We start from the raw sequence: 234,976 nt of genomic DNA on the forward strand, positions 1-234,976 counted from the left end.
TCCCTGTGTGACTGACTGATCCTAATTACAAACCCCAGACACCAAGGCGAGGTGAGCTTCCCTGGTGGGCAACCATTTGCCCCTACTTTCACAAAACATCGGTGGGAGAATGAGGTCCTCTCTGCCTGACGCTGCAGGAGGAGGAGAACTAAAAACTTTGCCTAGTTTCTCCCGAACTTCGCCTAGTGCCTTTTCCCTTTACTGATTTTAATCTGTAAACTTTGACTGTAATAAACCAAAACCGTGAGAATACCAGCTTATCTGAGGCCTATGACTCCTTCTAGCAAATGATGGAGACCGAATGAGTGATCTTGGGAACCACCAATACAATATTAAAATGGGCTAACCACCTTAATGAATTCAAAGAGAAAACTTACCTTCAGAGAGGTGAAATTATGAATGGTTTACTAGTGAATCAAGTTGGAGCTGTTATTTGAATCCTAGAGAAAAAAGTATTAAGACTAACAGAGCAAAGTCTGTGTGTGTTGGAAGAAAATTTCATCGGAATCTTAAACCAGTGGACTGGAACAATGTACTATTGTATTCTAAAGCCCTTTATATTATGGCATAAAATTTCAACATTACATGTTGTCAAACAAAACAAAACAACAACAACACATGCAGAACTTAGATTTAGAGAACAATTGTATCCTTAGAGTAAAATTTAAGAGATCCTAATTCTATTAAGAGCAAGAAATGAGTTTCAGATGGAGGAAGAAATGATCGCTGTCACTGCCATTCACAGCATCTCTTTGTGGACTCTTCTGTCTGTGGTGAACTTGCAGAAAGCATCAACAGAATATATAATCAGGAATTTTTTAGCCATTTCAAATTTAGAATCTATTATAAAAAGCATGTTCATTGCTCATCAAAATTTGAAAAGATGTTATTTGGAAGTTTTATTCTAATTTAGCATTTTCTATTTTGCTAAGTACTTTGTATCTTATTTCTTTTCATAATAATGTACTATCAAGAAAATGCAATTAGAATTTTCACCCAGTGCTCTATAGACATTCCTAAATCTTAACTTTACCCTAATGGGCCATAACAAGACTGCCATATTCTACTTGTCCCATGAGGTGAGAGACATTGGGAAGCACCAGTTAAAAGAGTTTGATTGCTCTTTTCAGTGATTCAGAATAATGGTGGTAAAAACACAGAATTGTATTTCCCCCTCAGGTAGCAATCCACAAGTAAGACGATTGGTGTGACAGCTCTGTTAGTTCATCCCTCAAATGTATTCCCACCAGCAAGAAGGCAAAAGAAAACATCATCTCGCTACTTGACAAATTTCATTGCTGCACTCAACATGTATTTATTTTTAGCTATTCCGTTCCTGTGCTCTCTGCCTATTGACTGAAGGCTCTCGGGGCAGGGAGCATCTTCCATTTGATGCAGCCATCATGGAGCCAGACAGACGGGTCGAAACCCCATCTCTGCTGATTACAAGCTGGGGGTTTGAACAGGTACTTAGGCTTCCAAAGCCCCTAGTTTCCTTGTGTGTAAAATAGGAGGAGGAGGAGAACCACCCTCAAAAGGCTGTGTGAACTCCAGATTTTTTCTGTATTCCTGCTCCCCAGCACGGAGCCTGGAACAGGGGCTGCAGCAGCGTTGACTGAGATGAACTGAATTGAATTAGACTCAGGGACTGACGTTCATTCTGCAGCAGGGAAGGCCTGCCTGGTGTGCCCCGCAGGCCCCAGCAGCCACAGGAAGCCCTAGGTGAAGATTTTCAGGAACTGACAGTTGGAAGTCAGGCTGATATGCCCTGGGGGGCTAAGAACATTGGCAGTGTAATGATAGCGTTGGCGAAACTAGAAGACACTATTTTTAAGTTTTGAGGGAAAATTCTCTGGGTAGACCCTAATTTTCTTGTGTGTGTGTGGGACGGGGAAGGAATATTATCAGAAGTAGGCAGTAGCATGCAGGAGAGTGCTTATCCTCTAGGTCTTGGATGGGATCCCTGCCAAATCAACTCCCCGTGTCTGCAGCAGTAAAAACAGTTAACCTGGGCAGATGGTCACCCTGTCAGAGAGGACGTTTCCCAGCCTCCCCTGAAGCCAAGATGTGGCTCCTCTGACTCAATTCTGACTAGGGGGATGTGTCACAAGGGGTATGTGTAACTTCTACATTGTTTGCTGAAAAGAAAGTTGTTTTTCCCTTATTTCCTTTTTTTCCCCATCGCTGCAGGGATGTGAACGCAGACATGGCAAGAGTCCAGCCTTGACCACGCAGGTGAGGACAACACCCTGTGGGAAGGCAGAGTAACACGACAGAGGGAGCCTGGGCCCCTGAATGGCTGGCCTGTCAGCTCAGACCATTTACCCTAAGGATGTTACATAAATGAGACATAAATATATCTTACTTAAGCCACTGGGTGTTTGGGTGTCTGTCACGGAGGCTTGGCTTGCTGTAGGCCCTGGGGCGAGGTGACCTTTGATTAAGGCAAGAGAGCACACCCTGGGCACCTAGGAGCTGACTGAGCTTCAAAACCACTCACACGGCCCTGGCCGGTTGGCTCAGTGGTAGATCATCGGCCTGGCGTGCAGAAGTCCTGGGTTCGATTCCCGGCCAGGGCACACAGGAGAAGAGCCCATCTGCTTCTCCACCCCTCCCCCTCTCCTTCCTCTCTGTCTCTCTCTTCCCCTCCCACAGCGAGGCTCCATTGGAGCAAAGTTGGCCCGGGCGCTGGGGATGGCTCCTTGGCCTCTGCCCCAGGCGCTAGAGTGGCTCTGGTCGCAACAGAGCTTCACCCCTGGTGGGCGTGCCGGGTGGATCCCGGTCAGGCGCATGCGGGAGTCTGTCTGACTGTCTCTCCCCGTTTCCAGCTTCAGAAAAATACAAAAAAAAAACAAAAACCACTCACACAACTATGAAGGGGGCCTCTACAAACACGCACGTGCCCACACTGGAGTGAGTTCTGCAAGAAGGAGGAAGGCTGAAGGGCAAAGTGCAGAATAAGGGCCAGTTCGAGAAGAGGGAGGCAGGAGGCAGGCTAGACTCACCATAGAAGGAACAGGATCTTCACAAGAGACAGCAGAGCGTTTCCTCCGCCTGGAGTAAAGACCTGGATCACTGCAGCCCCTGAGCAGGGAGCAGGGAGCAGGGAGCAGGGCCCAGGCTGAGTTTGGACGTGGCAGCGGATGTGGGGGTGGCCAACCAGAATGGAAAGCCCAGGCCAACCATGATGGAGAATGAAAAGTGAATAGCAGATACGCAGCTTGGAGGGATTCGAAATTTGTAAAGTGACAAGTGTAAGTGGATAAGCAGAGAGTGTTTCACCTGGCATAGGCATTCAGCGGAAGGAACAGAAACCCAAAGTTGCAGCAGCGGGAGCAGCACGGAACTTCTTTCTCTCTCTTGAGCAGTCAGGTCTGGCTTCCTTCTGACTTCTTGCCCCCTGCGCTTAAAACTTGTTCCAAGTTTTACTTTCAACTTGGTTAAATTGAAAAGATGTTTCCTGGAACCCCCTGCCCCCTGGAGGTCCTGTGAGAGAGGGCCACAGGCGGAATCGCTGTGAGCATTGGGAGGTAAGAGTCAAGCAGTGGCCGCTGTCCTCTCAAGCGGCGATATGGTGACGGATGCAGAAGCACATGGTGGGGTCCTGGCCAGGTAGCTCAGTTGGTTAGAGTGTTGTCCCAATACGCCAAGGTTGTGGGTTCAATCCCTGGTCAGGGCATATACAAGAATCAACCAATGAATTCATAAATAAATGGAACAACAAATCGATGTTTTTCTTTCTCTAAAATCAATAATAATAATAAAAGCACTTGGTGCGTTCCAACTTGTCTCTGTCCACGTTCAGCTCCTCTTCCCAGTGCTGGCCCTGGTGTCCACAGTGGCCCCAGGCCCACCACCAGAGGCTTGAGCCTCTTAAGTGGTAGCAGCCCCAAGGCTGCAGCCTCCTATAGGTCTCTGCACAAGTCCCCCACCCAGAGGCCAGACGCGCCTGGCTTCTCTGCCTCCCAGCAAGCTCCATGGGGTCTGCCATTAATCTCTTTCAGAAGGATTTATTACTGACTCTCTGATCCCCTATCTGGCTCTTCGGATCTTCACTCTCTTGACTCCTTCTATTTGTGTTTGCTTAGTTTTCATTCATTCATCTAACTTCTTGCTTCCAAAATGTTTACTCCTGTCATCTGTCCTGTTCTCCCACCTTTATGTGTGTTTTTTTTAATTCATTATAGAGAGGGGAGAGAGAGAGAGAGAGAGAAGGGGGGAGGAGCAGGAAGCATCAACTCCCATATGTGCCTTGACCAGGCAAGCCCAGGGTTTTGAACCGGCAACCTCAGCGTTTCCAGGTTGATGCTTTATCCACTGCGCCACCACAGGTCAGGGCCCTTTATGTGTTTTTAAGTGCATTTTTTGTTTTTAGCAGTAGATAGCTTTCTATTCTTTGTTCTTGTTTTCTTTTTCTATTTTGTAATTAAATTTATTGGGGGACATTGATTAATAAGATCATATAGATTTCATGTTCACATTTCTATGACACATGATCTGTATATTGCTTTGTGTGCCCATCACCCGAAATCAAATCATCTTATGTTACCATATATTTGGCCCCTTTACCTTTTTTATTTTAAAATAAACTTTGTAAAAGACTTTATTTATTCATTTTAGAGAAGAGAAAGAGAGAGAGAGAGAAAGAAGGGGGGAGGAGCAGGAGGCATCAACTCCCACAAGTGCCTGACCAGGCAAGCCCAGGGTTTTGAACCAGCAACCTCAGTGTTACAGGTCGATGCTTTATCCGCTGCGCCACCACAGGTCAGGCCCCCCTTTACCTTTTATTGGAGTTTTGGTGAGGCTTCAGTGGGGAGGGAAAGTCTGATGTGCTTGTTCAGCTACCACAGTAAGGTCTTCTCACCACCGTGGGCTTCCGCCACGCGGAATAACCTGCAGTTCCCTAAGTGGATGAGCTTCTCCTTCCTCTGTGACTCAGCTCATGATCCTCCTCCCTGAAGCCCCCCTCCCAATTCCCCCACTCCGCTAGCCTGGCCTCCCTGTTTCCCTGTGTTGGCACCTGCCTGTCCTTAGAGACACTGCCCTGGGAAGCTTCTCTTGGCCACCTGGCTGGGTTAGATGCCCCTTTGGGGGTTCCAAGGCACCCCACTACTTTCCTCAGTACTACAGGGACTTCAGTATTGTAATTGCCTTTGTTACTCTCGTGCCTGGGACAGTGCTGGGCACAGGGGAGATGCCGATAGAAACTCTGTAAATAAACGAGGGAAGTAATAGATTCCTATTTTGCGACTTGTTTGCTCTGCTTGCATCAGGGAAATGATTTGTCTCCCTAAAAAAGGAAGTGAATCCAGCCTGAAGGAGGGAGAGAGGAGACAGGTACACTTTATCAGAGAGCAACAGAGTGTGGTGAGTCTTAGATTCTTGAAAAAATGAAGTGCCTCAGTAGATGACCATGTTATTCCTAGTTTAGCTTTAAAAAGAACCCCGAGAAAACCAGTTGATGGTATTAGAAGTCAGGGTAGAGGATATACTTGGGGTAGTAGTAACTGGGAGGAGAATGAGGGGGCTTGGGGTGCTGGTAATGTTCTGTCTTCTGGTCTGGGTGCAAGTTACATGGGTGTGGTCAGATATGCAAAATGTCACCAAGTTGCACACTTCTGTTTTTTACACTTTGATATCTGTATGTCATACTTCAAACAAAGTTTACAAGATAGAAGTAAATAATATATTTTTAAAAACCAGCTCTAAACTTTTCCCCCAGGATAACATCATCTCTACTATATCACACTCATCAGTCTTTCCAGTTATTTAAACCCACAAATAGATGGGTGTTTTTCCCATATCCCTTGGAGCTCAAATTAGTTAAATATATGTCGAATACAGGTGTTTTAAAAGGTTGAATCATTTTTCAAAACTCTCATCACGTACAACAGAAATTAGAGTGCTAATTATATAAACTCAGTAGTTGAAGGATATGCTAGGAGTCCTTATTTTCCCCCAGGTTTTAAAAAGTGCCTTTCAAGTAATCATGGCACTAATGGCAGGAGGATGAGTCGTTATTGGAGACAGAAATAGATCTCAGAGAGATCTGAGATACAGATGTCTGGAGCCTAGCCCCAGAATGTGAAATTATAACTATTGAGTTCTATAGACGTATTATGGCTCCACTGAGTGCTTCCTGGATGCAAATCTTTCTAAATCTCTCAATCTCCTGACTGTTCATCCACTTTGCATTGTTCAGTTAGGTCACTCAACTCTGGTGCCCAGAGGGAGCCGGAGAATATCGACACACTGACCCCTCAGTGATCATCAGTCCACACGTCACCCTGGGGAAACGTTTCCTGGAAACACTTGAGACCCTGGGTTATTAAGCTGGGCTGCTGTAAGGATTGCTCTCTTGGTGTCTTCCCACCAAATGAAGTATGTACAGCCATTGACTTTTTTGCCAGGGCGCTCATTTGTCTTGATAAAATAGGTGGGGAAAAAGCCAGATCACAAGGAGGTGAAAAGTCACGAGGTAATTTCATCGTCCTGATTCAGTTCTTTAAATGATTATTGAGGGCCTGCTCGGGGCCAAGTCCTGTGCTGCTCACGGTGGACAGAGGCTCTGTCTCTGGAAGGGTGCAGGGGCAGCATGAGGTTTGGCAGCAAGTGGTGGGAGGTTATCTTGAAGCTCTTTTTTTTTTTTTTTTTTTAGGTAGATTATGTGTTGTTTGAGGTGATCCTGGAGGGCCTATGGAAATTTGGGGGAGGCTTTACCACCCCTTCTTGCAGTTCCTGGAACTGAGAAGAGGCAGTTCTTTCTCTCAATCTGGAAAGAAGCAAATCCAGAGTCTCTCCGTGTGATGCGGTGAGTGCCGGAACAGACGGATAAGGACTGGGCTCTGGCTATCGGAGGAGTGGTCCTCAACGAGCAGGAGAGGCTGGAGAGGTTCTCACGGTGAGAATGCTGGCAACGAGTCCCGTTTGCCATGTTTCTGAACCCCAAACTCAAAACATACAATCTGAAAAGCATTTGTTTATCTCATTTTCTTATTTATTTTCATTAAAAGTCTTACAGGAGGTTGATAGCAAAATGACAGTTACTTCCATATGTAACACATTACTTTTATTTAAAAGTAATAAAAGCGGGCTCAGTGGATAGAGCATAGGCCCGGCGTGTGGACATCCTGGGTTTGATCCCCAGACAGGGCGCACATTGAGAAACAACCCCTCCCTCTCTCCCTTCTCTCTCTCTTCCCCTCTGGCAGCCAGTGGCTGTAAGGGTTCGAGCGTTGGCTCCAGGCACTGAGGATATAGCTCAGTTGATTTGAGCATCAGCCACAGACAGGGGTTGCTGGGTGGATCATTGTTAGGGTATACTATAGGAAGTCTGTCTCCCTTCCTCTCACTTAAAAAAATTAATAATAATAAAATTTTGCCTGACTGGTGGTGGTACAGTGGATAGAGCATCGACCTGGGACACTGAAGTCTCCAATTTGAAACCCCAAGGTCGCTGGCTTGAGCTTGGGCTTGTGAGCTTGAGTGAGGGGTGGCTGGCTTGAGTGTGGGATCATCAACATGATCCTAGGGTCGCAGGCGTGAGCCCAGATGTCGCTGGCTTAAAGCTCAAAGGTCACTGGCTTGAAGCCCAAGGTCACTGGCTTGAGCCAGGGGTCACTGGCTAGGCTTGAGCCTGCTGGTCAAGGCAAGTATGAGAAGCAATCAATGAACAACTAAAGTGAAGCAACTATGAGTTGATGTTTCTCATCTCTCTCCTCCCTCTATCTCTCCATTGCTCTCTCTCTCAAATGAATTAAAAAATTTTTTTAATTAAAAAATTTTAAAAATAATAAAGTTTCAAGAAATTAGACTGTGTTCCCAAATCTGGAATATGTGGTGATGTTATGGTATATTTATGAACTAAGCATTTATTGTTATGCTTGCATAATAACATGTCTTTATAAAGTGTTTCTTTTCTTTCCCTTTTATGACATTTTCCCCTACATGTGTTATTGAGGCACTAGTGTATGATTATTCCAAATAGTCACATATAATAGTAACATGTATTATTATATGCCTACATGAGGCAGGTGTCTCTATCAGATTATTCTGACATGCCATCATATTCCCTTTGAAGGACATAAATTAATTCTGGGGTGGATATGAATTTTACCCCCAAGTTCAATCAATTGTGAAAAGCTTTTGAATGGAATTTGGAACCTAGAATAGCTTTATTCCATGTATCTCTTGGAGACTGTAATATTGAATTCACTGTCCCTCAAACTCTACCCAGCACTCAGGTCAGAGAACAAGCTTCACAGAGGAACACTAGAAGATGCTTTACCATTTACTCCTGAATAAGCCAGTCTTTAGGTGGCTTCTCCCCCACGCTGTGTACTATTGGCACCCCACTGGTTCTCTGCAGAAGCACTTTGCCGAGCTGGACCGTGTCGCACTGCCACCAGCCTGTATTGACAATCATAAGGAGCAGCCCTGTGCCCGTGGCCTGCGTGTCTCTGTGTGGAGGCTATTGAGACCATTCATCTTTACACTACATGTCCTGTGTCCTCTCCATGAAGACTCACAGGAGAAGGTAATTTCTGATCTCAGTGGCAGAAACAATGATCTTTTTAATTTATTCAGTCAACATTTACCGAGCATCTGCTACATGTAGGCCATGTGAGGCATGCTGTGGATATACTCTAAAAAGAAATACAGTCTGGTAGAGAACACAGACATCAAAAAACCAATTACCTCATTGATTGTTATAGTTATGATAAATGCTAACAAGAAAAAACAGTACAGGGGGCTTGTGGGTGCCAGTAAGGGGACTTAGGAGGTCAGTGAAACGTTATTAAAAAAATATTTTTCCTGAGCAACTGTATAGTTTTTCTACTTAATCATATTGACCCTGCCTGACCAGGCAGTGGTGCAGTGTATAGAGCATCAGACTGGGATGCAGAGAACCCAGGTTTGAAACCCAGAGGTCCCCGGCTTGAGCGCAGGATTGCTGGCTTGAGCATGGGATCATAGACATGACCCCATGGTCACTGGCTTGAGCCCAAAGGTAGCTAGCTTGAAGCCCAAGGTTTCTGGCTTGAGCCCAAGATCACTGGCTTGAGAAAGGGGTCACCTGCTTTGCTGTAGCCCCCAGTCAAGGCACATATGAGAAAGCAGTCAATGAACAACTAACTAAGGTGCCACAACAAAGAATTGATGCTTCTCATCTCTCTCCCTTTTTGCCTGTCTGTTCCTATCTGTCTCTTTCTCTGTCTCTCTCTCTGTCTCTGTCACACACACACACACACACACACACACACACACACACACACATCATACTGACCCTTTTTGTTTTAGCTTCTGGGAAGTTAAAAGTCAACTTTGTGACTCACCTCTTGAAAGGGTATAGTATTTGGGATCTAATTTAATTTTTGGATTTATTTATTTGTGGAACAAATATTTATCAAATGCCTACTATGTGCTGGGACCAGCTAGGCACTGAGCAGGCAACAGTAAATCAGAAAAACAGGTCGCAGACCTCACTAGAGGGAGCTTTGGACAAGGAAAATAACTATTAAAATACAACTTGTACCTGCTGTGCTTGGGGAGACCCAGGCAGCATTTTTCTCATATTTCTCTCTCTCTCTCTCTCTCTCTCTCTCTCACACACACACACACACACACACACACACACACACACACGGCCTTAAATATTTTCAGGAGCAAAGTGAGGGTAGAATCAATGAATTCACTAAATAACCCTAAAGAAAGCTAGCTCAAGTGAGGAAAATCCAACATAACACATTCATAGTACAATAACATATAGCCAGTTGAGAGGGTCTAGACCTATGCAACGGGGTAGCTGTTGAGGATAAACAAGAAACTGGTAATAGTGGCGGAGGAATCAGTATGGGAGGAGGCTTTTCCTGTGCATTCCTTTTCACCTCTTGAATTTTGTGCCATTTACATAGTTATTAAAAATGAAATGATTTCAATTTTAGACTATAGCCCCAATCTGAAAAAATGTAACAAATTTAAGTCAATAGTTGTAATCTCTCTTCTGCCCCACTACTGACCCAGATAATATTAAAATGCCAAACTAGGATGATAGCATATTGACATGGAAGTGAAACAAGTAATCCAAAGAAGCCTTGGGAGGAATCAAGGAACAAGATTTGGTGATGGGTGGAATGTGGGGGCAAAACAGAAAGAGGGTTCAAGGCCAACCTACCCATGTGTTCTCAGGACAGCATTTATGCTTCTCAGTCTTGGCTTCATTACATGTAATATAGTGATAATGATGGCGTTTGCATCATAGGGTAGCAGTGGGAATTAAATATGCTAGATACTGGTTATTAAAAGGTGAACAAGACGGCACCTGATAAGGGAACTGAGACATAGAAAGGTTAAGTAATGTCGAAGAGATTGCAATCTGATGTGGAGGGGACAGAGAATAGGCAATTTCAGCACCCTGCGAGCATCCAGTGTACCACAGGAGGGACATGTAGGAGGGGTACTGTTTTAGGTTGGGTTGCCTAGGGACAAAATTTAGGATGGGGTTCTCGTGCAAGTGAATGATAGAGGAATGGTCTCCAGGGAGAACTGTAAGAGAACGAAGGAAGCAGTAGAGAGCAGGGGAGAAACTGGACAAGAGGTGCATTTAGCTCAGAGGCTGGTAAACTTTGGCCTTCAGACCAAATCTGTTTAGAACACAGCCGCACTTATTTTGTTCGTGTGTTATCTATGGCTACTTCTGTGCTATGAAGACAGAGTTGAGTAGTTGTGACCAAGACTGTATGGCCCCAAACGCTTCAAGTTTTAACTATCTGGCCCTTTATAGAAAGTTTGCCAACCCCTGCTGTTGTTGAGTCTAACCCTTATTCTATGCCGGGGGAGTTCTTGATCCTAAATAGCATTGAGGAATTGTCCCACCCGAAGACATGGCACCTGGCCTTTGTACCTTTGCACAGGGCTGACTTCAGGGCCCTGGGCTTAGTCCCCAAACTTGGAGTCCAAAAGAGAAGTCTAGGTTGGAAATATAAATTTGAGAGTTGTCAGAAGATAAATATTATATCTACCTACCTACCTACCTATGTAAATATTTATTTGTATTATTTTATTCATTTTTTTGAATATGTAACACATACACAGGATAAAAATGTTCAAGTAGAAATAAAAAGACTTTATAATATAAGGAATTCCCCACCCACTCTATCCCTCAGACACCTTTCTACTCTCCAGAGACAACTACTATCACCAGCTTCTTGTATCCTTCAGATATATATATCTATATATCTATAGTTTTTGTTGTATTTATTTTTAGAGAGAGAGGAAGAAGAGAGAGAAACATTGATTTGTTCCACTTATTTATGCATTCATTCATTGATTCTTGTATGTGCCTTAACTGAGGATTAAACCTACAACCTTGGCGTGTCAGGACAACACTCTAACCAATGAAGCTACCTGGCTAGGGTCAGAGATTTATTTTCTAATTGAAGTATAATTGGCATACAAACCTACTAGTTTCAGGTGTGTATCATAGCTATCTGATATTTACATACATTACAAAATGATCACCACAATAAGTCTAGTTACTATCTGTCACCATACAAATTTACTACAATATTATTGACTATATTGTCTATTCTGTACATTACATACCTATGATATTTATTTTATAACTGGAAGGTTGTACCACTTATTCGCCTTCACCTATTTTATTTTACCTGCCATCATCTGCTCCCCCCTCTGCTAACTTCCAAATGGTTTCCTGTATCTAGATGGTATTTAAAGTCTGAATGAAAACTCAAAATGGATTAATAAAGATGTAAATGTAAAATCCAAAACCATAAAACTCCTAGAAGAAAATATAGGTAAGTAACTCTCTGACATTACTCTCAGTAATATTTTTTGTTAACATATCTCCTCAGGCAAGGACATCAAAAGAAAAAAAATAAACAAATGGGACCACATTAAACTAAGAAGTTTTTGTACAGCAAAGGAAGCCATCAACAAAACGAAAAGACAATCTACTGATTGGGAAAAGATATTCACCAATGATACCTCCGAGAAGGAGTTAATATCCAAAATTTAAGAACTCATACACCATAACACTAAAAAAACCCCACAAAACAAATAACCCAATTAAAAATGGGCAGAGGACCTGAATAGATAGTTCTCCAAAGAAGACATACAGATGGCCTATAGCCATATGAAAATTTGCTCAATGTCACTAATCATCAGAGAAATGCAAGTTAAAACCATAATGAGATAACATCTCACACTTGTCAGAATGGATATCATCAATAAATCAACAAACAGCAAGAGTTGTCAAGGTTGTGGTAAAAAGGAAACCCTCTGCACTGTTGAGATTGCAAATTGATGCAGACACTATAGAAAACAGTGTGATGCTTTCTCAAAAACTTAAAAATAGAACTGCCTTATAACCTAGCAACTCTACTTCTGGGTGTTTATCCAAAGAAATCCAAAACACGAATTCAAAAAATATATATTTCTGCATTCTTTATGCAACATTATTTATAATAGCCAAGATATAGAAGCAACCTAAGTGCCTCTCAATAGATGAGTAGATGAAAAAGTTGTGATACATATATACAATGGAATATTACTTGGCCTTAAAAGAATGAAAATTTACCATTTTCGATGACATGGAAGGACCTAGGGGGTATTTTGCTAGGTGAAATAAGTCAGAGAAAGACAAACACCATATGATTTCACTTATATGTGAAACCTAGAGAACAATATAAATGAACAAACAAAACAGAAACAAACTCATAGATACAGAGAACAGACTGGTGGTTGCCAGATAGGAGGGGAGGGGGTGCTGGGTGAAGAAGGTGAAGGGAACAAGAAGCACCACTGTAGCTACAAAACAGTGAAGGGATGTAAAGTACAGCATAGGGAACATAGTCAATAATACTGTAATGACTCTGTGTGGTGCCAGGTGGGTACTAGACTTACCAGGGGTATCACTTCAAAAATTATATAAATGTCTAACCATTATGTTGTACACCTGGAACTAATATAAGATAATATTGAATGTCAACTGTGATTGAAAAAAATAAAAATTAAAAATGGTTAAAAAAAGAAAGCAATAAGGCCCTGGCCGGTTGGCTCAGCGGTAGAGCGTCGGCCTGGCATGCGGGGGACCCGGGTTCGATTCCCGGCCAGGGCACATAGGAGAAGCGCCCATTTGCTTCTCCACACCCCCCCCCCTCCTTCCTCTCTGTCTCTCTCTTCCCCTCCCGCAGCCGAGGCTCCATTGAGCATAGACGCCCCGGGCGCTGGGGATGGCTCCTTGGCCTCTGCAGAGCATCGTCCCCTGGTGGGCAGAGCGTTGCCCCATGGTGGGCGTGCCGGGTGGATCCCGGTCGGGCGCATGCGGGAGTCTGTCTGACTGTCTCTCCTCGTTTCCAGCTTCAGAAAAAAAAAAAAAAAAAAAAAAAAAAAAAAAAAAAAGAAAGCAATAATATCTGAATGAGATTATCTAGAGGAAGATCACAGAGGGAGAGGGGATCTTCTCAGCCCTGGGGCATATCAATGTTTACAGGTCAAGAAGAGGAAAGAATGAAGGAAAGAAGATCCAGAAGGTGAGTCTTTGAAAAAGGAGAAAAACTGAGAGAAAGTGGTTTCTTGGAAGCCAAGTAAAGAACATGTTTTAAGGAGAGAATGAGAAGCTGTTACAAAGGCTGTTAGAGACATAGTTTAGGGATAGGATCTAGGGACAGTATGGCTGCACCCAGAAGCCCACAGAGAGTCTATGACAGGGGTCAGGAACCTATGGCTCATGAGCCAGATGTGGCTCTTTTGATGGCTGCATCTGGCTCACAGACAAATCTTTAATAAAGAAAATAATAACGTTAAAAATATAAAACATTCTCATGTATTACAATTCATTCATTTCCTACCGCTCATGTTCATGGGTGCGGGTGGCTGGAGCCAATCACAGCTGTCCTCCAGGACAACACCAAATTTTTATTGGATAATGAGTAACGTACACAGGTCATTGTGAGGTCAGGAAGTAAACTTCCCTCCTTTTAATCAAGTAGTGAGCTAGCTAATTGCAGAAACCCTTTTGACGAAGAAGATGACTAAAAGAAAAAAAGATGAGGAGTATCATACTTTTCAGCAGGAATAGACAGAGGAATTCGCCTTTGTGGAGAGAGCAGGTTCTGCAGTGTGTCTAATATGCAATGATAAAATTGCATCAATAAAACAGTCAAATATAAAGCGGCACTTCGACACACGCCATACTACATTTGCATCAAAATATCCAGCGGGGGACAGCAGGAAGAAAGCGTGTCAAGAGCTACTGTGCAGAATGCAAGCTAGTCAGCAGCAACTCCGTGTTTGGACCCAACAAGGTGACTGGAATTTGGCTGGTGCTTTAGCAATTGTGATAAACAGAAAGCCATTCACAGATGGGGAGTATGCCAAAACATTCATGCTTGATGTTGCCAATGAACTTTTTGACGACTTTTTGGATAAAGACAAAATAAATAAAAGACATGCCTCTGTTGGCAAGAACTGTTCACGATCGTGCCATCATGATGGCAAATCAAATTGAGGCAACACAAGTGAAGGATATAAATGCAGTACCATTCTTTTCTCTCGCTCTGGATGAGTCAACGGACGTAAGCCATTTATCCCAGTTCAGCGTGATTGCAAGGTATGCTGTCAGTGACACACTACCTGAGGAAAGTCTTGCTGTTTTGCCTATGAAAGAGACAACAAGAGGGGAGGATTTATTCAAGTCTTTCACTGAGTTCACTAAAGAAAAAAATACTGATGGATAAACTTATTTCGGCGTATACTGATGGTACTCCATGCATGGTGGGGAAAAACAGGATTCGTAGCGCTTCTTCGTGGACATGAAAAGAGACTCATCCTAAGTTTTCACTGCATCCTCCATCAGGAGGCGCTTTGTGCTCAGATGTGTGGCGAGCAGCTTGGTGAGGTGATGTCGCTGGTCATTCAGGTGGTCAACTTTATAGTTGCCTGAGCTTTAAATGATTGCCAGTTTAAAACACTGCTGGATGAAGTTGGGAATAATTATCCTGGTCTGCTTCTGCACAGCAATGTGTGTTGGTTGTCAAGAGGGAAGGTGCTCAGCCGTTTCGTGGCTTGTCTGAGCGAAATCTGGACTTTTTTTGAAATGAAAAACGTCGAGCATCCTGAGTTAGCTAACACTGAATGGCTCCTGAAGTCCTACTATCTCGTGGTTATGACTGAACATCTGAACTAGCTCAATGTGAAAATGCAAGGCATTGGAAATACAGTCTTATCCCTTCAACAAACAGTGTTTGCCTTTGAAAACAAGCTGGAACTCTTCATCGCCAACATTGAAATAGGTCATTTACTACACTTTGAAAAACGGGGAGAGCTTAAAGATGCATGCACAGCAAGTGACCCTGCTCAATATCTTGATCTCCAGCAGCTAGCAGGCTTCACATCTAATCTCCTGCAGTCATTCAAAGCATGCTTTGGAAAATTTCGTGAGCACACTCGTCTTTTTAAGTTCATCACCCATCCACACAAGTGTGCAGTGGACAGCGCTGACCTGAGTTACATCCCCGGTGTCTCCGTCAGAGATTTTGAGCTACAAGCTGCTGACCTGAAGGCCTCAGACATGTGGGTGAATAAGTTCAAGTCACTGAATGAAGATTTGGAAAGACTTGCATGACAGCAAGCAGAGTTGGTGAGCAAACACAAGTGGGGAGAAATGAAAAAGACTTCAACCAGTGGACCAGCTGATTGCCAAAACTTGGAACGCACTTCTGTCACATACCACACACTGCAGTGTGTGAGTATTGCTGTACTGACAACGTTTGGCTCTACGTATGCATGTGGAGCAGCCTTTCTCAGATCTAAAGAACGTTAAGACCAACCTATGATCATGTTTCACGAATGGAAGTCTCAATGCCTGCATGAAGCTTAACCTCACCACATATCAACCATACTACAAAGCCATCAGCAAAACCATGCAGCACCAGAAGTTGCATTAATAGTAAGAAGTACTTTATTCATCATTGGTTAGCAACATCATAACAATGTTATTAAAAAGAATTCAGAGACTTATTGTACTTTAAAAGTGTTGGTCTTACATAAAACGCACACATATACTTATATTTAGTGTTAAACATATTGTATGGCTCTCACGGAATTACATTTTAAAATATGTGGCGTTCATGGCTCTCTCAGCCAAAAAGGTTCCCGACCCCTGGGGTAGGGGATGGCAGAGGTTTGAGGAAAGAGAGGGGAGTGTAACAAGGTTCTCCAGAAGAGTGACTAGCAAATGGCTCATTTCTGTACCTCCTACAGTATCTTCATTTCTTCAGCAGTACGTTCTCAATGTCTATCATGTTTCAGACATTTGGATAATCACTAAATACTTCTTGAAAAAATGTGTGGCCGTATACTTCAAACACATCCCAAGCATGTTTTAGATTTGGAGATGAGTCCAATTTGGGCATCTTGGCAGAGTAGGAGCAGTGGTGATCCAGATTTGGAAAAAGCCAGAAGCCTTTTTTGTTTTTTGAAATTCATTTGTTTGAGTGATTCTCCTGAAATACAAATTTGATCATATCACACCTTTTATTTGTTTGTTTGTTTTGGGTTTTTTTTGTATTTTTCTGAAGCTGGAAACGGGGAGAGACAGTTAGACAGACTCCCGCATGCGCCCGACCGGGATCCACCCGGCACGCCCACCAGGGGCGACGCTCTGCCCACCAGAGCCACTCTAGCGCCTGGGGCAGAGGCCAAGGAGCCATTCCCAGCGCCCGGGCCATCTTTGCTCCAATGGAGCCTTGGCTGCGGGAGGGGAAGAGAGAGACAGAGGAAGGAGGGGGTGGGGGTGGAGAAGCAAATGGGCGCTTCTCCTGTGTGCCCTGGCTGGGAATCAAACCCGGGTCCCCCGCACGCCAGGCCAACGCTCTACCACTGAGCCAACCGGCCAGGGCCCATATCACACCTTTTAAAAAAAATCCTTCAGATGGAGACTTGACTTGGGGTAGTGAACACACAATACAGTGTACAGATGATGTGTTGTAGAACTGTGTGCCTGAAACCTGCATAATTTTGTTAACCAGGGTCACCCCAATAAGTTCAATAAAAAGGAAAAAAAATCCTTCAATGAAGATATAGAAGAACTTGCCACAAATTGCTTCTAAGGAATAGGAACATTGGGGTATAGATACAAGACTTTTCAAGTCTACCCTTGTGTAGTGTTTGAGAAAAAAATCAACATCTGCATGTATGCACTACTCAATAGAAAAACAAAAACCCCTCCTCAAAAGCTACTATGGTTTTCCATTGCTCCTAGGAGAAAAGATATTCTTAACTTGGTCTATGAGCTCGGCATAGTACAGCCCTGTCCACCTCTCCAGCCTGCTCTCATATGACCCGCTCTTCCTTTGGCTCTCTCCAAGACAGTTACACTGGCCTTCCAATTCAGCTGTGTGAGGCTCTCCGGGCTTCAGGCCTTTACACAGGCTTTTCTTCCTGCCTCACTCGTTCTTACTCTAAACTTCAGGTCTTGCTTTAAAAGACACTTTTTTTTAGAAAAGACTTCCCTGCCAGTATCTCCAACCCCCCCCCCCCCCCACTAGATTTGGTCAGCACCCCCCCCCCATCCCCACTCCCCTAAGCACTTATGAAAATCCATTAAGTGTAATTAGCTGATCAGTGGGCCTCACTACATCGTTGGACCTCAGACAGGGTCCTTTGGAGCCCAGCACAGTGTGGCACAGTGAGTGCTCAGTGAGTCTTAGCTGGACGACACAGTATCTCAGGACCGCTGTCAGGCTAAAGCAGCCACCACGGGGCTGATGTTGAGGAAAGGAGAGCTAGAGGAGGAAGGAGCTTGTGCCCAGCCGCCTTCTTGACCTTCCCTTTTAAAGGCGGGGGCTCAGGAGGTGCGGCGGGAGAGATGGGTTGGGGTCGCACCACCAAGAGCTGCGACCATCGTGCTCACTGGTAGGGCGGTTCAGAGACACCGTGCGATGGATCTAGCCTTCTTTAGAAGGCTGCTGGAGCAGGGGGCTGCAGCCAGGTCACAGTTGTGAATTCAAAACGGCCTTCTTCCTCTTAAGAGAGAAAGCCTGAACCACTGGCAGTGACGAAAGCTCCTTGGCAGAAATGCCACAACCTGCCCAGCCTCGAATGCTACCTTTCCTGTCTCAGCAGCCCGCAGCCCAAGGACCACCTCACCAGGTCCCCAGGCTAGGTGGAGAGAGCGTGTCCGTCCCGCGCCTGCGCATTCGGAGACCTGCGCCGCACGCACTCCGACTCTGCCCTAGGGAGGGTCCGCACGCCCGCCCCGCCCCCCCGCCTCTGCGTGCGCACCGCCTAGGGCCCGCCTCCGCGAAAGACTGCCGGGCGCATGCGGCTGGGCTGCTTCACTGGCTGTCGGGGGGCGCACTGTGCGTGTCTCCCTCCTAGCTCCTTAGCCGACTGGAGGATTAGAAGCGGGCCTCAGGTAGGCTGACTCCAGAGATCCCGGGGGAGCTGTTCTCCGGTACAGGAATCGGCAGCGCGAGCTCAGCCCAGCGTGGGACAGCCCCACCGCCGGGTGACAGACACCGCTCCCACCAATCAGGGGTGATGTGGGTAGCCGGCCTGCCCAATGAGTTGCGTGCCTAACGGGAGTGGGGCGGGTGGCCAGGCCGGCTAGGAGCCGGCTCCCGCGCGCGGGGCCGCGTGGCTGGGCGCCCTGGGGAGACGGGCTGCAGTGGGCGTGGGGCAGCAGGGAAGGCCGCGAGGCCCGGTGTGCGGGGCCTGGCAGCGGGAGGCCGCGGATGGGTCGTGGGATGGAGAGGGCCGTAGAGCGCTAGAGCCCGTGGCTGCGTCTGCATTCTGTTTGCCCTCGGCCAACATCCCTCCGGCCTCACTGCACGGCCGTTGCTTCCCCGGTAGAGGGTTCAAGGTCCGAGCAGGCTTGGATGGTTTTCGCGGCCTAGGCTCGGCCCCCTCCCGCGAGCTCCGATGCCGGGGGCGGAAGGGGCTTTGGAAGTCGCGGGGCCTGACATCTCCCGGTGGTGTTCCCTTCGGCTCTACAGCCGGCCGTCTCCCTTCCCGGCAGCCCACAGTGTAGATGTTGCATATTAAAGTTAAGTTCACAACGTTTACATGGTGCATTTTCGTCTACAGTCATAATTTTGAATCCTCAGCAGTCCTGTGACAAGCAATGTGGAGATTCTCAACCCCATTTTACAGATGTAAGAACGGGCTTCAGGCAGCTTAAATGACTTGACAGGTCTCAGTACACAAGTGGCGGAGCTGGAACTGGATCTCACATTTAACAACAACAAAAAAGCAACAGCTTTTTTTCATCTTTGTTGAATTCCTCATGCATCTTGATTTTTGTTATTTCTGTGCTTGAAAACCTTTTGATGTCTCCATCATCTTCAGAATAAAGTTCAGTTTGGACATTGGAGTTCCCACGTGATTGGATCCCTTGCCCACATTTCCAGCATATTTCCCACCTCCTCCACTTCCCCCAATCTCTTGTCTTGGCCCTACTTCTGTCTTCTGTCAATAGCCTTCACCCTCCTGTTCACTCTGTTGTTCCCTTTCCCGTGCTTTAAGTCTTGTAGTCAGCCCTTCAAGGCCTATTGCAAGTATCAGGGCAACAAAGCAGGAGCAGTGTGGGTCCCCTCCTTGGATTTCTCTTAACCTAGACGGGTCATGGTACGATACCATGATGTTGCCTCAACGCTTTCTGCTCTCTTTTCTTCCTCCTTTATACATACCCTTTTATGTGTTGTCCTTCTGCTCTTGCCATCCCTGGATGACTCATTTCTTTCTAAATGTTTAATCTCTAACTGGACTGCCAGCAAACTGAGATATGGGTCCAAATCTGATTAATTGTGGTCTCTAGAGTGTCTGGCACAGGAGCACGTACATAATGGGTAGTCCATGAACGTGAGTGGATGGGTCCTGTCGGCTCCCACCTGGTCTCTAAGTATATTGAATGTTTATTGGTGGGCACTGGGAGACTGCAAGAATCACCCCTAAAGAGAGTTTTCTTCCTTTTAGAGTAAAATTGGGGCAATTCAAATGAAAATTGATGGGATGAGTCTTCTCACTCTGAAACTCACTTTAAAGTGGCTGAGGAATTTCTAGGAACATCCAAAATTGAGTAAGACCAGGCATAGTTTTCAGGATATGCCTAGCTAGGACATACCTAAAATATAGCCAGAGTCTGATATTCATGTGTCAGTAAGGAGCTGAAAGGGAACCATCAGAACAGTGTTTCCTCCAAAGGTTAGGGAGTTGGGGTCAAACAAGTTTGAGGAAACTGCATATTGTATACTCCTTTCTGGAGGTCACATTGAATGTTAACTTATTAAAGGCTTCCAGAGTCTTTTGTTAAAGAAACCAATTAACTGTTTAACTGGCACTCTAGCATGTCTCTTATTTATCTGTCTCCAACCCTTTTTGAGAATCCTATTAGCATTTTATAGAAACCAAGAAGCATGCTTTTAGAAATGCTGCAATAGAGGATAGAGCAGGACATGGTCACGGTGTCTTCCTGTCAGGGCAAAGACATTCTAAGCCTTCTTATCTCCTTGCCAAGAGTGTTCATTCCTGCTTTGGGGAGGAGCTGAGTAGGGGAATACTTCAAGCAGAACTCACAACTCCCGGTTCCTTGTTCCTTTTCTTAGCTTATTTTTATTATATCTTGGCTTCACATGAAGTGTTCCCGGAGAAGGACCTGACCGTGCCAGAGCAAGCATTCTCTTTTTCTCTTCGGTGATTGTGTTTTTTAATGTTGATCACATTTAGATTTGTTGACCAAATGATGTTTCTGGGCCTCTGAAGCTGTGGGCTAGTGATAAATTCTCCCTGGTGAGCCTGTTGCCGTCTCCTCCACTTCCTGTCTGTGCTGTTTTACCTGCCCCTTGCTTCTGTTTCTTCCAGACACTGCCACGACTGTCTCGCTCTTTGGATTTAATCTAATCTGCCCTCTTTGAATCCTCTGCCCATGATGTGCTTCATACTGGTTTATTATCTGCTATCCCTTTCCTCTGATATATAAAACTCTCTCAGATCAGAGGTGGGAGAGATTGCTGGCAAGGAATAAGTTGTTATTAAATTACAGAAGAGAGCTACCTTTAATTAAAAGATTTTTAGGTTTAACTGCAACTTCTTTTAAATGTTGTTCTTTCCTTTTATCCTGTTTTCTATAACCTAGAAGAGCTGTGTTTTCTTGGTGCTATATTGTAGTTTAGTCAAAGACACTTATTTCTTTTAGGGAAATCAGAGTGTTCATCCAAGAGTGAAATTGGTTTCCCCATGTAGGGAAGATAATGAGCTACCTGCCAGGTATTCCATCGATGGTGATGTCAGCCAACATTTGGGGCATGGTATTCTATCAATAGCTTTAAAGCTCTTTTTTCTTATTTCTTTTTAAATTAGGCTGCCTCTCAGGGTTGTTGTCAAAGCTTTAATAAAAAAGGTATGTTACTTGATTAGCAGTTGTTCTTCAACTCATATTTGACTAATGCCGTTCAGTGATCTAGGAACCCACAGAACAACTTCCGAAAGTCATGTGACAGACAGGAAAACCAAGGCTCCAAGAGGGTTAAAGCTAGTAAGTGGCAGAGCCGGTATTTGAACCTAGATAAGTTTGATCTGTTGATTAATCTGTAATTTTTCTTTCTTGCAGGTCAAAAAGTAAAATGAAGTACATTCTAGTTACTGGTGGTGTTATATCAGGAATTGGAAAAGGAATCATCGCCAGCAGTGTGGGCACAATACTGAAGTCATGTGGTTTGCATGTAACTTCAATTAAAATTGACCCATACATTAACATTGATGCAGGAACATTCTCTCCTTATGAACATGGTAAGCAAAGTGCATTTTTCCTTTTATTTATTTATTTATTTTTAAGATTTTATTTATTGATTTTACAGAGAGGAGTGAGAGAAGCGAGACGCTGTCAACACCCAGTTGCTTCACTCTAGTTGTTCATTGGTTGCTTGTGGTATGTGCCTTGAATGGGCAAGCCCAGAGCTTCAAACCGGTGACCTCAGCATTCCAGGTCAATGCTGTATCAACTGAGCCACCACAGGCCAAGCTTGTTCTTCTTTTTTATTTTTTAAAAATAATTGTGTAGTACATAGGAGAACATGTCAGTCAGTCCTTGGAAATTGTGTATAGTTTGCATGAGATAACTTGCATTTCTTGCCTTCTGGAAAGGTCCTTAGAGTAGCAGAATGATGGCTTTCTCACCTGGACAGAGAAAGCAGAAATATTAATATGCAAGGTAGTGATTAGAGCTCAGAGGTTTCTGTAACAGAAATAACAGATTATATTTTTGGTGGCTGAGTGAAAATTTGTCACTTCAATTGCAGAAAGGTAATCTGGTAACTCAGTTTCCTTCAAACATTTGAGAAGAGGGGTTATATCGATTCTTTATGACCCCAAGCTTTAGAAATAGGACTCAGGGAAAGAAGTTATACGGACATAGATTTTTCCCTGATGTAAGAAAGAGCTTTATAATAGCAAGTGCTCTCTAACACTGAGGTAACTGACTTCTAGAAATTGTGAGTTCCTTCAGTGGAGGCGTTCATTCAAATAGGCTAAAGGACCACTTTGTAGATAGAGATCTAAGAAATAATAGCTGCTTGAGTTGGATGATATATAACCTGAAGATTCCGTTTTGCTAACAGTTTGGATGATATAAATAGCATCTTTTAAGGTGAGTGAGAAGTTGAAACTGTTAAGGGAAGATAGGAGAGTACCTGTCAACTGTGATGCATGTGTGACTGTCTGACTTACTTAAAAGGTTAACTGCTTAAAAATGAGAGTAGATGTACTGTTCAAATGTACTTCTTAAACTTTTAAATTTTTTCACATCTATAAGGATGAATGTCACCAGGGCAAAAACCTTTCTGTGAAATACTATAAATAGCGACAGAAAAGGAGAGATGTACTGGAGCAGTGTTTCATACAAAATTCCTGAGCAGAGGAGGAGAAATAAGACATTTTTTTTCCGTTTCCTGTTTTTGAGCTTATCTTTTACTGTAATGGTAGGAATGAACTGTTTTGGGCAAAATTTCTAGAATGACGTTTCAAGGAATGAGTGTTAATGGAATGAGGGAAACTTTGCAGTTTCACAGCTTTGTTTAGGACAATAGTGTAGCCCAGAAGCTGGCTTTTAGAATCAACACGTCCTTAATATACACTGCTCACAAAAATTAGGGGATATTTTAAAGTGAATATGAAGCGATAAAAAAAAAGCATTTGATTTTTTTTTATTAAACAAGAACATCAGAAAAGCAAATGACAAGTCAAAGAAAGTTTGATGATGCAAATGAGATGGAAAACCAACTTTTATTTCATTGGTGAAAATGCACTATACAAAAGGCTGAAAGTACTGGAGTATCTGCACGTTCCCTGATCCCCTGATTTTTGTGAGCAGTGTATATGATATATCTTGTTTAAGTTTTGAATCAAATCATGCTTTTATCACACTTCAAATCTTGCTCTGCTCAAGTAGTAGACTTTGTTGAAAACAAGAGATGCCAGACTAACTATAAAGTCCCCTGTGTCCACAGCCCTTTGGGCCGTGATTTCCTGCCATTCCATGCTGTTTCAGAATTCTTCCTGATTCAGACTGAGTTTGTTGACAGACTGGAGTGTGAAGTTACCTTTTGGAGAACGGTCGGTGATTTTTCTTTTGTGTCCTATTTAGTTTTCTAGAAATAAATTTCTTTGCTTCGTGTATATGTATGCAGACTTTGTTCTAGTCAAGTGTCTATATATTGGCATGCGAGCTGTGCCACAGCATATGTTTTTCACTTACCCTAAACGTTTTCACTGTTTACTGCAGGTGAGGTTTTCGTGCTGGATGATGGTGGGGAAGTTGACCTGGACCTGGGCAACTATGAGCGCTTCCTTGACATCCGCCTCACCAAGGACAATAATCTGACTACCGGAAAGATATACCAGTATGTCATTAACAAGGAGCGCAAGGGTGATTATTTGGGGAAAACTGTCCAAGGTAATACTGGATTTGCCTTCACAGCAGAATTTCTTCTGTGTGCTGTTACAGAAATGTGCCTGTAGCTGACTCAGAAAGTAACTCGAAGAATTCATCGCTGCTGGATAACATTGCAGCTGTCAGTCTAGGGGCGTGATACGAGTTGAGAGAGCTGTTGTCTGTATACAGTGATGAGTGTGAAGTGATGAAGGCAACTAGATTAGGGCAGTAAGCCAGACTGTGTGTGTGTGGTGTGTGTGTGTGTGTAAGCAGTGATAGGGAAGAGAATATCCATTGTGTGCACTGGCTTTGGCTAGCCCTCAGTGCGGATGGGCCAGGGGGAGCCTGAGAAGTGGGGCTCTGGGTCATCCTGAGCTACCACCAGCCCAGCTCCCCTTGTATCTGTTTGCTGTCTTGGGGTTTTACACACCATTCATTTGAGAAAAGTGCTGGTTTGAAAAAGGTGGGGTTGGAAACCACTGATCTTTAATTGTAATGGCATAGGTCTCGATTTTGGGGACCACTGAAAAGGGGCTTTCATGTGAGGTATGAGAATACATCTGCTCTTGGCTTTAGGCTTTATTGGACTGAAAGCCAGAGGCTCCACTGACAATGAGCAGCCCCAGACCAGATTCTGGGCTAATCAGGTCATGTTTATAACATTGCTCTGCCACTTACCAGTGTTGTGAACATGGACGGATTACTTAACCTCTCTGAGATCTGGGGTTTTTTCCTGTAAAATGAAGATAATAACAGTGTCTACCTCTCCGGGATGTGAGGAAGATTAAAGGAGCTGAATCAGTAAAGTGTTTCTCTTTGAGTTCCTGACACACACAGAGGGATCAATTTGGAATTATGATGATCTTGAAGATAAAGCTTGTTGTTCTAGGCTCCAGTGTGGTTATCCATTTATTCATTCATTCCTCAAATATGTTGTGAAGGCTCACTGTGGTCAGACCTCTCTGGTGTTGAGAATACTTGATGAATGGGACCAGAGAGGCCATTGCTCTTGTGGAGGTTACAGACAGGTGGGATGAGATGTCTGATAGGAGCTGTGACAGAAGAGGAGTGGGGAGAGACTGAGAAAGTGGCAGTGAGAACCAGCTGGACAGGTGGTCAGGGAAAGCCTCCGAGGAGAGGATGTGTGAGCCAAGAGGCCAGCCATGGGAGGAATGGGAGAAGGAGGGCACGCACGACATGTACAAAGTCCCAAGCTGCCAAGGGCTTGGTCATGGAAGTGGTGGGGAGCTGTTTAAGGCTGAGCAGTGACCCAGGGGCATGGTCAGAGAGGTGGGTGAAGCGGGCTGCAGCCAGTTTATTCGGGGCATACAGGACCACAGCCTGGAGTTTGGATTTTACTCAGAGCATAAACTCAGGAAGTGGTGAGCTCTGATTTGCATTTTTAAAAGCTCACTTTGGCTGCTGTGTGTGGAATAGATAATGAATATCCTTGTGCTTGAGAAGCCCTGCTGGCTGTATACATAGTAAGTTAAACAGTAATCTCTGCCCCTTCAGAATTTGCCATCAGAGCCTGACAGCTATGATTTCTTAAAGTGTTTAGCAATAGCTGGCATTTATTGAGCACTGACATACTGGGTATTCTGTTTAGCATTTTACTAGTGCTATCTTTTATAATTTCTGCAGCTTTATGAAGTAGAAGCTGTTACCTCCAGTTCATGGATAGGGAAATCGAGCTTAAGAATAGTACGTAGGCCTTGGCCTGGTAGCTAAGTTGGTTAGAGCATCGTCCCAAGGTTGCAGGTTTGATCCCTGGTCAGGGCACATACAAGAATCAACCAATGAATGCACAAATAAGTGGAACAACAAATTGACGTTTCTCTCAAGTCAATAAATAAAAAATTAAAAAGTAAAAAAAGAATAGTTCAGTAATTTGCCCAAAGATCCACCCCTACTGAGTGGTGAACTGAGATGTGAATGCAGACAGTCTGAGCTCAGATGTTGTGCTCCCGACTCCTCTGCTGCCCTGGGCTGTCTCTCCAGTGGCTTGTCTCCCTATTGGGAATCTGGAAACATAATGGAACTGGGTTCTGGTCTCTCTTGTTCCTGGGATGGCTCCCAAGTGTGACATGCCCACCGTTAGCTGTAAGCAGTAGCATGGCCATGTGGTTGAGTGTTGTAGACGTGCTCGGGCAAGAGCTCTGATGTGGGTCAGGACACCACTCTCAGCCCTATTCTCTTGTAGTGTTTCTAGCCACAGCTTGGAAGTCTGGAAAGGAGGCTGTGGGAAGTGTGAGCCCCCAAAAATTAAAAAAAAATTTTTTTCCCCCATTGATGTGAGAGAGAGAAAGGAAGGAAGAGAAAGGATCGACTCATTGTTTCATTTAGTTGTGCACTCGTTGGTTGCTTCTCATAGGTGCCCTGACTGGGGGTCGAACCTCTCACCTTGGCATCCTGGGATGGTGTGTTTTCACTGAGCCACCCAGCCAGGTCCCAAAGATTGTGTTCAGGCCATTTAGGGCTGATCTCAAATATTTTCGTGACCCCTTTGCCTTCCTGTGAAGGCGAAGAGTGCAGCCATTTGTTGTTCCCTTAAGTGTGTCTGCCTCATCGATGCTGACGGAAAAGTGTGAGTCACATACTTCTTTTCTCCTTCTCAGTTGTTCCTCACATCACAGATGCAATCCAGGAGTGGGTGATGAGACAGGCATTAATACCTGTGGATGAAGATGGCCTCGAACCCCAAGTGTGTGTTATTGAGGTATGTATGAATCTTTTCTAAATTCTGTGATTCCTGAATAGGTGACCAAAGGTACATCATCACCCCTTTAGCCAGCCATCGGCATCTGGTGAGACAGGGCCCAGCAAAGGCCTTGACACTCCTGACTGCCAGATGAGGGCCCAGGAATAGTCGTGTGGATTGGCTGTGCTTCAAAAGTGGTACTTTGTCCAAGTGATTCCCCTTTTTCAGCATTTATACATTCACATAGTACAGACTGAAACACTTTTATCCCTTGGTTTCAGTTTCTGTATTCCTGCTTTGTTGATCCTAGCTATTTATTGGACCTTAGTGTTCCTGCGCAAATAGGAGACTCAAAGAAGTTCTAGCAGTTTATAAACTGATGCTTTGTAATACAGAAGTTATTTGTGGCTAATTAGGTGGATAAGATTTAGGTCTCTGCTTTGTGACTCTCCTACAAATAAAATTCCTAGCATATCTTTCACCTGACCTTTTTCTTGAAATGATGTGGAAAGATCCATGATAACCTTGGGGAATGGTCAGCCCATCCAGAAAATATGTGTAATTACTCTTAGTTATTACATGGGGCCAAAGAGTTTAAATTACACTGCCACTGATCATGAACTTGAGATGACAGAGTATAATTATTAGAAAAATAAATCACAGGAGGAAGGTTTAGTGCTCAGCCTCTAAAACAGAGGTCCCCAAACTTTTTACACAGGGGGCCAGTTTACTGTCCCTCAGACTGTTGGAGGGCCGGACTATAAAATAACTATGAACAAATCCCTATGCCCACTGCACATATCTTATTTTAAAGTAAAAAAACAAAATGGGAACAAATACAATATTTAAAATAAGGAACAAGTAAATTTAAATCAACAAACTGACCAGTATTTCAATGGGAACTATGCTCCTCTCACTGACCACCAATGAAAGAGATGCCCCTTCTGGAAGTGCGATGGGGGCCGGATAAATGGCCTCAGGGGGCCGCATGCGGCTTGTGGGCCGTAGTTTGGGGACCCCTGCTCTAAAATAACTTTGTTCTTCTAGCTCGGTGGGACAGTAGGGGATATAGAGAGCATGCCCTTTATTGAAGCCTTCCGCCAGTTCCAGTTCAAGGTCAAAAGAGAGAACTTCTGTAACATTCATGTCAGTCTAGTTCCTCAGGTAAGTCATTCAAACCTTTACTTTTGGGGGGATGGAGAAGGGGGAGAAAAGGATGATTTTCACTCCTGTTTTAAATATTTGAGCTACAGGAAGCAGAAAATAAAAAACTCCTTTATGAATTATAGATTATTATAATCATACTTTTAAAAAAGATTCAGTGGGAAACATTTGGAAAATTAATCAAGGACATTGCAGTTAAAGCTGGTGGATTGAACATGTCTATTGGTTTACCCACAACACGATACTAAAGGGAATTATTATTATTATTTTTTTGTGAGAGAGAGACAGACAGGAAAGGAGAGAATGGGAGAGTGATGAGAAGCATCAACTTGTAGTTGTGTCACTTTAATTGTTCATTGAATGCTTCTCATATGTGCCTTGATGGGGGTTGGGGGGATGCAACTAAGCCATTGACCCCTTGCTCAAGACAAGACAGCAACTTTGGGCTTCAAGCTAGCAACCTATGGGCTCAAGCCAGTGACCATGGGGTCATGTCAGTGATCACTTAAGCCGGTGACCTCAGAGTTTCAAACCCGGGACCTCAGTGTCCCAGGTCAATGCTCTATCCACTGTGCCACCACCTGTCAGTCTATTTTATAGATGAAAATTCACAAAGATAAATAACTATGAAAAGAGTTGACAGTAACAAAAATTAGGAAGGCAGAAAGCAGATGGGCACATAGTAACTGACTTAGCAGACCCAGAAGACCTAGATTCCTACGCCTGCATCAGGAAAAGCAGAGAAGCAACCCCACTTGCCCTGCAGAACCCCTGGAGGCTCAGGAATGGGCAGCATATGGTACTTCTGAGAGTGGGGGTAAGGGTGGGGCTCACAACTGCTGTTTCAGAAGCAGTTAGACCCCAACATCCCCTTCCCTAATTTGCACAGTGGGACATTTGCCCCTCGAGCTTGGCAAAAGACTAGAGGTTTTTTTCTCTGAAGATTGAGGACTGGAATACTGAACTAAAAACATGAGGTTAAGTGTAATTTTATGCTCTTGAGACACCCTACCTTCTTCTGTCACTTGGTTCCCAGAATCTTCGCAGCCCGGCCCGGACCTTCCATGTGGGCAGTTGTAAGATTCTTCTTGGGGCATGTTATTAGCCCAGGGGAACCACTACCTTCAGAGGTTCCCCCATGAAACAGCCAGCCAGAGTCCCAGAGTGGGGACCCTGGTGGACAAGTCCACCCACTGTCACAGAACTTCCAGTTAGTTGTTTTGTTTTTTTAATTTTTAAAATTCATTTTAGAGAGAGGAGAGTGAGAGAGAAAGACAGGAACATCAATCTGTTCCTGATTGTGCCCTGACTGGGGATTGAACTGGCAACCTCTGCAACTTGGGACGGTGCTCTAACCAACCGAGCTATCTGGCGAGGGCACTTCCAGTTACTTTTAAATATGAACTGGCTGCCAGAGATCACCATACGTTTGGAGAAAGTATCTAACATGCAAGAGACCAAAACAACAGGAAAAAAAGAAACTTAGAGGAAATTGAGGCTCTGTGGGGAGCAGGAAACTTAAAGAAAATAAAGCGACCTGTCATCAATATCTTCAGAATTAAGAGGAAATAAACTGCGTCCCACAAAGCTGGATATCCTAAGAAGGGAACACTCAGAATGGACAAGAATTCTTGGAAATTAAAAATTGGATAGCAGAAAAGAAAAATTTGAGAGAAAGAAGGTTGAAGAAATATCCTAAGAAGTAGAGCAGAAAGATCAAGAGAGAGAAAAAGCAAGAAAGTTAGAGGACTGGTCCAGTTCTAACATTCAAATAATATGATTTCCCCCAAAATACCAGCAATGGAGAGGGAAAGAATCTAAACCAGGGGTCTGTGAACTATGCCCCACGGCCAAATAACTGAGCCACACCCTATGTTCATTTCCCTGCTTTGTGTTAAAATAGGAGTTGTGTAGTAGTGACAGAGACGGGATAACCAACAAAACCTAAAATATTTATATTTATTATCTGGCCCTTTATAGAAAAAATTGTTGACTCTAAACAATTCAAGGAAATTTTCAGACTTGAGTTTCTAGATTGAAAAAGCCCATGGAATGCCTAGTATATCGAATGAAAATGAACCACACCAAGGCACATCATTGTAAAATTTCAGAGAAATGGGGCAGAAATCCTGAAAGGCTCTAAAGAGAAACATCAGGAATCAGTATGGCCTTCAGCTTCTCACCAGCAATACTGGAAGCTGAAAGATAGTGAAGCTGTTTCCTTAAAAATTCTTGGGAACATGATTTTCAACCTAGAATCTTATACCCAGCAAATGTATCTGTTAAGTGTAAAAGAATAAAGATAATTTAGTACATAGAAAAATCAGCATACCAACAAAACGAAGCAAAAAACCAACATTTGGACCAGAAAGGAAAAGAATGGTAACAATGGACAATATTTAAATACTTTTAAAACTTGTAAACACTGAAGAGGGCTCATGAGGCAGGGGCTACAGGCAGCATGTGTGTGCCGTATCTAGCAAGGGAATCAGTAGAAAAAGCCTCAGACTAAATGTCAAGAAGTAGAGCAAAGCATACAAGGAGGATCAGTTAACAGACAGAGAGTGGCTGTCTCTGGGGTTTGCTGCCCCTGGTCTTTAGGACAGACTTCGTAGAGCTTTTGACTAAAATACATGCATATGTAACTTACAAAAATAAAAACTCAATTAGATAAGAGATCAAATGATCTATTTCCCTATTAAAAAGGGGGTTAGGGAAAAGTCATACTTGAAAATTCCTATTATAGAGAAATTAGTTTTTTTTTTCCTTTTGTAAAATAGCCAAGTTCAACAGGGGAACAGAAGACTAAACCCACCCAGAACAGTGTTCGGGAGCTCCGAGGCCTTGGGCTTTCCCCAGATCTGGTAAGAGTACTCGGATTACCTGGTGTCAGCATGGTCTTGGTGTCTAATTAAAATCTCTCTTCCATAGCACACAAACCCTTTGTTTTCTTGGCGTGCTTTTGGTTGATGGTGGAGAAATAGGTCTAGTTCTTTGAAGTGGGGCTGTAGTTTACAAAGATTTCCTTGCCTGACGTGTATATGGTCGTGTCTTATTTCTCCTCTCAGCCAGTCGTTTATTCTCTTTTCCCTCCTAACCAAGCACACTGATTGAGGAACCAAGCCAACCCAGTTGGCTCTTGCACTGCAGTAATCTGTTCATTTGTACTGCCACTCTGTTCCATTTTTCCAGTTTGGGATTTAAGAATTTCAATTTTGCAAATGGGTAATTATGTCATAATATACATGCATTGTGCTAGGAGTTAGCTTAACAATGTTATGTCTGCTTTAATTTCAATCAGGAGAAAAACCCAGCTTTGTAATCCCTTCTGTCTAAATGTTGTGCTTTCTTTACTGCCAGGTCGTGTGCAGGTGCTCAAATCCACTCGACACATCTGTGAAAGAGAAAATATCCATGTTCTGCCATGTTGAACCTGAGCAAGTGAGTAGAAATTCTGCCTTCACGTGAATCATTTTTTGCTTCTAATTATCCTAAATTCTCTTAAGCAGTTTCCAAAGGCTGGTTGGTTATGTCATGATTTGAGAACATAGACTGTTCCCAAGAAATACTGGTACCACTGGCTCTGTGACGCCATTACCTTCTGTCTTGTGGTTCCCTGCACGTAGTTCCCTCTTGCAGGGTACGGGAATTCTAGTGGTGATAAGCTGAGGTTGTGGCTTTGGTCAGGTTTGGCTGAAGGAGAGTTTTTATGGATTGTTTTGCTACTAGGTTGAGGATCAAGAGACTGAGCAGGGGAGCCCAGCCGGCCTAGAAAGGGGAGAATGAAGAAGCAGGGTTAGAATAAGAGAAATCTATTTGCAAGGAGTAATGAAGAAAATATAAAAATATTAAAACCATTGGCCTGGCATTGAAGTGAGTGGAGCAGGAGGAAAACCATTCACCATTATGGAGGAAGCTGTCATCTCCATGTCCACCATGGCTCGGGCTTCAGGGTGTCAGGGTAGCGGGGGGCCTGAGATCAGTGTTCCTGGTGTGATTTCTGAACTGGGATCCCTCTCACAGGGATTCATAACATATCTGGTAACATAAGAATAATTTCATTGTTATGAACAGTCTTTCTATTGTGCACTTCAATTATTATTTATTTGTTTGTTTGTTTATTTTTGCTATTTGGGAAGCACTGAATTCAGGTAGAAACCCAAACAATGTTTCAGTTTGGAGGTGAAAGTAAGAAGTTTATGAGAAGGGATAAAAAAGAATAATGACATGAATAGAAGGAAGGAATTTCTGTTGGTGTTAATAAGTTCAAAAAGGAGTTTCTATAAGTAAAAATAAGCTGTTATTCTTTAACTATGCATGGTGGTGCTAATTCTAAACATTGCCTTTAATTTTCAGACTGGTACAGAATGTGTTTTCCTGTTAGCTTTGCAAACAATCGTTTGTAATGCAGTGCTGTTTTGGCCCAGTCCAAAGATTTTTCAGCCCCGTTTAAACATTCTAAAGGTTTGAGGAGGAAGACAGGCAGCTCTGACTCCATTTTGAAGTGGCTATGTTTGTCGATGTAAGAAAATCCAAACCAGTGGGTTTTTGTGAGTTTATTTGAGCCAAAACAGGACACATCTAGAAGGAAGTTCTTAACAGACAGAAAAATGTTTTTGTGCATCAATTATTTTAGATATTTCTATCCTAGCAAAGGATGGTAATTCAATTCTGTAATAGACTAGGTTGTCATTAAAATTATTCACTTTAAAAATGTGACATGTATTTCTGTATTTAAATTTGAATTTCAAATATTACGCCTGTTAATTGTGTTGCTTATCTTAATGAATTCTGAGTTCTTTATATATGCTTTGTGTAAGTCTTTTTGTCAGGTGTGATTTGCACATTTTTTCTCCTAGTCTGTGGCTTATCTTCATTTTCTTTCTTTTTTTGTGTGTGTGACAGAAACAGAGAGAGGGACAGATAGGGACAGAAAGACAGGAAGGGAGAGAGATGAGAAGCATCAATTTTTCGTTGTGGCACCTTAGTTGTTCATTGATTGCTTTCTCACATGTGCCTTGACGGGGGGGGGGGGACTACAGCAGACCAAGTGACCCCTAGCTCTAGCCAGTGACCTTGGGCTCAAGCTGGTGAGCCTTGCTCAAATCAGTTAAGCCTACACTCAAGCCGGTGACCTTGGAGTTTTGAACCTGGGTCCTCCACATCCTAGTCCAACACTACATCCACTGCGCCACTGCCTGGTCAGGCTATCTTCATTTTCTTAATGTTATCTTTTCATTTCTTAATGGTGTCTTTTGGAGCACTAAAGCTTTTACATTTTGATGAACTATATACATATATATATATTTTTAATAGACTGTGCTTTTATTTTTTCTTTTGTTCTTTTCCAAGTGAGAGGAGGGGAGATAGAAAGACAGGCTCCTGCATGCACCCTGACCAGGATCCCCTCTACAGTCCCTTTCTGGGGCTGATACACTGCCCATCTGGGGCCATGCTCACAACCAAACTATTTTGAGCACCTGAGGCAGAGGCTCCAGGAAGCCATCCTCAGCGCCCAGGGCCAATGCACTTGAACCAATTGAGCCATCACTGTGGGAGGTAAAGAGAGAGAGAGAAAGAGAGAGAGAGAGAGAGAGGGAGGGAGAAAGAGAAGGGGGAGAGGGAGGGATGGAGAAGCACATGGTCGCTTCTCCTGTGTGCCCTGACTGGGAATAGAGCCTAGGGCATCCATATGCCAGGACGACGCTCTACCACTGAGCCTTCCAGCCAAGGTCTTTGTAAAGTTTTTTAGATTAATTTATAGGTATTTATAATTTACTATATATATGAATGGCATATATATATATATTTTTTTTTTTTTTGACAGAGACAGTCAGAGAGGGACAGACAGACAGGAAGGGAGAGAGATAAGAAGCATCAGTTCTTCATTGCGACATCGTAGTTGTTCATTGATTGCTTGTTCATTGATTTCTCATATGTGCCTTGACTGGGGAGCTACAGCAGAGCAAGTGACCCCTTGCTCAAGCCAGCAACCTTGGGCTCAAGCCATTGACCTTAGGGTTTTGAACCTGGGTCCTCTGCATCCCACTCCAAAGCTCTATTCACTGCACCACTACCTGGTCAGGCATGAATGGCATATTTTTAAAAATTATATTTCCTTATTAGATATGACCCATGTATAGGAAGCCGTGCTGGTTACTGCTTATTGATCTCAAGCCAAGCTAACATAACTAAAATTCTGTTAGTTCTAATTGTTTACCTGTAAATTTTCTTTTTTTCTGTGTGGATTAAACAATAATATTGTATGCAGTTAGTGAGAATTGTTTCTTAATTTTTCAGTTCATACACTTTTTTTCTTATCTAATTGTAATGGCTAATATCTCTAGTACATCACTGAATATATGTAGCCAGTTTTGCCTTGTCCTAGACTTTTGCATTAATATTAAGTAGCAAACTAAATGACGTTTCCTGTGGGTCTTTTATATTTCCCTTAAAATTTCTGATTTACCAGGAATTTTTATTATGAATAGGTTTTGAATTTTTAGTAAATGTACATCCACTGCAGGAGTCTGTATTTTTTTTTTCTTCTATAATCTGTTCATGTAGTGAATCCTGCTGTTAAATATCCTAATATGGTGGTTCTCAAGCTCAGCTTTAACCCTTTGAGTAGTATGAACGTTCATGTACGTCCTCGTGCCTCCTGAGTGCAATCGATTTATTTTTAAAATGTGTAAGGTGACATTAAAAAAAGGCAAATGTATGTTCTTGTTTCCATAAGTTGGTCATCAAAGAAACATGATTTTAAGTTAATAAAGCTGTAACTGGAACTAATTTCATTTTTTGAAAAAAAAAACTCACTCTCGGGGGTCAGTGAGCATGAAAAAAACTCACCACTCAAAGGGTTACAAAGTGCTGATGCCTGCCTCCTACTCCCAGAGATAGTGGGGTGCAGCAGGCTTTGGATTTTTAAAAGCTCCCTCAAGTGGTTCCAGCGTACAGCCAAAATTTGAGAACTACTGTTCTGGGGACAAATCCTACTTGCACATGATTTTTTTTTTTTTGAACTACATTTGTAGTTTGTAATCTTTTCTTTTTTAAGGATTTTTATATCCATGTTCATAAGAGAGATTAGCTGCTGTTTTTTAATTCTTCTTGAGTTAGTTGGTTTTGGTAGTTTATATTTTTCTAGAAAATTGCCCTTTTTTTCTGTTTTCAAATTTAGAACAGTTCCTTTCCCAAGGTCATATAGCTAGTAGGAGGCTGTCAGCCGCTTAGTTTTTGTTTGTTCTTATTAACTAACCTCTGTTGCTTTTTAAACAGGTGATCTGTGTCCATGATGTCTCGTCCATCTACCGAGTCCCCTTGTTATTAGAAGAGCAGGGAGTTGTAGATTATTTTCTTCGAAGACTTGACCTTCCGATTGAGAGGCAGTCACGAAGGATGCTGATGAAGTGGAAAGAGATGGCTGACAGGTTTGCCTTATTTCTCCTTCTCGTAGGGGCTCAGGGGGTTCAGCTCTTAGCTTGTGCCATCAACTCGTGTAAGAAAAGGTTATAAATGGTAAGGGGCATTAAGAAAGGCTCAGGCCCAAGAACACAAATGAGTTCAGATTACACACCTACACCCTTGTCTCCCGTCAACTAGAAAGTCAGTGCAAACAGGCATCCTACCGGCAGGGGGTTAACGCACATACCCGAGGCCCACACTAGGGCTGGCCGTGGCCAGAGCTCTCTGGGTGGCATTCCAAATACCTGAGCTGTGTTTGGGAACATGCTACTCACCCTACACCAGAAAAGGATCAGCGAGGATGTCAGTCTTTCCGTACTATTGCTGCCAGAACTCATCACTTGGAGAACTGTTCCTACACCACTTTCCGCCTAAAGCTGTGTGATGCTCACACATCACATCAGCGATTTTCACGCAGCGCCTCAGCACCGTGTGCCTTACTGTAGGTGCAAAATCAGTACAACGAGAGTGATAAGCATTCGGGGGCGGGAACCGCTCATTCCATTGCTGCGATATTTTCATTTTGACATTTCCCTTCAGTCCATGTTCACTTACATGCGCATCTTCATGTAGCTACAAAAATGACACACAGTATTAGGAATTTTTCCCATAAAATATTATAAACATTTTTGCTTTGTTACTCATTTAACTTTATAATTGAAATCTTAAAAAATTCGTATTGATCGATTTTATAGGTGGCTCAGGGGGACAGAGAAATGCTGATTTATTCTTCCCTTATCCATGCACTCATTGGTTATTTCTGTATGTGCCCTGACTGGAGATCAAACCCACAACCCTGACTTATTGGGATGACACTCCAACCAACTGAGCTATTTGGCCAAGACTATAATTGAAGTTTTTAATGAATATGGACTATTGTGTGGATCCTATAGTATATATTAGACTCTTCCCTTCATCACATGAACTCTTTTAAATTGTTAATTGTTTTTACCTTCTGAGATTTTAATTTTTTGTAAAACAGTATGTGTAAGATTTTGAAGCCATCTCTTTGTAATAGCTTCTAAAATCCTGTTTTCTTAAAAAGCCTGCCACATTGAACTGAAAATTGTTTTCTCTTTACTGTTTAGTACATAGAACTCAGATATTAGCTGCTCCCATTAAATTCTTTTCAGACTTGTTTTTCTTCTCTTTAAAAAGAAATTTTGATCTGCTAGTTGTATGTACACACTAAATAATTTGTTGTTTCTTGACTTTTGATTGGTAGATACGATCGCTTGCTGGAGACCTGCTCTATTGCCCTTGTGGGCAAGTACACTAAGTTCTCAGACTCCTACGCCTCTGTCATTAAAGCTCTGGAGCATTCCGCCCTGGCTATCAACCACAAATTGGAAATCAAGGTGAGGCGGGCGGCACAGGTGCCGCTGAAGTGTGAACAGGGAGGCCATCTGCAGGCTCATAGGTGCTGCATATCTGCTTTATGTTTTTGGAGCTCAGAATTTCTTTCTAGGAATCAGAAAGATTCATGTGGGCTCCCAGCTTGGAGAGCATTTCAGGAAATCATGAAGGGGAGAGTAGGAGCAGAGGGACAGTGAATGCTTGAGCTGAATATCAGTGACCAAGTAAACTTGCTGCCACACGGGCATGGGGAGCTCGGCTGCCAGGGGCACTTTGCACAACTGCAGGTCCCAGTGACCTCTGTGAAGTGGGAATTCTCGTATCTACCGCATAGAGCTGGGGTTTCTCTGCAATATGTGTCCAGTCGCCCAGGTCATTAATCTTGTCAGCCGGGCCACGCCTGGCTCTTGCCTCAACATTCAGGGAAGTCAGTGCAGGAAGAAATAGGCAGACGAACAATCTAATTAAAAAGTGGGTAAAAGATTTGAACAGATGCACATGATACATGTGAAAAGATGCTCAACACCTTTCTTTGGTTGTCAGGGAAATAAATGCAAATTAAATCCTAGTGAGATACACATCCTCCAGAGTGGCTAAGAGTGTTGGTAAAGATGTGGAACTCTTACCTTGCTGGTGGGAATGTAAAATGGTACAACCACTTTACATTTGTTTGTTTGTTTTTGTGCCCTGAGGAGTGAACCCGCAGCCTTTGTGTAACAGGACAGTGCTCTAACCAACCAAGCTATCTGACCAGGGCAGTATAACCACTTTTGAAAACAGTCTGGCAGTTTCCTATTAAGTAAAATGTACACTTACTATATGACCCAGCAGTTCCATTCCCAGATAATTACTTGAGAAATGAAAGCATAAGTCCACAAAAAATATTTTTATACAAATGGACCAATTATGCATAATAGCCAAAATATGGAAACAAATGAAGTTCTAGCAGATGCAAAACCTGTGGTGGTAGAAAGCAGATAGGAAGCTGGTGGTGGAGGGGCGAAGGGAGCTTTCGGGACGGCAGGAATTTGTTATCTGGATCAAGGTGGGGGGAGTCACACCTTTGTGTGAATGACAAATTTTTTTTTTTTTGAATGACAAAATTTAACAGTGAACATTTCAAATGGCCCCTTGTCTGCTTGGGGCTTGGGATAAATATTATGCTGTATTTTACTGTGTGTAGATTACACTTCAGTGAAGTTGAGAAAGTTGGAAAGCAGTTTGGGTGGAGGATGGATGGGGGAAAATTGAACAGCGAGAACACTAGAGTCTGCTCCAGTGGGTCCTAACAGATGGCGCATCGAGCGGCTGGAGACGGGTTTGGGGGTTAAATGATTTTGAAGGAAATACTTGTGTTTTAAAATAGAAGAAGGATTTTAAAAGTTTGTTTTAAATTATTACTAGGTTTAAATCTATTAAGAATAGGTTTAAATCTATTAAGAGTATCATTTTAATAACTGCTTTAAAATTGAGAAAGATGGGGCATTGGTAATACTCTTTAGAAGTTATGAAAGAGTGCCCCTGGCATCATGAGCCTGCTGTTTCTTTTCGTTGCCCCCAGTACATTGACTCCACGGACTTGGAGCCCAGCACCTTGCAGGAGGAGCCCGTGCGCTACCACGAAGCCTGGCAGAAGCTCTGCAGCGCTCAGTGAGTAGGCGCTTGGCCTGGGTCCTCTGCTGCTTTGGGGTTGTCTCGGTGGGCGAAGTGCTGTGCTTTCGTGGGCTGGTAGGAAACTACTTGTTTACATATCTTTTAATTATTGAAAAGATTATATACTGGATGATCTAAACCAGGGGTCCCCAAACTACAGCCCACGGGCCGCATGTGGCCCCATGAGGCCATTTATCCGCCCCCGCCGCACTTCCGGAAGGGGCACCTCTTTCATTGGTGGTCAGTGAGAGGAGCATAGTTCCCATTGAAATACTGGTCAGTATGTTGATTTAAATTTACTTGTTCTTTATTTTAAATATTGTATTTGTTCCCGTTTTGTTTTTTTACTTTAAAATATGTGCAGTGTGCATAGGGATTTGTTCATAGTTTTTTTTATAGTTCAGCCCTCCAACGGTCTGAGGGACAGTGAACTGGCCCCCTGTGTAAAAAGTTTGGGGACCCTTGATCTAAACCTTACCAACGTACAGTTTATCAGTGTCGTTGACTCTGAAGAGAACTTGTTCTGATTGTTGAATACATCTATTGATGAGGCTTATTTAAAGATTTTTTCATCCAGAAGATTTGATGACTTCTGTAGAGTCTCATGAGTAGTTTGTTTCTGGTAGCTGCTATTTATAATCGTAAAACATTAGCCAAGATTTCTAGTTCACTAGAAGAATTGAATGTCACGGCGCCATGCGGCTGTGGTTGAGCCCCTCCAGTCAGCGTGGCAGTCTGAGCTGACGAGGAAAGGCCCCCTTCCTACCTGGGGGAGCACATTAAACCAATAGGTAAAAAACGCTTTTATATTAATACACATTAACAATTAGGAAGGAGGCTGTGCCTGGGACAGATTCTGTGTGTATTACATTTTTGTATACTTTTTTTTTTTTTTCTTAATTCAGTGAGAGATGGAGAGGCAGAGAGACAGATTCCCGCATGTGCCCTGACCAGGAACTACCTGGAAATCCCACTAGGGGGTGATGCTCTGCCCATCTGGGGTGTTACTCCATTGCTCAGCAACCGAGCTCTTCTTAGCCCCTGAGGCAGGGGCCATGGAGCCATCCTCAGTGCCCAGGGTCAACTCTCTCCAATTGAATTATGGCTGCAGGAAGGGAAGAGAAAGAGAGAAAGAGAGATAAGCGAGGGGGGGGGGTTGGAGAAGCAGATGGTCGCTTCTCCTGTGTGCCCTGGCCGGTTTCCTAGGACTTCCCCACGCTGGGCCGATGCTTACCACTGAGCTAACTGGCCAGGGCCTTTGTGTACCATCCTTTTACTTGTTAGGAGCACTTTGTAAATATCACCAAGAAAAGTCCATGGTTTTGTGTATGTTTCCTAAGTTCATAGTGTTTCCATTCAGCTTGTTGGCAGTCCTGAAATCACAGGCAGTCTAGTAGCAAAGTGTCCAGAGTAACTTCAGGGCGTCCGTGTCTTGGAAGTGGCTCCCTGGGTGGTTGCGAGCTGGACTGGTGGGAAGGGGTCCCCTTGTGGTGTGCTCTCTCGTACAGCGGCGTGCTGGTTCCAGGCGGCTTTGGTGTTCGAGGGACAGAAGGAAAAATCCAAGCTATCGCCTGGGCTCGGAAACAGAAGAAGCCTTTTTTGGGTAAGAAATAGGAAAGAACATGAGGAAGGGGTCAGGCCGGAGCCCATAAGTGAAACGGGATCATCAAAACCAAACACAGGTGCCATCTGTCCACATAGCAGCTGAAGTCAGAGCCTTTTTGGTTTTGTTCTGGAGAAATTCAAACCCTCCTTTAAAGGGAAAAGTTTAAACTTGTAAGCTGCATGTAGATGTGGAATTTTCAAAGAATGAAACGTCCTTTAGGAAACCTTGTGTATTTACCGATCTTGGCTTTTGGGCAAGACATGGGAGACTGTTTCCTGGCCTCACTTAAAGCGCCAGGTGACTTTAAGGCGCAGTGGAGCAAAGCGATTTGGGATGCTTCCTCCTGCTGTACATTCTAGTAATTTTTGACCAATTGTAAATGGTAACTTAATGGGGGTGGGCAGGAAAACTTGACTTTTTAAAAAGTATCAAATAGAATATTGTTTATTTCTAAAATTGAGTAACTTCCAAAACCTGGAGTCTTTACCTACCGGTGATCCAGGTTTTGAAGTCTGGTTCAGGTCGGGCACAGCAGGGTGCGTCAGGAGGGAGTGCGGGTGGGAGGCTGTGTGCTGTGGGCGAGCAGGGCCCGACCCTGTGGAGAGGGGGAGGATGAGGGGGAGGGGGGCTGCCTTCCCAGCAGAGCCTCACTGTGTTTCTCTCCCACCTGCAAGGCGTGTGCTTAGGAATGCAGCTGGCAGTGGTTGAATTTTCAAGAAATGTGCTGGGATGGCAAGGTAAATGCCTACTTAAACACTGTTAAATTCTTGCTTTACTGTGCCCAGAGAATATGACGCCTGGTGACTGTTGGGTCTCTGGGAGCCGTGGAGGACAGGCCTCGCATCTCAGCTCCTCTTGGGGTGCCTTAACAGGGTTGTTGATTAAGAAGGCGGGGCTCCTCCACGTGAAACCCTAGGAAGGAGGGAGCCCAGCTGAGCAAGCTCTCTTCCCCGCCTTTCCTGCTCGAAGAGCCTCTTGCTTTAGTCACGTGGCCACTGTCTCAGAGCTGGTGTCCAGCAAGAAGACTGGCCTGTGTGAGGCTGTGCAGTTAGGAACTTGGGCTGTGGAGCTGGTCAGACCCAGGCTCAGATTCTGACATTATCACTTATTATGGGTGATTCTAGGCAAATTTGTTAGCCTTTCTAGGCCTCTGTTACCTCTGTAAAGTGGGTTAATAGTGGTATCCACTGGGCGTGGTTGTAAATAGTCAGTGGATTAATACATGTGACTATCCCGGCACAGGGCCTGCACCTAGGATACGGTCATGTCGGCTCTGCCTGGCTGACCGTATCGCTGTGTCCAGACTACCCCCAAACTCAGTGGCTTCCAACACAGTGATTTATTTCTCAGTGTTCTATGGGGGACAGGTTTTCTGCTCCAGGTGGCATGTGTGAGATCACGCTGCATTCAGCTCCGCCCGGCAGGGACATGGCAAAGGGCTGTCCCCGCGGCAGCCCATCAGTTGCCAGTTTAACCTGAGTGTCCTCACAGTGTGGAGACTGACTGGCTTCCAAAACGACAAGCCCACTGTGCAAGCACCTGTCAAGCTTGCTTATGTCCCATGGCCAAGCCCAGAGTCGTGGGGAGAGGGGAACAACCGCATGATGCGAATTCTGGGGTGTGGTTCACTGGGACCACTGTCGGAAGAGTCGGCCACAACCCTTTATTCTCTGTAATCTAGCTGACAGATCCTAGATTTTCAGAATGACCTTATGAGTTCTAAGAAAAATAAAGCAACCCAAAGGAACGTCCAAGTGGTCTGGCTTTACAAAGTGCATGTGAGGCTTCTGTGGCCAGCTTGCTGTTAACAGGCTGGCTCAGTTCACATTTTTCCTGAGCGGTTGCTTTGCTTTTGAGGGCGTTGTGCTTTTAGGGTCTGACTTCGGAGCCAACAGGTACTGTCTTACCACCCACCACCCTAGAGCTGGCCCTCAGGCACTGCCAACCCTTTCACAGCGTCACCTCCTGTCACCACTTGGCTTCCCAGGTAGATGAATGACCTGGTGATGAGCTTTCCGTCAGCTGATCCCTGGCCTTGGTGGAGGCCCAGGAGGGAACTATGTTTAGCATATTCAGATAGATAAACCAGGCACGCAGTAGCAGGAGCTTGGGGCTTTTGCTTTTAGTCCTCAGTGGTTTTGCTTATGGTTAGATAATAGGTTCAGTAAGGGATGGAGAGGTTATTTGTGTTTTCAAATCAGCTAATTTCTGAATTTAGCTATTGAGTGAGGCAATTGAGTGGGTCAGTGAAGAAGAGGAGGAGGAGGAAAGAAATAGTACTTGCCCACCTTGGAGGGAGACAGTGTGAAACAAAAAATGAGAAAAGTTCAGATTACAATATATGAGTTATCATAAGGATGCGTTATCTAAATAAACATTACATCACACGTTTTCATGTCCCCATTTTGTGTAGCTTTGACCCACTCCCACAGAGTTACAAATTTAGTGGAAAACGTGTTTGTATGTGTATTTTATATTTTCAAAATGTTCCTAGTTTTTGTTCTAATCACTGAATGACTTTGAACCAAGGAAGGAAATTCTAATTTAGAGCTTAGGACTGAAATTTAATCAAATTTGTTTGTAATTACTCCCATAATACAAATATTTTGATTTTTTTCAGATGCCAATTCTACAGAGTTTGACCCCAATACCAGTCATCCTGTGGTGAGTCCAGGGTTTGAATCTCAGCAGGGCTTAGAAGGATGTGGAAGGGACGTGTAGGAAAGTGGTTGGTGGAAATGAGACCCCTTGGGTGCAACCCAGAGAACCCTGGGGTCCTGCACTTTCAGGCCTACTGGTGACGAAGACTTTTTTCTTTTTCATTGTGTAATTTCTTCCTGCTCTTCCCAGTTTGCCACAACACATTTTAAGGAGGGAGAAATCCTGATTAAAATAATTCTTCATCCCCACTCACTTTAATGCCCGAGAACACTTTATAACATAGTAATACCAATACGAAACATTTATAGGCACTTTTTATGTACTAGGCACTGTTCACTACTTCATGTACCAGCATGGGCAAAAGGAGGTTTACAGTTGTTCTTATGGAAAAGTCTACAATATAAGAATAAATAATAATTCAAAATTAAACTGTTTCACTTACAATTGTAGTCCTTCTTTGCCCACCCCTGCATAGTGACTCGTTTAATCCCCAGCCACCCTGGGAGATAGGCATACCGTTAAAGCACTGCTGGAATATAGTACTGACTGGTTTAATGGTGACCAAAGCCTTTTGGGACCGGCATGCCTCATGTTGTATCTCCTACCAGAGGAGAGTGGCTCATGGGCGAGGGACAGTGCCTTGTTTGTCTTTGAATCCCCAGCTTAGGGGTGGCAGGCCTGTTCTTGACATCGAGGATGTTGTGTTAAATGAGCTGGACCGAGCGCTTAATTTCAAGGCACCTCAACAGCATCACTATATGTTTGTTGAACTGGAATGGAACTTTGCTAATACTAAGACCTCAGGAGGAGAAAAACAAAGGTTTTGAAATATGGGGGTATTGGGGGAGCAGGGCACAGAGAAGGTCCTCGAGGTCAGACGGTGCACAGAGTACAGGACTGAGGGGTGGAAAGGGCTGTCAGGGCCGGGGGGACCCCGTGCTCCATTCCGCCCACATTCACTAAGCTCCTGTCAAGACTCAGTGAACCCTAGGTGAGCGTCCCTTTCCTCTGAGCAGCTCATCGGTCTGGTGGAGGGGTGCATGCAACGATAGCCTGTCTGCGGTTTGTGCGGCTGTGTTAGTCTTTGTGAACTGCTACAGCCCAGCTGCTCTGTGACCCAGAGTGCTGGGGGCAGGAACAGCCAAGGGCAGGAGCAGCTATGCCAGGTCCTGCAGCTCATGAGGGCAGCTGGAGGATTCAGGCCCTCTCCAAAGAAGGTTTAAAATCGATTAGTGGGAGGCATTTTCCCCTGTGACAAACATCTCTTAGAAGGAAAGGCTGGCCAGTGAGAGCCTCCTCCCAGGTCCGGTTATTTCATTTGGTGCTGGCGGTCGGCCTCTAATGGAAACAGTTTGCTAGTGCGTGGTTTTTTTCCCCCAATATCTCCAGGTCATAGACATGCCAGAACACAATCCTGGCCAGATGGGCGGAACCATGAGGCTAGGCAAGAGGAGAACCTTGTTTCAGACCAAGAACTCCATCATGAGTAAGAGCTGCCTCCTGCTGGCCCGGCCTCGGCTCGGCACCTCCAGGATGCATGTCCCCGGCTGGTGCTGGGCTCTTCGGCTTTTGGTTCTGTTCTTGCTTTAGAAGTTCTTCTTTCTTCCTAGTCTTGCACTTTTAGGATGCACTGAAATAGGCAAAGCAGCCGTGTGGGTATTTGGCCACAGGCAGTGCCATCAGGGACCCGAGTGGGGCAGTGTGGTGAGATCTATTGCAATCTGTTCCTTTCCTGTACACTGAGGTTAAACCATATGAAATTGCCGATGTTGGCAGTTCTTGTCCCACAGAAATGGCAGTTTCATAATGATCAGCCTAAATAGATTTAATTCTGAAAGTACTAGCAGGTGCTAAAGATTTAGGGGAAACTTGGGGAGGAAAATATTTAAGAAAATTGAGATTTAATTTTCTTGCCCATTGGGAAAATTCTTTCTATACCAGGTGGAGCCAAAGTAGGTTTGCAGTTGTTCATATGGGAAACGGTACAATAGTAAAAAAGTAATATGAGAGTAACCTGTCTCGCACAGTCACAGCTGTAAGCCTGCTTTGGCCCCGCCCTGCGTTAGCAGGGGCAGCTCTGTGTCTGTTTGGGGATTTGGTAACAGTTTAGTTTGAGTATGTTGTCTGAGAGGTGATCTTTCAGTCCTTCCATCTTTGGTGTTCTGTGGATTTGGGCATCTTACCTGGCAGCCCGAGTTTGCAAAGCAGCCCACTTGGAAGTGCAGAACTTGTTCGCGGGCAGAGGAGCTTTGACAGCTGTGACTTAACGGCAAGCGCTGGCCCCAACAGTCAGCTGTGTGGCTCCTAAGACATCTCTGTTGGGGCTGCAGATGCGGGGTGCACCCTGATTTGTTTTCCAAGGCAGTGTCCAGCAGAAGAGCACGTGGTCCCTCAGTGACCATGTGGTGGGGATGATGATAGTCTGTTTCTGTCAGGTTTTTTTGCAGAGTCAGAGCCTAAGACTTGCCTCCGTCATGCTGCCACGGCAGGTGGCTGGCGCGCAGGAGAACCATAGCTGTAATTCAGCAGGCCCGGCTGTGTGGGTGGTCGGGAGCAAAGTGAAAAGCAGGATGTGGTTGTGAATGGATTGTTTTGTGTGAAGTCAGAATTCTTGACGTCAACATTCTGTTTTTGCCAGGGAAACTCTATGGTGATCTCGATTACCTAGAAGAGAGGCACCGCCACAGATTTGAGGTGAGGAACTGAGCTTTGAGACTTCTCAAATGTTCTCCTTTCTGTTACTTTGGGAACAATAAGTTGAGAAATTATTCTTCATTCTTCAACAGGTGAATCCAGTCTTGAAAAAGTGTCTGGAGGAGCAAGGCTTGAAGTTTGTGGGCCAAGATGTTGGAGGAGAGAGAATGGAAATTGTGGAGTTGGAAGGTGAATACTTGGTCTGTTGTATTTACTGGAAAATTTAGTACGGTTTTCTTAACAGAATTCAGAAGCAGCACTGTCGTGTGAGGGGGAGGGGTCTTGGTGAAGGAGGTGTCTGGAGCCCTGGGACACCAGGGGTGCATAAGGACGAGCTTTGTACCCTGGTCTTCATAGGCGGCCTTTGACTGCTGCTTTTCCACCTCTGGCTTCAACCCCTCGTCCTCCAGAGTGAGAGCTTGGACTTGGCCTTACTCCCTCCTTCTAATCTAATGTCACCTGCATGGCTCAATTCCTTGGAAGGCCAGGGAGCCAGGGATAGAAACCTGGAAAGGAAGTCCCTTCAGCCAGGAAGGTGACTGTGCAGGGGCTAGGGCCTCAGACCTCCCATGTCTTGTGGTTACTTTTACCTGGGTTCCAGTTGAGAGGCTGTTTTCAGATCATAGTAGGGTCTGTGGAGATATGCAACATTTAACAAAGATTTTTTCTCCTTGGCTCCCTTTGATGTGTGCATACACATGAAGCTAATTCTTTTGCATTTCCGTTTCAGATCATCCCTTTTTTGTTGGAGTTCAGTACCACCCTGAGTTCCTGTCCAGACCCATCAAGCCATCCCCACCGTACTTTGGCCTCCTCCTGGCCTCCGTTGGCAAGCTCCCGCATCACCTCCAGAAAGGCTGCAGGCTCTCGCCCAGGTGGGGTCATGCTTCTCCAGTCCCTCGGGTGGTCACTGGTCCCTCACAGCGAGCTGTCAGCCCACTAGTGGTAGCAGAGCCGCAGGAGCCAGGAGCCCGCCCGGCTGGGTGCTCCTCCTCTCGCGGACGTGCAAGTGCCCTCTCCTTCCCTGGGGTGTTGTCGGGCTGCTCTGGTGCCTCCCATGACCTTCCCCGGCACTGTGGTCAGGGCCCCTCTCTGTAGGTCGGGGTTCCAGGATTACATTTGTAAGTAGGACCCTGTGGTCCATGGGGAACTGTGGTTTTTCCCATGGTGTCAGCCACAGCCCGGGTGGTTTCACGCCCCTGCACACCTTTGTCCGGAACCAGTTAGTTACCCCGTATTGGTGGTTAGGGTGCCATGACTGAGTATAGTTCGGATTTGTATCTTTTGTAACCGGAAGAAGCTCTGCAGCTTTCTGCTAAATATACATGCAGCAAAGAGTTTCTGATTTCTGATGCACGCATACAAGTGTCCTTATGGTAACAGTGGTTACAGAAATAGGGTAAGCGAGGTTTTGGTGGGCAATGACGAATAAACTGTCCTAATTCTACAGGGACACCTACAGCGACAGAAGCGGAAGCAGCTCCCCTGACTCTGAAATCACTGAGCTGAAGTTTCCGTCAATAAACCATGACTGATGGTGACATCTGTATATGATACTTGTAAGCTTTAGGTTTTTCCAGCTTTGTTTGGTCTTTTAATGGTAATAACATTAGAATTTTAAGAATTATGAGTAATTACTAGAATTAGGAGTTTGGTGTTAAAATTGTTACCTGTCAGAGAATGAGGTAAGGTCAGCTTGGGCATCAAATGGGTGATGCCCTCCAAGTGCACTGCCTCCCCCCACCCCCGCGCCTGCTCTGGGGACTCCAGTCCAGTCACTGGGCGGTTGCCTCCTTCCTGACGGCTACATTCAGGTGCCAGTGTGACCAAATCTGGGAAGATTGGATTCTTAGCCCTTTGATATTTCATGTATCCATAAACTTAAAGATCTTGAAGGAGGTGACAGGTGTGACAGTATGGTGTTTGTCATTTTTACAGAGCCTCATGCTTTCATCAGGAAGTGCTTTAAAATTGATACACGTGATACTTTTATATTGATTGTTGCTTATTCTGGAAATCCCTTAAAATCCAAATAGTTTTGAACAAACAAAAAATTACTGAACTTTGTACACTTAAAGTACATTAGCTGTGGGCTCCACCCTGGAGTGTATAAAGTCCTGCTAGGATAATGAGGGAACTGTCAGCAAAAATACAGTCTGGGCCCTGGCCAGTTAGCTCAGTGGCAGAGCGTGGGCCTGGCGTGCAGGAGTCCTGGGTTGGATTCCCGGCCAGGGCACACAGGAGAAGCACCCATCTGCTTCTCCACCCCTCCCCCTCTCCTTCCTCTCTGTCTCTTCCCCTCCTGCAGCCAAGGCTCCATTGGAGCAAAAGTTTGCCCAGGAGCTGAGGATGACTCTGTGGCCTCTGCCTCAGGCGCTAGAATGGCTCTGGTTGCATCAGAACGACACCCCAGATGGGCAGAGCATCGCCCCCTGGTGGGCGTGCCGGGTGGATCCTAGTCGGGAGCATGCGGGAGTCTGTCTGACTGCCTCCCCATTTCCAACTTCAGAAAAATGCAAAAAAAAAAAAAAAAATACAGTCTGCTGCGGAGGGTGTCAGGGGTGGGGGGTTGGTCAGCAATCTGTGAGGTCTGAGAGGAGAGCCAAAGATGTGGTGTGGTCCCATATGTGGGGGTGGGGGTCCTATCGCAGGTGAGATGAGCTTTTCCTCCCTGGCTCCTGCACACCATGCATTCACCACACTGGCCCTCTGCACTGCACGGGTCTGGTCGGATGGGCACACAACCGTCCCATCTGCTGTGGCCAATTAGCCACGTGGCCTGTGATAGCCTGACTGAGGTGGGTGGGGGCGGGGCTTGTCTTGGGAGGAAGCCGGTGGTTGCTCACTCGGCACGGGGAGCGTGCCTCCCGATGGCCGCATCTGTGCTCTGCCCCTGCGCGGGGAGCGTGCCTCCCGATGGCCATGGCCACATCTGTGCTCTGCCCCTGCTGGTGTGCTGGAGGCTGGTGGGTGGTCTAAGAAATTGCCAAAGAGAAAGGAAACTTTCACAGTAAAGGGGTAGACACTTGGTCAGTTCTCTAGAGTTTCTCACTGCCTCTCTGAGGGGCACGTTCACTGTCAGCGGCCCTGAGAAGAGGCTGGATACTGTGAAGGGAATGCTCATGCTGGGGCAGACGCAGAGGTTCATGTGAGATCCTAAAGGTGTGTGATTCTGTAGGAATGATCGAGTTAGCTTTAATTACTCGTTTTAGGCACCTACTATTGGTCTTCAGTGAAAAACAGACCTAGTGTACCATAGCAGCTCACTAGAAATTCTTACTTTTCTGCTTTAACATACATACATCATTATACTTTTTAATTTTTCTTTCTTTCTTTTTTAAGCAGGCGTGATTCTTCCAGAGAGCCTTCAGACTTTGGGAGTTTGCAGCTTGGATTTTACACTTGGCTTTTGACACTTCCTTTAAATTATGTTTTTATTAAGAATATTTTATTATGGGGGAAAGGTATGTGGAAGACTGTGTGACTCCTATGTCCCATCACATGTATCAGCCCCCACAGCGCGCTGCCGGGTGCTGACTCCTTTCCAGGCCCCCGGCGTCCGACAAGCAGACGTCGAGGCAGGAGTGGGGCAGAGGGGGCTGAGAGTGTCCATCTGTCACCTCGTTTCTCCAGGTTCCTTGAGTCATTGCAGATTTGAGCGTGTAGCCTCCCGCTTCCCCAGGGAGGCCAAGGCCATTAAGAAGGGTGTGCCACGCGCTTTTAGTGAGCGTGGAGGGTAATGGTAGTCTGGGCTCACACTCGGTGCTGGCGACCTGGGGGCTTGCTGCCAAGAGCAGTGAAACCAGAAACTAGCCTCGGCACGGCTCTGCGCCACGGGGACTCTCGGTGCCAACTGTGGCCAGTACTTGTTGTCCAAAGGGACAGTCAGTTCGGTGTCACGTAAACAGCAGGAAGTCTTGTCTCTCTCTACAGCACGATTTTAGAATCCCTGTCCTCTAGCTGTGCTTCTCTCCTGGGGCGGCGACATGCTCCTTGCATCAAGGGGTCACTTAAAAAAGAACAAAGAATCTTTTGGGGAAGCTGCCTCTAAAACCCTCTCACGTCGACAGCTTTGCTTGAGGGACTTCCTCCTCCCAGGATGGGGTTACTGCAGTTGAAAGGCAATATGAAAATCTATTTTCTTTACATGGTGTAACGATAGGCACGGCTGTGTGCCCACTGTATTCTGACTGGACTCGGTGTATACTCTTAACTTAAGAAATAAATAATGCAGAACAAGAGACGCTTTGTTTGTGATGCTCTGTGCATCGTGGCCGGAGGGAGCGCGTCTGGGGCTGGACGTGCCCGTGGACGGTCGGCCGCTTGAACTGTCGGTCCCGGGTTCTCCTCCAGGAGATGGATGATCTGATAGTTCATTTAAAAATTGAGAGAAGGCCCTGGCCGGTTGGCTCAGCGGTAGAGTGTCGGCCTGGCGTGCGGGGGACCCGGGTTCGATTCCCGGCCAGGGCACACAGGAGAAGCGCCCATTTGCTTCTCCACCCCCCCCCTCCTTCCTCTCTGTCTCTCTCTTCCCCTCCCGCAGCCAAGGCTCCATTGGAGCAAAGATGGCCCGGGCGCTGGGGATGGCTCCTTGGCCTCTGCCCCAGGCGCTAGAGTGGCTCTGGTCGTGGCAGAGCGACGCCCCGGAGGGGCAGAGCATCACCCCCTGGTGGGCAGAGCGTTGCCCCTGGTGGGTGTGCCGGGTGGATCCCGGTCGGGTGCATATGGGAGTCTGTCTGACTGTCTCTCCCCATTTCCAGCTTCAGAAAAATATAAATAAATAAATAAATAAATAAATAAATAAATAAATAAATAAAAATTGAGAGAAGACTTCTTTTAATAGGACCCAGAATTTCCCAAAAGACTTTTTAGGTTCTCAGCATATATTCAAAGAAGCAGGGGTGTTGTGTGTGCTGTTCGGTAGTGAGAAAGTGGGGGTAGACGTGTTATTTATGAAGGAGGCCTTCTTTCTGCTGGGCAGGGACCCAGGCCCCTCACACATGTGGCCAGGGAGCAGCGGGATGCTTTGTCCTCTCCAGGGCCGCCTGATTCCCCCAGCCTCAAGTGCAGGTTATGGTTCTGAGTATCTTTTCCTTCAGAGTGAACTTAACAATAATGAATCCATGCTCCTTGGGATATGTCGGTGATGTTGGCACCCACCCCATGGCTGCTGGGCACACCTACTCAGAGCTGTGTCCTCTGCAGCGTCTGAGGCAGAGGCTCAGGGCTTAGGCCGGCTTGCTTGTCCGTGGTCAACATTTACTCATTGATGTTTGAGAAACTAGGAGTTGGGGAAAAAATGGTTCTTTCTTACCATTTATTTGGCTCTTCTATCAGAGATCCAGAGAAGAATTGGATTCCTTTTATCTTTGCACTCACTAGTCCAAGGCCACCGTCACCGCTGAGGCCCACAGGCTGGCATCCCTCCTCCTGACCACAAGCAGCTAAGCTGCCTTTGTCTCCGCTTCTCATGGGCCGAAATAAAATGTCTTCACTTACAGAGGTCTGCGTACTGCTTGAGTGTGGCCGATGGGGTGGATGGATTCTAACCTTTCCCAGCCAGTGGTCCCATCAGACAGTCATCAGTTATTTTTATAAAAGCCGTTTCCCACACTGAGGGCTCAGACAGGACCGTTCCTGGAACAGTGAGGACTTGGATTGGGGGTGAGGTTTGCAAAAGCCTCGCAGTGGTTAGATGTTCCCGCCCCTGCCTTTAATAAGAGTGCCTCAAGTGACCAGTTGTTAGGTGCTGGCCACTTGCATGAGCTTTCTAGGAAAGGAACCCCAGATGCCTTTCCAGGGTTTGCAAAGCTTGACCAGCCCTGGCACCCGGCTGTGGCAGATGAGACCACCAGGAACAGCTAAAGTCAAGACTGCACAAGAGAATGGCCGAGACTTTTGGGGGAGGAAACCTGTCAGTTTCCCTGGTGTCCTTCAACCCAGGTGACCTGGGCCAGTTCTTAGCAGTCTAGAGCAGCTCAACCACAACGTGACCTCACCTGCGTTTGTGGAAAGCATTCCCTCCCAATGAGCATTGTGATGCCTAGGCCAGTGTTGAGCAGGGGTGTAATTTAAAATAGGTTGGGTAGAGAATTTCTTTCTTTTTTTTTTTTTTTTTTGTATTTTTCTGAAACTGGAAACGGGGAGAGACAGTCAGACTCCCGCATGCGCCCGACCGGGATCCACCCGGCACGCCCACCAGGGGCGAAGCTCTGCCCACCAGGGGGCGATGCTCTGCCCCTCCGGGGGCATCACTCTGCCAGGACCAGAGCCACTCCAGTGCCCGGGCCCGGGCCATCCTTGCTCCTTGCTCCAATGGAGCCTCACTGCGGGAGGGGAAGAGAGAGACAGAGAGGAAGGAGGGGTGGGGGTGGAGAAGCAAATGGGCGCTTCTCCTATGTGCCCTGGCCGGGAATCGAACCCGGGTCCCCCGCACGCCAGGCCGACGCTTTACCGCTGAGCCAACCGGCCAGGGCCGAGAATTTCTTTTCCTCTCTACCTTCAAGCAGCTATTGGGAAGGAGCATTTCAGGCAGGGGAAGCAGCCAGTTCAAAGGCCCTGAAGACAAGTGTACTCATGAAACCAGTTGGTCAGTGTCCCCGGAATGCATGAGCAAGGGGCAGGGGAACTTGAGGGCAGATGAGTCAGGTCATGGAGAATTGTGTAGACCAGTGTTTTTCAACCGCTGGTGCTCCAAAAATGTTATGTCCACAAAAGAGTTAACTACCCTGATGTATGAAGATTATAGATCCAACAATCTTAGTTGAATTCGCTTATGCTCTGGTGATTGCCATTTATCTGCCCGTATCATTGATGAAAATACTGTTGAGGTTGTCTTAGATATCTTTGTAACTTACAGGCTTATTCAAACAACCTTTTGCACTGTGCAGAGCATTTACAAATCATGCACAATAGATAAAAGCATTTGGACAGACTTAGTCGTATTCACTGCATCGTATGTGTGGAGTTTGGAAATCAAGCACCAATTTGAACTGTGTTGCACTGTTATGTGTGGTAAGATAAAGCTTTGTTGTGTGTTTGTTTCTGGTTGGCTAGGTTATGCACAGGATCTAATTCCTATGCCCTTTCTGTAGTTTATTTATTTATTTAAATTTTAAAAAAAAATTTATTTATTCATTTTAGAGAGGAGAGAGAGAGTGAGAGAGAGAGAGAGAAAGGGGGAGGAGCAGGAAGCTTCAACTCCCATATGTGCCTTAGACCAGGCAAGTACAGAGTATTGAACCGGCGACCTCAGCATTCCAGGTCAATGCTTTATCCACTGCGCCACCACAGGTCAGGCTGTAGTTTATTTTTTTCATGTGTGTTTAAATGCATTGTCCATGTTGCATTTGGAAACCCAAGTACCAGCTTGAACCATAATGCACTAGCATGCACAGTATGATAAAACTATGTTGTGATTCCATTTCTAGCCTCCTCCCTCTCAGTAGTACATTTCTTTTTTTGTGTGCTTGTGCAAATAATCGTTCATGTTACTCGCCTGTTCACAATGCACCCATACAGTTTGCAAATAAATTGTTTCAGTGTCATTATGCTGTAAATTTAAAACCCTACAAAATGGAAAGAAAAAACCCAACAAAACATTTTAACCTTTTTCAAAGCAAAAACAATGGTCAAACATAGTGATGACACCAAAAGTAAACCCAGTACCAGAGTTTCAAGTTTAAAAGAAACAGTGAAAAAGAAATGTGTTGACAATTTGGAAGGTGCAACAGAAACCAAAAAAGGAAAAGGAAACTGTTAGTATCTATATATGATAAGGACTACAGTGTGTCCGTAAAGTCATGGTGCACTTTTGACCGGTCACAGGAAAGCAACAAAAGATGATAGAAATGTGAAATCTGCATCAAATAAAAGGAAAACTCTCCCAGTTTCATACCTATTCAGTGCAGTTTGCTGTGGGCTCACGCACAGATTTTTTAGGGCTCCTTAGGTAGCTATCCTGTATAGCCTCTACAGCAGGGTCCCCAAACTTTTTACACGAGGCCAGTTCACTGTCCCTCAGACCGTTGGAGGGCCAGACTATAAAAAAAACTATGAACAAATCCCTATGCACACTGCACATATCTTATTTTAAAGTAAAAAACCAAAACGGGAACAAATACAATATTTAAAATAAAGAACAATAAATTTAAATCAACAAACTGACCAGTATTTCAATGGGAACTATGGGCCTGCTTTTGGCTAATGAGATGGTCAATGTCTGGTTCCATATTTGTCACTGCTAGCTATAACAAGTGATATGACGCACTTCCGGAGCTGTGATGCGTGCCTCCTGCGTCACCGGAAGTAGTACTATACGTGAGTGACGCCACGCTTTGCGGTGCCGCCACATACAGTACTCCAGGATGTATCCTGTGCTCCTCTCACTGACCACCAATGAAAGAGATGCCCCTTCCAGCAGTGCGGCGGGGGCCGGCTAAATGGCCTCAGGGGGCCGCATGTGGCCCTTAGGCCGTAGTTTGGGGACCCCTGCTCTACAGACTCGTCACTGACTGATGGCCTACCAGAACGAGGTTTCTCCACCAAACTGCCGGTTTCCTTCAACTGCTTATCCCACTGAGTAATGTTATTCCTATGTGGTGGCGCTTTGTTATAAACGCGCCAATATTCACGTTGCACTTTGGTCACGGATTCGAATTTAGCGAGCCACAGAACACACTGAACTTTCCTCTGTACCGTCCACATCTTGACTGGCATGGCCGTGGGCTGCTCCGCTGTATACACGGTGTTACATCATCATCTGCGCATGCATACATGCTGCCACATCATCCTATAGAAACTGGGAGGGTTTTCCTTTTATTTGGTGCAGATTTCACATTTCTATCGTCTTTTGTTGCTTTCCTGTGATAGGTCAAAAGTGCACCATGACTTTACAAACACACTGTATTTAAAACTTGGTTTCACTATAGCACCTGGTAGTGAATTATCCATGGCCCTTGTGTGTGGTATGTCCTGAATTTCTGTCAAATGATGAAATGAAACCTTCCAAACTTCCTTGTCATTTGCATTCAAGCATAGTGATCTTATTGAGTAGCCAATGGATTGTTTTGAAGGATTACACAACCAATTGTAAAGTCAGAAAATTCAAATGAAGAAAATGATGACTAGTGACAAATCATTGCTTCGAGCGTCTTGTTTAGCTGCCCTTCCAATATCAAAAATAAAAAAAAACTTCACTATTGGTGAAGAATTAGTAAAGCCTTGCATTTTAGATGTCTCAGGAAATTTTGGGTCCTCAAGCTGCACTAAAACTTGAGGCTATGCTGCTTTCAGACAATATTGTTCAGAGAAGCTTTTGTTGATATGGCCAATGATACAGAAGAGCAAATTGTAGAGGGGATAAAGAAATCAAAATGTTCTGCCTTTCAACTTGATGAATTAACTGATGTAACCATCCTAATCTACTTTGTGAGGTATATTGACGACAAAGACTTTAGGCAACAACTATTCTGTTGTCTTCATCTACCTGATCAGACCCACTAGTTCAGAGATATCTAATGCTCTTAATGAGTACTTTCAAGCAGAAGGCTTATACTGGGGAAAAGGTGTCAGAGTGTGCACAGATGGTGCTGCAAGCATGATTGGATGTCACTCAGTGGTGAAAGTAAAGGACATTTCACATCCAGATATGTTGTCTACACACTGTATGATTCACAGGCAGCATTTAGTTGCAAAGAAACATTCCCTTGAATTGAACACAGAATGATGCAGTGAAGACCGTTAATGATATTCTTGGTTGAGGTTTGAACTCCAGACCGTTCATGACACTATGTGAAAGCGTGGGTTCACAACAACATTTCCTCTATACGGAAGTGAGTTGGCGCTCAAGAGACAGGATTCTTTCACAGCTTTTCGAGCTGAGAGAAGTGAAACCAGTTTCTGCAAGAGTGAAACTACATTAGTAGAGATTGTGTTGGATGAAGAATGGATGGCTAAGCTTGCATATATGGTGGATATATTTAGCCTCTTCAGTGAACTAAATATTTCTCGGGTTTCACAAAAACATTTTTACATTAAGAAATAAGACGGGCCCTGGCCGGTTGGCTCAGTGGTAGAGCATCGGCCTGGCGTGCGGAGGACCCGGGTTCGATTCCCGGCCAGGGCACACAGGAGAAGCGCCCATTTGCTTCTCTACCCCTCCGCCGCGCTTTCCTCTCTGTCTCTCTCTTCCCCTCCCGCAGCCAAGGCTCCATTGGAGCAAAGATGATGGCCCGGGCGCTGGGGATGGCTCTGTGGCCTCTGCCCCAGGCGCTAGAGTGGCTCTGGTCGCAACATGGCGACGCCCAGGATGGGCAGAGCATCGCCCCCTGGTGGGCAGAGCATCGCCCCTGGTGGGCGTGCCGGGTGGATCCCGGTCGGGCGCATGCGGGAGTCTGTCTGACTGTCTCCCCGTTTCCAGCTTCAGAAAAATGAAAAAAAAAAAAAAAAAAAAAAAAAAAAGAAAAGAAAATAAGACGGATGCATTCAAAAAGAAACTTGTTCTTTGGAAAGTTGCATGAAGAAAGAAGATGTAGAAATGTTTCCACTTTTCCAAGACATCAACTGGAAATTCATATTTAATATAAGTCAATATTTAAGAACATTAGTTCAGAACTTTGGCCATTATTACCCTGAAAATGAGAATCCCTGTAAAGGTAACCTCTGGATCAGTAATCCATTCATGGAAGGTATCAAGTCTTGCTCCCTTAATCATGAAAAAGAAGAACTGATAGATTTATCTTCCAATGTCAATGTGATGTCCAAACATTAAGCACAATTGTCACAATTTTGGATATCACTGGAAGAAGATCCATCTCTTAGTTATAAAGCTATTAAAATTTTAGTTGGCCCTGGCCGGTTGGCTCCGTGGTAGAGCGTCGACCCAGCGTGTGGATTTCCCAAGTTTGATTCCTGGCCAGGGTACACAGGAGAAACACCCATTTGCTTCTCCCCTCTCCCCCCTCTCCTTTTTCTCTGTCTCTCTCTTCTTCTCCTGTAGCCGAGACTCCATTGGAGCAAAGTTGACCCGGGCACTGAGGTTGGCTCTATGGCCTCTGCCTCAGGCGCTAGAATGGCTCCAGTTGCAACCCAGCAATGCCCCAGATGGGCAGAGCATCGCCCCCTACTGGGCATGCCGGGTGGATCCCGGTCGGGTGCATGCAGGTGTCTGTTTCTCTGCCTCCCCACTTCTCACTTCAGAAAAGAAAAAAAAATTTTTTTTTAATCATATTTTCTACTGCCTCCTTGTGTGAGAAGACTTTGCAGCCCTAATCACTAATAAAAACCAAACAGAAACCGAATGGGTGTCAATGCAACGCTTCGTCTTGGAAACAAAACTGCAGCCTCGGTTATCAAGTATTCCTGCAAAGAAGCAACAGCAGACTTCTCGCTAGCTTTACTTGAATTCAATATTGCTCTCTAGAAAATTCAATTATATTATGTTAAAAATATATTTTTTACTGTTCATCTGGTTAGAGGATTTTCATTTTATAGTATTATAATTAAAAAATAATGCACAACATATTAATAATAGATTTTATTTCAGCCTTAGCATCCCTGGAATAATTCTGTTTTCACCAGTCCCCAAGTATAAAAAGGTTGAAAAGCACTGGTGTAGACCACGGTTTGGGTTTTGCTCAGTGAAATGGGGAGCCCTTAAAGGCTTTGGGCCAAGACCTGTCCTGATCAGACGCTGCCTTTACTGAGTCTCTGGCTCTACTGGTGGAGATGGTGGGGGAAGTGGCGGAGCAGGACTCCTCCAGTGGCTGGAGGGTGCTTGGAATGGAAGTCATGCTTTCTGTGCAGGTGCCAGTGTGAGCTGGTGGGAGACAGTGCCAGGCTGACGATGACAAGTGCACTGTTGCTGTCTCTGAAGCAGAGAGGGGTAGCACTTTGTCCCAACGTGTCCAGTCATTAAGGTAGAGCTGGCTCCATCCCACTCATCTCTGTGTGGCGGGGCCCAGGTCTCCGTGTGGAGGGGGCCCCCGGGTCTCCGTGTGGAGGGGGCCCCGGGTCTCCGTGTGGAGGGGGGCCCCCAGGTCTCCGTGTGGAGGGGGGCCCCCAGGTCTCCGTGTGGAGGGGGCTCCCGGTCTCCGTGTGGAGGGGGCTCCCGGTCTCCGTGTGGAGGGGGCCCCCAGGTCTCCGTGTGGAGGGGGGCCCCCGGGGTCTCCGTGTGGAGGGGGCCCCCGGGGTCTCTGTGTGGAGGGGGGTCCCGGGTCTCCGTGTGGAGGGGGCCCCCGGTCTCCGTGTGGAGGGGGGCCCCCGGGTCTCCGTGTGGAGGGGGGACCCGGGTCTCCGTGTGGAGGGGGGTCCCGGGTCTCCGTGTGGAGGGGGCCCCGGGTCTCCGTGTGGAGGGGGGCCCCCGGGTCTCCGTGTGGAGGGGGCCCCCGGGTCTCTGTGTGGAGGGGGCCCAGGGCTGGCCTGGCCTCCTGGATGGGGATTGGGTCTGGGACTCCTGACCAGCAGCATCCAACTGGCTGGCCAAGTGTCCTAGAAATAATCATTCCTGCCTCAGGTCCCTGTGACTTATTAAAGAGCTACGAGAATCCCAAGTTCAGTGTGCCTGGTGTGGTCTGTTTGCCCTGTAACCACCATTACCAATGTGCCCTGCCATCTGCAGAGGGGATTTCCCAAGATGACAAATCTTTTTCTGGCCCTGTCTAGACAACTGGAGTCAGGAGACCCTGGCCTGGGCACGGTGAGCAACTTAGGGTAGGGACAGTCTCATCTAGCCCTAGTATAGCTCTGGCCAAGTCTTTACACGTTGTTTTTGAAGGTAGGGTTTCCTGGGGGTCGTGCTAAGTGCAATTTCTTAGCTACACAGTCTGGGGTCTGCTCAGGATTGAAGTCACGTGAGGACCAGCCCATGTACGTGCAGTGTTGCTGAAGGAGCCAGGAAGCCTGTTGCTCCCATCGGCCTCTGAGCAGCCAGACAGGTTTATTGGGAGGACTTTGGCTCAGATAGGAAATCCCTGCATCTCTTAGAGAGAGTGCCAGCTTCATCCCTGCCCTCGCTTTGCCCGCAGGCCCTCATAGGACGCAGCAGGTGCAGGAGATGGGCCTGTGCCGCTGCCGCTGCTGCAGCCGCTGCTGGAGCTGCTCCTTCTCCACCGTCAGCACCTTCACCCTCTCCTCCAGCTTGCTCAGCTCCGCTGTCCACTTCTGAGGGAACAGCGTAGAAACATGGCTAAGCTCATGGCTCAGATCCACACACCCTCCACCCGGGGTTGAACTGATGGAGGAAGGCAAGGCCTAGAGAGCCTGGGGGTCCTGCACCGGTTGGCACTGCTACATGGGGAAGCCAGGGCCCTGGCTGTGCAGCCCCCGACGGAGTCAGCCCTGCAGTCTTGAGGGAAGCTGAGCGTCCCAGGCCCTGGGATCCCCCATCCTTTGCAGCCTCCTTGAGTACCAGAGACACAGGCTCAGGTTGGCAGCCCCTTCTCCTTGTCAGCCCCTTGCCCTTCTCTGCTTTCTGCCACCCAATGTTTCCCTCTTGAAAAGGCTTTTCCTTGGCCCTGGCAGAGTAACTCAGTTGGTTAGAGCGTTCTCCCAATATGTCAAGGTTGTGGGTTCAATCTCTGGTCAGAGCACATATAAGAATCAACCAATGAATGCATAAATAAGTGGAACAGCAAACTGATGTTTCTCTCTCTTTCCTCTCTCTAAAATAAATAAAATTAAAAGAAAAAAGAAAAGGCTTTTTTTGGAGGGGTCTGCGTTCACTGCCCCCTATCTTGAGGGAGGGCCTCCCCTTAAATGTTGGGGTTGTCTTAAAACTTCTCAATAGCCCTGGCCGGTTGGCTCAGTGGTAGAGCGTTGGCCTGGCGTGCAGAAGTCCTGGGTTTGATTCCTGGCCAGGGCACACAGGAGAGGCGCCCATCTGCTTCTCCATTCCTCCTCCTCTCCTCCCTCTCTCTCTCTTCCCCTCCCGCAGCCGAGGCTCCATTGGAGCAAAGATGGCCCGGGCGCTGGGGATGGCTCCTTGGCCTCTGCCCCAGGCGCTAGAGTGGTTCTGGTCGCAACAGAGCGACGCCCCGGAGGGGCAGAGCATCACCCCCTGGTGGGCAGAGCATCGCCCCCTTGTGGGCGTGCTGGGTGGATCCCGGTCGGGCGCATGCGGGAGTCTGTCTCTCTCCGTTTCTAGCTTCAGAAAAATACAAAAAAAAAAAAACTCCAAAAAACTTCTCAATAGCCTTCCCTACCCAGCCACACTACTGTGGAATATAGGACATAGTAGGGTCATTGCAGTTCAGCCTCTCTGCAACGCTCGGGGCAACGGAGCACCAAGGGAAATCCAAGGGCTGGCCCAGGACTGCTCATTGAGTGGCAAAGGGACCTGGAGCCAGCCTGGCTCCTTTCTTCCTTATATCCCACCCACCCAGCCTCGGCCACTTACCTGTCTGCACCACTCTTGGATGGCGTGGACGGCCAGCGGGCCCTGGATGCTCCCATCACGCCGTAGGAACACCTCCCCCTGGTCTGTCTCGTAGAGCTGCGGCTCTGCCAGGGCCGTGGGGGCGTGCACACGCAGGCGGATCACCTGGGTAAAGGCAATGGCAGCTGCCATGCTGCACAGGACAGTGTGCAGCCCAAATCCCGCCTGCTTTCCCCTCGCTCGCTGGCTCCTGGGGGCAGCTGGGCGGGGCTGGGGAAGGGCTGTCTTGAGTCTCTCCTAGTCACCCATTTCCCCCACTCCCCTTCATTACCACCCCCGCCCAGCTCTGCTCAGCAGAGTAGATGTGGGCCGTCACATGTAGCCTGATGACATGACAGATGACAGAACAGCCCAGAGACCTTCCTGTCCCGCGGGCACCTTGAGGGGCATGCTGCTGGTGGCGGTGCCGACCACGGGGATGAAGGTGAGCGTGTAGGCGTCGGGGAACACCTGGGGCCGGAAGCCCTGCAGGATGGAGTCCACCAGCAGGCGCACGCGGTCCTCTTCGCGGTGGCCGCAGCGGATGCCCTGCACCAGCCCGCTGTCCTCAACGCCCACCAACAGGCTGCCTCCCTCGCTGTTGAGGAAGGCACACACGTAGCGCCGCAGGTGGTGCTTGAAGGCCAGGCTCAGGTACTCGCCGCCGCCCCTCTTGAACTCCACGTTGCGCGTCTCGCTGCCCAGGAAGGAACCCTGGAAGAGCCGCTCCTGGCCCTGGATCTCCTGGTGCATGATAGCGCTGTCGGAGCGTGTGCCTCTGGGTTCATGCTGGGAACTAGGCCACTCCAGGGTCTGGGCAAGTGGGGCGTAGGTGCGCCTGGCACATGTGAAGCTGGAGCCCGGGCTGGGGCTGGGGCCAGGACTGGGGCCAGGGCTGGGACCAGGGCTGGGGCTGCTGTCGTCCTCCTGCTGGAGTGAGGCAAGAGTCAGGATCCCTGACCAGGGCAGCAAGAGGGACAGGCTGCTAGAATGCCCACCTCCACCGCCCTGGGGCCCAGCCCTCTCAGGAATCCCCATGCCTCCTCCCAGGTGGAAGGGGTCTAATTCTGTCCAAGGTCCTTCAGCCGATGAGGGAAATCCTGCTGGGTCAAGGGTTCGAATTGGCCACTTCCTTCTCGGCTGGGCTGCCCTCTCCCCAGGTGGACAGTGAGATGCGTGGTGTGTAAGACGAGCTTTCCTTCCAAGGGCTGGAAGCTGAGACACCTTTGAACCAATCTCTTCCCATGTGGCTTGTGGACAGACCTCTGAGGCCCAGGACTGTTTCCCCGGGAAGTACCTCGGTGCCCTGAGGTCATGTGACAGCTTCAGGTCTCTGAACTGAGAGGGGCTCCCAGAGACCTGCCCCTTTCCTGAGCTCCGTTCTGATCACTGGACTGTTGGCCAGTCCTCCTGAATTTTAACTTTACTCAGGACCTCCTGAGACCCCTTTCATGGTTTCTGCTATGTTTGGGGGCTCTGAGCATGAGTTCATGGCCACTTTCCTGGTCTGGGCTTCACTCGTCAGCCCCTCACTGGACTCCCTGCCTCCAGGCTCTCCCCGTATCATCCTCCTCATCGCTGACCCTAGCTGCAAGCCAGATCGTCACTCCGCCCTTACTGCCTTCTCTGCTGCCCTGCAGGCCTGCAGGGGCCTTCTGGGGCTGGGAGCTCAGTGTGGGCAGGGGCACAGGGATGAGGGCCACATTCCTATCAGCCCTGCAGCACCCAGAAAAGACAGATTTATCAGAAATGTGAGAAACTGTCACAAACATGGAATCAGGCTCCCTGGTGTTGAAATGGAAGTCACAGAGCTATTTAGTTCTGCTACGATTTAAACACCATGGCATTTCGTCCCCCAAAGAAAAGATAAAGCAAGAGCACCTGTCTCATGGAGTGACCTGTGCAGCCTCAGCGAGGTGAGTGTTCTCACGTTCCCCGTGGGAGCTCACCTTTCAGCCCACTCTGCCTTGGTCTCACTGCCCTTGGTCTGGCCCTGCCTTCTTTATTTTTTCTGCAGCCTTCAGCCTGGGCTCCAGGGACACCAAATGGCCTGCCTTTCTGCATATGTAACCCCCTCCCCACCACCCTGTTCCTTTGTGCATGCCATGTTTCTCTGCCCAGAATGCCTGTCTCCATCCCTCCCCAGCCTGGATTTCACCTCCCTTGCTAATTTGTCCCCAGAGAGCAATGGGGACCCTCAGGGGAGGGATCTCCCACAGCTCCAGGAGGCCACCTATAGCTTTGTCACTGGCTGTGTCTGGCTCTGCTCATTGATAGAGGGCTCCCTGGGGGCAGGCTGAGCCTTTGCTCTCCACTTTACAGCCTGGAACAGAGCAGCTGTCAGGGTTTGTCAACTGAATGATGTGGGCCAAAGAGAAAATCAGGACCCCTGTGTGACCTAGGGCTCCTACTCTGCTGGCCCAGACACAGAGGCCAGGGTGCAGAGGACCCAGGGAGGAGTCTCACACATTGGCCTTTCTTCACATGTTACTACGCTGGAGGCAAACTGCAAGGGCCACTGTCCCTCTGGGAGTGAGCTGGCAGTGCCCGCTTCCAAGCCAGTCATTTGGGTAGCAGCCCTCATGTTTACAGATGTCCCCAGTTTCTCAAAGACATCCCCCACCCAGTGCAGGCCATCCACACCCACACCCCTGGGAGAGGCTCTGGGAAAGCCTCACCTACCCCTCTGTGGTTTGCGGGCCTCCGGCCCCCTCCCAGCACCAGCTCCTTCCCGTGGGCCACCAGCTCCTTGACGATCTGGTGCTCCTCCAAGGCCGTCTGCAGGCGCCAGGGGAGGGAGGCCAGGGCGTCCTCGTGGGCGGCCACCTGCACCAGGGCATAGGCCTTCCGCGGCCGCCTCACCACCTCGATGTGCTCCCGCGCCACCGGCAGCTCCAGCCGCTCCAGGGTGTCCCGGAGCAGGCAGGCGAGCACCGGCACAGAGAACTGCGGGTTCAGGTGACCCACGTAGAGAATGTGCGTGCTGGGAGCCTCCTGCAGGCCCAGGTCCTCAGGCAGGGACTCATCTGTGGGGAGCTCCTGCAGGGGTTGCTGGCCTGGGGGCTCCACGAGGGGCTCCTGCACATTCATGCTGATCTCTTCCTGGTGGTCTTTGGAGGGGGCCTCCCTCAGAAGGGCTTCCGGGATTCCTTACCGCTGGCTGCTCTTCCCAGCACCTGGGGCTCTCAGCTTAGCCCAGGGCCTTCCAAGGGACACCAGGGGGCCAAGGCTCCTGGGAGGTTCACGGATGGGCAGGGGCTGGGAAGGGTGTGTGTCAGGGGGCAGAGGTAGCAGGAAGGAGCCAGCCACCCACCCCAGGCCTGGGACAGGAAAGAGGAGTCAGACAGGGCTGAGCCAGAAACAGAGCATGTGAGCCTGCCCCTCCATTCCACAGAGGGGAAGACTGAGTGTCCCCAAAGAGGGACAGAGGCCCCATATCATTTCATTGGCCCACAGATCCTGTCTTCCCTCCCTAGTCCATGGGCCCAGGCCTCCTAGGAGCTGTTGAGGTTTCTGCCCTCCAGAGATCACGGGTGCCTCTAGGGACCGGCGAACCCTTTCAAGGGTCTTTGGAGGAAGCTTTACCCCAGGGCTCTGAGGCCTGACGAGGCGCCACTGCTGCCTCTACTTGCCAGGACTGAACCTGGTGTGAGCCCAGAAGAGGCTCTGAAAGTCAAGGCCGGGTCAGGCAGGGTTTTGGAGCAGAGGTTTTTATACTTTGGGTGCACTGATGAAAGCTATGGCCTCTCTCCAGAAAAATGGGCTTTGCCTTATCTATATCATTTGAGGAGGCTTGTTGACACTTCTCAAGAACTAGCCTAGACTGAGTCCTCTGATTTTGGTTCAGAGAGCAAAGTGAGGAGGGGCAGAACTAGGGGCAGCGTGGGGGCCCACTTAGCCTCCCGCCAGGCCAGGGACCTTGCTCCTGAGCTGTGCACACACCAGCCACCGGCCCCTTCACTCACCGCCCCGCATCCAGCCACAAGCCTGCAACTTTTCAGATTGGATCCTTGAAGTAGTCAGGGTGTGGAGGTCACCTCTGCTGGGGTGGTGGCATTCAGGGCCAACAGGATTAGGAGGAAAAGGGAGGCCTATGACCCTCATGTTCTAACTATTCCTGGGGTGTAATGGGAGGTTCCAGCCCTGAGCTTCCACAACTCCTGGACCCTGGACAGTAGCTCCCAAGGGTACTTGGGGGTTTGGCATGGGGTGGCAGTGAGAACCAGGACTGTAGGAAGTGGGCGGGGCCCATGCAACTACCTCTGTGACCTCATGAGTCAACAATGCCTTCTTGGCCAGCCTCAGGCCTGCAGGCAGGCAAGGGTGTGAGATCACTCAGTAGGATGCCTCCCCCGTCCACCCTGCCCCCCTCAGGAAGCAGACACAGCTGTAAACAGATACACACCAGCCTGGCCCTGGGGCTCCCCTCTGACTGCTCTCAGAACCAGGGGTGAAGGTGTACTTCCTCCCTCTGTAATGTCTCTCTAGGTCCTAGTGTCCATGCAGGCAGGGCCCCTGGTGACACCCCTCCCTTGACCCTCCCCCGCCCTCAGTCACCAATCCCAAGCTCCACTGAGCAGTGACAGAGCCCAGCTGTTTCCAGGATGGATCAGGATGCAGAGCTGGCCCCAGGCCTCCCTCAGACTCCAGGCCCATGCCAGAGACTGAGGCTGCTGTACAGAAGAGCCCTGACTTTAAGGTCAAGGCCCCTTTTGGGAGTGTCTTGAATGAACAGCACAGCCTACCAGATCCCTGACCAGGCAGCCCTGACCCCTGACTGCCTCATGGAGGCCACGGCTAGAACTTCACAGGGGCCAAGTGGAAAAGGCATTCTAAGTTAATCAAGATGTCAGAACTAGTCACTGGTGAGAGCAGAAGGCCCTCAGAAGTTTCCTTATCCAAACCTCTCAGTCAGATGGAGTCAAGAAAGGGACTGGCTGGCCCGAAGGGCCACAGCAAACAGCTGGGCTGGCTGGAACCTCAGCCTTGGCTCTGAAGCTGGGTTACTTGGCTTCAAATGCCAGCCTTAGCTATGACCTGAACTTGATTTTCCTCATTGATAAAATGGGTTTAGGCCCTGGCCGGTTGGCTCAGTGGTAGAGCATCGGCCTGGCGTGCGGAAGTCCTGGGTTCGATTCCCGGCCAGGGCACACAGGAGAGGCGCCCATCTGCTTCTCCACCCCTCCCCCTCTCCTTCCTCTCTGTCTCTCTCTTCCCCTCCTGCAGCCAAGGCTCCACTGGAGCAAGGTTGGCCCGGGCGCTGAGGATGGCTCTGTGGCCTCTGCCTCAGGCGCTAGAATGGCTCTGGTTGCAACAGGGCAACACCCGAGATGGGCAGAGCATCGCCCCCTGGTGGGTGTGTCGGGTGGATCCCGGTCGGGTGCATGCGGGAGTCTGTCTGACTGCCTCCCCGTTTCTTTTTTTTTTTAATCTTTTTTTTCTTTATTCATTTTTAGAGAGGAGAGAGAGAGGGAGAGAGACAGAGAGAGACAGAGAGAGAGAGAAGGGAGGAGGAGCTGGAAGCATCAACTCCCATATGTGCCTTGACCAGGCAAGCCCAGGGTTTCGAACTGGCGACCTCAGCATTTCCAGGTCGATGCGTTATCCACTGCGCCACCACAGGTCAGGCTCCCCATTTCTGGCTTCGGAAAAATACACACACACACAAAAAATGGGTTTGTTGTGAAGATGAGATGAGATTGCTCTAATTCAGGCAGAGCTGTCCGTGGGCAGTATTACCAGTGTTACTGCCAGGTGAGACTGCACCGTATGCTGTCCCTCCACCTTAGCTGCTACCCCAAGAGAAACATGGATGTGTGGCCCTGGACTTGAGCACCTGGCCCATGGCTGGGCTAGTCTGCACCTCTCCTTGCCCCCCAAGGATGGCGATGAGTCCAGGCCCCTTGGAGCCGCTGACCCACCTTGTTCTTGCTGCTCGGTCTTGTGTAGCTGCTGTGCTCACATGTCTTGCCACCAGAGGGAAGCTGTTTGTCTTCCTTGAGGGCTCCGCAATGCTGGGGCCCCAGTGGGCATCTGGCAAAGCCCCTGCTCTCAGGGATAGCTGGAATTAGAACTCCTAGGGGTCATCTTGTCCAACCCCCTCATTTTGTATGTGAGGAAACTAAGACCAAGAGGAGGGGGCTGATCTGCCCGTTGGAAAACAGTGACATGGCTGTTGACAGATTAAAATGACACTGGCATCTATATTGTTTTTTATTTATAAACAAATCGACATAAAATAAGTCCAGATGGCAGCGGGGCGGCCGTGCTGCTGACCTGCTTATGGAGGAAGCATGTGGACAGTGGAGTGGGTGCAGGCGGACTCCACACCCTGGAGCCCCTTTCCTCCCACCCGCCTTAGGGCCTTCTTGGCCTCCAGTCACCGGCCCAACCTTTTGCTGCAGCAGTTCTGGCAGGCAAGGAGCTGTGCTGGGGACAGTGCAGGGTGGGGACTCCCATCCCCACAGATGAGCCGGGCTGCAAAGGGCCCAGTGGAGGAAGAGGGGAAGGTGACAGGGACCCTCTCCTCCCGATACTGAGTGATGTGGTCAAGGCTTTGTGGGTCTGTCCATCCCAAAGAGAAAGCGCCCTGGGGTATGTCCTCTGCGAAGGGGCCATGCCTCTCTGGGACCAGGGCAGAGCAGTCTCTCTCTTCCTAAAACTGACGGGCTTTCCCGAGTGCCAGAAACAATAAATTAACAGTAAGAGAAGATCTTTTTTAAAAAAAGGTAGAGGTCTGCACCACGATTTTGGAGTCTGGGAATCCCGTAAGGAAAGGCAGGAGTGGTGTGGCAGTGGGGGCCACACCAGGCCCAGCAGGTGGTAAGGGGACTGGGCACGAGTGTCAAGCCAGGGCCCCATATTCCGAGGCCTCGGCGTCGGCCCCTTCCGCCATCACGTGGCAGGTGTTCAGTCTAAACTGGTGAGAGGCCGGCCAGGTTTGGCAAATAAATAGAGGGACCCCAGAGCGGACGCAGGGCTGAGGGGAAGAGCAGCGCCAGCCCTGGACCCCACACTCCCCCCTCTCCGTCCTTCATGGAAGGACAGGCCATGACAGGAGGGTGGCAGTGGGGGCCCACACAGCCTCCCGCAGTCCTGCGGCCCCGCACCCCACAGAGGCACCAGGAGTGGGCGCTGGTCCTGCTTCCTGGGAGAGGACTGCCGCCCTCCGCTCTACCCGCCGCTGTCCAGGCCGTGTCCCGTGGTCAGAACTTGCCCTGCTTCAGCCGGTCGATGTGGTAGGAGAGCTTGAGCGCGGGCCCCAGCTTCAGCCCCATGTACTTCATCATCACGTCGCTGCGCAGCAGGAGCAGGGCGTTGCCGTCGATCTCCTGCAGGGCCACAAGGGGGCGCCGTCAGAGGCCTGGCTGCTCTGACCACCCCGGGACGTTCCGGCCACACGGAGGAGTCCAGTGAACCTGCTGTGACACTAAGCCCACCTGGTCTCCCACCTTCTGTCTCCAGCCATCCCTCCCCCAAAGACCTGCGGAGCCCACTGGCTGCTAAGCCCCCCAACCTCCAGCTCGGGTCCATCCCTCTCAGGAAGCCTCCCCAGGCACTTGTCACTGTCACAGCCTGTTTCCATATGGACCTTCAACTGGTATTCTGCGAGTCCTCTTCCTTCCTGAGCGGCAGGGACACAAAGAGGCGCTTGCCGGGCAGCCAGCTCTGAGACCGCCCTGAGCCAAGAGCACCCTCCAAACCCACCTACCATGAGAGATGTAAACGACCAACGGACGGTCGCAGATCTGTTGAGTGCCCAGCGGGCAGAACAGCACCAAGCAGCAGGGGACACGGGGAAATGGCTTTGAGCCCCAAATCATTAGTACGGCCAATGCAGGGGCATCAGGAGCAGTCCTTGGCCACAGGGCCAAATGGTTGCTTGAAAAGATGTTTGAGGGGCTACTAGAAGATGAGGGACTCATGATGGTGGAGAGCTGGGGGACACTTGACAAGGGACTTACTAACTTGGGCTGAGGCCCTGTTCTCAGGCCACGGCAGGCAGGTGGGATAGCAAGCTCTCCCAGGAAGAGAGGAGGTCCTGTCCATGACGCTGAGCCCACTGGGGGCACCCAGGAGGGATGTGGCTGAATCAGATCCCACACTAGTGGAGTAAACTGCACTCTGTCCAGTGAGGGCTGTTTGAGACCCAAGATTCTGTCTCTAAATTATATGGTCTCCTGTGCTCAGTTTCAAGGGACCTGGAACAGATATATAGCCCATGCCCTTAACAGTCTATAAGTTGCAGAAGCAATGCTCCCAGTGAACACGAGAGAGATGAGGCGGGGCACCTACATGTTTACGAAAAAGGTCAGCGTGGGGTCCAAGCTGGGGATCAGTTTCCCGAACAAACTGCATCACGTCCTCAACTGTCCACGAGGAGGGGTCCCGGCCACTCAGTCGAGAGGCATCTCGGCTTTCCAGGTACCGGTCCGACCCTGCAGGACAGAAGGGCAGCTGCCATCACAGGCAGGGACTGGCTTGAACTCCCCACTCTCGCTGGCATGTCCTGAAGGCCCTGTGGGCGAGGCTGATGGCCTTACAGAGCAGAGGAACCGGAGGCAGAGGGAGGGAGGATTTTCCACAAAGGGTCTGAGGGGCTGAGACACTTCTTAAGTCAAATCTTTGTTCTTTAGGGTAGATCTGATTTTGAAGATAGTCAGAAGGAATCTTACACTGAGGCTGTGATGCATCCTGGGTCGGGGTAACAATGAGGTAATGGGATTACTTGGGTTCAGTGTGAGGCTGGTGGGTGAGACTGCTCTTGCCTTGGTTCTGGGGACCCATTACCAGAGAGACCTTGGGAACTGGGCAAGAGCAGAGCCCAACTCTTGGCGTCTAGGGAGAAAAAAATGGTGGATAATACCCGAGCCTCCTCCAAACTCTGGGGAATAGTTGACTTCACTATAGCCTAATGTGGAGGCAGAAAACAGTTTTGCTTTGGCTACTAGAAATCTCAACGTTAATTCAGTGCTCTGCTTAGAGCTTTTACATCAGTCATGGCTCAGATACAGCTCCTCTCATTGCCCTGTGGGATTGGGACCTCTGTTTTTTGGTCATCACAGAACTCTGGCCTGTTTCATCCCCACCCCCTGGAATGTGTTCCTCTTCTCCCTTCAGTTTCTCCTTTCTTTGGCAAACTCCAACTTAGCTAAGCAAGATACGGCTTCAAGGCCCAGCTCCTTTATGAAACCGTTCTGGTGTAATAGTGAAATAGCTGGTCTCACGAAGCATCCTCTGTATCTCCTGGTTACAGCTCAACCTCTACACACTTTCCCTATCACATCACCCTAGTAATCCGTTCTCTATAAAGCAGTCAAAGCAACCTTTAAAATGTAATTGGGGATAAAAAAAAAATATAATTGGGTCGCGTCAATCCCTAAAAACTCAAATGCAACAGCTTCCCTTTGCACCTGATATGGAATCTCAGCTCCTTGGTCTTCACGGTGCTCCCTCATCTGGCCCTCTCTACTTCTGACCTCACGTCACTGTCCCCCTCCCCCACCTTTTACTCACATTAATCCACACATGCCAACTTTCTTTCTGCTACTTGTAATTTTCTGTCTGGAATGTTCTTTTTCCAGATCTTTGCATACTCGATTCCTTCTCAACATTTGGGTCTCATTTAAAATATTAATTCCTCAGAGAGGCCTTCCCTAACCTGCGAGAGTCTCCATTCCCCACAGTCATTCTCAATCCAATTACTTTTTTTTTTCTAGCACATATGACTACCTAAAATAATTTTATGACTTGTTTTCTATCCCCCCTTCCCCACTATGTCCTTATAATGTGATTTAAAATAAGAAACATATCTATTTGGTCTTTATCCCCATTTTTGGCACAGAACTCTTAAAAATCCTTGGAGTTTCTTAACTGGTGAGATAAATAAAGGTGTCTTGTTTTTCATAATGAGTCTCTTTTAGCCACACATGTGTATGTTAATTAGGGGACTTTTGGAAAGCCCCTAATGATGAGGGCTGGTTGCCAGGGGAATCAACCAGGTGAGTAGGGGTTCAGCCCCCACCACCCAACCTCGTGGGGAAGGAAGAGGGGCTAGAGATTGAGTTCAGTCACTAATGGTCAATGGTATAATCAATCATGCTATGTAATGAGCTTTTGTAAAACCCACAAGGACGGGGTTTGGAAAGCTTCTGGTTGGTGACCACGGGCGGTGCTGGGAGAGCAGTGCACGCAGCCCCGAGAGAGCGTGGGTGCTCCACACCACCCCCACACTGGCCCCTTCATCTCATCCACCTGCCTGTTCTGTTCCTGAGCTATATCCTGTCACAGAGAACTGGTAGTCTAGTAAATAAACAGTTTTTCTGAGGTCTGTGAACCGCTCTAGCAAATTAATTGAACCTGAGAAGGGGATGGTGGAAACCTCCAACTTATATAGTCGGTAACAGCGGTGACTTGTGACTGGCATCTGAAGGTGGGGGCAGCAGTCTTGTGGGACTGAGCCCTTCATCGGTAGTATCAGAACTGAGCTACACTGTAGGGCAGCCCGCGGGTGCGGCAGAACTGCTGGGCGTGTGGAGAACGCACAGGTCTGGTGTCAGAAGTGAAGTGGTGTTGACCACTGAGAGAGGAGACGAGGAGGAGCTGTGCTTTCACAGCCCCCAACACACAGGGGGCCTGATCTGCCACAGAGGTTCAAGCATGTTTGTTAAATGAATGAATGCTCATTTATATAAGTTGCTTGTGAATCTTTCTGTTTCCCTCCTTATACTGTGTCTGTTTTCAGACAGGAACCTGTCTCCTTACCCCCAGGAGATGCCCGGTGACATAACTAAGTGGCACAGCTGAAACACACCTGTGAAAGTAGAAGGAAACTACTTTTAACTATCTCTTGTGAAGCCTAAGAATCTCCTCTTGTTTTTCTGCATTCTGGGGCCCAGGTCTAAAAGTCAAAGCACAGTCTGCCTGGCCCAGCCCCTGCTCCCTCTCTGGATTAGAGACTCTACAATATTATTTCTCCGACTGCGGCCAGGCACTGAGCAGACCAGGGAGGAGCGTGCAGGAGCAAGCGGAGGTGTAGAGCATAGCCAGTCCCACGGCTTTTTAGAGGCAGTAGTGGTCAGGAAGTTGGAGAGGTTCTCTGTGAGCCAGCCACTTCTCCCTGCCCTGAGAGCCCACTGTGGGGCTGGGACAAACCAACTGCAGAGTACGGAGAGCAGAGAAGACGCATAAACGAGTATCTTTCTTGGACCATCTTCACTAATTCTCCCACCCAGGGAGCTAGGAATCTCTTTCTCTCTCTCACTCACACACACACACACACACACACACACACACACACACACTCTCCCTCTCTCACATACGCACACAGAGTATTATACACACATGCATATATATTATATAAGAACATACACATATATTCACATATCTAATACTACATATACAGTATGTGTTTGTCAGCCTATTCCTGTTAGAATGTACGCTCCACTGAGATGAAGACATTTGAGCAAAGACCTGGAGGCAGAAGAGAGATGGGCACATTTAAGGTTTAGTAGGGAGGCCAGTGTGCCAGAGCAGAGTGAATGAGTGGTAGGAAACAAATATGCAAGGGCTGTGTGGGGTGCCGGGGGGGGGGGGTACAGACAACAGAGGGCCTATGAGCCACTGAAAGACCACTGGCTTTTCTGTGCCATGTGGGTCAGTTTTGAGCACAGGAGTGACGTGAACCAGTTCATAACTAAAAGGATCCCTCTCACAGTCTGTGTTGATCAGAGACATTAGGGGGTGAGGACAGAAGTGAGGGAGCCCTCCCTCAGCTGTACACGAGTCTCCTGTGCTAGTCCAGACGAGAGATGACTGGGGCAGCGCCAGGCGGTAGTGGTGAAGGTGGTGAAGAGTGATCTGTATGTGCTCATTATAAAGTTCCCCCACCATGGTCAGCTTTTTAACCCTTAAAACAGCTCCTGAAGGAATTATCGCCTTCAGTTTAGAGATGAGAGAACCAAGGCCCAGACAAGTGAACTGACTTGCCCAAGACCACACAGGTAGGAAGGAGACAAGTTAGTGCCCTGTCTCTGTCTTTTCCTGTTCCTACTGTTTCAGACAGACTAGCTGGTGGTCGCTCTTCAAGGAAGGGAGAGTGTCTCAGTCTGAGAATGGCTAAGGCAGTCGAGGCGCATCCACAGAGGCCAGACTCACAACGGATGCCCAGTTGTCCTGGGGAGTAGAATAAGGGGATACTTGACATCCACAAAATTGTATATGAAACAATTTTAGTGCCAACCAAATAGAGTCCTTTCGTAGCCGTAACTAGGTTCTTCAGGGTCAGAAGAGATCTAGACCATGACCTGGCCAGCAGACTCAATGAATTCCAAAGGAAGAGTAGAGATGTCTGGGGGACAACAGTGACATCCGAGGCCAGGGTCATGTGAGGCACTCTTAATAGAAACAGGGCCTTGGAGAAGATTACATAACAGTAACACCCTCATACCTGGGGAACGAGTTAGTTTCCAAATCGATCCCATATCCCTGCTTCCACCTGATCCTTTTAACACTCCTGTGGAAAGACCAGGTGGACATCACTATCTCCATTTTGCAGACGAGGTACATGAAGGAATGCGAGGTGAGAGGACTTACCCAAATCTTAAGGTAGGGAATCAACTCTTAGTTCTACTTCTACTTCAGAGCTTCTCATATTCCCTTTTGCTGCCTTGCTGGGACTCAGGTGGGGAAGGGATAACCTGGCTTCTTCCATCCGCCTTCCTGAAAACTCTCTCTCCTGAGGTCACTTCTTTCCACTGCAAGCCTTGCTAATGGAGTCGTCCTATTCTTTTATATCCCCGAAATCCCTGAGCTGTGGTGTGGAGGTGGCATTCTCCTGTCTCCCCATTGCTGCTTTTAGACCATCCCATGAAAGCTCATGTTCTTCAGAGGCCAAACATGTAAGTACTAGACCATTTGCCCTTCCTGGTCACTGTCATCTATGAATCTCTAGTTTTCTACCCCTTGTTAAATGAAGACTCTTTGGTACTTAGCTCACTATCTTCTATTTCACCCCAATTCCGGCATAATCCTCAGAGGCAATCCACTCCACTTCCTTGCCTCCACCAGTGACTTTCACACTGACTACTTCCAATACCTACTGCCAAGTTCACTGTCTGGTTCCTGCTGTCACTTGGAACAAATTCACTTCAGAATTTTAAACATCCCACTTTCTGACCCCAACCTCCTGTCTCTCCAACTGTCTTGTGACTTTGGTCCATTATCATCATTACATCACAAGATCAGCACATCAGTCAATCTTCCCTCATCCTTCAGCACTCCCTGCGCAGACCCAGTCTCGATCTAAACCACTCTCCTTCCAGCTCCATCAATTCCTTTATGTGCTCTCTCATTTCCTGCCCCCTCTTGTCCTACTAGCTCATCATAAACGTAAAACCTTAATTCTCAAACTGCCTTTTCTCATCCCACATCTAGGTTTCTAAGAACACGGATGGAAACCATAGCTTTTGCAAACAGGCAAATGAGTCTGCAAGCCCAGCTGGGCCTTTGGTGTTGCCTGCAAATCATTTTCTTCTCCTTCATCCATTTCCCCGTCTTGTCTGTGACCAGTCCAATCTTCTAGCACTCCTAAGCCTTCCTCACTCAGCCCCCTCTCCACTAACTTATGGCCAGGCTTCCTGCCAATCTCAGAGAAAAAGGTGTGTCTCCTTTTGGTTTAAGATCCATCTGTCTGGGCCCCTTGATCCCTAGTCCATCCGACAACTCCCAAGGCCTTACTTTTTCCTCTTTCCCATACTCTTAGTTTCTTCTCCTTGGAAGGCTCAAATTGCTGAAAAACATGCCCAGCGTCTCCCCCTCTAGAAGACCTTTTGAAGGTCATCTTTCTTTTTCTCATCAAACTCTCCTTATCTCCCACCCAGTGCACTCTGCCTCATCACCCTCCACTACCACAGAAGCTGTGTTGGCTGAGATCAATTACCCACTAATGACCATATCCAGCAGGTATTTCTCAGTCCTTACTTTACCGAACCTTGTTGTGCTGTGCTCTCCTTAAAACACACTCTGTAACCTGGGCTACCAGAATACCAAATTCTTCTGTTTTTCCTCACATTTGACTACTCCTTTGTCTCCTTGGTGGAATCTTCTCCCTGTTTCTTCCCCTGAACTTTGCTCGTCCCCAGGACTCCCTCTTTGGTTAACTGTTTTCATTCTACACATACTCCTGGGAAATGGGTGTCATCCACCCACCCACAACTTCAACTACTATCTATATTCTGATAACCCCCAAATATTTCACTTCAGCTCAGTCCTCTCCCCTGAGAATCAGACCTGCATAGCCACTGCCTCCTAAATACCAGCACGATGACCATGGGCTCCCTACCCTGCTTTCTCTTCTAGGCACCACCATCGACCCAGCCACCTCACCTCGGAACCTGAGACATCTCACTCCCTTCTTCCTCACAGTCCTCAGGTTGAACTGAATTTACCTCATGAATAGTTCACAAGCCCTCTAGTGCCACCTCTGCAGGCTTTGACTGCTTCCGGGCCTGCGCACACGGCACCCTGGGGCTGGGCTCCAGCCTCGTCCTTCCTCCCTCCCAGCTCACACAGCAGCCGCTGAGCTACCAGAAGCACAGCCTTTTAGGTCTTGCATCTAATTAAAGGCCTTTAGTAACTTCGCATTGCCTGGAACGTCAACTTCAAACTCTTCCACATGGCATTTAAGGTCCTCTGTAACATACCCCTGACCTCTCCAGGCTTTTCTCTCTAGTTTACCTTTTGTTTCAGCAACACCAAATGGCATGTGGTCCGGGCACAGTCTGCGCCCGCTCTGTCCCTTTGCCCTTGTCCCTGCTGTGCTCTCTTCCTGGAGAGAGCTCGCTCCCCATCTCTCCTGACGTGGCCATTCACAGTCCCCCTTCAAGGCTCAGGGAGTCACTTCCTCAAGGAAGCTCCCCTGGACACCCAGCTTGCATTAGGTCTCCCTCCTTGCAGTTTTTATACTAACCGACAATCTCTCCATAACTGCACTCAAGGTGCTGCTTTACAATGACCTGTTCAGTGCTCTTCCACCACACTGTGAGCTACCTGAGGACAAGAAGTGACTGATTTTCCATCCTGTGCCAAACACAGACGGTGTTCAAATAAATGGCGAGGGAAGGAATGACTGAACCCTTTCCTGTCCCGTTGGCTCTAGGTCTTCACTGCCGTTATTCTCCAGCCAACCCCAGAGCTTCAGGTGCCTCCCAGGCGCCTCCCCAGGCACAAGGGTAAGCCCAGACCCCAGTCCAGCCACCAGGCAGAGGGCAGCAGAGCTAGTCCTTTCTGGCCTCCCAGAGCTCAGGAAGAAAGGAGGGAAGGGAAGAGAGGGCGGGCAGGAGGGCCAGAACACTGGCAGCTTACCCCGGGAGCACAGTCTACGCACGGCTGAGGCGGTGCTCAGTGGCAGGCCACAGGATGGAAGCAAAGGCCGGTACCCAGAGGTTCGAAGATTCTGGGAGGTGTTGACAAGGTTGGTGGGATTCAAGGGAGAGTCCATTGAGTCTGAGTGTGGCTCCAGGGACCGGGCCAGGCTATTCCCCAGGACAAAGGTTTCACCTGGAAAACAGTAAAACCAGAGTGAGAGCTGGGACTCGCCTAGAAGGACTGCTGGGGTGCTGGCTCCTGGGTACCTGTTTGGGTGGAGCAAGAGGCAGTGAAACAGGAAGTCCTGCTGGGCCTCCCTCTGGAGGCCTGCGGGCCAGTCACGGCTCTGGCTCTCACCAGGTGGCCTTAGTCAAGCCCAGGGCTGCTCTTGGGACTTGGATTTCCTTAGAGACTTATTCTTAGACAAGAAAGTCTTTGAGGTTTCTTTTGGTCTGGATGTCTTATGCTTTTTCTGGATAAGGAGAACCTTAAAAAAAAATAGGGAGAGGCTGCCTTGCACACAAGATGCTGGAGCAGAGAACCAGGGCGCTGGAGAAGAGACACGCTTGCTAAGGAGGGCACTGTAGAGGGGGCTCCCTCAGCCCGCAGCATGTCTCAGAAATGCTTCTCGATGCCTGGTGGAAGGTTGTCTGCAAAGGATATGCTCCTACGTCCCCCTCCCATCCTTTCATATTTGTCTTGTTCTATAGGAATCTTCCAAGGATGCTGGATTGGACAGTGGTGAGAATGTAGGCATGGGACCGAAATCTGGGTTAGGATTGACTCTGACCCTCAGCAGGCAAGGGGCTTCCCTCAGAACCTCAGTCTCCTTAGCTATAAAATGGAAGGGGCTTCCTTTCTTCTAAGGGGCTTGTAAATATCAAAAGAAAGTGGCTATGAAAGCTTTGTAAAGGGAATCTCGTCCTGACCTTTCTGCACCCAGGCCGTGGCCCCAAACCAGGCAGTAGCCCCTAATCACTGCCCTACAGAAGCTGAAGCAGGCTGTCTCATGACTGGGCTCTGCACATACTAAAACAGTTCATCTGCCCTGGCCACAGCTCTCTCTGCTTATGGGGGGTGAGGTCTTGGGTACGGGTATGTATCACTCTCCTCTGGTTTTTCTTAGATAATGCTTGTGACTCATTGAGGGCCTCTGATAAACACTAAATTCAAACACATTATCTGGCATACAATAATACCTTTGTGCAAGAGTTTAGGATTTTAGGACTGCTTTCTGCTACTCACCTAAAATTTCTTGGTAACCATGGGCTTAGAGTCAAATCTAGCAGGAGACAGATTTCACCCTCATCTCAGGGAATTTAGCTGATGAAGCCCTCCCCTAGAAATGACTCTGAAGAAAGAAGTCTGAGGCCCCGGGATACCTAAACCACATTCACTCCCATTCTGCAGGCGAGGTCCCAGATTCCTATTTTCCAGGAGAGATGACTATAGCATCGTCCTGCTTTAGACAAGAACGGGAACAATCTGGAAAACATGAGGCCTGAGTCCTACACTTCAGCTCTTGCCTTTAACTAGGTGAGTGGTCCCAGGCAAGTTGCTTGTCTTCTCTGAGCATCGGTTTCTTCATCTGTTAAATGGGGAAAACTCACCCTTTGTCATGCTGAGAACATCAAATGAGGAAATGAAATGGGATGGACTTCACAAAGGTGGAAAGCTGTTATTGGAGACTTCATTCAGAGCTAGTGGCAAACCTACATTCCCTGCAGCAGCTCAAGAAAGAGATAAAGTCGAATTTCTGCACTTATCAGCAGCCTAACGTCACCTTTCTAGTTCTGGTTTTACTCAGTAAAGACTGGGACAATACCACAGCTGCCTCACAAGAGCTAACAGATGTGAAAAATAATTATGATGACAATGCCTGGGGCTCACCAGATGCTGATGCAAATCAGTAAATGTCTTTTCCTCTCAGCAATGCTAAGTATAGTAACTGAAATCTGAATTCTGAGTTGAGGGGCCTAAAAATCCGGACTGATGGCACCTGGACTAGGCAAGGCCAGATGCGGAAGAAAAATCATAGCCAAGTCTCTGGGGGTTCCTAGTCTGGGGATGGCCAATCTGTGAGGCCCTGGCTGCCTTCACTAGTAAATGGCAGGGCAGAAGACCACAGTGCTTTCAAGCTGTGCTCTACAGAGCCCCGGGCCTCAGAGGGAGGCCAAGGAAACAGGGCTCTGGGTCTCATCCTGGTTTCTATCAAAAGAGCTGTGGTTTAACTTTTATATACCTGAGTTTCATATAATCTTACCTTTGCAGAAAAGAAGTTTTACTGTTAAACTTTGAAACCACTGGCCTAGGGATCTAAAATTGGAGCTGGAAGACTCAAGTTCCATTTCTAACACAATCATTATTCAACAATCACTGCCTTTTATCTGGGCTTCAGTTTGTCTGGCTACAACATGAAGATGAAAACCGCTAACCTCTAAGGTCAATGTAAATTAAATTTGCTGTTGATATGCTGGAAACAGGAGGACAGCCAGCACAGGAGGGAGCGCATTCATTCACTCAACAAAAATTTGTTGAGCACTGCTTGCAAGCCACTATGCTAGTTACGGGATATGCAGAGGTAAACACACAGCTAAAGACCTTGCCCTTATGCATTTATTTTTAGTGAGTGGCAGATCTTTTCTGAGTATCGTATTGCAAGGCTGACCTTAAAAACTAGAGTTCCCAGTGAAGGGTGACCGGAATGCTAGTGAGAGGCAAACAAGAAAAAACCTGGGAATCTACAGATTGTAGAAAGGTCAGAGGAGACCAAAACCCTAACGGCAGTCATGGGATGGGAAGAGAACTGGAGGCAGATCTGCTATTCTGGAAGGCATAAAGTAGAACAGTGGGCAGGAGTTATAAGAAGGTAATTTCATGTAAAAAGGGAGGCATTTTGGGAATAAGTGTCTTAACAGTAAAACTAATTGCCAAAGGCGATGGTGAGCAAGCTATCAGGATTATTTAAGCAGAAGTCAGATGACCACTCTTGTCTGTTGGGCTACACAGGAGATCATCTCTATAGCACTTTCTGCTTCTGAGATTCAAGAAACTGAATCAAGGAAGGATGAGGAACTGGATCAAATATCTGGGGCAAAGGGCTGTTGAGAGAGAGACCACCAGCTACGGGAGTTGCCAGAGAAAGGAATTAAGAACTGAGTCAGAACCAGGAATTGACAGAGAGAAGTATGAGCAACTACCAGGAAAATGTGACCTTATCTGGGTTATGTGGGAAGGGGTTCATTTTATTTATCTAGATTTGGATATCAAATGAATGGAAAAATCCCCAAATCTAGGAGGACTTGCAGAGTTCTGCAAAAATCTCCAACTAGTTTTCATTCTTCTGTCTTGCTGCATTCCAAGCCATTCTCCCACAAAGTATCCTGAGTGAGCTTTCTAGAACACATGGAAAAGTCTGTACCACGGTCAAGCAGGCCTTCCTGACTGGGCCTCTGCCTGCCACTCCAGCCTCACCTCTCACCCTCTTCTCTTCTCCTCGTATTCTAGCTGTACTGGACATTCTCTTCCTCTGACACAGGCCGTGTGTCCTCTTGCCCCTCATTCTCACATGCTAGTTAGTCAACAAGAACATTCTTCATCATTCCTCTCCTCCATCTCTTTGGGTCCTCACTCCTTCAGGTCCAAACTTAGGTGTCATTTTTTTTTTCTGGAAAAATCTTACCTGACATACTTGGTTTGAACTTTTGAACTTTAAATTTGTCCAATTAAAGTACTCATCATAGCCCTGGCTGGGTAGCTCGGTTAGAGCGTTGTCCTGATATGCCAAGGTTGCAGGTTCGATCCCTGGTCAGGGCACATACAAGAATCAACCAAAGAATGCATAAATAAGTGAAACTACAAATTGATGTCTCTCGCTCTTACATAAAAAATCAATCGAAGTACTCATCACCATGAATTAATTGTTTGCTTATTTGTTAGTATTCTTTACCAGGCTGTATACTCTGTGGGCATTAAGGACCTTGACTCCTAGTTTACAATAAAATCCTTAGTTTGTAAATCAGAGCTTGGCATCATGTAGTCCAGGGGTTGGAACCTATGGCTTGCGAGCCAGATGTGGCTCTTTTGATGGCTGCATCTGGCTCGCAAATCTTTAATAAAAAAAATAATGTTAAAAATATAAAACATTCTCATATATTACAATCCATTCATTTCCTACCGCTCATGTTCATGGTTGAAGGTGGCTAGAGCCAATCACAGCTGTCCTCCGGGACAACATCAAATTTTTATTAGATAATGCATAAGGTACACGGGTCATTGTATGGCTCTCACGGAATTACATTTTAAAATATGTGGTGTTCATAGCACTCTCAGACAAAAAGGTTCCCGACCCCTGATGTAGTCAATAGATACTGGGTTGACTGACTGACTGAATAATGGAATCAATAGTTTCAATTAAATATGAAAATCTGAGTTATCTTAAAACTCTGACAGTTCTATGAGGAAACCTTGTGTGGGGAGACAAGGGCATTCTAGAGATTTCACAGTGCCTATTTGGTTCTAGTCACTGGGCATTTGGAGAACTACTTTATAACTAGCCCGGAAGACCAGGATGGCACCCAGAAAGACAGGCACAAGAACTCATTGTCATGGGGCAAATGAACTACTTCCTCCCGCAGAGAGAAACCTGGACAATTACACAGCAGCAGGCCTAGACACTAATTGCTGGGTGGATTTCAATTACAGCTAAAATGAATATTCACTGGGACCAGCTAAATTAATGCTATCTTCTGTCTTGTACAGGGCCAGAAGGAACTCCCTCTCAATCTTCACAAACCTCTTACTTGATCTAACTGTGTGTAGCTGTGATCTGACATTGCTTCCCCTGCCACTTCCCCAGGAATCCATCCCTGGAATCTTCTTCACCCCACTTCTTGCTCATCACTCCTAGTGGGGCCCGAGTACCTCTGTTCCATGCTCTTACCGTGCACATGTTACCTACAGCTCCCGCTCTTAGCTGGGAATGCTTTCAGAGCAGGGATTGAGTCTGTCTTACCTCTGTCTCCCCAGCATCCAGGATAGAATCTGGCAAAGAGTAAGTATTTGATAAATGTTTGATGATGTCAAACTGAAACAACTGGCCTGGATTCTTCATAACATCAATATCATGTAATGGGAGGTAGGAAAAAAGGCTGGAAAACTGCTCTCAATAAAAGGAAACTAAAGAGAAGACACCTAAATGTAGTGGGCGATCCTTCACTGGACCTTAGATTGGGGGGAAAACAGCTATAAAGAACTTGATTGGAAGAGGGATGTAAAGTACAGCATAGGGACAACAGCAATAACATTGTAATAACTATGTATGGTGCCAGGTGGGTACTGGAAATATCAGAGGGCTCACTTTGGAAAGCATATCATCTAAACACTGCTGTACACCTGAAACTAAAACAAAATAATATTGATTGTAAACTGTAATTTAAAAATAAAATTAAGAAAATTTAAAAAATAAAATGTTTTATTGTCAAAAAGAAAAAAGAGAACATTATTGGGAGAATTGTATAATTTAAATGTGGACTTTATCAGTTATAGTTGAACCTTGAACAATGTGGAGATTAGGGGCTCCCATTACTGTGCCCCACCCCTGCAGTTGAAAACCCACATTTAACTTAAAAAAATTCTTTTTGACAGAGACAGAGAGAGGGACAGACAGGAAGGGAGAGATGAGAAGCATCAACTCATAGTTATGGCTGTTTACCAATTGCTTTGACTAGGGGCCTCCAGCTGAGCTAGTGACCCCCTGCTCAAGCCAAGTGACCTATGGGCTCAAGCCAGCGACCCCTGTGCTCAAGGTGAAGACTTTGGGGTTTTGAACCTGGGTCCTCAGCATCCCAGGCTGATGCTCTATCCATTATGCTACTGCCTGGTAAGGCAATTAACACAGATTTTGTATGTTATATATATTATACATTGTGGTCTTACAATAAAATAAGCTAGAGAAAAGAAAATGTTATTAAGAAAATCATAAGGAAAAAGAAAAATATAAAAAAAATCATAAGGAAGAAAAAATGCATTTACAGTATTTATTGAAAAAAAATCCACAGATAAGAGGACCTGTGAAATTCAAACCCATATTGTTTCAAGAGTCAACAATTGTATATTTTATTAATGTTAAATTTATTGAATATGATAATAGTATTATGTTCCTTGTTCTTAGGAGATACATACAAAAGTATTTAAAGATCAAGTCTCTTATCAGTAGTTAACTCTCGAATGGTTCAGTAAATAAACAAAAAATGTAAAGATACATATACATGTATATATACTTAGAGAAATGGATAAAGTAAATATTGCAAAAAGTTAAATGGTAAATCCAGGTGAAGAGTACATGGTTTCTCATAGTACTTTTTGCACAACTTTTCTGTAGATTTGAAAAATTTCAAAATAAAATGTTGGAGACGAAATGTTTAAGTTTCAACTTAGGTAAGGAAGCCTAGTGAGATATGCATTTGGTGACTATCTGCTACCTGGAAGCACAAGGTCAAGGTCAGTTAGGCCAAGACCCGACAGGGTGGGATAGTGTGGACACAAGCCTGTAGGGAAGAGAGTTCCAGGAAGTACCTAGATAACAGCGGGCACCTTCAGACGTCCAACTAGTAGAAATGTGTAACCAAGCAGAAGGGAAGGAGTGATAAACAGCAGACCTAAAGGGCAAAGCAAAAGGCGCCCTTATCCAGATTAAGTCCTTTGGCAGAGGTCTGGGTAACTGGTCAGAAAAGGTCAGGAAATGGTAAATCACCAAAGGTAGGGCAGAGCCTCAGTAAGGCGGCAGAAAAGATAAGCGAAGGGGAAAAAAAGATAAGTGAAGTTGCACAGAGTCAGAAATCTAGGCAATGCTCTGACTTGTCTGGGCATAGTTAAAATGCTCATTTCAGGGAAGCAAATAAAAACTAGGGTGAGAGCAGCCAAGTTGCTGGGCACCTACTCTGAGAAACAGGTTAGAGCACAAAAGGGTGCAGAGAGTTGGCTGAATCTGTCTGAAAATGAGGAAAAGGAAGGGAGGGGGACAGCCAATGGCAGAATGTGATAACCTCAGTATTGGTCTCTTTCTTGGTGAGGCAAGAAGGAAGAGTGGCTAAATCTTGCTTCCTCTTATCTGAATCAGTGTTGAATCAGAAAAATGCAAACTGGTACAGAACTCCCAGGAAAGGTCATGCCCCGATCCCAAACTACCTTCGTGACTGCAGGTCCATGATACACACTCCTACCAGTCTCTGCGTGCTGCTACCAGCATGCTTCTCTTAGTGCGTAATGACCTTATTCCATTGAGGAATTCTGAGTTGCTATTCAATTCAAAGAGTTGAGACATCTGTCTTCAGACTAGCAGCTATACTCAGGGATATGCTATTCCCTCCATGTATTCATTCTTTCAGAATCCCAGGTAGGCCTAACTTGCATTACAGAAGTGCAGCTTATAGTTCCCCAATGCCAATAGCTGGGGACATTTAACAGCCTGCCTTTGTCTGCAGCAACTCACCATGCCCAGCCCAGACTCCCAGTGGAACATTCCAACTGTAAGTGACAATGCCTTTTTTCTATTCTCAGGGAGTCTGATGCTGAAAGAAAGCAATCTAGAGCAGGTTAGGTGAGAGAAAGGATCAGTGAGGGTGTCACAAGTATATCTGCAGGGACCAGATTGTCTGGTCCCCACAAACAGTATTTGAAAGTCAAGTATATTTTTAAAAGTTATGTAAGCAATGCTCATTTGGGTACAAAAATACAGGGGTGGTGGTGGCTGGGGCTGGTGAGTAGTCACTTCCCTGAGCACATTCTCCATCAGTGGCATTCTGATCAGAAGTGATTCTGTTAACACAATGATAAAAAGGCTACAGGGAAGGTGGTGTGGGGACAAGACCTGTATAGAAGGTCAGACTTACATGCTCCCACATAACAGACAGCACAACCCTGAGACTGATGGCACCACCTCTCTGTTCCTCTGGCCAGGAGAAAGTCCACAGGACTTCTTTAAAGGGCCTTGCCTCCCTCTCTCAACAATGACCTACCTCACTATGTTTAGGGCGAGCTTTCCCTCCCTGTCGTCTGTGTCCTGGGCTCCAGATTAGAGATGCCGCGTTCCATTCACTCTTTAACCCCTCTCGGAAGTGCTTAGTCACTGATCCGGCCACGTGGCATCTGCTCTCCCGTTGTGGGTCTGGTATGTTAACTAAGAAAGCTATTTTCCAGCCTAGTTAGAAACAGCAGGAACTTGAATTGACTTGCTAGACTGGCAGTGCTGGAGGAGTTAGGGCCATGTGCCAAAGGAAAGAGTGGATGGCCAATCACCAGGGAGCACATTTCTCAATCTGTAGCTTGAGACTAAGCCTTCCTGCTGGCAGGGGAGGTCTATGGTAGGCCTCTGCTGCCAGACCTGCACTGGAGACACACTGACTTCACAGTGGCTCCACATGCTGTCTGGAGCTCAGCAGGGGACTCGTGAACCACCTTTCTCGAAGGATAAAAATCCAGAGGAAAGAAGGTTCATCCTAGAGAGAGGGCACAAAATCCTGAAAAGAGCAAAGATGAAAGGAGACCTAAAAGTCCCAGATGTGGCAAAGGTTAGGGACAGAAAACCCGACCTCTGGATAACAGGTGCCAGGCTAGTAGGTCTGAGGGCTGACCCTGGGCAGATGCTGGTGCTGCTACCAGCCCTGCCCCCTTTCTTAGCCCAGACTCCGTCCCAACTCCTACCTGGTAGGTACCTGTCGTGGCTGTGGCTGTGGCTGTACTCTGTGGAGGTGAGTGGTAAGTGAGTCTGTGTAAAGGGCTGGTTGCCAAACAGATTGTCACTGCGAAGGTTGTGGCAGAGTTTCTCCAGGAAGCGAAGGACGTAGGTGATGCTGTTGACTGCTGGGAGGTTGAGGGTGTGCTGTTCCCGGTCAAACACGGCTGTGGAGTGGAGGGAACAGGGTTGAGCGCATTAGCCGGGCAATGCCGTGCAGCACCGGGCAGGAAGAGTCCAGCCCACGGCTTGCCGCAGGCTTACCTGGTTACACAAAGGCAATCAGTGCCCAGGTTTCCTCCCTCCCTCCCTTGAGGGTTTGGTTTTTGCCTCCAACTCCAAAGGGCTTGCAATAATGGGAGTGGCCAGGCCAAGTCTGTTGCACCCAGGGCTCTGGAATGATTTTACTCAACTTGTGAAAACAACTGTGAACATAATTCTATCTGCTCCATCAGCTGGCTGGGCCATGTCCAGGAAATCTGTTCATTTAGGTTACTATTTCCATAAGAACTGCCTAAGAACAGAGTTGCTGGGCAGAAGAGATGGTATACCCAGCAATGGTGGGTATACAATTCAATCTGTATAAAGACACTAGAATTTTGGCAACATTTGGAACTATGCCAAGCCTCATTTGATTTTACTCTCTAGCTATTTCTATTCAAAAAGTATCTGTATCGTCCTTAAAAAGCTAAAGGCCTTTGCATTTGCCTCTGAGCACAGCAGGAAATGGAGGTACGGGTCTCTCAGGAACCGACACTGGGGCAGAGAAAGACCCCTGCAGGAGGTGTCAGCGATGGCAGCTGAAGAGAGGCAGTGGAGGCCGTGCCCCGCACACAGATGCACAGGAGCCAAGGGAGACCAGGCACTGGGGAGTGGCCTCCGAGGGAAAGCAAGGCTTGATTTTCCAGGCAGTTCTCAGCCTCCTATAATAATTCCTTCCCTGCCCGCCCCATCCTCTACTCAGCCAACTACTCCCTCGTCTGGGCTCCCACACCACCTTGTACATATTCCTCTATTGCAACACCTCTCACAGTTAGCTGTAGGATGTTCTTCCTTTTCACCAGGGCAGAGTCCGAGCCTATCTTCCTTTCTCTCCCTCCCCTGGCCAGTGTCTGGCAATAACCTCTGACATATAGTAAGGGCTCAATAAATGTTCGCTGAAAGAATATAATTGGATTATTTATGGGGTTTTCCATGACAGCTGCTCCCTGAGGTTAGATATTGCAACTCATTAGAAAAAAGGGGCAAGAGATTATGGAGGAGCATACAGTTAAGACTGAAAGGCTTTAGGTCAAGTCATTATAGGTTTAGTGGGTAAAGAATAGGGTTTTGTACTTATGAAAACTGAAACAGAGCCTGACCAGTGGTGGCAGTGGACAGAGTGTTGACCTGGAATGCTGAGGTTCCAGATGTGAAACTGTGATGTTGCAGGCTTTGAGTGTAGGCTCATCTGGCTTGAGCACAAGCTCAATAGCTTGAGCATGGGGTCGCCGGCTTGAGCGTGGGATCAAGCCCAAGGTCCTTGACTTGAGTAAGGGGTCACTGGCTCAGCTGGAGACCCCTGGTCAAGGCACATATGAGAAGCAATCAATGAACAACTAAAGTGCTGCAACTATGAGTTGATGCTTCTCATCTCTCTCTCTCCCTTCCTTTCTCTCTCTCTTGCAAAAAAACAAAAGCCAGAAAAACTGAAACAGAAAAGGGGCACAGCAGAAAAAGTAAATATTCTCATGAAAACAACAAAACACAGTGCAGCTGACTCAGATTCTCATAGCAGAAAAGAAAGAGGGAATGACTCTTCCCACTCTGCCCTGAGGTTCAGCTCCCATGTATGAGGGCTGGCTCAGGACTGGGAAGCTAAGGAATCAAAACAATGAGAGAAGAGTTCAGGTTCCCTCACGCCAGGTGGGTGGCAGTCTGGAGAAATGCTCCTGTAGCCACAATACAGCCCCCTCTTGATTCTTCTATCTTCAGGGATGTCTTTAAAGCAACACACTCATATGTTTTCTGTATGGAGAGGCTAAGTAGGCAGACAGTAGGGGCATCTGCTTAGAATCTCAATTAAGCCTCTAAACAGTCTACGTGGATATTCTACTTGGCAGAGGTACGCACAAGGTTCAGAGGGCCTCTGGGCATTGAAAATGAGGACTCTCTGTGGAAGGGAATACCTTCACACTTCCTCAGAGCCTTCAGGTGAAGTGGGAACCAGGAGGCCTTGTCAGATATTAGCCAGTTGAGAAGGCCTGGCCCTCTGGCTAGGAAGCCATACCAGCTCAAGGGAGCTTACCTGAGATAACCTCACCACCGTGGCCCTGTTTGAGGAAGCTGAAGACGGTTTTCTGGTGGTAAGCACAGTCGATGCAAGCCTGGACAGCCTGCTGCAACACCACAGAGGCGCGGGCTGGCCCAAAATGGTCAGGGAGCTGCTGGACCTTCTTCTTATCTAAGTGGGGTCCAGTGCTGCCGTTCTTGTTCAAGTAAATACAAACTGCAGGAGACAAAGTATTAAATTTAAAAGCCTTACAGAGTACTTGGGGTAGAGAAGTTGGACAACAGTGCTCTCTTCTGCCTTTTGTACCCTGGACTCTGGTCCCGAGCAGGACTCCCAGCTGCTTAGCTGGTGACACACTGTGGGAGGGGGTAGAGGGTGGCTGTGCCCAGCTGCTGCCAGCCCAAGCTGCATGACCAAAGGCTCTGGGAACACAGCCTGCTGGAAGAACAGCCTGACCAAACGCCAACGCACAGCATTAGTATTTTGTCTTCTGTGCACTGAAAAGAAAATCTAAACTATTTCCCAGATATATATGTACTTTCACTTTTGGTACTTGGTTGCCTCACATATCCTTTGTGTATCTTACCTTACCTGTGTAAAGAGTTGTGGGGTCATAGCAATATTAGTGTGTATGCTTGAGTGTGTATGGTGTGTAGCCTTGGGCTCAGAATGGTCATACGACTGTTCACTTGCCTTGCTTTCTGTTCTGGGTGTTAGAGTCCCCTTTTTATCTTCTACATCAACACTCAGGTCCAAAGAAAGTAGAAAAAAGAGAAAAAAATGGAATAAAGAAAAACACGAAAAGGGCCTGAGGGTCCCATCTAGATATCTGTTTGTTTCAGTGGTTTCTCCTGTCAACTGGCTGGGCATTCTAACTGCAGCCCTCCACCAGGCACTGTGCTGACCCGGGACAGGTGAGCACAGGAGAAAGAGCAGTCCTAAATAGAGCTGCTTTCCTGGTCCCCGGAGAGGGCTCACCAAAGTCTGCTTAGCTGTGACATGCTCCCTGCTGGTCTTCCGCCTAGGCCTCCACTTCAGTAGGGGTCCTCTCCTTTACCACACTGTCATGGATCACTAACGGGAGGGGTTGGAGCGTAAAAAGTCTCCTTTGTAATTAAAGGCACAAAAGATACGAGCAATGCTGTGTGGGCTGTGGATGAACTGATGTCTTCTTTGAGCCTTGTGTTGGCCGTCTGTGAAGTGAGGGGGCTGAGCCAGATGCCCTTTGAGGACTCTCCCACTTCTATCGTTGTAATTCTAAGGGGAAGCAAGGTGGAGAGACAAAAATAGAAAATAGAAAAGGGAAGAAGGATGTGGAAGGTGATAAATTAAAATAAATACTTAATTTATTTTAACTATGTTTTCTCCTAAAACCTACTGAAATGATGAAACCCTTAGAAGAATGTGGCAGTTTTAAAACATAGCCCCCAAATTCTTTGAGACGGCTTATATCAATCTCTGTGATACCTGCCTAACAGACTATAGTGGAAATGACACCGTGCCAGTTTCTGGGCCTACAGCTTAAAAAATACTAGCAGTTTCCACTTCCTGTGTCTTGGGACACTACCATGTGGGAGGAGGCAAAACTCTATAGTGAGGTCCACGTGGAGAGCAACTAACAGCCAGAACTCACTGGTCAGCACATGGTGGGAGTAATCCTCCAGCCCCAGTCAGGCTGCCACAGCTGAGACCACGGAACAGAGACAAGCTGTTGCCACTTAGCCCTGCCCACACCGTTGTTTTCAGCCATCAAGTTTCATATTGGTTTGTTATATAGCAAAAGATTATTGGAACAGACTGTAGTACCACAAATAGGTTCCAATATTTTGCTAGAGTAACAAAAGCCTGACAATACAACATTGACTTTGGGACTGGGCAGCAGAAAGAAGCAGAAAGAGCCACAAAGAGAGCGTTGCAAAGGCTGTCAGAGAGGGCTGAAAGGAAAGTGAAAAAAATCTTATTGGAAGATAGAGGATAGGGGACACTTACTAGGTAGTGATGAAATGTTAGAACTGTCACTTGAAGTAACATGGAAATAGGAAATGTACCTGATAAACTCAACAAAATAGCTAAGGTGATTCTAGACAAAATAATGCAAGTGCCATCTGGCTTCCTTTCCCTGTTTTTTTTTTTCTACTGCATCCATGATATCAGAATTGGAGGCTATAAAAAAAAAATTCAGATAAGGGTACAGCATATAAGGAATATGAAGTACCCACTTCATACTAACAATAAATAAAAACCTGAACAAACTAAAGAAATCAACAGTCCTTTTAGGTCCATCAGAGAAGTGAGGTCATAGGGCAAACTTCTGTCCCTCAAATTTGGAAAGACAGATAGGTACAGAGAATCACAATTTACTAGAGCAGAAACCTCCATGGGAACCAGAGCAAAGTAGAATAATCTGAACTGTAATTGATGAATTGATGGATGCTCAGTGTGGACAAGTCTGAGAGTTAAAAACTCCAGGGGAGCCAGTCATGTGGAGGGGAGTCCCTGCACTTTTTTGAGTTTTACCTCTAGGAGCTTAAACAGATTTTGGAGCAAGGAAAGTTATCATAGGTAAATAGGAGCATTATGTAAAATATAGAGGTCAATTATCTAAGAAGACATATTAATCCTTACTGTACATGCACCTAACAGAGCATCAAAATATGGGAGGCAAAAATTGATAAAACTTCAAGGAGAAATAGATAAATCCACTCTTAGAGTTGGAGACTGTAACATCCCTTTATCAGAAATGGACAGATCCAACAGGCAGAAAATCAGTAGGAACAGTGTTAAACTCAATAGCACCATCAATCAACTGGAAATATAGATATCTACAAACTACTTCACACAACAACAGCAGAACACACATTCTTCTCAAACTCACATGAAACATTCACCAAGACAGACCACATTCTGGGCCATAACTACATATTAACAAATTAAAAAGAATAGAAATCATATGTCTGCTCTTAGACCACAATGGAATTAAACAAAAAATCAGAAACAGAGAGACAGGTAAAAAAAAAAAATCCCTAAATAAGTGGAGATTAAACAATGTACTTCTATATAACACATGGATTAAAAAAATAAAGAAGAATTCTCAACAGAAATTTAAAAACATTTTAATAATAATAAAAATACATTGTGGGTTGCAGCAAAAGCAGTAGAGAGAAATTTATACATTAAATGCATATATTAGAAAAGAAGATATAAAGTCAATAGTCTAAGCTTCCACTTTGAGAAAATAAAAAATAGAAGAGTAAATTAAACCCAAAGTAAGCAGAAGAAAAGAAATTTTAAAAAATTAGCCGAAATCAATGAAATTGAAAACAGTAAGTCAACAGAGAAAAATCAATAAAACCAAAAGCTCCTTTCTTTGTAAAGATCAGTGAAATTGACAAACCTTTAGGCAGCCTACATAAAAAGAGAGAGAGAGAGATGATACAAGTCACTAATATCAGAAAAAAAAGGGGATGTCACTATAGATCCATGATCATTAACAACATAATAAAGAAATGCTATGAATAATTCTATACCCCAAAATTTCATATCTATATGAAATGGACTAATTCTGTGAAAGACACAATGTGTCAAACCTTAGAAAAGAAGAAAAAGACAATATGAATATATATATATATATATATATATATATATATATATATATATACACACACACACACACTGAAGAATTTAAATCAATTAATAACCTTCCAAAATAGAAAGCAGCTGGCATAGATGAATTCACTAGTGAATACTAACAAACATTTAAGAAATATATTTTACAATTTTCTATAATCTCTTTCAGAAAACACAGAGAATACTTCTTAAGTCATTCTATGAGGCCAGCATTCCCTAAAACTAAAACCAAAGATATGAAAACTGATGAAGGAAACCACAGCTACAACTGGATTTGGAAAGGCCTGTAGAGGGAGCTCTGGCCATACCACTCCCTGGTCAATTACCCCAAACAGAAAGGTGCCAGTTATTCCAAACAGGAAGACATCAGTAACGGACCCCAGTAGGAAGGAACTTATCTTGTGCTCCCAAACAGAAAATATAGCTACTGCAGTTCTCCAGTAGCAAAAAGATTTTCCTCTTGACCAGCAACAAGCCCAGCCAATGGAAATGCTGCAGCCCAGCCAACAGGGAACCCTCGTTACCTGAACTCTTAGTTTCCTCCAATGAACTTTCATTTTTCTCTTGCTGATGACTTCTGTGTCCCATTTTTTTCTATAAAAACCTTCCATTTTGTATTCCCTTCAGAGTATCTCTCTATTTGCTAGATGAGATGCTGTCTGATTCATTAATCATTTCATAAAGCCAATTAGATCTTCAAATTTACTGTTAAATTTTGTTTAAGACATTACAAGAAAAGGAAATTAGAGACCAACATCACTCATGAACATAGATGCAAAAATCCTCAACACAATATTAGCAAATTAAATCTAACAATATATAAAAAAACTATACATGATAACCAAATGGAATCTATCACAGGATGCCAGGCAGGTTTAATATTAAAAAAAATAAATTAATGTGATCCATCACATCAACAGGCTAAAGAAGAACTATCACAGGATTATAACAATAGATGCAGAAAAACCGTTTAACAAAAATCCAAGTCCAATTCATGGTAGAATCTCTTAGCAAATTAGAAATAGATGGGAACTGTCTCAACTTGATAAAGAACATCTACAAAAACCCTGCAGCTAACCTCATGCTTAATGAGGAGAAACTGGAAGCTTTTCCACTAACATCAGGAACAAGGTAAAAGGATGCTCCCTCTTATCATAACTTTTCAACATTGCACTGGAAGTCCTAACTAATAAAATAAAAAAAGGTAAACAGATTGGGAAGGAAGAAATAAAATTTTCCTTGTTCATAGATGCCCAAATTGTATACGTAGAGAATGTGAAAAATAGAAAATATTCCTAGAACTAATAAACAATTATAGCAAGATTTTCATATGCAGGTTAATATACTTTAATATACTAAAGTAATGAACAATTTTTGAAATTAAAAACACAATACCATGTTAGCACCTCCAAAAATGAAAGTTATAAATATAACAAAATGTTTATAAAATTTGTATGAAGAAAACTACAGAACTGATGAACAAAATAAAAAAGAATTAAATAAATGGAGAGATATCCCAAGTTTATGGATAGGAAGACTCATTATTGTCAAGATGTCAGTTCTTACCAACTTGATCTATAGATTCAATGTAATCCCAATCAAAACTTTAGCAAGCCATACTGCTCACAGAAATTAGGGGATATTTTATCACTTCATTTTGAAATATCCCCTAATTTCTGTGAGCAGTATATTTTGTGGCTATTGCTAACCAAATTAAAATTTATACAAAGCAGCAAAAGATCCAGGACAGCTTACATAATACTGAAGAATAAATAACAAAGTTGAAAGACTGATGCTTCTCAACTTCAAGACTTGCTATAAAGCTACAGCAATCAAGATGATATGGCATTAGTGAAAGAATACAGACAATGTAACAGAACAGAGAGGCCAGAAATAGTCCCACATAAATACAGTCAATTGATCTTTGACAAAAAAGCAAAGGCAATACAATAGAACAAAGATCATCTTTTCAACAAATGGTGTACTTGCAAAAAAATGAATCTAGACAGACCTTACATCTGTCACAAAAATTAACTTAAAATACATTACAAACCTAAATGTAAAATTCAATTCTATAAAACTCCTAGAAGAACCCTGGTCAGGTGGCTTAGTGGATAAAGCATCGTCCCAGAGAGTGAGGTCACGGGTTTGATCTCCAGTCATGTATATGAGAGGGAATCAATGAGTGCACAACTAAGTGCAATAGTGAGTTGATGCTTTTCTCTTTCTCTCTAACTTTCTCCACCCCACTCTCAAATCAATGGGGAAAGAATAACAACTTCTAGAAGATAACACAGGAGAAAACCAAGATGACTTTGTATATGGCAATGACTTTTTAGATACAACAGCGAAGTCACAATCCAGGAAAGAAATATGAATGACCCTTGAACCATGTGGGCGTTAGGAGTGCTGACACCCGTGTAGCAAAAATCCATGGAAAATATGGTTTTGATAATGTGGTTGGTTGAATCTGTGGATGCAAAATAGATATGGAGGGCCAACTGTATATTTATTGAAAAAAATCTGCACATAAGCGGACCCTATAATGGTGAATACATGCCATTATACATTTGTTGAAATCTACAGAATGTACACCTTGCGAGAACCCTAAAGTAAACTATGGACTTTGGCTGATAATGATATTTCAATGTAGTTCTTCAACTGAAGCAAATGTACTGCTCTTGTGAGGGATGATGATAATGGAGAAGGATATGAGTGTAGGGGAGCCATGGGAATATGGGAAAACATCTCTATATCCACTGCTCAATTTTGCAATAACCTAATAAAAGTAGTCCAGTAAACATTTCAGAAAAAAAACAAACTCTTCATAGCAGGTGCAAGTATTCAAGACTAGGGAAGCAGAATATAAGCATTTCCTACTTGTATGTGACCAAATTTCTAAATGTATGTAGAATCCTTTTATGCAGAGCATTTTGCAGGACTAGTTTTCCACCATACACTCTCTGGAAAATGCTACTAGAATAATAAATAATGATACTTTAAAAAGTAAGATGTCAGAAACAAAAAACCCAATATAAAGTTGGAAGATATATTTGAGGAAAGCTTAAAGATAGTTGAGCAAAAGACAAAGAGATTAGGACTAAGAATATAAAAAGGGTTAAGAATATTAGAGAGGAGTTCAAGAGGTTCAACGTCTGAATAACATGTATGTCAGAAACAGTGAATAAAGAAAAACCAGAAAAAAATCACTGATGGAAGAATTTAAGAAAATTTCAAGAAACTCAAGAATGGAATGGGAATACTAAGTGTTCAGCATGGTAGGTAAAAGTACTCATTTTAGGTGAAATTTCAGAACACTGGGTATGAAAAGAAGCTTCAAAGAGGATAAACAGGTTTCATACAAAACTAAAGATGTAAATCTAAGAATGATTTATGTGCGAAACAAAGACATGGGAAGTAGTAAACCGAGGATAATACAAAAGATGGTGAAGAGGATGTCAAGAGATTCCGAAGGCTCCAGAAGAGCTGTCTTTTAGAGTTTAAAATGGACAGAATATATAATGTGCCTTAACATAAAGAGAGACATATACAGTAGTAAGATAGTTTAAGGTTGAATTAGTAATTAGTACATAATGAAGTTAACACATAATAAAGAAATTGACAAGATTTACTCTGACAACAAAATGTGCAAAAGGAATTGTAATCATAGTACACTACATGGCTCAACTGGGAATAATATTTAACAAGCTACAATAAAATAATGAATTTTAATCTAATCAAAATTATGATAGGGTGCATGTACAGGGAAGTACATGTGGATGGGTAAGGAACAAGAAGATTAAGAAGAGTTAAACCCTCATCTTCTAAAGTGGGTTGTTAGTTGAAAAATGCCTAAAGCTAAAAAAATAGCAGTATAAACATTCTGTTATCATATATGAAGGTAAATAAATAAAAGAATTAGCTAAAGTAAAGACGATGGGCTTTAGTGAGCAATAAATGATGGGGAGTAGGGAGGTCTATTTGTTTTGTTTTGTAATAATTATTGTAGACTTATTATTTCTTTCTTTTTTTTTTTTTTTGTATTTTTCTGAAGCTGGAAACGGGGAGAGTCAGTCAGACAGACTCCCGCATGCGCCCGACCGGGATCCACCTGGCACGCCCACCAGAGGTGACGCTCTGCCCACCAGGGGGCGATGCTCTGCCCCTCCGGGGCGTCGCTCTGTGACGACCAGAGCCACTCTAGCGCCTGTGGCAGAGGCCAAGGAGCCATCCCCAGCACCCGGGCCATCTTTGCTCCAATGGAGCCTTGGCTGCGGGAGGGGAAGAGAGAGACAGAGAGGAAGGAAGGGGTGGGGGGTGGAGAAGCAAATGGGCGCTTCTCCTATGTGCCCTGGCCGGGAATCGAACCCAGGTCCCCCGCACGCCAGGCCGACGCTCTACCGCTGAGCCAACCGGCCAGGGCCGACTTATTATTTCTTTAGACTATGAGCATATAATAAATCTTAAAAAGTGTTGTGCAGTTAAAAAAAAGGTAATAAAAGGATACAATGTGGAACATAGCTTTTAATCTATGATAGCTCTTATTGTTAACATTTGAAGAGAATATAAGGTAACATGAACTAATTTTATCATTGTATAGATGTGAAAACTGAGGCTCAGAAAGGAAAAGGACTTCAAATCTCAGACATGCCCCCTAGGTGCTGGTATACCTACTTGGTTTAGCCCTCATTATTCTAGGTACCATTTAGGTGCCTAGCTTCCTTTCAACAGCATGTAAAAGACCCACAAGCAGCGAGAGCTTCATGACCAGGCCTCACCATTCCATTTAAATAAAGCTGACCATCTCTTCTGGCAGTCACTGAGCTGGCATCCCTTCCTTGGCCTGAATCTCATAACCCAGGAAAAATGGGGACTAACTTTGTATACATTTCTTGCTCTTGACCGGGCTGTAGCAGTTTTCACTGATCACTGTGTCACCACTCCTCAGTTGGACCTTGGCTTATTCTGTGACTTTCAGCAGAGGCCAGCAATGGTGGAAGGTTCTGTTAGAAATCACTAAGAATGACCACCCTGAAGTGGAAAGGATGAGCAATAAAAACTGAACAAGGGAACTCCTGGTGCTGGCCCCACCTCCACCCCACTGCCCGCCCCAGCTCCCCAACCTTGAGTTCACAGACTATATACCCAAGTTTCTTTGAGTGTTTCTGACTGGATGGAGGTTTCTCTGAAACTACTACAAATGCCAAAAATAATTTTTAAAAATCCTATTTAAGTTTATAAATGGACAGGGGACTAATTATTGGTACATGATGAGAAAGTACAGACACAGGAGCCTGGGGCTTGTTGCAGCTAGTACCGTGATCTGCTCTTACCTGTGGGGGCCTGCATGGCTGAGCTGGGGATGGTGGCAGCATCTTGGGGTACAGTGCTGGTATCCGGTTCAGGGGTGCTGGTTGTTGGTGAGGTGGGTGGTGGATTCAGCAGAGTCCGAGGTTTCCTCTGTCAAAATGGATGGGGAGAAGTTTGCTATCCATGATAGGTATCTTGTCTTCTAAGTCCTTTATTCCTAGCACTTAATGAACCCATGAAATGAAAATACATCTGTAGGTGGGTCTGTTTTATTTTTGTTTTCTACATAGCATCTTTCCAAAGCTGTAGATACAGTAGATGCTTAGTAAATATTTTCTGAATCTACACACAAGATTCTGGGCTTCTGTACAATCAGCACTTAATTCACTGACTTTTAGACTAGATTCAGCATTATGATTTAAAGTTCCAGGTTCTTTACTAGTTGGGCAGACAAAAAGCACACGAATAGTGCTATGGCTTAAATCTATTTGGCATTGTATTTTCTTTCTCTTGAAAAATGGGAATGTTCCTTCCTCTTGAGCTCATTACCTTCACTTATTATCTTCAACCTTATACTCTAGTAATCCCTAACTCTGTTACTTCTCTAAAATCCATACCTGGTCCACACCATTACACTAAGAAGCCATAAGCCATTCCTTCTGCTTGAAATGTCCTTTTTTAAAAAAATCTTACAAATATCTGTTTATCCAAGAAGATTTTCTAGATTTTATTTAGTTACTATATCTTTTGTGCTATCTCTGCTCTTCGTATTGTTGCATTTGTCACAATGTACGGTCATTAGATATTTATATACTGGTGTACCTATTAGCCTGGAGCTCCCTGCAAGTCTGATTTTGAGTACTATTCCTAACATGATACTTGGCATATAAATGTCAATAATATTTGTCAATGAAGCATACAGTATAGAACACCATTGATGGGGAAAGTAATAAAAATTATTTGAGAGTCAACAAGTATGTCCTCTATGCTGTTCGGGGCAGCCTGTGGGGGAGAAGGCTCTCAGAGGGTTCTTTCCAAGAAAATGTTTTCTAAAAGCCATTCAGAATGCAAGAAAAACATAATTATCACTGAGGTCCAGAAATGCCTTCTTACTAAATGGCATGTAGGGGCTTCTGCTGGGAGCTGTATAAACCTATCTGCCTTCTAGGAGTGTTAATGTCTAAAGAGACAGCACCAACGACAGTGAGCACATAGTGTAAGCCAGCCTTTCCTGTGAAAGTAATCATACACACACTTACAAAAGCACACAGGGGACATGGACATCTCATATTTTTTGATATTGCTAAAAGTAAAAATCCAAATAAGCAACAAGTTGAGGTAGAAAGGAACACTGAGTTCAACTTGGCTGAGTTGGTGGTAGGATTTTAGGGGGTCTTTGAAGGAACAATCCTGGTAAGGTGCCCAAATATTATAGAAGAAACCAGAAAAATGGAAGGTATTATTACTATTTGAGATAGATGCAATTATCTGCATTATATCTATTAGTATATTAACTAATCATCATTTTACTGGTTAGAAAACGGGCTCACGGCATTACTCAAGAAGCTTTCCTAACCTGGACCGTGGTGGCACAGTGGATAAGGTGTTGACCTGGAATGCTGGTCGCCAGTTCAAGCCCCGGGCTTGCCCGGTCAAGGCACACACGAGAAGCAACTATGAGTCGATGCTTCCTGCTCTTCCCCTGTCCCCCTTCACTCTGCTTTTCTCTCTCCTCTCTCTAAAATCAATCAATAAAAGGTCTTAAAAAAATGTTTCCCAAAGTCACATGGGTGGTAACAAATGAACATGAAATATTTATATAAAACTAAGTTTATCTGGTTTCAAAGTCTCAAATTAGGAGGCCACTTGGCTGGATTAAATGGAAACGTTATATATACACTGACAACAGTGGACAGGAGGGGGAGTCAGGGAGTCAGATGCCATGAAAATACAGATGAGTAATTCTGAGATGAGAATTACTACTTTCAGGAGGTTGGAAAAAAAGAGGACTTTGGCTACTATGTTTGGGATTGTCTGAGAAAGCAGAACAGAGGCAATCACAGAGTCACAGTTCTTAGATTTTGAAGGATCTTAAAGGTCATTAAATTTAACCAGTATTTCTATTTCCTTGTCCCTGAAAGCACCCTTCCATCTAGTCATCCAGTCGCTGAGGAAATACCTCTCATGATGGGAGACCACTACTTGTATTTTGGAATCAATTTAACTGTTCCTTTATCCTGAAACAAAGTCTGTCTGTTCAAGTTTCTGCTTATTTGGTTCTGGTTCTGTCTTTGGAACCTCAGACAAGTTTTCTCCCTCTTTAATCTGACTATCCTCAAGACGTCTTCACATAATCAAAAGCACAGCTTCTCTGGCCTTGTAATAATCTAAGGGCCTTTAGCCTCTCCTCCACAACAGGAGAATGAGAAGACAGTCATGGAGACAAAAATGAATCAGGACCTAGGTTAGGGGTTAGTGGTAGCAGGTCAGGAGCATTATACATTACATATAAAGATCAGGATGTGACATTGAGACATCGAAGCCAATAAATAAGAGAGAATCTTAATTAGAACACTACCACTCAAGCCATCCATCTATCCATCCTGCATATCCTGAACATCTCTGAAGAGATTGAGATATAAGGCACTGTAGGAGAAAGTGAGACGAAAAAATTAGGTTCTCGACCTTGAGCTTATATTCTAGTAGGACTGAAGTCAGCTGGAACTAATAAGCAAAACAAAACCAACTAACCAACCAACAAAACTTTGGGAAGAACTTATGAGATTGGAATGGAGTCCCCAAGAGGACTGGGTATCATCTCCACAGTGGATGTCAGATAGTCTAGCTCAGAGGGAGCTGCAGAGATACAGAGAGGCAGGAAGTGAGTGGAGAGGATGATGCCAAAGACAGTCCCAGAGAAGCAGCTGAGGAACTTTCCTATAGATCGCTTCCCTCGGGAAGGTATGCATGAAGAACTGGTCATGACTACAAGGTGGCACTTTTAGGAACAGTGTTCAGCGAAGCCTGACTCAACAGTCTTTCTCAACACTAAAGGTAAGTGTTACCTCCCTCAAGAAATGGGAGAGTTAATACTATATGTGGTAGGATTGCAGTGACCTTGAAACTAGATCTGGGGACCCATCTCTGTAGCCTTTGCTGTTTATTAACTATGTGCCCTTAGGAAAGTCATTTCACACCTCTAAGCCTCAATTTACTTAACTTATAAATAATGTTAACATTACTCATTTCCTTGGGTTTTGTGAAGATTATGTGATATGTAATGGTATCTCATACAGAGCCTGATACTTAGTAGGTATTAGACAATTTTTTTAAAAGAAGGGGCAGGAATAGAAAAAAAATACATTTACAGAGTCAATTTCCTCTTTTTGTTTACATGCCTGGGCATCCACTCTGGGTTAACAATCAGGAGCAGGGCCTTCCGTCTATGGAAGACATTAGACCAGAATTCCCTTGAATGTGAGTAACTTTCAAAGTCAAAATTTGTTTCTTATCCACACCATACAATGTCTAATATTACTTATTGCCAGGTAAGTAGCTAAGTAGGAATAACAACTTAGGAAATTCCTCTTAAAAGCATTCATAAAGTAAAGAATAGGGTCAGACATGTCCCTTTTCAAGATGAATGGATATGGATGAGTCACCCCTTTATAGTCATTTTTACTTTCTGAGAAACCCACATTTTTACCTACCTTACTGCCAGGTTTGGGACCCCTCTTCTTTGGGAATTTCAAAGGTTCAGCTGACTTGGATGGAGTAGCAATGGGATGAGGAATTAGGGGCTTGGGTGTCCGGCCCCGCTTCTTTCCTGGTTTACGACCTCTCTGCCCTGGTTGATGCTCCAAGTCAGTTTTGGTGCTGGTGTGGATGCTGGATTTATCAGTGTTCACATCAGGTGCTGGGTAGGGACTCTTTGGAATCACAACTGCAAGAAAAAGACTCATTCTATCACCTTTCCTCCCACCTGTTCCCTATCCCCTCCAAAAACAAACAAACAAACAAAAACTTGCTATTTCCACTTGGTTAGTTTTATCTCAAAAAGCTAGTTTCTTGGCATCTGACCTAAATATCAGAAAATCTCAGGGGAGCACTGAAGTTAGCTTGGCTAGAATTGGAAGTTTTAATTATTTCTGGTAGATGCAGTAAAAAATTTTAAAAATTTCTCCCCAAGGCATCTAGTTAGAGCATATAAACAGAACCATAGGCTCAGAAATGGAATGCCTACAATCCTTTCCTGCTAAGAATGAGGATCTGAGGTTCAGAAGAGAAAATGATGCCTTCCCTAGGTTACACTGTGAGTTGGGATGAGGACTTATGTTTTGAAAGTAGGTCCTTCAACCAAGTCAGGGATTTTCTACATCAGACTACTTAAAGTTTTAGTGTGGTTATTACAGTGAGGAGTAGTAAAACACATACAAACCTATACACTTGATAGCATCTCTCCTCACCTTAAAAATCTTTGTTCCATATTACCTTTAAGGTAAAGTACAAATTCTTTATCCTGATATCCAAGGACTGTTGTGACTTTGTCCCTGCCTTGCTCTCCAGTTATATTTGATGTCATTTCCTGTTATCTGTCCCCATGTTTTAGACCGTTTTCTGAACACCAATTCATTCATATATGTTGAGTTCTCTATTCTTCCTGGTCAGACATGCATCAGTATTCAGTTTCCAAAACTCAGCTTCTTACTGAAGCCTTGTTTGACTACACCCCAAATAAGTTAGTGTCCCCTCCAAAGTATTCTGTAGACATCTATGTTAAAGTACTTTCAATTTTACTCCAATCATTCATCTTCTTCTGAAATTGATAATTCTCTAAGATAAGGGATATCTAATTCATTCCATGAATATTTATTGAACATTTACTATAGGTTATACACTGTCCTAAGCCCTGGGGATAGAACAGCGCTGAAAACAGACATCGTTTCCACTCTTATGGAGCTTAGCTTCTAGTGGGGGAGACAGAAAATATACTAATAATATGCAATATAATGTTAGGCAAGTGCTATGACCAAACTAAAGCAAGGTAAGGAGATATTAGAAACATCTTAGGGAGAAATCGAGGGGTGAGGAAAACCCTTTTTAAAGAGGTGACATTTGCATAGGGCTCACAAATGAAATAAAAGCAAAGCCTTATGAAGATCTGAGGAAAAAGCCTTCCAAATAGAGGGTATATAACAAGTGCAAAGACTCTGAGATGGGTATATGTTAGTGTGTTTGAGAAATGGAAAGGCTAGTATATTGCTGGAATTGAGCAAGCAAAGGGGAGAGTGAAGGGAGAATAGGTTATAAAGGGAGCAGTGATAAGATCATGTAGGACTTTGTAGACTTGAAAATGAACTGGAACTTATTCTAAGTATGAAGGGAAGCAACTGGAGGGTTTTGAGCACAGGAGTGACAGAATATACCGAAAAGGAACACTACAGCTGCTCCGGGAGGGGGCGGGCAGTATTAGATCTAGAGACTAGTTTAAAAAACTCATTATAGTGGACAGGTAGAAGGTAATGTTATTTATATTTCCAGATAGGCTGTAATAGATTATGACAGTGCACTGCTGCTAATGCAACAACTAGAAAAAGTCAGATAAATCAGTGGTCCTCAACCTTTTTTGGGCCACGGACTGGTTTAATGTCAGAAAATATTTTCATGGACCGGCCTTTAGGGTGGGACAGATAAATGTATCACGTGACCGAGACAAGCATCAAGAGTGAGTCTTAGATGGATGTAACAGAGGGAATCTGGTCATTTTAAAAAAATAAAACATCGTTCAGACTTAAATATAAATAAAATGGAAATAATGTAAGTTATTTATTCTTTCTCTGCGGACTGGTACCAAATAGCCCATGGACTGGTATCAGTCTGCGGCCTGGTGGTTGGGGACCACTGAGATAAATCACTGCAGTGTTGTAGAAATCATGGAGATTGGATGAACTGGAATTCCAGACTTGTGTAGGAAGGGTTCTGAGGTAGCTGACAATTTTCCTTCCTGAGGGCATTTGCTGATTTGGGGCATGGATTTAGGATCAGGGTTGGCCTAGGCAGGAGCTCTCAAGGAGGAAAGAGACATCAGAGAGGTTGCTGACAGACTGGAACTTGAGGAGCTCCATGTGTGTTTTCCCCATGGGACATCTGCTGAGTTCTGAGTCTGTGCACTTGAGCTGTAAAGCAAGGCTCAGAGCTTCTAAGATGTAGAATACAATCTCCCATAATCCTGAGGTTTTAGGAGACAAGATTCCACTAGGAAGGAGAAGCGCTATGTTAAACATATATATAGCTGATTTCCCATCAAGATTTTGAAATTTTAAGAAAAATGAGAGATCAAACATGGCATTCTAGGCCAACATAATAAGGAAAGAAAGAGAAATAAAAGCTATAAATGTAGATTGTAAAGAATTATTTGGACATGACCATAGTTTTTACAAAGTCTATTGTATTTTTATATATACCACCAATTAGAAAATAAAACCCCCTAAGTCAAATATTCAGTGAAAGATGTACAAGACATCTACACTAAACTATAAAACATTCTCAGAAAAATTAAAGAAGCTCTAGATATCATGCAGCCATGAAGGGATATATCACACTTATGAACTAGAAGATTCAGTATTGTTAAGCTCTCAATTGTCATTAAATTGATGTAAAGAGTCAATGCAATTCTAATCAAAATCCCAGCAGTTAAGTTTTTAGACTGTGTGTATACCCAAACTGACGAGTTAATTCTAAATTTTATTTGGCAATAAATAGCAATGTTATTTGTAAAACTAAAACTTGAAATGACCCAAATATCCACTTTTGGTAAAATGGATTTTTAAGAATATATATAGTTAGTAGTTTTCAGAGTATTGTCTGAGAATCTCTGAGGGTCCTTGAAATCCTTTTAAGATTTTCCTGTAAGGTGAACATAATTTTCATGATACTAAAACATGATTTGCCTTTTTTACTCTCATTCTCCAACAGTGGAATTTTCCAGAGAGTACATGTGTGATATCATCACTCTTAAAGCTAATTGAGTGTGTGCTTGTATATTCTTATGTTGTAAAAGGTTTAAGTTTTAATTTCTAATATGGTGATATAGATAACCCACATAAATAAAAGCTCTTTGGGTTTTTAAGGATACAGAAGTTTCCTGATAACAAAAGCTTCAAGAACCACTGATCCATAATTCTAATCCCTTCCTTGCCCTTCTTTTCCCAACACACTTGCCTAGAAAAATCCCAATCCAACTCTCTACCTATTTCACATCTAAGCCTGAGTAACTGAACATGCCAAATGTTTAAACTGATTACTATAAACCCTAAGACTGCCCATATATCTCCAGGAACAGATCATGAAGTCTGAGCTGGGGGTAGTGGTGTTAGTGAATTACTTTTGAATTCCTGCCGTCACATGAGAAGGTGCTGAGTCCCTGGTTTGTACATAGTGCATGTTTGTAGAATAAAAAAGGAAACATAAAAGAGAACTGAACAGGGCTTCACTTGGCTTTCTAATGGTCAGAAAGTAATTTGTCTTTTCTTTTTCCTTAAGGCTGGACATAAAAGACCCTGATGCCCACTAGCAAACAAGGTGCTCTTTCTAGCCTAAAAGATCTGGACAGAAGAAACTAACCAACTAGACTAACAGTTTTGAAAAACCAGAGCATGCAGGTCATATATGAGCAGATAGCATTGAAATTAAGCTTTGTACTAATTTAAAAGCTTTTAATAACAAATTTCTTAAGCTATCCCAAGGGATTCCAAAATTTGGAAGTTTTCCCCACTAGGAAGCCCTGTTCTGTCAAATCCTAACTTAATTATCCTAGTTGAAAAAAAGAAAAACCAAACTGGGTGATATCAGGGGACCAGAAATCTAATTCTAGTTTTGTCCCTTATGGTGTGACCTTGAGTTTGTCATTTAAACATGATCTATTTTTATTTTTCCTAATGTAAATAATTAAATAATTGAATGACTGTCCTACTTCAGAGAAAGAGGAAAGATCAGGAAATTCTCCAACACATTTTGATGCTACAAAGGTTGACAGAATCACACCCTTAATCAACAATACTTTGATAAAATTCTTATACAATTATAAAGACTTAGAGAAGGGAGTGACTAACTCTGTAAGGGAAGGAGAGAGGGCAAGGGAGACAGGCAAGCAAGAAGCAAGACTCATCAGGCAAGATTTCAAAGTGACATTTTAACTAATCTTTGGAGAACAATTGATCTTGCATTAGGAAAAGGGCAAGGGTAGAGAGTGAGTAAGGGTACTTCAGAGGGGATAGTATATAGAAAGGCATGGATCTGTTAAAAAGCATGGTTATATGTTATATGACGAGCTGTGGGTAGTTCTGTGGCTGAAGTCTATAAGGAGAAACAGGTAAGGTTAGAGAGAGATGCTGGAGCCAGCTTGAGAAGAGTCCATGTTATATTTAAGGAATGTTCCAGCTCTAACACAGAAAGACTCTGCCAAAGACACAGGGTGGGTACTGTGGCCCTACATATGGAAAAAGTAATGGTGAGGCTAATGGTCAAGGCAGAAGCACATCTAAGGCAGGGTAGTGGCACACAGATGGGTAGAACTGGAAGATACAAAAATAGACTTAAAAAAACACCCTTGTTCTTGTAGGTCTAAGCATCATCAAGTTGTCAGTTCTTGCTAAATTAATTTACAATCTTAATTCAATCAATAAAAATACTAAGAAAACTTTTTTCTGGAGCTAGACAAGTTGATATTAAAGTTCATATTACCCCCACCCCCCAAGAGAACAGCTAAGAAAACAATGAAAAGGGGGATAGGCTTATCAGTATTAAAACAAACTCTAAAGATTTTATAATCTACATGGGAGGTGGAAGAGCAGAGTAGATTGGGGAGAATCAGAAAGAGAAAGGAAAAGAGAAAGCAGCCAAGGGCACTCACTTATGGCAGATCAATGTTTGTGATCCTGTAACTCTGGGACCGTGAATCAGGGTTCTAGCAGAAGATACAGCCATTGGGAATCCTGTCCCAAGACTAAAGTGGGCCCACTGGAGACTTGGAAGAATGCAGTGTCCTGCCCACACCTCTCCCCCTTCTTGCTTGTTTCTCTCATACTAATAATTAGTATAAAATCATTCTAATGCTTTCTACTTCACAAGGGGTGATTTGGGCACTATCTGGGACCAGCTGCTCTAGGGGGCTGCACACAATTTCTAGCCTTTTAACCTAGTTTGAAGAAATGCCATTTCTTCACAGACTAGTTTTTAAACACTCTGGAAACTTTCATTCTGCTCTAATTTTGGCAATGTGCAATATGACACATATATACAACAGGGAAAGTGTACTTTAATTAAATTATGGATGTATAAGAGTTATTTTAGTATCCTTGAAATAAAAGATATATCTAGAAATCAAGTTAACCTATCAGAAGGCAGCTCAGAGTGCCTTTAAGGTTAGGAGAAATTGTTACCTTTCATCACAAATTCATCTGGACACTTGGTCTTGATTTGAAATTCTGTTGAATGATTTCAGATTCAGTTTCCTGGTTTCTATACCTGCCTATGCTAAGAGCTGACATATTCTTCTAATAACATAGTCTACCTCCAACTCAGCATTTATTCTACTTATTTAGTTTGACATCAAGTCCATGGTTTCCCAGCATTTTATCTTAAGTCTACTTCTAGTTCTAAGATTCTCTAGCACTGAAAGAGTAAAGGAATGTGGCTCAAAACAGATGCCTTTTCCCAGAGAAGTTGTCCTCTGAATGTTTCACCTATATTTCTTTCACTCCAGTCCCACTTGGCACCTACGGTAAATCAGGTCCTCATCATTTCATCTTAATTACTGAAATGGGCAACTCACTGGTTTCTCTTCCTTTAACTTACTCCCACTCATTATCTCTAGCCTTTACCCAACAGAGCATAAGAATCTGACTCTAAAACACAAACATGATAACATCACTCCTTTGGTTAAAACCCTTCAATGGTCTCTTTCTGGGTAAGTCCCTAGAGCAGGTGCTGCTTATTATATTACCTCATCTGATTTTAATTTTCTGACATATGCCCTGTGTTTCAGATTTCAGAATCATTTTGTTTTCTTCACTTATGCCTTGTACTTGAGATGTAGGCATCCTTCAGCAAATGACACAAATCTCAAAGGCCTTCCCAATTTTCCCTCTTTTTACCTATTTAATTTGTATGGTACTATTTTGAACTTTATTTCTGGGTAACCCTCTTTTTTCCCTTTTCCAAGTGAGAGAAGGGGAGATAGAGAGACAGACTCCTGCATGTATCCCAATAGGGATCCACCCAGCAACCACCATCTGGGGTCTATGTTCTGCCCATCTGGGGCTATGCTGGCAACTGAGCTATATTCAGCACTTGAGGAGGCTGCATGGAACCATCTTCAGCGCCCCGGGCTGATAAAGAGAGAAAAGGGGGGAGAGAAAGGGATGGGGAAGCAGATGGGTGCTTCTCCTGTATGTTCTGACTGGGAATTGAACCCGGGATATCCACACGCTGGGCCGATGCTCTACCACTGAGCCAGCCGGCTAGTGCCTGTGTAACTCTTACTAAAGGTAATCCAATTACTCCTTAATGTTAATGTGAAGTTAAAAAAAATTAACCTTTTTTCTGACCTGTGGTGGCATAGTGGATAAAGTGTCAACCTGGAATGCTGAGGTTGCCTGTTCGAAACCCTGGGCTTGCCTGGTTGTGAAGCAACTACTATGAGTTGATGCTTTCCACTCCCTACCCCCACTTCTCTGTCTCTCTCCTCTTTCTAAAATCAATAAATAAAACAAAACCAACAAAACCCCAAGAAAACACCTTTTTGTTTGTTTTGATAAGGTTGGGGGTTAGCTCTTGCCAAGTTAGTTAAGATGAGAATATTATTTCATTTGAGTGAGCTATGTTAACATAATTCTGAAAACAAAAACATACATAAACAAATAAAAAAAAAGGGAAAAAAGTGTGGTGATACACTGTCACTAAAAAGTACAAGCAAGCAACAAGAGGCACCATAAGCTCATATGCAAAGAGACTTGCAGGTTATAAAGCAGAACCAGACTACCAGTAGCTATACCGGGAATGGAACAAAGGACAGGGAAATCTGCACACAAACTATCCTGGAAGGGGATGGGGGTCCTTCTCAGTACCCCTAGATGGCCTTTCCAGTCCCTTTTATTTCCATCCGAGTTAAGTTACCTAGGAATATCTTAATTGGCAGAGTTGGTTGAAAAACTATATATGCAAATGGTCTTCCTCAATTATGATAAATGCCTGTCCCTACAAGAGCTATGGCATTACATTTTCTATGGCTGAAGAGCTGGCAGTGACTGGCCGGGAAAACTGACTTCTCTTGTCCAGACATACAGTCACTAGTCATTGGTGCTTTGCAGGATCTATCTCCAACTCTTGATCCTTCTCATACTATTTCAATAGGCATTTCAAACTCATCCCAACCTTCAGCTATGGAGTGAAAAAGGGCCCTGGAGTTTCTGATAGATTTCACTATGCATTTCCAAAATAACAGATGGAATCCCCTTCCACAGGTATCAAACTTCACAATTCTCAAAGTACTTTAAAATTCATGAACTCACTTGATATTATTCACAATTATCTCACTTCCTTGCCTAATGATTATTTCTAAACTTCCTTTGAAGTCAGAAATCCACGGAGCTGGGTTCAGGTCCTTGAAAATCACTTAACCTCTTTGAATGATGGGTTACTATGAGGTTTAACATATTTTGTGACCTACATTCTTTTCCATGGAAAGTTTCTGTTTTTTTTTCTTCTTTTCCAAGTGAGAGGAGGGGAGATAGGGAGACGGACTCCCATATGCCCTCCAACCAGGATCCACCTGGCAACCCTGTCTGGGGTCGATGCTCTGCCCATCTGGGGTCATGCTCATAACTGAGCTATTTTTAGTACCTGAGGCAGAGGTTCCACGGAGCCATCCTCACTTGGCACCTGGGCCAAAGTGCTTGAACCAATCGAGCCATAGCATGGGAGGGGAAGAGAGGCAGAGAGAGAGAGAGAAAGACAGAGAAGGGGAGCACGGAGCAGATGGTCACTTCTCCTGTATGCCCTGACTGGGAATTGAACCCGGGACATCCACATGCTTGGCTGATGCTCTAACACTGAGCCAACTGGCCAGGGCCGAAAAGTTTCAATAAAACTGGCTCTACAGTATACTGTGATTATTGACTATGTGTATGTAACTGAATTCAGCTCTAAGGTAGGCTTCCATGTTTCTATAGATCAGACACTATGTAATTGCTACTGATTTGAGTGAAAAAAAGTTATGGGGAAAGATGGGGAATTCTCTTACTTGATGAAATCTTTTACTGAGAAAAATACCTGGTTTATCACAACTGGGGTATTATGATAAAGGAGAATTATAAAAGGACTTCCAAATCTTGAGAATTACCGTATTTTTAGCTCCATAAGATGCACCTGACCATAACACACACCTAGGGTTTTAATGAGGAAAATAAGAAAAAAAAATCTGAATCAAATGGTGTGTTAAAATATTTAATAAAATACCGTATATTTCACTCCATAAGACACACAGGCATTTTCCCCTCCACTTTTGGGGGAAAAAAAGTGCGCCTTATGGAGCGAAAAATACGGTATATTCCTACCCCTCAGTAGCAGAAAACAAAAACTACCAGAAAATCCTCTTACCTAACATGGCCATTATGTCCTGACTTCAACTTGTGCTGAGGATAAATAAGGGATAACATTAAGCATCTATGAGATCACTGAAAATATAAAAATAGAAAAAACACAACTCCTTATCTTCAACAAGTTAGGTCACAATATATGTCACTTCCCTTTTAAGGAAAGTGTGAGTGCCGCTCCATTCTGCACTAGAGCGTATCCCTGATGTGCGAAGCTCACTCTAGGCACAACACTGTAAATTGAAATGGATCAAGAAGAAGGTCTAAGCTGATGGGAGCTTAGAAACTATCCAAGCTCAGAAATATCTAAAGAAAAAAAGATCTGGAGAAACAAGATTATCAGGAGCTATCTGAAAAGGTTTCAGGTGAAACAGGAAACAAAATTTGAGCCAATGGAGCCTGACTGGGCGGTGGCACAGTGGATAGAGCGTCGGACTAGGATGCGGAAGACCCAGGTTCGAGACCCCGAGGTCGCCAGCTTGAGTGAGGGCTCATCTGGTTTGAACAAAAGCTCACCAGCTTGAGCCCAAGGTCATTGGCTCAAGCAAGGGGTTACTCAGCCTGCTGAAGGCCCACGGTCAAGGCACGTATGAGAAGGCAATCAATGAATAATTAAGGTGTTGCAATGCACAACGAAAAACTAATGATTGATGCTTCTCATCTCTCTGTTCCTGTTTATCTGTCCCTGTCTATTCCTCTCTCTGACTCTCTCTCTGTCTCTGTAAAAAAGCAAACAAACAAACAAATTCTCATGTAAAAAAAAATTTTGAGCCAATGGAAAGATACTAGGGGAAAAAAGATTTCAGCTCAAAGTTTAAAAAAGGACATTTTTAGGCATTAGGGCTATCACAGGTGGAAGGAAGGTGCTCCTCAGAGAGACCACAATCTCCTTGGCTCTAGAAGAATTTAAGGAAGGGCTAGATGAATACTTTTAGGGGAGGGTCTTAAGGTGAGTCTGAATTAGGTGGGTGGTTGAATTTGATGACTTCTTTAACCCTGAGATTCCAACATTCTATAACTTTTTACCTTCCTGACATCTCATATTTAATATGAAGACAACTGACTGAATCTTAACCAAAACAACTTCTAGATGGAATATAACATGGTAAAGGTGACTCTGAAATTGCTACATTTTGGGAAGATGTTAAGCTCACGTTGGTAGTTAGAAGTTTACCAAAATTCTAACTTTTTGCTTTAAAGATTAAATGTATCATTTAAAACAAATGCTTATAGGTTATCTTCCTTGAAGTGACCAGCTCACTTAATTCTGGAGAAAGTATCTGCCAAATATCCAAGTCAGTTGTTCTTTTAAGTACAGATGATTCATGAAAACAAATGGCCACTTCAGCTTGTAACTCAAACAATCAAACAAGTACTTTTTTCTGAGAAAACCATTATATGTGGATATTCTTTTTCTTTTTTTTCCTAGCTTTTAAAAAATTTATATATTTTAGAAAGAAGAGACAGAGGGAGAGAGAGAGAAGGAGGGGAGAAGCAGGAAGCATCAACTCCTATATGTGCCTTGACCGGGCAAGCCCAGGGTATCAAACCTGTGACCTCAGCATTCCAGGTTCATGCTTTATCCACTGCGCCACCACAGGCCAGGCTACACTTGGATATTTTAAAGATGAAACTGAACTCACAGAGGTTAAAGGACTTGCCAAAGAACACATAGCTAAAGATAGGATTTGAATCTGGATCTTTGGGCCTCCAAAGTCCATATTCTTTCCGCTATATTTCCCTGAAACCAATAAACAAAACAAAAACATATCCTCAAATAAAGGAAGAAAGATAAAGAACTAAATATGCCTAGTTATAATAATGAAGGGCATTGGGGTACAGCTGATTTCTAGGTTTCTCCATTAATGCTTAGTTAGAGTCTTAGTTACCCAAAAGAGCTCATTATCAGATTTCTCTTCTCTGCAGCAAGAACACAGAATATGGAATTAGAAAGGGATTCATACAATATAAGCCCAGCTTGTGTGTGTGTGTGTGTGTGTGTGTACACGTCTGCATGGCTCTGTATCTGACTCAGAACATAAATCATGGAAAAGAAAAAAAAAACACCATCAGGGGACCCATTTGGTTTATCAGTTTCCTGGACTAGGATCTTGTTTTCATTCCTGGCAGTGTATCATTGGCCTTGGCATAGTAATTTAGAGGATGTGTTCTTTATTAACTTTGCTCAGCTTGGCTGGATTCAGCTGTGTGTTGCCAGCTGGGCTGATGCCAGGGCTGAAACTCCATTCCTTTAAATTCCAGGTCACTTAATAAAGCATGGGCTGCCTTCTGCTTCCACCTAACTCAACACATTCAGTTCTCCATGTCGAGCTCCTTCTTTCCCTCTTGACCCTTATTCCTACAGCATGAATAGAGGACCTCTGCAATTATAAAAACATTTCATATTTTCTTGGGGTCATTTTAGGCTAAGTCTGTACAGACTAGAGAAAATAGAGGGATAATAAAAGTATGCATGATGGGATCACAAGACAACTTCAAAAACCTTGTATTACTGAGATTCAAAGGAGTGACCGACTTTAGCTGTCTGGGGCAGTAGGTAAGAGGATTCCAGAGCAATTCCAGCAGGTGGAGGGCTATGTCTTCGCGGACGGTGGTCTGCTAATGTGTCTGGTCAAGCCTAAGCTCTCAGAGAGGTGGCATGAAAGCACACTGAGGAAGCACCTGCTAGTCAGCCATGGTCTAATGAATACATTTAGCTTGCCTTAGCACAAGACAATGCATCTCAAAATCTAACAAAATCTTGCCTCTCTGCCGTATCACCCTCATAACTGTTTTTCTTTGTTTTGTTTAAGAATTTGCCAAGTGTCCCTCATCTTCTTGATATACATAAATGTTCATGTTTTGTTTTTCTTCTAGTCATCATTGATATTTGGATATTCTTATTTAAAATGTAGTATTTTCTCAAAAATCATCTAGGGAATTAAGGGACAAACGTAATAACACAGTTTATATTACTGGATCCCAGTGTGACTTTCCTAAGAACCATATATACTTATTTAAATTGGGGACTTTGCAAGTTGCTGTGTACTGACACCAGCATACAGTCCATGTTATAGCATGAGCTTGCCTAAGGGAACTAGATGGATCTAAGTATTCTGAAGAAAACAGTACATGTGGTTGGTCAAATTTATGAACCTAAGCCTAAGATTCCTTGCTGTTTCCAGGAAATTTGAGAGATGCCAGTTGTTTCATTACATATGATGAAAAATTGCTACCATTCTCAGGCAATTTGGTGAAGGCTGGAGTGAGAAGTGGGCAGAGCTAAGGGGCAGCTTAAGGAAGCTGGAAGGAAGCCATGGGACAGAACCTTTTGGTCCCTTGGGCAGATATAATTAGAATCTGAAAGGGAACCCAGATCCCCTGCTTCATAATCTAGTGCCCATTTCATTTCTCATATTCCTATTTCTATTTGTGTACTGTAAGTGTACAGTAAGAGAAAGCCAGTTATGGGAGTTCTGGCTCATTGCACAAACCTTGCCGCATAAATATATTTTTCCTGACCAAAATAGAGCACTTAAAAAGCCTCTGTGTGTGCAGTTCGTTTTTCCTGGGATGTCTAAGCATCTTAATTCAGATATTACTAACTTATAATGGACATCCGCTATGTACTGCATTGTGCTATGTATTTGCATACCCATCTTTTCATTTAAATCACTCAATCAACCTGGAAAGGAGGCACTTCCCTATTACCTACACTGAGCCTAACACTGCTAATATGACGTTGCCTCTACAGTTGTTGAACAGACCAATGAATAAAGGCCAGAGTTTCTAGATGTGATTAAAGTACAAGGCCAAACAAGGACAGAGGTATGTGTGTGTGTGCGCGCACGGTGTGCATAGGGTGGCAGGAAACGGTATGTTAAATAAAGGCAAGGCCTGGAGTACATCTGAGAGGGTAAAAGGGAAAGTAGCCAAGTGCCTGTCCTTATTAAGGCACCAAAAAATTTGTTTCATTTATTTCCCAATGTGCCTCCACTTTTTCTCACATGGTCAGTGAGACACATCTTCTCAGGAAACAGGAGGGGCATGCTGGGTGCTAGAGCTTCCTGCAGAGAGCACACTCTCAGGCTTGTTGTGGCTTAGCAGACAAAGAAGTTGGGTAGAAGGGAAGGGGTTAGAGGTATACATATGTTTAGTGACAGAGAGGTGGGTGGATATGGGCTTGGAGATGAGTCTCTCTGGAGAGGAGTGACACTTGCTACTCTTATTTTTGGCTATAAGATTTCTAAAATTTGAAAAATAGAACATTAGTTTAAATAACTTTTAATCTGCTACTAAAATTGCAGTAGCACTCACTTTCATAATTGAATATTAGCTTTAGATAATAATAGAAATTAAATCAGAAAATATAGCATGATATATTTCACTCAGCAAATATTATTGAATAACTATGTGCCAAGTGCTAGTGCTGGGCTATAAAGATGAAGTTAATAGTGGCTCTGGCCAGTTGGCTCAGCAGTGGAGCGTTGGCCTGGTGTGTGGAAGTCCAGGGTTCAATTCCAGGCCAGGGCACACCAGAGAAACACCCATCTGCTTCTCCACCCTTCCCCCTATCCTTTCTCTCTCTCTCTTCCCCTCCCACAGCCAAGGCTCCACTGGAGCAAAGTTGGCTGAGGCAATGAGGATGACTCCATGGCCTCCGCCTCGGGTGCAAGAATGGCTCTGATGCAGCGGAGCAATGCCCCAGAGGGGCCGAGCACAGCCCTCTAGTGGGCATGCTGGGTGGATCCTGGTTGGGCGCATGTGGGAGTCTGTCTGTCTCCCTCTCTCCCGCTTCTCAATTTGGAAAAATACAAAAAAACAAAACAAAAGAACAAAAACCCCCAAAACAAAACAAAAATATAAAGTTAATAAAATAGTTCCACTTAATAAGGACTGCAGGTAGAAATAAACCCTAACTTCCTAGAAATGGCAGAAAGAAGTTCAGCTTCCTTATTAATGCTTTACTGGATCTTCGTTAAAAGGCTGAGAAGTGACCACTTTATTAATGCTTATACTGAAAAATTAGCATTAATTTACATGTTACAGTGGTATCTACTTGTTAAATAGTTGTGATAGGTGTTAAAATAAACTTAAGAACTCACATTTGGCTTCTTTATTCAAAGAATATTCCCCTCAATCTATCCTTGTCATCACAAGGTTGCTGCCTCAATTCTCTCTCTCACCTGGAATACTCTCACGCTCTGCCTTCAGCTTCTGGAAGCCACCCATCCCCTCACTGCTACCAGAAAGGTTCTTCTAAAATACAAATCTGACCTGTAATTCCACTAAAGAAAGCCCATTCAATGCCTCTCATTGCTCTTGGGGTAGAGACCCAGATCTTTCAAACGATCCAAAGAGAAGCTGTGTATTTCCTGTGCCTTCCTCTCCAAGCTATGTCTTTCTACTGCTCTCCTTACACCCGGCATGCTAGTTATTTAAACATTTTTTATTTCCTCAACTACATCTTTCTTTTTTTTAGTCTCGGGCCTCTGTTTCCTCTGCTAGACTAGAACTCTTTTTCTCCCTCCCTCTTCTTCAGGTTTCCGCTTAGATATTATTTTGTGTGGAAGCCTTTCCTGACCTCCAACTTCCAATCCTCCTTAAATTTAGAGTAGGGGCCCTTTTGAACTTTATGACTACAAAGTTATAATTCTCTTTTGATCTATACTCACAAAACTGTAAACTCTACTAAAGCCTGCCAGACTTACATGCCTCTGCTGTGAGGAAACAGGGACACTGGAAGGTAGGCTTCCCCCTCGCTCCTCTAAGGGAGGGTTCAGTCTCTTCCAGCCCTGCTCCAGCCACCTATGACCTAACCTTGCCCAGAAAGCTGGGGTTTGCCACTGAAGGCTGAAGGTGCCCAGGGCCGTCGGCTCCATCTATGACACTGTGGACGAGCCTAGGGTATTTCTTCCAAGAAGCAGGTAAACTGATCCCATTTGCACAAGGGCCAACTATGTCTTGTCTGAATAGTCAGGTTTTTTTATTCTTCCCTCGAAGATCTCTGTTGTGGGTGTTGATAGTCCTATTTTCTGCTGCTTTGTTTAATATATAGTTTCCTTTATCCCTCCTACCTCAATGCCCCACTCATATTTCAGGCTGGGACCTACTCCTAATTTAGAGCTCTCTTTCCCTCTTTTGCCAACTTCTATTATGAATTTACCTTTGCCACCCAGCTTAGTGTATCCCAAGGTTCTCTTTACCATGCCACAGTCACAGAGCTCCAGGGAATAGCACCCTGGTCTCATCTCTCCAGGCAGAGGAGAACAGAAGCTCCATCTCCACACATGCTGCAGATGGCTTTCCCAGTCTACCTGAATTATTACCAGCTAGAAGCAGTGGTCATTGGGACTTGGACGTGAGCTGCAAAGTATAGAATTGTGACAATTCCAGTGCCATGCGGACTTTTCCTGGACTCCTGCTCCTTGTGACAGCTCCTAACGGACTGAACTGGGGTTGAGTTGCATTTGCAGGGATCTGGAATGGTGTTGGTGCCAACTTTGGACTTGGTGAACATGTTAAGGACACTACTCTTTTATGGATTCTTGCTGTATCGGCCAAGAGTTTGCTTAAAGGCTTTAATCACTGTAAAAAAAATAAAATAGAAGACTGGATAAAGAAGATGTGGCATATATACACTAGGGTATGCTACTCAGCCATAAGAAATGATGACATTGGATCATTTACAACAAAATGGTGGGATCTTGATAACATTATACAGAGTGAACTAAGTAAATCAGAAAAAACCAAGAACTGCATGATTCCATACATTGGTGGGACATAAAAACAAGACTAAGAGACATGGACAAGAGTGTGGTGGTTATAGGGAGGGGGAGGGAGGGAGGGGGAAGGGGGGAGGAGGGGCACAAAGAAAACTAGATAGAAGGTGACGGAGGACAATCTGTCTTTGGGTGATGGTTATGTAACATAACTGAAGGACAAAATAACCTGGACATGTTTTCTTTGAATATATGTACCCTGATTTATTGATGTCACCCCATTAAAATTAATAAAAATTTATTTCTAAATAAAAAAAACAAAAACAAAAAAACTGTAAACTCTAAAAGCAGAATCCCTATCAACTGATCCAGTGACCAGCACTTAGTCGTGACTTGACAGAACTTGAATGAATGGCCGGCTGAAGAAAATCAGACAGTCCATCAGTTGACCTATGTGCTGTGACCTACAGGTTAGCCCTGGTTGTGTTATTATTGCCTCTACCCTAGTTTTTCCTTGCATAGTTTAGGATTACAGTTTAACCAACACTCTTTCTGACCTAGAATCTCATAGTGATTATGGTGTAGTCTCTTGTTTATATAGTGTAGCTTTACAACAGGAAGAGACCATCCATAAGGGAAACACTTTTTACATGTTTCACACACACACACACACACACACACATGCAAAAAAGGGAAGAGATATTCTGATAATTTTGTTTTTAAGCATCCAACTCTTACTCTACAGACCAGAATAATATTCTTGCACATTAACCACAGTAATGAATCAGATTTTTTTTTTCTCTGCACAATACCACAGGTAGAAAGGGTAGACTTATAAAGGAGGCCTGGCTGCTCAGCACTTCTATTAGACTCCTATAGTTGTAGCAGCATATAGAAAGCAGCCAGACCCAGCCTACACTATACATGAAGTCACAAAAGGCTGATGTATAATCCAGAATGCAATAGATTTATAATAAAAATACAAATATGAAGTAGCTTGGATCTCATGTTTTCTTAGTGTTGTAAAATTACATAGAAAGTCAAACTAAAATATGAAACTGGCTTGCCCAGCCTAAAATCAGAGCAAGGGGGAGTTAAATGAATTATTATGATAGTTGAAGGCTTAATTTTAACATGCCAAACGGATTGAACTTTTTGTTTGGCTTCTTAAATTTAAAAAGTAATGCACGCCTCTGTTTCAATTTTAGGTCACAAAGATAAAAAGTGATGAGGTAAAAAAACACACCTGCCTTTTATGACCAAATACCCTGGACTAATTGCAAGCTTGGTATTTGCTGTCCATCAAAGTTGGCTTGGCCCCAGGAGTTTAGAAGCTAAAAAGGATGTGGTTTAGCAAAGGAGAAACAGCTGGCATGCAGGAACCCCCTTAGAGAGGCAGAGCCCCGTATGGGTAGAGGCAGGACAAGGTGGAAGGAGAGCTGAGGGATCTGGAACGAGTAGAGGATAGTCATAGGACTCACATGTTACCCATTCCCAAGATCAGGAAACTAGTTCAATCTCTCAAATTTGGAATGACTTGCTCAAAAACTTAAAACAAGTTTGTGGTCCAGTCAGGATTAAACCCAGATCAATGCTCTGATATTACTCTACTCAGATTCTTTCCTATTTAGTATCAGATCTGGAAGCCAAAATACAGGGTCTCAAATAAAGCTTTAAAGAGAGCCCTGAGAAGAATGGGAAGAGTAGAGGGAGACATGCATGAAGACCGTGTGAATCAGAGACGGCCCTGACAGCTGCTCCCACTGAAAGAGCTCCATCGTCTCTCCCTCTAGACTCAGATATTAACAAAATCAAGTTGCTTAATCCTCTGAACTTCACTTTTTTCATAAAAAAAATGTATCTGAAAATAATTATATCTAGTTCAGTGTTACCAGGAAGAGAAAATGAAATAACATGTATAAAAGAACATTAAGTGAATATTAGTATTTTTTCTTACTTAATGTAAGCAAGAAACAATCTCATATTGTTCAATTTTTTCACCAGAAGGTAGAAAAGGAGGAGAAGATGGTATGATTAGAAAGAGAGTAAGCTTACACATACAGAGAACATCTTGTTTTGTGAAATGAATTGAGTAACCACATTTTTTCCACATTGTATCACTTGCTCCTTAGCCAGGCCACTGGGATGGCTGAAGCTCAGCTAATACTGAGAGTTACATTACAGAACCTACTGAGGGTAGGAAACAGCCTGGCCGCTGGGATGATGACTGAAGGACCTGGGCTGGAGATGCCAAATGGAAACAGGTCTCTCTACCTTCTCAGCCTGGTCCTTCTGGTCATCTCTGTTAACAATCTGAGATCTCCCAAGACACAAAGAATTGAGAGGAAAACAGTCAGCAAATAACTCGGCAAGCATCAACCACATAGTGAGTCATATTTCTTATCAGCATGGTGTGCAGTCAGAAAGGAATGCATGTCCAGCAATTCTTGGACACAAAGACTCTCAGCTCTCTGGCTCTTGAGAACTGCCTAACTTCTGTTAAGAGATTTATCAATCAAAATAACAGAGTTCTCTAGGCAAGAAAGTGAGAAAATAAACCTAACTGAATATAGCCTAGATCAACAGGCTTGTCCTGTTTTAGTCTCAAGTAAACAAAAATGGCTCTACTATCACATCCAAGGCACTTCTTGCTGCTTCCCCAGAGAGAAATCCACATGGCAATGGATTTCTCATACCAACCCCAGGGCATCTGTTTCTTGAAGCATACAGAGGAGTAGTGGCACTTGCCTGATGCAAGATGTCTATCTCTTAGCCCCCAGCCCCATCTCAAGTTCCCTCCCTCCTGCCACCAACTTAATCCAAGCCACCCTTATCTCTTCCTTATGCACATATACCACAGCACAACCCATTCCCCACAGAGCAACCCATTTGGGAGGGGGGGGGGCAGAAACAGAGAGAGTCAGAGAGAGGGACAGATAGGAACAGACAGACAGGAAGGGAGAGAGATGAGAAACATCAATTCTTCATTGCGGCTCCTTAGTTGTTCATTGATTGATTTCTTGTATGTGCCTTGACCAGGGGGCTACAGCAGACCGAGTGACCCCTTGCTTGAGCTAGCGACCTTGGGCTCAAGCTGGTGAGTCCTGCTCAAATCAGATGAGCCCGCGCTCAAGCTGGCGACCTCGAGGTCTTGAACCTGGGTCCTCCACATCCCAGTCTGACGCTCTATCCATTGCACCACCACCTGGTCAGGCTCCAAGTGATTTTTTAAATAACTACTTTATTGACATATAATTCACATTCCCTAAAATTCACCCTTTTTAATGTGTATAATTCAGAATTGTGTAAACATCATCCCTATTTAACTTTAGAACATATTCATCATCTCAAAAAGAAACCCCATACCTATTAGCAGTCATTCCCTTCCCTCTCCAGCCCATGACAACCACTAATCTATTTTTATCTCTGTTTTTGCCTATTCTGGACATTTCACATAAATGTAATCATATGATCTGTGGTCTTTTGTGTCTGGCTTTTTACACTTAGCATAATATCTTTAAAATACACGTATGTTGTAGTATATATTAGTATTTCATTCCTTTTTACTAAAAAATACTACTTCATATGGATATACCATATTTTATCTATCTATCATCAAAGGATAAATATTAAGTTATTTCAATTTTTTGGCTATTATAAATAATGCTACCTTGAACATTCATGATACATTTTTGTGTAGACGTGTTTTCTATTCTCTTGGGTATATACCCATGAGTGGAACTGCCTGCTTGGAATTCTTTCCTTGAATGGCTCCTTCTCATCATTCAGTTCAAACCTTTTCAGACAAACTTTCTTTAAAAGACAGTGTATCTAAAGAAGCTCCCCCTCCACAAAGAGGATAGGACATTTTGGGGGATGATGGATATATTCATTATCTTGATTGCAGAAATGGTTTTATGATGCCTACATCTGTCAAAACTTCTCAAATTGTATCCTTTGAATATTTGCCTTTTATTTTACTTTATACTTCAATGAAGCTTTTAAATAAACAAAAACATTCCTTCACAACCACACTTACTGTCACTATCTTATCATACTTTATTTTCTTACGAGAAATTGTATATCTGAAATCACCTTGTTTATTTCTCGATTTAAATGTTTACTATTTCATCCCAGTAGAACGGAAGTCCCATGAGGGCAGGAATGTGGTTCATCTTTGTAACTGCTATTATCTTCAGCTTGGTTCAAAATCAGGTGCTCAAGAAATAGTTGGCTAATTCAATGATTCAATAAAGGTTTAGAACAAGGGTCCCCAAACTTTTTACACAGGGGCCAGTTCACTGTCCCTCAGACCGTTGAAGGGCCGGACTATAAAAAAAAAAAAACTATGACCAAATCCCTATGAACACTGCACATACCTTATTTTAAAGTAAAAAAACAAAACAGGAACAAATACAATATTTAAAATAAAGAACAAGTAAATTTAAATCAACAAACTGACCAGTATTTCAATGGGAACTATGCTCCTCTCACTGACCACCAATGAAAGAGGTGCCCCTTCCTGAAGTGCGGCGGGGGCTGGATAAATGGCCTCGGGGCCGCATGTGGCCTGCGGGCCGTAGTTTGGGGACCCCTGGTTTAGAAGATATCCACAGATAACAGGAAGGATGTCTTTCTATCCTTCAGACTCATCACTACTTTTAGATTTAAGAGGATCAGAGTAATATTATTCCCTTTATTAAGGGCAACTATCTCAAACTCTATCCTAGGGAATCTCCAACATTATCATCATTAGAAATATCAGTCACTATTCAATCAGTCTGTGGTACTATTCTACCACTTTATATATATTCTCTCATTGGTAGTGGTTATTTTTATAATAATAGTTTTATAATAATGATAGTATAGCATATTATAATATAGCATAATTATAATAATACAGTATATGTAACAACTATAATAGCGGCAATAATAAAAAAATGTTTAGCACTTGATATGTGCCAGATAATATATAAGCAATTTACCCATGTAATCTCATTTATTCCTACATTAACTTTAGGAAGTAGGTATTCTTTTATAGGTGAAGAATCTGAGGTTAGTGAGGTAAACTAACTGACCAGAGCCACACAGCGGGTAAAAGCCAGAGCTGGAACTCAAACCTAAGTCTAACTTACTTCAAAGCCCAGACTTTTTCCATTCTGCTACAGTACTTCTCAAGTATTTTTATAGTACAATGCTATTTCAGCTCACAAAAGCCCCTATGTCCTGAGGAAGACGTGCATCTTGAGAATTACACTACTCAAACTCTAAAATGGGTTACAAACAAAAGTAAGAGAGATGAGGAGACAGCTGCCTGAGAATAAACTAAGATATTTAGAGAAAGGAATTTTTACTTTATCACAAACTCCATGCCTACTTTCATTTGACATTTCATTCTTACTGTTTCTGATTACTCTTGGGTAGACTTTGTTTTTCACCTAAGTTGCTGGCCTCAGCTGCTCCTCTGCCTACTAGTGAGGTTTATTGATGGAGAGAGATATGCGAACCATGAGAAATCTAGGTAACCTCCATTATCAATTTGGGTCCTGATTTCGAGAGCTCATAATGGGACTTTTTACCTTTAGTGCCAGGCGGCTGCAGGTTGTCTCCAGTCAAGGAACACCAGCCCACAGGGAAGATGTCCCTGGAGTCAAAGCGGCACCAGTAGTCAAAGGCCCCTCGCCACCCATCAAAAGTGACAAGCACCTCTGAGCCCCGCACCTCCCCAATAGTGGCTGGGCAAATGAAATGAGGGTTCTTCCTGTCCACAGCTTCTAGCTTCATTCCCATTTTGAAGAAGTTGTGAGAAGGTGATGGTGGTTCCTAGATGAGAAACAGAAATATATAGACCTAGGCACAAAGAGAGAGACTATGTATGCGCAAAGACTGGTACTTTATTTGAATGATTAAAAAGGGACTGCTCGGTAAGATTTACAATGGAGATTTAGTCTTCCTTTTAAATTAATTTAAAAAAATACTAAAGTATTTGTTAATCTTAACATTGTGGTATCTTTGCTTCAGTATTTTTTAAAGATGTAGAAGGTAACAGATAAAGTTGAATGCCCTTTCATGCCCATCCCTTACCCTATTCCCATGCATGTTTTTATATTTTACTATATATGTACATACTATTTGCATATTTTAATTTTTTATATAATGGTATTATTTTGTACATATAATTGTATAAATTGTTTCTTTGTTCAATATTATGTTTTGAAATTTATCCATCTTGATAAATTTAGCTCCAGTTCATTTTAACTGTTAATAGTATTCCATTATATATAAATATCACAATTTATTCATTCTTCTGATAGACATTTAAGGTTTTTCCAACTGTTCGATATTTCAAAAGACTATTAATGACTGTTTTGCACTTGTTCCTCTGTACACATGTGGGAAGGTTTCTATAGGATATATACTTAGGAGTAAAATTATTGGGTTAGACTAGGATAGATATCCATATCTGTTTTATTAAATATTGTTAAATTGCCCTCTAAAATGGTTGCAACATTGTATACTCTCTCTAGCAGTGTCCCTCTCTCCCCACTCCTGCTGATTTGCAATATAATTGCATAGATAGTTTACAAAAAAGTATATAATACTCTATTTTGTTAGACTGATTTTACTGTCTGATCCAAGACCAATAGCATAGTCACATTAAATGAAAAGTCCCCCTATTTTGTCATTCTTTATATTGTTTTGGCTATTCTTTCTCCTTGACCTTTTGTATGAATTTTAGAATCAGCTTTTCAATTTCCAAAAAAAAACCCTATTAGGATTTTGACTGGAATCCCAATAAATTTATAGATTAATTTGGGAAAAAATAAGTCTTGTATGTATAATATTGAACCTTCCTATCCATAAATATGATGGCATTTTCCATTTGTTAAGTATTCTTTAATAGGAATTTCTTCTTTAATATACATGTTAAAATTTACTCTATAAAAAAACCTCATGCTTTTTACTAACATTTTCCTGGTGCTTTATAAGTTTATTGCTATCATAAATATATATTTTAAAATTTTTATTTTCAAATCATTTGTTAAGAATGCAATTGGGCCTGACCTGTGGTGGCGCAGTGGATAAAGCGTCGACCTGGAACGCTGAGGTCGCCGGTTCAAAACTCTGCACTTGTCTGGTCAAGGCACATATGGGAGTTGATGCTTCCTGCTCCTCCCCCCTTTCTCTCTCTCTCTCTCTCTCTCTCTCCTCTCTAAAATGAATAAATAAAACATTAAAAAAAGAATGCAATTGATTTTTACAAATTGATCAACTAATTTAATCCTGATTAGTTTATGTTGACTGATTCACCAAATTTTTTCTCTGCTTGATTTATCCATTACTCACAGATGCATATTAAAGTATCTCCTAGTGATTGTGGATTTTTCCATTTTTCCATGTAATTCTGTCAAATTTTATTTTATATACTTGGAAGCTATTTTTTTTAGGGCTACGTATATTTATACCTTTTATTTCTTTGGTGAACTGTACTTTTTTATCATTAGATAGAGACCTCTTCAAATGCTTTATAGCCTCAAAGTCTCCTTTTGTCTGATTTTAGGATAGTTAACACCAGCTTTATCTTGATAAAGATTTGCCTGGTATATCTCTTATGTTCTTTTACCTTCAACATTTTTGTGACATATTTTATCAGGGTCTTTTGTAAATAGCATGTAGCTACATTTAAAAACAATTTAATCTATGTCTAATTTCTTGTGATATATTTAAATTTATTATAATTATTATACTGCCTACATTTCTATTTTTCTTAATTGTTAAGATTCTTTTTTCACCCTGGCCGGTTGGCTCAGTGGTAGAACGTCAGCCTGGCATGCAGAAGTCCCGGGTTCGATTCCCGGCCAGGGCACACAGGAGAAGCGCCCATCTGCTCCTCCACCCCTCCCCCTCTCCTTCCTATCTGTCTCTCTCTTCCCCTCCTGCAGCGAGGCTCCATTGGAGCAAGGATGACCCGGGCGCTGGGGATGGCTCCTTGGCCTCTGCCCCAGGCGCTAGAGTGGCTCTGGTCGCAACGGAGCGACACCCTGGAGGGGCAGAGCATCGCCCCCTGGTGGGCAGAGTGTCACCCCTGGTGGGCGTGCCGGGTGGATCCCGGTCGGGCGCATGCGGGAGTCTGTCTGACTGTCTCTCCCCGTTTCCAGCTTCAGAAAAATACAAAAAAAAAAAAAAGGATTCTTTTTTTATCCTTGACAATGGACTGAATTTTCTTCCCTTCTTCCTTCATTGATTCGGTGTTAACCATTCTGTTTATAATCTTTCAGTGGATCCCCTTAAGATTGTAACTGTATAGTTGCCATAAGTGAGTCTAAAACTCATCTTTATCTCTAGTCACAAACTATACTAGAGCTTTAGAATATTTTTTCCTATTTACTGATTTTTAGAGGCAGGGGGGAGAAGCAGTAAGCATTAACTCATAGCAGTTGCTTCCTGTATGTGCCTTGACCAGGCAAGCCCAGGGTTTTGAACTGGTGCCCTCAAAACCTTAAAGCATTCCAGGTCTATGTTTTATCCACTGCACCACCATAGGTCAGGCTAGAATATTTTAATTACACCTGAGTTAACAGGTGTTTGATAATTTAGTTTTACACTGCTATACTAAGAACTATCCACTGTTGTTATTATAATTGGGTTATACAGTTATAGAAAATAGTTGATTAGATTTACCCACATATTAACCAGTCTTTCCTCGCCACTATTTCTTCTTCTTTTTTTTTTTTTAAAGTCAGAGAGAGGGATAGACAGGGACAGACAGACAGGAACGGAGAGAAATGAGAAGCATCAATTATCAGTTTTTCGTTGCGCGTTACACCATCTTAGTTGTTCATTGATTGCTTTCTCATATGTGCCTTGACCGTGGACCTTCAGCAGACCGAGTAACCCCTTGCTCAAGCCAGTGACCTTGGGTTCAAGCTGGTGAGCTTTTTGCTCAAACCAGATGAGCCCGCGCTCAAGCTGGTGACTTGGGGGGTCTCGAACCTGGGTACTACCGCATCCCAGTCCGACGCTCTATTCACTGTGCCACCGCCTGGTCAGGCTCGCCACTATTTCTTGCATCTCATTTCTTCCTTTCTGGGTTCGATTATCTTCTTCCTGAAATATGTTCTTCAGTTGTTCTTTCAGCAGGTATGTTAACATCTACTTATATTAGTTTGTTTAAAAATGTCTTGACTTTATATTTACTCAGAAATAATATTCTAACTCAATATAAAATTCTAAGTGGACAACTATTTTTTTCTAAGAACTTTTGAGATATTATTCTATTATCTTTGGCTTGAACTGCTGCTGTCAAGAAATATTGTGTTTGTGGCGAAGAGGGTGGAAGGAGGGGATGGGACAAATACATATATGGTGACAGAAAATGATTTGACTTTGGGTGACGGACACACAACATAATCAACAGTTCACCTGAAACTTATGTACTCTTAGTGATCAATGTCACCCCATTAAATTTAATTTTCTTCAAAAAAATGCTTTCAGTCTAATCCTTTTGAAGGTATTCTGTCTGATTACTTGCTCAGATATTTTCTTTTGACTTTAGTTATACTATGATATTTTTTAAGTAAGAGTAGGGGAAATAGAGACAGACTCCTGCATGACCCCCAACTAGGGCTGATGCAACTGAGAACTCCTTTTAGCACTTGAGGTGCAGGCTTGATGAAGCCATCCTCAGTGCCCAAGGCCAACATGCTCGAATCAATCGAGCCATGGCTGCAGGAGAGGAAGAGAGACAGAGAGAGAGAAGGAGAGATGGGTGCGGTGGGAGGAGAAGCAGATGGTTGCCTCTCCTGTGTGCCCTGACTAGGAATTGAACTCAGGACATCTACACACTGGGCCAATGCTCTACCACTGAGCCAACCAGCCAGGGCTTAATTTTTTATTTTAATGGTTAAATTTCATTTACAGAAGTTCAATTTTTTTCTTCTTCTCAAATCTGTCTTTTAAAAATAGGGTTTTAGGCACTGGCCGGTTGGTTTAATGTAGACATCAGAGGTTCAGGAACTGAAAGAACGTAAGCATTTGACTGTAAGCAGCTTGGAGTTGGTGATATCTGAGGGACACTGTACCTTGTGGAAAATCCTGACGGGAGCCATTTCTGCTCCATTTAGTGTCTTCAAAAGGAACATGGGCCAAGAGGAGGCATTCAGGCGAAATCCTGCAGCAAATATAATAGGCAACAGATAAAAAATATGTTTCAAAGGGAATGGCAATATCAAGTTTCCCCTTTGGAATCCAGCTAGTCCTCCACAACCTATACTGTGATAAGTTACAGAATCATAGACTGTTAGGAAAGGACTTAAAGGTTAAATAGAAGAAATGCCTCATTAGACAGATGAGCAAATGAGGCACAAAGAGGGAATGTAACCTGCCCAAGTGTAATGTAGCAGAGTAAGTAGTGGAGAAAGGTCCCCAACCAAGTGTCCTGACTCCAAGACAGGTATTAGATTGTGTATCATAGCGCCTAGAAAGTTTTCCTTGAAAAATTCAAATTAGATGTGAGATAGGTTTAACAAATGCTTAGAAATGGTCTAGACAGCAGAGTGTGAAAGTTATTCTTTTTAATAATCTCTTGAGAAGAAACCGAATATATTATCTGAAAAACCCAATATACAAGTAAATCTGTTTGGTTTATTGCAATATAACTCACTATATCACTCTTTCTCTCTCTTGCTTTCTCACTTTAGTGTGCGCTCTCTGGTACTTCTCTTACACACACACACACACACACACGCACGCATACCAAGTACAAAACACTTTTTGATATCTGTTTTTACTTAACTAAAAATCAGGTAATGATGAAGGTGAAAGGGATCATCCTATCCCAAAATATCCATTTTACAAAAAAAGTAAAAAGCCTACAGAGGTTCATAGTCCACTGTCATCCAGTAAGGAAAAGTCAGTAACAATGTATCATTCGATTAATAAATTTTAAAAATAAAATCGTTATTGTAATTAGGTCTTCCAATTAGTGGAAAAAAGCTCCAAGTACTTCTTTCAATTTGGCTTCAACTCTCTCCTGAGACACTAAAATTTAGTGCTTTTCTGACAATCTCTCCATTTACCTCAGCTTTCCCATTTCTGACAAAAGAATGGACAGGCTGCACCAAAGCTCAAGAGCTGGGAATTACAATAGAATCTGATATGATTGAACTCTCTATTGTGTTCCAGACACTGTGCCAGTCACTTTCCACTGGCTATCTGATCATCAGGACAACCCCGTGAGGTAGGTATTATCCTCATTTTGTGGATGAGAAAAGAGGTATAAATTGCTTAAGATTTCAAAGTGAGCAAATGACAAAGACATGAAACCCAGGCTACCTGGCCCTGGAGCCCACACTCTTAACCATTATGTTAAACTATCAGTGTGTAGATAAAACGAAGAAGGAAGAATCGGCTTTGGGGGTTAAGTATTAATTAATAACTATAATTAAATTAATGGGGAAGAAGTGAGAAGAGAGAAAAAAATGGAACTATGATTTAAACTTTTAGTCTCAAAGCTGGGTAGGCTAAGCCAAGCTTCCCAACTCTAGGAGATTTCTTATGATAGCGCATTCACATCAGTAATGGCAACAGCAATATGGATGCTCTTATTACTTAATCTAAAACTGCCATCACTTATGTTTTTGCTTATCTAGCTATATTTTCCTTTTGGAAAAAAAATCTATACTAATTCTATGTGATTTGTTGGAAATGTCTGTCACAAGGTTCTACCTAACAAACCACAGAATGATAATCATGCCATTTAAGAGCACTAGATTCCCCTCCAGTGGTTGGCAAACTCACCAGTCAACAGAGCCAAATATCAACAGTACAACGATTGAAATTTCTTTTGAGAGCCAAATTTTTTAAACCTCAACTATATAGTAGGTACATTCCTTATCAAGGTAGCACCCGCACGTGGTATTTTGTGGAAGAGCCACACGCAAGGGGCCAAAGAGCCGCATGAAGCTCGCGAGCTGCAGTTTGCCGACCAGAGCCCTAGACCAAGAGTGTGCATATACATCCCAGGTTGGGTCAACCGTTCTCTGATATGATATGCATATTGGAGGAGAGAGTCTTTCTTTTTCTGCGATCATGGCTAGGAAGATGTTTGGAGATTTGGCACTGCTACACAAAGAACAAAACTGAGAATAAAGCCAAAGTAAGCAAGTGATGGAGAGACATGAGTGTTTAAAACCCTGTGTCCGGACACACTGTGCACCAGGCCTCAGGCTTCTTGGTTTTACAAGTCAGTAATTCCTGTCTCCTCCTTTACCCCCCTCTAACTTGGTTTGAGTTGTTTTCCTTTTTTTTTTGCACTCATAGCCCAAAGAGTCTTGACTACCATTCTTTCTTTAACTATGATCAAAAGAAAAAAATTAAATTTCTCCAGAAATCAGGTTCAGGAATATTCTGTGTGTGGGGAAAACAACCTTCTTAGGTCAAGAAAGGGCTGACGTAAGTCAAACTTAGAGCATATTAATTATAACACAATTCTATGAAGTCGATACATGACAAGGAGCACTGGTTCTGGAGTCAGGCTGCCTCCATTTACATGGAGCCTGACACCTGGTATGTTACCTGTAAATTACAGCCTCTCTCTGGCTTCAGTTTTCTCAACAGTAAGAACAGTAACTACCTCGGTGGGTTGTTTTAAGGATTAATACACATGATGAACTTAAAATTCTGCCTGGTATATAGTAAGTATTAGATAAATGCTGGCTATAATTTTTTTTAATAATTTTATTTTTTTAATGGGGCGACATCAATAAATCAGGATACATATATTCAAAGATAACGTGTCCAGGTTATCTTGTCATTCAATTATGTTGCATACCCATCACCCAAAGTCAGATTGTCCTCTGTCACCTTCTATCTAGTTTTCTTTGTGCCCCTCCCCCTCCCCCTTTCCCTCTCCCTCTCCCCCCTCCCCCCGTAACCACCACACTCTTATCAATGTCTCTTAGTCTCACTTTTATGTCCCACCTACATATGGAATAATGCAGTTCCTGGTTTTTTCTGATTTCCTTATTTCACTTCGTACAATGTTATCAAGATCCCACCATTTTGCTGTAAATGATCCGATGTCATCATTTCTTATGGCTGAGTAGTATTCCATAGTGTATATGTGCCACATCTTCTTTATCTAGTCATCTATTGATGGGCTTTTTGGATGTTTCGATATAATTTTTAATATAATAGCGAAAAGACTGAGGTTAGAGATATTAAGTACAATATCTAAGGTTACAATTTTGCTCAGTGAAATATCCAAGAGGCACGATTTAAACCCAACTCCTCAGTCTCTAGAGCCTTCATTATTAATCATCACATCAGTATCTTCAAATACTTCACCCTTCAGTCTTTCTGTAGAGTCTCTCTTGGTAAAAAAAAAAAAAGTTAAAGTCATCAGTTTGTGAAAGCAGTAAGAGAAGAATAAAAACAACCTGAAGGTCTCCTCAAATTAAACAATGGCCTGGGATGCTTATAAGGAAAGGACAGGTGGGTAAGAAATCCTAACCTCTGGCCTGACCTGTGGTGGCGCAGTGGGTAAAAGCATTGACCTGGAACCCTGAGGTTGCCGGTTCAAAGCCCTGGGCTTCCCTGGTCAAGGCACATATGGGAGTTGATCCTTTCTGTTCCTCCCTCCCTTCTCTCTCTGTCTCTCTCTCTAAAATGAATAAATTTAAAAAAAAAAAAAAAAAAAAAAAGAAATCCTAACCTCTGAAGGGGGAAGTACCTCAGCACCTGGCCATTTCTTGGTCCCTACTCTTTTCCTGTCAAATAATGGCTGCCAATTTATATCTCCAGCCCAAACCTCTGCCCGGAGTTTCATGCACGTATTTCCAACTGCCTTATTCTGTAACTCTGCATGGATGCCAAAAGTTCTCGAGAAAAATAAGTCTAAAACAGAACTCTTGACTCTACCTCCCCCTCCAATCAATCTTTCTCTCTCTCATTGAAAAGCTAGTTTCTTTTGAAACCATTCTCATGGAAAGATGGTTCTTTCCTCTAGTCACCTCAACTCAGTTAATGGCACCTCTTATTAAATTCAGGTGCTGAGACCAAAAAGCCCATACTAATTCACTCCTGATTCCTTCCTTGCTATTACCTCTCAAATATAATTAACCAGCAAGTCTTTAAGGCTCTTTCATCTCATATATCCTAACTCAAACCACTGTCATCTAACACAGTCAGGCTTTTCCCAGATTGCTGCAATAGCCTTATAACCTGTCAGCTTCTACTTTTGCCTCCTATTGACCGTTCCCCACATAGCAGCCAGAATAAGTTCATATTATTTCAAACATAAATCAGATCACACTTACACTCATATCCTATAACACAAAATAAATCTAAACTCTTTATGCATGGTAACTAAAATTATGTGAGATGGAACTTAGTTCTCCTAACATCTCCTATCCCTCACCTGTCCCACAGGCACTGCTCTCTGTGTTCCTCAAACACACCAAGCTGAGTCCCTCTGCCGTAAACACCCTTCCCTTTCCTCAAATATTTAATAATTAGTTCTTTGCTGAAATCTCAGCTCCTCAGAGAGGCATTCCTAGACTACCCTATCTAAAATAGTCTCCTAAATCCCACACCCTTCTATTTAGCTTTTATCATTGCCTGAATTTTTCTTTTATTCCTTGTAACGTGTATGTATTTTCCAACTAGAATATAAGCTCCATCAGAGTTTTATTGAACAAAGAAAAAAATCTCCACTTATTGAATGGGTGCCAGGAATTGATGGATGCTTTATCATGTTACTCCATTTAATTCTCATAAAAACCATGTGCGGCAGAGTTTATTCATGACTTGGCACGTGACGCAACTGAAACTCAAGATTAAAAGTCAAAGTAAAGCAATTAATCAGTGGCCATACAACTAAACTAGTGAGTGGCTAAGCAAATATTACAAAGGCAGGTCTCTTTAATTCTAAACCTAGGCATGCTGGATTTGTTCTGTGCTTACCTTAAAAATAAATATTGGGCCCTGGCCGGTTGGCTCAGCGGTAGAGCGTCGGCCTGGCATGCGGGGGACCCGGGTTCGATTCCCGGCCAGGGCACATAGGAGAAGTGCCCATTTGCTTCTCCACCCCTCCGCCGCGCTTTCCTCTCTGTCTCTCTCTTCCCCTCCCGCAGCCAAGGCTCCACTGGAGCAAAGATGGCCCGGGTGCTGGGGATGGCTCCTTGGCCTCTGCCCCAGGCGCTAGAGTGGCTCTGGTCATGGCAGAGCGACCCCCGGAGGGGCAGAGCATCACCCCCTGGTGGGCAGAGCTTCGCCCCTGGTGGTCGGGCGCATGCGGGAGTCTGTCTGACTGTCTCTCCCCGTTTCCAGCTTCAGAAAAATACAAAAAAAAAATAATAATAATAAATAAATATTGATATGGAACCAGTTAAAATGAGCTTCCAGGTGCTTCCAAGATGGTGGACAACTGAATAGGTTAGGGTCTACCTGTTAAAACTTAACAGTGACCTGATGAGACTCTGGATTTAAATGTACAATAGATCAACAGGTCCAGCATCTAATCCTAGTTCAGGCCCTCTGGTGGCAGGTAAAAGAACATCACTCACAACAGGAACCACGTGTCCTATTCCCCACCCTGCCATTGTTCCATATAACAATACCAAGCATCGTGAAGTTTTTAGACTTTCGGCTGTCAAGATGAACCCATGTCACTCCCAATTTATTCCTTCCTCCCAGAGAAGCTTTAAATACATGTACATATACAAATATATATACAGAAATACGCCCCTCACTGTATAACCCCAGACAACTCATTTCTCTTTCCTTGTTTCTGTATTTGTCAGATGAGGACACTGAATTAAAGTAGTGCTTCCAAAACGAATTTTGGTGGCCTATCTAAATGTTACCCCAAGGCTGAGAGAAACAAGAAGTGGAACTGGAAGAGAGATATTGAATGAATTGCTTTCCCTGAGGAAGAAGGGACTGTACTTGGGAAGGACTGTTAGGATTCCTTTAGGTTCTGACAGATTCTATTATCTCTTTGCTGCTACACTGATTCTATTACCCCTTTGCTGCTACACTGATTCTATTACTCCTTTGATGCTACACTCTCATGTACAGACTCAAACACAAGTTAATTCAGGTGACTTGGGCTTGTGACTAATCTTAAGATAGGCATAGGTACAGATGGTTCTGGTATTGCCCAATGCCAGGGGTCTTGCTGCAGAAAAAAAGTTCATTTTATAAAATAAACTTTATAAAAATTAACTTTATAAAGTTATCTCTCTCTAAAATTTTGTTTTTTCCCCCTCACATTTCTATAAACAGTTCAAATTCCTATAACCAGAAAATGAGATATGCGCCTTTTAAAATCCCCCTTTTTATCCACAGGCCCTGGAGGCTACTTAGCAAATGAGAAGGCTGATCAGTTCCTTTATATCAGGAACATACAAAGGGTTCCTTCCAAGTCAATGTACCACAGATACACCAGAGCATGTGATCAAGTTTGCTGAGCAGGAAGTCCATACTAGGATTCCGACATACCTGGCTAGTGGCCTCACCAGAGGCCAACTTCTGCTCTAGATCAGTGACTCTCAAACTTGGACACTGGAACCCCTTGGGGAGCATTAGGGAATACATCAGTAGCACCCCAGAAATCCTGATTTACCTGACCTACGGCCTACACACTAAAAATTTTAAGAGTTCCCCAAATGATTCTAACTGGCAGTCAAGTTTGAGAACTAGTGATCCAGACAGCCCTGTTTAGAAGAAATAAACACAGTCTTGAGTAGTAGTAGAGGCCAGTAAAGCAAGGGGATATGAGGAAAAGGTTGGTAGCATTGAGATAACTTCACTGGTGGCTCATTCTGCCTTTCAGCCTTTATTCCCTAGTAGTGAACTCTGCAAAGGAGTAATTAAAGTTCCTGTGTGAACAGAACACACACACACACACACATGCACACACACACACAAACCATACCAGATTTTAATGGAGAAGAATGCTCCTCTAGAGCAATGCTTCCCATATAGACCAATTGCATTAGAGTCTCGGGAGAGCCATTTACCATGCAGAATCCCAAGCCCCATTACCTAGAGATTCTGATTCAGCAACTCTGGGGAGAGGTCCAGAGGAGGCCTGGGGAACATGAACACACACACATATATATGTATAATTATATACATAATTTTAAAACTTTTTATTTTGAAAAATTTTAAACCTACAGAAAAGTATCAAAAACAGTATATGAACAAACTATGTATCCTTCACCTAGATTCAATAATAACATTTCACGACATTTTGTTTCTTTCCATATATCTACACACATCTTTTTCTCTGAACTATGTGAAAGTTGGAGACATCATGACACTTCACTAAATGTCAGTACATTTGCCCTCAAAACAAGGACATTTTCTCCTCTAATATTGGAATATAACCACCTCCAAAAATTTTTATTAAAAATATTCTCAATTGTCCCCAAAATATTCTTTATAGCTGTGTAATTCTTTAAATACAGGATCCGATAAAGAATCACATATTGCATTTGGTTGTCATGTTTCTTTAGATGCCTTTAATCTATAAAAGCCCTGTTGCCTTTTGTTTGTTTTTCATGAAACTGATATTTTTGAAGAGACTGGGCTAGCTGTTTTACAGAATGTCCCACAATTTAGAATTTTTCTGATTGTTTCCTTATGATTACATTCATGCTAAATAATTTTGACATAAATACTACAGAAGTGATGCTTAGTACTTCTCACTGCCTTACTTCAAGAGGCACATCGTGTCAATTTGTCAAATTATGGATGATACCAAATTAGATCATTTGTTAAGGGGTGACTGACAAATTTCCTTACAGAAATTTCCCTTTGTAATTAATACATATCAGTGGGAAGAACTAAGAGACTGTAAATATTCTATTCTCCAATAAGCTTTTTTACCTTATGTTTTCATCATTCAATGATTATTTCTTTCCTGAATTAATTAAAATGGTAATTTTCTACCATTCCATCTATATTTATTAGGTGGTGTTCTGTAAAGAAGACCTTTTCCTGCATCTTTTGATTTTTTTCTTTGTGTGTCACTAGGCACCCATGGATGCTATTATCACTGTTCTTTTATTTTTATTATTCTTTTTGATACTCATATTGCTTCAAGTTTGGTTAGTAAGAACCCCCTCAGGTTGGTTCCTGTGTCCATGTGATATATCCTCATCATTCTTTGAGACTTCTTTGCTTTCTGGCATAAGATTTTCCACAGTGACCTTGTATCTTCTCTTCTGCTCAGCCTTTTCTTTTTTTTTTTTTTTTTTTTTTAATAAATTTTTATTAATGTTAATGGGATGACATTAATAATTCAGGGTACATATATTCAAAGAAAACATGTCTAGGTTATCTTCTCATTAAATTATGTTGCATACCCCTCGCCCAGAGTCAGATTGTCCTCTGTCACCCTCTATCTAGTTTTCTCTGTGCCCCTCCCCCTCCCCCTTCCCCTCTCCCTCCCTCCCTCCTGCATCCTCCCTCCCCCCACCCCTGGTAACCACCACACTCTTGTCCATGTCTCTTAGTCTTGTTTTTATGTTCCACCAATGTATAGAATCATGTAGTTCTTGTTTTTTTCTGATTTACTTATTTCACTCCGTATAATGCTATCAAGATCCCACCATTTTGCTATAAATGATCTGATGTCATCATTTCTTATGGCTGAGTAGTATTCCATAGTGTATATGTGCCACATCTTCTTTATCCAATCTTCTACTGAAGGGCTTTTTGGTTGTTTCCATGTCTTGGCCACTGTGAACAGTGCTGCTATGAACATGGGGCTACATGTGTCTTTACGTATCAATGATTCTGAGGTTTTGGGGTATATACCCAGTAGAGGGATTGCTGGGTCATAAGGTAGTTCTATTTGCAGTTTTTTGAGGAACCACCATACTTTCCTCCATAATGGTTGTACTACTTTACATTCCCACCAACAGTGTATGAGGGTTCCTTTTTCTCCACAGCCTCTCCAACATTTGTTATTACCCGTCTTGTTGATAATAGCTAATCTAACAGGGGTGAGGTGGTATCTCATTGTAGTCTTGATCTGCATTTCTCTAATAACTAATGAAGCTGAGCATCTTTTCATATATCTGTTGGCCATTTGTATTTCTTCCTGGGAGAAGTGTCTGTTCATGTCCTCTTCCCATTTTTTTATTGGATTGTTTGTTTGTTTGTTGTTGAGTTTTATGAGTTCTTTGTAAATTTTGGGTATTAGGCCCTTATCTGAGCTGTTGTTTGAAAATATCAGTTCCCATTTAGTTGGCTGTCTGTTTATTTTGATATCAGTTTCTCTTGCTGTCTGCTCAGCCTTGAATCAGCCATTTCTCCAAGGAGTTTAATTCTGTAGTAGAGAATGGAATTTATAAACTGAAATCAAGGTGTGCTCATTGTTCTGAGGTGTGATTGCTTCTAGGTCTTTTCAATAGAAATTGGAACAAAAAAATGATATATATCACAAATACATAGAAGTGGGCAAAAGGAGGTTTATAGTTGTTCATATGAAAAAAGACATGCAGGTTATGATTATTACAATACCTTTATTAACTCAAAAGAATGTCACAATGGCACAGTAAACCTACTTTTGCCTATCCCTGTATATGAATGATTTGAAGGTATCTTAACTTTAAAGAGTTTATACAGATAACTCGAATTTAAATCCTATACTGCAAGGTTCTTCTTCCTTTCCCATTCCATGTTTGTATCTTATTTATCCATCTGCTCTATCTTCTGTACAGACAAAGTAGTTTCAGTTTATGGCAAAAACATTAACATTAAAAAAAGGTCAGAATTTCTTTGCAGTTCCACTTTTTCTTTAAAATATGCCCCTTTAAGAGTATATACTGTGAAGGTTCTGTGTTCAGGTTATTTGAATTAATTCTTTTTTCAATGTGGTTATCATATCCATCTGATACAGTTTTTCTGTTTATAATCAATTTTAGGACATGCTTTGGTCATCTTTTTGGTTTAATTTTATTTATTAAGTAAACCATTTACATAATTCAAAAGTCAAAAGGATATTCTCCAAGTGTTACTCTTATTCCTGAAATTTCTACCATATTCTCAGACACTCTCAATAGGTGACCTTGTCATTATTTTCTGGTGTAATATCCCTGTGATATTTTTATAAAACTGTAAGTATATAAAAATATAATTTCCTGTATGTTATATATGTGTGCACACAAACACACACACATTTCTCTGCCTTCTCAGAAGCAAGTAACATATTTACACTGTTGTGCCTCCCACCATCCATCTCCAGAATTTTTTCATCTTCCCTGGCTGAAACACTGTACCTATTAAACAATAACCCTCCATTCCCATCTTTCCTCCCAGCTCCTGGCAACTACTATGATATTTTCTGTCTTTTTGAATTGCTCCATATTAAGCACCTCATTAGTGAAATTATATATTTGTCCTTTGTCATGGGCTTATTTCACTTAGCATAATATCTTCAACCACACATGGCATATTTCTGAACTTCCTTCCTTTTAAAGGCTGAAAAATATTCCATTGTTTGCATATACCACATTTTGTTTGCCCATTCTTCCAATGACAAATACTTGGGTTGCTTTGACATTTTGGACACCATACATAATACAGCTAAACATAGGTTTACAGATATCTTCTTGAGTCCCTGCTTTCATTCTTTTGCCTATATACACCAAAGTGGAATTTCTGGATCATACGGTAATTCTACTTTTAACTTTTTGAGGAACTGCTATATTGTTTTCCATAGTGGCTGAACCATTTTACATTCCCATTTAGCAATACACAAGAGTTCCAATTTCTTCACATCCTCACCAACACTATTCTATTTGTTTGATAACAGCCATCAATCCTAATGGGTGTGAAGTGCTTCTTCATTGTAGTTTTGATTTGTATTACCCTAATGATTAGCAATGTTGAACATCTTTTCCTTTTCTAATTTTACATTTTTTCTTTATTTTTAATTTTTTATTAAATTTACTGGAGTGACATCAGTTAATAAAATTATACAGGTTTCAGGTGCACAATTCTATAATCCATCATTTGAATATTGTATTGTGTGTTCATTACCCAAAGTCAAGTTTTCTTCTGTTGTTATTTCTTCCCTTTACCCTCTTCTACTGCCCTCCGCCCCCTTTTCCTCTTGTAATCACCATACTATTGCCTGTGTTTATGAAGACATTTATTTTTTTTGCTTAATCCCTTCAACTTTTTCACCCAGCCCTCCAATACCCCCCCCCCCTTGACAGCTGTTATTCTGTATCTCTGAGTCTGTTTCTGTGTTGTTTGTTTGTTGTTCATTACATCCCACATTTAAATGAAATCATATGGTATTTGTCTTTCTCTGACTGGCCGTCCCAAAAGGGAAGATTTCTTTTTTTTTGCAGCTGAGTAGTATTCCACTGTGTAAATGTGCCAAAGCTTTTTTACCCACTCATCTACTGATGAGCACTTGGGTAGCTTCCAAATCTTGACTATTATAAAGAACACTGCAATGAACATAAGGGTGCATATATTATTTGGAATTAGTGTTTCAGGTTTCTTTGGATATGTTCCCAGAAGTGGAATCATGGGTCATAAGGCAGTTACATTTTTAATTTTTTTGAGGAAACTCCACACTGCTTTCCAGAGTAGATGTACCATTCTGCACTCCCACCATCAGTGCACAGCAGTTCCCTCTTCTTCACATCCTCACCAATACTTGTTGTTTATTGATTTACTGAGGATAGTCATTCTGACAGGTGTGAAGTGATATCTCACTGTAGTTTTAATTTGCATTTCTCTGATGATTAGTGACATTGAGCATCTTTTCATATGTCTACTGGCCACCTGTATATCCTCTTTGGAGAAGTGCCTATTCAGGTCCTTTTCCTTTTTTTTTTTTTTAACAAATTTTTTTTTTAATTTTTATTTTATTTATTCATTTTAGAGAGGAGAGAGAGAGAGAGAGGAGAGAGAGAGACAGGGGGGAGGAGCTGGAAGCATCAACTCCCATATGTGCCTTGACCAGGCAAGCCCAGGGTTTCGAACCGGCGACCTCAGCATTTCCAGGTCGACGCTCTATCCACTGCGCCACCACAGGCCAGGCGGTCCTTTTCCATTTTTAAATTGCATTGTTTTTTATTTGGTTATTTTTTTGGTGTTGTGTAAGTTCTTTATAAATTTTGGATATTAACCCCTTATCAGATATATACCTTCTTTAGATGTATATTTTCTTTAGAGATATATCTACTCAAGTTCTTTGCTTTTTTTTTTTTTTTTTTTTTTACAGAGGCAGAGATAGACAGGGACAGACAGACAGGAATGGAGAGAGATGAGAAGCATCAATCATCAGTTTCTCGTTGCGCGTTGCGACTTCTTAGTTGTTCATAGATTGCTTTCTCACATGTGCCCTGACCACGGGCCTTCAGCAGACCGAGCAACCCCCTGCTGGAGCCAGTGACCTTGGGTCTAAGCTGGTGAGCTCTTTGCTCAAGCCAGATGAGCCTGCGCTCAAGCCGGCGACCTCGGGGTCTCGAACCTGGGTCCTTCCACATCCCAGTCCGACGCTCTATCCACTGCGCCACCACCTGGTCAGGCTCTTTGCCTATTTTTATATCAGTATTGTTTTTGTTTTGTGTTGAAAGAGTTTTTAAAAGTATATATATTTTGGACATTAACCCCTTACAGATATATAATTTGCAAATATTTTCTCCCATTGTGTGAGTTCCCTTTTAACTTTGTTGATACTGTCTTTTGATGAAGAAAAGTGTTTAATTTTGATGCAGTCTGATTTAACTATTGTTTTTATTGTTGTTGCCTGTGCTTTCGTTGTCATTCTCATGAATGAAATCAGTGCCAAATCTAAGGTCATAAAGATTTTCCCCTATGTTCTCTTCTAAGAGTTTTCTAAGTTTTAGGGCCAACACTTTTGCCTTTGACCCATTTTTGAGTTAATAATTATATATAGTGCAGGGTAAAGGTCCAACTTCATTTTTTGCATGGGGATAACTAGTTTTCCCAACACTGTTTGTTGAGTCAGATATGTGATTTTAAAAAATAGCTTTATTGATATAACTCACATCCCATAAAATTTATCCTTTTAAGTATATGATCCAGTGATATTTTTAGAGTTGTACAAAGGTCATTCTATCTCATTTTAGAATATTTCATCTCACCTCCAAAAAGAAACCACATACCTATTAGCAGCCACTCCATTTCTTCCTTCATCCCAGTGCCTGGAAATCACTCATTCACTTTCTGCCGTTATGAATTTGCCTATTTTCTCCCATTGTGTTGTATGACTTTTCACTTTCCTGCTAGTGTATTTAAAACCACAAAAGCTTTTAATTTTGATGAGGTCTAGTCTACTTAGTTATTCTTCTGTTCTTTGTGCTTTTGGTGCCATATCTAAGAAATTACTGCCTAATCCTAGATTTACTCCTATGTTTTCTTCTAAGAGTTTTATAATTTTAACTCTTACATTTTTGTCTATCGTCTAGTTGAAGTTAATTTTTATATACAGTGTGAATATAGGACCCAACTTCAATTCTATGCTTGTGGATCTAGTTTTCTCTCCATCAGTTACTGAAAACCCCACTTATTTGTTTTGGTACTTTTGTCAAAAATCAATTGAGCATAAATTCATGGGTTTATTTCTGAACTCTCAAATCTAATCCACTGATCTCTATGTCTATCTTTATGTCAGTTTCACAATGTCCTAAGTACTATGGCTTTGCAGTAAAAATTTTGCAACTGGGAAATGTGAGTCCTTAGTAGTGTGAATTTTGTTGAAATTTTGAAGAAAGTTCATATGACTTTCTTCTTTATCTTAATGACTTTTCTAGACTTCTTTTCAATACCAGAAAAAATAAACACTTTACTTTGCCATGATGAATTAATTACTTTGTATGTAGAATTCTAGTTCCTAACATTTTATTTAAGATTTTTATAACATTCATACATGACTCTGTGTGTGTTTGCGTGCACACACACACGTTTAAATCAAATTTAGATATCAAAGTTCTATCTGCCTCAGAAGAAGTATTTAGATGTTTTCCTACTTTTTTTATGCTCTAGAACAGCACCATCTAGTACAGTAGCCACCAGCCATATAGGCTTTTAAGCTTTACATTACAATTAAATAAAAGTAAAAATTCAGCTCCATAGTTGCAGTAGCCACATTTCTTTTTTTTATATCACTGTCAATTGATTTTTAAAAATTAAATTTAACAGAGTGGCAAATGCTAAACAGCCACATGTGGCTGGTGTCCATACCGGACAGCACAGATACAAAACATTGCCATCATCACAGAAAATTCTGTTGGTATCATTGACCTACATCAACTTAAGTGGCACTGAAATTATCTGATCTTTAAGTTTCTGTAGGATTTCCTTGTAAAACAATCTGCACATGGTGCTTTGTAGGAGCAGTTCTTTGAAAACTTGTTTTTTTTCTTTCTTCTTTTCCAAGTGAGAGGCGGAGGATAGAGAGACAGACTCCCACATGTGTCCTGACCAGGATCCACCTGGCAACTGTCTGGGGCTGATGCTCTGCCCATTTGGGGCCATGCTCGCAACTGAGCTATTTTTAGCACCTCAGGCAGTGGCTCTACAGAGCTAGTCTCAGTGCCTGGGCTGGTGTACTTGAACCAAACGAGCCATGGCTGTGGGAGGAGAAGAGGGGGAGAAGAAGGGGCAGAGAAGCAGATGGTTGCTTCTCCTGTGTGCCCTGACTGGAAATTGACCCTGGGACATCTATATGCTGGGCTGACACTCTACTACTGAGCCAACCAGCCAGGGCATGTTTTCTATATATTTGTTGAAACATTGTACTGCTACTAGGGTCAGTTTTGACAAACAATATTTTCCCATTTCACCTAGCTTTTCAAATTTATTTAGAGCTATTTCCTCTTTGTCATTTCTACTTTTGTGTGTCTGTTTATTCCTTTTTTTCTTTATTAGGCTAACTACAGCTTTGTGTATTTTGTTGATTTTTCCTCCCAAAGGACCAGCATTTTTTTTTTAATTTTTATTTATTCATTTTTAGAGAGGAGAGGGAGAGAGGAGAGAGACATGGGGGGGGGGGAGCTGGAAGCATCAACTCCCATATGTGCCTTGACCAGGCAAGCCCAGGGTTTTGAACCGGCGACCTCAATGTTTCCAGGTCGACACTTTATCCACTGTGCCACCACAGGTCAGGCAGGACCAGCATTTTTTAAATTTAGAAATTAAATATAATGGGGTGACATTGATCAATAAGGGTACATAGGTTTCAGGTAAACATCTCTATAGCATTTGAACTGTTAATTGTGTTGTGTGTCTATCACCTACAGTCAAATCATTTTCTATCACCATATATATGTCCCTCAGGACTAGTATTTTGATTTATTACTTTTCTATTTTCTACCTCATTAATTTTTTATCTTTATTTTTTCTTCTCTTTTTGTATTTTCTTTGTATTGTGACTCTTTTTCTAGCTTTTTGAGTTGCGAATTTAAATCTTTAATTTTTATCCTTTCACTTTTATTGATGTCAAATATTTAAGACTATAAATTTTATTCCAATCATTGCTTTGTATCTCAAAATTCAGATATACAATTTTTATTATCATTATGTTTCAGGAATTTTATAATTTTGGTGTGTATTTACCTCTTTCAAGCAAGAGTTGTTTAGAGAACTCTAAATTTCAAAATGGAAGAGCATTTGCCAGGGTATAAAATCTGATATCTGTATCTGAATATCTATTTACCTACTTACCTACACTCACACACACACACACACACACACACACACACACACACACACACACACAAATCTACCTTATTCATTAAAGTCTTTAATACCTTTACTTTTTGTCCTCTTAACTTGTTTTACCTTAAGAGATGTGTTCAATCTCCTATTAGTGTGTTTGTATATATCTCTGTGCATCTGCCATAATTTTTATTTTGTGAAGATAGATGATTTGTAATTTGGAACAAAATATTTTTAACTATTACATTTGCATTGTGAATTGTGGAACCTTTAAGCATTATATAGTGGCTTCTCTGTTTTAATACATCTTGGTGTGAATTCTACCTTGTCTAATATCAGAATCTCCTCATTTGAATTTCCTTGGTACACCTTTGATCATCCTTTTAGTTTTAGCTTTTCTGATTCATTTTAGTTTAGGTATGTCTCCTATACACAGCATAAATTTGGGGTTGACTTTGAGTATTAATTTCAAAAATTTTTTCTTTTAAGAGTTGAGTGAAAAGTATTTACATTTATTAATATAAATTATGCATTTGGTTTCAACTCTGTTTTATTTCTTGTACTTTCCATAATTAGTTTATCTCTCTGTGTGGTCTGTTTCTTGATCTTTTTGTTCCTTTGATATTTAGGAAATTTTAGAATTTTGTTTTAGTGATTACTTTTACACTAACATTTTATGATATTCTAAATTCTCTTTTTCCTCATGAAGGCTTCTACTATTTGGTTTATCAGTTTTAAGTGATATCCTTTTATCTTATCTAAAGATATCACAGTAGGAAAGAGGTTTGCTTTTCAGTTTCAGTGTTTTCACTTGGCAGGCTCCTGTACTCCCATCTTCTCTGTTGTCACTTCCTGTAGTGTAGTGTATGGAGCAAGTAGTAACCAGTGGCCAGTGACAGTAGCATCATTCTCCCTCATCTTAAGTGGTATTGTAGCAGAGTTTCTCCAGAGACGCCTCTCTATAACAGCTTTCCTGGAGCCCTAGAGGGCAAATTTCCAGCAAGTTCCACTGCTGTGGCACCAGTGGTTTCTCTTGTCCAGTGAACTATAGCTGTGCCCCTTCAACAAGATCTGGATCTCAGCCTTTGAGGGTGGGGAAAGGTATACCCTTCTTTGGGTCCTCTAAGCCAAAATATAGTAAGTGGCCTCTCCTTGTATCTGCTATTCTTCTATTCTTTAGGGTTCTCCTTCCTTTTGACTAGATAATCCCTCATTACTCCAATTCTCTGTTGTAGTTAATTATATTAAACTTTCTGTGTATGAATTACTATGTGGGTTCTCTCTCTTCACTGAACCTAGACTGATACACATACTATTCTTTTATTGTTTCTATCTCTGTTTTTGTCTTTCATTAATAATCTCTTTTTTCATAAAGCTCTTTCTGTAATTACCTCCTCAGGAAGGGCTTGGGGAAATAGGATTTCCTAAATTCTTGCATGCTGTAAATGGTTTCAGTAATAATCTCAGTATTTGAAAAAGCATTGTCTTGATACAAAATCTCACTTTTTTCCCTTGAATTTCTTGAAAACATTGCTTTACTTCAACTTGCTTTGTACTTAGCTGTTGAGAAGTATGATGCAAACCCGATTTTCTTTCACTAGTAAATACACTGTGTCCGTAAAGTCATGGTGCACTTTTGACCAGTCACAGGAAAGCAACAAAAGATGATAGAAATGTGAAATCTGCACCAAATAAAAGGAAAACTCTCCTAGTTTCATACCTATTCAGTGCAGTTCCATGTGGGCTCACGCACAGATTTTTTAGGGCTCCTTAGGTAGCTATCCCGTATAGCCTCTACAGACTTGTCACTGACTGATGGCCTACCAGAACGGGGTTTCTCCATCAAACTGCCGGTTTCCTTCAACTGCTTATCCCACCGAGTAATGTTATTCCTATGTGGTAGCGCTTCGTTATAAACACACCGATATTCATGGTGCACTTTGGTCATGGATTCGAATTTAGCGAGCCACAGAACACACTGAACTTTCCTCTGTACCATCCACATCTCGATTGGCATGGCTGTGGGCTGCTCCGCTGTATACATGGTGTTATGTCATCATCTGCACGTGCGCACATGCTACCACGTCATCCTACAGAAACTGGGAGGGTTTTCCTTTTATTTGGTGCAGATTTCACATTTCTATCGTCTTTTGTTGCTTTCCTGTGACCGGTCAAAAGTGCACCATGACTTTACGGACACACTGTAATTTGGCCTTTTTGCTGGAGGTTTAGAGAAAATTTTTCTTTATTTTGAATTGTTTAATTAGAATATGCCTTAGACCTGACCAATCTGAATCAATTTTCCCAGAAATAAGGTAGGCTCTTTCAATATGTAAGTTCAGGTCTTTAATTTTTGGAAAATATTATTGTTTTACAATTTTAAGTATTAATTTATCCCACTATCTTGTTTATCTTCTCCAGAGACTCCAGTTAAACAAATACATACACATACTGGATCTTTGCTGTCTAGGTTCTATATCTATCAGTTCCTTTCAATACTTTTTTGAATTTTCTAATATTTATTTTTATTCTCTTGGCAATTTTTATTTCTCTTCTCAATGTCCCTTATTTTATTTTCAGTTGACTCTATAGTCCCATTGGGCACCCTGGAATTGAGTATTCAACTGAGATTATTTTGTCTTTCTTCGATTTTTGGACAATTCTATTTTCACATCTTCCTGTCTATCATGCATTCCTAGTTTGACTTTTAAAATCTGTGACTCAGGGTATTTTTTTCATAGCTGTCAATACTTGTTTAATTCAATTTGGGTTGTTGTATAATACTTTTCCTCTAGTTAATCATTGATTTTAGCAGTAAGATTTTCAGTAGTTAAAATAGTTTTAACTTCATCATCTTTTTTATCATATAGAAACTTTTTATAGATGTTGACTTCTGTTTAATAATCATTTGAAATGTCATATTTTTCTGAACCAACAAAATCAAGAGTTTCTATTCTGGCAAGGATCTTGAGTCATGAGTATTTCTGTTGGCATAGTGAAATGTAGTTTCTTTAGTAGATGAACCTTTTACGATGGGATGGGAAGATTGGTATGTCTTTTGCTTTTTATGATTCTCCTTTGTTCCTGTATAAATTATCACCCCTTGCTTCCTTCTTTTCCCTCAGGATTATGTGTCCCTTTTCCCCAAAGGTAGTTATCTTCCCAAGGCTGCTATCTCTAGTCCCTCACAATTTCAACTGACTCTCTTCCTTCTGACTGCCTAGCTCTAATCCAACATGTCTTAGCTCTGCTCTCAGTATTTCCCACTCTGAATGGGACCATCTTTTCTTAATGGTGATTTTGGCTATGCTTAACCTCACTGTCCTCTCTCTTTTTTATATACTTTCCCCCTACATAAAACTCTTCATTCTGGTATGGATTGGTTATTGGCTGTACTGGTTTCAGATTTTGTTTCGGATTTTTATATCTGAATATGTAGATCAACAAGTAATTGAAATTTGTGATATTCTTGATTCCTAGTTATATTTAGACATGAATTATGGGTTATTTGATTTACTCTCCTTTTTTCTCTGTACATTTCTGGAAAATTTATGGACTTTGATTTAGATGGTCACCATTATTCCTGGGACCTTATATTTTCAATAGTCTCTCCAGAGATTTCTAAACAGTCATTCATAAAATAGGTTAAGAATAATCCAGTACTATGTAGCTATAAAAAGGATTGAGGAATATCTTCATACTACTTAGAAGTCATTTTAGGACATAACATTAAGTGAAAAAAGCAGAGTTGAGAAAAGTATATATAGTATGCTGTCATTTATCTAAAGGTGGAGGATACATATCTATATATGTACACACTCATACGCACATGAATATTTTTGTTTGCATTTTTAAAAATGGAATATTAATAATATAAGAAAGTTGTTACCTATAGCAGAGGAAAGGAATAGGATAATGGGGATTTCTCTGAATATACTTTGTTTGATAGATTTGACTTTAACAACAATGCATATCATTTATTATTTATAAAGCAAAAATTTAAAAAAGCAATCTTTAAAAATCAGAAATAAAATGAAACAAGTAAACCTAAGTTTATATCAAGTTGGTAGCACTGCCACCCACAGAAAAATGACCTTATAACATTATTAGACTTCCTGTGAGGGTAAGAAAAATAAAGCTGTAAGTAACTAAACACTGATTAGCTCTCATAAAGGAGGTAGTGTTAGTATTGTTATCTTGGGACTATTGTGTGTGTATTGCTGGATAAAGCAAATGAGTTCTTTCTTGGGACATGGAAAACTAGAAATTTTTTGTGGTACAAAGGAGAAACAGATATAAGAGACTAAAGATGAAATCAGTAAAAACAGCCTGACCAGGTGGTGGCGCAGAGGATACAGAATTAACCTGAAATGTTGAGGACCCTGGTTCAAAACCCTGAGATTGCTGGCTTGAGTACAGGCTCATCTGGCTTGAGCATGGACTCACCAGCTTGAGAACAGAGTTGCCGGCTTAAGCATGGGATCATAGACATGACCCCATGGTCAATGCCTTGAGCCCAAGGTTGCTGGCTTGAGCAAGGGGTCACTGGCTCAGCTGAAGCCCCCTGTTCAAGGCACATATGAGAAAGCAATCAATGAACAACTAAAGTGCCACAACTATGAGTTGATACTTCTCATTTCTCTCCCTTCCTGTCTGTCTCTTTCTCTCTCTCTAAAAAAAAAAAAAAAAATTAGTAAAAACATCATTGTACTGAATTTTAGTAGAAAGTATCAATATAATGATTTTCTAAATCTTAATAAAAAAGGATACTCCTACCTTTCTATACGAAAAAGACCTAGAAAGAATGACCAATTCAGTAGCACTGAGCACTCTAGTGCTGAGATCATGGTCTCTAAATACCATCTCCCATTAAAAGGAGGCCAGGCACCTAAAAGAAATAGCTGATTATGTATTTGGGCCAAGAAATGTACAAAATAGGCAAGGAATATTTTGAAATTTCACAAATCCAAGAGACTTATCAAATAATAAAGAGTCAGGAGACAACTTGATGAGGTTCCTATGATGCCAAAGATGGAACAATTCAAGAATCAATAAAAACAATTAACAAACTATAGAAATGATCCCTGAAAGTATAGTCTTAAAACAGCATGGTATTGGCAGAAAAATAGACACTCAGACCAATGGAACAGAATAGAAAGCCCAGAAATAAAACCACATATATATGGTCAAACAATCTTTGATAAAGGGGCCAACACACAATGGAGAAAAGAAAGCCTCTTCAACAAATGGTGTTGGGAAAACTGGAAAGCCACATGCAAAAGAATGAAACTCGACTACAGCCTGTCCCCGTGTACTAAAATTAATTCAAAATGGATCAAAGACCTAAATATAAGACCTGAAACAATAAAGTACATAGAAGAAGACATAGGTACTAAACTCATGGACCTGGGTTTTAAAGAACATTTTATGAACTTGACTCCAATGGCAAGAGAAGTGAAGGCAAAGATAAATGAATGGGACTACATCAGAATAAAAAGTTTTTGCTCAGCAAGAGAAACTGATATAAAAATAAACAGACAGCCAACTAAATGGGAAATGATATTTTCAAACAACAGCTCAGATAAGGGCCTAATTTCCAAAATTTACAAAGAACTCATAAAACTCAACAACAAACAATCCAATAAAAAAATGGGAAGAAGACATGAATAGACACTTCTCCCAGGAAGAGATACAAATGGCCAACAGATATATGAAAAGATGCTCAGCTTCATTAGTTATTAGGGAAATGCAAATCAAAACTACAATGAGATACCACCTCACCCCTGTTAGATTAGCTATTATCAACAAGACGGGTAATAGCAAATGTTGGAGAGGCTGTGGAGAAAAAGGAACCCTCATTCACTGTTGGTGGGACTGTAAAGTAGTACAACCATTATGGAGGAAAATATGGTGGTTCCTCAAAAAACTGCAAATAGAACTACCTTATGACCCAGCAATCCCTCTACTGGGTATATACCCCAAAACCTCAGAAACATTGATACGTGAAGACACATGTAGCCCCATGTTCATTGCAGCACTGTTCACAGTGGCCAAGACATGGAAACAACCAAAAAGCCCTTCAATAGAAGACTGGATAAAGAAGATGTGGCACATATACACTATGGAATACTACTCAGCCATAAGAAATGATGACATCAGATCATTTACAGCAAAATGGTGGGATCTTGATAACATTATAAGGAGTGAAATAAGTAAATCAGAAAAAAACAAGAACTACATGATTCCATACATTGGTGGAACATAAAAATGAGACTAAGAGACATGGACAAGTGTGTGGTGGTTACCAGGGGTGGGGGGAGGGAGGACAGGGGGAGAGTTAGGGGGAGGGGGAGGGGCACAGAGAACTAGATAGAGGGTGGCGAAGGACAATCTGACTTTGGGCGAGGGGTATGCAACAGAATTTAATGACAAGGTAACCTAGACATGTTTTCTTTGAATATATGTACCCTGATTTATTAATGTCATCCCATTACCATTAATAAAAATTTATTTAAAAAAATAAATAAATAAATAAAAAATAAAAACAATTAGCATAATGAAGTGAAGCACATCAAATATGTATGAATCCTTGAGTTTATGATACTAAACCACAACAAAATCCTCCATAAATATATTTTGGAGAATGTTAGTAAAGGAATTCATTATTTTGAAAATTGGTAAATAAAGAAAAAAATCAGCATTTAAACTATCTTATATGAATTATGTCTCAGGATAACCAACCAAGTAGTTGATGAAAATTTATTTTAATAGGTGTATTCCACTTAACTTAAGTGGATGGAATTGTAAGAATAAAATTCCCCATTTTGTAAACAATAAATTGATGAATCTAAATCAGTGGTCAGTAAACTAGAGCCGGCAGGTTAGCCACACCACCTGTTTTGTAAGTAAAGTATTACTGGAACACAGGTTTGCCTGTTTATGTACTGTCTGTGGCTGCTCTAGCATCACAAAGATAAAGCTGAGTAGCTGCAACAGAGCTTGTAATATTACTACCTGACCCATTAAGAAAATCTGTCAAGTCCTGATCTAGACCACGAGCAGTAATGACTGCTACATTATAAAAATGAGAGATAATCCGACCATATATGCTTCCTAATACAAGTAAACACCACCATCTATGAAATATTTTTAGAAAAAAAAGTGAATCTTAACACGTTCAAGCCTGTAGATCTAGCTACCAATTTCTAGAAGAGAGGATAGAGAAACATGTTAAGTGATATCATAGAGAAACAATCAGCAAAATCTAATTATGGGAAATTTTGAAGACAAATGACTTAGGTCTTTCAACAAATAAATTGCAAGAAAGTAATTAAGAAAGAAGAAGAACTCAGAGATTAAAAGAGATGTAAAGGACATATCAACCAGCTGCAATATGTGGATCTTATTTGGATCCTGATTCAAAAAATTGCGAGAGAGAGAGAGAGAGAGAGAGAAAGAAAAATTTAAACAGAGTAAAAATGTGTTGATATTAAAAATTGTTAGTTTAGACCCTGGCCGGTTGGCTCAGTGGTAGAGCGTCGGCCTGGTGTGCGGAAGTCCCGGGTTCGATTCCCGGCCAGGGCACACAGGAGTGGTGCCCATCTGCTTCTCCACCCCTCCCCCTCTCCTTTCTCTCTGTCTGTCTCTTCCCCTCCTGCAGCCGAGGCTCCATTGGAGCAAAAGATGGTCCGGGCACTGGGGATGGCTCCATGGCCTCTGCCCCAGGCGCTAGAGTGGCTCTGGTCGCAACAGAGCGTCGCCTCGGATGGGCAGAGCAACGCCCCAGATAAGCAGAGCATCGCCCCTGGTGGGCATGCCGGGTGGATCCCGGTTGGGCGCATGCGGGAGTCTGTCTGACTGTCTCTCCCCGTTTCCAGCTTCAGAAAAATACAAATAAATAAATAAATAAATAAATAAAAATTGTTAGTTTATTTACATGTGATGTTTTAATCGTGCTTAAAATTATTGTCTATGAGAGATATATACTAAATATTTAATGACAAAATGATACCATGTTTGGGTGATTGGGCAAAAGCGGGCAGGGAGTGTGTAAAGATATAGATAAAACAAGATTGACTGTTTTAACTATCAAGGATAAAGGATACATAGACATTCACAGTGCTATTCTTTCTACCTTTGTAATGTTTGAAATTTTACATTACAAGTAATTTTTTTTAGTAGGGGAAAATGCTAAATAACCACCTGGGGAATGCTTTCAAACAATACGTTCTCTAATGCTCAGTTAATCTAGCACAGACTCCTGATGGGAACATAGCCCATAGCCCACAACCTACCTCTGTATCCTTCACTGAGACTAACTGCAATAATGATTTATAGCAACTGAAGAGATGGGTTAAATCTCTCAGGTATATAAAGGCAAAAGGAAAAATAATGGTGAACCCAATCTTGAGGATAAATAGCTAATGGGGTTATTAAATTTAAATAAAATAATGCATTTTACTGAATAATTAATTCAAAGTGAGAAAATTCCCATGATCAAGTGAGAATTTAGGGGCAAAGGAGATAAGGGACCATCATAACAATCATCTTTTCTAGTAGGTGATTTTCCCCTCACCGCTTGTTATTATTGTAGGATTTCTTAAAAGCTATATGGTTTTTTGAGGCATATTAAATGACAAGACCACCTTCTATTTTGTCTATCAGGGTAAATGAACCGACAAAGATAGATGAAGGGTGTGTTTTTGTTTGTTAGAAAAAGGAGTGTTTTGAGAGATGCTTGGCTATCGTAAGTTCATGTAGAAATGGAGATGTCCAGATTTTACAGCTTATTTTATTGGGGGGGGGGGGCTTTTCTTTTGGACCATATGAAAAGAAGATATAGGTAGGGGGCCCTAGGCTTTCCTATAATGGGATGTACAATTTTGGGGAGGTAATTGGTTAAGGAGGCCTTGGATCTAGTTACTCACCCAGAGGGGGCTGCAGCATACCCCCATTCTTCTCACAGTTCCCAATAGGCTGGATTTCAGCTGAGTCAACCAGCCGCCAGAAGTCATTCTTATTGTCGCTGCCATCAAGGCGAAGGCGGAGGCGAGCACCTGTCAGTCCAACTACTGTGGCGATACAGGTGGATGTGGTGTTCCTGGGGTCCTGTGCCTCCAATTTCATGCTGATCTTGAATTCGTTGCTTGGAGGTGTGTAGGACTGAGGAGAACAAGCCATGGGGATTAGGCAGTCTAAGGTAAGTAGCATTTTCAGTAAGAATATTAAGAGATGGAACCTGAAAATTTATGCAGTGGTTACACCTGGACCAGAGACAAACCACCGTGAATCATTCCCTAATATGTAGGAAAAGTAACATGCAGAAGAAGCACTGGCAGGTAGATTGAAGGGGAAAAAATTACTTTCCACTGGAGCATCAAATATTGATTCACACCAGTAAGAGGATAAGAGTGCCTCATATGGTCCTTACTTAAATGCTTTCTCATCCTTTCTTCTCCAACTCCCTAAGCCTCTAGGTCAGGGGTCCCCAAACTTTTTACACAGGGGGCCAGTTCACTGTCCCTCAGACCATTGGAGGGCCAGACTATAAAAAAAATATGAACAAATCCCTGTGCACATTGCACATATCTTATTTTAAAGTAAAAAAACAAAACGGGAACAAATACAATATTTAAAATAAAGAACGAGTAAATTTAAATCAACAAACTGACCAGTATTTCAATGGGAACTATACTCCTCTCACTGACCACCAATGAAAGAGGTGCCCCTTCTGGAAGTGCAGTGGGGGCCAGATAAATGGCCTCAGGGGGCCGCATGCGGCCCGCGGGCCGTAGTTTGGGGACCCCTGCTCTAGGTATTCAAAATGTTTTCTTCTTAGAAATCATCTTATATACCTATCAAATGCTAAGTGTCTCTTCATAAGGCGTTTCAGTATATTGCTTTCTACATCCAACACACAGACTATTGGGGGTCAGTTTTTCTCTTATTTTGACATTAACTTATAAATCAATTTATATCTTCAAAGACAATTTTAAGTTGTAATTGATATACAATATATACTTTGGCAAATATTGAAAATGTATGCATATAAGACGCCATATATATCATATTCACCTTTGGAACCAAGATGATGAGCATGGACATGTTCTCTCATGCCCTTTATAACCCCTGTCCAGCCCTTCCCAGACCCGTTTCCAGGCAAATACTAATCTACTTTCTATCACTGTAGATTGGTTTGCATTTTCTAGTCTTAAACGGAATCAGAGAGAATTTCTGTGATTTGGTCTGGCTTCTTTCACCCAGCATAACTATTCTGATATTCATCCATATTTTGAAATGTATCAATAATTCATTTCTTTTGCTTTTAAAGACTTTCTAAGAGCTGTATTAGGTTCACAACAAAACTGAGAGGAATATACAGATTTCCCACATACACCCTGCCCCGACATAGGCTAAGTCTCTCTTATTATCAGCATCCCCTATCATAGTGGTACATTTGTTACAGTTAATGAATTGGTACATCACAATCCCTCAAAACCCACAGTTTACATCAGAGTTTTCTCCTGGTATTGCTCATTGGGTTTGGACAAACGTGTAACAACATGCATCTACCATTATAGTATACAAAATAGTTGCGCTGACCTAAAAGTCCTCTATGATCTGCCTATGCATCCTTCCCTTACTCAACCACTGCCAACTATTGATCTGTTTACTGTCCCCATAATTTTGGCTTTTCCAGAATGTCATATAGTTGAAATCATATATTATGTAGCCTTTTCAGATAGTCTTCTTTTCCTTTGTAATATGCATTTGTTTCTTCTATGTCTTTTCACAGCTTGACAGCTCATTTCTTTTTAGGGCTGAATAATAATAATTTGTCTGGCTATTCCAGTTTATTACTCATTCACCTACTGAAAGGCATCTTGTTTGCTTCTAAGTTTTGGCAATTATGAATAAAGCAGCAATAAACATCCATGTGCAGGTTTTTGTGTGGTCATGTTTTCAGTTCCTTTGGGTAAACACCAAGGAATGTGATTGCTATATTATATGGTACACATATATTTAATTTTGTAACAAATCATCAACTTGTCAAAAAAAATGTCTGTACTCTTTTGCATTTCACAAGCAATGAGTGAGAATTACTGTTGCTCAGTATCCTTGCTATCATTTGACAGTGTCAGTGTTCTGGATTTTGACCATTCTAATAGGTGTGCTGTGGTATTTAATTTGCACTTGGAACATTTTTTCATAGGCTTTTTTTTGTCATCTGCTTATTTTTTTTGGTGAAGTGTCCCAGATCTTTCACCGATTTTTAAAATTAAATTGTTGGTTTGCTTATTGTTAAGTGTTCTTTGTATATTTTATATGTCAGTCATTTAGCAGATGTGTCTTTGGCACATATTTTCTCCTAGTCTGTCTTTTTATTTTTATTTTTTTGTGTGTGAGAGAGACAGACAGAGACAGGAAGGGAGAGAGATAAGAAACATCGACTCATAGTTGTGGACTCCTTAATTGTTCATTGATTGCTTTCTCTTGATGGGGGGGGGGGGCTACAGCTGAGCCAGTGACCCCATGCTCAAGCTGGTGACCTTCCCTCAAGCAAGCCTGGGATTGAATCTGGGTCCTCAGCATCCCAGGTCGACGTTCTATCTACTGTGTCACCACCGGTCAGGCTCCCAGTCTGTATCTTGTCTTATTCACTTGACAGAGTCTTTCACAGAGTAGAATCTTTTAATTTTAACAAAGTCCAGCTTATCAATTATTTCTCTCGTGGATCATGCCTTTGGTGTTGTATGTAAAAAGTCATCACCATACCCAAAGTCATCTTATTTCTCTCTTATCTTCTGGGAGTTTTATAACGTTGTTTTACATTTAGGTCTGTGGTCTATATTGAATTAACTTTTGTGTCTATGGCCATACCATTCTGAATGTGCCTGATCTCATTTGATCTTGGAATTAACTTTTGTGAAGGGAGTAAGGTCTGTGGTCTAGATTTTTTTTTTTGCCTGTATCTGTCCAGTTGTTTCAGCACTATTTGTTAAAGACTACTGAAGCACCTTTTGTTTAAAAGACCATTTCTGCTCCACTTTATTGACTTTGCTCCGATTTTGCCAAAGATCAATGGACTATATTTGTGTGGGACTATTTCAGGGTTCTCTATTCTGTTTCAATTTCTCACCAATACCACAATGTTTTGATTACTGTAGCTATATACTAAATCTTGAATTTGGGTAGTATCAGTCTTCAAACTTTGCTCTTCTCCTTTTCCTTAAATATTGTGTTGGCTATTCTGGATCTTTTGCCTCGCCACATAAACTTTAGAATCATTTTGTCAGTATCCACAAAATAACTTGTTTCGCCCTGGCCGGTTGGCTCAGTGGTAGAGCGTCGGCCTGGCGTGCAGGGGACCCGGGTTTGATTCCCAGCCAGGGCACACAGGAGAAGCGCCCATTTGCTTCTCCATCCCCCCCCCTCCTTCCTTTCTGTCTCTCTCTTCCCCTCCCGCAGCCAAGGCTCCATTGGAGCAAAGATGGCCCGGGCGCTGGGGATGGCTCCTTGGCCTCTGCCCCAGGTGCTAGAGTGGCTCTGGTCGCGGCAGAGCGACCCCCCGGAGGGGCAGAGCATCGCCCCCTGGTGGGCAGAGCGTCGCCCCTGGTGGGCGTGCCGGGTGGATCCTGGTCGGGCGCATGCGGGAGTCTGTCTGACTGTCTCTCCCCGTTTCCAGCTTCAGAAAAATACAAAAAAAAAAAAAAAAACTTGCTAAAATTTTGATTAAGCTTGCATCAAATCTATAGATCAAGTTGGGAAGAACTGACATTTTGAACAATACTGAGTCTTCCTTTTCTTGATCATGGACTATCTCTCTCCATTTTTAAGTTCTTCTATGATTCTGTTCATCAGAGTTTTAAAGTTTTCCATGGATAAATTTGATACATATTTTGTTAGATATATGCCTAAGTATTTCATTTTTGGAGGTGCTCATATAAATGGTATTGTGTTTTTAATTTCAAATTCCACTTTTTAATTGCTGGTATATAGAAAAGCGATTGACTCTTGTACATTAACCTTGTATAACTGCTTATTAATTCTAGGAATTTTTTTATTTTTAGATTTTCTATATAGATAACCACATCATCTGTGAACAAAGAGAGTTTTATTACTTCCCAATCTGTATACCTTTTATTTCTTTTCTTATTTTATTGCAACAGCTAGGATTTCTAGTATGATATTGAAAAGGAATGGTGATAGGAGCATCCTTGCCTTCTTTCTGATGTCAGTGAGAAAGCTTCCAGTTTCTAACTATTAAGTGTGATGTCGGATATAGGTTTTTTTAAAAAATAGATATTAACATTCAGCATATTATAATGTTCATCCATATTGTTGAAAGCATTAATAACCCATTTCTTTTTACTCCTGAGAAGTATATCATGTTGATAAACATTTGGTGCATTTCTAGTTTTCCACTATTACAAATAAATCTTTTATGAATATTCAAATATAAATCTTTGTATGGAATTATACTTTCTATATTTCCATACAAATTTCAGATATCTTAAAGTGGAATGGATGAATCATATGATAGGTATATGATTAATTTATATACCAGAAAATTTACCTTTTTACATTGCATAATTCAGTGGTTTTTAGTATTTTTAGAGGTAAACATCACTCCACCTAAAATTAGAACATTTTCATCATATTCCCCAAAGAAACTCCATACCCATTAGCCTTCTCTCTCTTTCTCTCCTCATTCTAGTCCCTGAAAACCATTAATCTACTTCTGTTTCTATGGATTACCTATTCTGGAGATTAAATATAAGTAGAATTTTACAATATGTAAGTAGCTCCTTTCTTCACTTAGTGTAGTGTTTACAAGGTTAATCTGTAGTGATGTCAGTACTTCATTCATTCTCATTGCCGAATGACATTCCACTACAGTATATAGATATACTAATTTTGCTTATCATTCATCAGTTGAGGACATTTGGTTTGTTTCCTCTTTTTGGCTATTATGTATAATGATGCCTTGAACATCTATGTATAAGTTTTTGTGTGGTCATGTTTTCATTTCTCTCTCTTGGGTCATACCTAAATGTGAGATTGCTGGGTCATGTGGCAATTCTGAGTAAATTTTAATCTATTTTCTAAAGTGCCTACAGCATTTTACAATCTTTCCAGCTACATGAGGGTTCCAATTTCTTCACATCCTCAGCAACACTTGTTATTATCCAGCTTTTTTATTTCAGCTATCCTAGTAGATGTGAAGTGGTATCTCATTGCCATTTTGATTAGCATTTCTCTAAAGAGTAATGATGTTAAGCAACTTTTATGTGCTTGTTGGCTATTTGTGTGTGAATCTTTTGTCTTAACTTTAAGGTTCTTGATATCTTTTGGATACAAGTTCCTTATTAGATTCATGATTTGTAAATATTTTCTCCCATTGTGTGGATTGTCTTTTTACTTTCGTGAAAGTAAAAAGTGTCTTTGGAAGCACAAAAGCTTTTAATTTTGTCTATCTAGTTTTTCCTGTCTATGTGTATGTGGTTTTGGTGCCACATCTAATCATTGCCTAATCCAATATTTACTCCTATGTTTTTTTCTAAGAGTTCCATAGTTTTAGCTCTTACATTTAGGTCTATTATTCATTTGGAGTTAATTTTTGTATATGGTGTGAAGGTAGGGTCCAGCTCCATCATTTTGAATGTGGATATCTAGTTGTGCCCACAGTTGTTGAAAATCCCACTGAATTGTCTTGGCATCTTTGTACAAAATCAATTGAGCATAAATGTATGGGTTTATTTCTGGACTCTCAAATTTAGTCCACTGATCTGTATGTCTACCTTTATGCCAGTACCAAAATGTCTTAACTATTGAAGCTTTGTAGTAACTTTAGAAATTAGGAAATGTGAATCCTCTACTTTTATTCTCTTTTCCCAAGATTATGTTGGCTATTCTGGGTCCCTTGTGTTTCTATGTGAATTTTAGAATCAATTTGTCAATTTATGAAAACTAGGCATCTGGAATTTTGGTAGAAATGACATCAAATAAACAGATCAACTGGAGAGTATTGCTGTCAGCTATGTGATTTGCCAATATTTTTTCCAAGTCTATGGCTTATAATTTCACCCTCTTATAAGTGCCATTTGAAGAGCAGAAATTCTTAATATTGACAGTCTATTTTGGCCCTGGTCAGTTTAGTCAGTGGTAGAGCGTCAGCCCGGAGTGTGGCTATCCTGGGTTAGATTCCCGGTCAGGGCACATAGAAGTGACAATCTGCTTCTCCACCCCTTCCCCTCCCCATCTTCTCTCTCTCTTCCCCTCCCGCAGCCATGGCTCTGTTGGTTCCAGTGTGTTGGCCCCAGGTGCTGAGGATGGCTCTGTGGAGCCCAGCCTCAGGCACTAAAAATAGCTTGGTTGCTGAGCAACATTCTAAGATGGGCAGAGCATAATCAGGTAGGGGGCTTGCCGAGTGGATCCTTGTCAGGGTGCATGGGGGAGTCTGTCTCTCTGTCTCCCCTCCTCTCACTTAAAAATTAATTAAAAATAAAAATATAAAAATAAGAATAAAACAGCCTAACCAGGCAGTGGTGCAGTGAATAGATCATTGGCCTGGGACGAAGAAGACCCAGGTTCGAAACCCTGAAGTCACTGGAAATAGCTTGGGCTCATCTGGCTTGAGCACAAACTCACCAGCTTGAGAGCGGCATTGCTGGCTTAAGCATGGGATCATAGACATGACTCCATGGTCGCTGGCTTGAGCCTAAAGGTTGCTGGCTTGAGCAAGGGGTCACTGGCTCAGCTGGAGCCCCCCAGTCCAGGTACATATAAGAGAGCAATCAATGAATAACTAAATGCAGCAATGAAGAATTGATGTTTCTCACCTTTCTCCCTTCCTGTCTATCCCTATCTGTCCCTCTCTGTCCCTCTTGCTAAAATAAATAAATAAATAAAATTAAAAAATAATCTGTTTTATGAATTTTTAATGGATCATCACGCTTTCAGGTAAGCTATTTTCTAAAGTTTTCTTTGTAAGTTTTCCATATTTGTTAGTTCATTAATAAATATTAATTTTTGCTGCTATTGTAAATGGGAATTTCTCTTTTATTATAACTTTCCTGAGTTATTTTTTAGCAATGAGTAAAATGTTGGTTTCAATACTGAGGTATAAATACTTTTTCAGGTTAAGGATGTGTTATTCAGTTTCTAGTTAATTTACTGATTTTTATGTTTGTTAGTATGTTCAAGTTTTACTGCCAAACTATTTTCCAAAGTAACTGAACCAGTTTACATTTTCACCAGTAGTTTATGAAAATCCCATTTGCTCCATAACCTTATACTATTAGGTGTGGTATGGTCAGTTTTCCCAATGTATTTTCTTCAGTTTTGTTCTAATCTTTCAGTCTGGATCCCTTTTATTACTTTACTTGGCCTGGTTGCATTGGTTATACAATGTTGAATAGAAGTGCCAAGAGCAGATATCCTTGTCTTGTTCCCGACCTTAAGAAAAGCGAATTTAGTGTGATGTTAGCTGTAAATTTTTCACAAATGCCCTTTGGGGTTTAGAATTTAGAAAATTCCCTTCTATTTCTTGTTTGCTGAGAACTTGTATTAGTAGCTTGTATTAGTAATAGTAACTGGATTTTGTCAAATGCTATTTGTGCATCTATTTAGATGATCCTATTTTTTTCCTTCATTAGTGTGTTCATGGGGTGAATTATACTGGTTGATTTTTGAATGTTAAATCAACCTTGCAATCTGGAAATTAAACCCCACTTGGTCATGAATTATTTTTATATATTATCGGATTCAATTGCCTAAAATTTTGTTGATAATTTTTACATGTATTTTCATGTGGGATGTCCCTTTGTAGTTTTCTGTCAATGTGTTTGCCCGGTTTTGGTATCAAGAGTAAGTTTTGCCTCATAGACTAAGATAGGAAGTATTCCTTTCTTTTAAGCTTTCTAGAAGAGTCTGTGTAGAATCTGCATTATTTTTTCCTTAAACATTTGGGACAATTCACTGGTGAAGTTATCTAGGCATGGAATTTTCTAAAAATTAAATTTCTGTGGCAGAAACCGTGTTATTCAGATTTCCTATCTTTTTAAGGGAGCTTTGGTAATTTTTGTCATTCATTAAGTTATCCATTTCATCATAGTGGTCAAATTTTAAGGTATAAATTTATTCATAATATTCTTTTATTATCTCTTTAATATTTATGGAATCAATAGTGATGTTACCACCTTTAGTTATGGTGTTAGTGATTTCTGTTTTTTCTCTTTTTATTCTTGATCATTCTGGCCAGAGATTTATCTCATTGCAAAGAATCAGCTTTTGGTTTCAACAATTTTCTCTATGATTTTTTTACATTTAATTGATTTATGCTGTAATCTTGATTTATGCTCTATTCCTCTGCTGACTTTGGGTTAACTGTTCTTTCTTCCTAGTTTTTTAAAGCGTGAAAGCTGAGGTCACTAAATGAAACATTTTTTTCTTTTCTAAGATAAGTGTTTAGTGCTATAAAATTTCCCCTAAAAATTGCTTTGGCAGCGAACCACAAATTCTTAAATGTTCTGCTTTCACTTTCATTTAGTTGAAAATAACTTTCTAATGTTCCTTATTACTCCGTGAGTACTTAGAAATGTAATACTTAGTTGCCAAATATTTTGAGATCTTCCAGGTAACTTTCTGCTATTGACTTTTAATTTAATCCCACTATATCAGAGAACATACTTCATATTACTTTAATCTTTAAAATTTATCAAGCCTTATTTTATGGTCCAGAATATGGTCTAAACCGCTAAATTTTTGTGTGCACTTGAAAAGAATTCATATTCTATTGTTGTTAGAGTATCAGTAAGGTCAAGTTAGTAGACAGTGTTAAGTCTATTATATCTTTGATTATTTTCTGTCTACATGTTCTTTAGTAATAAACATATTAAAAGTCTGACTACAGATAAATTTTAGACTTACTTATGTCTCCTTATCATTTTTTGCTTCATCTGAGGAATGTGACTCCTTAGCATGATAAAATACCTTCTTTATTCCTGCTAATACTCTTTGCTCTGAAATATACTATCATATTAATATAGCCAATATCAGCATGGTATATGATTTTCCATTCTTTTAATTTTAACATATTTGTGTCTTTGTATTTAAAGTGCAATTTCTTGCAAGCAGTATATAATTTGTGACAATATCAGCCTTTTTAAAAAATTTTTTATTTATTCATTTTTAGAGAGGACAGGGAGAGACAGAGAGAGAGAGAGAGAGAGACAGAGAGTGAGAAGGGGGGAAGAGCTGGAAGCATCAACTCCCATATGTGCCTTGACCAGGCAAGCCTAGGGTTTCGAATAGGTGACCTCAGCATTTCCAGGTCGACGCTTTATCCACTGCGCCACCACAGGTCAGGCAATATCAGCCTTTTAATTGGGGCATTTAGGCCATTTATAATTAATTTGATTATTGATATGGTTAGATTTAAATCTGCCATATTGCTATTTGTTTTTTATTATTTGAGCAGTTGCTTTGGGGTTTATAGTAAGCACATTTAACTTATCAGTCTATCTTGCAGTAATATTACACTACTTTATGAATATTAATCTGGCAATATTGTATTTGAGATTTCTCTTGGCCTTTAAGCTATTTTAATACACATTTTACTTATACAAATGCGAATTACCTTTACAATGCAATATTATTGCCATATAATTATCTTTTATAGAGATTTAAATAAGAATAAACATCTTTTGTCCTTACTTTTGTAATTCCAATTTCCAGTGACTTTTATTCCTTTGTGTATATGAGTAATTCCATCTGGTATCATTTTCCTCTGCTTGATGGAGTTCCTTTAACATTTCTCATAGTAGGTTTGCTGGGGATAAATTCCTTCAGTTTTTGTGTGTCTAAAAATACCTTTATTTTGAATTTGTTTTTAGATCTTTTTGCTGAATATATAATTCTAGGTTGACAATTTTTTATTCAGAACTTTATTATTATTTTAGATATTCATGTTTAAAATTCTTTTTTCTTTTAGTGTTTCAATTTGTATAGTTTCTATTGCTATGTCCAATATTTTCTGACTTTAATACCAACCAGTGTATGTTATGTGCACATAGTGTGGTTCAATACGAGTCTTTAAATTTCTTCCATGTCTCTGCTTCACTTTTAAACATAACTGTTTTAATGTTTTCTGTCTGCTGTTTGAAGATCTGCATTGATCCTGAGTCTGTTTATTGACTGATTACTCTGCTCTTTATTGGTTATGTTTTCTAGCCTCTTTACATGCCTGGTTTGATCCAATGCCAGACATTGTAAATTTCACCTGTTGGGTGCTGGATATTTTTGGACTCCCTTCTTGTACTTTGTTTCTAGATGGTGCTAAATTATTTGGAAATAGTTTGACCATTTTGAGTCTTGCTTTGTGATTTGCCAGGCAGGCCCAGAACAGTGCTCACTTTAAGGTTATTTATTTACCACTACTGAGCAAGATTTTCCTGAGTATTCCACCCAATGCCACATGAATTAAGATTTTCCAGTCTAGTTGGTGGAATCAGGCACTATTCCCAGCCCAGTGTGAGTGCCAGGCTCTATTCCATTTAAACCTTTCAGATGGTTTTTCTCTTGGCTTTGGGTAGCTTCCTCAATGCATATACTGAACACTATTACTTTGCTGAATATTTAAGGAGATCTCTGTTGTTTTCTTTCTGTGCAGCTTTCTCTTTCTGGCACTGTGTTTGGCAAATTCTGGCCACCTTGGCTTCCCTTGACTGTCAACTCTATCTCCTCAGATTAGGGAGTCTGCTGGGCTCAACCTCTGTTCCCCCTTCCTGGGCCATGGTCTCAAAACACTCTTCCAGCAGTAAGCTAGGAAGTCATAGGGGTTCAGTTTATTCATTAACCATCTCTCAGAGACCACTGTGCTTGGCTGCTTGATTTTCAGTAACTTGAAAACTATTTTTAATATATCTTGTCCTTTTTTTTATTATTTTAGGCGAGAATATGAATTTAGTCTCTACTGTTTTGAATGAACAGAAGTCCTGAATTTGTACTTTTATTTAGAACATAGACTAAATTCAAACTCAAAGTAAAAAATTGACAGTTTGAGGAAATAACTATTGACCACTAAAGGAAGAGAGATGTAAATAACTTCTTAATGTTTAGCTCTGTTTAGCAGCAGAAGTCTTTGCTTATCAGTCTTATCATGTACTGATATAGTCAACATCATCTATGCATTGTGTGAGGCACTTAATCCTAAGTGGGAAGCTCTGTATAACCTCTGATAAGCTCCTAAAACACTCCCCACCCCATGGGATTCAGTGCCAGTATTTTTATGAAAAAAGATGATTATAGCAGAAGTATTGAGAAACAAATACTGCTCTACTTTCAAGAACTGTCCAAAGGCTATAACTATACTGCTCACAAAAATTAGGGGATATCTTACCACTTCATATTCATTTTGAAATATCCCCTAATTTTTGTGAGCAGTGTATATACCTTATCTGTCTGATTTAGGAGAGTTAGTAAAGATTAGTTATTGTTTACAGTAACCCAGAATATCTTCAAGGAGGTATTATTTGGAATAAAGTTGAGAATGCTGCCAAAACTCATACTAAGTCTTGAGTCTCATTCTTGAGTTGATTCTAGGGCCTTCAGGTGAGAAGCCCAATGGCTCCCACCTCAGGTTTTGCTTGGCTAAAGACCATAAAAAGCTTACTAGCCTCCCACCTACTAAATATGTTGACAATCAATTAATTACCTGCTTGAAGCAATGGACAGGCGCTGGGACTGAACATGTTTCTTTTAGGTATTTGTCCCAGGTAAAATGACCTGTAAAGGAAATAGAAATCTCTATCACAGTCAACTTCCTACAAAATGCTTTCAGGATGTGATCTACACTTTTAAACATTAGGCTATTTTCAGATTGTTTTGGAGTGTAAGAAAACTTACTTTTCTCTGTTTGGTCTCAAAGGAATATTAGGGTGAGGAATCTATGTGACCTGAGTGGATCATTTTTATATCAATGTTTTTAAATCACGGTCTAAAGATGACCTGAAGTGTTTTTCATGTTAGTTCCTAAAGTGATTCAAAATGCTACAGCAAGATATACCAGTGTCTCAAGGAAGTGCCCAGGAAGCTCCTGGAAAACAGAATAGAATAGGGAGTAAAAAAAAAAAACAAAACAAAACCAAAAACAGGGAGAAAATGGACTCCTGGAGAGGTTGCTTATTGCCATCAGGTGATACCATTTAATAGACAATATAGTTGGACCCATCTCAGCTCAAAAAATAAAAATAAAAAATTTTTAAATCTGGAAATACGAAGTAAGAGGATTTGAGGGCAGGAAAAGCCAGAATGAGTGAGATCATACTTGAATCCTCAGTCTGAAACTGGCTTTCTCTCACTCTCTCACCCACTCCCACCCTGCTCCCAGCCCTGCCAATGTTGCATTGCTCTGACGTGCAAAATGACAAAGATCTGGTAATTTAGAGAAAAGTAGGTCCTGGGTAGCATTTCTGATGATAGTAACTAAGAATAAATTGAGGGCCCCATAGAATCTTTTAACCTGTTAAAGTGGACTTAGAGCCTCTCAAAGTTTAAGGAACACTGCATCAGGGAAACAGTCTTTAAAGTGACACTATCCGAGGGCCAGAGAAACATTTTAAGTTAAAGACAGGCTGCTGAATACATATCTTATTGGATCACAAAAGATTACCAAGTTCTTTGTTAAACCAGTTACCATTCTCCCCCTAATACCCACCTAGAGGAGACCCCATGATGGAGCAGGGAAGGTCCCAGAGACTCTCACAAGCTAAAACACTGTAGCAAACCAGCATTTCTTGACGTTTCCTCTGCAGTGGAGCAGCACAGGGCCCCTTTGGACCATGCAAAAAGCACCAGATGCTGGGAATAAAAATGAGTCACTGAATGATGAAATCTAAATCACTTCAAAGATGATGCCAAGACTATATACTCTATAGACTTCATAGGTTCTGTTTTAAAACCAATCCCTTTCCCACCACCATTAACCAAGCCAAATAGATTTGGCCAGAAATCATAATTCGTTTTAAGCCATTTCATGAACTGGCCAATGATTAATCATCATAAAGAGACAATTAGCCCTTAGGATAAATGAGATGGATATTTCCTGGAGTCAAGAGTTAAAGAGCTTATCAGAATTAATAGTGTTTGTTCATAACTGAGATGGCCCTAATACAAGGACTGATTACATTTCATCACTATTTGCTGTTAGAAAAAGGAAACATTACAAATTATTATTCCATTCTTATAAATAAAGGATTAAGTCAAATAGTAAGTCTTGGATAGCCAGCCTCCTGTAACTACTGAACACTTCAAATGTGGCCAGTGTGAATGAAGAATTAAATTTTAAATTTGAATTTAAATGCCTACATGTGGCAATGCAAGTCTAGAGGTTTGGTCAGTCCTGGGTAATTGCTTGTATTAGCTTGAATTCTGACCAAAAGCACCAATGAGACTTTGGTTCTAAGAATTATAGCAGCATCAGGGGTACCAAAATAATTAGGGTATTCATTACAGTTCTCTATTACATATATCAATCCCTCTTATACAGGCAAGAAACCTCACATTTAGGGAATACCTTATTACCAACTAAATGAAAAGAAATCTCTTCATTAAAAGCAATTCACCCCATGAAGGCTGCTTGGCTTGAATCATAGATAGATTAGTATTTTCCTTATATTTGACTGCTTACACTAGCTAAGGATTAGTCCCCTATCATCAAGTAAATTGCAAATTAAGTTAATTTGTAAGAATATTTGAGCACCTACTGTAAAGCCCACGATGTAGTCAAATATGTCTGCCATGTCTCCAAGCACTAAAATAACTACAAAAGAAATAGGACAGGCAGAAAGTATGTATCAGGGGTTGGTAAACTTTCTGTAAAGGACCAGATAGTAAACATTTTATGCTTTGTGGATCATACAGTCTCTGTTACAAATACTCAACTCTGCAACATAGCATGAAAACAGCCATAGAGAATGTGTAAATGAATGAGTATGACTCTTTTCCACTAAAACTTGACAGAAACAGGCAGCGGACTAGATCTAACCTGCTTGCCAACCTCTGGATACATCGACTCCCAAATGTTGCTTATTGTTAGGATTTCCTGAATAGTTTTTCTCATTTCTTTAAACATAGCTCTGGGCCTCATCTTCAAAGGATCCCCACCTTCAATAGCTCTGAGAATCTGTATTTTCAAAGGCTTATTATGATTAACATCTGTGTTTATAAACTACCAGTATAATTGAAAGAATGTGATATTAAGAGACAGAAGATGGTCCCGGCCAGTTGTTTCAGTGGATAGAGCATCAGCCCTGTGTATGGATGTCCTGGGTTTGAAATCCAATCAGGGCACACAAGAGAAGCATCTATCTGCTTCTCTTCCCCTCTGTCTTCCCCCTACTCTCCCTCTTCTCCTCCTACAGCCAGTGGCTCAATTGGTTCAAGCATCGGCCCTGGTGCTGAGGATAACTTGGTTGGTCTGAGCACATTAGCCTCAGGTGCTGAACATGGCTTGGTTGATTCGAGCATCAGCCCCAGACAGGGTTTGCCAGGTGGACCCCGGTTGGGGCACATGTCTGTCTCACTATCTCCTCTCACTTGGAAAAAAAAAGAGAGTCGAAGATGCCAGTTAAAGTCTTGTTTCTACAAATAATTATCTTGGGCTAATCAGTTAATCCTTCCAAGCATCAGTTTACTATCTATCACACACAATTATACATATACTCATTCATTCAATAAATATTTATTAAACTTCCAAGTGCAAAAGCACTGTGTTAATTGTTAAGGGAACAAGGTAGACATGGTTTCTAAGTTCATGGAGCTTGCAGTCTAAAGATAAGTAGATATATTAAATAACAACACAAATAACCTGGTATAATTATAATATATTTAAGTTAATGAGGTTGTACACGTTGCCTTGTGAATGCAGAACAGGGAAATCTAATCCATACTTGGGGTCAAGAATAATTGTAGTCAACATTATTAAGTAATACTGTATAATGCTCTAAAAATTTAAAGCAGTTCAATGAATGATGTGCTGAATTCTAAGGGCTGGAATAAGATAGGAGGTACTTGCCCTTCTGGAATAACATTCTGGTGCATGATAAGACATAATTTACACATAAATAAGTAAGGTAATAAATGATAAGAACGCAAAGAAAATAAAATATAGGGGTACCTTGAGATATGAACAGACCAACATACAAATTTTTTAAGATACAAGCTGTGACTCAGTCTGTATTTTTGTTCGAGATCCGAGCGAAATTCCGAGATACGAGTCGTGATTTAGGAAGCTGTCGCTAGTTGGTGCGTTGGTGCACAGGTCCAGTATCGGCAGTTTGATATATAAGTTGACTGACTTACAAGCTCGGTTACAGAACAAATTAAATTCATATCTCAAGATACCACTGTAATACGATGTGCTAGAGACTGGGAACTATCTTAGATGATAAAATTATGGACAGATGCTCCACAGAGGAAACATGTAAACTGAGACCTTTCAGATGGGTAAAAGCCAGCCATCTCATTTATATTACTGAATAATATTAATGAAAATGTTTTATAAACTGTAATTCACATGACACAATAGTTACATCTGTCTTTAGGAAATAAGATCCCCCAAAATGTAAAGCACAAGAAATCTATCTAGTTGAATGCGTGAATCTCTTTCTTCAACAGTCATTCATTCAACAAATACTTATTTATTATCGAGCCCCTACAATATGACAAGCCTGATTCTAGGCACTGGTGATAGGTACATAGCAAAGAACAAAATAGTCAAAGTCTCTGCCCACATGGAGCTTACATTCTAAGGAGGAAGAGAGGCAATAAACAAACAAACAAACTGTATATTAGCTGGTCCAGAGGGTAACAGAGATACCAGATAATAATTATACAACCCTAGCCCTTTTCAAATAAAGAAACAATAAAGCAAAGTAAGAGGGAAATACAGTGCCAAGAATGTGCGTGCACTAGGCAGGATGGTCAAGAAAGAAATCTTGATGAGATGATATAAACGTTAAGACCTGAAAAGCCTCCTCCAGCCTCTGCTTCTATACTTCCAATGATGAGAAACTAATTATTTGCTATTGCCTAATGGTATAAATGGATAGACTTTAACTTTTATAGTCAGCCAAAGTCTGCCTTCTTCTATTTAATCCTAGACATATATCTAAACTTTCTACTTATGTCCTAAATCCCTCAACTGCTCCTAATTTCACTTGGTTATATCAGATACCTCCACTCAAGGTGGCATCTGTCCTGGCCACATTCTTCTGTAAGAATTCTATTTTGTCTCACCGAAAGTGTGCAACCCAAATTCCTAAAAGCAAAGACCAGAAATTCTACAAGATGACTGTCTGAAAAATGTTCCATTGTTTATATGTATCATAATTTACATAACAACAGTATTTGTTTAAATACTATTGATGATCATTTAAGTGTTATCTAATTTTTGATGAGTATCTTTGTGCATACATCTTTAACCACTTTTAAGATTAAATCCTTAGAGTAAATTCCTAAGAGTGATATTAATGGACAAAGTGTATGCATATTTATATTTTGACACAATATAATTCCTGCCAACAGTACATATGACTATGTTCTTTGCTAAAACTGTTTTAACCATTTCTATTATTTTGATAAATCTTAATGAAAAAACAAAATACTCATGCTTTTATTTGTAATTCTTTTATTACTAATAAAGTTGAAGATATTTTAGGCTTATTAGTCAATTTATATTTTTTTTTGCCATTTTTCACTGAGGTATTCTTCTGTATACTCAGATTCTAAGAATTCTTTGTATATTAACGATATTAATCCTTTCTTACTTATATATGTTGAAGATATTTATCTCAGTCTGATGGGATTGACCTTTAATTTTTCAACCCTTTTTTTTTACTTCTAGTTTTTACAACATGCTTTCCCATGTTTTCTTCTAGGATTTCTCAGATTTTCTTTTCTTTTTTTACATTTAAATGTTTGCTCTAATTGAAATTTATTTTGTGAGCTAAATGAGGCAAACTGGTAGCTTTCCTTTTTATCTATTCAATATATGTGCTTCAACATCATTTACTGAATCATCTTGCTCACTGATTTAAAATGTCACTTTGATCATATGTTAATTTCTTGTATACACTTGACTTTATTTTTGGACTCTATATTCTGTTCCTCTCATCAGTCAGTCTATTCCAGCACCAGGCTTTGTTTCATATAATTTCATAATCAATTTAAATATCTGATAGAGCAAGTCCATTTCATAAGTCATTCCCTCAACCCTATGTTTTCTTGGCATTTTCAATGATTAATAAGTTACGGCACATCTAGCATGAATAAAACCCAGTTATTCTGAGATAGTCAAAGCTAAATTTTAGAGATACACAGTACTTCATTCTCAAAACATTGTACACGGGCCTTTTAGATCAATAGCTTGATATTTGTTAATGGATCATTTAAAGATAAAATACCAAACCAGAAAAAGAATTTGACTTTATCCGTCTTCCCAGAATAAATCCATCTATTTCCTTGTCTCCTAGAACCCTGGTTGGCAAACTGCGGCTTGCAAGCCACATGCGGCTCTTTGGCCCCTTGTGTGTGGCTCTTCCACAAAATACCACGTGCGGGCGCTACCTCGATAAGGAATGCACCTACCTATATAGTTTAAGTTTAAAAAATTTGGCTCTCAAAAGAAATTTCAATCGTTGTACTGTTGATATTTGGCCCTGTTGACTAATGAGTTTGCCGACCACTGCAACCTATAACATCATGTTCACACCTTTATTTTCATGCTCATCATATTTTATCATCATAATTATTTATGTAAGGATAGGGGCTATCTTTTATGAATTTTTAAAAATCATCACTGTTCAACATAGTGCCTGAAACTTAATAGAGGCTAAATACAAGTTTAGTGAATGAAAAGTGAGTGAATGAAAAACGGCAAGCAAGTAACAGTCCTGTTCTTTTCTGGAGCAGTAAATTCACACCTGGTATATTAAATTTAGTTCTGGGAACTATACTTTGGGAGGGATAAAACAAACAAAAGCCTAAAAGGTGGTAAAGGGAAACAAAGCCATGTCACCTGAGAGCCAGCTGGAGGAACAATGAACCTTGAGCATGAATAAGAAAGCAAAGCCTTCCTCCATCCATCTAATGAGTATTTATAGTGTGTACCAAAGCACGATGTAGGAGCTGGAGATACAACCATAATCAAAATACTATTCTTTCCCTCAGAGAACTTCACTCTAGGGAGGGACAGTGCCTAAACAACCAACTATATGAACTGTGACAAGTGCTACACTTGGAGATGAGGGTGCTATAGGAGCACCTAGAGGTTTGTGGAAGGATTCCCAGAGGAAATAACATCTAAGAGTCAGCCAGAGAGACAATTCTTTTATTTTTGTTTCCAGAAAGAAAGAAGAGCATGTAAAAGGGCCCAGAAGTGACAAAAAGCAGTTCTAAAACTGGAATCTTTTGGTATAGCTACTGGATGGAGTTTAAAGAAATATTTAGAAAAGAGGTTGTAAATAAAAGCAGTGTTTGGGTATCAGAGAGCTTCATACACCACATCAAGGAGAAGAGGAGGCATTGAAGGGTTCTGGGGGGAGTCATTCTGTCTGCAGTGTGATGAAGATGGACTGGAAGAGGGTAAGGCTGAAGGCAGGAAGACTAGTTAGAAAGCTGTTCTAATAATTGTTGATCTGAGACAATCGTGGTCTGAACCAGGACAGTAAGAATGGCATAAGAAGGCAGTCCCTAGAGCTTCTTTCTAATAAGTAGAGTGCATGAAAAATTGGGCAAAACTACTCCACATGGCCCTAAAAATTATAAGCATAAAAATAGAATTTACAAAGAAACAGATATAGACCAAATAATTATTTGTCTAAGTATGATATAAGTTGCCTAAGGAGGCTGTAAGTCCCCGAGTATTTTGAAGAATTCAACACAAGACAATTTTTAAGAAATTCAAAATGTCAAATTTTGAAATTATGGGCCAATTAGATTGTCTTAAGGCCTCTTCCAAACTCTGAGACCCTAAAAATCTACTAAATTTCATTTCAGTTTGATATCTGGGGCTGCTCTTTATGCTTGATGGGCAAAATGAAATATGCAGGATTAATTTATCAGAGAATATGCCTAGCTGTGCTACCTCTACTCCCATAAGGAGAAATATACTTTCAAATTTTAACATCACTTTATATACTTTATTTTAAATTGAGTGTCCACTTCTCACAATTCCCTGTCAACAAAATAGGTTGTTTAAAATATACCTTATGTTGTCACTGGACTGTAATTGTTATCATCACAAGCAATCAAAACAGCATGTATCTCTGAGTGTCTTTCATTTGCCTGCACCATCCATTCTATGTTCAATACCTCCCACGGTCATTATACCCTCGAAAGTAGGTTTTATTCCCATTTTAAAGATGAGGAATTTGGCTCAGAAAGATTAAGTCATTTTCTTGAAGTCACAAAACTGGTTACATGGGGAATAGGAATTTGAACCAATTTGGACCTGTCTGATTCTTAGGTCCATGTTTTTTCTAACACAGACTAGTACAGAGGTCCCCAAACTTTTTACACAGGGGGCCAGTTCACTGTCCCTCAGACCATTGGAGGGCCGGACTATAAAAAAACTATGAACAAATTCCTATGCACACTGCACATATCTTATTTTAAAGTAAAAAAACAAAACGGGAACAAATACAATATTTAAAATAAAGAACAAGTAAATTTAAATCAACAAACTGACCAGTATTTCAATGGGAACTATGGGCCTGCTTTTGGCTAATGAGATGGTCAATATCTGGTTCCATATTTGTCACTGCTAGCCGTAACAAGTGATATGACGTGCTTCCGGAGCCGTGACGCGTACGTCCTACGTCACTGGAAGTAGTACTGTACGTGAGTGATGCCGCCACATACAGTACTCCAGGAGCACAGGATGCGGATGCGGACCACCAATGAAAGAGGTGCACCTTCCGGAAGTGCGGCGGGGGTGGATAAATGGCCTCAGGGGGCCGCATGTGGCCTGTGGGCTGTAGTTTGGGGACCCTGGGCTAGTACCTTAGCTTGAGAAGAGTTTTAAAGAACAATAAAGCTTGATCAGAAGGTGGCGCAGTGGACAGCATCGAACTGGGATGTGGAAGGACCCAGGTTTGAGACCCCGAGGTCGCCAACTTGAGCAGGGGCTTGTCTGGTTTGAGCAAAGCTCACCAGCTTGGACCTAAGGTCGCTGGCTTAAGCAAGGGGTTACTCAGTCTGCTGTAGCCCCACGGTCAAGGCATATATGAGAAAGCAATCAATGAACAACTAAAGTGCCGCAATGAAAAACTGATGATTGATGCTTCTCATCTCTCTCTGTTTCTGTCTGTCTGTCCCTGTCTATCCCTCTCTCTGACTTTCTGTCTCTGTTAAAAAAAAAAGAATAATAAAAAGTGACTATCATCTATGTTTATCAAGTGCCAGGCCTTTTCCCTGCATTATTTCATTTGATTCATATCTTCAGCTCACATTCATAAAATGCTTCATTCAAAGAAATGTGACTTTAAGTCTGAGGATAGTAGCTGAACAGGATGAAAATAATAATCCTCCAAATTTGAAAAGTATTTGAGTTTTTAAGATGTTTTCACATCCATTAACTCATGTAATCTTCTTAACAAGCCTGTTAAATAGGCAGAATGGATTATTATCTTCACTTGACAAGTCAGAAAACTAAGGATCAGAGTCACGAAGTTACTAAGTGGTAGAGCTGGCCCTCAAAGAATCCAGAAGTTCTGGCTCCTTATCTAGCGTTCTGCTACTTTACATTATCTTCTTTGTTGGTGGGCAAGAAAGGCAATATGTTATTGGAAGAAAAGGCAGGGGAAGCAAATAGATGGTAGTCATAGCTGAACATCTAAAGTTGTAGTTACAAAATATACACAAATACTTGAATGAAAATTGATAGAGGCATTTGGCTATCAATATTCATGTAACATGTAGAAAAATTTTAAAGAACTCTAGGGAGTTAAGGCTGATGTGTATCTAGAACCTTGAAAGTTGATCGAGAAATATTAATATGTTTTGTTTCTCAAATCCTAGATCAAAAGTACACTATGCAAGGATGAAAACCAAATGCAATATCAATCTGACTCTTATTATTTGATATTTTAATATTTTAGTTTTTATTTAGTAAAAACATTTAGAAAAAATTTAGGTCTAATTTCAGTACAATATCTTTAATAAATAATTTATTTGGGGCAAATCCTACCAAATTCTGAATTATGGATGGTGGGAATCTTAGTTCTGGATTTAGTGAATTAAGAAGTCACTTCCAGCCCTGGCCAGTTGGCTCACCGGTAGAGCATCGGCCTGGCCTGTGGAAGTCCCGGGTTTGATTCCTAGCCAGGGCACACAGAAGTGCCCATCTGCTTTTCCACCCTTCCTCCTCTCCTTTCTCTCTATCTCTCTCTTCTCCTCCGTAGCCAAGGCTCCACTGGAGCAAAGGTGGCCCGGGTGCTGAGGATGGTTCTGTGGCCTCTGCCTCAGGCGCTAGAATGGCTCTGGTTGCAACAGAGCAATGCCTCAGAAGTGCAGAGCATTGCCCCCTAGTGGGCATGCATGTTGGGTGCATGTGGGAGTCTGTCTCTCTGCCTCCTCGTTTCTCACTTCAGAAAAATACCAAAAAAAAAAAAAAAAAAAGAAGTTACTTCCAGTTTGGTTCAGTTGCCATCTTTCTTGTACTCTATATAATTAAATCCCCCACCCCCATTTTTGTTAGCTTGGTCTGTGGCCTCCTGATAAGGAGAGTTTGATGTAGCAGCTGAGATGAATTACACGGGCTCCTTAGGCAGACAGGAACACAGGATTCAATAGTTTATGAGACAGCGACACATGTAATTGTTTTCCCAGTTATAATCTGATCCCTGATTTAGTAATTTCCCTTATTTAAGAGAAACACAAGAAAAATATCTTACCTAGCTCCAGGATGTCAATAGCTTCTATAAAAAAAAAAGTTACAGTATAAGTCTTCATGACAAACATACTGAAATGACAGAAAGGTGATAGAAAGATCTGGGGTAAAACAAGGGCTTGAGAGCTGTAGTATAAGTATCTCATTTTAAAAGACACTGAATTTAATAATAATAGTTGTGGAAGTACACCGCCCAATTCTGCCTTACTCCCAAGCCTAAATTCTTAGAATCTGTGTATAATCTGAAACCTATATAATTATGTTAACCAGTATCACCCCAATAAATTCAATTTATGGGAGTCAAGAGAAGGTAAGCAACTGTGCCTAAAAGCTATGAAGTTAATTTGGGAGTATTTGTACTTAGAATCTAAATGTCCTGATTTCTATTTCAAAATAAGCATATTGCTTTTGACAGATATCTCTATAAATGATAACATTTGTTCTTGTTTTAACCAGTGAGTTCTTTGTACACTCAAAGGTTTAATGGTAAGAAATGTCAAATAAAAGTCTTGCACGCTAAATAGTTTTTTTCCTCTTACCTTGATGTTGGGATGCAGACTCCAATAGATGACCATATTTGTGTTTTCTAACATTATTCCAGTCTATTTCTGTGGGAAATAAGAAAATAGTCATGTGCAAAGAAGTATACAAGAGTAATACTTACCAATTTAGCATGTATTAATAGTTTCTGATAAAGTAATCTACTTCTAAGACTCTATTCTAAGAAAATAATCCAAAATACATTTTAAAAAAGGTTTATTTTAAAAGCTTCAGTAGTGTTTATAAATAAAAATCAAGGTGGGGGGAAGCATCTAAATGTTCAAAAGAGAAGACTAAGTTATAGCAATACATTCACTTGGCAAAGTAGTTTGCAGCTGTTAAACTTTTACAAAAGCTAAACAACAAAACAGAAAAATGTTTAAGTTATAATGTTATCTGGTAAAATATGGGATCAAATACAATATTCATGGAATACTAACAATTATGTAAAAAATTAAAAAAAGAACACCCCTGTTATGAGCTAAATTGTGTCCCCTCAAAATTCATGTTGAAATCCTCATTCTCTCATATCTCAGAATTTGACGATTTGGAGAGATGGTCTTAGAGCAGGTAATTAACTTAAAATTAAGTCATTAGGGTGGACCTAATCTGACTGGTATCCCTTTAAGAAGAGACAATTCAGACACAAACAGGTACAGAGAAAAAATGATGTGAAGACACAGGAAGAAGAGAGACATCTACAAGCCAAGGAGAGAGGACTTAGAAAAAAACAACACATCCAAACACTTCAATCTTGGACTTCTAGCTTCCAGAACTGTGAGAAAATAAATTTGTGTTTAAATGACCCAGTCTGTAGTCTTTGTTATGGTGGTCCTGGCAAACTAATACAAGCCTAAAAAATTATCATAGAAATAAAGGCAGAAGTAAACAGCAAATATAAACAACTGGTTATCTTTGGGTGGTGGTACTGTTTTTAACCCCCTTTCTATTTTCTAATCTCATATATTTAATTTTTTTCTATAAAGAGGTAACATTACTCATATAATGAAAATACATTTTCCTTGTTTGAAAATTTAGATTCATCTACTGACTGTCTACTACTTTCTCACCACCAATCACCCATCATGTGATCACTTTTCTTACCCAGCTTAGATTTCACAATCCCTCTTGAAAATTACTTCCTAGCAAATATTCTTGACTCCTTCCAAGCCTCAATCCTAACTCTGGTTAAAGCCAGTTATCCAACTGTACCATGCCTACGCCAACAGCTCACAAGGGCTGAAGAAAAACAAATGCAACTTACTGGTCTTACTTTAAACTCACGGCCATTATTCTCAAATGCTACTTAACACCATTAGAAATCACACATTTCCCTACTAAGTTTGCTTTTCTACTTTCAAAAAAAAACCAAACTCATATGCTTTTCTCTCTCTTCGTACTCTAAAAATTTTCTCCCTCACCTCTGAAAACAGAAATAGGAGATAGGAGCCTTCTACATACCATTCATTTCAGAAAGGTACAGATCTTGTTCAGTGGTATGTCCCCATTGCTAGTATAATAGTAGGTTCTCAGTTAACATTTGGTGAATGAATGAAACTACTCATTCATCCTTCTTTCTGACTGTTCTCCTGCAGCTGTGGATAAAGTGTTCTTGTTTTCATCAAAAGCCAACCCTCAATTTTTTTTCCAGATCCCATTTCTTCTCATCCTCTTAAGGACTTTGCAAGTATTTTCCTTCTAATAGATCATTTGCATCAGTATTCTTATAACTCCATCATCTATCAAAACAAACACATACAAAAACTCAACAAACATTCCCTCTTAATCCCACATACTGGACTTCTCCATGTATAAGACACACCCTTTTCCAAAAAAATTTGGGGTATAAAAACTGGGTGCGTCTTATACAGTGGTTGTGGCATTTCAAATGCCATAGATCAGTGGTAGTCAACCTGGTCCCTACCGCTCACTAGTGGGCATTCCAGCTTTCATGGTGGGCGGTAGCGGAGCAACCAAAGTATAAATAAAAAGATAGATTTAACTATAGTAAATTGTTTTATAAAGATTTATTCTGCAAACTTAGCGAAAACCCGACATAAAGTACTTGTAATTATTATTATATGCTTTAACTTGCTGTAATTCTGCTTTATAAATTTACTTATAAAATAAAGTTACTTCCCTACTTTATAAATCACCATTACTGTGGAACTGGTGGGCGGTTAGAAAATTTCACTACTAACAGAGATACAAAAGTGGGCAGTAGGTATAAAAAGGTTGACTACCCCTGCCATAGATGGAACTGAGGATGAGGTAATATATGAAGACTGATTCGTCATCAGACACAGATGAGGACAAGCTAATAGATGGGAGTTTTGACAGTGATGAGGAATTGTATGAATTTTATGATGAATAAAACGAGTTCAATAACTTTATGTAATACATTTTTTTTCAAATTTTGGTCCCTAAAATTAAGGTGCATCCTATACATAGGAGTGTCTTATACCTAGGGAAATATGGTATATCCCTCCTGCTATTTTATATCCATCTATATATTTCTCTGCTCTCCTTCATAGGAAAACTTACTTTAAGAGTTGTCTATAGTCCTGGCCTTCTCACTTCCTCACATTATCGTCTCATTCAAACAGGGCTTTTCTGCTCACCACACCATTGAGATAGCTCCTAAATTCTTATTTCTAGAATGGCTTCTTGGAATTCCACACTTACACATAATGTTACCTACAGACCATCTCTATGTGGTTATCAATCAGTTACTTCAGACTGAACAGTTTGAAACAGTCTTGCTAAAACACCCCCTCTTACATGTTTTCATCAAATCAATTTTGACATGGTACATGCCTGTATAAATAAAGCTTTCAGCCTTTAATACAGAGAAAAAATTCATTAAATAAGTTTTCTTTCTTTACTTTCTTAACATTATAGAAATATTTTTAAGTACTGTATTTAAAAAGCAAAACTTCTAATGTCCTTTCATGACCTGGAAAATTCATGTTAATGACATCATGGCTAACAGAAAAGGATAATGAATGATCTAATTAGTAATGAGAAATTCCTTAAATTCAATCATTTCTAAGGCTCTTAATCCCTCTTACCTCCAGAATAGAGGGGTAAAAAGGTACTTACCACTAGGCTGCATAGTCAATGAACTAAAAACTGGTCAATGTGTTAAGTTTGGATTTATCCCTGGATCCACCAATACCTTGCTCTGACCTCTGACAAGTCAGTTTTTCTGTATGTTAATTTCTCCATCTATAAAATGGGGGTGAGAAGGAAGGGAGACATTTATTACTCTGTAAAGTACTGAGACTTTTAGCTATTTACAAATTAGGCTACATTATGAAAAATCGGACAGTTAAATACATTTTTTTTGCTTATTAGAGTATCTCTGGGTTGGATAGTAACTTATAGCAGTACCACAGGTTTAATTTAAGCCTCAAATACCCACAGAGATAAGAAATATAGATATTTGCTACATTTGGTCCCACACAAATATCGAATATAAATATAGTTTCCAACTAACCAGATTAAGCCAGAAAAAAAAGATACTAAGACACCATTAACATGGTATTATGAACTGATCATGCTCCCACAAAATTCATATGTTAAAGTTCTCATCTTTGACATGACTGTATTAAAGATAGGACTTTTAAGGAAATAAATAAGGTTAAATGAGGTTATAGGGGTGGGACCCTAATCTGAGGGACTGGTGTCTTTATAAGAGAAAGAGACACCAGAAATATCTCTATCTGTCTGTCTGTCTCTCTCTCCACAAACACATACAGAGGAAAAGGTCAGGTGAGGATACCTGTCTACAAGCCAAGGAGAGATGCCTCACCAGAAACCAGCCATGCTAACATCTTGCTCTTGGACTTCCAGCCTTAGGAACTATAAGAAAATAAATTTCTGTTGTTTTAGCCACCCAGCCTGTGGTATTTTGTTATCGCAGCCCTCCTTGAGGAATACACATGGTCATAGGACAAATGAGCCTGTAGTAATTCTCTGAGAGTACTGCATGCAATAGTCATCAGTTTCCAAGTTGCCCTAAAGAACCTTCACTCTTTTACCACAGTCTGATTGCTGATAAAATAGTACAAAACAAAATAAAAACAAAACAAATCAAAATATTGAACTGAAAGTTAAAATTTTATCCTGTTTTGAATCTCAATTCTATTTTTTCTTAAGGACTAATTTTCCATAAAGTCTATAGGCAAATAACTTAATTACACTGAGCCTCAGTTTTTTTAAAATCAGTAAAACAGGAATAGTAGTCTTTAATGCTACTTGCTTCACTAGGTTGTTGTGAAGAACAAATAAAAAATTGGCTTTAAAAGTGCATAGTGAAAAAAGAAAGTACATAATACAGATAATAGAGATTGTTAAGGAAAAACTTGCTATTTACTACCTTTCTCAGAGAGAAAATTCAGACCATGAATAATATTATATACTTAAAAAAAGGACATGAAAACCTTCTATTACTAACTAGCCCCTAAGGATTCTAATACTCACAATTTATAACTACCATAGCAATATCTGCTACAATGACTTTTACTTTGATTCTTTTCCCTTTGGCTTCCTCTTACTGTTGACTGGGAGCTTTAAAAATTATGATAATATGATATTCTTGGGGGAAGTGAAAGTGCCTTATATTTATTTCAAAACAGAGTAATGACAACACTAAGGAGCTGGAGTAAGAAGAGTAACCTGATCTTTCAATGTCCAGAGCCCTGAAACATTAAGAAAGTAGTCTCTGGAACATCCTAGAAAATATACCCTCTTTGATTTTTGAGACAACAGTGCAAGAGCATAGACTAGTAACATCTAAAGCAGTGCCATCAATAGAACTTTCAGTGATAATGAAAATGTTCTATATCTGCATTGTTTAATAGGTAACCACTAGCTACACGTGGCTATTCAGCACTTGAAATGTGGCTAATGTGACTAAAGAGCTGCATTTTAAATTGTTTTTAATTTTTTTTAAGTGAGAGGAGGGGAGATAGTAAGACTCCTGCATGCACCCCAACCAGGATCCACCCAGCAACGCCTGTCTGGAGCCAATGCTCAAATCAGCCGAGCTATTTTTAATGCCTGAAGCTGACATGCTTGGACCAACTGAACTATCCTCAGCACCTGGGGACAACACTCAAACCAATCAAGCCACTGGCTGTGGGAGGGGAAAGAGTGAAAGGAGAGAAGAGGGAGAGAAGAGGGAGAAGAAGGGAGAGAGAGACAGATGGTTGTTTCTCATGTGTGCCCTGAACCAGAATTGAACTGGGGACATCCATATGCCAGGTGAACGCTCTATTCACTGAATCACCTGGCCAGGGCCTGTATTTAATTTTTATTAAGTTTAAATAGACACATGTCCAGTGGCTACTGTATTGAACAGTGCAGTTTTAGAAAACATAAAGATTCTAATATTTCTGGAGACCCTTCAGAGAAAGATAATATGTAATAGAAAAATCTGCAAAGCTATGAAAGCATCCTTTTGAAATGTAAGAAAACAATCACAATAGGTCATGCCTTGAAGCAAGAAAAGGTAGAAAAAAATACTTCATATTTTGTGATATTAAGAAAAAAGTCAGTTGTAAATTATCACTTGTATATTAAAATAGCAATAACAATAATTATTAACATTATATATTTCTTATGTGTTTACTATGTGCCAGATAATGTGGTATTTCAGTAACACCATCCTCCCCAGTTTGATATACCACTTAGTATGTTATCATTAACCCTTTTTACAAACAAAGAATGATAACCAGGGAGGTTATCATTAATAGTCAGAAGAAAAGGCAGGATTTGAATACAAACTATGCTCTTAACCAGCACTGTCTCTCTCCTCAAAACAAATGAAAAACCTTACAAATGCTTCTAACATAAAACAGCCCAGCTTGGGAAGAACTACAATGTGGATATTCTACCTATTTTATTACAGTTTATTAACTTTATCTGGACACTGAATAATATTAGGCATAGTCTAGGATTGACTGAGGTAAAATTAGGTTAAACAAATGTCAATAGGTACTGTGTTTTAAACATTCATAGAGCTTGGAAAATACAAAAGAAGTACTGCAGGCTTACATGCACATACTGAGAGAAGGTAAGGAAGGAAGGAAAGAAGAGAATAGGGAAGGAAGAATGTTTCACCCAGAAATGAAAACTGGAAAGTAGAAAAAAGAAACATCAAATGTACTCTGAAAACCCATTACAACAAGACAACTCTTCCAGTGTTAGTAATAGTTGTGGTTTTAATAAACCATAATCCTATGCCAATATGCACAGAAACTAAACTGAAATGTTGGGAGCAGAACAACTATTCCACTGTGGTCATGGAGGACAAGCTACAGGGAAGCAGAAGACAGACAGAGGACTGGTCTGCAATGTGCCACTGATCAGCCATTCTCTTATTAGCAAGTATATATATCCTAGTGCTTCTTAACTGAGCCTCTGCCTCCAGCTCTCCATTTACTTTTCTCCAGCTCCATTCAGAGACGAGTGTGATGAGATGATATTCCCCTGGGATAATCCACCAGAAGAGGGGGGCCGGCTAGGCAATCACTTTCTCTAAGAGAGCAATAAATCCTGTCTTGTGCATGCAGCAGATGTGAACAAAGAAGATGGAGCAGATCTCTCCTTGGTGACTGTCCCTTCCCCCACTCTCTCTCTATAGCAATTATGCATCTCTGCACGTGCACACAGAGAGAAGAACCCCCAGAGGACATCAATATTTCCTTTAACAAGCAAAGCAGCTAACAATGAGTGGCTAATGAAAATGCAGAGAAGCCATAAGTCCCTTTGTTTTACAAGCTGTCCTAGTAGACTTAACTAGGTATGTTTACCCTTTCCATAGGTGAGATCCAGAGCGCAGGAGACACTAACGCTTTTAAAAATGCTTCTGGCTCATGCTTCTTGAACAGGGATGATTATTGGTACCAATGGTGCCACATCATAATTCCTAGATTGCAAAATGTGTTTGGTGACAAAAGCTGGTAGTTTATTATAGATGTAAAGGGGTAGAGTAAGCTACAGAGAAAAATGACAGGAACTGAGTGACATAAAAAAAGTAGGTGGGCAGCAACTTGTGAAGAGCCTCGCTTGCAACACTAAAACAATGATATATTACATATGGAAGATTTGGTGTCATCCTGAAGATTATGTTAGATGTTCAACATCAAGATTTGATTAATGGTATTTTACCTTCATAAAGGGGTTTTAGTTTTTTTAGACTTTTACATATATTATTTCCAATGTTCATACAGTTTCCATACTTACATGTTTACTAAATTCTGATACAGATTATGAATTTATGATGTAGTGAGAAGGGTAAGATTTAGAGACAAAAGATCTAGGACTAAATCTTGCTGTTCATAGTAACAAGATTTTGAATAAGTCTCATAACCCTTCATTGTTTCCATACAGCAGGAATAGCAATAGTACCCACTTCATATGATTACTGTAAAGACTGTATAAGATAATTATGTGAAGAGTATTTTGCAAACTATGAAGAGCTGTATAAATTATGTGCAGGACTTGTTAAAATTGCAGGGTAAGTTGGCAATAATGTGTGAGATTCTTTTACTCCCTTAGTACACTTTGTGACGCATACATTCATGCACAGCCTAGTAGAGGATAACGTTCTATTTCTATTACATATAAATACAGGTTCTGACCTTTTCCAGGATCTGATTTCTGCATGGTACCATCAGCTATACCAAACAGGAAATTGTTTCTCTTTAGTAAGATGGAGAAATCTAGAAGCAAAAGATTAAAAAAATTATAAATGTGAACAAAATACTATAGATCAAAAAAGACATACAGTGAAATTAGGTTTTTATCAGAAGAAACCAGCTGTCTGGACACCCAGACACGGCTTCCAAGGGCAGAAATTTGGTTAAGTTTCCAATTTCCAGGATCCTTCCTGCAGCTTTGTAGACTCAGAATCCTAATTATGTTAAAAAATAAAATACCGCCTGACCTGTGGTGGCGCAGTGGATAAAGTGTCAACCTGGAAACTCTGAGGTTGCCGGTTCAAAACCCTGGGCTTGCCTGGTCAAGGCACATATGGGAGTTGATGCTTTCTGCTCCTCCCCCTTCTCTCTCTCTCTCTCTCTCCCCTCTCTATAATGAATAAATAAAATCTTTATAAAAAAAAAAAAAAAAAAAATCCAAAAAAAAAAAAAAAAAAAAAAAAAAAAAAAAAAAATACCCTCTTGACAGATCTATAGTCATTAAACAATGGTGGATAAACTAGAATGTTCATTTATTAATTTACCATGAGAAATACAATAGCCATATGAACTAAAATATTTTACATTGAAAACCACAAAACACTGCTGAAAAAATCAATAAAACATAAATAAATGGAAAGACTCTGTGTTCATAAATGGGAAGACTAGTATTGTTAAGATGACAGTAATAGCACAAAGTCATCTACAGACTCAATGCAATTCCTATCAAAATCCCAATGATGTGTTTTTGAAGAAATATAAAAGCCATCTTAAAATTCACATAGAATGCCAAAGGACCCCAAATAGCTTAAACAACTTGAAAATGAAGAACAAATTTGGAAGACTCATATTTCCTGATTTCAAAACTTACTCCAAAGCTACAGTAATCAAAACAGTGCGAGCATAAGAACAGACATATAGACATATGGTTTAGAATAGAAGGCCCAGAAATAAATCTTAACATATATGGTCAAATGATTTTCCTTTTTTATTTTTTAAATTCAGTGAGAGAAGGGAAGGCAGAGACAGACTCCCACATGTGCTTAGACTGGGATCCACCCAGCAAGCCCACTTGGGGGTGATGCTCTGCCCATCTGAGGCCTTGCTCTGTTGCTCTTCTTAGGGCCAGAAGCAGAAGCATGGAGCCATCCCCAGTGCCTGGGGCCAACTTGTTCCAATTGAGCCATGGCTGCAGGAGGAGAAAAGGGTGAGAGAGAGAGAAGGGAAAGAGAGAGAGAGAGAGAGAGAGAGAGAGAGAGAGAGGAAGAGAAGTGAGAGGAGTGAAGCAGATGGGTGCTTCTCCTCTGTGCCCTGACTGGGAATCAAACCCAGGACATCCACACTCTGGACCAACGCTCTACCACTGAGCCAACCAGCCAGGGCCATCAAATGATTTTCAACAAAGGTACCTAGACTATTCATAGGAAAAAAATACTTATTTCAACAAATGATGCTGGGAAACCTGAATCCCACATGAAAAGAAATAAAGTATACAAAAAATAACTCAAAATGCATCAAAGACCTAAATGTAAGAGCTGAAATTATAAAACTCTTAGAAGAAAACATAGGGAAAATCTTCATGACACTGGATTTGGCAATGATTATTGGATATGACATCTAAAGCACAGGCAACAACAAAAAAAGGCACTGACAACAACAAAAAAACACAAATAAATTGGATTTCATTAAAAATGAAAACACTGTGCTTCAAATGACCCTATCATGAAAGTTAAAAGACAACCTAAAGAATAGCAGAATAAGGCCTGACCTGTGGTGGCGCAGTGGATAAAGCGTCAACCTGGAAACACTGAGGTTGCCGGTTCAAAACCCTGGCTTGCCTGGTCAAGGCACATATGGGAGTTGATGCTTCCTGCTCCTCCCCCTTCTCTCTCTCTCTCTCTCTCTCTCTCCCCCCCCCAAAAAAATGAATAAATAAATAAATAAGAAATTAAAAAAAAAAAAAGTTAAAAAAAAAAAAAAAAAAAAAAAAGAATAGCAGAATATATTGGCAGATCATAGATCTAATAAGAGATTAATATCTAGAATATATTAAAAAATAAATCCTCCTATAATTCAACAACAAAAAAACCTCAAACAACCTGATTCAACATGGGCAAGAGACCTGAATAGACATTTCTCCATTGAGCTATACAGATGGACAATAAGCACATGAAAAGATACTCAACATCATTAATCATTAAAAAATGCAAATAAAAATCACAATGAGATATCACTTCAATCACATCCATCAGGATGGCAAACAAACAAAAATAAATAAATGTTAATGAAGATATGGAGAAATTAGAACCCTTGTGAATTGCTAGTGGGAATGAAAAATGGTGCAGCTGCTGTGGAAATCTCCAAGTTAAACATAGAATTGCCATATGATCTAGCAACTCCACTCCCAGGTACCCAAAATAATGGAAAGCAAGGACTGAAACATACACTTGTACACAAATGTTCATGGCATCATTATTCACAATAGCCAAAGGGAAGAAATGATCCAATTGTCCATCAATAAATGAATGGATAAACAAATGTGGTATTACATACAATGAAATCTTATTCAACCATAAAGAGGAATAAAATTCTGATACTTGCTATAATATGGATAAATCTTAAAAACATTATGCTAAGTGAAATAAGCCAAAACCAAAGGGACAAATATTGTGTAATTCCACTTATGTCTGGTAACTAGACTAGGCAAATTTACAGAGATGTAAAGTAGAACAGAGGTTACCAGGGGCTGGGCAGGGTGGGTAGGAGAGAGTTATGTTTTAATGGGTTCAGAGTTTCTGTTTGAGATGATGAAAAAGTTCCGTAAATGGTTGTGGTGAATGCAACATAACATTGAAATGTACTTAATGAGTTAAAATAGTAAATTTTATGTTATGTATATTTTACCACAAAAAAGAAAAGAGAAAGAAACAAATATATTTGCACCAGTGTTTGACAGTCCTATTCAGCCAACTCTTAACATGAATACAAAAGCTTCACAGGACTTTCAAGAAATTAAGTCCTGGAGTCATAGCATTTCCTTTCCTGGGTAATCCTAGATGTAACCAGCTATCAATTTTCTTTATGACTTCCCTTTTAGCATGTTTCCAAGATGACCATCTTCTGATAAACATATCCTTTCTTTGGATAATGTAGCTATCAAAAATAACAAGTGGTACAGATAAGTTTTGGATTGGAATAAGTTTTGGATTGGAATATCAACTCTGTCACCAGCTATGTAAACTTGGACAAATTACTAAATATCTCTGGGCCTCAATTTATGCATCTTTAAAGCAGAAATAATAGTGTCTACTCCAAAGGTCAGTGAGGGTTAAATGGCATTATCTATTTTAATAAATTAATATAAATAAGTATCTGATAAATAGGGGGTACTTCTCCACCTCCCTAACTTTTTGTCATATTGCTGATTACTGAGAAGTTCTTTGTATCTTGGCTACATCAGCATCCATACAATCATCACCACAGTTCACTATGACTTAGAGGGCCTTGCTAGTATCTGTATCAGAAATGTCTTAAAAGACAAATTCAGCCCTGGCTGGTTGGCTAAATGGTAGAGTGTTGGCCTGGTGTGTGGAAGTCCCGGGTTCAATTTTTGGTCAGGGCACACAGGAGAAGCAACCATCTGCTTCTCTCCCCCTCCCCCTCCCCCCCTCCTCCTCCTCCTTCTTCTTCTTCTTCTTTCTCTCTCTCTTTCTCTCTCTCTCTCTCTCTCTCTCTCCCTCCCTCCCTCCCTCCCTCCTGCAGCCATGGCTCAAAAATGGTTTGAGCAAGTTGGTCCCAGGCGCTGAAGATGGCTCCATGGCCTCACCTTAGGAGCTAAAATAGCTTGGCTGCCAAGCAATGGAGCAAGGCTCCAGAGCATTGTCCCACAGAGGGCTTGCAGAGTGGATCCTGGTCAGGGCACATGTGGGAGTCTGTCTCGCTACTTCCTCACCTCCCACTTAATGAAAAAATAAAATAAAAAGACAAATTCATTTTCTGCCTATCTCACAAACCTCTCCTTACAGGATTCCATCCTCCCTGAGAGTACAGACTGCCATAGGCTTATTTTATATTCCAAACATTGCCTAACAGAAAAAATAACTTTCTCAACTTTTTAAAATTGAATTTTCAACAATTCTATGTTTTTTACAACAGGATCGTGCATAAATTCCCAAGTATACAAGTTCTATTTCTATACTTGTAGCACAAAAACAATAAGTTTGGCTCCCTTTCAGGAATTAAAAACCTAAGCAAAATCTATAGGGTGTTACTCAGTATGACAGTTTACCATTTCAAAGTCTGCTACATTATAATTGGCTTGTATTAACTGTAAGTGCCAGAAATAAAAGAATAACTCCAATATTCCACCATGAAAACATTTAATAATGAAGTTTATCTGATGTAAGACAAAATTATATTATACAAATCAGGATAATATCCATTTAATCTCCATTTACAAAGCAAAATATCAAATCACATAATGATCAGAGAACAGCACCAAATCAAAATTCATATTCCTGATTTACTCCTAGATCACACTGGTCAGACATTCAATTTCACCTTGTCTGATTGACCTAAACTCCGTCAACAACACCAATTAGGATTACTATCAGTATAAACATGCCTAGGTATAAAACTGGGATTAGGAGACAGAGAACCATTACAGAACAAAGAAACTGAAAGATTACAAGGAAAGGAGGGTAGGATCATTTTGCTAAGTCTTATATTGTTAATTTAATGGAACCATCAGAGAAGAAGGGAATCAACTATGTGTTAGCTAGGTTCTGTGCTAAGCACTTTAAAAATGACTTTTTTAAAATTTATTTTAATTTGTTGTGTTTATATAGTTACAAGTGTACCCCTGAACATATTTCCCTCCCTCCACCTCCCCTGTTCTCCTTAATACCCCCTTTGCCCCCTCCCCCTACCACCTTCCCCCTTTCCCTCCATGATTTACTATCCTGCCCTGTATCTCTCTGTGTTATGTGTATATACTTTCACTAATGTCTTTCCTTTCTTTGATCCCCTCCTTTCATCCCCTTCCCCTCTGCCTGTTTTCCCTCTGGACTCTTTGACCCCTTCTCTGCCTCTCTTCCATTCCTCAGTTCACATTGTTCATTGGATTCCTCATATGAGTGAGGTCATATGATATTTTTCTTTCTCTGCCTGGCTTATTTCGCTTAGCATAATAGACTCCAGGTCCATCCATGTTGTCGCAAAGGATAAGATTTCCTTCTTTTTCATGGCCATGCAGTATTCCATTGTGTATATGTACTACTGCTTTTTAATCCACTCATCTACTGATGGCTGTTTCCAGATCTTGGCTATAGTAAACAATGCTGCAATAAACATGGGGGTGCATTTCTTCTTTTGAATCAGTGATTTGTTATTCTTAGGATATATTCCTAGAAGTGGAATGGCTGGCTCAAAAAGCAGTTCAATTTTTATTTTTTTGATGAATCTCAATATTGTTTTCCACAGTGGCTGCATTCCCACCAGCAGTGCAGAAGGGTTCCCTTTTCTCCACATCCTTGCCAGCACTTGTTATGTGTTGTTTTGTTAATGAGCACCATTCTGACAGGTGTGAGGTGGTATCTCATTGTGGTTTTAATTTGCATTTCTCTAATGATTAGTGATGTTGAACATTTTTTCATATGCCCATTGGCCATCTGTATATCCTCTTTGGAGAAGTGTCTATTCAGTTCTTTTCCCCAATTTTTGATTGGATTGTTTACTTTCCTTATGTTGAGTTTTACAAGTTCTTTGAAGATTTTGGTTATTAGTCCCTTATCAGATGTGTTGGCAAATATGTTCTCCCATTGTGTGGGTTGTCTTCTTATTTTGTTCATGTTGTCTTTTGCTGTGTAAAAGCTTTTTAGTTTTATATAGTCCCATTTGTTCATCTTGTCTTTTATTTCACTTGCCCGTGGAGTTAAATCAGCAAATATATTGCTGTGAGAGATGTCAGAGAACTTATTGCCTATGTTTTCTTCCAAGATGATCATGGTTTCATGACTTACATTCAAATCTTTTATCCACTTTGACTTTATTTTTGTGAATGGTGTAAGTTGGTGGTCTAGTTTCATTTTTTTTTTGTAAGTATTTGTCCAATTTTCCCAGCACCATTTGTTAAAGAGATTGTCTTTACTCCATTGTATGCTTTTATCTCCTTTGTCAAATATCAATTGACCATAAAGGTGTGGGTTTATTTCTGGGTTCTCTGTTCTGTTCCATTGATCTATATGCCTGTTCTTATGCCAGTACCAAGCTGTTTTGAGTACGATGGCCTTGTAGTATAACTCGATATCAGGAAGTGTGATACCCCCACTTTATTTTTCTTTTTCAAGATTGCTGAGGCTATTCATGTTCTTTTTTGGTTCCATATAAATTTTTGAAATATTTGTTCTATATCTTTGAAGTATGACATTGGTATTTTAATAGGAATTGCATTGAATTTATATATTGCTTTGGGTAGTATAGACATTTTAACGGTATTTATTCTTCCTATCCATGAACACAGTATATGCTTCCACTTGTTTGTATCTTCCTTGATTTATCAATGTTTTATAATTTTCCACATACAGGTCTTTAACCTCCTTGGTTAAATTTACTCCTAGGTACTTAATTTTTTTGGTTGCAATAGTGAAGGGAATTGTTTCCTTAATTTCTCTTTCTGACAGTTCATTGTTGGTGTATATAAATGCCACTGATTTCTGAATATTGATTTTATATCCTGCCACCTTGCTGAATTCATTTATCAGTTCCAGTAGTTTTTTTGACTGAGACTTTAGGGTTTTCTATGTACAGTATCAAATCATCAGCAAATAATGAAAGTTTTACTTCTTCTTTTCCAATTTTGATGCCTTTTATTTCTTTTTCTTGTCTGATTGCTGTGGCTAGGACTTCCAGAACTACGTTGAATGAGTAGTGAAAGGGGGCACCCCTGCCTTGTTCCTGTTCTTAAGGGGATTGCTTTTAATTTTTGCCCATTGAGTATGATGTTGGTTGTGGGTTTGTCATAGATGGCCTTTATCATGTTGAGGTATATTCCCTGTATTCTTACTTTGCTGAGAGTTTTGATCATAAATGGGTGCTGGATTTTATCAAATGCTTTTTCTGCATCTATTGATATTATCATGTGGTTTTTATCCTTCCTTTTGTTTATGTGATGAATCACATTGATTGATTTGCGAATATTGTACCAGCCTTGCCTTCCAAGAATAAATCCCACTTGATCATGATGTATGACTTTTTTCATGTATTGCTGAATCCAATTTGCTAATATTTTGTTGAGAATTTTAGCATCTAAGTTCATCAGGGAAATTGGCCTATAGTTTTCTTTCTTTGTAGTGTCTTTGCCTGGTTTTGGAATGAGGATTATGTTCGCTTCATAAAAGGAGTTTGGAAGTTCTCCCTTCCTTGAATTTTTATAAATGTCTTGAGAAGGAGAGGAGTTAGTTCTTCTTTGAATATTTGATAAAATTTGCCTGTGAAGCCATCAGGTCCAGGACTTTTGTTTGTTGGGAGTTTTTTGATAACTGTTTCAATCCCTTTTGGTGTAATTGGTTTTCTGATTCTTCTAGATTGATTTTTGAATGATTATATTTTTCAAGGAATTTATCCATTTCATCTAGGTTGTCCCATTTTTGGGCATAAGAGTTAGTTCCTCACAGTATTTTCTTACAATCCTTTGAATTTCTGCTGTCAGTTTTTACTTCTCCACTCTCATTTCTAATTTTATTTATTTGAGCCCTCTCTTTTTCTTGGTGAGTCTGGTTAAAAGTTCATCAATTTTGGTTACCTTTTCAAAGAACCATCTCTTAGTTTCATTGATCTTCTGTATTGCATTTTTTTTTTGCCTTTATGTCATTTATTTCTGCTCTGATCTTTATTATTTCTTTCCTTTACTTCCTCCAGGCTTTACTTACTGTTCTTTTTCTAGCTTTTTTTAGGTGCAGGGTTGAGTTGTTAATTTGAGCTTTTTCTTGCTTCTTAAAATATGCCTGTAATGCTATGAACTTCCCTCACAGGACTGCTTTTGCTGTGTCCCATAGATTCTGAGTTGTTGTATGTTCATTTTCATTTGTTTCAAGGAAGTTTTTGATTTCTTTCTTGATCTCATTGTTAATGCATTCATTATTTAATAGTATGCTATTTAGTAAAGTGTTTGAATGTTTTTCAGTTTTTCCATTGTAGTTGATTTCTAGTTTCTTGCTGTTGTGATCAGAGAAGGTGCTTGATATGATTTCAATCTTCTTAAATTTATTAAGACTTGTTTTGTGTCCTAACATGTGGTCTATCCTAGAGAATGTACCATGAGCACTTGAAAAGAATGTATACTCTGCTGTTTTGGGGTGAAAGGTTCTGAAGATATCTATTAAATTCAGTTGATCTAGTGTGTCATTTAAGGTTGCTGTTTCTTTGTTAATTTTCTGTCTGGAGGTTCCATCCATTGATGTTAGTGGGGCATTAAAATTCCCTACAATTATAGTATCGCCCTTTTTGTCCATCAAAATTGGTTTTAGATATTTAAGTGCTCCACATTAGGCGCATATGTATTTATAATAGTTATATCTTCCTGTTGTAATCTTCCTTTTATCATTATGTAGTGACCTTTATCTCTTACTCTATAGCCTTTGTTTTAAAGTTTATTTTGTCAGATATTAGTATTGCTACCCCAGCTTTTTTTTCCTTTCTGTTTGTGTGAAATATTTTTTTCCATCCCTTTACTCTCAGTCTATGTGTATCTTTTGTTTTGAGGTGGGTATCTTGTAGACAACATATGTACAGGTCCTGTTTTCTTTTTATTTATTTATTTATTTATTTATTTATTTATTTATTTATTTTTTACAGAGACAGAGAGTGAGTCAGAGAGAGGGATAGACAGGGACAGACAGGAATGGAGAGAGATGAGAAGCATCAATCATTAGTTTTTCACTGCACATTGCAACACCTTAGTTGTTCATTGATTGCTTTCTCATATGTGCCTTGACCGCGGGCCTTCAGCAGACCGAGTAACCCCTTGCTGGAGCCAGCAACCTTGGGTTCAAGCTGGTGGGCTTTTCCTCAAACCAGATGAGCCCGCACTCAAGCTGGCGACCTCGGGGTCTTGAACCCGGGTCCTCTGCATCCCAGTCTGACACTCTATCCCCTGAGCCACCACCTGGTCAGGCTATGTACGGGTCCTGTTTTCTTATCCATGCAGCTACCCTATGTCTTTTGATTGGAGCATTTAATCCATTTACATTTAAGGTTATTATTGATATGTAGTTCTTTATTGCCATTTTTTCTTTAAATCTATAATCCTCTGTTTCTCAATTTCTTTTTTCCTTTGCTCTTTTTACAGCAAGCCCCTTAACATTTCCTGTAGTACTGATTTGGTTGTAATGAATTCCTTGAGGTTTTTTTGTCTGGGAAGCTTTTTATTTCTCCTTCAATTTTAAATGATAATCTTGCTGGACAAAGAAGTCTTAATTGGCCCTGGCTGGGTAGCCTGGTTGGTTGGAGCATCGTCCCAGAGCATGGAGATTGCTGGTTCAATTCCCCAGTAAAGGCACATACAGGAGCAGCCTGATGTTCCTGTACTTCTCTCTCAAAAATAAAAAATGGTGACTCAATCTTCTAAAGAGACACAATATACTCAAATATTTACAAACAGAATGTTATGGCTATGATCTACTTTAAAAAAAAAAAAAAGAAGTCTTGATTATAGGCTCTTGTTTTGCATTACTTTAAATATTTCTTGCCATTCCCTTCTGGTCTTAAGTGTTTCTGTTGAAAAGTCGGATATCATCCTTATGGGGGCTCCTCTACAGGTAATTGATTTCTTTTATCTTGCTTTTAGTATTTTTTCTTTATCTCTTAACTTTGGTGTTTTAATTATGATGTGTCTTGATGTAGGCCTCACTGGGTTTCTCTTTACCAAGACTCTTTGTGCTTCTTGAACTTGTGTAACTTTTGCCTTCATCAATTTAGGAAAGTTTTCAGCTATGATTTCTTCAAACAGGTTCTCTCTCCCTTGTTCTTTCTCTTCTTCAGGAACCCCTATGATGCAGATGTTATTTCTCTTCATATTGTCACAGAGTTCTCTTATAGTTTCCTCAGATTTTTTGAGCTTCTTTTCTTTTGCTGCTCTGTTTCTGTGGTTTTATTTATCTTGTCCTCTAATTTGCTGATTCGATCCTCTGCTTCATCCAGCCTGCTGTTGATTCCTTCTGGTGTAGTCTTCATTTCTGATATTGTAATTGTCATTTCTGATCAATTCATTTTTATGATTTCAGTGTCCTTTTTGATGCTTGCAATTTCTTTATTTAGGTGCTCATTAAGTGAGTCCATTGTAGCTCTGAGATCCTTAAACATCCTAACAATCATTATATTAAACTCTGCATCTGGTAATTTGATTACTTCCATCTCATTCAGTTTTTTTTCTGGGGATTTCTCTTGTTGATTCATATGGATTATATTCCTCTGTCTTCCCATTTTTTCTGAGTGTGCTTTGCAAGCTTGTTAGGGTTGTGGGTCTGAGGTTGGTATATGGAAGACCTTTATTCCCTAAGCCTCTGCTGGTTGCTCCGATTTTAATTCTCCTTAACTAGTAGAGCTTAAAAGTCTTAATTTCCCTGCTGTTTGTTGGCTGAGCCCAGCAGGGAGCTTCTGTGTTCAGGACAGGGGTAGTGGGCATATCTTGTTCTTTGGCCCCAGTTGAAACTCCATCCAGGAATGCGGTCGGTGTGACCTCTGAGAACCAGAAGGTGTGGTCTACCCAGTTCCTCTCCAAGGGCAGTGCGTTCTCTGTATCAGAAGGGAGGATGTAGCTCAGGTCTCCTCAGCAACCTGAGTCACTGCCCTCCCCTTTACTTCTTCCTTTCCAAACAGCCTTTTGAGCTGATTGAAGCTGGAAAGCTTTTTTGAGGTGGGTCAACTGGCTCCATGCTAGGCTTGTGCTAGCTGGAGGGAGCCACCCACCCCAGCTATGGCTGCCTTGGCACTGGAGAATGACTTAGCTCAGGTGTTCTTCTCCCCATCACTGTTTGTGTTCTGGTGCCTCAATCTCCCCACTCTCCTCATGCAAGACCAGTCCTCTCAGCCCTTCTTGCCCCCGGAGACCCAGGCAAGTGGATGTGAGTGATATTTTCCGTGCTGGCTCTTTAAGGCTGCAACTTCTTTGCCAGCTATTTCCCACAGACAGAAATCCCACTCTTCTCCCCATTCAATGCTGTCAGGCTGTCTTCTCCAGTCTCTGGATTTCTAGGTTGGGGCTCTGATCCTGGGACTGAGGACCCCTGCCTCTCAGGGTCTCTCTCCTCGCAATGAGAAACCCTCTGGACCTTCAGCCTCCCCTTGCTCCTGGGAGCGGGGGAGCCCCCACTGCATCCACGCACTTCCTACCAGGCTCGGTGTGGTTTCTTCTGTGCTCTTTGGTTTTCGAATCCTGTTCTTTTAGTCCAAAGTTGGTTTTTCAAAATGATTGTTTTTAAATTAATTTGTAATCCAGTTTGGTTCTGGGAAGTGGCAGTCTGTGTGTGTGCCTACTCTGCTACCATCTTGGAATTCTTTAAAAATGACTTTTTTTGTTAAAGAATAATATGCATAATGAAAAGTACACAAATTATATGTATGAAACTCAATGAAATTCTATTGTACAATATGTCTTCAAACCAATAGAGAGATCAGTACTAGCACCTGAAGTACTCCTTTTGCATCCTCTCCCAGTCATTATTCTACCCAAGAGTAAACACTGTCTTGACTTTTATCATTGTAGATTAGTTCTGCCTATTTTGAGTATTATCTAAATAAAATCTATCACATGTACTCTCTTTTATGTCTACTTCCTTCCACTCAACATTTTATTTGTGAGATTCATCCATGGTGCTCCTACTAGGTATCTTTATCTTCACTACTTGATTTAAAGCAGTGGTCCCCAACCCCCTGGCCACGGACCAGTACCGGTCCATGGGCCATTTGGTACCGGTCTGCAGAGAAAGAATAAATAACTTACATTATTTCCGTTTTATTTATATTTAAGTCTGAACAATGTTTTATTTTTTTTAAATGACCTGATTCCCTCTGTTACATCCATCTAAGACTCACTCTTGACACTTGTCTTGGTCACGTGATACATATATCTGTCCCACCCTAAAGGCCAGTCTGTGAAAATATTTTCTGACATTAAACCGGTCCGTGGCCCAAAAAAAGGTTGGGGACCACTGATTTAAAGCACCCAACAATTCTGGCATTTCCCATTCAGGTGAAAAAGAAAGCTGAGGTTCTGAAATTAAAGAAGATTCAGGCATCCAAGGTCACATGGCTACTAAATGCAAAGGCTAAAATTAAAGATTGTCTCATTTCAAAGTCCACACTCTTTTAGGTTCCATTACACTTGCCTCCTATAGAGTTTAAAAACAAGTCAATCCCTCCCCTAGTTTACTTATCATAGGCCATATATGTGTATATGCAAATGTAAGAAAGTATTATTAGCATTAAAAAGGAGCTACCTAGGGCAATGGTTTTTAAACCTTTTTTTTTAATTTTTTTAAAATTCATTTTAGAGAGGAGAGAGAAAGGGAGAGAGAGAGACAGAGAGGGAGAGAGATGGGAGAGAGAGAGAGAGAGAGAGAGAGAGAGAAGGTGGGAGGAGCTGGAAGCATCAACTCCCATATGTGCCTTGACCAGGCAAGCCCAGGGTTTTGAACCAGCGACCTCAGCATTTCCAGGTTGACGCTTTATCCACTGTGCCACCACAGGTCAGGCTTCAAACCTTTTTTTATTGTGATCCACAACCTTAAATCTAGGTGTTTTTTTCAATATATACTCCTGTAAAACTTTATATTCCATAAAAAATATGTATTAAAAACAGGCTTGTGGGAAAAGTAAAGTTAGAAATAGACTACTAAAAGCCAATGGAACTTTGTATCCTCTACACACACGCTAACACGCATGCTAACACACACATACAACCATAAGGGTCTGGGTCATTAAAAAAAGGTTAAATTAGGTTCAACAAACTAAGTTAAAAAGAAGAAAGGGTATAATCCATTTTAAAATAATTTCCAGCCTGACCAGGTGGTGGCGCAGTGGATAGAGCATCAGACTGGGATGCAGAGGACCCAGGTTCGAGACCCCGAGGTTGCCAGCTTGAGCACGGGCTCATCTGGTTTGAGCAAAGCTCACCAGCTTGGACCCAAGGTCACTGGCTCGAGCAAGGGGTCACTTGGTCTGCTGAAGACCTGCGGTCAAGGCACATATGAGAAAGCAATCAATGAACAACTAAGGTGTTGCAACGAAAAACTGATGATTGATGCTTCTCATCTCTCTCCGTTCTTGTCTGTCTGTCCCTGTCTATCCCTCTCTGACTCTCTCTCTGTCTCTGTAAAAAAAAAAAAAAAGGCCCTGGCCGGTTGGCTCAGCAGTAGAGCGTCGGCCTGGCGTGCGGGGGACCCGGGTTCGATTCCTGGCCGGGGCACATAGGAGAAGCGCCCATTTGCTTCTCCACCCCCCCCCCCTTCCTCTCTGTCTCTCTCTTCCCCTCCCGCAGCCAAGGCTCCATTGAAGCAAAGATGGCCCAGGCGCTGGGGATGGCTCCTTGGCCTCTGCCCCAGGCGCTAGAGTGGCTCTGGTCACGGCAGAGCGACACCCCAGAGGGGCAGAGCGTCACCCCTGGTGGGCATGTCGGGTGGATCCTGGTCGGGCGCATGCGGGAGTCTGTCTGAGTGTCTCTCCCCATTTCCAGCTTCAGAAAAATACAAAAAGAAAAAAAAATTCCAACTAAAATGATTTTTAAAATAAAGTTTTCATGTCTAATGAATAAGACAAACCTGTAGCTAACCAGAACATTAAACTTCTAAAGGTGACTTATTTCCCCAAGGTTTCCTAGAGTGAAGATTTAAATGCATGTCACCATTTGCAAACACAGGCCACTTAAAAGCTTTTCATGGTAATAAAATTAAAATCTGAGGTCAGATTGATATGGCTTTGGGGGCCCATAAGAGACTGTTAACCCATTTACCACTTTTTATCTGTTTACACTATCCAAGCAGACCTTCGAAACATGTCTATGCTACATGGTATCAGAGATCTCAAGATCAACTTTATTCTATTAGAGTTTAATAGGATAGACTCTTGTAGAGGAAACTAACTCCTTAGACATAAAGCCCTGAAACTAGATTAAATCCTCTCCTGCTTAGTCCAGGGAGACATGTGGGACAATTATGTTTCTATGTACCACGAAGCAGAGTGGTAACTTAGACCTAAACTTGGCCTAGATAATTCTTTGTTGCTGAGCAGTCACTTTTTTTTTTTTTTTTTTTTAATTATTTTATTTATTCATTTTTAGAGAGGAGAGAGAGACAGAGAGAGAGAAGGGGGAGGAGCTGGAAGCATCAACTCCCATATGTGCCTTGACCAGGCAAGCCCAGGGTTTCGAACCGGCAACCTCAGCATTTCCAGGTCGACACTTTATCCACTGCGCCACCACAGGTCAGGCGCAGTCACTTTTTTAGTGCTTCAAATTCTTCACCTGAAAATAAGGAGGTTAGAACTCTAGTGCCTTTCCAGGCAAATTCCATATTTACTACAAACTAGCTGAATGCCTGTTTTCTCATCATCCACCTCTACAAGTGTCTGACTTTATAGTTTCATAGAAAATCCTGTTGTTATCAAAATAAGGAAAATTATATCTGCTGTCTTCCTGAAAAGCTACTGAGGCAAATTATCCTGACACTCATTTCTAGTTGGGAGACTGAGACTATCTCTTTCTTCACTGTAACAATAAGGCTAGAGATTACAAAGGGGTTTCCAGTGAAATGTCTCACTCATGTGAAGTTAAAACAATACATCCATCTAAGGAAAGGGATCACTTCTCTAGAAAACTGACTTGACTGAGAAGGTACAGAATAATCTTTAACTGGTATTAAGCTAAGGCATATCATAGATTTAAAAAAATCACTTGGGGGTAATACAGAAAGAATATATAATAAGCATTCTAAACAGCTAAGGCAGAAAAATGGTACCATTTGCTGCAAGTTGATCAGTATTTACTAGGAGTCTTTCTCTTAACTCTTGAGAATAATGCCTCTTTAAACAAGTCAGAAAACTTCTGTATGTAACCATAGAAGGAGTAGTAACCAAGAGGTATGAGAAGGAAGAAAAAATATGTCCAGTTTCACTTCAGATACAAACTGTATGGTTGCTTAGCTTTTTGAAATATTTTTTTTTAATCCCAGAAACTTAACTTTTAGGACAAAAAATACCCTTCTCAACTTCCTCAGCTTTTGACCCAGTAATTTATCCCTTAATTTAAATCTACTTTAATTCTTCCTCATTTTAAATCTCTGGAGTTTATCAGACCAGAATTAGTGATAGACTTTTTGGAGAAGAATTTTATATGGTAGTACTAGTTCAGAGAACTTCAGATCTTTATTTCATCAAAATCACTGATAGGTGCCTAACCTGTGCAATACTCTTTACTATAGAACAGTGATTCATAACTTTCTTTCCATCCTGATGTATCTGAAGAATACAAGACACTTTATCAGTGAGGGCAAGCTCATTAAAGGCATTGATTTTCAGCAAGAGGTAGGATTAGCTTGATGAGAAGAGAGGCTCCACTGGGTGAAGGATTTTTGGAATCTCCAGGGGTATTTGTATAATTAGGAAAAGCACCTCCTCCAGTCTACATGCTTCTTCCATTGCCTGCCCTTCCCCCAACCTAATGCCCTATAGCAGTGTCCTCCAATAGAAATATAATTTGAGCCATGTATGTCTAAGTTTTCTAGTAAGTCACATTTTAAAAAGTTAAAAAAGGTGAAAATTATTTTAATTAACGATATATTAAAATACTATATCAGCCAGTAATCATTATAAAAATCAATGAAAATACTTTACATTCTTTTTAAAATTGTCTTCAAAATCTGGTTTGTATTTGCAATTATAGTTTATCTCAATTCAGAAGCTAAATTTTTATTAGAAATACTTTACCTATATTCAAATTTCATTAAATTTACAGTGGGAAATGATTCATATACTAAGGTTTCCAAAACATACTTAAAATTTTTCCAATAATTACTATCAAAGACCAGTTTTAAAATTTAATTAAAATTAAATAAGATTTACAATTTAGTACTCAGTCACACTAAACACATGCTATATTGTTAGCCAATCCATATCTAGAGGAAATAAAAAATAAAATTAAATATTAAGTACTTACTATGTGCCAAGCACTGTTCTAAGCACTTTATTTGTACTAAATTGCTCAATCTCACAACCCAGTAAGATAGGTACTATTATTATCTTCATTTCACTGGTGAGGAAACTGATGCAAAGAGATATCTTACAGTTTTCCCAGTTACAAGTTAGCGTATTGGTAATTGGTGGATTCAAGCAAGGTAACTGGGTCCATTTCTTGTTTCTAAAGCTTAGGATTCTTCCAGAAAAACTGGGCTATTTAGTATGTCTTAGGAGTAAACACAATCTTTTGACTAGGTGTGCTTAGACTCTCTCAGCATTGTCTGATTTTCTCCATTATATGTCCCTATCTTAATTATACATTAATGTAAATTAGATCACATTGTTCTCCTGCTTAAAATCTTCCCAAGGCCCCCCACATGATCTGAGAGCCCTGCCTCTATCAACTTTTCTCCTACCACTCTCACTCATTTTGCTCTAGCCAGGCTGGCCTTCTCTGCTCCTGATGCAGGCCAAGCTACTTACCTGCTACTTTAGGGACTTTATACTACCTGGAGTGTTCCACCCCATATTCACATGGTTGACTTCTTATTATTGAGGTCTCAGCTTAAATGCCATCTTCTCAGAGAACTCTTCCTTGACCACTCAATCTAGAGCAGTCACCCAGACTCATCATAACACTCTTAATTCTCCACAGCCATGGTGTTAGCACTATTTAATATTTTCCTTGTCTCTTTATTTGTCTACTCCACTGGGGCCTTGTCAGTGTTATTTATTCAGCACTATATCCCAGAACTTAGAATAGTCCTGGTATAGAGGCATTCAATAAGTATTTTTGAATGAAATGAATGAAGACTAATCCTTAAGAAAAAAAAAATACAATTCAAAAAGTACATGACCAGAGAGCACAGTGACTACTTTCTGAATTTAAAGAATAATATTTTAGATGGTTTGTAATTTAAATTCAGATTATTTTTGAGTGAGAAAATTTATGGAAAACCTCTTAAAATAAAACAAAACAAGCTGGAGCCTTTAGGATCTATAAGTCACTCCCAAAGGACCATTACATAAAAGATAATGAGAAGATGAAAGGAGTTGAGAGACATAATCATGAAAATATTTGGCTTTTCAAAGACTTCTCTGAATGTAGTCCTCACTGCTTATTAAGGAAATCCATATAACATAAGGCAAATTCCATCTGATTAAAACTCACTTATAAGATAGTGATGCACTGTCTTTTAAAAAATATGAGATTTAAAAAATACCCAGCTACGCCTGACTGGTGGTAGCAGAGTGGATAGAGTGTCAACCTGGAATGATGAGGTCCCAGGTTTGAAACCCTCAGGTTGCCAGCTAGAAGAGCATGGGCTCATCGGGCTTGAGCACAGGGTCGCCTGTTTGAGTGTGGGATCACTGACATAATCCAATGGTAGCTGGCTTGAGCCCAAAGGTCACTGGCTTGAGCAAGTGGTCAGTTTGAGGCCCACAGTCAAGGCATATATGAAAAATAATCAATGAACAACTATAGTGACACAACTATGAGTTGATACTTTTCATCTCTTCTCCCCTCCTGTCTCTCTCTCACAAAAGAAGAAAAAAAAATACCCAACTACTGAGCAGAATTTCTGTAATATATAATCTAAATAGAGCTATATAATGGAGAAATTGCTAAGAGCCTCTAACCAAACACAGGCAAAGAATATTATTTACTCTTAGGGGATATTAAATAGATCAATTGACATGGGGAAAAAAAAAACAAACCCAAGCTAAGAAACAAGAAATTGGAGTTGGTAGAAAGTACTGAGATACCTGCACTTTTAATACCTGAGCTAGCTAGCATCTCACTCCAATCAAAGCTTCTAGCTACACATTGTTTGCCACTAGGCACAAAATGTACAATATTATTTTTTGTTAAAATTTTTTTTTTTTTTGTATTTTTCTGAAGCTGGAAACGGGGAGGCAGTCAGACAGACTCCCGCATGCGCCCGACCGGGATCCACCCAGCATGCCCACCAGGGGGCGATGCTCTGCCCATCTGGGGCATCGCTCTGTTGTAACCAGAGCCATTCTAGTGCCTGAGGCAGAGGCCATAAAGCCATCCTCAGCGCCCGGGCCAACTTTGCTCCAATGGAGCCTTGGCTGCGGGAGGGGAAGAGAGAGACAGAGAGGAAGGAGAGGGGGAGGGGTGGAGAAGCAGATGGGTGTTTCTCCTGTGTGCCCTGGCCGGGAATCAAACACGGACTCCTGCATGCCAGGCCGATGCTCTACCACTGAGCCAACCGGCCAGGGCCCTTTTTGGTTAATTTTAAAGAATACTTTAAAAGGGGAAAAAGAAAAGAAAGACATTGAAAAAAGATTACTGGCATTCTTGGGAAAATGCAATGGGATGAGTTAAGGTTAGAAATGAAAGGACAGCCCTGGCCGGTTGCCTTAGTGGTAGAGCGTCGACCTAGCGTGCGGAGGACCCGGGTTCGAATCCTGGCCAGGGCACATAGGAGAAGCGCCCATTTGCTTCTCCACCCCTCCGCCGTGCTTTCCTCTCTGTCTCTCTCTTCCCCTCCCGCAGCCAAGGCTCCATTGGAGCAAAGATGGCCCGGGCGCTGGGGATGGCTCTGTGGCCTCTGCCTCAGGTGCTAGAGTGGCTCTGGTTGCAATATGGCGATGCCCAGGATGGGCAGAGCATCGCCCCCTGGGGGGCAGAGCACCGCCCCTGGTGGGCGTGCCGGGTGGATCCCGGTCGGGCGCATGCGGGAGTCTGTCTGACTGTCTCTCCCTGTTTCCAGCTTCAGAAAAATGAAAAAAAGAAAAAAAAAAAAAAAAGAAATGAAAGGACAGGAGCACAGTTAGTACAGAGAGACCCAAATAATGAATCACCTAGTAAATAAAATTCTTCATAGGAACAAAGCAATGTAAGTAGAAAAACTATAATTTAATTACAAATATTTGAAATGTATTTGCATTCTTGGCCTCCAAATTAGTTTAAACCTCTTTCAGAAAAGTCTTAAAAAATCACCAGAGAAATTTCAATACAGCTGGGTAGCTAGAGGGATACATAAATAAATATGTAATGGTAAAATTTAGGTGGTGAACATAAGATTTTTCATGGCAAAATCATTTTAATTTTGTTGTATGTTTAAAAATTATCACAAGTGAAAAAAAGAAAAACAACTAAAATATATCAGAGAAGCTGCTGTCTCAAAGCTTAACATTGGGCAACAACGAAAAGGTGGATAGGCTAGAGCAAAGTAACTAAAGGAAAGATCAAACATTGTTACTTCATATGATTTTTCATAACATTCAGTAAGAGATTACTACTATTCCCATTTCACTAATGAGGAAACTTCAGTTAGTTTAGAGAGTTAGTAGATAGGTGGTTGTACTGGGATTTAAAAACAATCTAGGTCATATTCTTTGCAGTATACTATGTTGTTACTTGCTTGCACAAAACTTAATCAATAGCCTTCTGATTGGTCTCTACTTCCATTCCACCATGTGTATGGCAACCAGAGTAACCCTTCTAAAATAAAAAGTCAATTATGTTGCCTCTGTTTAAAATACTTCAATTGATTCATGTAGTCCAGTGGTAGTCAACCTGGTCCCTACCGCCCACTAGTGGGCGTTCCAGCTTTCATGGTGGGAGGTAGCGGAGCAACCAAAGTATAAATAAAAAGATAGATTTAACTATAGTAAGTTGTTTTATAAAGATTTATTCTGCCAAACTTAGTGAAAACCCAACATAAAGTACTTGGTTAGTAATTATTATTATATGCTTTAACTTGCTGTCACTCTGCTTTATAAATTTTATAAAGTAAAGTTACTTCCCTACTTTACAAATCACCATTACTGTGGAACTGGTGGGTGGTCAGAAAATTTTACTACTAACAGAGATACAAAAGTGTGCGGTAGGTATAAAAAGGTTGACTACCCCTGATGTAGGCTATAGTCAGTGGTTCTCAAAGTGTGTGCCAGGGCACACTGGTGCACCCTAGAAGATTTCTAGGTGCACCCTATGATATCCCAGAGAAATATGTGCCTGTTGGGGACCAAAAAACCAACAGGGTTTTTGGAGTTTAGATTTTTTGGGGACAGAGGTATGGGGAATTGGCTGTAAGCTGACAGTCTTCCCAACCCCTCACCTCACTTGCCTGATTAGGTTGCAAAAGGCTGTTAAGCTTCGGTGCTGGATTGTTTACACTACCCCCCATGTTCCCTGGAAAGACTAGAGGCAAGTTTCTTCTATCCTTTGTTTGGTGTAAAGTTAAGATGATATGTATGGTGGGGTTTTTCTGCACTTGGTAAAATTCTTGGGTTGCCTTGGAAACATGATCAAAGATCTCACTGATTTGCTAATGGCCCACTTTGCCCTATAAATAAAGCAAGATGCAGTTTTTGGGTGTGCTTTGTTCTTGCCAGCAGCAATTACAGGGCCCTCCCAATCCTGTATTTTCTCAATTCCATGTATTTCTTAATTCCACACCATTTCCACTCGGGACTTGGAATTACTAGCTGTGCTGGTTCACAGCATGTGCCCAGATATAAAAATAAAATAGTAACTCTATTATACCATTTCATTACGGAAATACTGCTCTTTTTGTTAATACATCATTATTATATTTATTATTAACACATCATTATATTACTTTTAGATAAATACACCTAAATGGATAGATTTCTCAAAAAGTAGCGTGATATTGAAGAATTCAATTCTGGAAGTGAGCAAAAGTTAAGTGTAAATAAAATAGGAGTTGAAGGTTGACGGGCAGAATTTATAGCATTTTCCATCACTTAACACTGAACAATACAATTGGATTAGAAACCCATTCATGGAAGATTCAAGTGATTTTGGTTTAACATTAACAGAAGAAGAAGATCTGGCAGCTTTATTCACTGATCGTGGATTGGTGATTAAACATAAGGAATTGTCTCTTGAAGCTTTTGGATTTCTATAAAAGAAGAATAGGTGGCAATATCTAAAAAAGCTTTGAACATTTTACTACAATTTTCAACATCCTATTTATGTGAATTAGGATTTTCTACCCTCAACACAATTAAGAGTAAAGAGAGGGAAATTCTTCAATGTATTGATAAGGAAATGAGAGTTTGCCTTTCAAATATATGGCCAAACATTGAAGAAATCACTAGGACACATCAGGCTCATGTTGCTCATAAACACAAGAATGAAAAAACAGCTTGACCTGTGGTGGCGCAGTGGATAAAGTGTTGACCTGGAAATGCTGAGGTCGCCAGTTTGAAACCCTTGGGCTTCCCTGGTCAAGGCACATATGGGAGTTGATGCTTCCAGCTCCTCCCCACCTTCTCTCTCTGTCTCTCTCTCCTCTCTCTCTCCCTCTCTGTCTTTCTCTCTTCCTTTCTCTCTCCTCTCTAAAATGAATAAATAAAAATAAATTAATTAATTAAAAAAATAAAACTAAAGAATGAAAAAACACATTTGCGCTGGGATCTACCCCTTTTTTACGAATTCTAAAAAAGCATAACTCAAAAAATATAACACAAAAATGTTTTTTAATGTCAGAATAAATTTAATTTTGTCACATTTATTTTGTTTATCATAAAAGCACACTTGGACTTTATATTTTCTTTCTTTAATATTTGACTTAATTATTATAACATATTTCTCAGAAATGTGTATCTCGCGCGCCTACAATTATTTGCAGGATTTTAAATGTGTCCCAACTTCAAAAAGTTTGAGAACCACTGCCTTAAGTTATTTTAAATGATCTAGTCCCTCAACTCATCTACAATGAAGACCCTTTTCCCATTATACATTCAATTTGCCAACTTACAATTCATCCTTCAAAATTTAACTGAGAAATCAATGTATCTCGCCTGACCAGGCGGTGGCGCAGTGGATGGAGCATCAGATTGGGATGCGGAGGACCCAGGTTCAAGATCCCGAGGTTGCCAGTTTGAACACAGGCTCATCTGGCTTGAGCAAAAAGCTCGCCAGCTTGGACCCAAGGTCGCTGGCTCGAGCAAGGGGTTACTCGGTCTGCTGAAGGCCCGCGGTCAAGGTACATATGAGAAAGCAATCAAAGAACAACTAAGGTGTCACAACGAAAAACTAATGATTGATGCTTCTCATCTCTCTCCATTCCTGTCTGTCTGTCTCTGTCTATCCTTCTCTCTGACTCTCTCTCTGTCCCTGTAAAAAAAAAAAAAAAAAAAAAAAATCAATGTATCTCTACTTCCTCAGCCTTCTTAGCACTTTCCCTAGATAATCACTTCTTCTGTGCTATGTTGATATCTGGTTCATACTTATAGCATTAAATACTGTATTACAATTATTTGTTTATATACCTCAATTATTTGTTTGTATACCTCTATGCCTATTTGACAGTGAAGCCCAAAGGGAGATCTTACTGATCTTTACACCCCTAGGGTCTAATACATTGCCTGACAATAATAGGCATCAGATACATGTTTGTTGAGTTGAATTCAAATACACTCAATTAGAAAGTACAAAAGTGTTAAAAATGGATTTCTAGTTTGCAAAATATGAAATGTTTCAAAGGGAGGAAAAGCCTGAAATCCTTTAACTGAATTGTGTATAATAATGACAGTTTCCCTGAAGTTCTCTGCTAGCACTCTGTGTCCCAGCTGGGCCTCCAGAAGGTTCATTACTTTCATATTACCAATGTGGCAATTTATTAATGAGCTCAGTGCAAGCAAGACAAATTGAAATGACAGCCCCAGCAACTAACATCTTTTATTTATCACTAGAGCTAGGCTCTCACTAGCAGTGCCATAGATAAAACAATATTTATAGAGTATCTTCTAAGAAATCTGCAAACACTGTGACTGGCACTAAGGGGAATTTTAAAAAGTACAGGTTCTCCTTAGGATAGGCAAAGAATGTGTTCTTAAAAATAACTCAAAACTGAAAATCACAGATGTCTATTAGAAGTAATGATAAAGGACTCATTATGTAATTCATCATTTATGGGTCAACTGCCTATCCAAAGGCTAATTGAAATGCCACCTAAGCTCTTCTTATTTGATCTGGATTGAGGTAGGCGTTACAACATATGCCCGAGAAGGAAACCAAGAACTAGTTCTAGGCATTCTAGCTGAAGAAAGGTCTATAAAATTAAAGCCACTACCCCTCCAAAAGTTTAAAGGCTCCTTGGTACCAAAGATTTAAGGCTGCTCTCCTGTGATAAAGCCAAATCATAAGCTGTTGATATAACAAAAGTAAACTTTACAGTGCAATTAGACACAAATATGGTTTTAAAGAAGAAATAAAAATGGCAGGAATCCTATAGATACAGAAAGATACCACATATACTCACCTACCTCACTAATGACTGCAGTACCTGCAGGTAACATTTGTTTTGGCTTCTTAAGTCTTCCATAACAAAGTACCATATACTGGATGAATAAACAACAGAAATGCATCTTCTCATAGTTCTAGAGGCTAGAAGTCTGAAACAAATGTGTTGCAGGGTCATGCTCTCTCTCTGAAACCTGCAGAAAATCCTCCTTTGCCTCTTTTAGCTTCTGGTAGCCCCAAGAAACAAATCCAATTTTGGTACTGATGAGAGTACAGTGCTGCCCTAATAAAAACTTAAAAATGAGGAAGTATCTTTGGAACTGGAGATTAAGTAGAGGATTGATAGAGAAAACCTAGATTGCCTTGAAGAGATGGTAGACAAAAATATGATCATTAAAGATTCTTCTAAGTGAGGCCTTAGAAGAAAATGTTAAACATATTATTTGACACTGGTGGAAAGACATCTTGTTATAGTGGCAGAAAACTTGTCTGAATTGTGTTCAGCCATCGGATGAACTTGCAAGTGATGAACTTAGATATTTAGTTGAGATTTCAAAGCAAACTATTAAAATTGTGTCCTACTTTTCCCTTGGTGCTTATAGTACAATATGAGAAGAGATTAACTGAAAAATAAACTGTTAAAGGAATCAGCACTTGATGATTCAGAAAATTCTCTGCCTATTCAGAGAGCGTGCTCTGGAAACAGGGCCAAGGGTGTGGCTGGACAATCATTTGCCTCACTCGTGGATACAATCAACCACTGCAAAAATCAGAAATATAGATAAAGCTATATATACATGGTTACCCAGAAAAGATTGATGGAGGACCCTCTTGTCTGATGGTTTGGACCCCATGAATTACATGGGAAACTAATAAAGTTTTTGAGAATTTCATACCAGCAGAAGTGCTTCCAGCGTGAACTCAAAGGAAGAGAGAGGAAACAAAATGAAGGGAAAATAACGCCAAGGGCAGCACCACAGATGTAGATGACTGGGCCAACGGGATCCTCTTGGGGTAAAAGGGTGGGGCTGCCCCAGCAGGCCAGAGGACAGAGCATCCAGCCACAGAGGATTACCCCAAGCCTTGAGATCGAATAGAATTTGCCCCACTGGGTGGTGAATTTGTCTTAGACTAGCAACCTTTTATTCTTTCCATTTTCTTCCTTTGCTAATGAAAATACCTTTACTATGCTTTACATACTATTGCACCTTTCAAGCATATAAGCTGTTTTCTGAGTTTCATAGGTCCACAGATAAAAGTATTTTTCCTAGTATAGACTATACCAGAGTGCCACCCATGCCTGATTTAGATGATTCAGAAGATGAGATTTTTTGAGTTGATTATATTTCTATGAGGTTCTGGATCTAAAGTTGATGTTCTATAAGCAATAACAGGGATGAATCTTGAGATATTATGCTAAGCGAAACAAGCCAGTCATAAAAGAATACTGTATGATTTCCACTTACATCAGGTACTTGAAAGTAGTCAAAATGTATAGCCTGTCATAGACGCAGAAAGTAAAATGGTAGTTTACAGGGGCTGGAGAAAGGCAGAAATAGGGAGTTATTGTTAATGAGTACAGAGTTTCAGTTTTGCAACATGAAAAAAGTTCTGGAGATGGATGGTGATGATGGTTGCACAATGATGTGAATATACTTAATGCCACTAAACTGTGCACTTAAAATGGTAAATTTGGCTAAGTATAATTTACTACAATTTTAAAACTAATTATTTAAAAAATTTCTATAAACTACATTAAGATCAACAGGAAGCATATGAATAATTCAAGTTAGTATAATTATAACTTCAAATTTAAAAAAATTAACACAAAAAATGGATTAAGGGTGAGCCAGAACAGTTGTAGGCAGAGCAGTTAAGACGCAACTACAGTAATTCAAGGAGAGGATAGACGCTTGATAGTAATGAAGATTCATTCATTCATTAAACAAATACTTAATGAATACCATTATATGCCAAGCACTGTGATAGATGTTAAATATAAGATTAGTGAGATCTTCCCCTCAATAGAACTTATAAACAAATAATTTTGTGATTAAGTGATAAAACAATAATAAACAGTGACTGTAGAAGAGCATCAGGGAGGCCTCTGGGGAGATGATTTCTAAGCTGAGAAAGAACTAACAGAGTCAGGAAAAGGCTTTCCCAGGCAGACGGAACAACAGCATGTGCAACAGTCTCAAAGACAAAAAAGAGCTTCACATATTTGAGAAACAAGAAGGGAGCCAGTGTGACTAAAATTTAGCTAGGGGATGGTGGCACCATTTGAGATTGGTTAAGAAAGTAGGCCCCACATCATGTAGACCATAAGTAAAAATATTATTTGCATCTTCAGTGCAATGGGAAGCCACAAAAGGATTTTAGGTATAAAGATGATCTGTGGCAACTCATGTGGTGGTGGGGAGTAGGTGCAGGAGTAGAAGCATAAAAACCATTTAGAGGGTTAATACACTGGTCAAAGAACTATGGTGGTCTAGGCTAGAAACAGTTAAATGGTGATGGGTCAGGGTGAAAAGATTCATTAGATATTTAGGATACAGCCCTGGCCGATTAGCTCAGTTGGTTAAGAGCATTGTCCTGAAACAACAAGGTTGCGGGTTCTATCTGGTCAAGGCACACACAGGAAGCAACAAATGAATGCATGACCGAGTGGAACACCAAATAAATGTGTTCTCTTCCCCCTCCTCTCTCTCTCTTTCCCTTAAAAACAACAACAACAACAAAAACTTAGCCCTGGACAGATAGTTCTGTTAGTTGGAGCATCAGCCCAGGGTGCGGAAGTTGCTGGTTGGATTCCCAGGTCAGGGCACACACAAGAGCAGCTCGATGTTTCTGCCTCTCTCTCCCTGCCTCTCTCTCTCTAACAAAATAAAAAAATAAAAAAATAAATTAGGATACAGTCCTAATGAGTAACAGGCATGAACTGAAAAAATCATTTCAGAAATGAGTGCCACTTTTTAGGCGTGGGCAAACAGATGAATTAGGAAATCATTCACTAAAATAGGCAACAATGGGCAAGCATCCAAAATCACCTAGAGAAGGTTTACAAAAAATAATTATTAAGAATTTTAAAATTTTTTATTTTTTAAGACTTTATTCATTTTAAAGAGAAGGAAAGTGAGAGAGAGAAAGAGAAAGGAGGAGCAGGAAGCATCAACTCCCATATGTGGGTTTCAAAACCGGCAACCTCAGAATTTATTGATTTGAGAGAGAGAGAGAGAGAGCGAGAGCGAGAGAGAGAGAGAGAGATTAATTTGTTGTTCTTATTCATTGGTTGATTCTTGTATGTGCCCTGACCAGAGATCAAACAAACCTACACCTTGGTGTATCAGGATGATGTTCCAACTAACTGGGCTACCTGGCTGTGGCTACCTACAGAATTTTTAAAAAATATTAATTCTGTCCTGACCTGTGGTGGCACAGTGGATAGAGCATTAACCCAGACATTGGGGTAACTGGTCAAAGCCCCAGGCTTGTGGGTTTGCCTGGTCAAGGCACAGACGAGAAGAAACTATGAATTGATGCTTCCCACTTCCTCCCCCATTTCTCTCTCTCTCTCTCCTCTCTCTAAAATGAATAAAATATTTAAAAATTAATTTTTCTGTTCCATTCTTTTGGAGATCATAATTTTTTTCTATACATTAGTGTTTTAATAAAAAAGAAATCTTCACATATTCAGCAAGGTTTAGGAATCTTTGCTGTAAACAAAGTTAACCAAAGTGGGCTTATATTGCTTATAACTGAAAGAACTCTTATGACACAGAAATTGGTACGGGAAGAGAGGTGGAATAGACATGTCTCTAAATTGTAGAATTGACTGTATCAAGGTTGGGCACAGAACACTGCAAACCTCTAGCTCATGCTGAGAAGCTGGCCATCTTTATATGGTATGAGAAAGCTTATCAAACTGTGGTGTTGAGGTACACTGCAAACAGAGACTTGATAGGGAAAACACAGGATGTAATGTGTACTTCCTTCACAAATGGCTTTCAATCAGTTTCTATTAAAAAAAAAAGAAGAAGAAGAAGCCTGACCTGTGGTGGCGCAGTGGATAAAGCGTCGACCTGGAATGCTGAGGTTGCCGGTTCAAAACCCTAGGCTTGCCTGGTCAAGGCACATATGAGAGTTGATGCTTCCTGCTCCTCCCTCCCCCTTCTCTCTCTCTCTCTCTTTCACTCTCTCTCCTCTCTAAAAATAAAAAGTAAAAAAAATAATAATAATAATTAAAAAAAATCTTAAAAAAAAAAAGAAAATGCTTAATATGAAATGGAAGATGTTGGGCAGATAAAATATATTACGCTCACTTTGTTAAAGATGGCGCTGCCCATGTGGAGGCCTGTCGCCCAGGTGATATTAATGTGTGTTGGGGGTGGGTTGTGGGCAGGCAGGATCCTTGTATCCTGGGGCTTGGTTTTAGGACTAAGCCTTTCCCACCTTTTTTTTTTTCCCCACCCTTTTTGATGTGGGGTGGTGCACTCTCATGAGGAATCCCATTATGCCTCAGATAAGTGACTTTGTATCAGAGACTTCCTTATTTATATACTGGATTAAAGGCTTTGATTTCTACACTATAAAATAGGGGCAGACAGCGAGCTTGCTCTCTCAGTTCCTGAGATTAGCATTAGAGAGAGCAGAGAGCAGAGAAAGGCCATGTGGAGGAGGCCAGGAGAAGCATCCAAGATGGTGGAGTGCTGAGGGAGAAGCCAGTTTGTGCAGTTTATGCAGGGAGAAGGAGATGGGAAACAGAGGTGAATAAGTCTGGTGAGCTAGAAATCTTTAATTCTAGGAAACTCAGATAAGTCAGTAGCTTTGTGAGCACTGAATGAGTAGGTTTTGGAGCCCAGTGTGTGTTTTTACTTGCCCTCCGGGTGCAAGCTAGGATTAAAGATAATGGTCCACCAGTCTATGGCTCCGTTGTTTCATTACCATCTGCCCAAATCCAATGGGAACCTACATGTGAATGGCTACGATGGCGGCTCCTGACCTTATAGAAGAGATATTCAAAATATTTAACAACCTATAAGATTATACCAGTATATAATGGAGAATAATCAGTCCCAAGTTAAACTGGTCAATCTGAAAGCAATGAGAAGAAAATAGGCTTTTCTAAAAAAAAAATAAAAAATGTTTCATTCTGCCTAAAGCCTGCAGAGGAGTTGTAAAACTACCCACGGCTAAAAATGGTACAAAGTAAAGGCAGAAAGGCAGGACCTACAACCAACTATGGATAAGAATGAGATATAAGAGAGTCCTGATTCCCTTAGGGTCCTCCCAAGCACCTCTGATATGCATTCCTTGTCTGATAAAGCTAGGATACAATCCAAAAGCAAGGAGCAGATTATTAATACTGTCCTACCCCCAGGCCCTATTTCAAATTAAGTGAGCCAATAAATTCCTTTTTTTGGCCACAATCTATTTATGTTGGGTTTCTGCCCTTTGCAACAAAAGTGTTAGTACACTAATAGTATCTGAAAACTAGAGCCCTGCTTTTTTCAAAAAGATCAATAGGGACAGTACCTCAAATTTCTGAAACAGAAGTTTCAGGTCAAGGTATGTTATTTCTTTTTTATTTTTTAAAATTTTTATTCCTGCCTGACCGGGCGGTGGTGCAGTGGATAGAGCATCAGACTGGGATGCGGAGAACCCAGGTTCGAGACTCTGAGGTCCCCAGCTTGAGTGCGGGCTCATCTGCTTTGAGCAAAGCTCACCAGCTTGAGCCCAAGGTCACTGGCTCGAGCAAGGGGTCACTTAGTCTGCTATAGCCACCCTCCATCCCCCTACCCCAGTCAAGGTACATATAAGAAAGCAATCAACGAACAACTAAGGTGCCGCAACGAAGAACTGATGCTTCTCATCTCTCTCCGTTCCTGTCTGTCCCTCTCTCTGTCACTGTGACAAAATAAATAAATTAATTAATTAAGAATCAATGAATTTAAAGAAAATTAATTTAAAAAAATTTTTATTCCTATCTCCCTAGCTTTCTCCCCTTTGGCAACCATCATCTCTATGAGTCTATTTCTGTTTTGCTTTGCTTATTTGTTTCTTTTGGTTTTTTAGATTCCACATATGAGTACAATCATATGGTATTTGCCTTTCTTTGACTTATTTTACTTAGCATAACACCCATCCATGTTGTCCCAAACAGCAAGAATTCATTCTTTTTTATTGCTGAATAATATTCCATTTCAGATATATCACATCTTTATCTATTCGTCTACTGGCAAACATTTAGATTGCTTCCATATCTAGATTATTAGTAACACTGCAATGAACATAGTGGTCTGCATATCGTTTTGAATTAGTGTTTTGGATTTCTTCAGATATATACCCAGAAGTATAATTTTTGGAAGAATCTCCATACTATTTTCCATAGTGGCTGTATTAATTTACAGTCCTTCCAACAGTGTAAGAGGGTACCCTTTTCTCTATATCCTCACCAACACTCGTTTGTTGATTTATTGAAGATAGCTATTCTGACAAATATGAGGTAATATATCTTATTGTGGTTTTAATTTGCATTTCTCTGATGATTAGTGACATTGAGCATTTTTTTATGTGTTAGGTATCTGTATGTCCTCTTTGAAGAAATATCTATTCAGATCCTCTGTCCATTTTTTTTCCTTTTTATTGACCTCTGTCCATTTTCTAATTGAATTATTTCATTGTAAAGTTGTACGAGCTTCTTACATATTTAAAATATTAACCCTTTATTGGATGTATTATTTGAAAATATCTTCTCTCAATTCAGTAGGTGACCTTTCCATTTTGTTGGTTTCCTTTGCTATGCAAAAAGTTTTTAGTTTGATGTAGTCCCATTTGGTTTTTTCTTTTGTTGTCCTTGCCCAGAGACATGCCCCCCAAAAATATTGCTAGGAGTGATGTCAAAGAGCTTACTATTGTTTTCTTCTAGGAGTTTTATGGTTTCAGGTCTTACAATCAACCTTTTAATCCATTTGAGTCTATTTTTTGTATATGGTATAAGAAAGTGGTCCAATTTCATTTTATTTTTGCATATGTGTCTGTCCAGTTTTCCTAACAGCACTTATTGAAAAGAGTGTTCTTGTTTCTTTTGTCATAGATTAACTGACAGCATAAGTGAGAATTTATTTCTGAGCTCTTTATTCTTTTTCATTAATCTACGTATGTATCTGTTTTTATGCCAGTACTATACTTTTCTGATTATTGTAGCTTTATAGTATAGTTTGATGTCAGAGAGCACGATATCTTCCACTTTGTTCTTTCTCAAGATTTCTTTGGCTATTGGATGTCTTTGTGGTTCCACATAAATTTGAGAATTAGTTGTTCTATTCTTTTTTTTTCTGATAATTTCTTTTATTTCTCTTGTAAAACACAGTGGGGATTAAATAGGGTATTGGGTTGGCTAGTTCCAGACTCTTCTTTATTTTCCCCCTGGAGAATTGGGGGGGAAGAGTGTGAATGGGGTATGGTGGAGGGATTCTTTTAATACACAGGTGTTTAAAGGACAAGCAAACCACTTTATTCCATCTGTATTCCCCTATCCCACCAGAACTGGTACTTGGAGAGTAGAAGGGGTGAAATCAGTCAGTCACCAGCACTGTCATCAGTGTCACCAGAGAGGTCCAGAGCAGACATCATGGAATCAGACAGCTTACTGGCAAGTTTATCTGTACGCTTCTGCATCTTCTTCTTATTCTTTAGGGAGGATGCCAGAGCCTGGCCCTGCTGCAGGGGATCTGTCTCCATGATTTTCTGTATTACTGGGCGGCGGTCCGGTGGGCTGACGTTCCTGGGGTTGTAGTCCACATTGCGCTTAGTCCACCCCATCTGATGACGGTTCGGATTCGTGCAATACCCAGTGACCTCTCCAACCTTAAACACAGTGGTTTTATTTTCCAAGGCATCTACTATTTTTAGCATCAGAGAATGGAGTCACTTGATCTCCATTTCGAGCGGGTCCATGTCACCCAAAAGCTCATCGGATTCTCCATTGGCCAAACATTCCATGGTGTCTTCGTTGGCCTGCTCGGTATCCTCAATGTCAAGACTTCGGTCATCTCCTTAACGATCTCATCACTAAGATGGGTGGGCAGAGTGTGGGTTGCAAGTGGAAGTATGTAGAAACTTATCTTCCCGCTCACCCAATCAGCCAGGACCGCTTTGACTACCTCCTCTTGATTGTAAATGCTTCCCTTCTTCTTTCCCAAGCGCTGGGCCACCGCAGTCAGAAAGTGCTCAGTGGTCTGGAACCCAGAGACACCGTAATAGTTGGAAATCTCCTCCAGGTTGCAGCATTGCAGGATGGTCTCCACCGGGGTCACGGGGTCTGCCAGCTTCTGTACACGGACGCAATTACGCAGAATGGTGCTCACGGCCGAACTGGGTCCTGGGACAATGCCTGGGGTATCCAGCAGCCTGATGAACTTGTCTAGATAGACCTCCAGCATGAACTTAGTGACCCCAGGAACGGCTCCCACACTGCAAGCACGGCTGCGCTTCAGACTATTGATCAGGCTGCTCTTCCCAACATTAGGAAGGCCCACAATGCCCACACGGATATATATGGGTGCGCACTTCACCAAGGCGGCAATAGTTCCCCAGAACCCTCATGAGGTTTTCAGCTCCAAAGCAGGCTTTGCTCTTCAGCAGTGACTCAGAGGCCTGTTCCACTGGTACACTGCAATGATTCAGGTTTTTGACCTGATGCTGGGTGCTGGCCTTGAAAGCAATAGTTGGCAGCTCATTCTGAAGGTAATCCAGCCACTTCTCTATAATCTGCTTGGTCACCAGGTCAATCTTGTTTAAGACCAAGACCAGCTTCTTGTTGCCTTCTGCCTGCAGAACAGCCTCCTCCATCTGGAAGCAGCGGCAGCCCAATGGATCCCTGGCATCTAGAACTTCCAGAATCACATCAGAGTATTCCACCACCTTATGGAATTCCTTGTAATAAGCCTTCCCTGTGGCCTCATCATCCAGCTGAGGAAACATATTTATTGTAATTGCTGCAAAGCTTCCTCCTTGCACTCAAACTCCTCCTGGCGTCGCAGGACATCCTGACAGTAGCTTTCCATGGTCCTGCGTCTGTGTCTCTCCTGCTCCCGTGCAGCCTGCGGCTTCTCCTTCATCTCTTCAACCCTCTTCTTCTTTAACCCAGCCTCCCGGTTGGCATGATCATTGCAGGAAACAAACTGGGGAGTGGAGGCCACCTTGAAGGCTGCTTTCTTCCCATTCTTCTTGCAGCCTTTGGAACCTTTATCTGGCATCTTATTTTTGTGTCTAAGTTTCATCATGATGATCCACTTAAAAGGAGATAGGTTCAAAGCTGCAGGCTTTCTTCTTCCTCCACTTCCGGCGGGGATCTGAGAGTAGAGGACCACAACACAGCACACTCAGCCCAGACGCTGCTCTCTTGGTTGTTCTATTCTTAAAAGAATGCCATTGGTATTTTAATAGGATTGCTTTTGTTATTTCTTAATGTGTTCTAGAGAACCAGGCAAACTGGGGGAAATACTACCTCATGCTAAAGTTTAACATTCAACAAATCTGGTTGTCTGCTCTCATACTGTATGAAATGGAAGTTATAGAGGAAGGACATTATAACAATATTTATTTGGAACATACTCTGAGCCTACCACTGAAGCAGAAAGCATGGTATACAGTGGACAATAAAATGTTTAAGACATTGCTTTGCCTTTCAGGATTTTGTGTTCTTTAACTTGCAGAAAAGGCAAAACCTACAAATAGATCAGAAATTGTAGAACTATCTGATCAATGGAATAATCTAAGGACCTTTTTGGTAGATTAGGGGTGGCAGACATGTGATTTAAACCCCTTTCTATCAGACAACAAAAGTGATTCCAAAACATGGTCAATGTAAAATATAGCTCCCTCTCAATATAAGGTAAAGGCATACACACATAAAAAATAAGGTATAATAAAAATAGTCCCTTAATTCAAATTTAGATCTTATTAACAAGTATTCAGCACTTATTATGTAAACATTTACTACTATATTAAGCATCTAACTACTGGTTTTCATTAATAACTAATAATCAGAAACAACATCATGTTGACATTTCTCTTTTCAGCCTAATGAGTTATTTAAATGCCATCATTAGGGGATTTAACAAATCAAAAGAAATTGTTAATATTAAGAATAAAGGAGTTAACAAAAACATTACTTAACATTTCACTAAATTCAACTAGCAGTTCTCAATAAGACAACTTTGACACCTGTCAAGGTCAGCAGAAAAATAATCTATTGTATTAACTGTTAAGGCAGTTAATTAATAGAATTCAGCCCAAACAACCAATTCTTGTTTATTCATTAAGTAAAATTGCATTAAGTAATTAAGTTGGAAGTGCAATGGAAATCTGAAGGTTAAGAGTTTGGGAGTTTGTAGAGCAGGTTCTAGGGCAATACAGAAGCAAGAGAATTGCAAGCTCTACCGGTATTTGTTTAGTGATATTTTCTAAGATTTCTGTACAGAGAGGACATCTAGAGTCATTAAATAATTATTTACACAATATGTCTTTGAATACATATTTCTGTGAGTGGTTTCCTTTAAATGTAAATAGACCCTGGCCGGTTGGCTCAGTGGTAGAGTGTTGGCCTGGCGCACAGGAGTCCCAGGTTCGATTCCCGGCCAGGGCACACAGGAGAAGCGCCCATCTGCTTCTCCACCCCTCCCCCTCTCCTTCCTCTTTGTCTCTCTCTTCCCCTCCCGCAGCCGAGGCTCCATTGGAGCAAAGTTGGCCCCGGCACTGAAGATGGCTCCATGGCCTCTGCCTCAGGCACTAGAATGGCTCTGGTCGCAACAGAGCGACGCCCCAGATGGGCGCTTGGAGCGTTGCCCCATGGTGGGCATGCTGGGTGGATCCTGGTAGGGCGCATGCGGGAGTGTGACTGCCTCCCCATTTCCAACTTCAGAAAAATAAAAAATAAATAAAAATAAAAAATAAATGTAAATATAACTATAACTAATAATGAAGATACTTCGTAGAAGAACTATAAACTCTGAGATTTCTCAAAAAGGTTTTCCTTAAAACTAAATCCAAGACTTCAATTTTTTTTAACTTATTGATTTAGAGCAGCGGTTCTCAACCTGTGGGTCGTGACAGGTTGATTTAGAGAGAAAGAGGAAGGGAGAGAGAAGGGGAGAGAGAAACACTGGTTTGTTATTCCATCTATTTATGCATTCATTGGTTGATTCTTGTATGTGTCCTGCCCAGGGATCAAACCTGCAATCTTGGCATATAGGGATGGTGCTCTAACCAACTAAGTTACCAGACCAGGGCCAAGACTTCTAAATTGATCTCACTCCAAGAATTATACTTAAAAGCATTGGTAAAAATAATACCCAACTTAAACACATGTATAGTGGCACTAGATAGTAGCACTTTTAAAAATATCACACAAACAGTTCAAATAAGAAAATAACATCCTTCTGTGAACTGAATAATTATTGTTCACAAACTAATGTGGGGAGACTTGACTATAATCCTTCCTAATAATAGTATTTGTGTTTTCAATTAACAAGCAATATTATGTGGCAAGAATTTTTACTGAGTCTTCTCTGTTGACTAGCACTTGGAAAATTTTTTTCATTTACATGTAGAAGACACTAAGGTGGAAAAAGTTTATACGACATCCACCTAGCATTCACTTTGGCACAGGAACCTATCAACAGGCATCAGCTTGTTGGTACCATCAAATGAGTCAACCAAATTGGGAACATTTTATGAAGAAATGTGCTTTAATTAAATCCCAAAGAAATAGCACATAAAATTATTTTATTATAACTTTTAAAAAATAATCCTATGTTCTAGAACAATTTTAGTTGTACAGAAAATCTGCAAAGATAGTTCAGAGTTCCCACATACTCTGCACAGATTTCCCTATTATTAACATCTTACTTTAGTATGATACATTTATATAATTAATTGATACATTGTTAATTAAGCCCACATTTTATTGAGAGGGCTTTAGTTTTTAACTAAAATATTTTTTATTCTCTAGGATCCCATCTAGGAAAACACATCACATTTAGTTGTCATGACTCCTTAGGTTCTTCCTGGCTGACAGTTTCTCATATTTTCCTTGTTGATGACCTTGTTACAGTAGCTTTGAGGATTACTAGTCAAGTATTTTGTAGAATGCCTGTCAATTGGGATTTTTTTCTCATGATTAGAGAGAATTAGACTAGAATTATAGGTTTGGGGGAGGAAGGCCACTGAGGTAAAGTTGTAACAATTTTTATCCCAACTAGCTTCTGGATAGTCAGATCACTGAGGGAAGAAACCACATCTTATTCTCACCTTTGTATACTTAGTAGGTAGCTGATAAATGTTTGTTGTTTAAGGAGGAGAAAGAGGATGTACACCAAAGGTGGAGGAGGTACATAAACTTTGCAATTTATTAAAATATAAGCACTAGCACTAACAAGGAAACTGTTTATATATTTGCTCAAATTAAAAAATCATGACTGATTCACTAAAGTGTTTTATTCTTTTATTCTGGGAATTTTCTAGTTTGCCTACATTGTTTGGTGAGATAGGACATATTCAGTTAAAAAGAAAAAAGTCAGTTCTTACAAGTAAATCTTGCCTCCTTTACTGATGCAGTCTCAGAATTGTATAATACTGCTTATGGGGCGTATACATGGTGAAATGGAAAGGGCATAAAAGTCGAAGTCAGGTGGGTCTGGGTTTGAAACAGTCTGTCCTTATAAACTGTATAACTGGGCAGATATCTTTGAGTTTGTTTCTTTATGTAAAAAATGGAACTAATAACACCTACATGTGGGTAGGTGATAACAATATATGTTTGAATGTTGCAAGGTGACTGACATACTCAGAAAAGGTTATTCCCTTTCTTAGTTATGGTATGTTACACAGAATTGGTATGCTTTAACTATTTATATTCTGGAATAAGTCAGGCTATGTATAAACAAACAGAAGATGCTGGTTGTTATTTTTATAGTGGATAAACTCTAAAACAACTTCATGTGCCTTTATATATTTCAAGTACTTAATAGGTGCCTGATATACAGCAGCCACTTAAATGTTTGATAATTCTGCCAAAAGATTTCTTGAACCAAGAGTCAAGAGAATCAAATTCCAGTTTTTATGACTCTGGATTAATTCCCCTTCTTTAGGCCTCAGTTTCTTTACTGAGTAATTAACCTAACAGTCACAGAACCCGAGAGTTGTAAGATATCTTAGTGATCACCTCTTGCCTAAATCACAGAGCCAGTGAATGGCAACAGGGATTGGAATTGGGACTCTACCATTAATCCATAATTCTTTCTGCATATCATGCTGCTTATGTCTCTTTCACCTTCTTAGCTATAAAATGTTAAAGATTGAGCTACTGATCTTTAGAATATCATCCAATTCTGGAAATATACTAACAACAGCCTAAGTTCTATCTGTATTGAAACCAGAAGATATGGAAGAATAAACAATATTGTCAATAATAATCCTAGTTACATTTTAAAGAAATTATAATATAGACAGCAGAGGGTTAAAATTCTTTCAATTGTGTTGCTATATCAAATACTTAAAAACAGAGAGGCTCTATTTTGAATAGTTTCTCTGACTCCATCTTCTCCATAATTAAATGGAATTATAGTCACTGGCCCACAGAACTTGTAGATTGAATTACTACTATTCTGAGATAGCCAGTTATCTATTATCTTGGCATGCCTTACTGTTCCTCAGAGTACAATGATTTGTTGTTGTTATCCAATGTGATCTCTTTGTAGTATTCCCACTATATCTGCCTAGGAACTTTCCCACTGCTGACTGTTCCTTTCTTTTTGAAACTTAACTGTTGTTCCCTTAACATTCAAAACAACACCTTCTCCTAATTTTGCTTATAATGCAGAGATTCAGAGTATAGCGTACTGGCCAAGAGCATAGACTTTGGATCTAGAATGCCAGAGTTCAAATCCTGGTTCTACCATTCTAACCCTGTGACTTTGGACAGATTTCAATCTTTTCTTTCCTTCTTTTTTAAGTGAGAAGAGGGGAGATAGTGAGACTGACTCCCGTATGCCCCTGAGCGGCAATGCCCCCCATCTGGGCTAATGCTTGCATTAACTGAGCTATTTTTAGCACCTGAGGCTGATGAGCTAGGACCAATCAAGCTACCCTTAGCGCCCAGGCTGATGCTCAAACAAATCAAGCCACTGGCTGTGGGAGGGAAAGAGGAAGAGAAGGGGAAAAGGGAGAGGAAGAGAAGCAGATGGTTGCTTCTCTTGAGTGCCCTGATGGAATAAAATTCCAAACGTTCATATACCGGGCCGACACTCTATCCACTGAGCAAACTGGCCAGGGCCAGGTTTAAATCTCTTTTTTTTTTTTTGTATTTTTCTGAAGTTGGAAACGGGGAGGCAGTCAGACAGACTCCCACATGCGCCTGACCGGGATCCACCCGGCATGCCCACCAGGGGGCGGTGCTCCGCCCATCTGGGGCGTCGCTCTGTTGCGACCAGAGCCATTCTAGCGCCTGAGGCAGAGGCCATGGAGCCATCCTCAGCGCTGGTGCCAACTTTGCTCCAATGGAGCCTCGGCTGCGGGAGGGGAAGAGAGAGACAGAGAGGAAGGAGAGGGGGAGGGGTGGAGAAGCAGATGGGCGCTTCTCCTGTGTGCCCTGGCCAGGAATCGAACCCGGGACTCCTGCACGCCAGGCCGACGCTCTACCACTGAGCTAACTGGCCAGGGCCTTTAAATCTTTTTTTTTTTTTCATTTTTATTTTATTTTATTTATTCATTTTTAGAGAGGAGAGAGAGAGGGAGAAAGAGAGACAGAGAGGGAGAGAGAGAAGAGACAGACAGAGAGAGAGAAGGGGGGAGGAGCTGGAAGCATCAACTCCCATATGTGCCTTGATCAGGCAAGCCCAGGGTTTCGAACTGGCAACCTCAGCATTTCCAGGTCAATGCTTTATCCACTGCGCCACCATTTAAATCTTAATTGTTTTCCTACCTGGGGTGATTATGAGTTTGGTTTTTTAATTGCTGAATTTTTTTAAATATTTATTTTATTGATTTTAGAGAGAGAAAGGGATACAACAGGAGAGAGACAGGAACATCTGTTCTTGTATGTGCCCTGACTAGGGATTGAACCAGCAACCTCTGCACTTAGGGATAATGCTCTAACCAACTGAGCTATCTGGCCAGGGCTTTAATTGGTGAATTTTTATTTCACCTTTTAAATCAAATTGTATTGGGGTGACACTGGTTAACATAATTATACAGGTTCCAGATGCCCAATTCTACAATACATCTCTGTACACTGTATTGTTTTCACCCCCAAAAACAACTTTGTCCATCACTATTTATTCCCTCTACACCCTCCCCTCCCCCATAATTCACTACACTATTTTTTTTTGTCCTTTTTTGCTTTATCCCTACACCTCCTTCACCGAACACCCCACTCCCAACAACTGTCAGCCTGCTCTATGTATGAGTCTATTTCTTTTTTGCTTGTTAGTTCATTTTGTTCATTAGATTTCACATATGAGTGAAATAATATGGTACTTGTCTTTCTCTGACTGGCTTTTTTTTTTCACTTCAAATATTTTTTGAGTATTTATTCTAGACCAAGTGTTAAAGGAAGTTATCCTGCTTTCGTGGAGTTTATATATTACAAAGAATCTAAAAATGATAAAAGAAAATATTTTACTCTTTCCTTTGTTTGCTGCCTCTTATATTTTTCAAGTTGATCCTATTGAATATATACCATATCTGGTGAGAAAAATCAGCTTCCATCTTTAATTTGAAGAATCACCTACACCTTTATATCTATAAGGAAAATCTTCTCGTCATCTACTGTATGTCCAGGAAAAATAGCAGCCAAAAGTTTCAAGGCTGGGAAAGAAGTTTCTAAGAAAGAAACTCAGATCTAGTTTTGGTCTCCTAAAATTTCATTTTTCTGGTGACAGCTGAATCCAGCTTCTATCTAGGAACGAAGTTGACTATAAGGATCAACTACCTAACATTATCTCTTTATTGTCCCATCAGCTTGTAACATTCTTACTGAGAATGTCCAATTCCAAGCCCACTTGATTTTTAGTTCTGCAGCAGATGTTACAGAGGCTTTCACAGTGCCACTTCTGGGCTGGCACAGGGTGCTGAAGACCCAGGTGTTTCTTCTTCACTGGATTCCATCTTTAACCAGCTGACCACCAACTAGAGAGAGAGCTCTGACTGGCTTATGTCACTTAGCATAATGATCTCCAGGTACATCTATTCTGTCACAAAAGGTAAATTTCCTTCTTTTTTTTATATCTGCATTGTGTAACTGTACCACAGCTTTTTCATCCATTCATCTACTGATGGGTACTTGGGCTGTTTCCAGAATTTGGCTTTTGTAAATAATGCTGCAATGAACATAGGGCTGCACATTATTTCTTTGAATCAGTGTTTTGGGCTTCTTAGCACATATTCCCGGAAGTGGGATCACTGTGTCAAAAGGCAGTATGAGATAACTCATACTGCTTTCCACAGAGGCTACACCAATCTGCATTCCCACCAATAATGCACAAGAGTTCCCTTTTCTCCATACCCTTGCCAACACTTGTTGATTTATTGATGACAGCCATTCTGACAGGTATGAAGTGGTATCTCGTTATCATTTTAATTTGATGATTAATGATATTGAGCATCTGTTGGCCATCTGTATGTCCTCTTTAGAAAAGTGTCTATTCAGGTCTTTTGCCCACTTTAAAACTGTACAGCTTCTTTTGGTGTTTTCATGTTGAGTTCCCTACCATGTACCTCTTGGTAGGGAACCATGTGCAGGCCAATGTAAGTAAGACATTGCTTGTGACTGGTCCTCAGCCATCTGTTTGGAGCTACAGGCAATCCACAGTTTGTAGGAGCCTCTGCTGGGCTTAGGTACACGTGGGAAGGACCAAGCTACACACCAAAGCCAGCTTTTACCAGTACCTGGCCTATGGGCCAGTCAATAAAAAGTCCCAAGGCACCCCAAGATCCATCTTCAGCTGCCTCTGCCTGGCTGGCTGCCTGTTAGGCTCTGTCCCTGAAAGAGCCTCTAGTGGAGTCAGGGGAATGGGACTATTGGATCTCCCCTGAGGGGGGGTGTAGTCAATCTTCAGGGAAGAGTGGTAGGTGTAGCCCTCATACCAGAGTCACAGGTCTCAGTCTGTCCCAAATTTTGCCCCAATCTCAGCAGGGAGAAGCCATTAAGAGTCAGGCAGGTGAGGCCTTGGAGCCTGGAGTGTGGGCCTGTTGGCAGCCAGAAGGGTAGTTCTATTGAATCTCCTGTGAGGGGGAAAGTGAAAGTCAGATTCACAGGAAAGTGGGGGGAATGGCTCCTGCCTCAAAACCAGACAACTAAGTCACTGTCAATCCCTGAGTCAGTCTAGAGACCTCTAATCCCTGGCCAAAGCTGCTGACTCCTTAGCAAGAACTAATCTCCTCAAGGTGGTAAAAATTTCTTTCCTCCAGGCTGATGCTGCTTGGAGGGGAGTATTCCACTCCAGAATGATGGAGACTATGGTATGGGACAATGACTCAGCACAGGGATTTTGGAAGGTGTTCCCTCTGTCTCTCCCCAGAGCCGTAAACCACAGACTCTCCTCACAAGACTCGAGTCCACTCAGCTTTCTCTCTGCCAGAGCCCTGGTTAAATGGCTGTGAACAAGACTTTTGTACTGGCCCTTCAGATTCCTTGTCTCTATCTGGCAGACAGAAACCGCATTGCTTTTTACAGCTGAATGCTATTGTGGGCACCTCTTATTGGCTCTGGAGCTCTGGGATGGGGAGCCCAGCTCTGGGATGGAGAGCCCTTCTCAGGGGGAATCCCCCTTCCCCTGCTAACAGCTGAGATATCCTTCCAGAACCTAAGCTGTGGCTCACGGGAGCAAGGCCAGCCCTTTTCACATCTCCACACTTCCTACCAGTCTCAATGTGTCTTCCTCTGTGAGTCCTTTGTTATTAAGACTCCTCTTCAGTTAGTCTTCAGTTGGTTTTTCAGGATACGGTTCTTAAATTTAGCTGTAACTCCAGTTTGGTCCTTGGAGAAGGTGGGTGTATCATCCATCTACTCTGCCACCATCTTGGATCCCATATGAGTTGTTAATGTATATAAAAATGCATAGTAAATGTTTTATAGATATTATCTGTTACTTTGGTGCTCTTCCTTAATCTCTTCCTTAGCTGTATTTCTTTGACCTCCACATACTCCACCTGGGAGATTCCATCTGCCTTTTTTTTAGTCTATCTGGAAGAGCTTCTTCTTGCTATCTGGTGAATTCCTTCTTAACATTTAAGGTCCAGTTTAAATGTCATTCTCTCTCTGGAGCCTTTCCAAAGATCACCTTCCTCCTTCTTCCCTAGCAGTTAGCTGTTCCTGCCCTTGTGTTTCCAAAGTACTTTGAATATATTTCAAAAAGAGCACTTCCTGCCCTGGCCGGTTGGCTCAGTGGTAGAGTGCCGGCCTGGCGTGTGGAAGTCCCGGGTTTGATTCCCGGCCAGGGCACACAGGAGAAGCGCCCATCTGCTTCTCCACCCCTCCCCCTCTTCTTCCTCTCTGTCTCTCTCTTCCCCTCCCGCAGCCAAGGCTCCATTGGAGCAAAGATGGCCCGGGCGCTGAGGATGGCTCTGTGGCCTCTGCCTCAGGCGCTAGAATGACTCTGATTGTGGCAGAGCGACGCCCCAAGATGGACAGAGCATCGCCCCCTGGTGGGCATGCTGGGTGGATCCCGGTCGGGCGCATGCGGGAGTCTGACTGCCTCCCCGTTTCCAGCTTTGGAAAAATATTTAAAAAAAAAAAAAAAAAGAGCACTTCTTACATTAGATTGAATAAGGTTAAACCATTTGAAATTGCCTACACAGTATTAGACCGTTTTAGATCTATAAATACAGCAATTTTACATAATTCATTCTAATAACTTCCCTTTATATTTCTGCTATCCCCTCCCTCCCTGCATTATACTCAACAAGGACTACATGCCATTATTCTTTTAAAAAATACATATATAATACAATATTTTAGGCATACAAAAAATATAAAGAATGGAGAGCTATTTATTCACAAACTAGCCAAAAAAAAAAAATTTACCTATACACATTAGGTCCCCTGTGTGCTCTTCCTAGTATTACTATTTTTTTCTCCCCACCCTATTTTTCAGATACCCACTATCCTTAACTTGATATTTATTGCTACTATGCATTTCTTTGAACATTTATTATGTAAGTATGTTTTCCTAAATAATAATGCATATTAAGCTTTATATAAATGTATTCTGCCATTTGGTTTATTCACTCAACTTTTTGTGAGATTCACCCAGTTATATAGCTCTAGCTCATTTATTTTCATTTTTGTATGCAATTCCATTAGGTAAATACTACAATATTTTCATTCTTTTATTGACAGACATATGGACGTTTGAATTTTCTGCTATAATAACGTAGGAATATTTCTGTATATTTCTAAAGGGCATTTTCCTAGAAGTAAAATTATTGGATTATAGGTTATGTGGATTTTCGTTTTAATAGATATTGCCACGTTGTTCTTCACTACAGTTTTGCAACTTCTATTTCCATCAATAGTGTCCAAGTTCCCTTAACTTCACATTTCCACCAATATTTGGTATTATCAGACTTAATTTTTTTTAATTTATTCATTTTTAGAAAGGAGAGAAAGAGGGAGAGAAAGAGACAGAGAGGGAAAGGGAGGAGAGAGAGACAGAGAGAGAGAAGGGGGGAGGAGCTGGAAGCATCAACTCCCATATGTGCCTTGACCAGGCAAGCCCAGGGTTTCGAACCGGCGACCTCAGCATTTCCAGGTCGACGCTTTATCCACTGCGCCACCACAGGTCAGGCCTAGACTTAATTTTTGCCAATCTAATAGGTGTGAAATGATATCTCATTAAAGTTTTAATTTGCCTATAAGTAATTACTGGTGAATGGTTAATAAACATTTAAGTTGCCTCTATTATGACTTGTCATTTTTCTATTTATTTGTCTTTTTCTAATCTACAACTAGGAATCCTTTGTTATTACAGATGGTAATATTTGGCTGTTATAATTACCACAAATTTATTCTTTAGCTCTGTGGCTTGTCTTTGAATTTTAAAATTTATGGCATTCATCTTTGCCACTGTATGTAATACAGTTGCTGTTAGCAGACATTAATAAATATTTGTTGAATGAATGAGTCAAAAACTGAACACACATGAATTAGATGTTTTAAGCTCCTAGATTCCCTTATTTTGAAATTGTGACTTCTATGCCCATTGGGGTTTATAAACATTTATACTCCCAAATTCATTTAAAAAATTCATTTGTTTTTAAAGAAACAAATTTAATCTGGTTTGGAGACTTTCCATTTTATTAAGACACAGTGACTAAAATAGCCTTTATTCATGTTTGAATGCTCCAGAGGAAATTATATGTAAATATAAGAGTAAAGCAATCATAATAAATAAGAAAAAATTTAGAGATACGCCTATATTACACCAGTGAGTAAGTGACATAGTGATTAAATATATAATACGTACATGCTTTAATTTTAAAAGCTAACATTTGGAACATTTATAAATAAACACCAAAGGGGGAAAATAATGCATCAGCCTTTACATGCTTCAAAATTTAAGGAAATACATGATGACTTACAGTAGAACCAGCAGGAGGTTCAGACAGCACAGAGCCTTAAAAAGGAGGTCACAGGAGACAATGAATCATTCTGGACAAAGCACAAAATCTGTAGTAAGAAAACCTGGTTTTAAGTTGTTCTGACATTTACTACCTTTTTGATATTGGGCACATCATTTAATTCATCTGCAACTCAGTTTGTTGTCATTAAATAGTGTTTATACTGATCTGGCATCCTACCTAACAGGGTTATTATATGTTTCAAATTAAATAGGAAAATGTGTGTGATATCCTTCCTCATCTTCCCTTTTCTCCAATGCCACTTAGACTATCCCTGAAACTGTTAGGCAGAATGGATATAAACTCCTCTGGGATGGATATTATATTTGTCTGCTCAGGTTGCCATAACAAATATCACAGGCTGGGGAGCTTAAACAATAGAAACATAGTTCTAGAGGGTAGAAATCTAAGATCAAGGTGTCAGCAGGAACGATTTCTTCTGAGATCTCTCTCCTTGGCTTCTATGGGTGGTTACCTCCTCCTGTCTTCACATTGTCTTTCCTCTATTTCCTAACCTCTTCTTATATAGGATTTCCCTGGTATCTGAAAGTACCGCATTCCTATGAAGCCAAAAGGTGTAAAGTGAAGAAGCAATCACCTTAGGATACATTTTGCTAACAGATGTACAAAATAAATCAAGATAAAGCACAGATGCTCAGAGACACAGATCAAAGCTATAGTGGCTTGATGCTGAGGTACTGAGTTTAAGTAAGTTCCTGGGAAGGAACTTGGCGGTGCCATTCTCAACGCTCTGGGTACAAGTTGCCTCTGTAATGGCTCACTGCAACAAAAACGCTTAATACTCCTTTCACTTTTAACTTTTTTTCAAAGCAAAATACCTCTTCATGTTTCTTTCAGCTGAGTACTGCTAATGTAGGTGTTTCGTAAAAGTGAATTGGTTTACCGCAAACTTTCGAAAGCAGGGAATACCTGTAATACAACACCAGTAATATTGAATTAGAGCCCATCTAAATGACCTCATTTTACCCTAATTACTTCTTTAATGGCCTTACCTTTAAATACAGTAACATTAATGAAGTACTGAAAGTTAGGATTTCAATATATGATTTTGTTCAATATACCAACAGTATAACACACAGTATATACTTAACAGATCATTCCAATAAGCTGTTGGTAATGGCACCTATGGAACTTTCTGCCAAGGAACAATAAGAATTGATCTATCCTAAGAAAACCTTTGTTTTGATAGAGTTTGTAATATTTTAGGATTTAAGAAAAAGGACAAATTTTTACTATTACCTTTCCAAAAGCAATTCTGTGAACCCTTTCCATTTCAGCCTCTATTCCTGAATTATATATGTTAAACTTCCCTTCAGCAATGAACTTGGAGATTTATACGACCACTACATCTACCTCTGAATTTCTGGAGTGTTTACATAGGTATGTAACAGTTAACTTTATATTGCTGTGCAAGAGTTAGTTAAGTATGCATCCTAAATGGTGAGCTCCGTGAGAGAAAGGAGTATATCTTATTTATCTCTGAGTGATCAACAATATTTATTAAATAAAAATAAATTTCTCTAGACCCTAGCCTGTTGGCTCAGCAGTAGTGTCCGCCCGGCATGTAGAAGTCCCAGGTTAGACTCCTGGTTAGGGCACACAGGAGAAGCGCCCATCTGATTCTCCACCTTTCCCCCTTTCCTTTCTTCCTATTTCTCTCTTCCCCTCCCGCAACCAAGGCTCTATGGGAGCAAAGTTGGCCTGGGCTCTGAGGACAGCTCCATGGCCTTCACCTAAGGCGCTAGAATGGCTCCTGTAGAAACAGAGCAATGCCCCAGATGGGCAGCATCGCCCCCTGGTGGGCATGCCGGGTGGATCCTAGTCGGGAGCATGCAGCAGTCTGTCTGACTGCCTCCCTGCATCTAACTTTGGAAAAATACACACACATACACACACACACACAATTTTTTTCTCTAAACCTGAAGCACACTTCAGGAAAATAAAATTTCTGAAACAAACAAAGGAGAAGCAGCAGGAAAAGTGGCAAGGATGTTGGGTTCAGCTTGGGATGGACTGACTTTAAAATGATACAGAACTAAAAAAAATTAAAAATAAATAAATAAAATGATACGGAACTATTTGTGAAGCTGACTGTAGGTAGCTAAATATATAGATCTCACACTCAGAAGAGATTCTTGACTGTAGATAGAAATTTGAGTCATGAATACATAAATGTCACTGGAAGCCAAGTGAGTGAATGAGATTGCAAAGGGAGTGCAGAGAAGAAAGCCTAAGACCAGAAAGAGGCAAGAGAAAGGAAGCTCTCATCCAAACAACACTTGAGATGAGGTCGCCAGGGAGGAACAAACACAATGAACTGCACGTAGGCCAAAGGAAAAGATGGTTTGAGGAAGTGGGAATAATTATGAATATGAATGCTGCTGTAAGGCCTTTGCCTGGTGTTAGCAATAAGAAAACTGGTGACCCTGATCAAGCAGTTTCAGGGATTCTGCCACTTACTGTGTGATTAGGACAAGTTTCTAAAACTTTAAATATCACTTTCATTTGTAACAACAAAACAACAAAGACTATTATCTTCTCATGAGTGTCTTATAGATTAAATACATAGCAACAATAAAACTATACATATACAGCCTGGCCTGTGGTGGCGCAGTGGGTAAAGCGTCAATTGGAATGCTGAGGTCACCAGTTCGAAACACTGGGCTTCCCTGGTCAAGGCACATATGGGAGCTGATGCTTCTTGCTCCTCCCCCCTTCTCTCTGTCTTTCTCTCTCTCTCTCTCTTCTCTCTAAAATAAACAAATAAAATCTTTAAAAAAAAAAACTAGGCCTGACCAGGTGGTGGCGCAGTGGATGGAGCGTCGGACTGGGATGCTGAAGGACCCGGGTTCAAGACCCTGAGGTCGCCAGCTTGAGCGCAGGCTCATCTGGCTTGAGAAAAAACTCACCAGTTTGGACCCAAGGTTGCTGGCTCGAGCAAGGGGTTACTCAGTCTGCTGAAGGCCCGTGGTCAGGGCACATATGAGAAAGCAGTCAATGAACAACTAAGATCTCGCAAGGAAAAACTGATGATTGATGCTTCTTATCTCTCTTCATTCCTGTCTGTCTGTCTCTCTCTCTGACTCTCTCTCTGTCCCATTAAAAATTAAAAAACAAAAAACTACACATATACATATATGTATAATATATAGAATTCCTACAATGTGCTAGACATTGTGTAGAGCTCTTTAATACAGACTACCTCATTTAAAAAAAAAAATCACTAAAATCTTACCCAACAGGTACTGTTATCATTCCTATCTTCAGATGAGAAAACTGAAGTTTATTATAATTAAGTGATGGAGATTAAAACCAGAATGCAATGACAAAGTGAGAATAAGAAAAGTTTATATATCGAATGTATATAACTCAAGAAGTTTGAGTCAAGGGTAGGCAGGGAACTAAGTGGTACCTGGAGGGAAATATGGACTTTAAGATTTTATCTATAAGATTCATTTCAAGATGAGAGACTTCTAAGCAGACTTATATATTAAAAAGAGAGAGAGAGAGAGAGAGAGAGAGAACCTGAAGAGAGGAAGAAGTTGAAGGCAATGAAGGTAGGGATGTTGGGGGGGGTTGTCCGAGATTTAGCCTTCGGTAAGATGTGAAGGAAAATATAGGCAGAGTTTAAGGAACAGGTTTGAATAAGACCTCACAGAGAAGAGAGCAAAGAAATGATTAGGTTTTGAAGGCCCAATGGCAGCAATTTGTATAACTGTGATTCCCCCCCCCCCCCCCAACAGGGTACAGTAGAGCTAGTATAGGCAAGAAGAGAGAAGTTAGTTTGGGATTTTACCCAGACAGAGTTAGAAGGACAATGGAGCAAGTGAATGAAGGATAATGACAAAAGAGTGAATGAAATAAGTGGTAGACTAAAAAAATAAAACTGGGTAGGGAAGGAAGTAAAGATAGGTCTCAGTGAGATCAGAGAATAGATCTAGTGGGGACAAAGGCAAAGATCAGGTAGAAGGAGATAATTTGAATAAAATTGCAAGTCTTCATTTAAAACTCCAGAGGTTGACCATTTCTGGGTGATAACAAGATCCATGGTGTAACAATGGGAATTGATTAGCTAAAAAAAAAATGAACAGAAATAGAGTTGAAAAGCAAGACTGTGTGCTAGGTCCTAAAACAGAGAAGATCTATATACAAGAAGACAAGAGTGTTATAGCCCTTGTGTCGGAGAGCACAGGGATTTTAAAGAGATGGAAAGACAATAGTCTAGAAATAGTGGTTCATAAAAAACTACAGTCAGCCTTATCTCTCTCCTTCTGCACATCAGTGGTACGGGAGAATGACCTGTGCCCAAGTGATACAGCTTTTCATCACTCAGGAGAGAGCCTGGCTTCCATCTAAGGCCAGAATACACTCCAAAAAATCCATTAAAATTGTTAATAATGTAGGAAATTGGAGTTTCAGAGAACAACTGGAAAGGTCTGAGAGGGAGCAAACAAGCAGAGAGTAAATAAGTTAGGGGACAGGGAAAGGGAGAGGAAGCTGAGTCAGCACAGGAATAATAGTACAGAATACATGATTGGAGGGAGTGGGCCAAAGATAATAGATGATAAGATTTGCTGGGATTATGTGGGCATAAGGTTATCAAAATACATACAGTAATTAGTTCTACCATAGTGGTTAGGGAGTCAGCACTCAGGCCTTGGCAATGGTTTGGTTAAATTCCCTCATTTACAGACTTGGGAGTTGAGGGCCATCATTATTTAAAGTGTTTTGCACATAGTATCTTAGTTAAAATCTTATACCTCTTCTCCTCATTTTATAAATGAGGGAACTGAGGGTCAGAGAGGCAAAGTGACCAGCCCTTGGTTCTTTAATTAATATTTAGTGACACTGAGGAACCTAGGCTTTTTAAGATCTAAATCAGTATGGTAGTATTAAAAAGAATCTGAAATCAGAGCAGCTTTGATCACTTTCTACCATGAGATCTTTTATGTTTCTTAACTTCACTAAGCCTATCTACCACACAAGGTTAATGTAAAGATTAAACTACAAGTACAAAACAAATCTTAACACTTAAATCCAAAAATTTCTGAATTAATGCTTATAAATTTTACAGGTAGGAAACTGAGGTAGTGCGAGAGGTTGTACAATCTATCCCATCTCCCTAGCCACATTTCTCATTACTCACAGAAATACAATATTCAAACCTATGGCAACTATCAATTTTTAACAAACATATCTTATACTTTCCCTAATTGGTATCATCACCTAAATTATTTAATCTATTGAAATTTGTTCTCCAAGGCCTAAATGAAATTCATCTTGAGTGGGATGTCTAACCTTGTTTACAAATGTTGAGCATGATGGCTGGCTCCCTCCTCTGAATTCTGATATCACTTTGCTTTTCCCTCCCATAGAGTACTTATTGCCTTATAATTCAGGTTAAGCATGAAAATATTTCATTTCTGTCAGCAGAGGTGAAGTTCCTTAAAGGTAGCTGCTTGCTTCTATAAAGTGCCAATTGCTTTTCTAGTAATTATGCACACACACATTATTTCATACAATCGTTGTGACATCCTATAAAATAGGAATTTATTTTTTACAGATAAATATCCTGAAAATCACAGAAGTTAAACAATTTGCTTACAGTCCTAATGCTTAGATAGATCATACTGTTTCCTATCCATCTACTAATCATCAGGAAAAAACCTCCATTGCCTTTGTCATTAAGTATTAGCAGAAAAGATTTGATATAGGGCATTTGCCCTCCTACTTTCCAAGACTAAGAAGAGACTCTTCAAAGCAAACAGAATGACTAATATGAGTCCTGAATAAAGATGAAGAGATCAGAAGCCTGCTTCCAGGAGAGAAAAGTAAAAAACCATTACTTTTCTACTCTCGTGTTTAAAAACTCCTCCTCCTTTGAAGTTTATGCCATCTGGCTGTATCACTCGCTGCCCTTCTCCTCATGTTGTCTACCACCTTCCTGATTAATCCCCTATATTCACTGAACTTGGGTCACAATAGTCTCTCCCGCCCACATTCTAGCTTCCTAAATCACTTCACTATCCACACAGAAGACTCATTCCATAAAATAGCCTCACAGTTCCTTTGCTCAGCTTCACTGACCTTCACCTCTGCTGTACTTCAGCTACTCACATAGAGACCCACAATAGCTCCACATTTGACAAGTTAACTCCAATATTCCATTTTATGACCAAACCCTCCTTTCTTCTAACTTACTTCCACCACATTGGCTCACTGACCTAACTCAAGAAGTCACAAAATCTTCAAAACTGGACTCATCATCTAGTGTTTCCTGTCTAGTTAACATCACCACCCTCCCTCTAGTCACCCAAATCCAAAACCTGAGCATTGTGCTAGACTCTTCACCCTATCTCATCTGCATATCCAATCAATCATAAAGCCTTTATTCCTTTCTCCTCATCCCTGTGACCACATTTTTAAAATGTTATTTAACCATGTCTCAGTGGTTTTTTAAAAATCACTCACTAAATTAATTTCAAGATACTTACACATACAATGTCTACCATAATGTGGCCTCTGCCTCTATTTCCAGCTTCACAATCTACCACTATGTCTTCACTATTATATTCTTAGCAGTTCCAAATTGCTTGTGATTCTCCATGCAAGCTATTCCTTTTCTCACATCCATGACTTTCCTCAAGGTGCTTTCTCTATTTGAAGCATACTTTCTATTCATCTTTGCCTGACTTATTCCAACTTACCAATTAGATTTGGGTCAGGTATCATCTCTTCCCAAACCCTTCCCTAAAGTCCTAGGCTAGTGTAAGCACCCTAACCTTAGAGCATTATATGCAAAGCTCTTAACACTTATACCTAGATGACTGATTTTGGCATTTAGTTTACACGGCTGCACAAAAATTTGAAATCTATCTTACTCATCTTTGTACACAGTACATGGCATAGTCCCTGACACACAGTAGATGCATAAATGTAAAGGTTAGCACATGTTGAACTTAAATTTTCAGTGGGATAGTCACACCAGTTCTTTCTCACAGCTTTTAGGATTTCCTACCATTAACTCCAAGTCCTATGAAGGAAAGGAACCAGAGCCTTTCCTGAGTCTGTACAGTTCTGTACAGAATAGTGTTATACAAATTTTTATTCAACTTACATACCAGGAAAAAAAAAGTTTAAAAAAATGCTGGTAAGTGAGCAACAAAAAAATGTTCTTTTTCATAGTAATTTTGTGCCTTCTGCAGGCAGTTAGAAATAGAGCATAGAGCTCAATAAAGCATTTCCCTTTCCAACAAAATATTAAACTGCAGTTTGGCACCAAACTGAGTCTCAATCCTTTTTCAGAGTAAAAATAATAAACTCTTCTATTTGCATGGTGCATTGCGACACTTTGATATACATTAGATCATTAGATAAAGTATAGACATTTTAAAAATGAGGGAAAACCCCAAAGTTTCCACAAAATATAATTTCTTTTAGTTGTTTGAACAAACAGTACTAGACTTTTTTTTTTTTAAGCAGGCCAATCCTTGAGCCAAGGAGATTCTTGGAGAAACTTAATAGTTTTTCTCACATTAAGATGCTCTCCTTTAAAGGAATATCAGCAAACTAGAGCTCATTCAGAAATGGATCAGAGAACCACAACATACAGTAATCAAGTGAAGAAACTGGAATTAGGGAAGAGAAGATAAGACACCAAGGATATGATTACTATCTTCAGGTATCTTTTCTTTTAATTAAAAAAAATTTCCATGATATGAGAGAGAGAGAGAGGAAGGAAGAGGGAGAAAAAGAGAAAGAGAGTAACAGAAGCATTAACTGATTGTTTCACTTAGTTGACTGAGGGCTTCTCCTACGTCCCTGATTGGCAGGGCGGGGGGGGGGGGGGTTTGAACCCGTCAATCTCTGGTGAACCAGAGGTCCAGGCTTTATCCACCCGCCAGGGCACTAACTTCAGCTATCTTAAAAGGAGTCCACAGGAAAAAGAACTAGAAAGAATGGGCAACAGCTGTTTCTTTATACATATATATACACACACACACTTCTAAAAACCAAAGCTGTCCAGGTACAGAATGCGTTTCTTGGGAAGAGATTAGTTTCCCATCACTGGAGAAGGTGTTCAAACAGGCTGATCAAATTATCAGAGTAGAATTTCGGATTTTCAAAACTACTTTGGCATAAGATGGGAGAAAGGGACTCGAAATAACTTTTGAATTCCCTTCCAGTCTGGAGATGTTCTGGGATTCAGCCATCTCCTGGAAACCTTCTTTCGTTCCTCTCGGTGCTGGTCCACGGCTCTGCCCCCATGTCCGGCCATCCTGGCAGCTCGCTCACCTGGGTGCCCAGCGCCCCCCGCCCCCACCCCACAGTCTGAGGTCTGAAACCTACACTCCCCGGCACACGCGAGTTGTCCCGGCGCAGCTGTCGCCGCCGGAGCCAGCTCAGAGGACCGCTGCTGACAGCTCCGAGCGCTTCGTACCGCGGACCCTCCGTTGGGCCACGCCGCCCGACGACCTCGGTCCTCTGCTCCGAACGGGGACCCGGACTCACAGGCATCTCTTAGCTCTTGTGTCCGCGAAGACCCACAGACCCGCGCGCAGACTGACAACCACTCTACTCCCGGCCCTCGGCTTAAAGCCAGCCCTCCCCGGCCGACCCCAGCCCCGCCCGCCTGGACAGAGCGAGCGGCTCCCGCACCGACCGCCCCGCAACGCCGAACCTCCAAAGGCCCCCCCGTTCCTTGAGTTTTCCGTGCCGGGGCCCCCAGGGTGCCACTACCGCGTCAGGCCGCCCGGCTGGACCCTGGGACCCACCGCCCCGGTCGCGGATGCAGAACCGGCCGCGGGGGCTCAGGGCCGGGCTGACAAGGTGAGGAAGGGCCGCGGCCGTTCTCGGACCACCGACAGGCCGACCGGCCCCGACAGACACAGACAGACAGCGGGTCCGGAGAGGTGGGAACACCAGGCCGGCAGGTCCCGCCGCCGCCTCCTCGCCCGGGGCGGCCCCTAGTCACCCGGGACCCTCTGGGAGCGGGCTGTCCCGGTTAGCGGAGGCGGGCGCTAAGGCGCTTACCTGCGGGCGCGGGGCAGCGCGGGGCGGCTCACTCCCTTCCCGCCGCCATGTTTCCCCTGCGTAGGGAGCGAAAGAGGACGCGAGAAGGGGGCGGGTGGGGGCGGCTCCGGAGGGCGGCTGGCGGGCGAGACGCGGGGGGCTCGATCCAGGCGGCGGCGGCGGCGCAGCTGAGGCGGGGAGGGGCGGGGGGCGTCCTGGGCGGGGCGGCGGCTCCCCGGCCCCGCCCCTCCCCTCCCGCCGCGAGGTGGCGCGCGCCTCCGCCGTCAGGCCCGCGCACGGGGGGCCGGCAGTGGGGGGCGGGGGAGGGCGGGGCGCTGTGGTGAGGGCGCCGCAGAGCGGCCGAGCCCCGCCAGCGCTGGCCGCTTCCCGCTTTCCGCTCCGGGGCCCGGTTCCGCCCCCTGACCGGTTCTCCGCGCGGCGTCTCAAGGATGGGTAAAACCCAGCCCTGAAGAAAGCTTGGAGACTCGGGTTCGAATCCCACCGCCGCGTGTCACCCACCCCAAGGCCACGCGTGGGCCCGTGGGAAATGGCGGCACCGAGAGCGGTCAGGTCTCGGCCGGCTGAAGCGAGGCGCCGCCTCGGGCGAACATCACGCACTCTCCTCTTGATTCGTGACCAGCTGTGTGATGGATGACCTTGAGCGTGTAACCTCACACCTCTTCCCTAGGGCCCTCGTCTCTAACGTGATAGCACTTAATCAGAGTACTGGTGAGGGGTTAAAACAAGTTAATGCTTGTAAAGCCCACGGAGCAGTGCCGGGATCTAGTAAGTCAATACCGTATATAAGCTCCACGGTGCTTCCTCGGTTCACCCATTCAGCAGTACTCTTTGCTACTCTCCTCTGGTGAACCGCCACCTCCACCCCGGGTTGGTCCTATTTTATCGGTGAGGAAACTGAGGCTCAGGGAGGTGAAGCTACTGGTTCAAGGTCACCCCGCCAGTAAAGGACTGAGCGAGGAGGCTCATCTCCAGCCTCGCAGAGTTCAGAGCCTGTGCTCTGCCTGCGCGGAGTGGGCAGCCCTGTTGGGGTGGGTCGGAGCAGGCAGTCCAGAGTCGGACACGTGCACCTTCGCTCTCGCAAGTCTGCGCGGTGGAGGTGGGGTGGGTGTGGGGTGGGGAGGCCACGTTCAGGCACAGGAGAGGACGTGTGCGGACCAACCGTGTGGTTGGCTGCTGTGACAGATGTGGCAGAGTATAGGAGACGCCGATGCGCGAGGCTGCTGCTGAAGTTAAGGAAAAGGAAGACAGACACGAAGGTCCTTGCGTGTCTAGAATGACATTGCATGTCCTTGTATGGCTAGTTTAAATTTTATTTTGTAGGCCAATGGTTTTCGTAGTGTGGTCCTGGGACCTCTCTGGGTGTCCCTCAGTTCCTTTCAGGGATCAGTGAGCTCAAAATTATTTTTATAACAATGTTAAACCTGCTTTTTTTTTTTTTTTTTTTAACTCTCATTCTCTCACTAGTGTAAGTGAGGTTTTCCACAGAATATTGGACATAAGATATTGCAACAGGTTAAATGCAGAAACATGGTAGAATCCAGCTGTCTCTTTTAAAGCCAGGCGTTACAGAGATTTGCACAGAGATTTACGACACCACTCTTCTCTTTAATATTTTGTTTTATAAAGCATAGGTATTTTCATTAAAGTGCATTTACATTAACATGCAGTGGGTTTATCATTGTAAATTTTAAATAATAAAGTTTTAGAAAATTTTCCGTTTTAATTTCTAATATGGTAAATATTGATAGAAGTAACCGAGTGCACATAAAAAAAGCTCTTTGGGGTCCTCTATAATTTTTAAGAATGGAAAGGGGTCCTGAGACCAAAAGGTTTCTGAATGCAATAAGAACCTATTGAAGTTTTAAGTAGGGGATCCGATTAGCATTTCAGAAATAGCTTTCAAGATCCAAGTCAGGCCTTGAGGGATGAGTTCAGAAGGCTCAGGAACTTTAGGCAGACAGAAAAGAGGTTGGTAAGCAGCAGAGCTAGGACTCACATGCCTCTTTTTTTTTTTTTTTAAGTGAGGGTAAGGGAGATAGACTCCCGCATATGCCCCGACCAGGATCCCCAGGGCAACCAAGTCTTCGGCCAGATGCTCCGCTCATCTGGGGCCATGCTTGCACTTGCAACAAAGCTATTTTTAGCACCTGAAGCAGAGGCTCCACAGAGCCAACAGTTTTTGCCCCCAAGTCAGATTAGAAAGAAAACTTTTTTCACGGGCCAGACAAAATATTAAAATTAAAAAATGTTAAATACAAAAATGATTCGTTTAAGTAAACAAAATTTTATTATGTAATTTGTTTATGAATAAATGTAAGTAATTTAGTACAACAAAAAAACTAATGTGACGTGTTGAGGTGCTTTGCATCGCCTATTATTTTTTTAATATCTGGCTCTATACTTGTAGTAGCTATTCTTAACACAGCCTCCAAATGTAAATCACTCAATCTTGATCTTGTTGTACTTCTATTTAGATTCATTAAAGAAAAAGTTTGTTCACA

At 41.7% G+C, this 234,976-nt stretch overlaps 3 protein-coding genes and 1 pseudogene across 12 annotated transcripts; 1 reads left to right on the forward strand and 3 right to left on the reverse strand.

The window, feature by feature from the left end:
• Positions 1 to 8,476: 8,476 nt before the first annotated feature.
• CTPS1 (CTP synthase 1) lies at positions 8,477 to 49,493 on the forward strand. 3 transcript variants are annotated; one of them, XM_066376001.1, is made up of 19 exons: positions 8,477 to 8,536; positions 21,632 to 21,810; positions 23,801 to 23,971; positions 26,569 to 26,669; positions 27,699 to 27,815; positions 30,596 to 30,679; positions 31,176 to 31,256; positions 35,097 to 35,248; positions 36,508 to 36,640; positions 38,200 to 38,288; positions 39,800 to 39,894; positions 40,572 to 40,634; positions 42,518 to 42,561; positions 43,948 to 44,044; positions 45,197 to 45,252; positions 45,345 to 45,441; positions 45,983 to 46,127; positions 46,703 to 46,811; positions 48,595 to 49,493. In XM_066376001.1, exons 1-18 carry the CDS (start codon positions 8,499 to 8,501, stop codon positions 46,785 to 46,787), a joined length of 1,827 nt encoding a protein of 608 aa, XP_066232098.1. In that variant the 5' UTR covers positions 8,477 to 8,498; the 3' UTR covers positions 46,788 to 46,811; positions 48,595 to 49,493. The 3 variants fall into 3 exon arrangements, with proteins under 3 accessions (XP_066232098.1, XP_066232097.1, XP_066232099.1); XM_066376000.1 differs by having other exon boundaries at positions 48,598 to 49,493; XM_066376002.1 differs by lacking the exon at positions 8,477 to 8,536 and adding an exon at positions 18,306 to 18,439 and having other exon boundaries at positions 48,598 to 49,493.
• Positions 49,494 to 58,281: 8,788 nt separating this feature from the next.
• On the reverse strand, positions 58,282 to 62,755 carry SLFNL1 (schlafen like 1). The gene is made up of 4 exons (XM_066372644.1): positions 62,348 to 62,755; positions 60,065 to 60,595; positions 59,648 to 59,791; positions 58,282 to 58,413 (listed from the first exon to the last, which is right to left on the reverse strand). Exons 1-4 carry the CDS (start codon positions 62,753 to 62,755, stop codon positions 58,282 to 58,284), a joined length of 1,215 nt encoding a protein of 404 aa, XP_066228741.1.
• Positions 62,756 to 65,860: 3,105 nt separating this feature from the next.
• SCMH1 (Scm polycomb group protein homolog 1) lies at positions 65,861 to 232,647 on the reverse strand. Of its 8 annotated transcripts, none has more exons than XM_066376007.1 (18): positions 232,476 to 232,647; positions 179,210 to 179,290; positions 174,663 to 174,788; positions 171,560 to 171,628; positions 171,025 to 171,048; positions 161,787 to 161,929; positions 160,785 to 160,855; positions 148,996 to 149,230; positions 124,432 to 124,520; positions 119,929 to 120,172; positions 98,685 to 98,917; positions 94,998 to 95,124; positions 86,053 to 86,253; positions 83,735 to 83,932; positions 75,029 to 75,223; positions 72,114 to 72,179; positions 67,961 to 68,103; positions 65,861 to 66,996 (listed from the first exon to the last, which is right to left on the reverse strand). In XM_066376007.1, the coding sequence occupies exons 6-18, from the start codon at positions 161,860 to 161,862 to the stop codon at positions 66,871 to 66,873; spliced, it is 2,004 nt and encodes a 667-aa protein (XP_066232104.1). In that variant the 5' UTR covers positions 161,863 to 161,929; positions 171,025 to 171,048; positions 171,560 to 171,628; positions 174,663 to 174,788; positions 179,210 to 179,290; positions 232,476 to 232,647; the 3' UTR covers positions 65,861 to 66,870. The 8 variants fall into 8 exon arrangements, with proteins under 8 accessions (XP_066232104.1, XP_066232102.1, XP_066232101.1 ...); XM_066376005.1 differs by lacking the exon at positions 161,787 to 161,929 and adding an exon at positions 173,022 to 173,299 and having other exon boundaries at positions 232,476 to 232,645; XM_066376004.1 differs by lacking the exon at positions 161,787 to 161,929 and having other exon boundaries at positions 232,476 to 232,645.
• On the reverse strand, positions 210,057 to 212,139 carry LOC136397617 (guanine nucleotide-binding protein-like 3-like protein pseudogene; annotated as a pseudogene).
• Positions 232,648 to 234,976: the final 2,329 nt, after the last annotated feature.

This window comes from Saccopteryx leptura, chromosome 3 (assembly GCF_036850995.1).
Source record: "Saccopteryx leptura isolate mSacLep1 chromosome 3, mSacLep1_pri_phased_curated, whole genome shotgun sequence".
Classification (NCBI taxonomy): domain Eukaryota; kingdom Metazoa; phylum Chordata; class Mammalia; order Chiroptera; family Emballonuridae; genus Saccopteryx; species Saccopteryx leptura.

Bases quoted from the DNA above. Each gene is read 5' to 3' on its own strand.
- SCMH1 (XM_066376004.1), bottom strand. The intron at 98,918-119,928 runs GTAAAAAGTCCC...TTTTTCTTGCAG, and splicing joins GCAGCCGCCTGGCACTAAAG to TTGTGATTCCAAAGAGTCCC. The intron at 68,104-72,113 runs GTATGAGGGTGT...TCTGTCCTGCAG, and splicing joins GAAACTAACTCGTTCCCCAG to GGTCGGACCGGTACCTGGAA.
- SLFNL1 (XM_066372644.1), bottom strand. From the start codon at position 62,755: ATGAATGTGCAGGAGCCCCTCGTGGAGCCCCCAGGCCAGCAACCCCTG. The intron at 60,596-62,347 runs GTAGGTGAGGCT...GCCTCACTCCAG, and splicing joins GGCCCGCAAACCACAGAGGG to CAGGAGGACGACAGCAGCCC. The intron at 59,792-60,064 runs GTGCCCGCGGGA...GCCTTTACCCAG, and splicing joins CCAGCAGCATGCCCCTCAAG to GTGATCCGCCTGCGTGTGCA.
- CTPS1 (XM_066376001.1), top strand. From the start codon at position 8,499: ATGTCCTGTGTCCTCTCCATGAAGACTCACAGGAGAAG. The intron at 26,670-27,698 runs GTATGTATGAAT...TTGTTCTTCTAG, and splicing joins CCCAAGTGTGTGTTATTGAG to CTCGGTGGGACAGTAGGGGA. The intron at 45,253-45,344 runs GTGAGGAACTGA...ATTCTTCAACAG, and splicing joins GGCACCGCCACAGATTTGAG to GTGAATCCAGTCTTGAAAAA.